The sequence below is a fragment of the Argentina silus genome (genome assembly GCF_951799395.1).
Source record: "Argentina silus genome assembly, chromosome: 2".
Taxonomy (NCBI): domain Eukaryota; kingdom Metazoa; phylum Chordata; class Actinopteri; order Argentiniformes; family Argentinidae; genus Argentina; species Argentina silus.
In genome coordinates, this window is record NC_139656.1 from 18,237,336 (window position 1) to 18,461,030 (window position 223,695).

At 41.8% G+C, this 223,695-nt stretch overlaps 5 protein-coding genes across 7 annotated transcripts; 2 read left to right on the forward strand and 3 right to left on the reverse strand.

Moving 5' to 3' along the window:
- Window positions 1-6,063: 6,063 nt before the first annotated feature.
- On the forward strand, window positions 6,064-22,122 carry gpt2 (glutamic pyruvate transaminase (alanine aminotransferase) 2). The gene is made up of 11 exons (XM_083697391.1): window positions 6,064-6,645; window positions 8,410-8,499; window positions 11,774-11,882; window positions 12,357-12,490; window positions 12,956-13,199; window positions 13,954-14,033; window positions 14,388-14,524; window positions 17,183-17,357; window positions 17,519-17,674; window positions 18,398-18,510; window positions 20,498-22,122. Exons 1-11 carry the CDS (start codon window positions 6,328-6,330, stop codon window positions 20,607-20,609), a joined length of 1,668 nt encoding a protein of 555 aa, XP_083553517.1. The 5' UTR covers window positions 6,064-6,327; the 3' UTR covers window positions 20,610-22,122.
- Window positions 22,123-28,083: 5,961 nt separating this feature from the next.
- Window positions 28,084-33,371, reverse strand: dnaja2a (DnaJ heat shock protein family (Hsp40) member A2a). The gene is made up of 9 exons (XM_083665043.1): window positions 33,251-33,371; window positions 32,270-32,329; window positions 31,839-32,065; window positions 31,485-31,565; window positions 31,039-31,172; window positions 30,115-30,311; window positions 29,049-29,193; window positions 28,774-28,901; window positions 28,084-28,382 (listed from the first exon to the last, which is right to left on the reverse strand). The coding sequence occupies exons 1-9, from the start codon at window positions 33,326-33,328 to the stop codon at window positions 28,194-28,196; spliced, it is 1,239 nt and encodes a 412-aa protein (XP_083521169.1). The 5' UTR covers window positions 33,329-33,371; the 3' UTR covers window positions 28,084-28,193.
- Window positions 33,372-38,550: 5,179 nt separating this feature from the next.
- neto2a (neuropilin (NRP) and tolloid (TLL)-like 2a) lies at window positions 38,551-49,654 on the reverse strand. The gene is made up of 9 exons (XM_083686868.1): window positions 49,457-49,654; window positions 46,805-46,861; window positions 46,513-46,653; window positions 44,747-44,995; window positions 44,242-44,289; window positions 43,839-43,966; window positions 42,912-43,140; window positions 40,545-40,658; window positions 38,551-40,361 (listed from the first exon to the last, which is right to left on the reverse strand). The coding sequence occupies exons 1-9, from the start codon at window positions 49,464-49,466 to the stop codon at window positions 39,679-39,681; spliced, it is 1,659 nt and encodes a 552-aa protein (XP_083542994.1). The 5' UTR covers window positions 49,467-49,654; the 3' UTR covers window positions 38,551-39,678.
- Window positions 49,655-50,380: 726 nt separating this feature from the next.
- itfg1 (integrin alpha FG-GAP repeat containing 1) lies at window positions 50,381-147,427 on the reverse strand. Its single transcript, XM_083664941.1, has 18 exons — window positions 147,228-147,427; window positions 146,506-146,590; window positions 146,172-146,311; window positions 146,001-146,058; window positions 145,796-145,876; window positions 145,424-145,518; window positions 128,554-128,603; window positions 121,703-121,784; window positions 114,412-114,506; window positions 103,885-104,057; window positions 90,036-90,186; window positions 88,152-88,260; window positions 78,067-78,110; window positions 75,428-75,506; window positions 60,837-60,961; window positions 58,360-58,442; window positions 56,714-56,831; window positions 50,381-51,921 (listed from the first exon to the last, which is right to left on the reverse strand). Exons 1-18 carry the CDS (start codon window positions 147,409-147,411, stop codon window positions 51,862-51,864), a joined length of 1,812 nt encoding a protein of 603 aa, XP_083521067.1. The 5' UTR covers window positions 147,412-147,427; the 3' UTR covers window positions 50,381-51,861.
- A 264-nt stretch (window positions 147,428-147,691) lies between these two features.
- phkb (phosphorylase kinase, beta) lies at window positions 147,692-215,650 on the forward strand (the record flags this gene model as incomplete). Of its 3 annotated transcripts, XM_083697388.1 has the most annotated exons (32): window positions 147,692-147,766; window positions 148,656-148,759; window positions 151,028-151,114; window positions 154,645-154,783; window positions 157,290-157,389; window positions 160,232-160,339; window positions 160,945-161,025; window positions 163,127-163,242; window positions 169,629-169,692; window positions 172,045-172,140; window positions 173,045-173,242; window positions 175,653-175,710; window positions 175,883-175,960; window positions 176,517-176,675; window positions 177,855-177,949; window positions 187,042-187,097; window positions 190,858-190,951; window positions 201,027-201,110; window positions 202,151-202,255; window positions 202,675-202,757; window positions 203,165-203,255; window positions 204,096-204,154; window positions 204,263-204,425; window positions 204,649-204,730; window positions 205,525-205,582; window positions 207,794-207,884; window positions 212,555-212,757; window positions 213,036-213,170; window positions 213,340-213,469; window positions 213,798-213,905; window positions 214,198-214,338; window positions 214,716-215,650. In XM_083697388.1, the coding sequence occupies 31 exons, from the start codon at window positions 148,705-148,707 to the stop codon at window positions 214,851-214,853; spliced, it is 3,255 nt and encodes a 1,084-aa protein (XP_083553514.1). In that variant the 3' UTR covers window positions 214,854-215,650. The 3 variants fall into 3 exon arrangements, with proteins under 3 accessions (XP_083553514.1, XP_083553515.1, XP_083553513.1); XM_083697389.1 differs by lacking the exons at window positions 148,656-148,759; window positions 207,794-207,884 and adding an exon at window positions 205,871-205,961 and having other exon boundaries at window positions 147,703-147,766; XM_083697387.1 differs by lacking the exon at window positions 148,656-148,759 and having other exon boundaries at window positions 147,703-147,766.
- Between the last annotated feature and the right edge of the window lie 8,045 nt (window positions 215,651-223,695).

Sequence of the window (223,695 nt, forward strand, 5' to 3'; positions counted from 1 at the left end):
AATGGCACCACATGCTGAAAGTTTGCCCTGCATTTACAATCAGTGAGGCATAGTGGTAATGGTAACTGAGACAAACATGTGTATTCCATTATGTTGATTATTTATTGAATCAGCAGTAATGAGGAATATGATTACGTACGGGTGTAGCATACATGATTTCCTCATAGATCTGGACATTTGAAACAAAGTAATTTTACATGGCCAGGCTATCACGTATGTGCTATGTCTGTCTCTATGAACCATTTCCTTTCCACTTATTCCATTTATATAGTCCTCTTCATTGTTTTTAGCTTTAAGATACATATTTATGGTTGATAAAACATTGAGCACTTGTGCCATCGCAATATACCCAAATATAGGATCAGATATCATAATTTGCATTTACAACTTTGAGATGGTAATTGGAGTCACTTTGAAATTTGAAAGAGAACTTGTGCAAGATTTTCTACCCACCAAAAATGTTAACATTGTTATACAGTTGTTGCAAGGTTAGTATTCTTGTATCTCGTGATCTCACATTTCTGATACACATTCCACTCGTTTCTCACTCACACTTCCTTTGTGCTGCAATGGGCGGGTTCTGCTCTCAGCAGCCATTCACATGACTGCACCAGCCCCAGCTCATAAATATTCATGTGAGGAAAGGAAAAGAAAAGAAAAGAAACAGTAGTAATCTTTTTTGAAATAACCCCTGCACCTGAAGTCTAATGGCTTACACAAGATTAGTTGAATACATAATTTCACTGTGTCTCAATACAATAACAAAACAGTTATAATTAAGTTGTAATTAACAATTACTGCAGCTAAGAATATGTTTTTTAACAAGCGCCAATCTTAATTGATAAATAGTAACTCATTTTAATCTATTACCTATTACATTACACTTGGAATCAAGATACTGTTCACTGTGATCATTCTTGCAGTGACAAAGCTTCACCCCAAGGTCAGCACCCAGCACCAAAGGAGGAGTCAGAGAGAGAGAGCCTCTGCAAAAAGAACAGGCCTTTCAATAGTGCAATTCTAATACGTCACTCAGTGGAAGTATTTCCAGTGTACCAGTGTTGAAACTGAGAATGAAATACTGACTATACTTTGAGTTGTGTATCAGTGTCAGTGCTGTCTTCAACTCAGCATCTCTAATAGTTAAAAGCTTTTAGTTCAGAGTTGTCCTATGTGATACCACAAGTCACACTGAGGACAGAACTCTGCCATTGAGAACAAACATGGTCTGAGTAACCAATGGGGTTTCATGTTGACTGTGGGTGTATGCGAAACTGTAGTAGATCTACTGTTCACATTTCACATGCAAGGTGAGTGACTGATAGAAATGGAGAATATTGTCTCACACACAAGTAAGCGTTGTGTGAGACAATTGAATAGTTATGAGGACTCAATTACTGAGTGTCTATCTATCTATCTATCTATCTATCTATCTATCTATCCAAGTATGTGATCATGTTTTTTTAATGTATTGTTTATATTCACTTATTGTTTGGTTATTTATTTTTTATTATTTATTTGTGCGACTACTTTAGTTATTTATTTTATTTCTTATGTATTCTTACTCTTATTACTCTTATTATTATTATTATTATTATTATTATTATTATTCTATATTGTTTTTGATATGTCAGTGTATCACTGGCTGTTGTAAATCTAATTTACTTCTGTAAAATGTGTCTTTATAATCCCATATGGGATGGGTTTCTTTCACGATTTGACACAAAAATAAATTCACAGATTCATTGAGATTCAAATTTACCTACTAGAGAAATCTAGAATTAACTTTCAAGCATTCAATACTGTGGAGTAAACATATTCTTCTGATGCAGAAAAAGATCATGTTTGTATTTATTTGCACTTTAGATTATTTTTCGATTAATCTTAATTCATATACACTCATCAAACATTTTATAAGGAACACCTGTACACCTTCTCATGGTGGAGGTGGTGTAATGGTGTGGGGAATGTTTTCTTGGCACACTTTGGGCCTGTTAATACCAATCAATCATCGCTTGAATGCCACAGCCTATTTGCATATTGTTGCTGAGCATGTGCTTTCATGACCACAATTTACCCATCTTTTAATGGCTACTTCCATCATGATAATGCACCATGTCACAAAGCAAAAGTTGTCTCAAACTGGTTTCATGAACATGACAATGAGTTCAGTGTTCTTCAGTGGCCTTCCCAGTCACCGGATCTGAATCCAATAGAACACCTTTGGGATGTGGTAGAACGGGAGATTCACAGTTTGAAAGTGCACCTGAAAAATCTGCAGGAATTGCATGATGCAATCATGTCATCATGGACCAGAATCGCAAAGGAATGTTTCCAACATCTTGTGGAATCAATGCCACAAAGAATTGAGGCTGTTTTGAGAGCAAAGGGACGCCCTACCCAGTATTAGTATAGTGTTCCTAATGAAGTGTTCACTGAGTGTATATACGTATATAGACAGTTGTGGTCAGAAGTTTACATACACTTGTAAAGAACATGTATGTCATGGCAGTCTTGAGTTTCCAATCATTTCTACAACTCTTATTTTTCTGTGATGGATTGATTGGAGCACATACTTCTTTGTCACAAAAAACATTCATGAAGTTTGCTTCTTCTATGAATTTATTATGGGTCTTCTGAAAATCTGACAATCTGCTGGGTCAAAAATATACATACAGTAATGCTAATATTTGTTTAAATGTCCCTTGGCCATTTTCACCTCAATTAGACGCTTTTGGTAGCCATCCACAAACTTCTGGCAAGCTTCTGGTTGAATCTTTGACCACTCCTCTTGACAGAATCGGTGCAGTTCAACTAAATTCGTTGGCTTTCTGACACGGACTTGTTTCTTCAGCACACTCCACATGTTCTCGATGGGGTTTAAGTCAGAACGTTGTGAAGGCCATTCTAAGACCTTAATTCTAGCCTGATTTAGCCATTCCTTTACCATGTTTGATGTGTGTTTGGGGTCATTGTCCTGTTGGAACACTCAACTACGTCCAAGACCCAACCTTCTGGCTGATAATTTTAGGTTTTCCTGAAGAATTTGGAGGTAATCCTCCTTCATTATTCCATTTACTTTCTGTAAAGCACCAGTTCCACTGGCAGCAAAACAGGCCCAGAGCATAATACTACCACCACCTGCTTGACAGTAGGTATGGTGTTCTTGGGGTGAAAGGCCTCACCTTCTCTCCTCCAAACATATTTCTGGTCATTGTGGCCAAATAGCTAAATTTTCGTTTCATCTGACCACAGAAATTTCCTCCAGAAGGCCTTTTCTTTGTCCATGTGATCAGCAGCAAACTTCAGTCGAGGCTTGCACAGCAGCCTCTCAGCCTATGGCGATATAAAACACTCTTGACTGTGGACACTGACACCTGTGTTCCAGCAGCTTCTAATTCATGGCAGACCTGCTTTTTGGTGGTTCTTAGTTGACTCTTGACCATCCTGACCAATTTTCTCTCAGCATCAGGTGATAGCTTGCGTTTTCTTCCTGATCGTGGCAGTGACATAACTGTGCCATGCATTTTATACTTACAAACAATTGTTTGCATAGTTGATCTTGGGACCTGTAGCTGCTTTGAAATGGCTCCAAGTGACTTTCCTGACTTGTTCAAGTCAATGATGCACTTTTTCAGATCCGTGCTGAGCTCCTTAGACTTTCCCATTGTAGCGTTTTTGAGTGTAATGAGTGTATCAAACGAGCCCTATTTAAATGGGCTGAAATAAGTCACCAGCTGTAGTCAATCATAATCACTCATAAGAAGCGAAGAGGCCATGCCACAAAGCAAATTTGATTGACACAACTTTCTACATCACCAAAATTGATAATTCAAGGTGCTGTACGTATATTTTTGACCCAGCACATTTTGTCACATTTTCAGAAGACCCATAATAAATTCATAAAAGAACCTAACTTCATGAATGTTTTTTGTGATAAAGAAGTATGTGCTCCAATCAATCCATCACAGAAAAATAAGAGTTGTAGAAATGATTGGAAACTCAAGACTGTCATGACATACATGTTCTTTACAAGTGTATGTAAACTTCTGACCACAACTGTATATGTGCTCGGTGAGTGTATTTTGCAGCATTCGAGTAATTGGGACAATACAACCATTTATCCAGCGGATGGCCCTATTTAGTCCTATCTGCACCTACATTTCATTTCACAACTTTCCAATTGGAAGAGCGCCTCCCCGCCTTCCCATATACATTGGATTAGGGACGTTATGAGCTTCCTTCACCTGGAAAAGATCAGATTTTCTAGGAGAGGTCACTCAGAGAAGTTCCTCTCTATCTGGCAACCCTTCATCACCCACTTCTCCTTGAGTGGAGACCAATTCGACCCTCTTATGGCATAGGCCTTCGGTGGTTCCTGACACCCTGATCATAGCTACCCTATTAATATGAAGAGATGACCCTGTGAACCTCTATGAAGTTTGTATGTATAATGTTTATCCTGTGTATCCCCCTTCTTTTTTTCTCCTCTTTTTTTCATACGTATTATTTATTAATTGCTTTCTGTTTTTCTTTGATTTATGTTTCCGCTGTTGGGGTGGGGGGTGGGGGGTTATGGTTGTACAACTCAACAAGTACCTGTCGTGCTATCTTTTTTCTGTTTTTGTTTTGTTTTTGTCTAGTTGGTCAGTTTTGGTTTGTCAAGGTTTGTTTTTTGCTTGGAATACACAAACAGTGGGCTTGGGTGTGGGAGCTGAACCACGCAGCGACCCAGACTCCTCACTGTCGGAGACAACAGACCCTTCCCATTCATGTATTGTACTGTATGTCTTTCTGTGTGTAATTGTATTTTGTGTGTTTGATTTTTTTTAAATATATAATAATAAAGTCTCTCTCTCTCTCTCTCTCTCTCATATATATATATATATATATATATATATATATATATATATATATATATATATATATATATATATATATATATATATATATTAAAACAAATACAAATAATTAACACTAGTCAATATTAGCCAATGTGATCAAGTTTGTAATCTGCATTATCGTGTCAGTCTTACAGCGCTAGGCATTTGTTTAGATGTCTCCAGTGACGTTCCACTTTACCAGCGTACTGATTGTCCATCTTGACAACACGTGGAGCGTCTTTATTTTGTAAGAGCACAGCTCTTTTAGGACAGCCGTTCCACTTCCTATCTGTCCCATTCAACCGAGTAAAACTTGCTGTTCCTCTAGCAGTGGCAGCAGAGGGCGCACATCACGTGACCAAAAGTAAGGCAAGTTAGGAGACTTTTGGGCAAAGGGCTCAAATCGATCTTCAAAATGTATTAAAGCGAGTGCCTTACTTATTGAATTTGATCATACTGACAGATTTACAGTTCTATGTAGGACCAGACTTTGGATTTCAAAAACTGCTAGCTTTCGGCTAGGGGAGGGTGAAAGCACAGTCATTTTACCAGTTCCTAACTAAACGGAATACTGTTTAAATGATATTGCATCAAATTAACCATATATATGTACTGTACGTAAATCAGATTGCCATTCAATATCTATAAATAATTTTCGAAAGCCATTTTTTGGGGGAAATTACTCTTAGCGCTCCTGCTGGTACAAAATATACTTTTTTTGCGAGAGTGGGAATTCTCTTGGCTCTGTGGAAACAACCGTACTCCCCTTTTCATGAGATACATTGTAGCAGAGAATCTTCAACTGTATAATTTGAGCAGTGGTGGCCCTCTTGCCTACAGATCTCACTGGTTCACAGCATAAGCAGCAACATAACAAAAATACTTGAAATCTCTGGATTAATGCAAGGGAAATCTTGCATGCGTCAGGCAAGAAATGTATTATTTTACTTCGCAAAGTAGTTTCAGACGGCCGATGGTCCACCCAGCTGAAACTCGTCGCCGGGTATTGTAGTTTTAAACGATTGTCTGAGCTCACATTACCAGCAGAGAGCCTTTGGTATCACTGATAGTACCATACAGTCATTGGACAGTACGCAATGCTTCTATGGGAAAAAAGAACGACAATACCCAGCATCCACCCCGAAGAGCAATGTATGAGGCTGTGAAAGCGGAGCGAGAAGCGGTTTAAATATCTCGTGTCATGACTGATGTGAGGTGTGTAAAGGCATTGGTGTGATCCGTAAGAGGAGCAGGCCATATTGAATTGACATTATAGGACGTTTTTAAGTCAAAATTGATCATCATGCGATTTAGACATCCTTATTATCCGACGTTTTGTTATTAAACTCTTATCCAAGACAACTTTGAGGGACCGAACGTTCGGGTGTCGCTCCGTTCGCGCTTTATCATTTTAGCCTTGCCTCGTAGCTTTCGGCATTAAAACATGCATCGACTTCAACAATTTGCAAACCGATCGTTGATTGGTGCTTTTGAACAGTCTCCTGCCCTTGTGCGGACAAAGTCACGGGAAACAGCATGTTTAGTGCAGTCGGTACGACTCAAAAGTCAAGGACCCGTTGAACAATATGGATTGAAGCGGTTCAGTACAGCTGAAGCAACTGTGGCGACGAGAGAGAATGGCAAGATGCGAGAGAAGACTCTGACCATGGAGACCCTCAACCCGCAGGTGAAAGCGGTGGAGTATGCAGTGAGAGGACCAATTGTCATCAAGGCTGGCGACATCGAGAGAGGCTTAAAGCAGGTGAAAACGGACAGTGTTTTGCTGTGGCTTATCAATGGCTTAGCCTGTGAGCAAGTCTGTTCGTTCGCTTGCTAGCAAGCTACTTCTAATCCTCTCAGTAGTGATTTCTAACTAAGAAAAGAGATCGATGCAGGTGCATCATCCTCTTCGCACTGCATCCTTGGAGTAGTGAGAGACGGGGGCCTACCTATGCATGCCCTTCAACGCGTGGACGTGGCGTTGAGGATATGAGTTATGCCTCTAATATTCAGAGGATGATGCTAATGTATTCGATTTAGCCAATCTCAGTCTTCATAGTAGCTACAGTTAAATGTCCTCCGTCTCTACATTTGCAGTATTTACAGTGCACAATATACTCTTTCCCCATGTGAACGTCTATTTTTGACGTGCACTGTTGCTCAGCTAGTACAGTGAAATGAACATCAGTTGTAGACGTGTCCCCAATTGACACTAGCCATCCGTTGATTAATTTAATTCATATTTGTAATTCAATTACATGCATTGTATAGGCCTAGTCTTAATGTTAAATAAAGTTATCTACCATTGCAACAATTGACAACACCAAGCTTCTACAATTATGACTTTATAGAGTTGCTGACCATCTGATACCAATTATTTTCTCATAGTTTGCAGAAAAGGGCTTAATGTTCATCCAAACATCTGTGTGAGAAAGAGGTGACTTACTTGAGCTAAGGACAACAGATCAGTGGATTGGGCGAAATACAAATAGTGCTGTGTGACTGACCTAGATGGACCCAGCTAGCAAGATCAACTCTGCTGGCATATATGAAAACAAATCCTCTAAATCTTGTTGCAATGTATTCTCCTTTTTCTTTATTACATTCCTCACACCTGTCTCTCTCTTGACACACTTTGGCTAGCCTGCCATGATTGATGTCTGCCTTGGGCTACATGGCTATTCAACTAATAATAGCCGTAAAACAGGTGCTTTTCTGGGGTCTGACAAGCAGCACAGGGTCCTCTCACCCTCAACAGACACAGGACCCCCATAATGGTACACTCAACAGGGGGCATTGCTATTATGCCCCCGCATACTCTAGTATGGCAAAAAATAGCCCCTCAGTTACATGATATGTATCATTTCATTAACATAGGCTACTGTACCACCACAAGAGCAGGGTAGTGTGGTAGTACAGTAGCCTATGCTAATCAAACTGTACAGTTGTACAGAGGAACATGATATAATAAGAGAGAGATCAAGAACAGTCATTGAGATTTGTTGTCTCTGGTACTCGTCCACTGCTTGTAGTTTAGCATAAAACCCCAGAGCCCTTAACTCTTCAGAGATGCTTCACACATTCTCCATTGTGCACATTGAATTAAACCTTTCAAATGTTCTGGTGATCTGACCTCTTCTTTTGACTTCCCACATCAAACCTGAATTCAAGATTTCCTAACAATGCTAACACATCCTGATTAGTGAGCAGTTGTGAAACCAGTTCTGAAACAGAAGTGTTGCAGTGGCTTCAAACAGGGAATTGAATATACACTGCTCAGCTGCAATATGATGGCATTGAAACAATCTTCAGCTACAGTAACTCCATGCTTTCATTCCATACATTGTGTGCTGCAGGTCGGGTTGTAAACAGAGTGCACTAGGCAGATCTGGAAAGCAAAACTTGGCAGTTACTCTGGGCAGTTTTTTCACCTAAAAAGATATTATTCTTTATTCACATCGCAGGGATTATGGTTTTGTTCTTGTTGTTTCTCACATGAGTTTAAATTGTACTTTTGTTCTTCCAGGGTCTGAAGCATCCTTTCACTGAGGTCATCAAAGCCAACATTGGAGATGCACACGCCATGGGGCAGCAGCCAATCACCTTTCTCCGTCAGGTGAGGGGCAGGGACAATGTACCATTATATAATAATGACTATATCATAATGACCTTTAAGATCAAATAATAGAGATTTAGTTCCTACATTACCCGTTCGCCTGGGACTGTGGCCTTGTCCTGACACAACTCCTAGTCCCTACTCTCTAGATACTTGAAATATCTGACATCTGAAAGGGTATAACCAAGATGATAGCAACTCCGGGTGGGTGGAATTTTATCATCTTGCTTACCTATCCCATCCTTAAAGCTCCAAAAATGTCAATGGAGTAGAGGCCTATGGGTTGTTGTTTTTCAATGAACTTGCCAAGAAAAATAGTCTGGCAAGAAGACTGGCTGGTTATTTTAAGCCTTTAGATCATATCTACTAACATAACCCTGGCTGGGGTTCAGTTTGGCTAATAGAGCTGTGTAGATCTCACGTTGTGTTTACCATGTGTACTCTGAAACATTAGAGGAATCATAAGCAAAGAATATGCGGAGTGAGTTTGGAGTGTAAAGCTCCTATTAGTTTGTTCGGTCTTCTCCAATGAAAATGAACATTCCAGAGATGGGGCTACATTATGTCCAGTGCCGTGCTTCAGGTTGCCATGGCATCTCCTCGGGGTAGACAAGGGGCACATCTCAGTCGTCTAGATTGGCTTCCTCTCCTCGACTCCTTTCCCTCATCTGCACTAATGTGAAAACACAGGATAGGTAAAAGCAACATTACGGCCCACTAAATAGTGGCTTGCACCCATACAGCCTTTTTCTGCAGTAGTGTAGCTGAAGGACAGCAAGTAGAGGAAGCCACTTTAGACTATTGAGAGGTGCCCATTATCACTCCCATTATCAGCAGTATAACTGTCCCCTGTGGTAACTTAGACCTCTAGCTTTACCAGGTGGCCTGAAAGTAAATCTGCCATTTGCAGATGATATTCCATTGCCTGCCAATAGTGCTGCCATGCAAGTAGCTGTCAAATTTACCATGTGATTCGTGAGCTTGTGAGTCACTTTTGTTGATGCCAGTAACTGTCATTGCTTTGTCATTTGTCCCACTATTCCACCTTCAAGGTGACTGGTGTACCCTGGGCACTGTCCCTAGGATTTTATTGCTATAGAACCTTAGGCAGCATGACACTGGCACAGGGTACCATCATTGCTTCATAACTCTTTATATTATATACAGTCACCGAGCACTTTATTTGGAACATCTGTATACTTTCTCGTGGTGCAGGTGGTGTAATGGTGTGGGAAATGTTTTCTTGGCACACTTTGGGCTGTTAATACACTGTTAATACCAATCAGTCATCGCTTGAATGCTACAGCCTATTTGCATATTGTTGCTGAGCATGTGCTTTCATGACCACAATTTACCCATCTTTTAATGGCTACTTCCAGCATGATAATGCATCATGTCACAAAGCAAAAGTCGTCTCAAACTGGTTTCATGAACATGACAATGAGTTCAGTGTTCTTCAGTGGCCTTCCCAGTCACCGGATCTGAATCCAATAGAACACCTTTGGGATGTGGTAGAACGGGAGATTCACAGCTTGAAAGTGCACCTGAAAAATCTGCAGGAATTGCATGATGCAATTATGTCATCATGGACCAGAATCTCAAAGGAATGTTTCCAACATGTTGTGGAATCAATGCCATGAAGAATTGAACATCTCTGGGTGCCAGCCCTCCTGCACATTTGCGTTCCTCTCCTACAGTACTTTCAAGTCTTGTGTAACCACCATGAGACTTGTGGATAGTATGAGTCATGATCAGGTGGGTGGTGTTTGTTGTGGTGTTGGTTTGCTTTATTAATCCCTCAGGATTTACAAGGCATTGTCAGAATACAAGGGAGGGTGCAATTAGGCCTGCATACCATACAAATACAGACAGCACATTCAGACATGCCTATATTCACTGTGCAGTTGCACAAGTACAACACAATCTGTTGGTGTTCAAACAGATTGAACGTTGCATTATTATTCAGTTGAAAGATGGCCTCAACAGGTGTATTAACTATTCAATTTGTATAAACTATTGAATGCAAAAAGTGATGTTTTAACTCATGGATACCCAGACCCAGTTTTCGTTCCAAAAAAATAAATAAAAATGCTTTTTCAATGCTTTTTTAATGCAAAAAACGACTTGGAAAAGTCTTACATTTAAATTTTTAATTGAATATACTTTTGCCAAAATATGTTTCTTAGAAAATGTAGTCTGGAATCTCTGGACATCCTATGAGCATTTTCATCCATTGATTTTCAGAAACTCACCCTTTTTACCACGTACAAGACTATTTCAGATTAGCAGAATTTGTGATTTCTGCCATTTTTCAGAGAACTTAGGCTGGTAATTACAACAATTGTACACCAGATGATGCTAAAAGTTTATTAGGATCTATTGTCCAAGACAGTACTTTCCTTTTGTGAACTGAAGACATTTTACCAGGTGTTCAAAGACATTGTTGCCTATATGCAACATCAGGCGTTAAAGGGTTAAGTGACATATCATATTTTATAGCCGAAAAAGACAGGAAATTCAATTGAACCGCAGAAATCTTTATCCTATGCACTGACCATGTTTTCCAGTACACTCAGCTTTGACTCCTGCTACAGTACAGTTTGTTTGTCTACTTAACAACATACATTCACCACTGGGCAGGTTGTTAATTGTTGATGATTCACACCTTCTCTCAAACAGCTGAAATACTTACTCTGAGAGCAGATTTCTTGCATGAATTTCATACATTTTGATTGAGGGAACTTGAAAACCTATTGAGTTTTTTTCATTGTCATATTCTGCTTATGATTTAAAACATTTAAATCCATTCGGTCCCATGTATTAGAGTAGGTGTTTTTACCATTGACGTAACATGGGAAGGAGAAGTTGCAAAAGACTGGATTTTAATGAAAACTGATGCTTATTCAACCTTCTAGACATTTCGATGCACAGCTTTATGTTACCACATTTTCTAGTGGGCTCTCGTTGTCAACAAATATAACTTTTTTGTTATTTGTCCGCAAAACGTTTGCTATAAAAAATGAAACATTTTCACACCATCTGTTTTAATTAATACAGCTGAATGGGTCTTTATGATATTTGTTCTATATTTAGTCTATCACAACTCGAGTAGATGTGCTCAACAGTTATATATATATTCAGTAACGGTGGAGAAATTATGATAGGCAGAAATGCTTTTTTCAATGCAAAGTGCAAGCAATCTTACAGTGGCTTCAGATAGTGGATTTGCAGTATTTTTGTGTATTGTTAACATCTTCTACCTCTGTATCTTCAGGTGGTGGCTCTCTGCACATTCCCTGAGTTGATGGACAGCCCTGGTTTCCCCGAGGACGCTAAAATGCGAGCCCGGCGCATCCTGCAGGGCTGCGGAGGACAGAGCCTCGGTGTGTGTGTCTGTCTGTGTGCCCCCACATGAGTGGGTGGTGCTCACATTCCTGGGTTGAGAGATATAATAATGTAGCTAGCTACCTAGCTAGCTGTCACCAATAGCCAAATGCTGACCATGTGAAAGCTTTGACCTCCTATGCACTTTTGATGCTTTCAGCATGGTCTACCTGACAAAGAACAGGATGTTAAGCTAAGCCCTGATGATGCATTTGGCCTGAAAAATGCAGAAGCTAGCATTGTTCCAGTTATAATGAGACTGTGTGAATTTGCAATATATTCTTTCTGTGACCTTTTCAATCTACAAAATGGTAAAAATGACACACAACTGACTCAGATGGCAGAATTTTCCTGTTGCGATTATTTTTTAGCAGAAGGGGAAAGAGGCATTTCGGCTATGCCTTCTTCAGTGTTTGAAATAGAAGAAATAAACAATGCCAGTATTAATATAATCTCCTGTCTTTGTCCCTCAGGTTCATACAGTGCCAGCCAGGGGGTGGACTGTATCCGCCAGGATATTGCTGTCTACATGGAGCAGAGGGACCAGGGGGTGCCCACCAACTGGGACAACATCTACCTCACCACTGGGGCCAGTGATGGCATTGTGGTTAGTAGTAGTAAGAGTATATTGGTGGTGGTGGTGGTGGTGGTGGTAGTACATTTCTGTATCTAGTTTTGACTTGTTTTAGTTTAATTTTTTCATAAAACATAATGAAGTGACCGTAGTGTTTGGTTTTATAATCAAGATATAATGGTTGTTCTGATGCATAACTGTTCTGGGGTATGTGTCTTCAAAGTTCCATAGCTAATGTGGCACTTTATTTCTCAGGACAACCTAGTCCCTCAGCAGCAAAACGGTAACTATTCTGAAATCTATTTTCACAGTCAATCTTCTGTGCGTTAATGAGCAAAATTCACAAAATGAAGCGCTTTTCCGTTCTATGAGTTATCTGGGCCTTGGTCGTCAAGAGAAATAAAGTAACACGTTAATTACAAAGTGTTCAGTAAACCCACCCCTGGATTGTTTTGATAATGTACAAACAATGTTTTTGTCTGCTTTGTCCAACCACAGACCATTCTGAAGATGCTGGTGTCGGGGCAGGGCCGGTCCCGGACAGGCGTGATGATCCCCATCCCCCAGTACCCGCTCTACTCTGCAGCCATCTCGGAGATGGAGGCGGTGCAGATCAACTACTACCTGGACGAGGACAACTGCTGGGCCCTGGATATCAACGAACTTCACAGGGCCTACCAAGCAGCAAAGGAACACTGCCAACCTCGAGTCATCTGCATCATCAACCCAGGCAACCCCACTGGTGGGTTTACACCCCCATTGTATATATTGTTTTATACAAAGCCTAGACTAGAGCATGTTGAATCTGTGCTGCACAGTTAGGGTTGCTATGCCCTTATAAGGCTCAGAGCAGTTTCCCAGCCATGTTTTCCTTGGGTACTTACAGCCTCTCCACACATTTGTTCTATTCCACCACCTGCACCCCTGATTCAAGGGCTTGATCATAAGTTGAAATCAGATGCGCTATAACGGAAATTGAACAAATAAGCTTGCAATATGTACAATGGCTCAGGGTCCCCAAAGGAAACACTGGACTATAGGAATGATAATTAACTTCAGACGAAACAAAAGGGGTAAGGTGGTAGTATGTTAATACCATATAGCCTAACTCACTGAGATAAGCAGCTAGGTGGTTCTGATGTTATTTAATGTATAATACATGGATGCCATGTTACTGTAATATCATTTACGGGTATAGATGTGTACATTTGTAGGTGTTTAAAGCCTGTTTTAAGAAACGGGATGAGTCTTCACTTGCTGACATTGGGATAGAGGAATATCAGACTGACCTCGAAGTAATTGAGCTGTAACATAAACTTCCATGATGCAATGCCCTGGTTCTCTGGTTTTTGGCTGCCCCCATATAATACATTCTGTCTAGTCATGGTATCACTGTGCAGATGGAAGGCTTGTGTAGAGTTGCCCGAGTTCTCAATTTCAGCGCTGATGGTGATCTCTCTCCCTAACCCTTTTTTCTGTGGTAATGTTTTCTCCAGGTCAAGTGCAGAGTAAGAAGTGCATTGAGGAAGTCCTACACTTTGCCTATGAGGAGAACCTGTTTGTTATGTCTGATGAGGTAATTTGCAACAAATATGCAGTGTACTTGCTGCTAAGAATTCTAACTGCTAACGCTAAGTTTGCGACAGTAGTTGTTATTTTAATGCCATTAGTTATGTCTCCAACTCGCAGACCTGGAGAGCTGCTGGTTGTGCTGCCTTTTTTGTACTCAAAGCAGGTGTGTTAGGGCTGGGTTGGGATAATATCCTGCACTCTCATTAGCTCTCCAGAACTGGAGTTGGAAGAACCTGCCTGTACAAAATTGGCAAAGAGTAATATGTTTACTGTTATGGTCCTTGCTTAAGAAGTATCACATCTCAATCGTTTTACCAATAACATGACTATATGACATATGTTCTATATGTGTCTACAGGTGTACCAGGACAACGTCTACTCCCCGGACTGCCAGTTCCACTCTTTTAAGAAGGTTCTGTATGACATGGGGCCAGAGTACTTCAACAGTGTAGAGTTGGCTTCTTTCCACTCCACCTCAAAAGGGTACACAGGAGAGTGAGTATTCCAATCCACATGCCCCCTCGCATGGATCAGCATGTCCCCTAAAATACCAAACACACACACATACACGCTGTGTGCTCAGCTCTGCACTCTCTGGCCCTCACAGGCAGCCAATGTAAGAACTGTACACTTGCTATCTATACCTCTGCTATGAATCCAATCAATGACAAGTATTTTACAAAGGCAACTTAACAGCCAAAAGGAAAAGAGTGCTTTTCTTCAAGTTCATTCCCTCCCATGCACCTGCACCTGCTACAAGAGACTTTCTCAGGCATGCCAAAGCTTTTTTTATTTAAATGTACCTTATGTGCCCTTGGAATGCAGACTGACTGGCTGATCCGATTGCTTGTGTTCCATGACACATTGGGTGTAATGACACATTTATTAAATGGCTACATGCATTGTATGGGCTTTCAAGAACACAGGTTAAGAGTAAACAGAACCCTCTCAAATAGCTTTGAGTTACAAAGAGGGATGAGACAAGGGGAGCCGCTATCCCCATTTTTGTCATTCTCTGCATTGAACCTTTAGCAATAAGTATTAGACAAAAGAATAAATTGAAGGAGTGGAAATATCAGGGACATGCCATAAATTGGTGTTATACGCAGACGATGTGGTTCTGTATTTAACACAGCTTGAAAGATCTATGCCAGTACTTACAAGCATTATAAAGGAATATGGTTTTGTATCTGGGTATAAATTAAACATGCAATGTTTGTGTGATGAAGCCATGGCCTTGGGTGATCTTGTCCCTATGAAGCTGAAAAAAGATTATCCATGGAAGTGGGACAGAAATATTTGGCCAAGGGGAAAGGGGGGCTGACCCTCCCCAATCTACAGAATTATTATTATTATTATTACACAGCCCAAATACAAGCACAACGAATATGGCTGAATGATAATTCAAAGCGAGATGGAGGTCAATTGAAGTGTTTTCATTTAAAGGTCTGGGGAAATTATTACCATTTGGTGGAAAGAGCTGGAAACAAGGACATAGAATTGAAAATAGGTTTCAAATAGGTTTGGAATAGAGTCAATGTTCACCTTAAGATAGCTAACGATGTGTTGGTATTGAGGGAAATAAATGGAAACCCTGACTTTATTCCAAACAAAAATGATGGTACCTTTCAAATATGGGCATAGAAAGGTCTGACTGTGTTGGGACAGTTTATGAATGACTGGTATCGTGCCATTTGAATTGTTGCAAAAAGAGTATGATCTACCACACTCCCATTTTTATAGGTAGTTGCAACTTCTACGATATATACAGAACAGTGATATTCAGAAGAAAACTGTAAAGGAGCTCCATCCTATTGGTTCAGCTTCTGATAAAAAAAACAAAAACGTGTTGAGCATCAAATTGCAGTAATATTTGCAGTCTTAGAAATGGCTGTAAACGTGAAAATAGCTGTGCACTGATGCTCCCCATCCAACCTGACAGAGCTTGAGAGGATCTGCAGAGAAGAATGGGAGAAACTCCCCAAATACAGGTGTGCCAAGCTTGTAGCATCATACCCAAGAAGACTTGAGGCTGTAATCGCTGCCAAAGGTGCTTCAACAAAGTACTGAGTAAAGGGTCTGAATACTTATGTAAATGTGATTTTTTTAAATTTATTTATTTATTATTATTTTTTAATAAATTAGCAAACATTTCTAAAAACCTGTTTTGACATTGCCATTATGGGGTATTGTGTGTAGATTGATGAGGGAAAACATGAATTTAATCAATTTTAGAATACGGCTGTAACATAACAAAATGTGGAAAAAATGAAGGGGTCTGAATACTTTTTGAATACAGAAGAATACAGTATATATGTATATTCACTGCGGTGATCACTTTCACTTTATGGAACATTTAATCTAACATTGTTGTTGTAACATCTAACATTGATCTTGTATCACCAGCAGTTTGGTTCTGTTGAGGGTTAGTGTGTGACTAGCTCAGAACCTCTGTGGTCCTCTGTGGCTCAGTTGGTAGAGCATGGCGCTAACAACGCTTAGGTTGTGGGTTTGATTCCTGCTGGGACCATATATATTTAGCGTCAGCTAAATGGCATATATACACTGGCCACTTTATTAGGTACACCTGTTCAACTGCTCGGTAACGCAAATATCTAATCAGCCAATCACATGGCAGCAACTCAATGCATTTAGGCATGTAGACATGGTCAAGACGACCTGCTGAAGTTCAAACCGAGCATCAGAATGGGGAAGAAAGGTGATTTCAGTGACTTTGAACGTGGCATGGTTGTTGGTGCCAGACGGGATGGTCTGAGTATTTCAGAAACTGCTGATCTACTGGGATTTTCACGCACAACCATCTCTAGGGTTTACAGAGAATGGTCAGAAAAAGAGAAAATATACAGTGAGCGGCAGTTCTCTGGGCGAAAATGCCTTGTTGATATCAGAGGAGAATGGCCAGACTGGTTCGAGGTAATAGAAAAGCAACAGTAACTCAATTAACCACTCGTTGCAACCAAGGTATGCAGAAGACCATCTCTGAACGCACAACACGTCGAACCTTGAAGCAGATGGGCTACAAAAGGGGGTCCAACCCAGTACTAGCAAGGTGTACCTAATAAAGTGGTCGGTGAGTGTGTATATATATATAGCTGTGCCAGCACTAATCCCCCTCTGTGCCCCTCCCTCTAGGTGTGGTTTCAGAGGGGGCTACATGGAGGTGATCAACCTGGACCCGGAGGTCAAAGCTCAGATGGTGAAGCTGCTCTCTGTGAGGCTGTGTCCCCCCATCTCGGGTCAGGCTGCCATGGATGTCATAGTCAACCCCCCGCGGCCAGAGGAGCCCTCTTTTGCCAAGTTCCAAAAGGTGCGTGCGTGTGTGTGCGCTCTAAAGCATGGTTTCTGAAGTACAGTCCTGGGACATCCCCCCCAGCTAAAGCCCCTACTTCCCTCGTGTTTGTATAATGTTATATGACTGTCACTAAGACCAGTGTCTGACCTCTATTGTGTGTATGACTGGTCCTCCAGGAGAAGAACGCAGTGCTGGGAGCCCTGGCTGAGAAAGCCAAGATGACCGAGCAGATGCTCAACACAGTACCTGGGATCAAGTGTAACCCTGTGCAGGGAGCCATGTACGCCTTCCCCCAGATCTTTATACCCCCGCAGGCTGTGGAGGAGGCCAAGGTCTGTATGCCATGTCTGAATGTCAACACCTGGTCTTGCAGTTACAGCAAGTGAGCAGTGTTGTTGCAACATTATACCTCGGATGAGAACTAGATTGCCAAATTATATATAACATCTGCTGACATTTGAGCCCCCTACCCTTTGGTCCATTTGGTCCAAGACCTTGTGTTAACCATTTAGTCATGTCACTTGTCAACTGAAATGACTGTGCACTGTTTGCAACTCAGATAACCACAGGTCTATGCCTGTTGGTGTTAAGTGGCACAAGACCAGCCACTTAGAGCTACAGTACATGCAGTGCTTCCACACCTAAAACAAGAGAAACAAGTTAGGTGCCACACACAACATTCCTAGTATTTAAATTTGTTCCAGTATGTGTATATGTAATCAGACTCCCTATGCCCGCATGAAAACATTCTGATCACGTTTTATTCCCAAATGTAATTCTCAAATATTACTTTTAATGCCATTTGTGAAATTGAGACAATTTGATAAATTTCACATGGTTTTATATAGCTAGATTTTAAGATGAGATATGGTGATTATAGGAATAAGATAGTAATAAGTTGTTAGCAATGTATTTAGTAGTGCTGTGATTTTAGACCTTTTTTATTTTCTGTTTCTCTTTTTTAACCAGAGAAGTCGCATTGAGAAGGACATCTTAAGAATGCAGTATAATAGTCAGACTGATGATGATGATGATGATTGGTTCCTCTCTTCCAGACCCGGGGGATGCCACCTGATATGCTCTACTGCCTGAGGCTCCTGGAAGAGACAGGTATCTGCATCGTTCCAGGAAGTGGATTCGGCCAGAGGGAAGGGACCTACCATTTCAGGTAACTCCTTACCTCATTGACATTATTATTAACATAATTACAGAGCATGAAAATTAAAACAACACTTTAAAAAAATGTTATGGGCCACTTTTCTAGACCAAGATTAAGCCTAGTTGTAAACATAAAAGTATCTTCAATGGAGCGGTTTTAGTCCAGGACTTTACCTCTGTCTGGGAAACTGCCCCCAAATCTTTTACACTCTGTCCTTTTGAAATGTTGCATGCAATTGAATGGCAATCAGTTGGTACATTCTAATGAATAGGATTATTCTGGATAATGGAAGTATTATTGTGGCCTCATGTCTCAATATATAAGATTGCTTGCACTTTGCATTGAAAAAGGCCGTAATTTCATAATTCGTAAAATCGTAATTTCTCTGCTGTTACTGAATATTTCTCAACCATTTGGCACGTCTACTCGTCCTGCACTTGTGACTAAATATAGGCCAAGTATCATGAAGATCCGTTCAGCCGTAACTAAAAAACAATACATATTTGTTTACAACGAGAAACCACGAGAAAATGTGGTAGTAACATAATGAAAACATCAACAAAAAGGCATCGAAATGTTGAATATGTGGCAGTTTTCATTAAATTCCATCTTTTGCAACTTCACCTTCCCAAATTAAGTAAATGGGAAAAATGTCTATGCATGTGACCGAATTTTTATGATAATAATTAATAATACAGTAGCTAGCCTGCACAACTCGGAGGTCGGTGCTATCTAGTCCCCTCGCAGGTTACAAGCACTGGTTACAGTAGCCAATAGCCAACGAACTGACTCATTAGATAGTTAATAGCAAAAATTACAGTGACTGTTAACATTTATTATTATCTCCATGGCTTCCCACCATAAGGGAGACCATGTCGGCAGTGGTCTTAAGTGTGCTAGCTACACAGTCTCGGAGCAGACGTAGTGCTACCAAAAATTATCATCAGGCCTTCTTCACAGTTATACCACACACACAATTTGCTTCATACCAACAAACACAGCACCCAGCAACGTTATGCTGCTAGCTAGAATTACAGTAGGCCTAGTCTCTCGATGACAGACTCAGAGCGCTCCGCAAGCTCCACACTCCTTCATGTTTCAAGGAAGATCCAATCACATTGCGTCTTTAATTTGGGTCTCCATCTCAGAATGCCAATATAAGGATAACTGGCATTGTGTCAGAGATATATTGCCTGTGAAAAGAGAGCAAATTATATAAATGGAGAGATAACAGCTAGTATTTACCAAATAGTCCTCAACCCATGAAAATGATATAGCCTAGATCTGCCTAAAACATACAATGTGGCAGTACACTGTTGCAGCCAGCGTAGTAATTCCCACCAGGCTTTATACAGTGCCCTACGTAAGTAATGGGACAGTTAAGCATTTTTTCTTCTTTTGGCCATATACTCCAAAAGTTTGTATTTGAAATCACATCTAAAGTAGAAATTCTCAGCTTTTATTTGATGGTATTAATGTAAATATTAGTTTCACCATTACAGTAATGGAACAATTGGCTGGACAGGTGTTTCAGGTGTGTTCCGTCACAATTTAATTTCCTGTCTTTTTCAGCTCTAAAATCGTATATGTCACTTAAAACAGTTTTTTTTTGCATTTAATAGTGACCTAAATAACACAACATTGAACATTGAAGCACTGTCTGTAGCCACTGTGGTGCACAACTGTGTCTACTAGGCTGAAACTAGCGAGGCACTCTACATTTCGCGTGCATTGCATTTTTTACACTAGGTTTTCACACACAAATATTATACTATCTATTTCATCATTCTAGATGACTTGAGGCTACATTCACTCTGTATACATCTCTTGCTTAGCCTGATCACAGATCTGTATGTGCGGTTTGGCATGGACATGATAGAGGAGTTGGCTGAAGCAAACACACAGATCTGGGATCAGGCCTTCTCTCTTTTGTCTCTTTTGCTGGCTCCTGAGTGTTACCAATGACAACTGTATTTGTGTCTGATGTTTTCCCTAGGATGACCATTCTGCCCTCTACAGACAAGCTCAAGGTGCTCCTGAAGAAAGTGCAGGACTTCCATATTAAGTTCCTCAAGGAGTACTCTGCACAGGAAGTGGCCCGGAGCTGAACATCCAGAGAATGACAGTCAAGTGACACCCTAGAACAGTTCAGTTCAGACAAAAACAGCAATTTACTGGTAGATTCAAGTATAACGAGTAACACTTTTTTCCCCTCTTAAGTGTAACCTAACCTACAATTGCTTATAGTTAAATGTGATTTTAGAAAACAGGACTTGTTTCAGACATCGTGCCTTTATCAGATAAGAGGTCAAAACTGAAGGGACAAATAATGTTGTCTGTACGACATATGTTACATTGCATGTGAAGCTGCTCCGCTAGAATCCAGAGGGGAATGGGTCACAAAAATTCAGATCATTGTTATTTACATAGCACTCCATTTTCTTGTTTTTCTTCTCAATTAGTGATTTACAGTGTGTCAGTCGTGACGCTTTCCTGTCGCCTAATGACGAGTAATGTGTTTCATGTTAGTAGTCCGTACAATGGGGACACTGTTACAAATATTATCTGAGAATGAGCTGCAGTCTGAACAGGAAAACAAAGAGCTTGTTAATGCAGAAGGTCATGGACTCCCATAATTGTCGGGGACTGCTACGTCAGCCCTTTTAGTTCTCAAAAACCGCAGTGAGGATTCTCATAAGCAATTTGTAACATAACATCCTGCCCAAAGTAATACAAAGCTTTTAATCTGCATAGTCCTCTATTAGGTACAGGTTTAGCCAAGTAGCACTGAGTTAAGTGAGTTCTTGGGGGGGGGGGGGGGGGGTTAACGTTTGTACAACAGTGGACAATGGTGGCTAGTTACAGTATTGCTTGCTAGATATTATATTTGGCTACTCTCTAATGAGTTAACAGGACACACGTTTAACAAATGGATGTTATGTACTTAACAGCGACAGGAATTAGAGGAACTCAGTCACACCTTGTTGAACAGAGGTGTTTGTTGAAATATATTTTAGCATTTTGTTTTGTAAATCACTGGCTCAGCATATGTATATTAAGCTATAGTTAAACATTTATGAATTCAGCAAGCAGATAACTTACTGTGCGAACTGACTTTTTCTTTCTCTAAAACCATATAATCTCATATGCATCTATTTTTGTATGCAGTTTGTGGATATTGAAGAAGATGCAGTGTACAAGTATCAATACAGCCATTCAAAGCATGAAACTATTTTGACTGTCAAAACCATTTGAGTGAGATGAGGTGCCTTCAATGGTGACAAGCCGTCTCTTTACAGTGAATGACGTTTGGGAATGTCAGTGAATTCATATTTTTATCACTGACTTTTTTTTTTAGCAATGCATAATTGTCTGCTGAATTATACCGTTTTGATTTGTATGTCTGGTTTGTATTTCATTTGTATTTCTTTGAACTAAAGTAACACCCGAAATTGTGTTCAATATGAATGTACTCATCTCAATATTTTTAACTATAATAAGACTGTTAAAAGGTTTTTGTCATGTTAACCTTTTGGATATACATCTTTTCTAAGATACACTTGGAAAATATTGTTGATATTGTTTCTGTTTTGTACAATAAAGACTGAGACGTTTTTCAGATGATTGCTAATCATTTCTTAGATGGGCTTAAGTAAGATTTACTTTTTAAACGTTTTTTTAGTAAACAGGGGTGGGGCTATTGGGGCGGGGGTGGAGAATTGTAATCACACTCAAATTCATAGACCGAGCTGACGATCCATGAGATCAACATCTTGGGGCTATTGGTAGATACAGCTGTTTTGGCATATAAGGTGATGCTTTTGGGTTAATTGCAACTAACATTCGGAATGGGATAATAAAAGACCAGTTTATGGTTAAATCAGATACAGTTGTGAAAGAGATGATCCTAATTTCAACCACAATTCCCCTTGTGACAACAGCATTAGTATTAGTACAGTATACACCTGAGGCTCATTTCCTCATTAGATAATCTAGTTGCTACCAAGCATTTCCAAGCGACATGCCCCCTCCAGTGGAGGCTCTAACAGGCCTAAACATTAAATCTACTTTTTTACCAGACCAAGGTGCTGGAGAAAATCCTCTGTTAATTTTCCCAACTATTTTATTGAATACAAATTACAATTCAAGATAATTATTATGATGATTTACATTTTCCAGCTTTATTTTCTCAGTCATTGGACAATTAATATTAACATTGAAAATGAACCCGCTGTTCTCCATTGTCCTCATTTATGGCATTGCAGAGCAATAGCCTATGTTATACAGTATTATGTAGCTGTCAATTTGTGAATTAAATCTGATATCTGACAACCACTTTGCATCATATACTTCAGCCTCAGTTGCTGAGAGCAGGGGGGGGCACCACGGAGCTGAGCAAGGGTGAACTGAGAAGTGATATTCTCTGCCTTTTTGATGATTAGTCTACCTGTCTGTTGTTTAATCATTCACTTTACGTTATAGATAATAAAGTTGCTTGTTTGTTTGTGCATGGAACCACTGTGATAATACTACTGATTGTGACAATTAGAGCATCTTTTTTAAGCCAATTTCACATCTGGGACAATACACCTAACATGCATTCCTACTTGCATTCATTCATCTTATTTCGTCTGAGAAATTATTTCAATACTGTTTTTAAAACAAGGGCGGGAGACCACTTTGTTGTTGTTTGAATCCCAGATTTCCCCTTTAATAAAGTAGCCAAGTGTATTTTGGAAGTGTCTTTCTGGTGGTTTAGATATGTTTTCAAAATGAATGTTGCCAGAGGCAAGACTGTCAGTCAAAACAAAGGCAACTAAATATTTAAGTAAGGGACTTAACCTAAACTGTCTGGGTGAATCAAGTATTTGATCATCGAATTTGATAGATGGTAGGACATTTAATGGGAATGTATCATACTGGAACTTGTGCTTGGTTAAATTATTTCCCCCCCTTGACAGAATCCAATGATATTTCAGAAGGAGACATGACCATTGCTAAAGGTGATTTAACCAGAGGGTTTTAATGGGTAAATGCTGTCTGCTGGTGGTCTACTTCAGCATCTCACACTTGTATTGTAACAGATGATGGAATCTCCTGAGATTCATTAACGTCTTGCCAGGAAGCCCTGTAAAAAAGGTAATGAACTCCTGGGTAATAAGTTGCTAAATCAACTATACTAACGTAGTCTTGTTGTCAATAGCTAATCTTTCTTATTCCTGCAGTTAAAGTAAGTGATGCACCGAAACAGATTCCATCCACTCAAAATAAGACAACTACAACTCAACCATCAAAGGTAAGCTCCCTGTGCACTTTCACTTGAAAATGTAGGCTACTAGTAATTGGGTCTTGTTTCAGAAGGGTACCAAATTCGTTTTACCTATCAGTGTTAATGGAGAGACGTGGAAAGAACGGCAGCAGTATGAAGTTGTAGCCTTGGAGGGTAACAGGATGCAGGCTTTTGTTCCAGTCTAGCATTTAAACACCTGAATCAGTATTCACAAAGTGTCTTAGAGTAGGAGTGCTAATCTAGGATCAGTTTTGCTTTTTAGATAACAATGAATAAGATATATGGAAAAGTAGGGACCTGATCCTAGATCATCACTCCTACTCTGGGACACTTATGAATTCAGGCTCTGAACAAATGTACTGCTCAGATCAGGACCATTAGTTGAATTGTTACCACATGTAGCTTGCTGAAATAGACCAGGATTGGTGGCCACTATTCTAGCCCATGTTTGAAAGGCGGTGCCCTGATACTTGCTAAATATCCCCACTTGCTACTAGTACCAAACAAATATAAATTAAATCACAGCATGCAGATACTAGAGAAGAAAAGCAAGCTTGTCCATTACCAGATAAACAGCACCCTCTTCTGGTTTATTTTGTCTTGTTTGTTCTCGCAGGTGTGTTCCAACTATAAGTGCAAGCAGAACCCAAAGGGAAGTTGCCAAAATCAGTGACTATGTGTTGTCACTGGCTGGAGCTAAACACGTTTGTTAAAACTTAAATGGCAACATCTGCGTGTGACAGGCGGGTGTAAGTTCAAATACCCCCACCCGCGCCATTGAATTGCTCGATATTCAATGGCGTAGCTGTTTTACATAGGGTATTTTAGTTAAGGGCTTGAGATTCCTGTGAGCAACTCGGAGTACAAGGAAGCAATACTGTTTGCAGCAGCGTGAGGATGTTTCACAGGGTTTGAACCCAGGGTCTCCCACATGGAAGACACAAGCGTCAACCATTAGGCCAAGAGGACATCCTCAAGGTCCTCAGGCAAGGCTACCTTATGACAAGAGGGTGATTCCTAATCACCTCCATTACATGAACATATCAAAGGAGTTACAACTAAAATCTTCTGTCCCTGCACTAGTTTCTAGGTCTGGGTTACTGTCAGCCAGCGATGACCACCGGTTTTGTTCCATGTCTGGGATGGCTCATGTTACAATCTCTACAGCTCAGGGAGAGGGACTTTCATCTTTTCATCGCAAGGTTGTTGGGTTTTGTTTGTATTTTCGATAGAGGCTAACTAATTCCTCTTCCAAGACGTTGTGCCTCTAGGATGAAACCAAAGATGAGTTTGACGTTGCGCTGCTTGATGACATGGCAGTTTTACAGTTGCAGAGGCTGAGGGCTAAAACAAAAATTTCATTTTATTTATTGTATTTGGGGTTGTTGTGCTTAGGTTCAGCACAATGTAACATTTAATATCCACTACATAAAATGTCTTCCTGTTTAGGACTACCTTTCCAACAAAGCCAAAGAAGTGAACCACAGTGTATGGCCAGATGATGTATTTTGAATGATGTTAGATGTCCGGGTATCAATGCACTGACTGAACGTTTTCAATGCACTATGAACGTTTTATTTTAAATGTAAGTTTCAATAAACTTTCTATTTATATTCATGGGTCAAGTAGCACAATCCTCAATATGGTGAAAGGCGGTGAGGATGAATGAGTCTCTAATAGGTGGACTGATTAACTTATTAGGAAAGCAAATGTGAGCTAACATTTTGAATTAAAAAAAAAATTCTTGAAACAGTATTTCACTATTCAAAACAGTTACCATGAACCCCTGGGAGAACCTTCCAGAAAGACAACCATCTCTGCAGCATTCCACCAGGCCTTTATGGTAGAGTGGCCAGACGGAAGCCACTTCTCAGTAAAAAGCACATGACAGCCCGCTTGGAGTTTGCCAAAAGGCATCCAAAGGACTCTCAGACCATGAGAAACAAGATTCTCTGGTCTGATGAAACCAAGATTGAACTCTTTGGCCTGAATGCCAAGCGTCACGTCTGGAGGAAACCAGGCACCGCTCATCACCTGGCCAATACCATCCCTACGGTGAAGCATGGTGGTGGCAGCAGCATCATGCTGTGGGGATGTTTTTCAGCAGCAGGGACTGGGAGAGTAGTCAGGATCGAGGGAAAGATGAATGGAGCAAAGTACGGAGAGATCCTTGATGAAAACCTGCTCCAGAGTTCTCAGGACCTCAGACTGGGGCGAAGGTTCACCTTCCAACAGGAGAATGACCCTAAGCACACAGCCAAGACAACGCAGGAGTGGCTTCGGGACAAGTCTCTGAATGTCCTTGAGTGGCCCAGCCAGAACCCGGACTTGAACCCAATCGAACATCTCTGGAGACCTGAAAATAGCCGTGCACCGACGCTCCCCATCCAACCTGGCAGAGCTTGAGAGGATCCGCAAAGAAGAATGGGAGAAACTCCCCAAATACAGGTGTGCCAAGCTTGTAGCGTCATACCCAAGAAGACTTGAGGCTGTAATCGCTGCCAAAGGTGCTTCAACAAAGTACTGAGTAAAGGGTCTGAATACTTATGTAAAAGTTTTTATTTTTTATTTTTTATAAATTGGCAACAATTTCTAAACCTGTCATTATTGGGTATTGTGTGTAGACTGATGAAGAAAAACATATTTAATCCATTTTAGAATAAGGCTGTATATATACATGCGGAAAAAAGTGAAGGGGTCTGAATACTTTCTGAATGCACTGTACCTGTTCAATTGATTTTCATCTGATGTAGAGTTGCAAAAAACAGTTGCAAAAAGGGGCTCAACACTTTCATCTTGTGTGAAAGCAATACTAACTTTTAGTTGTGCTCTTCTATGTTATTGTCGATATGGGAACTTGTTTCACACAAATGGTGTAAGCGATCAAGCTTTATTTGCTGTGGTAAAGAAGAATACATTTTATGTAGATTGCACATCCTGTTGGGCATGTTGGATTTTGACAACTCTTGCTCTGGTCACGTCAGTTACTTTGCAAGATCATATGTGGAGACAGAAGGATCTTCTCCATATGGCACAAACAGTCAAACTTGCAGCATGCCTTTATTGGTTCAATGTCAGTTAACATTTTCTTATTGTGAAATGCAATAATGTGGAATGAACTGCTAATCAGATTGCCCGGGGAGTGGGTAGTGCACTTTGCTAGCCTGATGATGGAGGATTGAAACAGTGGTTGAGTGGACATTGGTGAGAGCTCGAGATGATCAGGCAGGCTTTCCACTGGATAGCATGTTCCAGGAGTTATGCTCTACATTAACAGCATCTGAAGTCCATCATTGGATTCTTTCCCCCCCGTACTAGTGTTAAATGTGAAGCGAGTCACATTTCCACATTGCACGGACAATAAAGTTGTCCTGTTCCTATATAAATTTATCTTTTGCTGTAAGAGATACTTGTGTGATATATTGCTTGTTTTGAAAACCCGTTTTATAAATGTATCTCAGCCTCATTGGATATACTACTAACCCTACAAATGTAAATAGTGTTGCTAAACTCGCCTTAGTCTCCTACAAACTTCCCGAGATGCATCTCTGACAGGTGTAAAGTAGAATATCTCAGACAAAGTAATACATAAGACGCTATTGCTGCTTGAGATTTGGAGAACGATTTAATTAACAACTTCATACACCCTTTTCACAGAAGTATGCTGCTTATATTGAATTAACTCATTTTGATTAAACATCCAATCAGTGCAGAAACCAAAGCGGTCTTAACATGCACCTGGTTTGAGGACAGATACAGGCCAGTTTTTATTTCTTTTTTTTTTCTCTTTTTTTTTTTTTCCAATCACACCACTTTGTACAACAGCAGCTGATATAAAGCTTACTGACAATCAGTTTTCATAATATACACAATATTGTTGTCTTCTGTTCCAATTTAAAATATATAGAAAGGAAAACAAAAGTAAGAACCTACAAAGAAAATAAAGCAGTAAAAATCAAGCACAGATACATACAAACAAACCTAAAAATGTGATGGTAAATGTATGTCCTGGGGTTCTTTCAGAATCTCATTCCCCTAAATTCATACCTCAGAGTCCCGAAGCTGCGGCCCAAAACTGCATTTTTAAGGTTAGTTTAAATTAATTATTGTAAATACTATGGGAAAAAAAATGCAAGTTACACACCGAGCAAACAAGAAATTACCTTTATCCATCTGTTCTGGTGTTGCCACAAGGAGAGTGGGGGATAAGTGATGAAGAAAGGGGAGGAGAAAGGAGGGTTGGGTTGGGCTGTGCGTTTATTACAGGGGGGAGGGAAGTGAAGGTGGGTAGGTTTATTTTTTTATCATAGTGAAGGCAAACCAGATAGTCTGAACCACAACCTTTTTTTTCTGCTGTGCAACTCATACATTTTTTGGGGCCCCCTCTGGTGTGAGTGAGGTGCTACTGGTGAGCACACTGCACTCCAGGGCCGTGGTGTCCTCCCTCTTCGTCTGAGCTGTCATTGTAGGCCTCGCGCCGCTGGCCCCCGGCTGAGCCCTGGCTGATGTCGTAGTCCTGCAGGTCGACCTCTTCAGCATCCCCGGATACGATGGGTGCTTCGGCCCGTGTAGGCAACAGGTCTTCCAACTCCTGGAGTTGGCAGACACAGGAAAATGGCATATTAGAGAGGACTATGGCAGGCCTAATTAGTAACGCCCTTTATGATGCACACTGCTACTTCCACCAATGTAATAATGTCTTTCAATGGTTTTAACTGTAAGAGCTTAGGAACAAGCACATAGCAGACTTTTTTAAGACTTGTATAACAGGGGGTTTGGAGGCCTTCGGCAGTTACTTGCTGGTGTCACAGAGGCCCATCAAACAATGCTTAACACAGAACTCCAGTGTTGCCGTGGTCAAACTGCTAATCCCAACAGTGTTGACCACATTGTGCCATTCAAACCCATATTATAACTGGTACTATAAGCATTCTAGATAGGGACTCATGAACAAGAGTATGCATTCATAGCCTGCATCTTACCGTGAGTTTCTCAGGGCTGATCCAGTTGTTGTCTGGGAACTGCACATCAAATTTAATATACAGGTCTCCTTTCTCAAAAGGATTGCGGTACTGTGGCATCCCCTCTCCACGCACTACTCTGATTGAGCCTGCAAAATAGACAACGTTCAAGAAACATTGTTGTTATTCTTGGGTTTCATTAAACCTGGAAAACTACTGTGTAGATTACAAAATGCTATCGTCTGATAAACCTTAATATAGGCAATAACAGTAAGAGGCTCCTGATGTTGACTCACCTGGCTCAATAACTTTGCCTGCGGGATACTTCACTACAATCTGTCTGGCGTCTAAGTGTTTCAACGTAAACTGGAAACCGCAAAGTGCTTCAACAAGACCAATCTTGTGGGTCATATGCAGGTCATGGCCCTCTCTTCTGTATGTCTGTGGGAAGATGGAGACATTAAGTGACATGTTTGCTATGTTTTGATGTTTGTCTTCTTAGTGACGAACATTCAATAAACAAAAGGGGAAAAACAATACGACTGACACTTCTTTAGCTAACTAGTAAATCATCATAGAATAGTTCCAGTTCTGGGAAGCTACACAAATCATGCAGGGGTTATTGTCTCTACAAAAGGTTAAGTCTTCACTCCGCAATACTCCATTCTCCGCATAAGCCTGGTGCCAGCAACATGTGTCCATTCTGCCTAGCCATTCAAAAGGCCATCTTCAGAGTAGTGACAGAGAGTCTGGAGGTGACACAATGGGGTGGAGGGCCTATGGCTACAGGATTAGGGGCTGACGACGTGCCACTCGTGACTATAATTAATACAAAGTTATGCCGGACATGCCAGTGTAGGGGGGAGACAGACAGACTGGAAACTGGATTACAGCACGTTGTTAGCATTGGCTAGCTGTCACTGCAATCTGCTCAGCACTCCCAAAGCACAGCCAGTCAAGAGCGTTGGAGGACCAACTCCGGTCAGCTGGCCCCTTGTGTTTCAGTCAACTACCATTCAACTGCTACCATACCAAAGCTATCCCCATCTATACTACAGCTCTCTGTCTGAAAAGCATGTTCTTACATCCACATGAGACAGAGTAACAAGTTTAGAACTTGAAAGGGTGTCATTTGGTTATGCGGAGTTGGTTATGCACCCATCTTACATGCGTTCTCTAGTGTATCGTCAGACAACTGCGCTGAGAGCAGAAACACAATGCACAAGCACACCACATTACATGGTCACACCTTCAAGGATAAACATACCCCAATAATACAAACTCCTATGTTGTAATACTGAAAAGCAAATCAGACTGAGAAATTAATCAAAAAGAATGGGAACCAAGGTGTGCTCCTCCTACCTCATGCTCCTTCTCTTGCAGGATGAGGACGATGTCTCCGGGCTCGACCCCGGGCGCTTGGTCGGCTTCCCCTCCGAAGGTAATCTTCTGCCCGTGCTTCATGCCTTTGTCCACGTGGACCTCCAGGATTTTAACCTCCTTACTGACCTTCTTCCCCTCACACTTTTTACAGCGGTCCTTCTCGTTGATGACCTCACCTGCGGGTGGAACAAGAGAGATGCAAGAACTTGAGGAAGGGGTAAAAGCTTCTAGATGTGATTATCCAAAATTGAGCAGCAAACTTTTACAACCATTTTGTCAACCACCTCCTTAGAAAATTTGCAATTTTATGCACGCGCTATACCAAAAAAATGGAAAATCACAACATTGCCACTGATATCTAATTGGGAGACAGTCGACAAAACGTGCTTGTAAAAGTTTGCTCTTCAACCTCTGGGGGATTTTTTTTATTTTTTTTTAAATGCTGGGAATTTTTTTTATAATAACATCAATAATGATACTGGAGTTAGGTGTCCAAAAAGGTCTCTAGATTGGTGAGTCATTGCAGAATACTAGCTCCAGAGAACACTGATTTTTTTGGAGGCTCAATTGATAGATATGTGCATGGCCTAGAGTACATGCAATTTTCTCTAGAGCATATCAGGGCTAACTCTGGGGTAGCTTCAATTGACTTTTTCACTGGTCACTCAACTGAGTCACTGGTCACCACTAATTGTATACACTGAAACCAATCGCCTGGCCCCAAATCCAGATACTTGAGATCTGAGAGGATAGATAAGTATAAGAAAATTCCACCTGGCCTATTACAGAGCCAGATGGAGCATATTGCTAAGACCTAACAAATCGTATCAGATCTACAAGTGTCTAGAGGTTGATTTGGGATTCAGGGATGGTGTGTGGCCCCTGAAATGTGATGCTGCTTACCTTCCCCATTACAATCAGTGCAAACGGACTGCATCTGTTGGACCATCCCAGGGGCCAACTGTCTGATCATGATGCGCATACCACGCCCCCTGCAGGCCACGCACTTCTGAACAGCGCCAGTCTTCCCACCCTGGCTGAAAATGGTCACAGACAGGAAGATCAATCAATAATCACATCCAACAAATGGAAAAAAGGGCCCAAGTTGCAACCTGTGATTACATTGACTGAGCCTATCTTGAATTGAGCAGAACCAAGTGCTCTAAAGCTTTCCTGGATGCTGACCTTCTATCCTCAAGCTCATTGGATGGGACCCCTACACTAAACATATCATGTGTGATGCAATCTATATGTCAAAAAGCTCAACACTGCTGCAGGCGGCTAGAGTAGCATGAGGTGAGAAGAAAGTTGTAGATTCACGAGAATGGGAAGAATGTGTGAGCACTTACCCATTGCAAGTGCCACACAGGACATTCTTGCTTAGCTGTAACTTGGTTGTTTTGCCATTGAAGAGGTCTTCCAGAGAGACTCTGTTAAAAGCAAAGGGCATATCAAAATACAATAACAATGTAAATATGTAAAAGCCACATGCACACTTAAAACTTATTTTTTACGTTTAGGTCTATTGGAAGTACTTCAATTAGGCTGGGGGTACTCTAGGGGTTTCAAGCTTTTAAAAAGTCAAGACTCAGTTTAATGGGTGGCTTGATATGCCTTGGTTCCTTTCAAAAGCCTACATGCATTTCCAGTTACTCTGGAACAGCAACAGCCCATACTCTCTTATACAAGCCTAGACTGCTTACTTGAGTGGATGAACCATGTCCTCTCCTCTCCGCCTGCCACCATTTCGGCTGCGACCCTGTCCACCCATGAAGCCAAAGAGCCCGCCTCCGAAGATGTGGGAGAAGATGTCATCCATCCCTCCGCCACCTCCACCTCCTTCTCGCAGCCCCTGCTCCCCATAGCGATCGTACAGCTCCTTCTTCTCTGGGTTGGTCAACACTTCATATGCAAAACTGATCTCCTTGAACTGGTTTAGAAATACATTTATGGGATTAACACAACAATTTAGCTAATTAAAATAACTAACCAAACACACAAGATAATTACCAATGTGGCAGGAACTATTATTCTTTACTGATGCATCACTTCCCTCCTCCATTACCAGACCACTAGCTACACAGTTTCAATACAACTACAGACCAGTGTTTCAGTTCAACCAATCTATCCTTACCTTGTCGCCAGCATTAGGGTTCTTGTCAGGGTGGTATTCCTTTGCTAGCTTCCGGTATGACTGAAGGAAAACGCAAACACATGGATCATAATATATAATATCTTCATATAATATGTTACTGAACACAACCTTATCCAATAAATGCAATCCAAAATGTCGGACTATAGAGGCATAATCTCAGCGCATAGCAAAGTTGCTAGTAACTAGCTAATTATGGGAAAGTTGCGAAACGTAGCTAGCTGTGAAACAAGCGAACGTTGTAATATAGAAATGAGGTCAAACTGGCTGGCTAGTTAATCTCTTGTAACCCAGCTAGAAGGGAGTCGTTTTCGGTTTCTGTCACAAACAGACAGATGCAAGTGACAGTCACTGAAGATAGCTAATCACCCTAACTTGAGCTAGCTTCCTTTATTAGCAAACGAGTAAGCGACATTACTGAAAAACGGAAACAAACGAGTTTGTTAACTAGCCTACTGTCTCAGATAAAGCACCGCTAAATTCACATAAATGTATGTGTACTCTCGCCTCGGTAGATTGTCTGTAGCTAAAACAGATGAGACCAGCCACATGCTAGCTAGCTTGCTAACATTAGCTTTTTTTTTTCTTTTTCTTTTTTTTTTTCTTCTTTTTTTACAAAAGATCCGTTCATCAGGCGTTCTGCGAAAAGGTTTGATAGCATAGCTAGCTAACGTTATCTTATTAAGCCAACGGTTGTGGCAGGCAGCAAGTACCAGGTAGCTAGCAACCCAATTCTATTTACAAGAAGGAACTAATGTTATATATACCTAGCTACATGTTGCTAAAAGATATGCAAACTACAGCTAGCTAGTTACCGTTTCTAGGCCACACTAGCTAGCCGATTTAGCTAATGTTAGCTAGCTAGCCAGGTTAACCCATTTCCTGCTTCTTCGAACAACTTAAAACTTAAGTGTAGCTATATTAAGGTTGCCTCTTTAAAACTAGGCTTTCAATCGGAGTTACCTTTTTCAGCTCATTCTCAGTGGCAGAGGGGGACACCCCAAGAATGTCATATAATTTTGTATCAACAACGTTCGCCATGATGAAGCTCAGAGAAGGACCTTCTGCATGGGAAGCGGAGAAGAGAAAGAAGAACCAGCCGAAAACGTCACACGCAACGCGTCAACTTTAACCTTTCGTCAAGAACTGTGCAGAGCAAGAGATTCAACTTTAGCATTACTTCAGAGCTTTCTTAGGAGGTCCACTGCACTTAGAGGAAATCATTACAGCTTTGATTACACAAGTTGTCAGGTATATTTGTCAGACAATATGGGTTTATAAGGTGTATATGCTATGGATGCTATGGCATATGGATGCAATGCCATGTTGTCGCCTAGCATTCATAGGCGGTGGGGGTCAAACCCACTATCCAACAATACACTCCCCCTAAAGATTACTACTACAGAACAGTAAGCGTGGCCCAACACACTTTTATTTCTTTCAAGCCCCGTGTGTCCGCACGGTGTCGTGTCAGATAATGTTCCCATCATAGTGTTCCCGATCTGACGGAAAGTGTGTTTTTAAGAGTAATCGAATTAAAGTCATTCTAAAATAACAATGATAGTGACTTAGACTTATGGCAATTGGTCCAGTTTCATAATGACTAATTGCAGTTATTGATGATACCATAAATATTTTTGTCATATTACTTAACTTTTTAACCTATAGATTTCGCTCCCGCATGCCTAGCCTATGCCCAAAAGCCAAGCGCATGGGATGGGCACTTTCCTAGCTCACCATAACTGTGCTTCTCAGTCCGATCTGACGTGATCGGGCGTAACAAAGGATGGACTGGGTCCGGGAGCTCTCCTGGCATGAACAATTACTGTAATTGTTTGAAATGTAAAAATCCCAATAGAGCCGACCAATTGACTCCTCTTGACACCAACCTCTTGACACCCATTGACACCAACTGACTGCCCCACTTGTGATTCCTCCAGTGTAATATAGGCTTCTGCACAGCACTGATACCCTGTTCAATTTGTACGTATGGGCATAACTTGGCGTATAGTCATTGTCTTGAAAAGTATTTGAAATTAGGGCCTGTAAGCTGTCCCACACCTAAGTGGGCATTTGCGTATACGTTGCGCAGTGATATGTGGAAATGCTTTGAATTCGTCCTCATGTTAACGTTGTCCATTTCAGAACCATGGATAGTGTCATTGGGTAAAGCAGGTTATGGCAGCTGCGTAAATTTTGGTGATTATAGGCATACGAGTATAGTTTAGGTAAATCCCTATCGGTTCTGTAGCCCATTAGGCCTATGATACTTATTTTATTATAGACTAATTCCTTGCATGGAATAGCCTACGCAGCGTTCACTGAAGCAAGGGTCGTAGGTTCATGTGTAGCCAAAGTAAAATAATCAAAAGGTAGGTTACCGTAGGGAAAATTAAATAAATATTAATTAATTAATTTACTGACTCTCTGCTCTCTCGAAGTGAAATATAAGCCCTTGATTTGGCACTAAATTGACGGAGGATTGCGGGGTTTTCTCCAGTGTTCAGGCTCGCTATCAGTCGAAATACATTCTTAAAATGTTTGCTGTAGAATTGTATGAAATGCGTTTAGAAAAATACTCCCAGACCCTCCGCCCAAATTAGGATTCTGTGATAGGCCTACGTTAGATTTAGCTGAAATATCACCAGTATGAGCTGAATTCATATGAACTATCACAAAAACAAATAATTGAATCGTATGCATCAATCATCCACACTGACATGGGCAAAGTTGCTATTACAACGTTGTAATGGGTTTGTGGGACCAATTGCTTCCATGGAGATAAGAAGTGCAGCCTTTAGCTCTCAAACCCTATAGTCAGTAGGACTACATAGATCACGTCGCATCCTAATATTCTCCGTTGCGTGCGTCAATGTGCTGCAAGCTACAGAGGCTATCCTCAGATGTCACAGCATGAGAATACCACAGTGGATGAAACTACGCGGCGCGCGTCTCTGAAATAGAGACAGAGAGTCCTTTGACAGCCTAGACCGTCAAAAGTCTGTGCGTGCATCTAGGCTGTCAAGCGCGTTAAGGGACGCTCTCTAACGTCCCGCCCTGTTCCTTAGTTTATGTTTGTCTTTGTTTCATATTATTTCATTTATTGTTTTCTGTTTATTTTTGTGTTACTCACCTTGTCTCTCGTTTCAGACACTTCACCACCTGCCCTTGTGTGTTTCCCGCCTGTGTGATTGTCTACCCCGCCCTGATTGACTTCACCTGTTCCTCATCATCCTTCCCTGTGTATTTCGTCTGTGTGTTCCCCTGTCTCTGTACCTTGTGTCAAGCGTTCTTTCCTAGTTATTTTGATCTCTGATAGTGTTTCTGAGTTTCCCTTTTCGGATTATCTGCCTGACATTTTGAACTGCCTACCTATGTACCAAACCCTGTTTTGCCTACCCCCTACCTGGATTATCTGCCTACCCATTGACTATTCTATTGGATTTAAATTTTTGTCTCCGAGTCGTGCATTTGAGTCCTCAGCTTAAGTATCCCAGTCATTACACGCTCTGTCTCTCTCGCGCCTGGTAGTTCATGCATGCATTGTGGTTTGTTTTGGTGTTGTCTTGCTGTGCCATTTGACGGATCAGATCACAGCCTCCATAGCGCGCAGCGGATTCACGTGACGGAGTATATTAGGATGAGGTCTTATTTTTAAGCATATAGCGTAAAGCAACAATCTATCTACATAATGTTGGTAAATGTACCTGCTTGTAGCCCTAACATACGGAAAGAACAACCGATTTAATGATTTTATTTGAAAATAGTTGTTTTTTCGGACTAGACCGTTCAGTTAGACAACGGCTCCCATTGGATTTCGAGCCACTCAACCATCTTTTTAATTATAAAATCTTTGACTGAGACCTCATCACTGTTGAAAGTGGCAAGAGAATTGAGTCCTCATTCAAACAGAATGTAGTATGAATATAAACAGACATTTGTTTCACCTCTTGGTTCACTTAAAGAGGACCGAGTTTGGTTATTTTAAAGAAGACTATGTATAAGAGGACAAGTAGGGTTATCAGTCGATTAAAAACATTTGTTGACGCATGTTTCTCAGTTGATTAATTGGGAATGTGGATTAAGTAAAACCGATAATAAAAAACTAAAGTATTATTAGATTATTCGGTCCATTTCATGTAATATACTTTACAGCTCTAGAAAATACCCTTAATCGTACAGGCTTACAAAGACCAGGATTGCTACAATATTTAAAGTAAGCTCCTGTCGCTAATTAGCTGAAAAACTACATTAATTTGATGAACTGGCTGCTCTGCAATTTGTGGTATTGTCCTAGTCTGTGATTGTTTGACTATTTGCCCTGACCTAGCCTTATAAGCATTGAGTACATAGTCTCAATTAGTGTGGTTTAGTCCAGGGCTTAATCTGTGTCTGGGAAACCACCCCTTTCGTGACTGGCTGCTCCATTTGTTGAAGGTACAGTGGTTAACAAGCTTAGAGACCCATTTTAAAGCTTGCAAGAATAGTTTTATAGCACTGTTCACTACATTGGTGTCAATCATCGGTCTTCCATTGACATTGGCGTGCCGATGGCGATCTACCTTTGGCAGGCCGACTGTTGGCTGCTGCTTGCATGCTGACGGTCAGTCTACCATTAGCATGCCTATATTGGTCCACCATTTACATAGCAACTGTGGGTTTAGCGTTGGCATGCTGGCAGTTGATCTACCACTGGCATGCCAGCATCCACCTGCCATTGGTGTGCCAACGGGTGGTCTACCAATGGCATGCCAACCGTCTGTCTAACATCAGCATGCATGCCGTCTGTCCACCAATGGCATGCCACCATTCATTGGCATTCCGCCAGTTGGCCACCATAGGCATGCCAACATAGGTCTACTAGTGACATGCCGACTGTCAGCCCATCATTAGTGGTACGCTGTTGGGCTAATAGAGGCAATAGATGCTATCATTTTACCGTTATTGGCTGATGAGCCACTCTGTTGCCACCAGTGGCCCGATAAGCGCTAGCTGGCCAACTCTCTTGGGGCAGTGGTCAGCTTACCTCGAGTCCAGTAAGGGGCGTTGCATTCGTGGGGTTAGCTGTAGCCTACCCTCTGACTGACTGCAAGGACTAGGCAGCCAGCGATATAGTAGCCATGAGACAACTTTTCCCAAGTAGAAGCCAACTGGGTGAGACAAGTTCAGTTGTCTTGTGAATTCAGCAAAATCATTGAACAGAGGTCCTCATGAGCATTGCTATGCTCCTCAGAAACACGTCATCCGATCATATCACTAATCATAATCAATTTCACATGTTGATTGTATTCAAAACACATTGATAAACCAAAATGAACAAACTTGCTGAGGTGAAAAACTATAAACTCCAGTCTACCATTGGCATACCAACTGTCAGCATACTACATTGGTCCCTCATTTGCATACCGTTGTCGGTTTAGCGCTGGCATACTGACAGTCGGTCTACCATTGGCTTGCCACCACCATAGGTCTGCTGGTAGCATGCCGACTGTCAGCCCATCATTAATGGTACACTGTTGGGCTAATAGTGGCATAACGCTGCAACAGATGTCGTCATTTTACCGTTAGGGGTCCGATATTGGCTGATGAGCTGCTCTGCTACCACCAGTGGCCTGATGAGAACTTGCTGGCTGGGTTAGATTGGACAACAAGCTTTACTCTCCCTCTGTGATTCTACTTGGACTTGTGGCCTTCTGTGACTGTCGTCGGTCTTTTTAAGACACACAAAGCCCTGAGTGCTCACAGGATGGCTAATGCAACATGACAGAACAGAGATAGATGGAGGGAAGGGCCCGGGGAGTGGGGGGTAGTTAGGTGGTGTACAGAGAGAATCTGACAATGAATGATGCCTGTCTGTGTTTTGATTTTGACAAAGGTGTTGCAGTGAATTAATTTAATCACTCTCAACTGAGGTTGACTACTACAGACACTAATGAAGAAAATACTGTACACTGCATGCCACTGAGATCATGTTTATTGAAGAGGGATTTTTATGGTTTCCAGGCTTGCACAGTTGCACACAACATTGTCAACAAAACAGTCTAATATGTCCTGTCTAATGTCATTTTATGAGTACAATTTAAATGTGGCAAAATATATCATTATTTGAATTGAAGACCAATGTTGAAGTCCATCTACAGTATAATAAAAAGACTACAGTATATTCCAGTTCATATTTTCATCTTTCAATTCTTACATATCGTATCAGCAAAAACAAAAATGTTGCCTCGGGTTATTTTCTTCATTTACAATTCCCACACTGTGTTATAAGATTGTGGGTATTGATATTTTTTAGTATGTAGAAAGTAGATAACTTGTCATCCGTCCTTGTACTGTATGTACTACCGTCTTCAGTTGTCAGCACGCTTGTTGGTAATGAAGTGAAATACATACACGGGTAGTTCAGTAAGGTCTCTTTTAATCCAACAGAATGAAAACATACAACCAGTGATTTAAATCATAAATGATTGTCTGTTTGATGAAACAGGTTGTGCTTATTTAGAACACTTCTCATTAGTGTAGTCCTAATCTCAGCAGCTTCTGAATTAAAGTCAATTTCAATTCCCTTAACCTGCTTTCCCACCAATCTTCAGTCGTCTATGAAGGATTAGACAGTGCTTTCGCACCACCAAGCAAGCTCTTGTCTCACCTGTTCATAGACCATCACTCCTATACATCCGTCCGTTTGTATTTGCATCAGTTCCTCCTAATCCCAGGTCCCGATGTAGTCTTCCTCCTTGTCTGATTTTGTGAGGGTTTTCAATACTGTAGTCCACATTTGAGCTCAGATTTCCATAATGGACTTCAAGACCAAGACATAAAAAAAATCCAGACCCCTCTATGACTCTTTATCCTGTATGAAGATTGGCTACCCTAACACAGACAGTTTCTGGTGGGGCTTTGCACGTGCGTGAGGTTACCATAACAGCAGTCATCATCATTACCATCAACATCCTCCTCATCATCATCTTGATAATCACCACCATTGTTGTCATCATAAATCATCATTATCATCACCAGAAAGGCTCATTCTTCATCAAAAGTCAGTGCTAAATTAATGAGTTAAAAGCCAAGCAACAGCATGAAGCTTGATACTTTGATTTTAATATACAGTACATTGACGAAAATAAAGGCTCAAATAAGTTATGAGAAGCATTATATAGTATCTGTGCATGACGGGTGAATGATTGTAAAAACAGTCTAAAATATCCCTTGTCTCTGTTCCCATTGTGTGGTCGACGAGTGTCAAGTTCTGTTGAGCATACAGGGCAAAGGCTAGTTCTGCATGCGATAGTACATGACTGATCAAAGGAAGGACAAAAATAAAAGAATGAGAGTCTGGGGAGGGTCAGGCTCCTCTTCTCCTTTTCATCCCCCTCTCTCCTCCTCAGCTAGAAGTCCATGGACATTGAGCGTTGCTGGGGGTCCACCATGCTGGTGTTGTTGCGGGCACCGTTGTTGCGTGAGCTCAGGGTTCCGCAGCCTCCAGCAGCACTCACCCCTGCCCCTCCTCCTCCTGCTCCCCCGCGCACGTAGATCTCACAGGGAATCTCCTCCATGACACGGTCCTCGATGACCTGCTCGGCGCAGTCGTGAGTCTGTTTGTAGCCATAGCAGCTCTTCTTGTAGCTGCTGCTGTTGAAGGTCTTCATGGGCGGCGGCTTGGAGAAGTCATTGTGGTAGGACAGCTCCATGGAGCTCAGCGTAGTGCGGCTCTGCTTCATACTTCCCCCGGAGGCCTGTGAGCCGCAGTGGTGCTCGTGGACGCAGCGCGAGGTGGTGGAGGAGCGCCGCAGCTTATGATAGCTCTCCAGCTCCTCCGACAGGTCGGCCAGGTCAGAGGAGATCTCCTTGTCACGGAGGGAGAAGAGCTCGTAGTGGGGCGGGTCGAAGACCTCCTGGAAGCCTGCCTTGTTGAAGACCACAGGCCGGCGGGCCACCACCTTCTTCCTGGGCTGCTTCATCTGAACCAGGATGGAGATGATGAGCAGCACCATGACCACGCCCGAGGAGACACCGATCACCGTGCCATGGGTTTTGGTGATCTGGTGGAACAGGCCTTTGGGCTTTTTCTCTGTAGGGGGGGGAGAGAACATTGTGTCAGAGTGAGGGAGGGCTTATTCCACGATAAAACTGAACACAATGTATGTATTAGATGGAATATTGTGAATTGGAGTTTTGTATAGGCTTTTATCAACAAATCTTTTATCTCTGCATAGTGGGCAGGAATGGGCACTGCAGTTGACCTTCCCCTCACCTTTGCAGTGGTTCTCATCCCAGGGATAGACACAGTTCTGAACCCCATTACACACCAAGGAGTTATTGATGCACATGTTGCTGTGGCAGAAGAACGTGTTGCCAGAGCAGGGGGCTGAAACACACAAAACAAGAACAATAAAATACATTTGAGATTAGAAACTACTGCAATAAACGCCTGAAGGTCTGCAGCAGCTCTACATAAAGCCATACATCATCATCTGCAAGCACCAGACATGATGAGCAGATGAAATGGCTGCCTCTCCTAGAAGCCTGAGCCCGCACAGGGGGATGGGTGGGGGGTGGGGGTGGAATGGGTAGTGAAGAGTGCAGTAAATCAATTCAGACTGCCATCACGAGGCACAGATGGTCCGGCGCTGTGAGACTCCCAACTAAACTGGCTCTTACAATGTGAGTCATGAGACGGCAGAGAGGGCTGATAATTGAACGTGCTGCCGGGGCCCGGGAGAAGGATGTGTGAGCCGAGGCATCAGGGCTGGTTCTCTGGGTCAAAACAGGCTAGGTTGTAACAGCCTTGCACTTACACCCCCCACCACTCCCTCCCTCCTACTATTCTGCTACCCCCCCCACATGCCCCCTTGTTCTCTGTCAGACATCTGAACAGCCTGTCTCTCAAAATCCCCCCCCCCCCCTCCCACACACACACACACACACACGCTTGCACCAGTCCAGGTCCCACTGCACCACCTGACACCTACACACTGTTTAGGACCTGTTGCCCAACGGCAAACCCTCGCCCTCCACTGCTGCTGGGCTAAACGGTTCTGACAGCGGGATGAGGGGGTTATAACGCACTCCCATTGAGTGCTCCCCTGACTCTACGCTCACTTCCAAACCGATTAGACGTCTCTCGCCTTCAAAAAGCCCCTTTCTCGGGGGTGTCAGAGCTGTTTCACGTTCCCCCATCTTCCCTGATCCCCTTGAGAGGTCCCAGGGCCACAAAGGTAACAGAAATGATGACGTGTAAGGCCTGGGCCCTGTCTGTGTGTCAAGTGGTTTCTGTTAAGGACTGAAATATCCAAATTGGCGTCAGGAGCAAAGGTGTCGTGCTGGCTGAGTTTTACAAAGATAATTGTCTCTGTTCTATCCTGTAATTAAGCCCTAGTTATGTGACATAGGAACAACATGAGGTTAAGATGCAAAATAAATATAATATACATCCAAATAAAATGAGTGATCGTGTTTAATATGACTGAATGTTTTTAAAAGCTCTCTTTCAAAATATAAAACATTTCAGTTGAAATTAAAAGGTAATTACAGTTATTGGTTTGCTGGTAATCAAAACATTAGTATTCATCCAATGTTTGTACAAATCGCAATTACTAACTCAGCTTATTCAGGCTTTTAATGAAAGTATTACAGTGTGGTAGAGGAACAAATGTTTCCTCCATGGCTATTTCCCACAAATTTACATACAGGTACAACCTTTAAATTGCATCTGTCTCACACTGCCAGGCAAAAGGCACAGCTAATGTTCTGCCCATAATCAAAATGACTAAATACAGCCAAAAACTCACTTCTGCTCTCCTATTCATCAATAGAGATAAATTCTGTTTTGCTAGTGACCCATAATTATGGCTAGTGTGTCATGCCATGACCAACATATCAACTTGTCAGGTTCCTTTAGTTACCAAGCAAAGGCTGGGGAAATAATTTGCTTTCCAATATCACTGCTTTGTATGCAGAGGCTTTAATTAACTTCCTGTTTCTAAAATGTCAGTCAGTGATTAGCGATTCAGAGGATGTCGGCGTCAATAAATTGACAAGAATATTGGGTTGTTGGCTACTTGATCGATTCTATTCCATCTTTTACCACACACCACTATAAATCTACTGTGTGTGTCTTGAAAATATATATATTTTTTGTATTTAGAGTACTAATTCATGATGGAGGGACCCTGTGGGGGCCTAATGCGCCACATAGTGTGATGAGGCCTAAGTAATAAGAAAGTAAATCATGATGTGCTCAATTGTTAACAGATTCAGTTTGAATGAATCTGATTGAATCTAATGTATGTCTTTGTGTACATAATATAGTTCAACCAATGTGGGCCAACCTTAGACCACCAATGAGCTCAATACCTGCAATTCCAGTTCCAAGGCAAAAAATATTTGCTGCACTGCAGTGCTGTCAAAACATTTGGGGCAGTATTGGCAAAATTATTTCCACAGGTCAGATGTAAAGAAAATTATTTCAATGTAAGGGTTCTTGTTAGAGGATTTCTTATTAACTTGGTTTGGCTGTAGCACCACCCTGCATTACATCAGCATGGTATTAAAAAAGTGTTACTTTTTTTAAACCTGGACCTGTAAACATTCTGATGCTTAGGTTAAGAACAATACTCACGGTCGACAAACGAGGTAAAGAGCATGCGGAAGCGGCTGAGGCGGCTCTTTTCGTCAGCCCACATGCGCACCACGCCCACCCCGTTGTCCAGCATGACATCGTTAGCCACCGTGCTGCAGAACTTAGCCTTCAGGTTCTCAATGGCGCTGCTGCCGTCGTACACCGCCACAAAGTTTTTCTTGCACTCGTTGGAGTGTTCCATCTGATACTCCAGGAATCGCAGGTAAATCTGTAAGAACAGAAATCACCAGTTCACAATACTACACAACAGTAATATTCTGAAGCACCAGGAATATGATAATGAACTCAGACTGAATGCTGCATTAAAATGTGTACTATTAAACATCATAGCCCCATTTTAGAACCACATGGAATCCTAAAATAATTCACCCTATTAGATCTAAATTTTGAACTAACAAACTTGAACATTCAGTCAATAGTAATGCTGTCTCTATGTTGCCTCTATGTTGACAGCATCTTGTGAATTTAACCCAGAAAATAAAAACCAGCCTAAAAACCAGCCTATTACACCTACAAGTGAACTTGTAATACTGCAGTCGTTAAGTGGCTGCTCTTAACCTTATTCATAGGACTGCTGATTCCGCATTTCAGCTATTTCTGTATCATTGGCCTAATACCTGCTGTACTGTACGGTACTGTAGCAGCTAATTCAAGATACCCTACATTTTTCCTCAGCAGAAAGAGGGTCAGAAAGTGTGCTGGTGTGCAGCTAATCTCCTGTGGTCAATGTGTGTTTCACTGGTGCTGGGCATCTGCAGCGAGTGACAGGTGCGCTGATGACCCATTTTAGTCAAAAGAGGCTGTGTGTGTGTGTGTGTGTGTGTGTGTGTGTGTGTGTGTGTGTGTGTGTGTGTGTGTGTGTGTGTGTGTGTGTTTGTGTTTGTGTTTGTGTTTGTGTTTTTTCACCTTGGACTGAGGAGGAGCGCGGATGGTCCAGATACAATCCAGAGCATCGCCATTCTTGATCTTGTCCTCCTCTTCTACCTGACTGGAGCGGATCACACCATCTGAGCCGCCAATCTCAAATTGACAGTCTGAGGAGTGAGATGGAGATGGGGGGGATAAATGATATAAAAACAGAGAGGGATTAAAGGGTGACAAAAGGTGAGCAGAAAGAGGAAGAAATAGAAAGAGGAACAAAGAGATAGGAATAGAGGGGAGAGGGGAGAGAGAGAGAAAGAGAGAGAGAGAGAGAGAGAGAAATGCGTCCGTGTGTGTGAGCATGTACGTTAATGAGAGATAGCCCCCCAGTAAGCCTCGGAGCACACAGAGCATCGGACAAACCTGTGAAATATTGAAGAGAGCTTACCTGGAATAGGGTTTAACAGTCCACCCACGTGCAGATGGAAATCTGGGTCTGAAATCATAAGCAGGAGAGGCACATAACTCTTTATCCACATGGCTGAAATTTGCAAGAAAAGAAATGTAATAAGATCCCATTAAAGCAAGCCAGATAAGGACCAGAGGTAGCTAATATCTGGGGCCTGATGTGAACAAAAGTCTTCACTTCTCTGACAAGGTTCTCCGAACCATTTCCATTTCACCAGGATATTGTTCAATCTGTCACTGTGCTGTCATCCTCATTAGCCACACCTAGCATTTCATGAGGATACAAAATACTGAATTCCTAATCAATCTGTTGTCATACCTTTAGATCTAACCTAGCCTATCAGAGGTCAAGGTAAAACAATCCCTACATTGCTTATCCATCAAATCCTTTCAGGTCGACAGGATCTGGGGCGGGGGGGGGGGGCCTTGGGGCTAGCCTGGGGCCAATTTTACGCATGTGCTATAATAATTCAGAAGTTGCGTACCTGCTATGAAAGAATATTTGATACGAAAGCCAAGGCCCTCCAGCTCCTCGTCGCTGGTGAACTTGATCCACATGAAGCGGCCCGTGGAGGTGACCAGGCCGGGGCTCTTGGGACCGCAGTAGCGGTCGATGAGCGGTGAGAAGCCAAACGGACCATCTCGTACCTCAATGTGGTCAAAGCGGCACTCGAAGGAGGGCTCGATGTAGTAGTTCTTATCAAAGGCCAGCTGGATTCTCTGACGAGGGAGAGCTGGTGGAGGTGAGAGGGGAGAGAAAGGGTGGGTGGGGTTGACATTTTTCTTGCACACTTTGTTTATTAGGATCTCCATTATCCACTGCTTAAACGACCAGTAGCCTTCCTGGGGTACACAAAAATACATGACAGATATTGTGCTTGCAAAGCACCGCTTGTTTTATTATGCAAACGTTTCGGTCAGCAGGCATTCGTCACAGCATGCATAATAAAACAAGTGGTGCAATCTCCAACACACTCTATTCTCCAACCCATCTGATAACCTACTTTGCATGTGCGAGTGTATTCCACTTCTGGATTTAATTTTCAGTAAAAGGCCTTGCTTTAGTCAACTGCATGGCACATACTGTGTTTAAAAGTGCTGCAAACTCTCAGCTTACACATAGACTCTCTTTCTTTTCAGATTTGGTAACAGCAAAATATGCAGTTTTCTGCTCATATGCACACCCAGTTTATACATGCGTGTATAACAAGCATGGGCGTATGCATGCATGCTTACGGAAATAGACACACACTCATGCATAAATACTCAAATGCAGAGAAATGTCAGCATGTTGCCTTTCTGTTCATGAACCATACACACAACTGCAGCCATATACTTGGGTTCACAATTTCAGTTGTCATATAAATCATACCCTAAATGTTTTGAATGGCACAGCTCTATACTCTAAGAATAAACACGACTGCATGTACTTGCACATACAGAGAAAGAAATATCAAGGGCCTGTATTTCTGTCTATATGTCAGACAACCTGACATGACAAAACATAAATAAACAAAACTGAGGGGAGAAAGTATGAGGGTAAAGCCTTGCACTAAAATGAATGTTGCCACGATATATATATATATTTCTTAGCCATGCAGACCACAGACATCTAATTTTGAACCATACATTATGAATACAAAACATGTTGATTGGCACCTCTGCCTGATAAGTAGTAAGCATCTCCTCATTTGGTGGTGAGAGATGAGTGGTGCAATGTGTTATTGGGTGGAAGTCATGGATCTGTGAGCAGTGTTATGAAATAGTATTAAGCATATTTAGTACTCCAAAGACTCATTGTACAATCCATATATCAATCGTCTGCAGCAGTCAATGCTCTTTAGTCAAGATACGTTCTAAACTGTGCACTCTTTGTCCACAGGAGGAGCCCTTGAGCTTCCCATAAACTCTCCAATATCTCTCCAAGGGCTGAAATCCAATCAGATCCTGGTCTCTCCACTGCATCTCTGCTTAGTTGAATTACCACATAAATGCAGCTCATTGGCCCTGTTCAAACACCTTAGAAATGTGCCCTAGCTTCCACCTCTCAAGTCTAGTCAGATCAGTGATATCTTCAAGGAAGGTAGGAAGGAAGTATACATTTGAAAAGTGAAATGCCTTCCATGGTAACATGGATAAAAGTACAAACTGCATTGTGATACACATTATTGGCAAGAAGCCAAAAGTACAAGTGACCAATCAGCAGCTTTTCACTACATTCTTAGGAACTGCTGACTGGGCAGACATGTACCTTCCAGGATGTAAACACACTCCTTGTGAGGGGGGTAGGTGTTGGGGTAGTTGGGGGACGTGAAGACTCCCCCATTGATGTTGCGGACCCAGGTGCCACAATCAATTGGAGTCTTAGGTTGCCCAACATCATTCAGGGAATCTGAGGAGAGATAGTGTTTATTGTGATAATTGATATAAAAAGATAATTGCAATTCTGACAGAAAATATGGATTTTGATGTTTAAAACATGGGCTAATATTGTCAATTATATTTGCCATAATCTGACAATGATGACAAGAAAGATTAAATACCTTTAGTTCTCTGTGCCAGAGCAAATCCCTCTTCTATCAGAATAAATAGTACCCAGGCTGCAACAGAAAACACATTACAAATCAGTTTGTTTGATAACATATTTTTCATAAATGCAAAATCACAACCAAGAAGACTCTGAATGCCATTAATTAATTACTTACACCAATAAACAAAAACTGTCTTGAACTGTATTGGCTATGAAATACATTCATTTGAGATGAGATTACAAGAATTACAAAGATCAAAATGAAAAATATGGCAACTTTTGCCTTTAGCGACATCATTTGTCAGAGAGGGCGTAGCGATGATTAGGCTATTGGAACAGCTGTCTTGTTGCAGCTAGGCAGTATACTCACAGCCCCACTAACACCAGCATTAACACACACACACACACACACACACACACACACACACACACACACACACACACAGACACACACACAGACACACAGACACACAGACACACACACAGACACACAGACACACAGACACACAGACACACAGACACACAGACACACACACGCGCGATCTAGTAAACCACCAATAAAGAATTCACACATACACATTTCTGAACTATCGTTGACAATGTTGGAGAGACATCCAGTAATTCATATAAGCTTGTATGGCTACAACTACTAAAGAGTGCATCATAACACATGACAGACTATATTGAGCCTTTCATACTGCACATTGCATATCTGACCAGACCCAACATAAACAAAGGGTGCATTTCTCCTCCATACTATTTACTGCTGAATGACGTGAGTATTAATTGATTTGTTATCACTTTGAATGTCCTCTCAAAAGACATTAATTGGCCTACATCGGCCTTGACACTCCAGCCCTGCAGCTTGATGGATAGACCTCTGGATAAAGACTGCACTGGAACAAATAGGATCAGGCTAGCAGGTGTGATACCATAACGAAAGACATGCATCGGACGCGGCGGCAGTAGCACCGCATTGTGCATTACAATATCACTGCTGAAATTAGCCTCACTACCCCTGTGCAGGTTTCAGTCCACAACAACACTGTTTTAGACAGATAAGCCGATGTGAGTCTATCCACACTGGATTGAAATAGGCTGCACAGCTCATATCACATTCGTCGGCGCTTGTGGGGCTGACAGATTGCATAAATGAAACACGAAAAGTCTACAGATGCCTGGGGTTGCAAAAAGGAGCTCGCATTCTACCACACAGAGGAAAACACACAACGCACACGCACACCCTCTCCCCCTGCCTGGCTACATTAAGCTTAGAAAGGTCAGAAAGGCACACACACACACACACACACACACACACACACACACACACACACACACACACACACACACACACACACACTGTGGTTGGTGACAGAGTGAGTGACGCCGTCCAAATTGTAGCATTATGGAGATACGTAGCCTTCAGAGCATGCTGTTAGGCCTACACGTCAGTCACCTTACACGATTGAAAAGGTTGATTGCTAACGTAAATGCTTTGTGAAGACTATTTGCCTATAAGAAGGCTCTGTGGTACAGATTTCAAATTAACATAAAAAATATTTAGCCTACCCCTAAACAGCGGCAGTTCTAAAGTTGTGTTTTGAAGAGCGTCCATGTATTGATCACGCACTGAGTTTAATACATCTAGCTATACATATTTAATATTCGCGACATTACACGCTAATTGAGTTTGAGTCCTCGGTTTTTGCCTTCGGACAGATGCTTCAGGTGCTGCAATAGACTAAATGGCGTTAAACAAAGAGGCTACTTATTAGGAGTTGTGCAATTCCAATGTAATAATTTAATTCTAGATAGTTCGTTTAAAACACGCAACAATGCCTGCAAATCTACACTTGATTGATTTATCAATCTACATGAATTCACACTGTTCTATGCCGCAAGTAGGCTAAGGGATTAAAAACAACAACACCAAAACCGTCGGTTAACTTTAATGGGCCTACCAGAAAGCAACAACACATTTACCATACAGAACACAGACGGAGACCGTGATGGCTGAGCCGTTAACCGCAGAAGTGGCGCGTGTACCAGATGTGCCGCGAATCAGCAGCAGGATATGTCACTTCAGCAGCACGCGCCCATCGCCGCTCCGATGTAATGCAGTGGAGTAGACTACACACAGGCGTCGAGGAAGACGATTTTCCACCTAGCTCCTAAATACCTAATTTGGCGACAAGATCTGCATTTCCACCTTTGAGCAAAGCATGTCAGGTATAACCTCGGCTAATTAATGCAGGCCTACAGGCTAGGAATTCATTTTACTGGAGAGTGCGAATGTCAAATTAAAGATTGTAGCATTTTACCACCACGTTGTAAAAACCGAGTTTCAGTAAAGAGCAATAGAGAATAGAATGAATTTAAAAAACCTGTAGATGGCGATGTCATTCAGGGATTGCTAAACTTATTTCAAACATAAAATACGCGAAAACAACTGAGAACGAGAGAAATAGGCTTTCACTGAGACATTTTTAAAGGATGAGTGTTGCCGTCCTAGGTTTCTGTGGTTGCACAAAGGATGAATAAAATAATACATGTTGTGAGTGATATGCATATACTGCTAGTGGTCCCCCTGCCAATGCTAGATATACCCTCATCGTAAATCCGATAAAACAAACACTCCGTTTCCGATACTCAGTGTAGAACTTACCTCTGTGCATTTCCTCTCCCTGGGTGGTAGTGCTAAATACGTTCTCCTTCTTATGCTTTGGGAGTTGCACGCTTTATCTCTCCATATTATGGATCCAAGCAATGAGACGCTCTTCACAAAATCCAACTTTTCCTTGATCCCTTTAATTCCATAGCATAGAAAGACAAGCAAGCACAAACCCCGAATTTCCTTTGCTGAAAACAAGCTCTTCAACCACTCCCGATATGTACTAGATACACATTACATTCCATAGAGACAGCCAGGTATAATACATCTCCAAATGCAGCATATGCTACATATAAAGCATATCGTATTGTCCAGATAGGTTGCGGAGCGGAGTATCCAACAGGCGCAGAGAGAGAGTAGTCTGTGGCTGAACTGAAGTAATGGCACTAAACGAGGCTCATTTAAGCTCTGGGCGCTGTTTGCTTCAACGAGCAGCTTGTACGCATGCACCCCATCACCGAGTGTAAAATCCCCTGCGTTATCTCTCTCGGCTTGTTGCATTGGACGCTACTGGTAAAGAGAACAGACAAGAACCACATGCCTCATAGGGAATGAAAAATCTATATAACAGCGCAGAGTGAAAAGTTGACGCCAAGCAAGTAGGCTAGTCACCACTCATTAAGAGATTGCCAAGGGGTAGGTCTAATCATCGAAAAAGATCACCCGGCGCTAATACATCAACTGCATTATAGCAGTCATTTATTCTCAATTTATCATGGATACCAGATTGTGCGCTGCATTTCACTGCACCGGTTTAAAATAACTCAAAAAGCATATGCTTGGTTGTCACTTACAGTCATTTCCTGAGGCATCTCAAAACTCACTTGTAGGCCTACTTCTACACTGAAAGTGCCTAAATTGAGACTCAAAATCAACCAATGAAGTTATTCAACAAAAAATAACAACAAAATGTAAGCATGATCGACTTTAATTTTCAAACAAACAACTTTAAACAAACATAATGACATTATCATTTCAACATTCGTTTTGAAACCCCAATGCACATTTACACAAAATATAAAATAAATTCAACTTTAACACTTGTTAATCATTAATAAAAACAAACAAACCGCAAACCACAGAGACATGAGATGATTCTAACAAAACGTATTTGCACATTACACCAGTACCATCCAAAAGGATTGTGCCCCATAAGTTATAAGTATTTAATTAAATCATAAGTAATAGCAAAGGAAGCTTTACATTTGTTAAAAGGTCAGATGATGCACTTTTTGTTGTTGTTTTAAACCAAACCAATATCAAATTCTTAGCGCAAGTAATCTGCTAGGTGGTCCAGACCAAATGTCTCATTGGGCGTTTTTGTAAACACATTATTAAGAGTTGGGCACTCCATAAAAAACACACCATGTTTGCTATGTGAGATGGGCAAGATTATGAAGAGCGAGACAGCCCTGCTGAAAAGTCTAAGGTAACGACCAAGCCTGAGGGGTCAGTAGTAGCCTATAGATCATTCCAAAACCACTTTGAAGGGGGTGGAAGGAGGGGGCTGTCAATCAAGTTGAACGGATCAGAAATTGAAAAGGAGTGGAGAGAAATTTTTATAAAGGGACATGGTGGAGGAAAGGAAGGTTGGTAAACAGGTTTTAAAAAATACATAATGAACTCAACACACAAACCTCATTATGGACTATGACCTGTGTGTATAGTATACAGTAGTAGAGCATTCCAGTAGTAGTTATGTTTGGGTCAGTGAACTCTTGGTAGAGGACTATAGGAGCGCATCAAACACTACAGTATTGCCAGACTGACATACAGATAAGGGGACATACAGACATACAGGCAGGCCATTGGCAACAAGACAGACATAGATTTCAAGTAACAAAATATTAGCAGTGCTTCCCTGCAAGCAAACAAGCAAACAAACAAACAAACAAAAACAGTATTGCAGTAACCCATTGAACAGTTAACAGAGCAAGACTGGAATTTTATCACTTGGTCAATATAACTCTTAGCAAAATCTTGACTTAAACTGTTAGTGCCCATTTGCCATCCATACTTCAACTGAGCGAAATTACATATTACAGTCCAAAACCCCATTCAGTGTAATTTCACTCAGTGCTCCTGTTTGCTTTTGTGTGGAACATTATGAAATGTTCAAATTATGATCAGAAGTAACTTTTCCTTTCTCTTACATTTGATTACTTCAATGTTTAATGATCCTGAAGAGGGGGGGAGAGTGAAATAAATAATGAGTCTAACTATCAGGGGCTATGTTCCAATAATCACACTAGCATGCCAGTTAGAATGCATGACCAATACATTACTTCATTCTAAGTAGTGTGCTCATGTGGATATTAGAACACAACCACTATACTTCAATGGAACAAAGAAAACATATAGACATGACTGTTTCTCCCATTGTGCCTTCTAGGGCTCCTTCACATGGCGTCAAAATGGAAGCGATGAGCTTCCTGCCTCTTCTCCCGGTCGTCCGCTTTCTGAAACACATACACAGGGACAAGGTCAATGTCAGAGTTCACAGGGGGGTCACAATGCACACTCAGTACCACTGCTACCATTCTGGCTTTTCATGCAGTCAGATTGTGTCTCCCTGAATGACCAGTACTCCCTGTGTGTAACTAATGTGACTAACACTCAAGCTAATCTTATCATCCACAGTGGCCAAGCACATAGTGAGGCGAACCTCTCTTCATGTTTCATCAGGTCAGGTTGAAATCTGGGTCAGTCATTAGACAGACAGACAGACAGACAGACATGGTGAGAAAACACACAACTTTGAGTGAGAATCCATGAGATTTGCATGACTGAAATCTTGAAGTAGTTACAGGAAATCCCCATCGCAGGCAGACAGGGGCGGTCAAAAGGGAAGGCAATTATCAATACAAGTGTTAACGTGATAGATGGCAGAGCTTGACACTTCTTGTGTGTGTCATGTGTACCTGTGATTGTGTGTGTATGTTTGTTTGGTGTGTGTGTGAGATGATAAACATCCTCCAAAGCTAGGAGATAAAAAAAAGAAAAGAAAAGAATAGGCGTCTTTTGGCAGCCCACACACAGATCCCCATTGTTAAGCATGATTGAATAGAAGAGGCCTATTCCGGATTTACAGGGGATAATTCACATTTATTTTTAGCTTTGCTCTTTTCTTTCTCCTTTGGCAACAGCACTTAAAGGCATGTAACTATGAATGATGAAAAAAGGGTGAGCTTCAAATAAAGCGGAGGTGAACCTGACAGATTTGTACTGGGATCACTCCCCATAAGAGAAACAGTCCTGGCGGGGAACACTTAAGATCTAAAGGCACAGAATCTGCCCGCAGAATCAGTGTTTCTAACGATTTTAGGGGAGAGCCATGCAGTCCTTAGGCGGTCTACTGAGTATTCAGTTACATAAACTTGTTTTCATTAGCCGCAGATGGACGTAATATATCTCTAATATCTCATTCTCACAATTTCAATGATTTGACTTGTAAATCCTGTCAATATTTCAGTGTTCTGGTGTTAGAACCTTTTCTAATTGAGTGTTGAGGGAGTATAATCTTGTGGTTATCCTGAAGGCTATATCATCCGTTTGTCATTTATTGGGTGGTCTGAAACCTTTGCTGATTGAGTGGTCTGGGATATAATCTTGTTCTCACTGAATGTCAAGTTGTAATAAAATTACTTGACCTATTTGAGGGCCCCATGGGTAAACCTAACCATACTGAATGCTAGTGGTACGTGGCCTCAAACATGCATGTAACGCAGTGCATTTAGTGGGAGAATTTCAGAGGATTTATGGAAGGGTTTTAAGGCAAGAAAATATTTTTTTTGCCATTCAAATATTATCGTTTCCATTATTTATCCGACTGCTTTGCTGTTTTATTGTGTTACTGGTATGTGATTAGATCAACGACGTGTCATATTATTTGCTGTTTTTTTGTGTTTTTTGCAAAACACAAAAAACAGGAAATATTCTGTTCAAACACACAAAACACAAATAGCTCATGAGTAAGTAATAATGCACTTAGTTATAATGATACCTCAGACATACAAACAAAGCAAATTATAGATACCTCTCAGAGGCTCCAGCTTGGCCAAAACAGAGTATGGATCTAATAAACTTTCTGTCACCTTTGCTTATTACTATTCCAACGTTGTTTTTGGCCGATCTATGACTTATCTTTGACTAAACTCTCTTTAGCCTGTGTCTTGTTGATCACTGAGCCACTTTCTGTGTGTTAAGGAGGCATTATGTCTCTCCTTCCTCTTGACTTCTCGTTGACATTGAGATTTGTGGAACGAATACCAGGGGCTATCGTAAATATCAAATGTCAATCCTCCAGCACACTGTGACCTAGTCAACTCCAGCCTGCCATGCAAATATGGAGTATGGAGAGTCCATGGAGATGGGGGGTGAGTGGGGGAGAGAGATCTGTGGGGCTTATTCCAAATGTTATTTTCCCCAGCGTGAAAGGTTAGCCTTGCTTATCTACGAGAGCCCCCTTCAATTATGGCTGGGCAGAGTCAGTCACATACACACAAACAGACAGGCAGACAGGCAGACAGGCAGACAGACGAGCTCAGTGCTGTGCAGCTGGGAAGAGAGTCCCCTTCACTACAAACAAATACATAACAAGTTCGCAAGGACCTCAGAGGAAAGGAACAGCAGTCCCTTAAAAAAGGCCCTTTTACAATGGAGAACTGCAGTATCCCCCCAACACAATATGAACTAAAAACCAGACCTTGGTCAGATACATCTGTATGTCAAATACTTTCCATTACCGCTTGGTTTATTTTGCCTGGTTAACGTCCCAAAAGTCTACTCAAAATGCCATAGGAAGTCAGACATCACATGGCCGTCACAACAAAAGACTCAAAAGATGGAACTCATCAGCACCAACAGTTACAAAATAAAGTCCATATTACACTGCAAAGCGGAGGGGTGACTCTGAAGTAGTCCTACATTGCTCCAGTAATGATCTCGAAACAAATAAACAGCCTATTACCTGAGCATCCATTACCTGGTGTCATGAACATTATCAGGAACATTATCATTCAATCAAGCCCTAATCAACACCAGACAAATCCGACCATGTCTCTCCCTCTCATTTTTTAGCTGTGCTGTCATTGGTGGGCCTCGGCCCTTCAGATACAGAGCCAAGCATGTTATTTTAATGCAGTGTCAACTTCAATGAAGCTAGTGTTCCCGGAACACACTCCCTCTGCAGAGAGCAATGATGGCTTTTCTGTGTGTATAATCGGGCACCCACAGTACAGCAAATGACTTTGAGAGGACGCCAGCCCAGCGCTACAGAGAGAGAGCCTTGCTCACAGTGGAGAGATCTGCCCAGCATCAGCTGGCTGCACGATGGATGGATGGGGATGAGTTGGTAGAGAGAGAGTAGACACGGTGGACGAGCTGGACACATGCAACATCAAACATTACAGACAAAAATGGAAATTCGCAAATGCACACAGACATGTTAAGCTCATGCTCGGTCGCTCGCACGCATGTATGCATACACACAAACAAAGACAGACACACACAATTCCCTGGAGGACAAATTCACAGGGATAATGAACAACAGATTTGATATGCTAAAAGGACAGAACAAAGCAATTACAGCAGAGTGTCCTCCCTGTCTGCATGTGTGTGGGTGTGTGTGTGTGTGTGTGTGGGTGGAGGGGGGGGGGGCTCTGTGGGATGCTAGAGGACAGGGACACTTGGGCCCATCTGCTTGGTTCGACCCATCTGTTCCTCTCAGACAGAAAGCACTGCGCCCACAGCGGGTCTCTCCTGCTCTCTGGACCAGCCAACCAGAGCCTCTCTGAAGACCTCCACCAGCTACAGAGCTGAGTTGTGGGGAGGGGAGAATAACACAGGGCACACACTGATCTGGCTATGAGGTGGAGGCGGAGGGGGGGGGAATACATACAGTGCATTCGGAAAGTATTCAGACCCCTTAACTTCTTCCACATTTTGTTATGTTACTGCCGCCTTATTCTAAAATGGATCAAATTATTTTCTGGCCGCCTGGCCAAACTGAGCAATAGGGGGAGAAGGGCCATCGTCAGGGAGGTGACCAAGAACCCAATGGTCACTCTGACAGAGCTCCAGAGTTCCTCTGTGGAGATGGGAGAACCTTCCAGAAGGACAACCATCTCTGTAGCACTCCACCAATCAGGCCTTTATGGTAGAGTGGCCAGACGGAAGCCACTCTTCAGTAAAAAGCACATGACAGCCCGCTTGGAGTCCTGCCAAAAGGCAGGCCCGCTTGGAGTCCTGCCAAAAGGCAGCTAAAGGACTCTCAGAAACAAGATTCTCTGGTCTGATGAAACCAAGATTGAACTCTTTGGTCTGAATGCCAAGCGTCACGTCTGGAGGAAACCAGGCACCGCTCATCACCTGGCCAATACCATCCCTACAGTGAAGCATTGTGGTGGCAGCATCATGCTGTGGGGATGTTTTTCAGCAGCAAGGGCTGGGAGACTAGTCAGGATCGAGAGAAAGATGAACTGAGCAAAGTACAGAGAGATCCTTGATGAAAACCTGCTCCAGAGCGCTCAGGTCCTCAGACTGGGGCGAAGGTTCACCTTCCAACAGGACAACGACCATAACAGGATAACGAAGGGACAAGCACACAGCCAAGACAACGCAGGAGTGGCTTCGGGACAAGTCTCTGAATGTCCTTGAGTGGCCCAGCCAGAGCCCGGACTTGAACCCGATCGAACCTCTCTGGAGAGACCTGAAAATAGCTGTGCACTGATGCTCCCCATCCAACCTGACAGAGCTTGAGAGGATCTGCAAAGAAGAATGGGAGAAACTCCCCAAATACAGGTAAGCCAAGCTTGTAGCGTCATACCCAAGAAGACTTGAGGCTGTAATCGCTGCCAAAGGTGCTTCAACAAAGTACTGAGTAAAGGGTCTGAATACTTATGTAAATGTGATATTTCAGTTTTTTATTTTTAATAAATTAGCAAGCATTTCTAAAAATCTGTTTAGGCTTTGTCATTACAAAAAAATAATTTAATCCATTTTAGAATAAGGCTGTGACATAACAAAATGTGGAAAAAGTGAAGGGGTCTGAATACTTTCCGAATGCACTGTACATAAAACAGATGAACAGATAACGAAGGGATAAAATATGATGATGATGATGTACATGTGATGATGAGCAATACAACTGATGACAACCATTACAATGGTAATAAATATGTTGACGATAAAACAACAAAATATAGTGTAACAAATCTGACTATAGTTTTCTTCCATCTCCAGTGCTCTCACCTTCTCTTGCCAGTGCAGTATACCAATGATGACAAGGATGAACACACACACTCCGATCAGAGCAATGGCCGTCAGCAGGACGATGTTACTGGGGGTCAGATACAGCTTGGCACTCCAACTAAGACAAGGTTAGAGAGAAGGGAGAGACAGAGAGTATTACTACTACTGTATGTCAATCACAACTGTAAAACTCAAAACAGTATGAAAAACATGTTTCACAATTCCAGACATTTTCAGAGCTAAGAGTGAATCTACTTTTATTAGGAGATGTGACATATTTTTGCTTTATCTAAGAAGTGCTATTTGGCAGTATAAAGCAATCTGTGATCATTGCATACAGTGCCTTCGGGAAAGTATTCAGTATTCATTTTGTTGTGTTATAGACTCAATTTTAAATGGATTAAATGAAAAAAAATTGCCATCAATCCACACACAATACCCCAGAATGACAAAGTGAAAACACGTTTTTTGAAATTTCTGTAAATGTATTAAAATTGAAATACAGAAATACCTCATGTACATAAGTATTCAGACCCTTTTCTATGACACTCTTAAAATTAGCTAAAATGCAAAAATGTAATTGATTCCTATGCAAACCAGAGACCCTATAAAAACAAAGATATTAATTCCAAAATTACTATTGTCCTTGCAGTAAGATGGACTTAATTCAACTTATTGAGTGATTTGTTGATCACATTTTTGCATTTATCTAATTTTAAGAGTGTCATAGGAAAGGGTCTGAATACTTATGTACATGAGGTATTTCTGTATTTGAAAAAAGTGAAGGGGTCTGAATACTTTCCGAAGGCACTGTATGATGTAAACTGACACATTATGACGAGATGAATTAAACAATCAATAAATTCTTGCCAGAGTTGAACCACTTCAACAAATAAAATGAGAGAGCTGAGTGAATATTTGAGATATTATTTTCTAGCTGTAACTGAACTTAATTAAGGCACATTTCTAACAAAACTAATAAACAAATTAAATATTAATGATGAAAACCACAATCACCAATGGTAATCCAAAAATGGAAAAATAGGGTACAATATGTTGTGCTAACCTGTTCTAAAGAGAGATTATGCTATTGAAGACAACATTCAACTTCTAATTACAGCTATTTTGAGAATTGACTGTAATACGTTAATGGCATATGTGTGTATTTAAACTGTATGTGTACACTTTTATATACTTTGCAGTCGATGCCTGATATATGCAACTGCTTGGTACTGTCGTGGCAGTAAAGACTACCCCAGAGCATGCAGTTACCAGGATCAACTAACATGAATGTAATTGAAGGAACTGGAAAACTGTTTTGCACTTATACAGTGTGTGTGTGTGTGTGTGTGTGTGTGTGTGTGTGTGTGTGAGAATATGTGTTAGCTGGCCATACGGAGGAGGAGGAGGAGGAGGAGGGGGGGGGGGGGCGGGTTCACCATCTGTTGGCACTCCTGGGGGTAGGGATATGACACAGAAAACAATGGAAACATGGGAAGAACATGTGGGTGTGTAAATGCAGATGTGTGAGTATGTGACCGTGTTACTGTGTGTGTGTGTGTGTGTGAGCCTGTCTGTCTGTCTGTGTGTGTGAGTGTGAGTGTGTGTGTGAGTGTGAGTGTGAGTGTGAGTGTGAGTGTTTGTACCTGCGGGGCTTATTATGTGGGTGCGGTATGACAATGAGCTGAGAGTTGGGGATGATGGCTGTCCATTCCTGCTTCCTCACGTCCTGGTAAGAGAGGAACAGAGAGAGGGGGATGGGGATGGGGGAGGAGAGAGAGAGAGATAACAAATATAATCGTCATAGCTTCAAGGAAGCAAAATGGAGGGTTTGATATTGAAAAAATCTAGTTCAAAGGCATGCAAAGGTGATATAATGCATGCATATCTTTAACATACTCCTCAGTATGAAACGTCTCTATCTCTGCCGATATTTGGGCTAATGGCTAGCTATAATCTGGTCACTAGTTCACAGAGTTTATGAAACTTTATTAGCAATTCAAGCTTTAAAGCTTTTAAGGCACGCAAAGCCAGTTCCTCTATCAATTACAAAGGTAATTTTCCCTCAAGTTGGTTCTGGGTAGCAATTAGCACCAAACGCTAAATTCATCTTTCAGAGGGAGTCCTCTAGGGAAGGGCAGAGTAAGTTCCGACAACACATCTATCATTTGGCAACATTAAGGGGCAAAAACACACACACACACACACACACACACACACACACAGTACTGTACTTTGCATTTTCTTCTTCTCAGAGCCAGCCCTAATGAGAGCCCAGGGTTTTTGCTACCTATATCGAGCTATTTAAAGTCCTGCATTTAAAGACACAGACAGGCTGGTACATTAAATAAATGAGCACTGCTGAAGTGAAGTATCCCCCTGGTGTATCAGCCTTACTGCCTACAGTTAAGGTCACAAGCAGGCTTTGTCTGTGTGTGTGTGTTTGTGTCTGGATGAAATATACATATTTCACTTCTGCGTATGATTCCTTCCATTAGCTGGATTATCACAAAACATGATTTTAGGGTGCGATGTGCACCTGTGCTTGCGATTCTTTTGACACTGAGATAATGTCAATTAAGGCACGCAAACCTTTGCAGAATATAGCCTACCTACTTAGCTATGGATAAAAAAATGTGTATGGAAAACAAATGACCTTGTTTTTCTGTTACAACAGTTGAACTCTAAGCTCATTCAAAGCTACAATGGATACAATGATATTGAATAATTAGTGGTGATTTACTTTATATATTAAAAAATATGGCTTAGGTTCCAGTGTATAACAGTGGGCTAGTTAGCAAAGTAAGTAGCATACTACTTTAGTGACTAGTGCCATCATTATGCTCTTCACTGCATTGCTGTTCATACAGAGAAGATGACAGTCTAAGCATCTAGCTCCTGGCTATGAGAAGATGTCTGTGTTTGGAGGAGGAAAGTGTTTTCTGGGTCTTTTGAGAACGATTTCTCTGTTTCAAAGTAGAGTGAAAGAGAGAGTTGGGTCGGTAGTTGGGGGAGCGAAGCAGGCTTTCTTGGAGGCGAGAGTGGGATCTTGATAAGTGAAGTAAACCTTCTGAGTGACTGTGAGGAAGGCGATCCTCGTGGGATAGCGTCTAGAGCGCAGGAGTAGAGAACAGAGAGAAATAGAGCGGGGCTAGATTCTCAAAATCTCTCACATGGCCTTTTGAATCTTAGGGAGGCCTTTAAAGAGACAATAAAGAAAGAGAGATTGGATGGGTTTGGAGCACTCCCAACTCTCACAAATACAGGCTGGAGATGCTACCACTAATTACATGTGCATTTAGTACAAGCACTGACGACACAATATTCGTATACCCTCCTGAGGAAAAAAAATAGTATAATATAATGCACCATAAAGGGTTTATTCAGTCCTTCGTTAGGGTATGTGAGTCCTTAGCAGAGCGAGAAATATTTTCTTGCATAACTCAAAGGGAAGCAAGGGACAAAAAAACACTTTGCTGTGCCTCTTCTCCCAAGGTAGAAAGGTATATGGGCAAAAAATCTGCAATGCAAATAGCCTTTGATGAAGACCTCTGTCGTAATCTTCGACAGAAGACGAAGCCGGTGTCTCAAATGCAAGTTGGCTGCTGGGGGAATTTATTTTCTCTTGAGGAACCAGCAAACGGCATTTCAAACACCTTGTGATATCTATTGCTCTGCAAACCATACCACATGCCAATGTTTGAGGTATAACGCAAAAGTGGGTGCGAGAGAAGACAATGAATTATTGACTGCATATTATAACAGCAACTTATCATATTATCATCAACAGGAAGGGAATGTGCATATAGCCTTCAATTCCTCGTCAGTGGCTCTGGTGGGGGTGTCTCCATGTAGCACCTGGATGCAGTGAGTGGAAACTATAGTAACAGTATGACTGTCATACTGTAGTTATCAGAGCGGAGTTAACTAGGCCATCTGTGGCTGCGGTGCACTGTCCTGTCTGCATTTTGTCAGGCAGTTTGCCCCTCTCTCCTCCCCTCCCCTCCCCTCCTCTCCTCTTCTCTCCTTTCCCCTCCCATCCTGTCCATGTCCCTTCCCTGCCTGCTTCCCTTCTCCCCTCCCCCTGCCCTCCTCCCCCAGTAGTGATGCTGTCAGACTGTACCTGCTCCCCGGGGGGGCGGGGAATGCCCACATACAGGTGGTCCAGGAAGTTGGCGCTGCGCCCCAGGCCCAGGACGGTGTAGGGCAGCTGCAGGGAAAGGTAGGCAGACTGGCTCAGCTGACCAGCTTGAGGGAGGAAGAGAGGGAGAGTGAGATAGATAGATAGAGAGAGAGAGAGAGAGAGAGAGAGCGAAAGGGAGGGTGGAAAAAACACAAAAGTGCCATTAGGGCAATTCAGCGTCATAAACAACCCCCATAAAAGACACATCTCGCCATCGCACAGACCATCTCGCCATCGCACCACTGCTGAGTGTCCCCCCCCCCCCTCCTCCCCCCTTTCCCTCACTCACCCCTACCCAGCCCAAAGGCATCTAACCCCCCCCCCCCCTTACCCTCCCCGGCTGGAGCTCTCTCTTGCTTGCGCGCCCACACTCAGGCCCTGCCAAACGTAGCCAACGTAAATCAACCGCTTTACAGTAAACAAGGAGAGCACCCCCAGCAACAAATCAGGATAAATGTGGATGGACTGCACCGCTGGAACACAAACTCAAGATAGAAGCTTTGTCCCTTTCTTACATTTAGCTGACACTGAGTGGAAAGCAAAAGCTTGTATGTTAGATAGTGGGGTATACAGTCATTAAAAAAACTAGTGTGTAGTGCATAGATTATGAATGTAGTGAAGACCTGGATTTCATCCCAGTATATCCTTTATATTCTAATATTTTATACCACATATTCAAACATACACAACTACTGTATATCAGTCACATTAAATGAATCAATAACGGATATATCATATGACATCTATAATCAGCACTATCCATGTATAAGCCGCTACAAAAATCCTTGTACGTTTGTAACTGCACAGAGTAAATTCAATAAAACTCATTCCTCTGCCACACAGAGGGGAGGCAGTCTGAGTTTATTGTACAACCATGGTCTCCCTATAGAATGAGGGGGGGGGGGGGGGGGGTTCAGGGAGTCCACAGCCAACAGCTGGAGCTTAGACGATTACCATCACACTACAGGGTGTCGAGACAACAGGCTAGGGCTGAAATCATAAGTGTCATAATGGCTATACATTACTCTCATTCCCTACTATAACAGTTTTGAATGAAAGCCTATCCCATAGAAATCTTCTCCATCTTTTATTCCATGGCCTCCCAAAATATCTTCTGTGATAAAGACAGCGTGACACAGCTTTTAAACCATATCCTCCACTCTCCTGTAACTGATTATAATGATGGAGTACGTTTCACTGCAGTTTCTCTAAAAGCCACAGTAATTGCTCCCGTCATAGGAGAGATGCTCTCTCTTCAAAATGAGAGCTATCAGTGAAATTGACTGGTAGGGACAAAAGGAGCTAGAGAAAGTCAGTATCTGTCATTATAGCTAAAAACATCATGGCATACATGGTGTGTTACACTGGCCTGTCTATTGTAGTGAAACTTCGCTTGCTGGAAGAATTAACTCATTCATCAGTGCCAGTGAGACACTTACTACTAGTGTAGGTGGTGCCCTTTGGCTTATTGCTCAGATGAGTGAGCAAACCTTGTTGAGGATGTATATGGGTGATACCCCTAATGACAGAGTAGTATAATTTATGTATCTGTGTGTGTAGGAGGGTGTGTGCTCCTTACCTTAAGTCCTCTCTGGACACACTCATGCACATGTACGTGTGTGCGTGTGTGCGTGTGTGTGTGTGTGTGTGTGTATGTGTGTATGTGTGTGTGTAAAGGGGTAGGGTGGTAGCAGTATGCCATGACCTGGGGCACATTCAAGATCCTTAGACACAATGGCACTGAAAAGGTTATTCAACTGGGCGAGAGAGCAGAAAAATTACTTAATGACGCCATTAAAAAGAAAAACAATTAGCTGGGTGTAAGCCGCTGTTCAGTAATGAGGAGAGAGAAAAAGAAGGCATTTAGAATCACAGTTTGGAGGTGTTACTGTGTTGGAACAGGGACAAAAGAAACCTAATTACTTGCTCATGGACATTGAGATGGGGAGGGAATTCTGGGGTCTATTCTCTGGAGCTGAGACTTATTTTTTGATAATTTCTTTCCCAAAGCACCACCACCCTTCATCGGAGGACAACTTTTAATTTGTTATTTTCGTACTTATAAATACTGTGTCACATTGAAAATAAGAATTCCAATTTACTTATGCTATACTTGCTATTTGAAAATAGAGTGTGTTTTTTTTTGGCTCTATACTCCAAACGTTTGGATTTGAAATTAAATAATTACTATGAGGTTAGAGTAAAAATGTTCATCTTTTATTTGAGGGTATTTGTGTACATATTGGTTTCACCATTTAGAAATGCCAACCTCTTTTATACATTGTCGCCCTATTTCAGGGCACCAAAAGTAATAGGACAATTGTCTTGATAGGTGTTTCTGGTAAGTCAGATGTGTTCCGTCACATCATTTGTGCAGGAATAAAAGAGCTGTCAATGTCTAGTATTGAGTCTGCTATTGCTGTCTGTCAACATGAGGACATGAGGACGCTCCTATCACAGACAGCTTAGAGTTATTTCCAAAACACACGCTTAGGACTAAACATTCATATTGATTTGGTACAGTGAAGGATAGCAGAATAGATGCAGTAAAACAGTTTTTGACAAAAATAGCCACCGGTCCTCCTCTCCCTTCTCTGTCTGTCCTAAACATGGAATAGTCATTTAAGGACACATCATTGTCAGACACTGACAAATTTAGCCATGTTTCAGAGATCACAAAAATGTCTGGGTTTGCCTGTTGAGCCCATGTCTTGATGAATCAATTTTATTTATTAGGCTTCTGGAATTTAAATGTAATAGTCCAAGCCCATTTCTCATTGTAAAATCGTCTGGTGTTTCTAGGGTGGGTAACTCCCCTGAGGCGTAGGCCAATTTGCTAGCCTGTATTGGCAGTGTATGAGGGAAATGGATTGGGGTTACCTTAACATGGTTAGGACGAGTGTCCCCTCACCACTTTAACACTGTCTCCATATTGTCGGAAATGATCTCTGCTCCTCTTCTGTTTGGGAGCACTCCGTCACATTTAAAAAAATGCTGGTCTCTTCCAAAAGAGGTCAAAATTGTCTACAAATGGAATATCCTCTGTGTTACAGAATGCTTTCAGAAATGGCAGAACCTGCTCAAAAAGGTAATCTCTGTCTCATCAAGGTAATAATGGATGAGGCACAGAAACACACATGCACTGCTCCCACTCCATCCCTCTCCTTTCAGTCATATTTAGGGAAAGATTCACACATCAATGCATCTAGGAATGGTATGGCTGGTTGGGGAAAATATGGGCTCCACTATAATCGAAGGACAACCTTGACAAAGGACAAAGTCTTAAGCCTATACCCTGAATACGACCTAGATAAAAGCTTCTCAAATCATGTATAAGCAGTCACATAAAGCCTGATATAACAGGTTCCACCATTTGGTGCTTTGCTAACAGGGCATACACCCTTTAGCCACCGTTTATGAAGTTTGACATTTGCTCATGGGTGATTTCTGAATAATCAATCCTTATAAACGCTTATTAGGGGCTTCATTAAGCCTTCAAAGTCGGAATAATGCATTGGGGATGTGGTACTGAATACAATTAAGTATTCTACTAAAGTATTCTAGGTCTGAATGAGAGTATGGTTGATGACAACCATTTTGGGAATGAACTGCAAGACCACTGACTGCTAGGTTGAGGAAAATATTCACTGAATGATTTGTCATTTTGCTTATGGAGCAAATGTCTGTGTGGATGGGGATGCAGATGGAGCTGCTGACTGGTTGGAGGATGTGTCATAATGAGATAGAGAGAGAGGATGCTGGCCTAAGTATGGCTACTCTGCAGGTGGGAGAATGGCCATGTGTTGAGTGAGTGTGTGTGTGTATATACACTCACTGAGCACTTTATTAGGGCCTCCCTTAGCTCTCAAAACAGACTCAATTCTTTGTGGCACTGATTCCACAAGATATTGGAAACATTCCTTTGAGATTCTGGTCCATGATGACATGATTGCATCACGCAATTCCTGTTTTTTCAGGTGCACATTCAAGCTGCGAATCTCCCGTTCTACCACATCCCAAAGGTGTTCTATTGGATTCAGATCCAGTGACTGGGAAGGCCACTGAAGAACACTGAACTCATTGTCATGTTCATGAAACCAGTTTGAGACGACTTTCGCTTTGTGACATGGTGCATTATTATGCTGGAAGTAGCCATTAGAAGATGGGTAAATTGTGGCCATGAAGGGATGCACATGGTCAGCAACAATATTCAAATAGGCTCTGGCATTCAAGCGATGATGGATTGGTATTAACGGGCCCAAAGTGTGCCAAGAAAACATTCCCCACACCATTACACCACCTCCACCAGCTTGGACTGTTGACACAAGGCAAGTTGGGTCCATGAATTCATGCTGTTGGCGCCAAATTCTGACCCTACCATCTGTGTGCCTCAGCAGAAATCGAGATTCATCAGATCAGGCTACGTTTTTCCAGTCTTCAACTGTCCAGATTTGGTGAGCCTGTGCCCACTGCAGCTTCAGCTTTCTGTTCTTGGCTGACAGAAGTGGAACCCGACATGGCCTTCTGCTGTTGTAGCCCATCCGCGTCAAGGTTCGATGCGTTATGCATTCTGAGATGCTTTTCTGCTCACCACAATTGTACAGAGTGGTTATTTGAGTTACCGTAGCCTTTCTGTCAGCTCGAACCAGTCTCTGTTGACCTCTCTGATCAACAAGGCGTTTCTGTCCACAGAACTGCCGCTCACTGGATGTTTTTTCTTTATTGTACCATTCTGAGTTAACTCTACAGACCGTTGTGTGTGAAAATCCCAGGAGATCAGCAGTTTTAGAAATACTCATACCAGCCCGTCTGGCACCAATAGTCATGCCATGGTCAAAATCACTGAGATCACATTTTTCCCCATTCTGGGAATGGATGATGTGAACATTACCTGAAGCTGCTGGCCCGTATCTGCAGGATTTTATGCATTGTGCTGCTGCCTAACGATTGGCTGATTAGATAATTACATGAATGAGAAGGTGTACAGGTGTTCCTAATAAAGTGTTTAGTGAGTGTATATATATGTTTGGAGGGGCTGGAGAATGGCCAGACGTCAAGGTGGGGGTGTTGGCTGGAGGAGGTCTATGCGGTGGGTGGGGGTTCTGGCTAGCATCTATTGGCTGGTGTGTGTGTGTGTGTCTGTGTGTGTGTGTGTGTAAGGGTGCTGGCTAGCATCTGCAGTGTAGACTGGTGTGTGAGGGCCCTATCTCCCTGTGGCACAACCGTGCGCCACACAGACCCTGGCAAGGTGCTCCAGCTTGCACACATGACTGACAGCCTCCAATCCCCCACTCAGAGGATTCAGCACAGCTCAGCAGAGCACAGCACAGCACAGCACAGCCAGCCAGCCAAACAGCTCTACAGAAACAGGGCTTAACCACCCAAACTGATGGGTCTCTAACATACCACACACACACACACACACACACACACACACACACACACACACACACACACACACACACACACACACACACACACACACACACACACACACACACACACACACACCTTCTAGAGTCTCTAAGTGTTTTATTTATTTGTTTAACGTTTATTTAACCAGGTAAGACTCACTGAGGATAGAAACCTCTTTTGCGAGGGCGACCTGGCAAGACGGCAAAGCAGAGAGGTGTAGTGGATCCATACAATGTTACAAAGATACAAATACAAAAAGACATTTTTGTTGATCAGTCTTGAAAACAAGCAAGGAAACTAACTTCTCTGGCTTTAAAATCTTTGGAAGCGTGTTCCAGGAAGAAGGGGTATTAAAGTTTGTGGCAAGCAGAGCAGAACACATCACACCAACGAGTCAGCAGTCCTCTGCTCCAAAGCTCTCTTAAAAACATGAACGAGGACACACACACACACACACACACACACACACACACACACACACACACACACACACACACACACACACACACACACACACACACACACACACACACACACACACACACACACACACACACACACACACACATCAGCATCAGTAGAAGGTAAAAGCCTGACTCAGAGCATCAACTTGCAGTGCTTGCTCTCCTGTGCCAGAGAGAGAAAGATGGAGAGTGAAGTGGTAGTGGATAGAAAGACAAGATGAACTTTGCCAGGCTCACAAGTGCAGGAAAAGCAAAATGACCTACTGTACACAGCCACTGGTCTAGTGAGTCAACAAACAAGGGAGTGCATCTTACAACAAGGGATTTCCAACACACACTCCCTGTTCTCTCTGTTGCCTTCTGGCAAAAGGTAGGGTCCAGACCCGGTCCAACAGGCTCCGGAACAGTTTCTACCCACAGGACATTACTCTGCTCAACTTAAGGTTGTCAGTTGATGCTCATCCTCTAATGTTGCTACATGATCGCACATGGGTTAAAAATGAATATTTTCTTAACATTGGCAGTTAAAGGTGAGCATCAGACCATCTTGCAGTTGAAAATAGTCGTTTTAAAATGTTGCCTATGTACCTAAATACAACGTTAAAAGTCTAATATTGATGTAATTTGAACTTCCTAACCAAATGGATACTTACTAACCTAGAAAAAGAAAAGGCTATTTTCTTCTTACAAATGTCCAACTATTCTTTGTGTTGTCCTCTCTGTGTTTATAGTGTAGAATGTCTTAAGAACATGTTTTTATATATATAAAAGTTTTATATAAATTTCTAATTTCTCTGATGCACAATCTGAACCCCATTATTACTCTTGTGTTGTAGCAGTGGACTAGTGTCATTGTGGACAGAACAATTTACTACAAACCAGAATATTCTGGGTTACCAAATACGAAATACATATAAACTGTGTCATAAAGAACAGTGTTTATTCAATTGTAGTGCATGGAGAAATAACTCATACAGTATAGCTTATGTCAATGTTAAGTAAAGCATTCAAGTTATATTATGTACTGAAATGGTATATTTTACTTCCCTTTGATTAGGAATGAATGGGCAACCTTGTTGCAATGTCATGACTGTCAAATAATCCCATGTAGATAAAGAGAATTTTCAACCCACTCTTCAGAGAACCTGGGACACATTTGTAACCTGGAGTTTTTTTTACAACACTGTCATATAGATTTAGAACACAATGCTAAACATAATCAAATGGTAATACCAGGAGCAATCTTGCATCACAAATGCATAATGCTTCATTCACTCAGTAAGATAAACGTGCACAAACACGCACAGCCTGCCGAGGCCCCAGCCAGATCATCTTGGAAAACCTGTTTGCCAAGAGATTCTCAGCATCCGTTGCTATAGAAACCATTCTTTCCCCTGATCGGCCATTTCCACATGATTAAAGGGACAAATAGTATTGAATACGCCAGTTTGTGTGTGTGTGTGTGTGTGTGTGTGTGTGTGTGTGTGTGTGAGAGAGAGAGAGAGAGAGTGTGAGAGAGTGAGTGAGTGAGTGAGTGAGTGTGTGTGTGTGTGTGTGTGTGTGTGTGTGTGTGTGTGTGTGTGTGTGTGTGTGTGCACGTACGTGTGTTTGTGTGTCTGAGGGATCAAGGTGCTAGAGAGAGGAATGAAGTGGTACACACATCGAGGCCCAGCTAAGCCCATGCGACTCGGCACTCTGTACCCACACAATGGCGGCAGATTCAGACATTGATTTGGCAGTGGAGACGTGTGTGTCTGTAGTGGGGGAGATTAGTGGTGTACCCTGAGGGCTCCATCTCCATCCACTTCTCCTCCTTATCACCAATACCACACTCTCAGGGGAAAAGGAAGAATTAAACAAACACACACACACACACACACACACACCAGGTGTTGTTGCAATCGTCAAGACGTATGATGATCGTTAACAACAATGACGGAAGAGGTGAATGGAATAGAACGCAGATCTGGGGTGAGGGATTGTGGGTAGGGTTGTTGAGGGGGGGATGTGATAGTAAGAGTGTGACATTAAAGGATTACTCACTCTTCCTTTTTTTATCTTTCTTTCTCTTCCTCTCCCTTCTGTTCTCCCCCCTCCCTACCTCTCTGTGTCTCACTCTCCACCTCACTTTCTCCATCAGTCTCCCCCTTCCTTTTTCTGTTTCTCTATCACACACTTACTAACTTCCACACTATCTCTCACTCTCTTTCCTTTATTTCTCTCACTCTCTCTACCCTCCCCCCCCCGCCCCCCCCCCTTCTTTCTCACTCATAATTAGACGTGTCACTGCAGTTCAAACTTGAATGCTTTACAGGTTACTGTAGAGAACGGGCATTGGGAGGCATTCAGATCCATTACATTGGATGGGGATCATGAGAGACACAGAGACAGAGACCATTAGCACTGATGGAACACAGTGGGGAATGTGTGAGCACACACACACACACACACGCACGCACGCACGCACGCACACACACACACACACACACACACACACACACACACACACACACACACACACACACACACACACACACACACACACACACACACACACACACACACACACACACACACACACACGCGCGCGCGCACGCGCACGCACGCACGCACACACGCACACACGCACACACAGGAGAGATAGAGAGAGACTAAAGACTGAGACAATGAGTCAGAGACACATGCTGTACAGATACAGACACACACAGATAGAGGAACAGAGATTCAGGGACAGACAGAGAGGCTGAGACACACACACACAGACAGACAGACAGACAGACAGACAGACAGACAGACAGACAGACAGACAGAGAGTTGAACAGGTGGAGGTCTAATCCTACAGCCTGTTCAGGCTCCTCTGTATTTGTGACAAGCCCAATTTACTGGTCTGAGTGCAGAAAGCCAGAGGAGGAGAGGAGAACCAGGGGCTGAACAAAGCTCTGATCAATAATAATCCTCCCTCTCTCTCCACTTGGTTAGCTCTGCTCACTTCCACACATACAACACTTTCAATTTACCTCATCCTCACACAGCTCCACACCCAAAAAGGTCAGCCTCTGACAGAGCACAGTGTGTGTGTGTGTGAGAAAGAGAGAGTGTGTCTCTGGTGGACAGTGTATATGATGTGTGCTTTGCTAACTTCAGTCTGGCCTGTAAAACAGTCAAATGAAATGAATGTCTGACAGACAGGATACAATCTATTGTGAGACTCTATTGAGTTATGTGAAGGTGTGTGTGTGTGTGTGTGTGTGTGTGTGTGTGTGTGTGTGTGTGTGTATGTGTGTGTAGATGTCTGTGTGTGGTGGCGTTTTTGCTCTGCTGTTGATAATCATCCACACTCATCTGCCTAGTTAAACAGAGCCTGCTGAACATCAATCTGTAGCTCTTTGTTCCTCATCTCTCCTTGTCCTCTCCTTCCTTTCATTGAGCAAGGCTAACCCCCTCTACCAGGGGAAAGACAGAAAATTGATAGATAGATATTCTACCGACACTGCTTGTTTATGCAGTACCATGGGTACCAGTCATTTGCATTGCCTCATTTTCTTCAGTATTCTCTCTTCAAACAGATAGTCTTTCTTCATTCTCTCTCTTTCTCCGTCCGTCCGTCCGTCCGTCCGTCTCTCTCTCTCTCTCTATATATATATATATATATCTATATCTATATCTATATCTATATATCTATGTGTCTCTGATCTGTGTGGTAGCTGCTCTCTCTTTCTCTGGACCCACAGTTGCACTCATGCAGTTCATAATGATGCTCCGTGCTGACATGGTCCCAGTCCAGGGTGATCAATCTCATCTGCTTAGTAGACCCCAAGACACCGCATCTACGTATGTCACACCTATGGCATACAAATTCACATTAAAAACCCACAGAAGGCTAAAGCCAACAACATCAACATGTTTTTCCTCCCGAGATCTAAAAACACAAAATCTACATAACTCACACCAACAGCATTAATTCACCTTTAAACCTCTGAGACATGCTCTTGAAAGACTACATCTACATAACTCACACCTTTAGCATAGATTCACCTTTAAAACTCAGAGACACTCTCTAGAAACACTAGATCTATGCAACTCCAGTTTCCAGAGATTCTAGTACGTAGCTCACACACCTCCAGCATATCCAGCTTTCAATCCCACAACAGGCCACAGCCTGCTGAATTTACCAACAACTTTCTAGCTCAAAACACCGCAGAGACAGACATTATGGACATTCATCTTTGAGCTCAATATTCGTGGAATAATGTGTAAATACTGTTGTAATTGTATTCATCCCATGTGGGATAGAGATTGGGGGAGTTGGGCTAGTGCATCCTAGGGCTGGGCTTTGAACTAGCCAGAGGGATGAGGAGACTACAGGTGAGAGGTGCAGGTAGAGCGCTGGTTCTCTCAGGAGCAGTGCACATACACCACACTGTACAGAAATTACCTGTACTCCCATGCACAGTCAATCACGTACAGTATGCACACACACAAACAGACACACAGACAGACACGCACCAGCATATACAGACATACACTGAAGTGTACAAGAGTGTGCGCGCACGCACACACACACAAACACGCACACTAGGAGACGGCATTAATATTCTGTTAGCTGATTCACTCGTTCCAGCTGGAGATGTGGAGAAGGAGAAGGAGACCACCTGGGTTATGAAGATCGATATGCAAGCGGGGGCAGGCAGGGGCCTGAACAAAAAATACTAATCCGAGACGGCACCATAGCAACTAAGCATCATTTCAACATTCCAATGACAGTTGAGTTGGTTGGCTGTTAGGTAATACGTTATGAAAGTCTGTATGTCACAAACAGCAGAATATAAACATAACTGGAGACACCCTTCAGACTGTTATATCACTGTTATGAATGCTAGCAAAAATGTATCTGAGCGGTGCTAAAAAATGGGAAATATGTTCTGGTTTACTAAGTTGCAGGCAAGGTAAATTCTAGTATTTACCTTTAATCATAACTCTGACGCCTGTCTCTAAAAATTACGAGTGTGTCCAGTTTTGTTTACATTCTGTAGTTTGTGACATATGGATCTTCCTAGCGTATGAAGCCGTAAATTAAAACTTCCAAATGGTACACCAAAGGATGACCACTGGTACACCCACCATGGAATGTTGATTTGAATTGGTATGTCCGTTTGACTCATTCTATTTCTATGGTTTTAGCACTAACACTGCCCCTCTGTAGCCTCACACACAGACACTGGGTCTGTTTTAACACCAACACTGACCTCCTGCAGCCTCACACACAGACACCGGGCCTCACAGAGAGAGACCAAGCAGACCAACAGGCTTCCACCCCACCCCACCCCCCCCCCCCCCCCCCCCCCCCCCCCCCCCCCCACCACACACACGCACGCATGAACGCACACAGGGTCATCTTCCTGGCTCAAGCTGAGAGCTGAACATGTGCCGATACCAGATGTCTCTCACTCCCTCATACACACAAGCATCTATAAACCGACATGCCAAACTGGACAAACGTACTGTAGACACACGGTAGTGTGACTATTCCATTACCAATGACCTTTACCTGTAGCGCATTGGCTGGGTATTATCAGTGGCTACCACATGTATGTGAGTGAGAGTGTGTGTGTGTGTGTGTGTCGGTGTCATTGGGGGAGCTGTACTGTGGAGCTGTACTGTGCATAGACTAGAGATGGGCTGACAGTGAAATGTCAGAGTGGGGTCAGATTTGTTTATGCTGTTCACCTGAGCGAGCAAGAAAGAGAGAGAGAGAGAGAAAGCTTAAAGCCTTGTGACACAGAAACCCCGCAGTCAGGAGCGCTATCTCTGGACTACAGCTTACAGTAGTCTAGGCGTGCTAAGCGGGTGTGACTGAGCGGGTGAGACAGATCAGCATGGGTACCTAATGCTAGCGATGTAGCCTGATGCATACTGTATCTCTCCTGGCTCATGATACAATCAGGGTCGTCCTACCTTCGGCAACCCTCATGGTCCCTGTCCAATCTATTCCATCTGTCTCTATGACCCAATTCTACGTGACATTCTCCATTCCTCTCCAACCCGTTTGGATGTTTTGTCTTTCCTGCATTGCTATCGCCAGCTCTCTCACTTTTCTACCATTCCTATCCACTCCGTATCCGCTTACTGTATGTGTTTCATCCACACTCCTCTTATCACCCCATCATCTCTCTTCTCCCTCTCCTCATCCCTCTTTTCCAGTGTGTGAAGGGTAAGTGAAGAGCATGGAGCCCCAGTAGAAAGAGATGGAGAGAGAGAGAGAGAGAGAGAGAGTGTGTGTGTCTGCCTGCCATCGCTCATTTCTGGCAGTCTAGCTGGCTGCCTCTCCCCGGGCCCCCAGCTGCAGAATAAATACACTTTAAATCACCCGGCACACACTGGCTCTGTCCCACAACACACTTTATTACTGTTAAATGAGGGGTCTGGGGACTTTCACTACACGACCCAAGGCTGTCCCACTCTCCTTACAGTCTATCTGGCCTGCCTGTATACCTAGGCGCCACGCTTGCCCCCTGTCCTAGCTTGTCTCTTTCAATGTATGTGCTTTTGCCAACTGCTATGACTAGCTATCAGTGTTGTCTTGCCAGCTGGTCATAAGTAGGAGTTGGCTAAAGCACAGATCTGGGCAAAGAGTACAGGATGTATCAATCCTATAGGCTGTCCCACTCTCCATAAAGTATGTCTAGCCCTAAACAACAGACCTAATCAGCTGCATTCTAGAGGGGGTTGAATCCCATATCTTCAACATGAAGGAATCACATCCACACAGAAACAGAAGGGAGTGAAAACAAAACAAATGGTCATAATTTTAGAGGATTCCTGCACGTCGATTCACCTACCAAAGTCAACTTCACTTATCTACATGATCTCCCTTTCCCCCTCTCCCATTTCAGCATTTGAACATTTTTAAACCTTTCAAAATCTTTCTAAACACTGGGAGCAGTATACCTCAACACAAAGGAAATAAACCTTCCATCTCAGGGATGGCTGCCATGCTGTCTGACGGCATCGCAATATTGAATCGCAAGCACAGCAGATTATAGAAAAGCTATTAGGTGAGAGATGACTTTTCTGGTTCTCTGGTTCTTTTGATTGTAACTCCTTCTGGACTCTGACTGACTGTGCTCTTGCCCCTGTAACTGCCACCTGTCAGAGAGAGACTGAGCTGAGAGGAGAGAGCAGTCTCAGCCTCTTCTCTGAATAACTTCCTCTCATACTGCAATTTCAGTAAAACATCACAGTGAATGTTTCAAACAGTATACTGTAGGACATGCATGGAAAGACACAAACAAAGCCACACGAGGACAGACAGACAGAGAAAGAAGGAGAGAGAAAGTGAGCAATAGAGAGACAGAGACATAGCCTGCAGTCATAGAAGCATATACACTATGTGTGTGTGTGTGTGTGTGTGTGTGTGAGAGAGAGAGAGAGAGTGTTACAAGACTGCAGAGCAAGTACAAAAGGCTTCTTAAAAGGCAAGGGATTATTCACGGCAGAATCCCAATATTTCAACTGCACATGCCCGAATCCATTACTCTGTTATCTGAAAATAATTTCTGTCCGCGAGGTCGTTTTGTGATTTGTCTTTCAAATGGGCTTGTCACCTCGTGTACACTGCAGGGGGAGAGACATTAACTTTATAGCCTACTTCTGTCCAGTCTGGCCATCAGACACCAAGTATCTCATCATTCAAACTTTGAACAGGACTAATACAGGCTATAATCAGGTCCAAATCACTTCATCAAGAAAGAGTTAACATGTGTACTGTAGATCTATATGAGACTGACTGGGTTTAACATCATATAAAAGACCACACTTCAATGTATCTAGTAATTACATTTAACCATGAGCTGGTTAGGCTAGTGAGAAGTGAAGTGCTATGCATTCACCATGGCCACTCCATAATGTATCTATCTATCTCATTAGAGGAGCTCTTTATATTGGGGGGCATATAAGGGACAGGTATTCTGTCCTTGTGTTAAAGAGGAAGGGGACTTCAAAGATGAACACCGTTCCCTTTGAGCCTCACACACACGAGCAGCCCAGCACCTTTGGAACATTCTTTAACCCTCCTCTTCACTGAGCCCTTGTTACCTTTGTCTGTGAAGTATATAGGCTCTTTTTCATCAAATCACTCTTTTCTTTTCATCGCAGGACAAGACAACAAGCCCTCTCTCTCTCTTCTTTTTCACCTCTGATAGAGCCTTGCACAAAGACCTCCGTTCCCCTGCAAACCCAATAACCCTCTTTCCCCATCATGCTGTGTCAACATTATCAGGCAGGTGGGCAATGATAACCTCTGGTGAGATGGAGGTGATGGTTGACAGGGCTATTATCTGTGAAAACACAGCAAGCCAGGCTTCAATTAAACCCCTGGGACTACTGGGCATCTCACCCATACCTGGCACGCACGTGCACGCGCACGCACGCACACACACACACCAGTGGCACACCACAGCCAAGACACTTAACCCTGCTACTGTAAGCACTGCGGAAAAGAGAGAAACTCTGTATTCAAACCCTTTCCCAATGAAACAACTAATGTCTGGTAACCCAGAAGACCAGACACCCATACAACTACAGGACATTGCCAGTACCAAGCTGGCCACTTAACAAACAATACAAAATGGATACATACTGTAAAGAACTCACCTGAGGCGTTCTTCAGGTAGCCATTGGAGTCTACAGAGGTGTACATGACGTAGGGTCCGGGCTGGTTCACACCGAAAGGCTGCAAAGTAAAAAACAAACAAACAAACACACATACAGTTTTGAGGCTCACACATAGTAGTAAGAGAAAGAGAGAAAATACATATTTTCCAAACTTCCCCAATGAGAGATCTATCATCATGTAATTCTCTCACACACACACACACACACACACACACACACACACACACACACACACACACACACAGACAGACAGACAGGCAGGCAGGCAGGCAGGCACAGACACACAGACACGCAGACACACAGACACACACACTCCCTTCCATGATGCCTTCCACGCCTCAGAGCTTTTGGCTGTGTGAAGAGAGCGTGTGTAAAGCGTCCATGACCTTTTTGGAGCTGAGGGGGATCAGGAAACTGGCCCCAGCAGCTCTGGGGAGATCTGCTCTGAGTCGTTGGGCTGAACTAAAGCACAGGCAGGTTTAAGCCTCCAAGGCAAAATCATTCTGTCGTTACTACTAAACCTCGCAGTCCAACCAAGGTTCTTGAATGGAAGAGCAGCAGACTGGACATGTGAGATGTATTCGGCCACTTTTTGAGGACAAGCAGAAAGAAGCAAAAATGGCTTTATTTTGTTAATGTTTTGGCTTGACAGCATTCACCATGTCAAAAAAAGACATGTTTAAATAGGCTATTTTTAAAACGTTGTATTCTGGCTCAGCACAGTAACTCAGGAGGCAGGAGGCTAGGCTAGTTCCATCAGATCCCCTGCATTATGCAGACTCTCCTGCTGCTACAGCTAAGCCCACCAAATGCTAATGAACAGCACCAGCCCAAAACGGCACGTCGCAAATGAATATTTAAATGGATCAGGACAGGGAGAGTGCATGCAAATGTTCCCCCAAGGTGAATTAGGCCAATGTGTACTGTACATTCTCTGTATCTAAGACTAGTGGGAAATTGAAAATCATGTCCATTGAGTGATCAATTTCAGCTTGTTAGTCTTGAAGTTAGCGCTGAGGAGATGTAGGGACTAAATAGAGAGGTTATACGTGATGTTCTCATTTTCCTATTATATAGCAGTGGCGTTTTTATATAGAAGAGCCTATGGGGTAATCTAGTGGATGGGTTACCATAGATATGTTGATGGATTCAGGTGTGTGAACCTCACACGAAGAGAGGTAGCTAGTCATTTTAAGATAGACACTGCATTTTCGGACTGTCTGAAAAGTCATTTCCAAAAAGACAATTGCCGTCATCCATTCTCAAGTTGTTGCACTCCAAGCCACATAATTAGTAGCCTCATAATTGGAAAATTATCAGTTAAATTGCTTTGTATATAATTCCCTGCCCTAACAAAACAATATAGTCTGTACTAAATTGAGGTGGCTTGGAAGAGTACCTCAGAAATACACGACAACCCAAACCCTCTCCCTAGATTTCAGTTATCTATACAGTAAAGATTATAGGACTGAGATGGGAAAAAGATGGAGGGGAGAGACGGGCCAAAATGTAATGAGGGGAGGATTCGATCATCTGCAGTCAAGGTATTCAAAAGATCTCAAGATGGGAGCATTACTGCTATGCAAGTCTCTGAAATACATATGCAGTAACTTCTGTGCCCTTCACTGTCTCTCTGTTGAGCAGTCAGCGGAGAGTCATATTCTCCCAGCATGCCTTGCGGAGGTTCTGCAGAGCGGGAAATGAGTGAGTGGTCATGTGGAGGGGCTGTGTTAGCTCTTCATTAAGGAGAGGATGACACCCTAATGAAGAGAGCTATCTCTTTGGTCGGGCTTGGCTCCGTTTTACCTGCTTATTGAATTGTTAAGGCAGCCTGTCAGGGGCAAGCAGCAGTGTGGTGTGGAGCTCCCACACACAAACCACTAAGTCAGACCTGATTCAAAATACATCTCCAAATACTGTCAAATACTAAATACTTGATTTAGCTGCAATGAAACCGATGGAATCATCTCAAAAGCATCTTAAGTATTTGAAAGTATTTCAAGATATGATTCCATCTAGGTCGGAATTCACTACACGAGTCAGACTACACTTGGCCCTTTTCACCTTCAAACAGGTGGTTTGCGCTAAAGAATGATCAAACTCAAATTTCTTCTTTAAGACATTTTTTTTAAACTTTTTTTCAAGCAGCAACAGGGGGAAAAAACCTAGCAAACACAGATGGGAGAGGAGTGATAAAGGAGCTGACAAATGTTGGGAAGACAGTCAGAGAGAAGAGAGAGAGTGTGTGATAGATGTGAGAGACTTAAAAAGGAGGAGAGCAGAACAGCCCAAAGTAGCCTCAGACATCGACTCAATCAATCACTCTGGCCGGTGAATCAGCCAATGGGGGGTGAATATCAACGGACAGACAACACAGCACGGAGAGACAAACAACCAAAACAAACATTCTGACAGCACTAGCACCCAGCCTGTCATTTGCTATGAGAAGGAGTGACATGACACGACCACGGAGAGAGAGAAAGAGAGAGCAAGGTGGTGGGGAGACTGGCCAGTAGAACATTCATTCCTCACTCCACATTAAGTCTCACTTCACATGAATTCAAGAGTCTCACTATTCTAGAATTATGCATTTACAAACACAGACACAGGAGTCTTACCTTGACATTCTCTGGACAGTCGTTAGAGCAGAGTCCACTGAGAACTGGGGAGGAGATAAGGAGACTGATTAGTTGCAATGACTTTAACTGCCCTAACCAAGACCATAGAGAGTGGGTAATGTCAGTCACTAAACAGCATTAAGGTGACATTAATGAACCTAATAAATAGCTAGCATTTGTTAATGGCGAAAATAAAACCTTGATGGACTATCTAGAGTTGATCTTTATTGGTTTGCTGGTCTTCTATATATCATCTCTTGTTGATTTTTATCAAGGGGAGAGCTAAACAAATGCATTGTTAAGAAAACAAGGAGAAAAAGTTATTGGTAGTAAAGATGAACACAGAAAATAAATGTGTTCACTAATAAGCTGGGTGGTGGTGTTGGTGTATGTGAATTTGTAGCAAGGACAAAATCCTGAATTCTTAATCAGCAATAAGAGGAATTACTATATTAGCATACTGATGGTCTGGCAATGGTAATTTGCCCATTGAAGTTGAGCTGCGGAATACATCCTTAATTAGGCTTTCCTATCCTCCTATCATGTGTGTGTGTGTTTGCATATATATACAGTGCCTTCGGAAAGTATTCAGACCCCTTCACTTTCTCCACATTTTGTTGTGTTATAGACTCAATTTAAAATGGATTAAATGGAAAGAATTTGCCATCAATCCACACACAATACCCCAGAATGACAACGTGCTGTATGTACATTAGGTTTTTCTGTATTTCAATTTTAATAAATTTACTGAAATTTCTAATTTCGCTTTGTCATTCTGGGGTATGGTGTGTGGATTGATGGCAAATTCTTTTCATTTAATCCATTTTAAATTGAGTCTATAACACAACAAAATGTGGAGAAAGTGAAGGGGTCTGAATACTTTCCGAAGGCACTCTATGTATGTGTGTGTGTGTGTGGGTGTGTGTGTGTGTGTGTGCATGTACAGTCTCTTGTGTGCGCACTGACTTCACTGCTTTCTGCAGAGATCCACACATTACCTCATTCAAAGCCATTACATGAAAGTTGTCTTGAAAGCTAGGCACAGAGAGATTCACGTTTTTGAAACCAGTATATTGGAGGACGAGTCTGACATCGGGCCCTTTGACCTCCAAAGCCTTTCACTGGGGGCTATGTCTCATTGGTCGATATGATCGATAGTGGGCCATGCTGAATAGTTGTACTGTATGTGCTTGTGCTTTCATCTTGTACCCTGGTAATCTGGTCAGGGTTAGAGGAGAATGCCAATATCTATGATCAGACGGAGTCAGAGTTACCTGGGATCTTGTGAAACATCTGTCGACTGTGAGTAGAGGACAGAGCAGATCAATAGATCATAGGCATTGGACCTTTAGCAGCAACAGTATATTCATTTAAAAAAGTGTGGTTGACAATAGGTTTGTGCAGAGTACAGAGGACAAAACAAGTAGAGTACTCGTTACAGATTTGGGGCATTTTACTGAAACGATCATCATCTGATTATTTGTAGATATTATCCATAATCACAGAGGATTCCTTTACATCTCAAAATAATTACTCCAATGGCCAGTTAACAAACGGACGACTTGCAGCAGTGTGTTTACTTCACAATTTTTTTGTTCACAATTTGTGAGGAGGAATAGTGACAGGCGCTTGCAAATATCAGTTCTGACCCATTTGCGCAGCCCAATCATTGCAAGCATTTAAATCGCACTCGCAGTTGTCATCCAATTACAAGATTGGAACACCTCTAGTTGACACTGCTAGCCTTTCGGAGAAATGCTTGACTTTTGAAAAACAAACTTGACTTTTAAAAACTCATCTGACATTGTCATCTGTGGAGGCTATCTTTATAACAATCTTGTGAAAAAATTGGTGGAGGTTGTGCAAGTTGAGCAAGGTTGAATTGAACCAACCTCATACCTGGGCTTCACTCTCCTAAAACCAGTAACCTTAGTTTCAACTTCAGACACAAATCCAGACTTTCCCCAAAAACAATTGTATTTTCCAAAAACTTTCGTTCTATTACTCCTCAGCTTGTCCAGTTCCCAGAGCACCTAGCCAATTCCGGCCCATGCTGATCCATGATCTAAAGGTTCAATTGGAAACCCTTAGCTTTCCACAGGTCAGAACAAAGGCCTGTCTGGTTCAAATACAATACTGCCCAATACTTTCAACTACTTAAGCTGTGCTTGATTTAGATTCACTGACACAACGGAACTGATGTAATATCTCCAAAAGAGAAAAACACTGAGCAACACAGGTGATCCAGTGGACTCCCTATGAGACATGGGTTTGAATAGCATAATGTTTTCATGACTGTTCTATTCTGTATGCAGGCAGACTAAATTAAATGGTCAAAGTATTTAAAAGAGAACATATACAGTTTGAACCTAGGTCTTCTCTCTGCGCTCTCTACTGTATCTCTGTACAACAGCGTTTCTGGCTTGTTTAAAGGGGCCATTGGGGGCCTTTAAGCGACGCTTTGTAAAATAGTTAGTAGAATGAGTAAATCCAATCAATGAGGATGACATAGAGACTCCATATAAACTCCCTGACATGGTTGCTGATGCGTGTGAGAGAGACAGACAGAGATGGGGTAGCGCTAGCAAGCGCAGCGCATGTCACTGTCCTTCACGACTCACTGGTCATGCCAGTGCTTCAGGAAGTGGATGTATCTGTGTGTGCTTGGCTAGACATCGCTCCCCCTCTGCCTCTCAGAGACTAACCCCTGTCTGGAGTTTTTCTCAGAACCTTTGTACAGTGGTATTTTTTCACTTTTCATTTGTTGCTCATTATTTCCCTTATCAAATATGACAGGTGCCAAGAAGAGGCAGTACATGCAATATTACAAGGACCACTAGCACAGGAGGTATTCAGGGCTAAAGTCTGACTGACACACAAACACTTGCACACACACACGCACATCTCGTAGAGAGAGAGCCATTTGTCAGAGTGAGCTGAGACAAGGGCGATGTCATCACTGATAGCAGATCCCCAGCAGGACTTACCCACTGAGGTGGAAGATGAAATGGACTGTCAGTATATTACATGTGTGTATGTCTTTGCTTGTCTGTTAGTGTGTGTATTTGGTGTGTTTATTGGTGTGTGTGTGTGTGCCTGTCAGTGAGAGAGTGAGAGAGTGTGTGTGTGTGTGTGTGTGTGTGCACGTTTTGCCCGCTCTGATAATGTGCCAGTCTGGAGAGTGGCAAGCGTGAGGAGAAAAGAGCTCACGGGTCCACAGTAGCAGGCAGTTTAAGAGGAATATACATATTAACATTAAAGACCTGCGAATCCCGGTGAGATACTTAAAAAATGGGATTCTCTCTTTTGTGGATTCATCTGATGGATAATGTGCTTTATAATGCCAGCATCTTCATATAGCCTACAGTAGAGATAAGAGATTCCATACAGACTCATCTACTGCACATACCTATGACATCTTCACACATCAATGTTAAAGCTTAATGTGACATGACCACCCAGTATATGTACTTGAAAGCTTTGAGTTTGTTCCTTTAATTTCTATATATAAATAACTATTCGAGTATTGTTTGAAAACTATTACTTACAACCATTGCTTATGTTATATTTTGTCTGTTTTATTCAAAGTGACTTACACAAGGTCCATACAGATATTGGAAAATCAAATTCCAGGACTTTACATTTTTAACTTTACATTTAATTGTAATGTTAATCTAGAAATAAATATATCTTTAACTATCTCCCCCCAAAATGCATTACAATGTGTCCAAAATCTGTGTTCTGTTATGAATATGTCATATATGTCAAATATGTCTCTCTCAAGCCCGACCAAAGAGTATCATAGTGATATATTTTAGGAGGTGTCATGTAGCTACTTTGCAGGCAGTGCATCATCTTTATAGGGAGTGGTTAGACAGATATGAGGAATAAAGCGCTGAGTGTGACACCAGCATGGCTCGGTGGAAATAACAACACATGCGCATGTGCGGCAATCTCTGACACCCTAAGGAGGTCTTTGAGAAATGGCCTTCTCTCTATTCTTGGCTGGATCCGTGTGACCTGAGATCAGACAGCAGCATTATTCAGATGTGGCTCTCAATAAAGCCTCTATAATCATGCCTGTTGAGCGGTGCTAACTGTGGTAAATGGGGTAAAAGGAGCATTACTAGGGTAGCATTGGCCTTTTTGTCCTTTTTATTCATAGCTTTTCACCTAGCACATAGCATGTAATGTGAAGTGCATATGACAGCATTACATTCATGGTGAGAACAGTGAGCCAGGGATCATGAGAGCACAAGCTCCTGATCCTAGACGACAATCCACTGTCAAAGGCAATTCCCTTCCTCCTGTGGGTGAGTATAGGCCAGACCTGGGAGAAGCCGTCTTTTGGTTCCCACGTTTAATCACCATATCACCATCATCAGCTATAAAAAGACATTAAACCACAAGAAACCATGGAAACAAGACAGACGTCATTTGGAAATGCAGAGCACTCCAAGCTGTCAAGTGACGTCAGACGCAGAGCAGGCAGCTTCTGGACAGGGCTGAGGAGGGGGTGGGGGGGAAGAGACATGTCATGTTGTCATGTCAGCAAGGCAATGGTTACAAATGCAGTCAATGAGTGCTGTGCAGCCGCACACTGACAACTGCAGTGCAATGAGACTCATCTGATGCACTGAGGCTCATCTTCCTCAGAATCTGCTGAACCTGAGCTGCATGTCTGTCAGACAAGGAACACACTCGCTCGCTCACACACTTTAGTAATAATCTCATAGGTGACCACTTGCCTATAGCTGGGTAATCCATAAAGGTGTGTGCACGTGCGCTTTTGTACATGTGTGTGATGCTCAGCCAGTGTAAAAAGTCCTCCTAGGTGTCTGTCATATAGCTTTGATCTGCTGGTTAAGTCATACCCTGCCCCTCTGTTCCATTCTGACAACACTCAACTATACCTTTGTTTGAGGCTCATCTGACACACCGGCTTTCAGCTGTCAGTCATCCACAGGCCACAGAAGTGTAATAAAATATTCCATCTGTACTCCCTGAGATGTGGTTTTATATGGGCTCGGTGGAGCAAAGGACTATCTCATAAGATAAGAATGAAGAATGATAGTGGACGTGTAACAGGGAAAAAAGTTTCTAACACAATGGGAAAACACTGGAAGTACTTACAAAGTTGTGTCAAATTGATGTCTATTGGATAACTGGAGAAAAGGAATAAAATAAATGTAACATGCGATTTCCGCAGTATAACCTTGATTTAATCATTTCTTTTTAAATGTAACATTTGCTTGTATGGGCATCTGCCTTTACAAGTCCATCATTACACAAACGTCTTGCACAAGAGCTACGTCAGAAATGATGTGTTTATGTTCTGTCAGCATACATTGTCCTGCGCAAGTAAATTCTTTTGGCTCTATACTCTGAAAGTCTGGTTTTGAAATCAAACAATTACTATGAGGTTAACTTATAGATTTTCAGCTTTTATTTGATGGTATTAATGTACATATTGGTTTCATCATTTTGAAATGGCAACACTTTTTATACATAGTCCCCCTACTTCAGGGCACCAAAAGTAATGGGACAGATATATTTAATGTACAAATTAAGCACGGATGTTTAGTATTTGGTCAACAATCCTTTGCATGCAATAATTTGAACTTTCCACTTTTTGACCCTGAAAAACTCCCTAGTTGCTATGGCAGTATGTTTTGGGTCATTGCCTTACGGTATGATGAAGAGCCATCCAATGAATTTGGAGGCATTTGCTTGTATTCTAGTGGCAGCTATACATGCCCAAGATCCAGATCCTTTTTTCTCCAAACCTTCCTCTTGTAATCACTCTGGTACATGATAATATTCATGTCGTCAAAACCTTTTTCTGGATCTCTGCAGGCTTTTTAAATACTTTTTAGCACACTGTAACCTGATTATCCATTTTTAGGATAACTAGTGGTTTGCACCTTGCAGTGAAGCCTCTGTAGTTCAGCTGGTGACGTATTTTGCAGATGGTAGTCTCTCTCTCTGTTCCTGATCTGTGGGACAGTTGTTTTGGGGGTTTTCTTAATATGCTGGAGAATTCTTCGGTCATACACAGTCGAAGTCTTCCTTGGTTTACCAGTGTGTTTGCGATAACCAGCGCTTTTTTTCTTTTTATTGATGTTCTGACTATTCAACTATTGACTTTGGCAAACCTAAGGTTTTGGCTGTTTCTGATGTATGTGATTTATTTTGATTTATTCTGAAGATTTTCAGCCTAATAATGGCTTCCTTGACCTTCATTGACATCTTTTGGCCCTTATGTTGACAGACACCAAAGGCAAACGCAAAGCCTAGATTAAAAACGAAACATTTAAAGCACTCTCATGCCTGCACAAATGATGTGACAGAACACACCTGACTAACCAGAAACACCTGTCAAGTCAATTGTCCCTTTACTTTTTGTGCCCTTAAATAGGGGGACTATGTATAAAATGTGTTGCAATTTCTAAATGGTGAAACCAATATGTACAAAAATACCATCAAATAAAGGCTGATAATCTATACTTTAACCTCATTGTAATTGTTTGAATTAAAATCCAAACTTAGTATATGGCCAAAAGAAGAAAATAGGCTATATAGGCTAGTTTTATTGTTACTGCGGCATAGCACTTTATCTGTGTACACTTTAGAAACACTGACCTTTATTTGTTTAATACGGACTGATGGTAGATTTGTCAAAAATAAACTAAAGACGTAAAATGCCGCGATATGAGGGAGAAATCTCACCAGATTGCCCTTCTTTTATGGGCTTGTGAAGAGGTGGTTTGCAACAAAATGGGTGCGCATTGCAGTAGCCTTTTGTGGGGGCAGACGCAGCGTGTCGGTGAGGGAATGTCCCGTTTATTAAGACAATCGTTATTTGACTTTCCAGTCTTTCAAAAACACTCTGCGACTTTCCAGTCGCCCTCCTTCCTCGTTCCCGAAAGCAGAGGCACACACATCTTAAAACCTTTCGTTAGCGAGGCTTCATTCGCAACACCTGCGCAATCAGCCTCGCCTCCGAACCCTGGCCACGGTCCTGTAGCTCCCTCTACAGGCCGAACGCTGCATGTCCCCCCACACCTTTATAGACTGGGCTGGGGCGGGGTCAGCAATACAAAGCGCTCCTGGCCTGTTCCAGGAGTGATTGAACAGGGTTTCAGCTAATAGGGTACGCAGGAGTGCATATCCCATAGTGAGACGTTGAACTGAGTCGACTGAAAGAGAACCACAGTAGGAGTGTCAGTTCAGTCTCATTCAGTCAAGAAACACTCAGCTTATGCAGCAGCCCTGTAATTCTGAGTAGATTTGTGAATTTACACAAATTCACGTCTCACCATTGCACAAAAAAACATGGAAGGCACTGATAAACCACACAAAAAGACAAACATATCCTCCAGCAGACTCAAATTGAGAAAGAAGGCGAGGTACAGTTTCTCTATGAATGTCTCCTCACATTTCCTGTGTTGAATTGAAATGTGAAACAGTGAAATGTGAAAGAGTTACTTCCTGAGTGACAGATTGGTAGAGATGGAGAGAGGGAAAATGAGAAGAGGAGGAGAGGATGTGTACTGAATTGAACAAAGCCTGCAAATGTTCCTCAATGCAGCTAATCTGCATCCTAATAAGCGAGCACAGAAACGTAATCAGCTCACATAGTTCTGTCTGTCACTCACACGCGCACATACGCACGCACGCACGCACGCACGCACGCACGCACGCAGTCACAGCCTACACTCACTTTTTTTCAGGGGCCTTTTTTGCCCCCCTGAACTCATTTTCGGGGGTATTTCCAGGGCACAAAAAAAGTATTTTTTTGAGGGGGTATTTCCAGGGCTCACTCCACCATACCTCTGTGCTGAACACGGCAATTAGCCGCGTCTGCAGCTCCGTACCAAAGGGCCATCTCTTATAATTTCATCCTGGAGAAATCCAGTCGCAAAGTCAATACTGTAGCGGAGGGCCGTTCGATAAGCGTTCTGGGGAATTGATACCGGCAGAAATCAGGTGCTTGTCCCCCGGGGGACTGCCGGCCCAATGGTGCAAGGCAAGGCACGCCAGGGGGAGGGATCCAGATGTCTCCTCTGAACTGTTCGTTATCAGAAAAACCTTAGCCACACAAGTTGTGTTCATCAGACCACGGTCAAATACATAGAACTGTGTCAAATACAAACTGAGCTGTGCTTGATTGGATTTGCCTGGTAGAATGGGACCAATGGAATAGTTCCAAAAGAGCAAAACCCTAGCTCCAACCATAACCCTAGCTCCAACCATAACCCTAGCTCCAAACCTAACATCAAGCAGACCTCAAATGACCTGAAGTGTTTGGCATGGTATAGTGCCCCTTAGATAGTAGTATCAACTACTTCTACTGTATCTGGACCAGATACTGGAACTCTACTATAAGAACATGAGCACAGCTTCGTAATTTCCAATGTGGAAATTAGACTTAGCCACTAGCAGCAGATAAAGGGGTTATAAAGTGTTTTCTGAAGCCATCTCTTCGTCCTTACTCCGTGTGCACCTGTTCTCTCCATCTTCAAACAACTTGTTGTTGTCTGTCAATCAATCCAAATATAAAATTCCTCGCCCATCCCTTCTCTCGCTCTAACCTCCTGTCACCTACCCTCTACGCATCAACACCCACTCAGTGTGTGTGTGTCTGTGTGTGTGAACGTGTGTGAGCCCCAGCACACCTTCTCACCGTGCACACAAATACAGCTTAGCCATAATCCTCTTAAACACCTCCGCCATTACTTTATTCACAGCCTTTCTGCTGGTGTGTGTGTGTGCGTGTCTAGGGGGGAGGCACTGCTCGTGTTGCGGTTGGAACAGACACAGCTGAAATGAGGGGAGAGGCAGAGTCTGTTCTGAGCTACGATGTGTTTCCTGTGTGACAACTTGTAAGGGGAGGAGAAGCATGCTGCTCCGAGCGCTCGCACAGATGGGAGGAATATGTTGGAGTAATAGGGAGGACGGAGCTAGTCTCTCTGGGTTCAGGGAGGGTGTCAATAGTGGCGCACACGCACACGCACGCATGCGCACACACACACACACACACACACACACACACACACACACACACACACCTGAAGTGTGCTGCGTGACACAGGGAGGGAGAGAGAGGACAGATGTAGCTGCGGAAGAGTTTGAGATTTACAGTAAATGCCTTCCTCTCCGCCTTTTTGAAAATATCAGCCAGCACACTGCATAGTCATTATCCATCAGTGCTTTATAAGAAAGAACTGACCACTCACAACTCCTACTGGGTTTGTCATGAGAGACGTGTGGTGTGTGTGTGTGTGTGTATGTACATACGTGGGTGTGTCTGAGAGAGAGAGAGAGAAAGAAAGAAAGACAAAGAGAGAGAGAGAGAGAAAGAGAGAGAGAGAGAGAGTGTGTGTGTGTGTTTATATCTGTGCCTGTGTGATTTTGTAAGCAGGGAAGCAGTGGGGCTGTCAGAGGTTAAAAAAAGAGAGGGAGCGAGAGAGAGAGAGGAGGAAGAGAAGGAACGTGCCGCTTCTCCTTTAATTACGACCCAGCAGGCAGGCAGGATTAAATGGCATTAGAGCAGCTTTTTAGTGGACACATTTCGCTTGGCAAATGTCACACACACACACACAGAGTAGGCAACCCACCTCCCTCAACACGTATGCACAACTTCAAACCACCCAAAAGGATTGGGGGAGATGTATGCCCCACAGTCATTCCAGTTTGTATTGATGCATGTTCTGTTGCGTAATGCGCTCTAATGGGATGTAGCCTGCAGTCATAGGAGCATATACTAGAGGATCTACGTTGACTCTTGTCTCAGTGATGCTGTAATATAAATATATACAGAGACAGCGAGACAGAGAGAGAGAGAGAGACAGACAGACAGACAGATAAATAGTCTTCTCGGGTTGAATGCTGAGAGGAGTGTTCTCTTGAATCATGCATTGGTGAAAATGGGAACCATGGATCTTGAGAGATGATTGCCCCCTTTGTGATGAATTTATTCTGTGCAAAGGCCCCCCCACACACACAGTGACACACACCAACAGGACAGGTGCACAGTGCCACACATAAACCAACCAAATAGAAAAAAAAGTTCTACTACTCACCAATCACTTTAACGAAGTACGCGTCTGCTTCAAAATTGTTCTTCAAAGCGTGGACGACGAGCTCCTCTTTCCCCTCCACCTTGCTGAGCACGATCATATCTAATATTCCCTGCAAATGAGATATGGTAATACATCATTGACAGAAAAAGGAAGAACGGGAGGCAGACGCTTTCTTTGACTGTCTCTTCTGATGTCCCATTTCATCCTGTTAATGGGCCGAGGACTGATCCACCATTACCGCGGTTATCTACTCTCCTCTCACACACGGTTAGGAAATTACTGAGGAAAATGAGCAAACTCAACAGATAGGGACTAGAATATAGATACATGGTGATGGATAACTAGCTAGCTCACTGATGCGATGAGACGGGGCATATTTGCACTTAAGTGTACATCATGAATAAATCACACAGCATAAACAAACAGATTGATGATGTAAGTACTGTAAGCACACACACACGCACGCACGCACGCACGCACGCACGCACGCACGCACGCACACTCACACACACACTCACACAGAGGTTAAACACATACGGAGGTTAAACACATACAGGGTTAAATCCAAGATAGAGAGGAGCAGCGGAGGAGAGCTCTGACTAAATAAGACGTAAGCTGTCCCTGATGGTGAATCTTTGGGCAGGATGAAAAGCGATGTGTCTTGTTTAAAGATTTAAAAAGGCAAAGGAACATTTTCGATGCTTACTCACTCTGCTTCGATTCTGCTGAGGAGAGACCCAACCCCTCTTATTGAGGCTTCTAGACCACACACACACACACACACCCACACACACAATGAGATGATAGGGGTCCTAGGGGGACAGTGACCTGGCGTTGTCTGTCAGGCCCTGTTGCTTTACCTTGCCAGCTGGGGGTCAGGGCTGGCATCCTGCACTATTCGTGCCCTGTGGTGACATGCAGTCAGTTGGCACACCCTTCCGTCGGCCCAGAGTGGGATTAGAGGAGCGAACTGCAGCAGCTGTAATCTGCTGGCCAGCATGGACAGTGCCAGCCAGTGTGCCACTTACAGCCCATGTACCTGCAGCCATTGTTGCTGAAAACTCTCCAAAGAGACTGCATATAATAGAGACTCTGGTGCCACCTACCAACAGCACAATCAAAATGTCTGACCAAGAGTCGCAGTCAAAAGAGCTGTTTCTTCCAGACAAAGGGAAACCTCTAAGGGACGTATCTGCCATTCAGGCTCCTAGCTACAGTGTTTTTCTAACAAATTGAATCCCGCCTTGACTTGCTCTGTGGTGATATGAATGAGAGTACGTGAGGGTTTAAAGCGGGAGGCTGTCATTGTGTTATATGGCTTTTATGGTACAGTGTTCACATTTTTTCTATGAAATATTATTCTCCCATCCACACCGCTTGTAACAGGAGGCACTGCTGAGATGTCAAGAACACGCTAAGATGCTAGCATTTGGAAGCATCTTCCTTCAGTGAAAATAGTGTCCAAGTCTCAGCCAGGGTAGCTTGCTACAGTCCCAGCCAGGGTAGTTGTTGGTTAATTGGTTAATGATGAGATGTGAGAGCTTGTGGTCACTGGTGGGTTTACTTTAATCAGCCAAGCCTTTGACTGTTGATGACTGTGTCAGGAGTGGAGAGGGGAAGGCTGTGGTAATTAGACTGGGATGACAGAGAGGAGAGAGGGAGAGCAAGAAGAAGAATGGAGTGAGGAAAACAGAGAGAGAGGAGAGGCAAGAAGGAAGGGAGAGAGGGGAGAGAGTGAGGAAGAAAAGAGAGGGGATCAGGGAGAGGAGAAACAGAGGTAAAAGGAAAATAAAGTTGGCAGAGGGGAAAGAGATGAGGGAAAGCAGTAAAGAGTGCAGAAGGGAGAGAGAGAGAGGAGAGAGAAAAAAAGGGGGATGTACTCACATCCTCATAGATGTCAAAGAAGGTGGCCACGGTGGCTCCAGGGATGGCTCCCAGGTCGGACTGGTCCCAGTGCACACGGAACATCCTGCCCACGGCCCGGCAACTGGCGTTGTTGCATGGAACATTCTCCAACAGGAAGGCCTGCTGACCGCTATAGAGAGGAAAGAAGGGGAGCGGGGGTTATAGACCATGAGAAAAACACACACACACACACACGCACACACGCACACACACACACACACACACACACACAGAAAGTTACAAGAGAGCATCAGCATTGCTAATTGACTGACGACTCTGTTGTATGTGGTACACATTTATTCAGGACACTCCTCTGTATCTGTGTACAAACACACCTTCAATTAGGAAAGTTATACCAAAGATTTTTTATAATTAGTGGCTCGAAGTCCAATGGTAGCTGTTGTCCACCCCAGAAACTAGCAACGTAGCCACTGCAGGCATGCACAGAGAGTTGTCAGTGATACAAAGTGCAGAGATTGGTTTAAAAATAAATAAATAAAATAAATCACATCCCTCCTATTGTTTCCTAGCATTGAAAATACGGCCCAGTCCTTATTTTTCCACAGACTGTGGATGGAAATGTATGCCGAGTGAACCCTCTGGCTCCTCCTATCTCTGTGGTTATACCTAAATGTAATGTGATTCCATAGCACAAATAAGCAAAGACACAACAGAGACCTTTACCACAAGATAATCCACCTAAAGACAATTAGTAACCGTGTCATTATTGTCCACAACTGAGAGTTGTAGAGGATTCATTTCCACATCCTTTTCCAACATTTGTTTGAGGTGCCTAACCGTTCTTTCCTGTTTCTATTGAGACAGTTACCTGTGTGTACCTCTTCAGATCTCATCCTGAGAGTCGACCTGAAAAGGAGCCCATCTATAAATAGAATCAGCGTGAAAATGTTCTTTCTTTCCCCTGTCTGTCTTTTCATTCCTCCTCCCTCTCTCTCTCTCTCTCTCTCTTTTGTGACTGCAGATGTCTTGCGCACTAAGGGGAGCGTTACGGTGGAGACGACCGCCGGCTATGAGGCTGATAGAAACTCTCACCCCTAGAGGACAGCTTGGAAATGTGTGTGTGTGTGTGTGTGTCCATACAACAAGACCTGAAGGTATGAGTGAAAATGTGTGTCTCTGTCTTTGTGTGTCACTGAGACAGAAATGCGACACTGATATTTTTATGCTCAACAAGATAGAAAAATTAGACTCCCACACAAACATACACACAACATAGCATGTCCTTCTGCATAAGGAATCTGGAGACAAACACTGTCCTTACAATTACACAATAATAACGTCTGCATGACTTAACAACAATAAAATAAAGTGTTACCCATGGCTTTATGTGAATAGACCGAAAACACTACTCATATCCTGGCAAATACACACTAGACAAAGCTGTTAAAAGGACACCTTGCTGTACTTACACTACAGCACAGGCCCTGGTGTTCAATTAAACCTAGATCGCTCGGATATGGCTTGGAGGCAGGTGGATTTAATAATGTCAGCTTTGATTAAAAGTCTTGACAGATATGCTACACAGTGCCTGTGCTTGTTCTGTACAATGGATTAAAAGGTAATCTATTGGTGAAATTTCACATTTCATTGTCAGGTGTGATATGATGCGTCACCCATTTAGATGCAGTTCCACTGATTAGGTCCAGTAAAATCAGACCATGTTGTATTAGCATGTCTCAGAAGTTTACACACTTCTGGCAAGTCTGGCACAGTAGTCTAGTGAGTGTTACCAGGTCAATAATCCTTGAGGAAGGCTTGTAAATGTGGCTGGACACCTTTTGGCTTTAAAAGCCTGAAACAAATGGAATCATTCCCAGTATCCTGGTATTTTCCTAATTCAAAAACCAACAGACAATGCCTTGGAACTCCTTCCCCTGGTAAGCCTGACTGAATCCTCTGCTTGGCCAGCCTACATGTGTACAAAGGTTTATTGCAGAATTCCTCCTTCCTTCGGACAAACCACATTTCAAGGGCTAACTAAACACACATCTACTGGCTCTACTCTAGTTCATCTTCAGTGCCTTGGAGATATGTTTCCTTTATGGTTTGTAAGTAAAACTTACAGGTAATACATTAGAGAGAGAAAGAAAGAAAGAGAGAAAGATCATCCAGAGAGACACTGAATCAGTAATATTTATTCTCTATTGGATGAGAAACTGTTAACATTCTGCTTTGATGATTGGCCCTCCCACCCCATAATCAAACCCACATCTCAATCAGACTGGTGCCTGTGTATCGATCTCCTGTGTGCCACTGAAGCCTGCCATAATCCGTGGGTCTCAGCCTGCTCTGTTGGAGTGATACAGCCATTTCAAAGTTTCAGACTGAACATTAGAGGCCACTTGATTCTTATTCACAGCAGTGTGTGTGTGTGTGTATACAGTATAAGCTTCTTGAAATAATGAAAATTGCAGATTTGAAAATGCAGATGATTTGTTGTTGAATATAGCCTCCTGTTATGAAGTGTAGCCGAAATAATTTTCAGATAGCCTCCCATTATGAAATGTAGCCTACTTTGTTTTCAGATAAATGTTTGTGGCAGCACATCACACTCCCGGTGCAGCACCCTGCTAACCGCGTTGATGGAACTATGTACCACTCTCGCCACAGTGTCAGTGTAGTTTCCCTGCTAGACACCTGCTAGTCTGAACTGTATTGTGCCATGTTGAACACACAGTACCACACAACCCCACACAGCTGCACGAGTCTACACTATATAATATACCCCTGAAATCCACAGCTCAGCACTCATCACACACACATTCCTCTGATGAAACTGAAATGGCATAGAGACAAAGAAAACAAGAGCTGATTGCACACACACACAGAGACCATCTACTATAGACAGTAACACAACACTGGCACATGTTCACCACTCAGCACTGTGCTGTTCCACTGAGAGGAGGCCAGGATGGTTGGTACTGTTCTCAGCAGGCAGCATCATGTACATGTGAACTGGGAGGGATGCAGGGAATCACAGAATCTAAATGAAAGATGGAGGCCTTCTCTCTTCAAGTGTTCATATGTGAGTTGTATCCTTTGGAGCAGAGCACTGGGAAGAGGTCAATTGGACACAGAGCCCCATCCCCCCTCCTATATGGAGCAGAGTCATGACCGGGGGCACGCCATGCCAAAGCACTCTCAGACTCTGCACTAATTGGCCACTACAGACCCAGAGCCTGGCGGGCCCTCATAGGGGCCAGACTGACAGGGTGCAGACTGTCTGACCTCTCCTTTTCCCTATTTTCCTCCTCCTCCCTCCTCCTCCTCTGTCTCTGTCTGTCTGTCTGTCTGTCTGTCTGTCTGTCTGTCTGTCTGTCTGACTGACTGACTGACTGACTGAACCCTGCATCTCCCTATACCTCCTCTCTCTCCCTCCTCATCCTCCGATTCAATCTCCTGCTTTCCCTTCTCTTCCTCCATCTTCATCCTCCGCTCCCTTTGTCTTGAGAAGAATACAATCCCTCTCTCCTCTCATATGGTAAAAAAAGATCACACTGATCACTGAAACTGCAGGAGAGATTGTGTCTCTTAGAAGATGTGTGTGTATGTGTGTGTGTGTGTGTGTGTGTGTGTGTGTGAAAGTGAGTGAGAGAGAGAAAGAGATAGAGAAAGAGAGAGAGAAAGAGATAGAGAAAGAGATAGAGAAAGAGAGAGAGAAAGAGAGAGAGAAAGACAGTGAGAATATGTGAGTGAAGAAATGAAACAACAGATTAGATAGACAGTTAAAAGCTATCACTCCCAGGCGGTCTTTTTACATTCTCACCCAGGACCCTGTCGTCGTAGTCCCTCCTCAGAGGCACTTCTGAGAGGCACGACCAACATTACATTAAGTTTCAAGCATTAAGTTTGACTTTATTTATTCCACATGGGGCAATCTGTGTTGCAAAAAATGTCAAGTTCCATAGGACACAGAAAAAAAAAACCATCACACAATACGCCATATGCGCCAATATCATAATAATATTATGGCAAGAATCAATATATAAAAAGGTTACCCAGAAACTGATCAGTGTTAGTTGACACATCTCTGTTAACATCTCCATCATCATCATCATCATCATCATCCCCTTCTCTGCATTTAGGCCAATGGCAGAGGGGATGAAGGGATGCTTGTACCTGTTACTCTTGGGAGGACCTGGAGCTCTGAGTAGAGGGGATGAGCAGACTCAATGGATCTGGCCTTCCTCACTGCCTGTCTGTTGTTCAGCTCAGAGAGGTTACTCTCGCTGCTCACTTTCATTATTTTAAGAAAGGGCATTGTTGGCGCGTCTCCCTTTGTTCAGCCGCCTCTTAAACAGACTCCTGACAAAATGAAACAAAGAGATGAGGTAGGCTGTCTGTCATATTCCTGTCTCTTTCTCTCTCTACGCAGCTGGTGTCACACAGAGAGAGCTAGACAGGAGGAAGCATGTCTGATGAGGAGACTGCTAGAGTGAGGGACGGGGAAGAGAGAGGGAGAGATGCTGAAAACTAACTTGTAGAGAGAGAGAGAGAGAGAGGTACAGCTAGCCCTCATAATGGCACCCACTAGACAACACCACCTCAAACCAGTGGCACCCACCTCTCTAGCTGGCCTTCTTTCCCTGTCCCTTCTCCAGGCTAGTACAGTAATAGCCTCATACTCCCTGAGTACTGTCCCATCCCACCTCCAAGCAGTGATCACTCTAAGGGGCTTAACACATTACAGGGTCGATCCGAACCGTACTGTGCTGGCTCGGATACCGTATGGGATCGTGAAAGCAGACAATATTTGATTATGGGTCATTCTGATTAACTTAGGTTGAGCAATATAGATTTGAACAAAGATGTACAATATCTCTCATTCTGTCTGTCTAAACGTCTAAATAATGATGTAAACAGTCATTATTTGGTCGACTGAGAAGATTGTGTTTAACTCTGTCAACATGCACTACCTCTTTCTAAGAGTAATGACAGATGTCCATTCCATTTCAGTCAATTTAGCATATTAATAAGAATTCCAATTCAATAATTGAAAAGTTTCCTCTATTTTCAATGAGGAGTATAGATTGGAATATCAATGAATCATCTGAATTGACAGAACTGAAATAAAACAGACCCTCACTGGCTCGGGGAGACTCTGCTCCTTCCAAGGTCAGTTGAAGCCTTTCTCACATGCCTCTATTCATACACACAAACACACAAACAGACACGCAAGCAAGGAATTATGCTTCCATGATGCAAATTACATAGGATGTATCTCTGTTACTGTGGTATTAGTTGTAAGCCTAACTGACAAATACAGCAACACTTTAAACCCTAGTCTCACTACCCACATACCAAAGTGATTCAATGGTATTGCCTAGCAACACCGTGGCTTGCTGTTGAGCACTCAGTCGGGTGCATACAGATAGACCAACACACAGAGTGGTGACTCAGAGTGGAAAAGACACTGCAGGAATGGAGATTCTTGCACACACACACACACCCACCCACAAACGCGCACGCACACACACACACACACTATATAATAGTAAAAATTAATATGATCAAACGATGTTAGTAAAATCAAATATTCTCTATCTCCGTCTGAGCCTGGGTACGCTAACATTACAACATGTTGAGAATCACTCACTAGGACCGATGTGGCATGATGACTAAGGCGATAAATATTAGCTTTCAAGATTTAAACATAGTGGAAAACATTACTCCTTTGAACTTGAGTTCCTTTGTTTTCCCTCTTCATGAGAATTGGTCTGACATGCCCAACTGGAGTGGGCACACTGACTTGATAACAAGCAGGGCAGACACATATGGGTAGAGGCATGCTGGCTGGGTCAACTTAAAGGTTGGGTTGTTTTTTCTGATACTGTAGGTTAACTGGCATGAATGGGGGCATATCAACAAATTAACGTGTGTGTGTGTGTGTGTGCGCACACATGTCTGTGCTTCCTCTCTCTGCTCCACCTCCCTGGAGTCAACCATCTCCTCACTGAAACAACTCACATATACCTAGAAACACAAAGACTACCCTGACATCATCATAAAGACAACTAAAATTGATGATAAGCATTCCTTAATGGATTTAGCTGGACTCTCCCCTGGTGGCCATGTGCTAGTTAGCTCTCCCTAGAGTCTTGGAAATAAAATCAGGGTCAGCCATTTAATTTGTGACCTCATTTCCTTTCCAAAAATAACCAGTGCCACATACCTCCAGTTCTAAGCTGTGTATGTATGTGTGTGTGTGTGTGTGTGTGTGTGTGTGTGTGTGTGTGTATATAATTTCACATGAAACTGTAAAAGCAGCGGGACACTTGCTTTCATTGTGTGATCTAGAGAGAGTGGGTGGGCGACCTGCCTGGGTAGCGCCCATCGTATGTAAAAATAGCCCCTTTGACGCTCTAAATTCTAGAAATACCTACAGTCTTTATCATCCTTTACTAAAACATCAACCCTATGTTGTTGTAGAGGCTCTTTTTAGTGTACTGCAGGCGTAAGTCTATGTAGAGTGTGGTCATCATATTTTTGCTGCCTCTCAAACAATGTGGCATTGTTCTTGCATGTGCCGTACATGAACTGAAATCACACAGACAGACACAGACACACACTGACAGACACACACGTATTTAACTTGTGTTAATGCGTAACCCTGTGCACTAATGAGAACAGGGTAGGAAAGCAGCTGCTGTCTATTCTGTAAATGGCTGTCTTCTGTTACAGGTTCTCTGATTTCACATTCAAATGCTGTCAAAGTGTAGTAAGCCAAAGGGGACTTTGTGGGTGTATGAAAAACCACATACAAACTCACCCACCCACAGCTGAACCAGTCAACCTCTCTCCAACAGAGAGATGGGGTGGGTAGTGGTGGTGGGCGTGGGGTGACTACAGATGTGTTGTGGCATGATTGGTGGAGCAGAGAGGGTCAGTAATTGAAGGGAGTAACAGGAGGGGAACACACCCTGCTGATCTGGAAGATGTGCCCTTGCCAGATAAAACTGATCCACAGCCAAGAATGCCCCAATAACAGTCATATTACAAACGGTGACCACAACACACCTGATATTCAGAAATAGTGGATCTAGTAGTGAATGCTTTAGGTATTCAGAATGACAGTTGTGCGTGAGGTGGTGGCCGTGCAAAACAAGCCTGCTGTGCCGACTGTAGCGATTGAGAGGATCCAACCGGGGGGGGATGAGTTGTCTACTCACATACAAGAAAAATACTATACATAAGCACTGCTATGGCAGTAAAATATCTACGAATGAACTAAGAATAGCATACGGTTGGGAACAAATATAGCACAGAAGTAGAACAACTGAAAATAAAATAAAGTCACAAAAAGAAACAGCCCCCACCCACCCAACAAATTAGATTGTATCCAGCCCTTAATTTCACTATAGCCCTCAGCTCTTTTGACAAAATGTTTCATCTCATGGTATAATTTGAATTCACAAATGAATATAAATGTATTATTTCTTCATGCACTTTATGACAAAATTCATTACGGTAATACTAGTGGACTTTTCGAGTTAAGGAGGAGGCTAATACTCTCGGGCTGAAATTCTCTCTGTCCTAGTCTGTTGGGACACACAGGGAGGGAGGGATGACCAACCCCATTGACTTATCTTTCCAAATCAATAAGCAAGATTAAATTGACTTGGACTTGAAAGGTTTCAGATTTTTTTGAAAAACACTTCGGGGGTCATGAGCCGTCCTCAGCCACTTTCCTCCTCCTCCCCCCACTTGTCCAAACATCTCCACCATAAATCAACATGTCACGCCGCCTCACATCTCATTCCCTCCATTGTGCCTCCGAGCCCAGACCGCTAATGCAGAACGTTAATTAATTTTCTAAACTAAGCGGACGGAGAACAAACTAAGGGTTATTATCTCTCGAGCCGGTCCCATTGAGGACTCTTCTCTTGTGGCGGGAAAAACTACTTTGATCTGCAAAGCAGGGAGAATGGGGGATGAAAAAAAATAACACACCAGTTAATAGCTCGTGTTTGGGGGAGTCCGCCCAGTTTTTTGTCAGCCCAAAGAAACAACAAGATTGTATCAAACTTGCTAAACGTGGAAGGGGAATTGCTTCATTTGGGTCCTCTGTTTAGTTGGTGGTTTGTTCACTGCTCCACAGGTGGGAGACTGAAGACTTGAATACTAGCAGCACTCCTTTCTTTCTTTGCGGACACCCACGCACTGCGTGTTGATTTTGTTACTACAAACAGTCACTTAATTTTGAGTGGGGCTGCCAGCGTGCTTCACAGCAAGACACCTTCTTGATAGGCACATGGAATAACACTTCTGTATTGGTAAACCACTTATTTTCCCTACATTCAGATAAAGAGAAATATGATTAAATGAATTACAGATATGAGCTGAGGATGATGATGATGACGGTGGTGAGCCTCTGGCTAAGAATTCTGAGGTCTAGGGGGATGTTAGCCAAAGAGGGTAGTCATTGCCTAAAACAGAGGACCATAAAGTACTGTAGTATTCACCGAGGGTGGTGATTGGCTGAAAGAGGCAGATTATGGGCCAGCTGTTATCAAGGGGCTACTGTACAGTACAGTCCACTACAGTACTGTACATACACAGGAGCATACCATTTGGTTCCTGGTCTGATTGCCTCGGACACATTGGGACCAGCGGATTAGACACTGCCGAGAGAGCTCGCTTTGTTTGCCTGCATTGTATAATCTCTCTGCGTCTCATCAGACTAGGGCACCACACAGGTCACAGGTCAAAGTGGCGGCAGAACACTTTTCAGGGATCCATCTAACTTTGTAAGCCATTGAGTAAAGGCATGCAGCGGTTGTTGATTTTAATTACAGGGCTTTGCCATAAAACACATAAAACACACTGATCTGAGGAGTGGATCTCACATTAAAGAGACACTGGGGCTAAAACTGACAACTGACAGCTCCTTTGTTTTTAATCAACTCATCCTAAAACAGTTTGTGCTCCGATTACTGGTCTGGGTTAATACCATAGGAGTGATGATGAGAGGGTTTGATGTACTGCAGGCGTAAGTCTATGTAGAGTGTGGTCATTATCCTTTGACAGAGGGACTCTAAAGAGGGTTAAAGGCATAAGCGTAGCAGGTGGCAGCGTTATGTTATGGCAGGCATATGTCCTTAGACCAGCTGCCAAGTTTCTCTCACTGCGAGAGTGGAATCTGGCAAACTCCTTCTGTGGAACGGTGGGTGTGGAACAGGGAAGAAACAGACAGAGAGAGTGGGTGGAGGATAGGATGAGAATGAGCTGGAACAGTACAGGGAAAAAGTCACTAACTGCAAATACTGTATCTCTCTAGTCTACTGAGAGAGAGAGAGAGAGAGAGAGAGATTTTTTTGTTTTAACACACCTTCATTGTACACAACACAAAATGTTACAACACCCATGTTACAAAAGGTACAACAGCTATATACTGTAGACCAGACAAAAGAAGAGAAAACCAAATAAATTAAACACCAAGCCCAGACTCGTTCTGAGTAGAGCTCATCTGAACTGAACCCCTTTGTTGCTTCACACACACACACACACACACACACACACACCCACACACACACCCACACCACACACCACACACACACACACACACACACACACACACACACACACACACACAGCTGTGAGGAGGGAGGTACAGAAGGGTGTGTATGTGTGTGAAATCAGAACACTGCAGCTGTAAGATATACTTAGGATAAGGAATGGGTCTGTCTGCACCTCATCTCCCACTGTGAAAGAGCAGGAAGAGGGCTTGTTAAAATGAGCTGTCTGCATTTAATTACTACATAAGAGTGAACTGGCATTGGAATCACTTCAATAACAAACTAGGTTCTAAATCAGTTATAAAATAAGCAAGTCATATTCTGTGCATAATAATACATAGAGGCACCCAGAAAATACACACAGAACACACACGCAGGAAGAGGAGAGAGGAAGGCCCACTACAATCAGATTATACACTCACTGAACACTTTATTAGGAACACCTGTACACCTTCTCATGGTGGTAATGGTGTGGGGAATGTTTTCTTGGCACACCTTGGGCCCGTTAATACCAATCAATCATCACTTGAATGCCACAGCCTATTTGAATATTGTTGCTGACCATGTGCATCCCTTCATGGCCACAATTTACCCATCTTCTAATGGCTACTTCCAGCATGATAATGCACCATGTCACAAAGCAAAAGTCGTCTCAAACTGGTTTCATGAACATGACAAAGAGTTCAGAGTTCTTCAGTGGCCTTCCCAGTCACCGGATCTGAATCCAATAGAACACCTTTGGGATGTGGTAGAACGGGAGATTCACAGCTTGAAAGAGCACCTGAAAGATCTGCAGGAATTGCGTGATGCAATCATGTCATCATGGACCAGAATATCAAAGGATTGTTTCCAATATCTTGTGGAATCAATGCCACAAAGAATTGAGGCTGGTTTGAGAGCAAAGGGAGGCCCTACCCAGTATTAGTATAGTGTTCCTAATAAAGTTCTCAGTGAGTGTATGTGTGTGCTCTATTCTCTATCTGCTATGAGAGGACATTGGGGCGACCACCAATTCCTATCAGACTACCTACTGTAGCATTCCACTTTTTTAAGAGACATTTTCATATTGGGAAGATCTGAGAGCCAGAAAATGCAGCAGTCTTTTTGCATACACTCCTCTTTGATTTCTTACTCCAAAATGTCATTGGTTTTCACTGGTGTTAGTCTGGATGCTACAGTAGGTAGACTCTGTACAGTGGATTTCTAACTCCAGGTGAACTCTGCAGATCGATCCATCCACTGTATCTGTAACAGGCTATATTAGGCTTTAAATGCCAAATGCTAAAGTAAATTATAATCTTATTGAAAATACATTGATCCAAAGTTGCCCCGATAAGTTATGACTTCATTCTATGTAGGGATGCACAGTATTTGTGAGTTTCTGAGTGTATGAGTTGAGGGATCATGCCAACATATTAGATCTGTCAAATAGCCTATACCTTTGTGTGTGCATCTGTAAAGAGGGTGATATATACACAATTTAGGAGAAAAATATACTGCAGAACATTCTCTGGCAGTTCCCTTGAGGGAGATATTATGTCCAGGCCAGAGCCTGTGTGCCGTGGGTGAAGACCCCCTGGACTAACACACACACACACACACACACACACACACACACACACACACACACACACACACACACACACACACACACACGGTGCAGGCATTCAGGCTCTTCTCTCCTGCTGAACAAGCCTTCAGCCTGGTGCCACTGCTCCAGGGACACACCACCATTCTCACTTGAGTCACCATGCTGTCATCACCATCCCCACTACCTAATGCCTCTGACACAATACCTGCTCACACCATCACTTCCCCACCAACTGGTGAGAGTTAGGTACTCATACAGAATCACAACGGTTTGCTTTGAAGAGTTGCGTGAGATGTACGCAGCATATAAAGCAATGAAGATCCAACACTGTTGTAGAAAGAAATTCTCAAGGACGAAAAAAAAAAAAAAAATCTATTTGATGGAAGTGAGTGGGATGGAGAGAATTATAGAGACAGCAGGAGGGAATGAGAAAACGGGTGTGAGCGAGTGAGTGTAGAAACAAAGAGAATGAGTGAGAGAATGAGTGAGAGAGTGAATGAGAGCGACCAGCAGTGCAGAAAGCCTCCATCTGGGAGAAATGTGATGAAGTAATCAAGTGCATATTGTACAATGCAGAGAAGAACAGCCCACACTACCAGCACAGTGGGAGAGCCGAGATGGATCTATCCATCCATCCATCTATCTATCTATCTACTCATTCATCACTCCTGGGTCTGACACAAATAACCGCTGAATACAAACACAGGCATCCAGATAGAATGAGAATCCATGTTCATTTCCATATACCACCCACAACGAATAAAACAACAACAGGGCTCCAAATCATATTTTTCAACCTCTATATCCAATTGACACCTACGCAGACCAGTCAATTTATGCCCTGGGGATGATGGCGCTGGCACAGGACTCTGTTCATTAAATTAAAACATGATTACACTCTTTGAAAAGGTTAGATGTCAGTTTCTTTGGCATGGGACAGGCAGGAAACTGCTGTGCTTAAACACTACGTGCCACTGCCTTAGCAGGGGCCCTTCAACCAGCCCCTGAGCCGCTATTAGCATTCATCACCGCTTCTCTGCACGTGCACACACACACTCTCTGGTTTCTCCTAGGAGGGTTGAATGCAACATCACAGTACAGTACAGTATTTTTCGGACAATGACGATATTTATATTGTTTTCAAATGATGCTCTTTGAGCAAATTTAAGTCACATTTTACGTTTACGTTTGAAGGACAAAGTTACTGGGACAATGGCATACTGTAGCAAGCTGCTTTAAAAGTTTTGAGTCCAGCGAATAGTTTGTTTTACCCTCCTACTAGGACACACTGATTTGTTCCAGAGAAGAGCTCCCTCCCATCTTAAACATTCAAATATACATTTATTCTGCGAAGAGAGGAAATGTGTGGGCAGGCAGGACTTTAATCCAAGAGAGAGCGGGAGAGAGAGAGAGAGAGAGAGAGAGTACTGTAGGAGAAGGAGGAATGGGAAATACATACACCGGCCAAATGTTTTGTAAGCAGAGTGCATTCACTTTGGACACAATCAATGAACACCAATGCGGCACTAGAGCAGGAGAGATTGCAGCAAAACAAAAGCGATGCTATAAACTGATTTAGTTTATTTAGCCGTCAAAGTAATGTACAACATTGACAAGACCATCATTACTACAGCCACCATAATCAATCAACGCAGGCCTAGCCTCTTCATGTGCTTGTGCCTGATCTGGTTTTAAACTGACCTTGTCACCCATAACATGTATAAGGGTTGGTAAAGAGCTTAATGTGTGTGATTACGTCCGATACATGGCTTAGGAGCCATAGGCTTCCTTGTGATTACAAAGGGCCAAGGGGGCTCAGAGCCTCACCAGATGAGGGTGACCCAAAGTGAGGGAAGAGTTAAGCTCCGATAGATTAGACAGAAGACCATAGACTATTTCAAATGAGGGTTTAAATGTACACATTGTGTGTGCGTGTGCGTGATTGTGTTTATTAATGCGTGTGGCTCTGTATGGTATGTGGACTGTATGTGTGCACGTGTGAATGGCTCTGTACTGTATGCGTGCGTTTGCATCAACACATGCATCTATAAATGTGTTTGTTCCCAACACCGATGGTCCCAGCTCCTTCCAGGCATTCTGCCTCATCTTCGAAACGCGAGTCTTCTCTCAACACCCTCTGTTATGACATTCCGCGGACGGATCAATCAGCATGCATGGACACGAGCCCTGACCCCCGCCTGCTATCTTATCTCTATCTATGTGCTGATTATCCACACATCCTCTTCCTTCCTGCTGCTATTCAATCGGACCATGCCACAACACATCACCATCGGGTCAGGAGCGTTTGAAAGACTGCTAACTTTGGGCTCTTATCAGTCATTTGCCCAATGTCCCCTTGCCCAACTGTGACTGATTGGGTCTTTCAAGTTTGTGTTTGGTTAATGCGTTCGTCTAATCCATTCAAATCGTAAATCATTCAAGGTGAGTGTATCATGTCATGTTCAACATGAATATTGAAAAATAATATAAGAACTTTAATCTACATGAATCTAATCAAAAATATTGCATGTCCAGTGATCATTCATTTCAATCGAAAGTCATGTTACACCAAAATACCAAAGTTAATCAGCTCGCCTACCAAGAACAATTATTCACACCAAAGCGTCAATTGTTTTGACAGCGACGTAGTGCAGCGTAACTTCTCTAGCACCTGAACCTCCACTGAGAGCCAATAACTGACCTTCCACTGGTGTTGCGCAGGATGACCAGGGCATCAGGGAAGCCGTCCAGGTTGTAGTCTCCCAGGTGGAGGGTGATGGGGTTGTGGAGCTTCCCGGGTGAGGGGGCTCTCTGGGAGGGCACAAAGCCCCAGAGAGTGTCCCTCCACTGGAAGTCTATCAGGATGGGCACCCACTGAAAAGGAAAGCAACGGTAACACTTTACCATTCATGGTAACACTTCAGACAAAGGATAACTTTTAAGGCTTAATAAAGCTTTCATAAACGCTTTTTAAGCCCTGTGTACTTCACAAATCATTCATAAGCAAATGTCATGCTACATATAAAGGGCGGCAAAAGGGTTATGATGTATGGACCTCTTATATCTCCTTTTAAGGAGTATGACTTTGCATCTGTCTAAGCCTTATGTAGGGTTATGAAGGTTTTATTCAGCCTCAAATGTTATCCTTCCTTGAAAATGGCACCCACTGAACCCATTGAGATCGGAGCTAAAGCAAAATGATGCTGATAAAGTGTTCCTGGATTCAGCAAAAATGACACAGTGGCTAGAGGGAGTTCAGAAGGGCTGCTGAATTACCAACATCAATGCCACAAGTCAACAGATATAAACGAGCAGCGTGGCACAAGGGCCTTTCAGACTTCTTACTCCGAGAAATAAAACAGTCCATCAGAGCTGATTTTATATTTAAAAAGACCAGCAGAAAAGAGATCAATCAACTCCACTGGTAGCAAAGGCTACGTGGCCGAGCCCTGACCTCCCTTGATAATACAGTACAGTACCATTTTCAAATATGAAAAATACTGCGGCACAGGGCCGGCACCACAGGAGTAGGTATGTCCCTCTCTCTTCTTCCTCCCTGGATACTCCTATCAAAATAAAAACATCAAACATATACATACTCCCTTCTTGGCAACTCAACTATGCGTCAATAACGCCCTGCAGCTACTCTGACAGTTGACAGTAAGGGATGCTCATCGTGATAGAAGATGAACATGTTAAAAAAAAAAAAGAAAAGAAAAAATGTCCAAAGGCAAATACATCATGTAGTGTTTCATTTAAAATAGAACACATACTGTACAGCTAATACAGAATCTTTCTGAATCTCAATTTTTCTTCCACACTTATTTTATGGTGCAGATGACATGGTATTTTCCTACTGTAGATATGACATTGTAAAACCGTAATTACACCTTAATAACCCATGAACTACTTGGTTCTTTTTTAATGAAAGTCATCAAACCAAGCACCACTAATCACGCCATTTACCAAAAAGTACCTATTGTCACCACATAATTTCCTAGTAAGATTTTCCAATAGACTGACACATCCACTGCACAACGTTGGCCAGTCTCACAGACACATCTTCTCAGTTCCCCTCACTCATTAGTACCAGTGACTGACAGTGAATAGGAGGATGTGAATACGAGATAGAGCTACACAAAGACCTTTTAAAGGAAGAGAGCAGTGGGGATGGGAGCTATATTTTAGGCTGCTGAATGGCTCTCTATCTTCCTCTCTTCCTCTTGAATCCATGAGGCCCACCTATTAGTGGAGAAGCCGTGGTGGGGTTGGGGTGGCGGGGGGAGTGGTAGAGTGGGAAACGCAGATGCTGTGGGTTTAAACTATTCATGAATGTTAAACAGAGAAGCCAGGTGCGTGAATCTGAAGCATAGTTAGGGGCCCCACCAGAGGAAACGCCACCAGGGCAGAGTCGTAATGGCTGTTAATACGCATGCTGCCTCTCCCAAGCTGAATACATAAACATAGTAAACATTTACAGAGAAGAGGGGAGAGATGGAGGGGGAGAGATAGTGGGGAGGAAGAGAGGACTGAGATCGGAAAGGGAGGTAGGAGAGGGGAGGGATAGGAGGGAAAGGAAAGGGAGAGGGGGAGATGAACAAGAGAGAATAGAGAGAAGGAAGAGAGAGGAGGAGGGATACAAGTGAAAAAGAGTAGAGAGAGAATGGAGAAGGAAAGAGAGAGAGAATAGACAGAAGAGAGACAGAGAGAGAGACAAAGAGACAGAGAGAGAGAGAGAGAATAGACAGAAGAGAGAGACAGAGAGAGAGAGAGAATAGACAGAAGAGAGACAGAGGATAGAACAATGTTTCTCAGAGGCAACAAGCAGTAACATAGACTAGACCCCAGTGCTGCATACTGTAGCTCCCATTATAGCATAAGGCCTGGTACTCCACTCCATGGATGAATCAGTGCCACATAACCTCTGATTAATCACCCTGGTGCTGTGTTGCCACTGGCTAGACAGGCTTTTTGTGTGTCATATATATATATATATAGTCATATATATATATAGTATGTGCGTGTCTATATATCATGTATGTGGGGGGTATGTCTGGGGTTCAACAATGGCTCCATCTCAACGCACTTCCTGGCCACTTCATACTGTACATACAATCATATCAAGGTGATTGAGCGGCCACAACAGATTCATGTCCACACCAGGCCTCAGCAAAGAGTTAATCCAGTGATACGTCATTGACTTCAGAGCTTCAGAGCATGGCCTACTTCCATTCTCCAAGGACTGGTGGTCATGATGACTTTAAATAATATGACAGGTTATGTTTTAAAATGATTATTATACTGGTCAATGGTAATGATCATGGCTGATCATATGACATGATCATTCATCATAATGTGTGTTAACAGGCTGACTGGTTTGGGTTATGATGACTCAAATAAAGATCATTATAAATTATCATTAATCATAATATTATTCTGTGAGCTACAAGGCTGCCTGATAAATGAAGGTTCAATGATTGGCTATGATAACAAAAGAAGATTTGTACCCAAGTCCTAATGATATTGAAGGGGGAACACATCAACTCTGCCCCCATCTTCAAATGACACTTTCCCTGATGGGACAAATGACTAGTTTTACAAGCTTGTGGTAATGCGGCATCTGAATAGAATAGATAGGATGCTTATTGGTTCGCCTCTCCGCAAACAGCTCCTAATTTAAATGCTATGGTGGAAAGTCTGGTATAAAACAGAAGCAGAGCACAGATTCATTCTCTTTTTTCTTTCCTCTTGGTGTCCTGGTCATAGACAAATTCCCTTGCCAAACCTTTGCATGGTAACTGCCAAGCTATGGCCCTACAGTTTGTGTACAACAGATAGGCATGTAGCAAGTGCTAAGTATATGTTGGACTTGTGAGAAGAAAACTGCAGTTATTAGTAGTGTATTTTAGTTTGTTAGCACTGTGTATGGTGATGAACATTACACCGGTAAATTAAATCGCTGAGCCCACGCAAGCGCCTCCGCACGGTCTCACTCCTCTGTAAGTGCTCCCTCTATACCTGTAAAAAGCAACACATTTCACCACTTAACTACCACTTAGCACCAAAACAAGCAGAATGTTCTGCTCATAACAACATAGGAGTGGGGATGACTTTGCTCACCTTGCAAACAATGCAGAGAAAAGGTGTTACATCACTGAAATGTTCCCAGTATACTAGTGTATGACCCTAGTGACTGCATTTTCAACATTTAGCCTTTTTATGCAGAACTTCATTTCCGTTTCTACCTGTACTACTCTTTCTGGCATTTACCTCAAACAATTACAAAGGCCAACTGCTGCTCAGGCCTACTACTGACATTGAGCCTTGTGGTGCTTGTTATAATGAAGAAACAAACAACACATTCAACATATGTTAATGTTGTGTAATAACCATTTAGTGAATACCTGGTCATTTCTATACCCTAAAATCAAGTGCTAGCGTGGCATCTTGGCTAGGAAATACAGACTACTCAAAATACACATCAGCCCTGTGCTGCCTGAGGCTATACTGAGATCACTAGACCTCTACACATTATTAATGCTAATCAACACTGTCCATTCATCAGCAGAGATTACCAAGGTGACATGTCTGTCTCTACCTATCTGAAATGCAAGCGACCAAAATCTTCAGCCATTGACAATGTCCTCATATCTGGATACAGTGCTGTGAAGATTACGATGACGAAAGAGGATTGGAGAAACGTTTCAAACATCCATCCAAAGTTTAAAAATAACTTAAAAGACCTGCCGAGCTGTCTGGTTGCCAGCCAGTCATACTGTGAGGCAGTGGGTGGATGACTGATGGAGGAGTTGACCAAACCCAACCTGGCAACCAAATTAGGGCTGGCAGCCAAGGTAGCAGACTACTGAAACATGATTTCCTGGACAGCCCACGGAATCTCACATGTATGACACATAAAATCATATCAGCATGTTATATTGTTCTGCCTGGTACTTGAAATGTTGTTATTTTTGTTTCCGTTCTAATGTCAGTTTGAGAGGAGATGGGGCCCACATGCGCACACACGCGCGCGCGCGCGCGCGCGCACACACACACACACACACACACACACACACACACCTCATCTATCATCTGTTAGCTTAAGAGGGATTGATGTACTTTAACTAGTGTGGGTGCACACAAGCCACCCTGGATAAATAAATAAAATGGGCTCATATTCCATCTTTTATACAAAGGCATGGACCACTTCTCATCAGGCACATTTAAAAGGCACGTTCTCATCCAGCCTGTGACTGACAGAGGAGCGAAGGAGAGGAGAGATATGATGGTATAGAGATGAGAAGAATAGTTAATTATTCCTCCAGGGGCTTGGAGAGTGGGGAGAGATCTAGTTACGGTGGAGTTGGTTTGATCAGATGGCTATGTTACATAAAACACACACATCAGGTATTCCTTATTAAAACCCAATCAGCCTGAAACAGAACCCACACAAGATGAGGTAGAGGCACACAACACACCGGAAGAGAGGACACACGCAAGCACAGATACACGGTGCGGCATGGCACGCACACAGACTCGCACGCACGCATGCACGCACGCACGCACGCACGCACGCACGCACTCCTGGTCTTAATCAGGCAGGAACCAGACAGACAAGCCAATCAGTGTCATCAACGAGCCACTCAATAATTAACTGGCTCTGGCTGATTCAGTTCAGTTATGATCATCATAATTATGACATATCCAGGTTATTAAGTGAAATGTACCAACATTGTACTTGCTTGTGTTGTGTATCTCATGCAAAAGTAATAGACTATACTTTTTACTTATGTATAACTAACAGTGTGGGATGATGTTTAACTTACTAACTACATCAGCAAAATGTTACATACAGTAGACCAATATCTAGGGAAAGTGAATATGGAAAACATCAAACGACAAAAAGGTGTCACTGCTTTCTCACAAACATCAGGCAGATGTCTCTGATCTAGGCCAATACCCAAAGAGGAGCAACAGAGAAAGACTTAATACAGTAACATCGCCATGAGAGATGTGGGTAGTGGGACACAACACATCAGGTGCATGTTGACTGCATCAGCATCTCATGAACATTTCCACAATGCAGAATACAGGGCCAAACAGCAGGTGCAGTGTGCGTGATAGAGAGAGAAACACATACATACACACACACATACACGAAGAGCATATGAGGGCCAGCATGAAGAACTACATTGAGAAACAATCCAACACTTGTGCAACCCTTCCTTACATGGCACATTTGTGGAATGATTCTTTCAGCTAAGTGGCCTTTTACAATAATATGACAATAATTGGTTCAAATGTCAACGTATTACAGCTATCGCTTAACGCTAGAAGATGTGTCCGGACATAACAGAGCGGGTAGACAATTATCTTGATAATCGAGAAAGAGATGATGGTGTTTTCTTCTCTGGGGTAATTCAATATCTACGATGGTAAAGCGGGGATGCCACAGGCATCCAAATGGCTTTTATCAATCTGTGAGGAATCGCAACGTACTACACAACACAAACACCAAGTCTCTGTCTCTTTGTTTAATAAAGCGAAAAAAGCCACCGGGTTAGCAGATTCCCTCTCTCCTATTGATTCAACACCGCAGGAGCGACGGTTCATTAGGCCAAGAAATTAAAATTTCAGAAGCCGTGGGGAACGGCAGACGAGGTGCCATTATATCGATACACAAGACAGACGTCGCCATCGACAGATGATAAAAAAAAAAGAAAAAAAGAAGAAAGCATGCATGCATCTAATGAACTCCCTGCTTTATGATCCGCAGGAAAAGCTATATCGCTTATCACATTATCGTTGCGCAAAACTATTCCGGTTTATACAGAAGACAGCATACGTTGAGCAGCTGTTTTATTCTTTTAGGCTCCCGTAGAGAATATATTCTGATAGATATTATGTATGTAGCTTATCTCCAGTAGTTTACACTTCTGTTGACAGAATTTCACATTTCTCTATAGGCAAATTTAGAGATGATGAGATTGAACCACTAAAAAGGAAGATCTACATCTTAGGTACAAATGTATGTTATGAAAGGTTATTGTCTGTTGTTGAGGCCAAGGTAAAATGCCTTATGGACAGACAAGTCTAGTAGTCTAGTAGGCCTACCAGGTAAACTGAAGTGGAAACACACAAACAGATAAAAACAGGTGACTGTGAGTAAGGCAAATGGTGGGCGGCACGTGGCCTAGAGATTAGAGAGGCTGGCCAGCAATCTGGAGGTTGCTGGTTCGATCCCCACCCTAGGAGGGAGCCGGATGTGAGCTGGTCACTGGAAGGTTACTGACTGTTACTGAGTGGAAGTCCTACCACTGCTGTTGTGCCCTTGAGCAAGGCAATTAACCCCTAACTGCTCCAGTGGCGCTGAATATGGCTGCCCAGGGCCCAGAGCTCTGTTCTCCCTTGGGGGTGTGGTGTGTGTGTGTTGTCTCGGGAGGGGTGTGCACGTGTCAAATTCCTACAAATAAAGAGTCTTCTTCTTCTTCAAAAAGATATATAGAAGAGACTATTTATTGCCCTGAGTAAGTAATGGGACAGTGAAGTATTTTTTCTTCATTCGGCTCTACACTCCAAAAGTTTGGATTTAAAATCAAACAATTACTATGAGGTTAAAGTAGAGATTCTCAGCTTTTATTTGATGGTATTTGGGTTCACCATTCAGAAATTACATCACTTTGTATGCATAGTGCCCCTATTTCAGGGTATGCAAAAGTAATGGGGTAGATTTAAGTACTTGGTTGACAATGTTTTGCATGCCAGTCAATACCTTTCCACTTTTTGGCTCTGAAAAAGTCCCTGGGTTACTGTATGAAGAAGAGAGTGACAGAAAGGGAGAGAGAATTGAGAGATAGTGAACAGAGAAAGAGTGTGTGTGTCACTGACCTGTGATCACCAAAGAACCACTGAACATTGTCCCAGTGACAGCAAGAGAGGGGGACAGACCTGATGACATAGTATGCCCACGTCAGTGTGGCACAGAGACGAAGGATATCTCAGGATGGCACCTGGTGCCAGCTGGCACACTGTGCCCTGTGTCTCTGTTGTGAGTGTGGCAGTCTCAGAGTGATGGCCTTACTCTTTCACAGTGAATGGCTGGCAGAGTGTAGTGTACACACTATTAAAGCAGTGGCGTCAGGATAATAGCCATCTCTGGGTCCACTCTCCTATGTCTCGGCTGATGTGGGTTTGGGCTGGGAGTCAACTCAACTAAGCACAGTCAGTCTAGTCTGTGCAGTTGAGTTTTGATATAAAGACTTTCCGGGGAAGAAATAATTACAGTATGTCGTGCAGGGTTAAAAAGTTATATTTGGGTATCTTCATATTTTGATTGGGTCAGCTATAGTTTGAGCTGTAGTCTCTTTGCTATCACAACCCATTAACCACTCAGACATTGCGGGAGATCTACTGGAGGAAAATGAATAAATGTCTGGCCTTGCAACAACAAAGACTTACCACTGTTCAAAAAGAAACACACAGGAAGATAGACAGACACACAAGCTTTGCAGCCTGACCGTTGAGTCTCCATGCTGGACCCGATAATCATCTCTGATCACAAGAGCGCATGTCAGTACAGGCTATTATAGTGAGAGAGAGCAACGTAATGTGAGATGGATTTGGGTGAACAACTCTTTTTTTTGGCTATTTGTCCCGATTCCCACAATGACAGAAGATGTCCTACATAACAGGGCATCATCTCTTAAACGTGATCTTTTTTTTCTTCTTAAAATTGCACAGATTATGGCCGTTTTAGAGATGCCTTAGGAAATTGGCAATTGACCAATATTTTGATTGTCGACAGGATGTCGTGGATGAAAAGTTTAGCAAAACATCATATCAAAAAGTAATACTTTGTAAATTGAAAATAAATAGTTTGGCTACAATGTTAATTGAAAAAAGCCTATAATTTAGCTGCCATCAAAACATTTGTAGGGCGTGAAGATATTGAAGATGGGCATTTGATTGCAGAAATGCCATAATGCTAGAACAAGCAACCTATTTGAATTTCTGCTGCTCTCCGCTGTCCCCGTCAACCTAAACAAGCATTTACAAACATCCAGTCTCCTTTCCCCCCTACATTACCTACATAAATCATAAGCTTCAGTTTGAGACATTCTTGACAACAGAGAAGACATACAGTACCGCTGTACTGTATGTAATGTAATTGTTCAATGACAGCCACAATTCATTGTGTTGCGACTTTTTCTCCTGGACAATTTGGCCGACAACAATTGTATTCATCAGCTTTTCATTATTTTTTACAGCATTTAACATGCACACATGCACACACCTCCCTATGTGCTGGAACTTCGAATTCCATGCAAATCCTGAGGCTCTTACTCATGTTTCCTGCTCAGACAATCCTCTGTGGCCCCCCTTTCTCCCTCTCTCCATGTTTTATGGATGGGTTTCCCTCCCGGCGGCATGCCGATTAAGGGGACAATCAAATCCCGGGCGGACCGCCTCCTGGACCCACGGATCCCCATCTCCCCAGAGAAACGACCAGCTAATGGCCCCATTTCATTACAACAGTGTGTATGGCGTATGTGTGCAGATGTGGGAGAGAAGATGAGGGCAGCCATGTTGTTCAACAGCCTACTTCTGCTCATAACAGATCCAGTGCCTACAAACCTACTAAAACACGCACGTACGCACGAAACACTGAAAAAACATTCTCCAAAACATCTCCACCTCCTGTGCCAAGTCTCTCATCCAATCACATCTGGTGGTTGCCTGCGGTCAGAGGGAGGTCCGCAGCTGAGAGAAAATGAGGAGGAACACAGCAGTGCTCCCCCACCCCACTGAGCTGAGTGCAGACCACTACAGCCACGCCAAGGAACTCTACACTCATCTCTCACACAGGTGGGGAGGGAGGGAGGGAGAGAAAGAGAGAGGGTGAAACAGAGAGAGAGTGGGGAGGAGAAGAAAAATGAGAGCTAGAGAGCAGGAGAACGAAAGAGAGTTAAGTAGATAGATTGGGAGACAGATGAGAGAGAGAACAGGTATGTGCTAGCTAGAGGAATGGATTGATTGAGAAAAACTTCTCCAGGTCCTCAGTCAAGACTAGCCTATATTCAATGACCCTAACCCTAATCAAACAAAAGCAAACATGTGTTCTGCCATCCTTCACTCTTCCTCTCCCCTTTCTGTGTGTGTTGGGGAAAGTAAAGTAGTAGCACTTGTGTTCACTGTTATCTTCTATGAGACAGTGAGGCGGTTGTGCATGGAGATCAGCCATTTTTTCTATTGTTTGCCCCCTGACACAAATGTATGAGTGTGTGTGCAGTCAATCTTTTGGATAAGCCAATGAACAATGGTAGTCAGAGACTCTGAGACTGGAGTCAGACAATTGGGGGCCACCAGAGATATCCCTGGTGTTTCCAACGTGAGACGGCTGCACTTTGGTAAGGTCTGATGTTCTCATATGCGGAAGCTTCTGAACTTAAACAAATTCTTGGGACCAGCCATTGAGGCAATACCCTGGGAAAGAAATCGGCACTCTCGATGCCCCACCTACATTACAGTTCCACTCTGATGGCTAGATGCATGGCTAGCTTGGAAATATTAATGTGAAAGGTGGTACACAAAATGTAATCTTAAATACCATATTTTAATTAGATTAGATTTTGGCATTGGCGGGTGAATCTTTCAATCTTACAATCTTACCAGCCGCTTTGGCAGATAGCCAGGTTTGCAACTATGCTTCAATTTAAATCAGTCGAAACTGGTGAAACACCAATGTTTATTCAACATTTGTGACAGCACTCCTGCTACACCTGCCTCCTCCAGCTGACTACCTGCTGCGCATCTCACTAACGCTTCTCCGGACTTTTAAACAAACTCCCGTCGATGAGCTTTCTTAGTTACAATCAAATAATGCATTAATATAAAGCATTAAAATAAAACTCGACATCACAAGATCAACTTACATGCTATCGCGTGGGATAGAAAACCCGGGAGAAATATTTATACTGGGGTAGGCGTGAAACTTAAAGCAGACTACATGAGGTTTGTTCTGTGCAGGGAGTAATTTTCAATGCAGGAGTTTTTTTTTTTTTGCACTAATGTTGGTTTAAAAACAAATATGTGGCTTGTAAAAAATCTGAGTGGCTGGTGAATTTTCTCATCCACCAGACACCTTGGCTGGTAGACCAAAAAGTTTATTTCATGCCCTGGGTTTGTGTGATGTTTTTATCTGTCATGCTTAAATGAGGGACTAGCCTACCTCCTGTTTCCCTGGTCTAGCTAGGTAGATGGCACTCTTCTGACACGCATCGTCCACACAGACTGGCAGGAGGTGGTCCTGGAACCCATCACCATCTGGGAAAACAAGAGAAAGCCAATAATAAAACAAGGAGCAGCGAGGAGATGGGTGGAAAACATAAATGAACACAGACAGACAGAAGAAGGGAGGGGGAAACTGAAGTTGAATCAGGGGTGACAGTGAAGGAGGGCGTGCGCGTGCGAGAGAGAGAGGACAGGAGGTGATGGGGACCGTGAGTGAGGTAGAAAGTGATGGAGACTTATACAGTAGTTTCATCATCTTAGCCAGCTTGTCAGTCTTTGTTCCTCGTTCTCTTCCGATGATGTTTACTGTCAGCACAGTGTGATGGTGCCGACTTCCACTAATGAAGCACATTAGGATTCAGTTTTGCGAGAAGGGAAGGGGAGGGGGGAGGAGAGAGAAAGAGAGAGGAGTGTGGAGAATAGGGAAGAATATAAAGGAGACACAGAGAGGAAGAAGGAGAGATAGAGAAGAGGAGAGAGAAAGAAAGAGGCAGAGACCTAAGGAGGGATATAGGAAAAGAATGAGGGAGCGGCCAAGCAAACATAAAGGGAGAGAGAAGAATAAAGATGAGACGGAGTGAGGGAGAGGTAGAGGAAAAGCTAGAAAAGAAGATAGTAGACATCTGGAGAAAAGGGGGAAAATGCAGCGCCTTGTGATGCCACGATGCAGGTTGACACCCCATTGACATTCATAGGATACGACACAGGACCAAAAACAATGCAAATCAAGAGGCAGCAGGGGGCTGCAGAGAGACATAGGAGATTACACGGTCACACCTCCCTCCCAAGTCCCTGTATGTATCTGCTGCAGACACAACTATTACACTCTGATCTGATCTGGGAGCTGAGGCTGGGCCCCGTAATACCACAGGAGCTGGGTACGGCTGAGGTTGTGTGTGTGTGTGCGTGCGTGTATAGAGAGAATTATGAATCACAAAGGTGCAATCCTTGATAAAGACAGAAGGACCACAAACTCTCTCTCACTAGTTTAAGATCTTACTAAGATTGAACCATAACACTAATACCTTGCAAAAATAGGAATAATAGGTGTGCCATTACCTTGTCTTTCCAACAGAGAAGATAAAAATAAGAAACATAAAAAAAACAAAAAATCACAACAGCTAACAAGATAAAGACAAAATGATGAAAAATAGCATAGAAAATAATACCCGGCTGCCAGGTTTAAGTCGCTAATGGAGAGAGGAAATCCTTTTCGTTTCACACAAACAGTGTTACAGTTTTAAATAACACCTGAGGAAGGCAGTTTTGACGAAATGTCTGTGTATGCTCCCCGGTGCAGTTAAATTATTCTTTCAAAGAGCGAGTCCTATTGCTTTTGTACTTAATATCATCTGAAACTACATGATAATAATGCAGCCGAAAATAATAACTAAAACACAAATCATATCCTCAAGTCCCTCCTACTATACCTACAGCGAACACTTGCTCCTCCATTTTACAATACTATACTACCCTCAATTTATGAATTATGCATTGGGCACTGTCACTTTTAAAAATGCAATTACCGCTATGATAAGGCAGATGAGGTGTTTTGTCTGGCGTATGTAGCACATGCATTTAGACTCTGGTTGGTTGTGGCATTGAAATACTAAACAGCAGACACGTGATTGAAGTGTCGCACCGACGGAAGACGGTTGCAAGTTGAACTGCAGTTCACCTCCTTAGACATCCTTATCTAGTCATTCTACTGTGTCTGACAGGAAGATACACAACCAACATACACCAGTACACAAACAAGAGAGGTACAAAAAAAACACCAATAGTCTAAATCATCATATATAAATGCTGTTGGATGTTGGTTGTTTGATACATAACAGTAGGTTTAGTGATATCATCATGTCGTTACTGCCACTGATGCATTATTTAAAACTATCCAAGATGCAAGCCAAGATGTTGTAGATAAACTAGTGTGTGTTTGTGTGAGATCGTAAGCTCAAACATACACCACTTTTCTCACTTTATGAGAGCTTATACGTAGCATAATCTCAGTGATAAATTGTGGATGGTGCTATGAGTATGGCGATAGTGTGTATGTGTGTATGTGTGTTGGATGTGAGTGTGTGTGTATGTGTGTGTCTGAGTCAAGGTTTTGCAGGAAGGTCACTCCTGTATCTGCGATCTGCCACTGAAATGTAGGCGGCGAGGGATAGGGGAGCGAAAATTGACAGCTTGGAGTGTGATCAGAATAATTCCCACTTCACATCAAGCAGACGCACCACACTCCCTGCTTTTCTATATCTCTCTCTCCCTCCTTCTCTCTCTCCAACTCCTTCCCCCCGCCATCTCTCCCATCTGCACACATCCAGCATTTCTCTTCTTTTTCTCTCTCTTTTTTATTGCTTGCACATTCCGTTCTTTGAAGTGAACACACACCCCTTCTCTTTCATTCCTTTCCCCCCGAGGTCATACCCGGCCATCTCTCCTGCACAGGTGCTCGGAATCCAATATCTGTTTTTAATTAGATGGTGATATTCAAAAATCTGCAGCACGAGCTCACTGTCGACGTGGCGGGAACAAAAGTGAAATCAAGGACAGCATGCTTTGAAGATCAGGCGCAATTAAGTCCTTTAAACTCGCCAGCCGCATCACTGACGCATGGTGGCTTTAGGTCACGGTAACACTAGCCATGTTATATTAGCATGATCGTATCCTCCGTCACTGCTAGAGAGCCCAATAAGTAGTAGTTCTACCTGTGCTGTGTGAAAGTGAGTGTGTGTGTTTTATAAGCGACTGTGTGTGTGTGTGTGTGTGGATGAATTTCCCTTTGCACTGGATCCTGCACACCTCCCTAGCCTCTGCCCTGTCAAAGGCAATCTTCTCTAAAGCGTGCAGAAGCACCACGTTGAGCTCCATCAACCTAATAATCAGTCAGCAGCAACCTCCCCCCTGATTATCTGCTTTATTGGCAGAGACAGGTAAATGTATGCACATGGTGTGTGTGTGTGTGTGTGTGATTGGAAGACGATGCAATGAGGAGGGTATTCAAGTCCAGTAAGAGACAAAAGTAAGAGAAAATTATATAAATTAATATAAAACTAACACTAAGCACTCATTGCCACTGTTATTATAAGGCATGTGATTCTGTCTTGCCCACTTCTGAAGCATCCTATTCTACTACTTCCATTGTGAAATTCTAAAAGCGGTGAAAAGCTTCATTCTAGTTGGCAAGGCGGAGTCTGTCGGCATCTTCTGCTTAAGTGTGTGGCCTCGTAGAATTGTCATCCTCCTAATGACGATAACAACATAAAGTGATATTTCCGCGGTGACAAAAGAAAAAGATTAAAGCAATGAAAAGTTCTTGTTTGCTAAGATAAGCTTGAGATTTGAACAAAAGGCCAAGCCCCTCAGAGATGAAGAAACACACAGACACAGACACAGACACAGACACACCATATAGGTCATTTCTTGTGGCATTTTCCCTGGGCTTATGAATTATTTCCAGTTTGGGATGGGAATATTTGTATTCTAAATATTTGATGGACACCACTGACTGTTAAAAGATTGATCTTCAAGTGTGTGTTCTGTATTGTCTGTGTACTGTGTGTGTGTGTGTGTGTGTGTGTGTGTGTGTGTGTGTGTGTACTGTGTACTGTGTGTGTGTGTGTGTGTGTGTGTCTCCAGTAAACATAAAAAAGTAAAACCCTAACTTTACCCTTTGCTCCCCCAATTCTAACATGGTGGATTTTAAAGGTACATACAGTAGGTTCTACTGCTAATTGTTACATGCTATACCAAACACAGAAAACAATATCAGCGTTTAAACATAAACAGTATTTCATGGAGCCAAACCCTGCGATCGTTGACAAGTATTATCCTGTCACTTCGTTTTCAACGGATTGCATTTACAGTGCCTTCGGATAGTATTCAGACCACTTCACTTTATCCATATTTTGTGGAGTTACTGACTCAATTTAAAATGGATTAAATTAAAAGAATTTGCCAACATCCACACACAATACCCCAGAAAACTCATTTTCTAAAATTTCTGTAAATGTATTCAAATTGAAATACAGAAATACCTCAAGAACATAAGTATTCAGACCCTTTGTTATGACGCTCTTAAAATTAGCTAAAATGTCATCAACAAATCACTCAATAAGTTGATTTGAGTCCATCTTTGTTGAGACCCAGTGGAGAACTCACTGACTTTTCACCCTCATCACAATACACCATCCCGGACTGGTGTACAGCCAGACCTGAAGATCTTAAAATCCAGCCAGTCCAGGCCCAAAATCAGTCTGTGACAATGTTATCACTATAGAGACAGTTAAAACTCACCTGCCATCAAACAAAATCACTGAATCTGACACAATCAATATGGCTTTGCTAAATGTCAGATCTCTAACAAATAACCGTTTTTTTATTAATGATTTGATATGAGAAAAAGCTGCATTTTATGTTTTTAACTGAGACCTGGCTTACCAATGATGGTGTAGCAACTTTAATTGAGACATGCCCTCCAAATTACAATTTCTTTCAGTCATTTAGACATGACAAAAGAGGAGGTGGAATTGCTGTCTTATATTCAAACCAGTTCACTTGTACTGATCAATTTAGGCAATTTCTCTTCCTTTGAATATCTTGCTTTTGAACTCAAGGCTGAAATTACAGTACTTATCATTACTCTATATAGGCCACCAAAGCAACTATTACTATTTTTATTTATTTCGGATTTCACTGAACTAGTATCTATTGCTATCACAACATATGTCAGGATCATTTTAAATGGAGATTTTAACGTTCATATAAACAAAAAAAGTGATACCAAAACTATTTAATTTTTAGGCTTACTTGACAGCTTTGAGCTAATTCAACATGCCACTCAACCTACTCACCAACATGGTAACTCGCTAGATTTGGTGCTGTCATGAAAGCTGCACATCGTAAATCTTTTAGTATCTAACATCCCTATAAGTTCTTTTGATCCATGTATTCAAACCTATTCGTTTAATGAAATGGTGGATGCCTTTAACAATATCATGTCTAGTGCTCTAACAGTATGGCTCCACTAAAGGTTAAAAAGAGATCACGTGAGAAAACATCTCCATGGTTAAACAACTCTGTTAAAGAGCTGGCAGAAAGGCAATGGAGAATACCAAATTACAGGTTGACTGTGGCAATTATAAGGAAGCAATAGCTGACTATAAAAGGCAGTAGACGCAGCAAGAAAAACACATTTCTCTAAGATGATTAGTGACAATGCTGGCATCGTTTTCAACTATTAACAGCTGCTAAATCCTGCCCCTTCTACTGACTTTCTCTCATAAGCCTCTGCTTTGAAATGTGAGGAGGTGATCCTTATAATAAAATGCATAATAAGCATGTGATAATGGATAAATTCACAAGGATTTCTGCAACAGAACTTTACAAAACTGCAGCCGAGAGCAACTCGTCCACCTCTCGTCTTGACCCTGTTCACACTACATTCTTTAAGTGAGTCTTTGACAGTGTTGCAAACCCTGTCTTGACAATCATCAACTCATCTCTAGAGTCAGGCTTTTTTCCAGATGCTTTTAAAACAGCTGTTGTGAAACCATTGCTGAAGAAATCAAATTTAGATAGTTAGACTCTAACTAATTATAGACCAATATCCAATCTCCCTTTTATTAGCAAGATACTCGAAAAGGTGGTTTATAATCAAATTAACTCCTTCCTACATGAAAACTGAAATCCTCTTACTTGGCCCCAGACAAACGGGCTATGCTTTTAAACAGCCGTGGCAATCTAACTCCCCCTTGATTAAGTCAGAGGTTACAAGTCTTGGTGTATCTTAGACTCCGATCTGAGTTTTAATTTCCACACTAGTAAGGAGACCAAGACGGCCTTTTTTCATCAGAGAAATATCGCCACGGTGCGTCTGTTTTTTAACTCAGCGGGATGCTGAAAAAAATTCAAGTAGACTTGACTACTGTAATGCACTTTTTACTGGCCTCCCCAAGAAGTCTATAGACCGGCTCCAACTAACTCAAAACTGCTGCTAGGCTACTGACAAGGAGGAGAGAGCATATCACTCCAGTCTTAAGTGATCTGCACTGGCTCCCTGTATCATTTAGAATTGACTTCAAACGGTTCTTCTACTCGTATTTAAAGCACTAAATGGGCTTCGACCATTCTACCTTACTGATTCACTGACAACCTATATGCCTTCAAGAGCACTCAGGTCCTCTGCTGCTGGCTTATTGAAGGTTACTATCAAAACCCAAAAGAAAGTTGGTGATGCGGCATTTATTAACTATACTCCTAAACTGTGGAATACGGTACCTCAAGAAATCTGGGAACCAAGGTCAGTAAACATTTCTCTTCAATTTAGCTTTCAATTAGCATTTTATCTATGCTGCTATCTCTGCTGATTTTATTGTATTGATCAACTATCTATGCAACTAGATTGAGTGATGCTGCTTTTATTGTATTGATTAATTATGTTATAGTTGTTTTTGTTTTTAATCTGTTCTCTTTTCTTTCTTTTGCACTGTGTTGTACAGCACTTGGCTGATGTTTTGGTTGTTCTCGGTTTTTAATCTGTTCCTTTTTCTTTCTTTTACGCATTGTACAGCACTTTGAGCTGCATTCTTATGTATGAAAGGTGCTATATAAATAAACACTTATTATTATTACTATTATTATTATCTTAATGCAAGGATAATAGTTCATGTAATTGTGGAATTAAAATCTTTGTTTTTATAGGGTTATACCCATAACTTGATGCCGCTACCTCTATTCTTCACACGAGAGATGGTGCAGAAACTGCATTGCATGTGCTGGATTCGCACCAAACTTAATGCTTTGTAGTAAAATCAAATAAACACATTTCTAGCCACTTTCTTTGCTGTATCACTCAAAGGCACTGTATAACATTATTACGACTGAGATTAAGATACATCCTAATCCAACAAATTTCTTAACAATGAGTAAAGCTGAGACATAATAACCAGATAAGACGTTCCGAAGTGTGTGCTCTTTCTGGGGGGTGTTTCTAGATCAGAGCAGTGAGGAAATGTCATCTCAGAAAGAGCACAGACAGTTCCATTTTGTGGGCCTTTGAAAACAGCCACCTAAAGCTTCTGATTAAGTGAGAGAGCAGTGATGGAACTGGGACTTAAAAGACTTAAGAAGGGAGGTAAGGAAGCAAGGAAGGGAGAGAGAGAGACAGAGACAGATTACCTGCCCCCCCCCCCCCCCACACACACACACACACACCTCAAACTCACCAAAGTCAACAAAAGAAGACTGTCCCACTCCCTTGACATTTTCTGGTGGACTCGAAGACCATGTCTTGTTGAAGATCCCATCCTGGTGAGAGAAAATACAAATTAATTGCAGCATGAAACTGTACTTTAGAGTTTGCAATGTTCAATAAGATTTGTAAAATAAACATTTGCTGGATGGACATAGGGACAATGCCTCCTGAGTCCCGACTGCCTTATAATGAGCAGTTAAGCAGTTCAGACATATAGTAGGAGCCACAGTGGGTGGAGCAGAGGTTTCCAGATTGGTAGGTCATTAAAATAACTATTCTGAAATAACAGAATTACAGATGACCATGCCTAAGAAGTAGGGCATTTAAATAGTGTGGTCGAACCCAGTGGAGAGACACGGCACACATGGGAGTTGATAGTGAGTGAAACAGTAGAGGGGAGAAAACTGTGGGAAGGACCAGGGCCAATTAGAAAGCAGAACCATGCAGTTAGTAGTCATGCTAAGAGCTGTACAGGGGAACATACACTCACTGGCCACTTTATTAGGTACACCTTGCTCGTACCGGGTTGGACACCCTTTTGCCTTCAGAACTGCCTTAATTCTTTGTGGCATAGATTCAACAAGGTGCTGGAAACATTCCTCAGAGATTTTGGTCCATATTGACATGACAGCATCACGCAGTTGCTGCAGATTTGTCGGCTGCACATCCATGGTGCGAATCTCCCGTTCCACCACATCCCAAAGGTGCTCTATTGGATTGAGATCTGGTGACTGTGGAGGCCATTGTCATGTTCAAGAAACCAGTTTGAGATGATGTGAGCTTTGTGACATGGTGTGTTATCCTGCTGGAAGTAGCCATCAGAAGATGGGTACACTGTGGTCATAAAGGGATGGATATGGTGAGCAACAATACTCAGGTAGGCTGGCGTTTAAACAATGCTCAATTGGTACTAAGGGGACCAAAGTGTGCCAAGAAAATATCCCCCACACCATTACACCACCACCACCAGCCTGAACCGTTGATACAAGGCAGGATGGATCCATGCTTTCATGCTGTTTACGCCAAATTCTGACCCTACCATCTGAATGTCGCAGCAGAAATCGAGACTCATCAGACCATCTTCTATTGTCCAATTTTGGTGAGCCTGTGTGAATTGTAGCCTCAGTTTCCTGTTCTTAGCTGACAGGAGTGGCACCCGGTGTGGTCTTCTGCTGCTGTAGCCCATCTGCTTCAAGGTTCGACCTTGGTTGTTAAGAGTGGTTATTTGAGTTACTGTTGCTTTTCTATCATCTCGAACCAGTCTGGCCATTCTCCTCTGACCTCTGGCATCAACAAGGCATTTTCGAGAACTGCCTCTCACTGGATATTTTCTCTTTTTTGGACCATTCTCTGTAAACCCTAGAGATGGTTATGCGTGAAAATCCCAGTAGATCAGCAGTTTCTGAAATACTCAGACCAGCCCGTCTGGCACCAACAACCATGCCACGTTCAAAGTCACTTAAATCACCTTTCTTCCCCCATTCTGATGCTCGGTTTCAACTTCAGCAGGTCGTCTTGACCACGTCTACATGCCTAAATGCATTGAGTTGCTGTCATGTGATTGGCTGATTAGATATTTGCTAATTAGTGTACCTAATAAAGTAGCCGGTGAGTGTATATCCCTGTGGTACTCAACAATTCATGAACAAAGATGCACGCGCACAGTAGCACACATGCAGGCATTCTCTCTCTCTCTCTCAATCACTCACACACACACACACACACACACACACACACACACACACACACACACACACACACACACACACACACACACACACACACACACACACTTTCCTAAACCTATGAGCTCAATGAGGACCATCATTAACTTTGTAAGTGACAGTTTCGGTCACCCTTTCGATTACAGGTCCGTAATTATGCAGTAAGTAGTTGTTATGTAGACAGTAACAGAAAAATAGTTTTGTAGTAAATATGGCAGTACGTATGATGATGTCTAGTCGTTATGTAGAACAATATGTTTCATTTGGAAAGAAACATTTATGAAGGGGTAACAAATGCAAAAAGGTAAATTGTGGTAGTTGCACAACTGACCTCATAATTAATAATTCTTCATGTACAACATGTATAGTTTCTACATACTTAACAGGTAGGCTTTGTAAATAATAATCATGTCGATTTGAATGCTCACCGTATAACTTAGACATGTTACCCCTTTATTAAATTATACTTTCCTAGTTAGACATATCATTGCTTCGACTAGATAACATCATCATACTTACATAGTAATAACAACAATAATAATGTTTTTTATTTGCCGATCAATCGTCAATCAACTGTTTGGAATGTGGTATTTTCTGTATATACCCCCCCGAGACAACACAAATACACTGCACAGAGGACTGTCGCGGTACTTTTTCTTCTTCTTTTTTTTTTCAATTTTTTTTTTTACATATTTGTACAGATTTCACCAGAACAATGTGTGTTCTATCCATTTCACATTGTTTTAACAGTGAAATCCTAATGCACAGTACCCTCCATAAGTATTGGAAAAGGGAAGCATTTTATATTGTTATAGTTCTATAATCAGTTTGGATTTGAAATTAAACAATTACTACAGTATGGGGTCAAAGTAGAGATTCTCAACTTTAATTTAAGTTTTTTTTTTTTTTTTTTTTCTCCAGATTGGGTTCACCATTTAGAAGGTACTACATTATTAAACATACTCCCCCTATTTCAGGGCTCCAAAAGTGTTGGAAAAAAATCATATAAAGTCCAAATAAAGTACTCATGTTTAGTAGACAATCCTTTGCATGCAATAACTACCATAACGACCCATTGACCCCACCAGACGCTGGGTATATTCTCTGGTGATGCTTTGCCAGGCCTGTACTGCAACCATCTTCAGTTGTTGTTTGTTTTTAAGTCTTTTTGCCTAAAATCTTATCATCAGGAAATTAAATGCATGTTAAATTGAATTAAAATCTGAAGATAACTTTCCACTTTTTGACCCTGAAAACAAACTCAACCTAGTTGCTATGGCAGTATGTTTGGGTTTGTTTTCTTACTGTATGATGAAGCGATGATGAAGCCAATGAATTTGGAGGCATTTGCTTGTAATCGAGCAGACATAATATTCCTATTGCTGCTGCTGTCAGCAATAACATCATCAATTAAGACAAATTAGCCAGTTCTTATGGCAGCTATGTATGCCTAAACCATAGCACCACCTCCACCATGTTTCACAGATTAGGTGGTAGGCTGTAAATCATGGGCAGATCCTTATCTCCAAACCTTCCTCTTGCAACCACTCTGGTACATGATAATATTTGTCTTATCTGTCCACAAAATACATATAAAAAGGGTTGTAATTTCTAATTGGTGAAACTAATTTGAAAAAAAGAAAACTCTTTTTTCTCTACTTTAATCTCTACTTTAACCTCGTAGTAATTGTTTTATTTCCAATCCAAACTGTTGGATTTAAAAGAAGACAAAACACTTCCTCTTCCCAATACTTAGAGCTTTCAGTTCGAGACGCAGTTGATAGCTAGCTCCTTACAGTTGCTAACTGCAACTGTAGACTCACTGGCTAAATGGCTGTCTTGCATTACAGTTGAGGTAAAATCAACAGATAAACTGCTAGCTAGCTATGTGATTTGCTTAATGTCAGAGGAAAAAAAAATGGCTGTCTTCATTTGAGCTGTGGTGCTAGTTTCCGAGTGGAATGTTGTGTCGTTATCTAATAAATAGAGTAAAAATGTAGATATTGGGCCTGTAAACCCTCCCTCCTCTTCCCTTATCTTCTCCTCCCGTATGGAAACAGAAGCTGCGTCCTGGCCCGGTAGGAGAGTGAAGCCCTGCTGAGCCACCCATTAGTGATTTATAGCATCTGAGAAACTGTTTCACTGATGAGAGAGAGAGAGGAAAAAAAAGAGAATGTAACTATTCCTTTTCTGCTTGTGCTTATTTATTGCCTGGCAGTCAGACAAAAGGTAAGCAGCTTTTCGAAGTGACCGAGTGCCTCTCCCGCTGGCTTTGTCAAAGTGCCGGGTCTGATGTAAAAACGCTGCATTTATCATGTCACTCTCTCCGTCTGTACCAACCACACAGAAGGCATGGGACGCAATGCAATCCCAATAGCCTGGTCAGGCCTTGGTTAGGTTAACCACTCTTTGATCGGCTCATTGAGTCTAGGTTCTGTTGATCACATGTTGATCGGCTGGTTAGTCAGATTGGCACAGTGAGTCCACCACACATCCTCAGTGTGTTTAAAACACCAATCTCCCAGTTTTTAAAGCAGGATTGTAGAATTGTAGTGAATATTAGACTTGGCGAATACACACACACACACACAGGTTTGATTGAGCGTGTGTGACTGGGTGTGACCGACTCTTGAAGAACGACAATTCCACAATCCTGCTTTAAAAACAAGGAGATTGGTGTTTTAAACACACTGAGGATGTGTGATGGACTCACTGTGCCAATCTGATTGAGAGTTTTAAATCACACACACAGGAGGAGGAGAGATCATACGATTGAGCCTGTGTTTACCCTCTGAGCGGGGGTGACTTCTAAGTCTTTGTGATTGACTGGGTGTTAGAGGCTGTTGATTGAGTGTTTGAGGCAAGAAAAGCCATGACTGATTAAATCTGTTGTGTTGCCTTCTCTGATTAAGCGAGCAGTGGGGATTGAAGTGTGAAGATCTAACTACTGACGGCAGGCTCACCGTTTATAAAGGAAACGCTTTTGGTGTGTCTCTGATGAAAATCATGTGCTTTTCTTACTCACTTAGCTGAGAATACAGAGAAACCGAAGAAAGCGTAGTATCAAACAGCTAAGCCAATACCCTCTTCTGCTTATTTGTTTAGCGGGAGCAGATTCCTTCAGCTGGTGAAATGACAGATCATATCAGTTGTTTCAGTAATAGGGTTGCACAGAGACTTTAACATTTTCACAAACAGCAGAATGATGATGGTGCGGGAGTCTTAGGCGAAGAAAGAGAGAAAGTAATTAAAATGAAGTGTTGGAATGTGGCTAGCGCAGCGGCCTGTGACCAACCGATGTTAAACGAAAGACCACCCCAGTAACGCTGCACAGCAGAGGCAGGGGGATTACTGGGGTCTTCTACCCAGGAAAACCAGGAATTTAGTCCCTGTGTGTGTGTGCGCGTGCATACGTGCTTGTGCGTGCCTGTGTATCTGCACGCGTGCATGCACGTATGTGTACACTACAGTACATGTGTATGTGCATGCAATTCCGTGAATTAAATGAAGGACACATGTAGGTGACTCTGCTGCCACCGATCACTGGTGTATTTCATCAACGGCCCCAGTGCCAAACTCCTCCTCTGCCCAAAATCGCTAAACCAACAAAAACACCAACAGGAGTGAACAGAGTGGATGAATTAGATGGGATTAATGATTGGCCAAATCCCCACTCCTTCTAATCACCAAGCCAATTATGTGTCCCGTGTGTGTGTCCCGTGTGTGTGTGTGTGTCCCGTGTGTGTGTCCCGTGTGTGTGTGTGTGTCCGTGTGTGTGTCCGTGTGTGTGTGTGTGTGTGTGTGTGTGTGTGAACCTCCCTACAGGAGTAGAAAGACGCATAGCCCCTGGAGTGAATGGGGAGATTACAATGGTAGAGAGGTTTGCTGAAGCCCAAATACAGACCACACAACCGAGCACGGATGGAGGAGGGAGGTGGGGGCAGGAGGAGGAGGGAGGTACCCCTCCAGTCCAAAACAGGCAACAGCTCAGGACGGGTGGACATACAATAGGTGCAGGGAAGGGGGCAGGAGGTGGGGGGGGTGGGGCAGATCCTCAAAGGTCCTGGCCTTTACTGAGATGCGTGAGTGACCTTTAACAGGGTCCATCTTAAATACAGTGCCAAATAAAACTCTCTCTTTCTTTCATCCTGCACCCTTTCATCAGTTCTGCCCTCCTCCCTTTCGCTCTTTCTGCCCTACTCTTCATATCCCTGCGACCCCTCCTCTTCCTCTCCATCTCTTTCTCCCTCTCCATCTCTTTCTCCCTCTCTGCCTGCTTCCCTCCCTCCCTCTCTCTTCTTCAGATAAGTCTGGGGGCCCTTTGCTCTGTGTGCCTCTGCATTTTGAATTTAAACTACCTCAAAAAAAGACTGTACCTGCACTCTCACAGAATACAAACTACCACAGCAGTGGAAGCATGCATACTTGCCAACTGAGGAACACAATCTACCAAAGAGGAAAGTATTTATGTACACAATGCAAGAATAAACCTTTCACATGTAGTCAATAAGTATAGATTGTCATTGAATAACTAATATTTTCAACAGTTAATAACATGCTTTGTACTGGAGCACCTCTGAAGACACATATGTTTGTCCATGTCCAGATTGTGAACCTGCAGAAAGGTTTTCTTATAGTGAACATTGAATTAGAGTGGCGATAAATTCGTAAGGTGGCAAACTATGGAGACACTAGAACACATAAAATCCAGGTTCTTGTAACTTAAGCACTTTATGACAATTGTATTTGTAAAAAGCGCTATTTAAATCCATTCGATTGTGAGAACAGAGTAAAAGTAGACATTTTCTTGTGAAAATGTAGTGGAGTAAAAGTAAAAGATTTATGATATATTATTTTTGCCAGATGTATAAATACTCAAGTAAAGTACAGATATCCAAAAACCTACTTAAGTACAGTAACAAAATACTTTGTACTTTACACCACTGCCTCGGGGTCCCTGGTTGTTAGTCTCTTGTACTGGCCTGCTTTAATTCATTTAGCAGATGAGTTTATCCACGGTCAGCAGTGCATGGGTGGGGAAAGGACCAAGAAAGCATGTCGAGCAACAGAGATGAAAACAGAAAATGTGGACTTGTACCTTATTGATCCATGTCTCAAAGCGGTTCTCTTCGGTTGTGAGGAATACATCTGAAATAAGAGGGATAGGGAAAAGATAAAGCCATTATTCACCAGTGGACAATCTTATTAGGAATCAAACAGAACCCAGGGTAATCCTCATAACATTCAGACATAACATTAAGGACATTAACCTATGGGTACAGTAGCTATACAATCTGATTTGTTTCTACTGCATTGGTCTGTCCACTCCACTCACAGCTCAGATCACACTGGAAAACATTGCAGGACAGAAGGACAGATATGAAAGCTACAGTAGATGGCAAGCAAAAGTACGACTTAACCACAGATACATTTTCATCTGCATTTACCTCAGATATATTTCCTCTCTCCCTTTCTTATACATGTTTTCTTACCCACTCTTTATTCTTGGGGTAAGCATTAATGATTATTAATTGAATATTTCTGCATTTTTAGTACCATCCTCCCGTCTCTGCTGCAGAGGAGCTAATTGTACATTAAATAATGTAATTGATTAGCCCCTGAGCTCTGTACTCCCTGTGTAACCCTGGGCTGGGAGAACACTGCAGCACAGAGGAGAGGGGAAAGATGGAGGGAGGGAGGAAATAGAGAAAGGGAGAGAGATGAGGAGGGAGGGCATCAGGCTCTGTAATCCACCATTCTGTACTCAAAACACACACACATTCACATTCGTACACATAAATAATGTCTGTAGAGAATGCACTCCCCCCACCCCAAATTAATTACTCTAAGTAACTGTACTGCACAGGCACTAAAAAAACATTTGCCATCTAGCTTATGCTTTATGCACAATAAAGGCCAGACTGGTTACGCTGATACTGTAGTTTACTGTCCTAGCACTTTCAGAGTTTTCAAACTGATTTGTGGAGGTAAAATATGTAATTCTCTCTCAAGTCAATACCCCTCTACCCCCTGTTAAGTCTAGGCTTCATATCGGCCATGGAAACCCAATATTTAATGGTGATTATTCAAGTAAAGTGTGGCAAAATAGGAGTCACACAAAGCAAGCTCAAGACAACAACCCATTGGTAGTCTTCTCCATGCAGGCTAGTGGTCCTTTTCAATGGAGAGGAAGGAGCGCTTGCCCAGTGACAGACTGTATTGACTGTTCCATGGTGTTCTGCTGTCAGATAGAGTGGGGATTGGGGTGGGAGGTTATCCATACAAATACAGACTGTTCCAGACCTCCCTCTTACACACATCAGACACACACAGATGTGTGTGCACAGCACACATGCGATCTTAAGCCATGTCACTCATGTAGAGTGTGAAGCACTCTGCTAGTCTGCTGATGAACGTAAACAGGTTGCTTAATCAGGCTATAAGGAAGCTTGCCCCGGCCTTCCATGTGTGGCTGAGTACCGATGAAGATACAGATGAGGTAACATGTAACTACTCCACATCACTTGCTCGACATCCTGTAAACATTACATCCCCTATGGGACACTCATCCTTTTCCTCCTCCTCATCGACGCTGTTTCACAGTTACTGACAGCCCTCAGCGGCTCTATAAACACCGTGGCTCAGTAAAATAAAAAAACTGACACCTGCTTCAAACCTCTCTACTCTCCTATCACACAGTTAAACTAAACTAGTTTTATACGGTAATGTCGCCACCATTTAGCATGTAGGGAGTCCTTTGACTTTTAAAGAGTGGAAATATCAGGAGGACCCAAAGGGGCCAACACATTTTGATGTATGGGGAGGGGAAGGTGACAACAAGATCAGACAAACAAATTGTCATAATATTATGACAGGCTGCAAGAAACTCATAATGCAAGGGAAATTACAGATATACTTAACGGTGGTTGGTGTTATCCAAGTAATCTAATCGATTCAGATCAACATGCAGAAATGAGTGGATACTAGTGCCAATACTAGTGCCATTTCGTAATTTCATTACGAAAGTCAAAGAAATAAAATAACACATTTCATCTATAAAGCGCTTTACATTACAAAAAGCACTGTCTGCAGTACATTACCAGAAGAAAAAAAAGGGAAGAAGGAAGAAAGAAAAAGGATGAATAATAATAAGAATTGTACATCTTGTATATTTACATCTCTAACTTTGAACTCTGATGCATAATTCAGGTGTGGGACTAAGTGGAAGGCTAAGTGATATGTCATGTTGCTGCATAATTTCAAAATTGCAAGTGCTGAATTCACAAAGAACCACACAAGCTTATTAAAGTACGGTCTTAATTATTCAAAAAGAGATGAGATTTTTAATTGATACACCAAGACTCACAGCCTGTGGCACTAGAATTATCACTATTACCAAAAGATGCATATGTGGATGGAAGCCTTCAAAGCATATCACAAGCAAAGCAGTTCAAATATCTTAATTGCAAAGTGGTAATCTTTAATAAGACCATTGTTTTTCCACCTCCTCTCTTGGATTAGGAGTGATTTAGTATGTTTTGATTAATTTCCCTCATCCTTAGAATAGAACAATTGAAGAAAAACCCATCAGACAATAAATATGTTCTCAGATTAGCCGTGTGTGGAACGGGTGGTGAGTTACCAAAATCAAACATAGCTTTAGTTAGAATGTCACAGGGAAACACAGGTACAGCCATAGAACATTCGTTCAAGACTGAACAACAGGTGAAGCAAAGCCAGGCTTAAAAGCTGGACAAATAATAAAGCACAGGTGTGGTCAATTAACTAAATGGGATGGATAAGGAAAACAATAAAAGGAGACTCTGGCGGCCACTGGTGGCCAGTGGGGGAAGCAGCAGGATGAGGAAGATTATTTTCTCAATTACTCAGTGGAGAAACGTATTGTTGATTCAAGGCCACTATTACGAATCAAATAATGTGTCTGTTTAGATTTCCTTATCACATAGGCTAATCTACACAATCAGGTCCAATCAATCGTCTTTTCAGACTCAACTGAATAATCAGGAGAGTCATTGATAATAACAGGGGAGTGATATACAGTAAAGAAAAACAGGCAAAAGGGGGTTTGGTTGATGATGTTCCAGAACCTCGAATTAAATTAGATTAAAAATTAAATGAGAAAAACATTTATAGGTCTTGATTACCTTGGTAATTTCACTGTCTTATTTTAGACCACTTGTACAATGTCAGACCTATCCAGCGTTTCACATGTCAAATTAGCTTACTTGCTTCTCGCAGGCTTGAATTTCTTTCGTTTGTTTGTCATGGCCTGTTTGTCATGCTTACCACCATTATGGCATGTATATTTCTGGGATTAAAATATTAACAACCACATTTACATTATACCTTCAGGCAAAACGTTCCAGAAAAGAATTCAGTCCAAAGAGATATTACAAAAAATCTTGTTCTATCCAACATTGGATTTATCATGACATGGTATGGGAATGACCTGATTGAGTTATGGCACTGGAAATTAATCATGAGATCACCTATGACAATTGATTTGGTGGAAGGGGAGGAGTGGTGGCCCTTATTACTTTTCACCTAACTGCAGTAAAACTGTGATGGTACTGTCATTCAACAAATGAGGACATATTCCAATAAACAAAATCCCATTTTATCTTCAGAGATCTTATGTGGAGCAAAGAAAAACCTGATCCCAAATGTAGTTACATAACAAACAAAAAAAAGTATATAGAGAAAACAGTGCATCTGTCTTGCTGTGTTACACATGGATTATCTAAAATGGATTACAATGAGAAACACACAAAAAGCCTTGAGGGGGGCCTTGTGTTTTTAGAAGTGGCAACATGGTCCCGCAGCTTCGTCAGCGATATTCAATTAAGTTCAATGAGGCACAAAAAAAAAAGAAAAAAAAAGAAAAGCAAAGCGCAGATTATTTGTATCCCTCTCACATCCCTATCCCCCAGCACTGGGAGAATGCTAGGCCTTATGATTTGTGTTTGCACATTCCTATGATGTGTGTTTGCACATTCTCACACGCACATGCACATGCACACATACATACATACATACATACATACACTGGGGAAGCTCCAGTTGCTGGTGGCAATAAAAAACTGTTTCGCCAAAACTAAATACTGTTTCCAATTCCATCTCAGTGGAAGAATGAGAGAACAAAGTGAGGAGTAGTTCATTTCTCTGCTTCAAAGAGCTGGCGTACATTAGACCAGTAGACAGCAGAGATGAACAACATGAGAGGAACAGCAGGCTGTAGACCATATTGAGAGGGGAAAGTGGAAAATTTCCAAAGCAGAACAAATCTAATTTGTTGGCCACTCTTCTAAAATTCTGTGAGACGAAAAAAGATCTCCCCATGTTTACCAATCAAGAACTAGCAGGTCTATAGGTTTATCTAAATTGATCCTCAACTTTTGAAAACCGCTTTGGGGAGCAGGCTAAGCCTGTGCAGAGTTGGAAGTTAAAAAGATAGGGATGCGTTGCAACATTCTTAACATTGTTGAGAAAATGGGAATAACTACAATGGGCTGGTATCCCGTTTAAAGTGAGTGATACCTTGCAACACGTTAAACCAATCAAATACCTTGCTTGGGCGGATCTCCGAAAAACTTAATTCAGTTTTTCCTTCAGGTTTTCTACCATTTTCTTCAATGTTATACAAGGCAGCATAATCAACAACTCTCTGCGAAATATTCCTACCCGGTTGTAAAAGATGACACACATAACAACGAGCAACTATTCTAGGGGCATGTGGGGAGAGGGTTCTTGGAATGTGACAATCAATGAAATTGCAAGCACGTTCTCCCATTGCTCCATCCAGTTTGATCAAAGCCAGAACGGCTAATCTGAAGATATTCATAACCTCTCAATCAGATTTGTTAAGGGGATTGGAGGCAATTGGATGTATCTGTCGACTGTTTGACTCAGACTTTATTATAGCTTTCTCTCAATTCCATTCGGGAAGTCAGGATGAAAGCTCCCACGTATCCCCAGCATCGCATTAGCGTTTGAATAAACAGATATAGAAGCCACCATTCTGATAGATAGCCCAGGTGGGGGTGGAGCTTTGACACAGTGCATTATAGATATCTGTGGGTGTTTTTCTCACTCCCTAACTCCCCATATCTCTCCCTCTTTTCTCTCACATTCCTTTTTCTGCCTGAGATCATTTCATTACCTGGGGTGTGTGTGTGTGTGTGTGTGTGTGTGTGTGTGTGTGTGAGAGAGAGAGGGGGTATTCTAGCTGGGGACCGTCAGCTGCGTGTCTGAGGATAACAGGTATATGATAATCTAATTTTATGACGGCCAGTATTTTAATACTCATGAATGCAATAACGGATTAGTTCAAACACAGTGCCTTCGGAAAGTATTCAGACCCCTTCACTTTTTCCACTTTTTGTTGTGTTATAGACTCAATTTAATTTCACTAAATTTTTGATTAAATTAAAATAATTTGCCATCAATCCGCACACAATGCCCCAGAATGACAAAGCGAAAACATGTTTTTAGAAATTTCAGTAAATGTATTAAAATTGAAATACAGAAATAGCTCATGTATATACGTATTCAGACCCTTTGCTATGACACTCTTAAAATTAGCTAAAACGCAAAAATGTAATCAACAAATCACTCAGTAAGTTGAATTGAGTCCATCTTAATGCAAGGATAATAGTTCATGTAATTTTGGAATGAATATCTTTCTTTGTATAGGGTCTCTGATTTGCATAGGAATCAATTACACGCTTGTTGATGCCATTTTTGCATTTTAGCTAATTTTAAGAGTGTCATAGCAAAGGGTCTGAATACTTACATACATGAGGTATTTCTGTATTTCAATTTTAATACATTTTTACTGAAAAATGTTTTCGCTTTGTCATTCTGCGGTATTGTGTGTGGATTGATGAATTATTTTAATTTAATCTATTTTAAATTGAGTCTATAACACAAACAAAATGTGGAAAAGTGAAGGGGTCTGAATACTTTCCGAAGGCACTGTAGCTGAGCATTCCAAGCTGTTTTTGATGGCAGGGAAAATTATTCTAAAACTATAATTCGCTGAATACACCAATTAATCTTAAAAAAAAACATCGCCATAGCTTTTGCGTTCTAACTCAAAGTTAACGAAAGCTCTCCTTGTACATCCTCATTAGTCCGCACAGTTACAATGCACCATGCCAGCAGGGAAAATTATGGGAGAGGTCATCATTCGAAGCATATTATACAAGCCTATACCTTTTAATAAGATTGAGATTTTCTAAATGAAAAATTAACCTCACACTAACAAGGCTGATTAAAGAGCCATATTAATCTTCAGGTCAGGTGTGTTAGTTGGAAAGAAAATTGTGTTGAAGAAAGCGATGAGAAAAAAAAAAGTATCCGATGACAAACGAGGACAATTAGAGGTTTTGATTTGTCCTTAATTACACCGTGTCCGTCTCTCTCTATCATTAGTCTCACATAAAGCTTGTAAACGGCATGCTCTGTGATCCCCATTGTATGTGGCGTGTATGCTAGGCATGCGTTGACTCACTCCCTCACGCTAGCCACAGGTTTCGTCTGATAGGATTTTTCCTTGATGGAGTTAAGTGGATGACTGTCTGCAGAGGGAAAAAAATATGTCAAATTAGCTAGAGTATTATTCTGCCATTGTTTTTTTTTGTCTTCTTCTATGAATTCTAATGGGTTGTCATGACAAAGATAACAGTTATTAACCAACAGTCCAACATGCATTACAATATATCACCCATTGCCCTTTTAGCACCATGTTAGCCAATTAACGCATATTAGCATAACTCTACAGTAAGGCACCTTACTACCCTGACTGCTTTGAGCTAGTAGCTTAATGCACAAAGCGTCCTCTGACCCTTGTGCCATTTGAGGCCAGTGCTCTCCGTAAACCAAACCTGACATCCCTCTGCTCTGCTCTAAATTTGTGTCCGATGAAGCCGTCGGCAGGTATCACCCATCCCATGGGTCAGTCGCGCCTGTTCCCATTAGCCCATAGAGGAGGGAGAGGGAGGAGAAAGGGGGAGAGAGAGAAAGAGAGAGAGGGGGGGGGCTGCTTTTCAGCTCTCCTTCTGGCTTTAATGCCCCTGAGCGGCTTATTTGTTAGGCTGTTACTCAGCAAACAAGCTTGTGACTCCTATTACCTGCTTGGTGACAGATGAGAGGGGAACAAGACAGAGAGAGGAGGAGAGCAGGACACATCCCCCTCAGGCCACAGAGGAGATGGGATCACACTGGGCCACGCTGGAGACAGATCTCATCGCTCTATCCAGGGGTTGGAGGAGGGTGGATGTCCACATTTTGTGTGTGTGTGTGTGTGTGTGTGTGTGTGTTTCAAGTATTCACCAAGTCTAATATTCACAAACCTAAGAGAAGCCATTCTGTTTTCATATGTTACATTCTATTCTCCTCAAATGAAGCAGGCTATAATATAACAAAGCCAGCACAGTGGTGTTACCTGTTCCCAAAAAAAAGTTGGACGGAGCAGACAGAGAACTCAACTCAATGACGTCAGGAAGTAAGCATGTCATCAAAAGGATATATCTCAAATTATAATGATTTTCACTTCAGTTCTCTCTCTCTCTCTCTCTCTCTCTCTCTCTCTCTCTCTCTCTCTCTCTCTCTCTCTCTCTCTCTCTCTCTCTCTCTCTCTCTCTCTCTCTCTCTCTCTCTCTCTCTCTCTCTCTCTCTCTCTCTCTCTCTCTCTCTCTCTCTCTCTCTCTCTCTCTCTCTCTCTCTATATATATATATATATATATATATATAAAAAGTTGTATATTGATGTACTTATACAAATTGATTTTCATCTTAAAATCTTCCATTTTGACTGGAGGGGTTTTTTAACCTCTCTACTCCAGTCCAGGTTTCTGCTGCTACACACACTGGGAGAAGGAGGCCTTTGACATTATAAAGAAAATGTCATGTCAGTCGTCAGTGAAATAGATACCCCGACCACCAGACATTTGGAGCTCCAGCTCCAGTGCTGGAGTAACGACCAAGGGAAGGGATGTAGCTTTGAGCTACAGAATCCCTGCTCTGACAGACACATAGCCTACATAAGGAAAAGCACTGCTGTAGATATAATTCTGCATACCAGGTGAAATACTTAAAATTTATCAAATTGTAGGCAAAAAAAACCTAAATGCAAACCTGTCTAAGGTCAGGTAGTGGTTGAAACATTGCCATGTCTGCTACACCAAAGCCAGCCAAAAAGCTATGAATCTCATGAATGCCACAAACACATCAGACAGGCCAGCTGTGCAACCAGACACCAAAACTGGATATTAAATGAAAAAGGGATATTTAGTTTGCCCTCATTTCAAATAAATCATTGCTGTGCTATTAGCTAATTGGTATTTCCTACATACGGTACTCTCCAAGACTGGTCTGCATCACACAGGGACTACTGCTATAGAGCATGGACATGTCAGCGTCTACTAAGGTTCACCGCCCGCATGGCTGCATGTTTTCTCTCAAGGACAGTCACCCAACACTTGCCCCATTAAGGAAGAGAGGAAAGGGGGGACGCGTAGTCTACCTGCCCATGACTGGCTATTCAGCCAGCTATGCGTCAGTTAGAGTAAAGCTAACAGTCTCCATGAAATCATCTTTCACCTGTTAATCAGATCGAATATCTGCAGACGTATTTCCTTAACAGTTGAAATTTAACAGCTTGTTTATGGCCCTGGAACTGACATTAAAAGATTTGGGGACAAATTTTGAAGACTGTCAATGCCAGCTTCCAACCCAAGACAAAGCAAAAGAAGAGCATGGGAATTTGGGGAAAAAAGAGGTTAAATCCCATAAATAAATCCAACATAAACCAATATACACACTATGTGCCTTGAACCCAAAGGTTTTCAAAGCGCCTCATTCACAAACATGACACAACGGAGGCAGAAAATTGAAAGATGCTATTCTGAGGAAGAAATAATCTCATAAAACCATTAAGGGAACAACGTAGGTGCACTGTGGAGGATTACGCCAACTCCTTGCGCTGGATCCTGGTTCTCTGGCACTTTATTCAGTGGTGGAAAAGCAGAGTAAAACTGCTCACTGTAGTCCTGTAAAGAGCTTAGAGAAGCTCAACCGTGAGTGGAGTGGAGCCTATGTGTACAGTATGTATGTGTGTTTGTGTGTGTGTGTGTTTATTCATAAATGTATTTGATTCCTGTAATCAAAACTGGCTTTGCTCCGTGAAGCCAACCCCTTAAGCTACTTAGCCTAATCAAAACTGTGTGGGTTGATAAAGTTGGTACTAACAGAGTGGAGCGGCTACATGATCTTACCATGTTGAGGCCTCTATGAGCCATTGATCTTCTCACAAAAACCTAGTATGATTGAATCCTGCTTCGTATTATGCTAATATAGCATACCACTTAGAGCCTAGAGAGGAGAAAAGTAGTAGTAGTACTACTAGTAGTACTACAGAGCAGAGACTAGTCTATTTAGTGGATTGCACTGGAAACAGCATAACCTCAGGCCAGAGCCATACTGTATATCAACAAGAAATCTGGAGCTTTATTTATTCATATATTCATTTATCTACAAAAACGGATGTTTACCAAAAATAAATGCAACAATGTTCTATTTGATACTCTGCCAGCTTTCCGGAAAAGGCATAAACATTGCACTTGAAAGGCTGGTGGCACACACTGACTAGAACATTCTGTGCTTGCTTTAATTTTGAACACTGGAGAATGACCACATTTTGCTAACATTAGCAAATGTAGAATTTATGACTACATGTTAACTATTCCATGATAATCATGGCAGCAATGATATACCATCACAATTTCATAAAATGCATTGTCATTTAGAGTAAAGACATTAAGTGGCAGTTAGGCAAGATTGCGGAAAAAAATCCCCCCTACTATAGATACAGTACCCTCCTAATTCAAAACGAAACCAAAACAATGTCTCACTTCCCCATCCCTCCCTCCCCGACTTAGTCTCATGCAGACGCACCTGAACCTCCTCATCAGCATAGCTGATCTACTAACCAAGGGCCGCTCAATGCGTTATTGTGGATCTTTGTACTGTTATTATTATCGTCAAAAGTGGTCGGGCAACTGTTTTTCTGAATGGGATTTTAATGGGATAGATATGATCTCAGATGATGATCTTCTTCCAGCCAATTTCACTTTCACCGAATCGCTACGAATATACCAGGGTCATTTGCCAATATTTTAATTATTAATTTTTTTCTCTTGCCACTTTAAATTTGCCTGGCGACCCATGCTGAATTTAAAATGTTTCATTCACTCACATATAATTCAGTCTGGATCTGACATTTTCAAGTTCGATTGTGACTGCATCTTTTTTTTTTTTTTTTTTTTAAACCAGTCACATTAAAAAACAACAAAAAACAACAACAAAGAACACAAGAAAGAGCATGACTCCTGATCCATTGCCAATTACTCCCTTCACAGAACGAACCTCTGTCGAGGCTTTAAATTTCGCGCCTATCCCGGTGTCAAAATACCACTAAATATTTCCCCTGCATGTTTTCTATCTCACGCGCAAGTTGCTACATCATGCTGTCAAGTGTAGTTGAATTTTACTTAATAATAATACTTTATTTTAGGTTATAACTAAGAAAGCTCATCGACTTTGGGGGTTGTTTGAAAGTCAGGAAAAGTGAGATACGCAGCAGTCACATTCGGCTGGAGGAGGCAGGGAGCAGCAGAATGTTGTTACAATTGTTGAATCAACTATGACCATAATTGCGGATCGCACCAGTTTCGTTTTTATATTGAAACATAGTATTCGCGAACCTTTTGTTGGCTACCCGCCAAAGTAGCTGATAAAATGTAGAGATTTACACGCCAATGGCAAAATCTACCAGCATTTGGTGAGTGTTAAGGACGGTTTCCCGGACACAGATTAAGCCTAGTTCTGGACTAAATCACATTTTCAATAGAAAATCTCCTCTGAAGACATGTTTTTGTCTAGAATTAGACTTAATCTGTGTCCGGCCCTTAGTCATGATGTTACAACTGCATTGAGTGGCAGAGATTTTTATTCAACTTGACGTTGCATATGTTGTTAGTGCATGTGAAATGGAACTTGAGTGAGCTTACTCACAAAATGAAATAGACTTATATTTTGCAATATCTGCAATATCAATGTCGTGCTAAATCCCTTTAGAAATTCCCACTCCGCTAACGTTGTTATATGGCCAATCTGGTTCCTTTACATTTACTCCGAGAATCTACTTGTCGCTTTACCTGAGCAAGGTTGCCGTACTGGATTCTACACGGAGCATTGCGATGCCATGTTACCTAGCGACAGGCCATGCGACAGTATCGGTGTCTTTGTGCATATTTGTGAATACTGACTTTTATAATCATGTGGCAATTACCACCTTTTTCTGGATTAGTTATTGCATCCCCCAATTCCCAAAACCATTATCAAGATTAAAAAATGTGATACCCCAGGGTATCTAAACACATAGTGTAATATAAAGTAACTGCCATATACAAAATCCCTGGGGGTGATTATTTGATGCTAGAGGCTTATTTGAATGTTTTCTATAATGTTAGCATCTATTGCTCCTTTTATTGTGAGTTTTGCTAACACATTGACTTCATAATCCTGCTAGGAGTAGCCTATAGGCTTTGGCTCTTTCCAGTAATGACATACTGCTCATCTAAGTACCTTACCACAACAATAGATCAGATTGGTGACGAGATGTGAGGAGAAAGCACTGGTAGTAGAGAGAGAGATGAGATACCAGCTTTAAACATGGCCCTGTGACTGATATACTGTAGAGACGGATGGCGGCTGTACAACAGTCCAATTTAAAGATTAAATGAGGCCTTGACACTGAACAGGAAGCAATTTCAGATCTCATACCAATAGTGCAGAGTGGAGGGGGGGCACTGAACTGAGCGCAGGTGTGTATGTTTACAGATTTAAACACATGGCAAAAATTGGAGTCGTGCCATGGGTGTGACCCTCCTCTGATCATCCTTGAACAGGACACATGCTAATAAAATAGGCTACCTCACTGCTATTCTGACCTAACCCATACAGAGGGCCACATAAAACATAGGTGTAACGGGGCTCCGAGGAGTATAAAATGGAATGGATTATTTATTTATAGAATATAACTTAATTGTAAAAAGGCGTACAATTGTCTTAGCTTCATCTCAACAAAGTGACAAGGTACAAACAAACACTTTTAAAGCAGTCAGTCTGTCAGTTTCAATTTCCAAAATCAGACCAGAGAGACATGGACAGTCCAATTGACGTACATCCAACACAACACAACTCTGACTCACCAACCCATTTTCTCCTCCTGAAAAGATTCATCATCCATACTCCCACACTAAGCTCCTCACAGCCCCATACTGATGCTCCTAACATCCATAATTGTAGAGCAGTGTTCAATGTTACATTTTGTGCTATTGCTAATCTGCAGCATTTTCTCCACAGCTGCATAGGCCGTTTTAAATGCTTATTTTTTTTCCACACTGCCAATCAGTGAAAGAGCGGAGTGTTGCCACAAGGACGGGGTACCATCCATCCGTCCTCTTGGTTTGGGGAGCAGGCAGCCCCCCCATGTCAGGTGACGTGGGCCACCGTGAGCTCCAGCCTCTGCTTCTGTGTAGATAGGCTGGTTTACAATCCCTTTAGGACATACACTCACTAGTCTACAACCTCTTACAAAAGAGGATGAATATGAGAAACAAGCAGCTGACAAGCAGTCATTCAAACTGACTGACTGACTGACTGACTGAACCTGGAAGCTGAAGCATGCAGTTGAGTAGATAAGTGTTTAAAAGGTTCATACTGCCATCGCAACAAGTGAAGTTGTTCAGCTTGCTAGATAGATTACCTCCTTCCACGAAGGACAGAATATCTTCTAGGGAACAAAATTGGCAAAAATGTAGTTGATTATAGCAGATCAGGTCATGAATTACATGGAGATGAAGAGTGGAAATGGTTTGAATATCAAGTTATCTTAACAGGGACCAATTCATGTTTAAAATATCCTTATATTGTCATACTGGTTGTCATCATCATGCATTTAGGCCCTATGCGCAAGCAGCAAACAACACACGACGTGCAGAGAAGCAGGGCAAATGCTTTAGCAGTAATTTGACATGAATAAGCACAAGTCGGCTTTGATGATGCAACTTATGGACTCCAGAATAAAGTTAGGAATTTTCATGTGAGACAGGAGTACGGATTTTGTGTTTCAGTGGGATTTAGACTGGATAGAAAAGCAGCTTATATAGAACAGGAGAAGATGGCTGTGACAGAGATACCTAGTGCATCTTGCATAGTGCGCAACACTTTTTTCTGGCCCTTCAAACTTCCACCACCCATTTGGTAACAGTTGCCAGGGTGCTAATAGTCTCTAGTGACCTGCTTCTCTAAAGACCCACTGGCAGTGTTGACATTATTTTGTGTTCCCTCCTTGTAGCCTGAAAAAATAACCATAAAAAGTGTGAATGAAGCAAAACCTTTATTCATAAACCTTTTACTATGACACTCTGGTTGTCTCTGTTTTACAGTGCTGTGTCCCCGCTACGCACAAGGAGGGCTTTTCTCTTGGTGCAATCACCTTCTGTGACCAAAGAGAACAAATATTTGGGCACCATTACCTAACGTAGTGTAATTCACTTACTTCGAACACAAATTTTACCAATAGGCTAAGACAAAATATTTGCACAGGCTACAAATGTGACTGGCTATAAACTAGGTTACACAACTCTGTTTTCCATATTGATATTGGCCAAGTTTCAGTATTAAATGATGCTGCATAACAAACTTCACTCACATCATATTATTCCCAAATGCATTAGGCTATAGGCCTACCGCATTAGGCTACACTCTTACAGCTGCATTCATAGCCAGATTGAAAAGTTACCGGAACGCGTAGTGCTTATTTGATTCATGATCAGTCTTGCTTCTTACAGCTTTGCATGATTTCTGAAAATTGTATTCCCAAATTCGTTAGGCTATAGGTCTATTGCATTATACTCATAGCTCTCAACATGGCACCCTATTATGACGTTTTAATGATCAATTGGCGTCATCTCAAAACTCTGAAACAATCTAAGTGGCAAGACGCATTAACAAAATTGGCCCAATCAGTGTAATTCTGTGAATGCTGCATCTATATGGCAAGACGGATCATTCCCCCAAGTTTCAATTGTTCCAGTGGTGTCAGAGATAAAGTGGTGTGACATACGAACGGACAGAGACAAAATCATAGTCCCCTCCCTGATTTCATCGTGGGGGACAACAACAACTCATAGGCTACTCTTCACGTAATCCAGGCTGCCATTATTGTTAATTCAGAATTAAAAAAAAAAACATGAATTTCAATACAAATGAAATTCAAATATACAATTAATATTAGCTCACAAATGGGACAAGTGGAGATGCAGTTATGAGTTACTGTTTCACAACAATCTTATCCATTAGAATTGCTCAACGATACACCTGGTGGTTGTTTTGCCGAGGTGAAATACCTCAAATAAAACGTGAAAAAGTCAAGCTGACTTACTACTTCTGTGGCGGTACCGCCACGCTACCTTTGCTCAACCATAAACCTTTTAAACTCTCACCTACTGTACCTGGTAACACTTTACAATGATGGGCACACCACAATACATTCTTCACTCCTCATATAGGAAAAAAAAAATCTCATCAACCAAACTGTGATTTAGCAAGGAATTCTAACCTTTCAGATACACATTGTCCAGGTGGGCTGGCATGTGCAAAAGATCAGCTTAAAGATCCATTATTATGATGGGGTTAGATTGCCACAGCCGATAAGCAAATACCACAAACAGAGGTTTGCTGTAGGTCGGACACGAGATAATCCTCTGTGATTGGTCTTAATATGAGATTATATATATATGCCATTTAGCTCACGCTTTTATCCAAAGCGATTTACATTGCAGTGAGTGGATACATTTTTCAGTATATATGGTCCCAGCGGGAATCAAACCCCCAACCTATGCGTTGTTAGCGCCATGCTCTACAAACTGAGCCACAGAGAAAAAAAAGAAACTAAACTAACCCTAACCCGAAGACCTTAAGTCTAAGTGGTAAGGGTTATCAGGTGGTATTTTGTGAAAGAGAAAGGCAGTAAAACAAGACAATTTATTTATTCAGTGGTGAGGAAAATGGGAATTTCTCTCTCTCTTAGTCAACTTGAAAATTGTTTGTAATATATATTTCAATCCAATTGTTAGGAGCTTAAGGACCAAGTCAGCGCACACAGAGAATAGGAAAATAATTTAAATAATAATAATAATAATGAAAAATGGCCAAACATGTGCATCATCGACTGACGGCTGCACAGCTGAGATGACACAGGAGAGCGGTGACAACAATAACAACCATGGCTATGTCTCAATCCAAATGTAGCTGCCTGCTGCCTCTCTGTCTCCAAAATCACTATCCTTCTAAGGTATTGTTTTTGTGTGAAAAGGAATCTGTATCACATCATACATGTTCACGCTTCATGCATGGAAAAGACGTGATTCTTGTTGCTAGGCTAAAACAGATTTCACTAGAACAACATGTTTTCTATCCTTTTCACTTTGCTTTGTTTTAAAGGCTAAATCATATTATATATATATATATTATATATATATATATATATATATATATATATATATATATATATATATATATATATATATATATATATATATATATATATATATATATATATATATATATATATATATACACACACACACACACACACTCACCGGCCACTTTATTAGGTACACCTTGCTAGTACCGGGTTGAACCCCCTTTTGCCTTCAGAACTGCCTTAATTATTTGTGGCATAGATTCAACAAGGTGCTTGAAACATTCCTCAGAGATTTTGGTCCATATTGACATGATAGCATCATTGCTGCAGATTTGTCGGCTGCACATCTATGATGTGAATCTCCCAGTCCACCACATCCCAAAGGTGCTCTATTGGATTGAGATCTGGTGACTGTGGAGGCCATTGGAGTATAGTAAACTCATTGTCATGTTCAAGAAACCAGTTTGAGATGATGTGAGCTTTGTGAAATGGCGCGTTATCCTGCTGGAAGTAGCCATTAGAAGATAGGTACACTGTGGTCATAAAGGGATGGACATGGTCAGCAACAATACTCGGGTAGGCTGTGGCATTTAAACAATGCTCAATTGGTTAACGAGCAGTTGAACCTAATAAAGTATATATATGTGTGTGTGTGTGTGTATATATATATATATATATATATATATATATATATATATATATATATATATATATATATATATATATATATATATATACATACATACACACACACACACACACACACTTCTCATGTCTTGAATGATAAGGTGGATAGAGCTTTCAGTCCAAGATGAGTTGCTAGCTCCTTAAAACTGGGGCAAGTGGAGACGAGATTGCCATTCCCTACAAAATAGAGTGAACTTCGGGAGTGGATTTCTACAAATCAGTGTTCATTAATACTCCCACTGTAACTGTCTCTCTCGCACTCATTATTGGAAGTTGAGACACACATTTGGCATGGTTAGAATGTTGAGATTCTCAGACTTTCAACAGCTATCAGAACTCAAAATATGTTTAGTCACAAGCAACTGAACATGATGGAGCAAGTCATATTTCTTTCAGAAATTGTAGTACTTTGCAGAATTTTGTACGTTAATGTCTTATTTAGTACTTTCCTGTGCCTTATTGTGTACTGTTATTATTCTCTTTTTATTCCTATTCTTACATTTAAACTGCGATGTTGATGTTCATTGTACTGTTTACATCTTTATAATGTGCATATGATAAGTAAACGTTGATTTTCCATTCCCTTTCCATACATACAGACATCAACATTCTTTGCAAAAGAAGTGCTGACCACTGACCAGTCAGACTTGCCAAAAATATGAACCATTATTATGACATCACTCATTTGCTATGTGATCTGACTCACCAGCAGTAAAATCATTGTTCAGGTCAATGAAAGCATTGGAATGGGGAATTTGCATCTTAACAGGGGACCCAAGAGCTTTCTGCCATACCGCGCTCCTGAGAGGAGAGAAGACAAGAAGGATATTTACATTCTGAAAACACAGGATACTGTAGATATCTGTAACTTAGGACAATACAGGACCTCAACAGTGGAGCTTTATTGTATTATCTATAGTATTTCACTGCATTGCAGGCAGTTGAGGTCTGACAGGAAGACATGTATTAAGCAACATGTATGGGGACATTAAGCAACATGTATGGGGACTGCGAAATATGAATCATCATCTCTCTCGTCACTCCACAGAGGAGGAGAGTGACTTAGATTCTACCTTACCGTCCGGTGAGATAGCAGACTTCAGTGGTGGAATCAGAGAGGATGACACCAAAAATATCTGGAATCATGTCTCCGTTAAAACTGAAATTAAAGACCACAGAACAACGTTTATTACAACTTCAAAATATGACAATACTGCTTGTATGGAAAGTCATCATAGAAAACTAATTCTATACGTTACAAACTATTTGCATTCATAACTTACTCCATCACCAGAGGCTGATCCACAAATGTCTTATTGAGGTCAACTCGCCCACTTACATCTGAAAAAAGTTACCACATAGAACTAATGATAACAAAGTATGATACAGTACAGTGCAGTATTTTTCTACATGCCTCAAAATGGCAATATACTGCATTAGATCTACAATCTCACCCAGAGTTTGGTTATTTCCCCAGAAGACAAACACCATGGTGTCAGTGGTGGCCCTGGTCTTGGCCTGAGTAGTGAGAAGCACATCCATCTGAGAATCTCCATCATAGTCTCCAGGGACCACACTCGTTATGATGACATCACTGTAAAAAAAGAAAGACATTCAGGAAGTGTCAACTATATAGACTAACACAACCATATTAGTCAGAAATGTAATACTGACGTTTTCTAGTACTAGTTATGATGATATCACTGAAAGAGGAAAAGCATCCACCAAATGTCTGCTATTAATGGGAAAATGAACACAGTGGGAAAATGAAATAAGGACTAAACTTACCTTGGCAACAATTCTTTTGTGATATGTACTTTCGGTTTGAAGTATGGGGCTTTCAGATCAGCTAAGAATATCACCAATTCAGATTCTGAAACAGAGAAGTACACTATCAATGACATAATAATCTTACATGTATGTTAAAAAAAAAAAAAAAAAAAAATGCAAACATTTCTGACATATAATTGTGTTATATGCAGCATTGCATGTATTGTGTGACCGAAGCAACAGTAACATTACAAAACAAACACATTTATGCAATGTGGTATACAAGCAATGATACACAGGAAGCTAGTCGACCAATGTCAAATAGGCCTCTAGAATATAGCCTACATTGTGAAGGCAGCTGACTGCACCACCAGAGGATGACACAAGACAGTTAAAGAAGGGTGTACAGTAGCTAGTACAGTAAGGCATAACGGTATCTGTGTGACACCCGAGATGGCTTCCGAGTAAACTATGTACAGTAACTATTATAAGCAGACATCCTATAGTGTAGCTTATTAAGCTTTAGCCACTGACTGTACTACTGTAGCTAGAGAAACGCAGCAATACAGTACATGTATGCATTGCAGCTGAGCTTACAGACATCCCTTGGCGTCATAAGTACTCTTCACAATTCCAATGTTGTGTACACTATTAGGGTTAAAGTATCATTATTACAACGTTGATGTATAGTAACATAAACAAACAAGCAAGACAAAACAGCATTGCTAGCAAGTACTGACGTTCTCGGATGATGAAAATATCTGTCTGTTTATCCGAGTTAAAATCCCCAAACGCAGCCACAGTTCCATAATTTTCTGACCCGAAAAGTTCTGTTGTTACATCTTGAAGTGCTAATACAGAATACTGTCCTGCAAAATAGATAGTAAATACAAAGATTTTGATAAATAATATCCACATCCTCATTCTGGTTCAATTCAAACAACACAAACTGGAATACTGCAGCGCGATTTACGGCAGGGTGGAGCATCATTTAGACATTTCAAACCGCACGAGATTTTTCTAAAAACTCAATCCACGTATTAAGATAAGGACATTTATAGCACAAAAGAGGAACACATACAAGACTGGACAAAAAATAATAATATGTATATTGGTGCTAAAGAGGTTTCATCGTCTTTTGGTTGTGATGTGACATCACACTATCAGCGCTTCCTAGTTTACAGCAGTGTCGCAAAGTGATGTTATTTGGTAAACATGGCAAGCTTGGCAGATGTCGGATGGAAGCTCCTGGAATTCAAAGCCAGATCAAAACGTTCAGGTTTGGAATATTCACTTGCATGATATTATGCATCACTGTAACATGCTCGCTGGTTGTTGTTTTTTGCAAACGGTTGCAAATGTCTGAATGTCTGTATAAACCAGCGAACACTAGTTAATTTCCTCGCCTGTCATGTCCCACCACTGCAGTGGGCACGAGCATGAAAGGTCAGACTCACAAGTTTGCAGTGCTCAGGCGCTATTTTAAGACCTTCACATCAAGGCCTGCCTCTATACTATCCTCACAATTTGCCTCACATTTTAAACAGTAATGTCATATTTGTATAATGGAGGCCTATCGATTACATAACTCATTCAACAAGCTGGATGCCTTCAACCTACAGTACTACTCAGAAACCATAAAAATAATTGTATTATTATATTTTTTCCTCCTTTTTTATTTTTGAAATAAGTGATAACCATAGCTGTCATGTTCAAACTATAAATAAAATACAGCTTACAAGGTAAACAACAACAGCTTATATGAATCATGCCTAAAACGTGATAATGCATAGATGTAGTTTTCATCACATACTGTATAAAACATCCTAGTATGACAAACATTGTCCTGACGAATTGGTCTGGATCCGAATACATGTGAAGCACAGTAACAGAGAAATCTAGGACATTATTTACATCATTCATCCAAACAGCCATTTCCAGTTTGCTGTCATCCTCACCATTTAGTCTAGTCTATGCAACCATTCAAATAATTTTCAGTAATATTTTAATATTGATAGTCAACTGCATTTACTAAACAGGAATAGTTGACATGACACCCATGGCATTGTAATCTGTTGCATGTCTGTTTTGTAACAACCAAACATTAACTTGCTGGTGTGTAATTCATTGTTGATTTATTTACTAACCCCCCCTGTGAATTACTGTAGATTTTTAATTTAGCTGAGAGACGAATGTCCTTTACTTCACCTTTTGAAAATGGCCAGCTCAGAATGTGAGATTTCTGGAGCTCATCGGAAACTTCTCAGATATGGTAAGTAGTGATTTGAGTTTAAGTAAAGAAGTAAAGTCCACCCAATCCCTGAGCCTTTCTCATTGCTATTAAACTAAATCTGGACACAATGTAATGAATATTGCATTATATTGGATCATGGATATCTGCGTTCATTCATATATTTGGGAGTTGATTAATTAATTAACGAACAAAAACTAAAACGACCTTTGGTGTACGTAAAATTTCCCAATAAAATCAAATTGTATTGTCCCAATTGTCCACACAATGCAAACTAAACATTTTAAGACATTTCTGACATTATCTAGAAATAAAGACAGTGAAAATCCAATTGCATTAATAAACACACCCATTTGCTTTGGCACTCCTAAAGAAATGAAAACAATTGTGCATGAGGGTGAATACACTGAAATAAGAAAATTAGATGGGATCTTGACAAAAATAGATCACAAACTGTTTCCTAAATATATCGTGTGTCAAGAGACAAGATGTTTTTAGAAGTTTGGCGGATTTTAGCATATACTATTACAAACACTAATGCGTTTCTCAAGCAAAGATACTACCTAAGCCAGAAACCTTACTATTCAAACACAAAAAAATTGTGTAAATAAGGTTTAAAACACTTTTCTGTTGTTGTTGAAGCATGATCTGGAGAGGGAAAACATAGGATGTACACATTATGTTTCAAAATGGATGACAACCCCATATCTGTCTCGGGGGGTGATTTGGCTACGTTAGCTAGGTCACAAGCAATCTGACTTAAACTGCATATTTCTCCATAACAAAATGTTCTACTTCTATCTTGTACTGTAACTCACAGACAACATGGGTACACAGAAAAGCATTTTATGTTTGCAGAGTAGTATTTTAAAAGCAGTCCCATTCAATCCAGCATTAAATGCCCATGCAAGCCAGTTTTGCGTTCTGGCTTTTCTTGAAAAAAATACTCATGTAGAGTGATGACGTTAGTCATTCACAGAGCTATTTGGGAAAGTAACACCAGATATAGCGAGGAGCAATTATCAATAACATTTGTTGAAAGGTTGTCTCAGTAGCAAAAAAGCCAGTGAAGGGGGTACAGAGGGTTATATTTGACTCTGAAACTTTACAAACAAGCTAGCGATGTCACATTTTGCAGCTCTATAGCTGTGTGAAATGTCATACATCACAGCACGTGGGAAATTGTTTTAGGAGGAGCTAAGCAAATAGAATGTATCACCCAAAATACACTTTGACCTAAATGGCAATGATCAGACTTGAATCATTGTGCAATAATATTGTGCAGCACTGTGATGTCATATATCAGCTAGAAAAATCTAAATTACTAATGTGGGCCTTTAACAAATATTGAACTCTCAGTTAAGTTAATTACAAGATTGTTTCCAAGCAACCGGATGCTTGCCATCCATGTGTCTCTATACAGTACAAATTAAATAAAATCTTTAATTTGCAGATTAGACTCACTGTTTTGCAGAGTTATCTTTAAAGGAGATGGCTTTGTCCTATGACTTAAAAGATGATGGGAATTATGGTAATTTGACTGGAAATTAATGTGAATTTTTCAGTACCTGAAGTATTGACCCAAGGTCGATCCCATTAAAATGTAAATCACTCCAAAGTTAAATGTATCTGAAATAGTGGGCCAACAGATGGTGTTCCCTTGAAATTCACTTTGGTCTAAAGAAGCCTGGAAATCTCTGAAATAACAAGTTCCATTATCCTTTGAATTTGTGCTCAGCATCTCTGAACTCACACTCAGTGCTGGAGGTCTATCATGATTTGCAGTGACTAAAATGAATGTTGAAAATGGGGCTTGTCGTGATTGCATGCTTTAATTAACTTGTATTTCTTTTGTGATCTGGACTGTTCATTGCATTTTGAGGGAAATCACAAATGACTGTTAATAATCTTAATTATTTTGACAATGTATTCATGTTAAAAAAAAGTTGCATATTATGTTCGCCTTAAATCAGATACATATCTACTGTACAGTAAGTGGTGATAACATCAAGCCTGGCATCATCTGATACCCCCATCCTCTGTAAGTTGTCAGGGAGTTTTACTTTGACAGACAGATACTGTGTGATATACTTTCCACTCGGCTGGGCAGTATTTGCTCTTTCCATTGGTGTCGCCTCAAGTAATTTGAAAGCATTGCAATACTATTAAAGAAAGCAATACTATTAAAACCTAGGTCTGATATGAACACAAGGAAGCCTTAGAAGCCTCAAACTGAGCCTTAATTCGGTCATGACTTGAATGTCGCCCTTTTTTTGTATCTTTCCTCAGGTTCTATCTATGAGCCTCTGAAGCTCTCCATTCTCCACCGAGAGGATGAGCCACTGTGGGAGATACTCGACCGCTACTACAATGCTGGTAACTACAGTACCATTGAACGATGCTATTGTATCAATAAAACAGCCAAAACCTTTCCAAGCTTATTCCAAGCAGTTGGAGGTATTTAGACGTTTTGCATGGTCACCCAGCTCAGATTGTGTAGTACAGCACCTACTGTACTTTCAGGAGCCAGTTATTAATGCTTTATAAATGCACTTATAAATGCTTTGAAAACTAACTCTGATATGAAATCACGCAACAGTATGTGCATGATGGTTGCACAGTGGTTGCACAGTTGGGAAATTGTATTTACTAGTTTTTACACTGGATTTGTAATTATGGGTGTAATTACTCTTAATTAATGTACTCTATATATGCCTCTATTCTAGATTTACCATCATGACTACCCTCATCAGATATGGTAGAAACTGAGACTCTCCACTTATTGATTAATTCCTGGTATGGCAAGACCTCATTGGACAACAGCGATAGCAGACCAGTTTTCTCTTCATTGTTTTCAATAGGAGCACCACAAAGTTTGCCCAAATATGACAATTGGACAGTGCTCCAACCCTCTCTGGGTACACTATAATAATAATTGAAAACATTTTGAAAATTTATTAATTAACAACAACAATAATATTTCATGATCATTTTCTAATACTATAATAATTGAAAAATATTTCCCTATAGTCCAATGAGTTCCCTATGTTGTCCAAATGGTACAATGGTAGAATGAAAGAGACATAATGCACAGGCAACGCTGTACTACAGTATGAATCATAGTCTGATGCAATGATGGTAAAGGTCTGTAGGTTTGGATTTAATGGCACCTACTGGGAGACAATCTACAGGTCACTCTGTATGTTACAGCATATGGTTATAGTTCAGCATGTTGGGCCACACACCATTTCCACAGGTGAACGCACCATTGGCAGACATGTCACACCCCATTGGTCAGTTGTGATAATGGCGGGAGGGGAAGAGGTGGGGGTTATGGCAACAAACACTTTCTAACTGCCTTTGCTCTGTGGTAATATAGGAAGTGGAAGTGTATTGTCTTACATTGTCAGGCTATGAAGAACAGAATGTGCTATGAGTATGAATTGAACATGTAGGTGTACCTATTATCAATAAATTATAAAATAATCTTGACTGAGTCATCAGAGCTTTTGGGGGAGCATGGTTTATAAATGTTATAAGAATAATTTATTACTCCTATAAATCTGTTTCTCACCGCAGCCCCGTTGGCATAAGTGAATAAACTATTATTTACACATGCATTTTACATTCAGCTTACCCCTTTAGTTTCATATCCTTTGTGATTCACAGAAAACATTGTTATCACCAATGCACAGGCAGTGAAAGAATACATTTGTACCTCAGGGGTAATGAAATTAAATGACGATTAAAGATCTTGTATGTTTTTCTATTTGTATTTGTACTAAAGTTGCAAGTGGTAAAGCAAGGGGCATTACATTGCTCTTATGATGTGGTGCAGACTTATTTAGTTACATTATAACAATTGTGAGATAAGAATGTTAGGGACATCACTGTCCCTCAGAGTTTTTAGTTTTTTTTCTCTCCTGTGGCTCTCGGGTTTCCTATTTATGTTGTAATGTGGCCACACTTCAGTGCCTCTTTGTTGTCTTCTGCTGCTTGATTATAATGGAGGCACAGTGCTTCTGCTATCTGTCCCCTGGCTCCAGGAGATTAAGAAATGGGAAAACAAGCTTTATATTTTGATGAGGAGTTCCCTCTGTCTACTTCTTGCGCGCACACACACACACACACACACACACACACTTTTCTGTCACACACCATCTCTCTCTCTCTCTCTCTCTCTCTCTCTCTCTCTCTCTCTCTCTCTCTCTCTCTCTCACCCCCCGTCCCCCTGTCCCCCATCCCCCCCGTCTGCAGAGAAATGGCCCATTCTAAGAAACAGACTGTGTATATGTCTGAAGCATTAGCTGTTGATTTGGTGGAACATTAGGTTGATGGATGATAAGAGAGCCGCTGTTAACATCAGTTGATTTGCATCTAGAGTGCTATGTGTTTGGAGTTGGAAAACATAGTAATATTATTGTATATATGAGTTTTTGACTTACTGTGGTGATACATTTGATTGAGTATGGTGACCTCTCTACCTGATACAAGGTAATATGCTTCTGAAATCGAGAGAGAGAGAGAGAGAGAGAGAGAGAGAGAGAGAGAGAGAGAGAGAGAGAGAGAGAGAGAGAGAGAGAGAGAGAGAGAGAGAGAGAGAGAGAGAGAGAGAGAGAGAGAGAGAGAGAGAGACCCAGCAGCCTATGTGGTCAGAGTAATCCTCAGTGGTGGAGCTACTGAGGGGTTTATTAATATTCTACTTAATTCCCCCCCCCGTCACCTCTGCCTCAGCCCTGCTGACTTTGTCTCTTTGAATTGACCCGGACTCTGTAACAAACGATTGTGCAAAATGAATGTCCCCTTCATTTGCATTGGCATAATGTAGTGATGAAAAATGAAGTGGGCTACTCAGACTGATTATTCATTGGTGAGCGGGACCACTGAAGGGGGGTGGAGTGGGGGGTGGTGTGGGAAACAGATAAATCGCTATGACTTCAAGGCCTTCTGTTTTAGTGAGACTTTCAAGGACAAAACATATGGCTGGTTTGGACACAGATTAAACCTACTCCTTAGACATAAAAAGCATCTTCAATGGAGAGTTTGGGATTCAGCCCAGGACTTGTTTTAGCCACATCCTGGAAAGCGCCCCTCAGTCCATTTAAAGTCCCCTGTTTAATTGTATGCTGATGGAGAGTAATCATTTTACTATTTTTACAGTGAGACATTTGAGTTCCTCTGGAATGTACTTATGTGAAGTTATTGCCACATTTAGGCCTGCATTTTCAGTCACATTCCCATTAATATGATGTGGGTCATTCCATCTAAGCCATGACACCCATCGTCTTAGATTGTTCTGAAATGGTTTCTGTAGTTAGAAACAAATAAGATAGGTATTGCTGCATCATTATTTTGTAGAAATATATTTTAATCTCTGAGAAATAAGCTAATTGATTGTACCCAAATTGGCCATTTTCATTTTGTGAGATTCATACATATTTGGTCCAATTTGGATGAGGAATCTAAAACAATGGTCAAAAGTCATCCATGAAGCCTCCAGATCCCTGCTTTAGAAGGTTTTAGATCAGCCAGTATGGAATATCAGTTCTCTGTCTGACAAGTAATATGAAGCTACGGCTTGGAGTTTTGTTTCTTCATACTATGTAATGTATTTCTGATTAATCTGGTAAAGGTATTAGTCATTGAAGTTTGCCTAATGTCTCATTATACAGTGTGATAGTACCAGATTCTGTAGATTTACTAGATTGGACGTTGAAATCCTGTTTTGTCCGTTGATTTGACATGGAATGACCCGTGTGAGGTTCAATATCATTCAATGCCCTGTATTGTATATTTTTGATCTACTGCACCATCCATCTTGTCACATTTTGGGAAGTGATTTGTGATAAAGCATTAGAGATCACCTCACCTGTATGTCTCTCTCTTCTGCCTCTATCCCTATCTAGTGAAGACCACCATTCTTAACTACCAGAGCCCTACCACGGGCCTGTTCCCAGTCAAGACATGCTCCACCTGCAAGGAGGCCAAGGTGCGGGATTCCCTCTACTGTGCTGCCAGCGCCTGGGCTCTGGCTCTGGCCTACAGGTGAGATAAAGCCTACAATACATACTTACCATATTGTGGAATGTTTTTTCTGATCTATATTAAGCCTACTCCTGCCCTGTGCCCCAGATCTGAGAGTATGCAACTAATGCTAACTACCATATCGTGTTGCACGATGTACCGGTTCTACAAAAGTATCACGATACCCTACTTTGAAAACGGTTCTATACCAAGAAAATGTAGAACAGTTTTTAAATAGTTTTATAATAATAAAAAAATACCATAAATGCCTGACGCAGTATTTACTTTGAGCTGTGTGGAATATTATCATACAAGTGTAATTTGTCTATATGCTCACGGGGGGCAGGGGGGCAGTGGCTCTGGCATGCACTCTGCATGCATAGTGGGCGTGTGTGGCTGGGAAAGACAACGCTAAACAATCGCACACGGCATTGACATGGACAAAAGGATGGAAGCCGCAAGTATCGATGCTGGCCGTCCCCAGCTTGTTGATAAAAAGGATGCCAGAAGTGAAATCTGGCATTACTTTGCTTATAGTGCCAATGATGACGGCGAGCTCACCGAAATCACAAAGCCTATTTGTAAAAGCTGTTACAAGGCCATGCAGTCAAAGGGAGGCAAGACGTCACATTTAGCCAAGCATCTCTCCGATAGGCATCCCAACCTCTTCAAGGAGTTAAAATCACAACAGGTATATAGGAATAGGTCTGATAGCTAAGGATATGAAAATAAGAATTTCCATGTCCTGTTATTTAATAGGATATTCTTTTCCTTTTCCTGATGTTTTTTTGGTTGTCGGGTATCATTTAAGAATTGAAATTGTGATACTTAACCTGGTATCAGTATCGAAGTCAAAATGTTGGTATCGTGACAACACTATTACCATACCATGTTGATGACACCTAATCCTCTCACACCTACAACAGTACAAAGAGGGCTAGGGGTTCATTTGAGATCCCAGGCTAGACTAAGAACCACTTTCAACAAAGGGTCTCCAATTGAACATGCTTTTTAGTCAGACTGTTCCTATTTGTCTACAGTTTAGCCACCTGTTGTAAAAAGGTCCAACCTTAGTTAATGAGTATTATTTTTAATCAAGGCAGTTTGACATCTATTGTAATCACAGGGCCTTAGTGCCCACTACTGAGCAGTTTGTTATATAGGACAACTATAGATCTGGTATATCATGGCTGAAACAGTATAGTTGTATTTTGCATTTTCCCTTAACTATGCTAATATTGCTGAGCACATACGTACTGTATATCGGCGAGTTTATCGTATTGGTTGTATAGTGTTCCAATACATCAATATTTATCTATATCGGCGTATTAAATGTGGTATTGGTCAGGCTCAAATTAACAGTACAGTCTTCCTATACAGTAGTGGTCTACAACACATTCCCTTCAAATTGTTTTAGCAATGTTCTTCCTCTTCCTGTTCTGAATGCTCCATTGTCCCTGATTGTAAAACAGGTCACCTCCTCTGTTCTTAGTACTATGTCCTTCACATTAAACACAGAGGGGCTCAGGTTCAAGGGGAGATCTATAGATTCTTTCAAAATAATATGGCCCATCCCCTTTAGAATGGACTTTCTTCATTACTAGACCTTGTAACAGAATACAGTAGTTTGTCGAAAACCTACTGGTGTGCGTTTTTGTCCCAGGGGACGCAAGTGTAAAAATAGAGAGTGTGAGATTCGACCAGAGGGGCCTTTCTCATCACTCATGGTTTCTTCCCATTAGCATTGTCAGCGGAATTTAATTAAGATGATTCCGATCTGACAGCACAGGCCGATGCCATTACTTACTCTCGTCTACCTCGTGACTGGAGAGAGGAGGAGGAGGGTGGGCGGGTGGGCGGGTGGAAGGATGGAGAGTGTGGTCGATGAGCATACAGTATGACCACTTCAGACCTGGGTCAAGTACATAGTACTTGAAAGCGATTGAGGTGTGCTTGATTTAGGTTTGAGTTAACCAGTGGTTCCATTCCAAGCAAATGAAATCAAGAGCAACTCAACTATTTGAAAGGATTTCACATACTGTATCTGTGTGACTCATGTCTGTGTCCATATCTCTGCTGAACTGGTGATTTAAATATAAAACTATGGTTAAAAATAAATGATTATCACTTCTGAAAACATGCTCTGCTTAGATAACAGATTGTGCTTACTGTATGTAATAATGGAAGCTTTGAGGTGATTTTCAAATGCTGAGAGATTGATGAGAGATGAAAATGTCATTGTCTGTTGTTCTTTTGGAATAGAATAGTACCAACCACATAATACTTGTTATTATTCGTCTTGATATTATTTAATTAAATTCTACTGTATGTATTGTACAAATAGATTGAAGTATCTCATCTTCATTGTAAAAGTCCCATGGTGGATAACCATTGTAGTCATTCTGTGCACTGGACTAGTATCATCTGAACTGATTTAACAAGCTTGTCAGCTCATTGAGCTGTTTCCTCTCTGTTTTTCTCTTTTCTCTTTGTTGCACTTGGCATCTATCAACACACTGCCATGCAGGCGCATCGATGATGACATGGGACGCACCCACGAGCTGGAGCACTCTGCTATCAAGTGCATGAGGGGCATCCTGTACTGTTATATGCGCCAGTCTGACAAGGTGAGTCTAGAAGCATCCACCACATGACCAAACCATAGGAATTTATGTACCACTTATACTGAATTATTCTCAGTGGTTTACAAAGTCACTGAGCTATTTACATGTATACATATATTCCAGACTTATGTATAAAATAGTAGACCTGATTCAAAATAGGGGTGATACATTTAAGCAAACAGTCGGTTTGGAAACTTGCACAATACTGATCATTTCTCACCTCAACAGACACTATCTTACTGACTGTACATGAACTGGTTTTATCTCTGTGTGTAACAGGAGAGAGGCTACCAAATTAGCTATTGTGTATTTCAGTAGTAAACCATAGAGAAAAAATAGTAGCATTTATGCTATTGTAGACATATTTTACATTCTATATTAAAACATTACTACACAGTTATACAATACAATAGAATGCTGCTCTTAAATCCTGCTACAGTATGTTCTGCTCTGTAATCATGCATCTCCTTTGCCTTTGAAATTGTTCTGTTTCATTTACCCCTGACCTTGACGACGTAATTTAGGGGAAAGCTTTTCTGTGTCTTAATTATAATGCAGCGTTTATACAGTTAATTACACAGTGCAGCTCTCATTAACATCTGTCTCAGCCTCTCACAGAGAACACGGCTTTTTTAATAGACCCACAATACAGAGAGACTATCCAGCAAATATTATAGTATTAAAACAACTACAGAGCCAGAGTAGGTATTTAGATTGTGGTCATCAGAGTTGGACAGTTAAATGAGGAGATGGGAAACCAAAACACAGTTTGAAAGGATTAGCCACATGCACACGATACCTAGTGTGATTAATCACGAGATTTGACGACAAAACTGTTTATTCAGTATGGAGCTCAGATCTCTCTCTCTCTCTCTCTCTCTCTCTCTCTCTCTCTCTCTCTCTCTCTCTCTCTCTCTCTCTCTCTCTCTCTCTCTCTCTCTCTCTCTCTCTCTCTCTCTCACACACACACACACACACTGCCACCTGCAATCTTTGTCCTACTGATTTGGAGATCTGTCAGTCTGTTAATTTGTTAATATTGGCCTGGTTTGACCAATTCCAGATAACAGCATTTCACACACAGATGTGCATTTGATTTGCACAGCTGTGTGTCGCAGCTGATGGACAATGCTCAGCAGAACAGTGTACAGTACTGAGAAAATGTTGAAATGGGCCATTTATTTTTAACGCCCAGAGTGTGCCGGAAGGGGGTGATTTGAGAATCATCTGCTTATGGAGAAATGTGAGAAGTGAACTCTACTGTAGCAGTCTGTCACTGTATGATTCACACAAAATCTCACCAGGGTTTGTTGGAGGAAGTTAAAACGTCAAATATGCCTTCTACTGTATGGTACACTTCATGACTCAAGAATTACCTAATTCGCTGTGGTTTGATGATGTCTACACTATGTGTAATTTAAATATACAATTTTGGATTGGCCACCTGATTGTTTGGATTGTTTATTGACATGCCTGACAGTGACAGTTTAATGTATTTAGAGCTATGTGTGTGTCTGTGGTCTGAGTGCTCCCTTTCAAGTGTGTAGAGGTATTCGGCAGGAGTGCTCTCCATCAGGAATGTTATATACTATTGCTATTGAACCTGTACTACAAAGTATTCAAGCCAAACTTGAAGCCAAACGTTTACCTCTCGCAAGGTATTCTCTCTGTCCACCTCTCAGCTTCCGCTGATGATGTGTTAATTATAGTGAACAGCCAGGCAGAGGTTTAAAGTTTGAGTTTGATTGTCCCCTCTGCAATGGGCTAAGAGCTGTACAGTACAGGAGGGGGAGTGGCCTGGGGGGTGTCCCATCACTGCCAGGGTGGCTAAGGTGGAGTAAGGTTTTAGGTACCTTGGAGTGTTCCTGGGGGATGAGGTGACAATGCTAAATAATTGTGAGGGTTTTTTTTAGATGAGTGGATGAGGTGGCGATGGTAACTAGCCCGCATGTCATATAGGGGGCACACTCTTATTGTCAACAACTTGGTTGCCTCTGCCCTGTGGCATCCCCTATCATGCTTTGAGCCGCCTTCAGGCCTTCTTGCATGGGTGCGGTGGTGGGGAGGTTAGGTCTAGAGCAGGCACTCTTTATGGAAGACAGCAATAGACTCCCTAGGATGGGGTCCCCCACTTTTACAGGGGTCTCCTGAGGGTTTGGAGGTTCATGCAGGTGTGCAGACTTGATCTAACAGGTTCAGGTCACTCCTGTAGGAGCCTCTGGTGTATGGGGCAAGGCTGCTCTGCAGCTGTCAGAGACTCTGGTGAAAGCGAAGGTCATCAGCCTAAAGCACCTACTGGACCTGGCTGGGCCCGTCTTGCAGGACTTGGCACGGGTGGCCGAGCACCTGCGGGTGAAGTCGGCACGGTTCATCTAGCAACTGCTGGGGAGGTGCAGACAGGCTCTGTGAGCGGAGGACTGGGAAACACTCATGGAATACAACAGTAAACCCCAGGTGGCTGATGCCAGTGCTCCCTTCCCCCGACTGGGGATTACATCCAACATACCTGTGTACAACCAAACTGGACTACAGCTTGCTTTGGAGGGCTTGGATGGGATAAGAGAGCGTGGCTGGATGGGATAACAGGGAAGGTATTGTACAAGGGTTGTGTTACCATGCTGAACAAAGACAAGCTGTAGGGCAGGGCTGACACCTCATGGCGGGTAAAACTGGGCATAGAGGAGAATGAATTAATTTGTTTTTTGATTTTGTTTTTGTTTGTTTATTTTTTGTGTGTGTCAGACAGATTTTGTGTTTTGAGAAGGTAAGGTGTGCCGTCATGTACACATGTAACATTCACTAAGTGTATTCACTCTCTCTCTCCCTCTCTTGCTCTCTCTCTCAGGTGGAGCAATTTAAACAGGATCCAAGTCCCTCCAAGTGCCTTCACTCCATATTCAACGTTGACACAGGGGATGAGGTTTTATCCTACAATGACTACAGTCACCTGCAGGTACAGTGCACACACTCATTAGCAATGTATATATTAATGTTCACTGCTGTAGCTAAATATAGATAATGGAATGGCACAGAGAGGATTCATGCATTCATTAAAGTTATTGAGAGAATGCATTACCCATCAGTAACGGGCAACAGTCATTTACAATGCAGTAGTTTTGGCATATATCACGCATATATTGAAGCTATGTCCATCCAACCAATCAACTCTACCACTCAACCAACCAACTCTCTACCCACTCCACTGAACTACCCCTGGCTCATCCTATCTATCTATCTATCTATCTATCTATCTATCTATCTATCTAATATTCTATCTATGACCTTCTTACATACTACGTACCTAACGTTCTATCTTTCCAACCTTATATCTATCTAATCTTTCAACTATGTAACCATCATCCTTATCACCATCTATCGTCCAAACCATGTTTAAACTTTTATACTACCAAAATAAGACTTTACAAGCCCTCTGGAACGTATTTTTCTAATTTGGAATATTTGTCTTCAGTTGGCGTTGGAAACACATCTAGTTTTCACCTTCATTGTTAAACCTTTACCATAGTAAAGACTGTGCCCCTCTCCCTCTCTTTCCCTCAGATTGATGCTGTGTCTCTCTTCCTGCTCTACCTGGTGGAGATGATCTGCTCCGGCCTCCAGATCATCTACAATACTGATGAGGTGCGTACTGTATGGCCCAGTTACATGACATCCCTAGAAAAAAACCCTGCAAAACAAAGCCAAAAATGAACCACAAACAAATCAAATTAAAGTAGCTGCAAGCGTTGAGAAATAGAAACAGCGCGTCTGATTTACATTTACATCTATGGCATTTAGCAGACGCCTTTATCCAAAGCGACTTACAATGAATACATTTGTTTAAGTAAGTGAATCATCTATCCATCAGTCATCATAAAATAAAGTAATCAATGCTGTGCAGAAAGCAAATACGCTCATGCAGCTTTTAGACCGAAGCAACTAGTTAGGACACCCAAATTCATAGTTGTGTGAGCATTATTTCCTTTCCATTATTTCCCCCGAAATGCTTGCTCGTAACGTGTAGTTAGAAATCTCAGTGAGTCAATCACAAAAAAGTAATTTTCCAAATTCTACAGGTGTAAGGCCAGCTTAAGTATGAGGCAGCGACCATAGAGGTGAAGTACTGTACTCTGTCTGAGGTAGCTGTTGCAGGCTTGCTGTTTATTTGTCTCCTGCTTTCTCTAGGCCTATGGGAAAATTTGTGGTTCATTAATATTTACAATATACATATTTTTCTGTAGCCTGCTAATTGAGAGCGTTACTTTTATAGACACAAGGGTGAAATTATTGCCTTTAGAAAAAGCTTTTGTTTATCTAGACTTGTTTGCCGTTCAACAACATTATGCCTTGAAGCAATCACAGTCAACATTCACTTTGTTTACACCCCCCGTCATCCCACCCCACCCCAGCGTTTATGGGGCCAGTCCTATTTGCAAGCTTGATCATCTTGCTCCTATTCGTATGCATAAGATCCAACAACAATACGTGCACAGAAGACCTTGCTTTTTACCATCCTAAAATACAAATATCAAGTTGTTGTTAATAAACCTGCATATTAGACCTACTGTGTGTGAGGAGCAAATTCACCCTACTCTGATGCTTACTGAGTAAACTGCAAAACCCTATTGAAGTGGACATGGCCCAACTTGTCCCAGAGCCATGAACCATGCAACAGTTTAACATATACCCGATCTCCCTGCTCCAGCTGTACTATGATGCCATTCGTCATATTATAGAACCAGAAGTGTACACCAACTGGTATTCATTCTTGTACAGCATAGCATAACTAAGTACTGCGCAAAGTTCCAGACTGAAAGGTTATTAGTACCCTTGCGCAAGTCCAGTTTTTTGTCACAGAGAATCGGAATATATCACTTTTTGTATAGTACTTTTTGTATACTACTATTTGTATAGTAAGAATATTATGGGACTAGGAGGCTGTAGGAGTGCAGGCTAAAATGAGGGGTATTGTACTGTAGATCTGCAGGTGTTGCAGTTCTTTTTCTCTGACTTGGTCATGGGTTCAGCATGGGGAGGAACAGAAGGGAAAGAGTGAAGAGGCTAGTAATGAGACTCTAGACTGGACAACTTTTATGACCCCCTCATCAATACCGTTCATTAAGATACTGTACACCTTGTTACGTTAATCGCTTGACTCAAGGCCAAAATAAAAGCACCGTGAGGTCTCTCTCCTCTCTCTCCTGTCCCATTTCAATATGGTGAAGGGCCTCTTCAATTCACACATTTTAAATGTAAACCCTTTTCAGTCACATCTTCTCCGGTTTATTCACTTTTATTTACATTCAAGCCCTCACAGTTATCATGCCTCTCCCTGTGCTTTCTCTTGTGGTCTGATTCATGGATAACCAGGTGAAATTACAGACATGAATTTGATTGCTTTGATGTGACAGGAGGATGTTTTTCTTTAAGAATATATATATGTGTTTAACGATTAAGTGAGGACTGAGGCCAGGGCTAATGTGTTGAATCAATAATTTAACAACATATTTTACATAACTAAAATTACATTTGAAATATTATGGAATAATCTATCCCATTTAAATGTGATGACCTTTTTAGTAAAACCAGAAATGTTGTGAGGAATAATGGGTATTTTCTTGTTTGTATGATATAGTATGCTCATCAGCTACAGTATTTGATATCGAGAGAGAGTTGAGATTGAGAGGTTTTGTTAAATATTTATTTCACAATGGAGCACGCTGTGTGTTGTTTTTGTCTGCAGGTATCTTTCATCCAGAACCTGGTGTTTTGTGTGGAGAGGGCATATAGAGTGCCTGACTTTGGCATGTGGGAGAGAGGGAGCAAGTACAACAACGGGAGCACAGAGCTCCACTCCAGGTTAGTGTTCTCTCTCTCCCCTCCATTGTATAGACACAAGTATACTACTAAGCACAGATCTTCACACATTTAATATGTTGTTCATTTCTTTACCACTACAGTCTACTGTATATTTTCATCCAAGATTTTGTTAGGGCAATAAATGCAGAAGGGAAACTCTGCTGACTATTGTAAGTGGGGACTGCCCACTTGTACAGAGTATGTCGATGACCACCATTCCTGTAGTGGATCTGTGTCTCCCTTTCTCTCAAGATCTTGATATTGATTCTCGATGTACTCTGTGTCTTATCTCTGGAAAGCATTGTGTGATTCTCCCCAAATAAACCTGATCTATTGGCAGCAAATTGCCACAATATCTTAGAGCATAGATAACAGATTCAGGGTGACATTTTCCAGTTCTTAACGCGGACAAGCAATGTGGAAAAAACACAGTCATACTTGCAATACTTTCACCAGGATGTACAGTGCTGCTTGAAAGTTTGTGAACCCTACAGAGATGGTCATTATTTTTGTATAAAATATTAAAATTAACTTATAAAATCTTTATCTAAACCCCAATTTGTAATAAAGACCTTCCAAATAAAGGACACAAAAAAAAAGATATATTTTCTTTGTTTATATAACAAAAACTCAGATTTCATGTGTGCAAAAATATGTGAACCTCTTCAGTCAATAGCTTTTGGCACCTCCATGAGCCACTTGAAGTAAACGTCTCGTATAGCCACTAATCAGTCTCTGACATCTGTTTTGAGGGATTTTTGCCCACCTCTCCTTACAGAACTCAGCCAATTGAGTGAGGTTTGAGGGGTGTCTGGCATGAACTGCCCGCTTCAGGTCCTGCCACAGCATCACGACTGGATTTAGGTCAGGACTTTCACTTGGCTAATGCAAAACACAAATCTTCTTTCTCCTGAGCCATTCTTGGTAGATTTGCTTGAATGCTTTGGGTCGTTGTCTTGTTGGAAGACCCATTTTCAGCCCAGCTTTAGCTCCTTGACTGATGGCTTAATGTTTTGTTCAAGAATCTCCTGGTATACCTCAGAATTCATGGTTCCCTTAATGATGTGGAGTCGTCCCGGTCCAGAGGAGGAAAAGCAGCCCCAGATCTTGACATTCCCACCACCATGCTTGACTGTTGGGATAAGGTTCTTTTGGTGGTAGGCAGTGTTGGGTTTTCACAAAACTTAGTGGTTTTGATTGTGACCAAAAAGGTGCATTTTGGACTCATCTGTCCAGAGAACGGACTTCCAGAAACCTTGAGGCTTGTCCAGGTGGTCTCTAGCAAAGTTAAGACGGCAAAGTTAAGACGGACAGTTTGGTTCTTTTTTGACAGCAGAGACTTCTTCCTAGCAACCCTCCCATGAATACCATTTTGATTCAGTGTTCTTCTTATTGTTGAAGCATGCACAGTTTATCAGACAGTTACCTGAGATGCAGCAACGGAGGTCTGCAAATCTGTTGCTGTCATGCTCTCCAACAACACCTATGTGAGAATGCTGTTCATTGACTTCAGTTCAGCTTTCAACACCATCATCCCCTCCAAACTGATCACCAAACTCAGTGAACTGGGCATCAACTCCTCCCTCTGCAACTGGATTCTGGACTTCCTAACCAACAGGCTGCAGTCTGTTAGGCTACACAACCACACCTCCTCATCCCTCACCCTGAACACCGGCGTTCCACAAGGCTGTGTGCTGAGCCCCCTCCTTTACTCCCTCTTCACCTACGACTGCACACCTGTACATGGCTCAAACACCATTGTTAAGTTCGCAGACGACACAACGGTGATTGGTCTCATCAGCAACAACGATGAGTCGGCCTACAGGGAGGAGGTCCAGCACCTAACAGTGTGGTGCAACGACAACAACCTGGCTCTCAACACCAGGAAGACCAAAGAGCTCATTGTGGACTTCAGGAAGTCAAAAGCTGGCACACACACCCCCATCCTCATCAACAGGACTGAGGTGGAGCGAGTCACCAGCTTCAAGTTTCTGGGTGTCCACATCTCTGAGGATCTCTCTTGGACCCTCAACACCTCTACCCTGATGAAGGCTCACCAGCATCTCTTCTTCCTGAGGAGACTAAAGAAGGTCCATCTGTCTCCTCAGATCCTGGTGAACTTCTACCGCTGCACCATCGAGAGCATCCTCATCAACTGTGTCACAGTATGGTATGGCAACTGCTCTGCCTCTGACCGGAAAGCACTGCAGAGGGTGGTGAAAACTGCCCAACGCATCACCGGTTCCTCACTCCCCTCCATTGAGGCTGTCCAGGGCAAACGATGCTTGCGTAAGGCACGCAGCATCGTCAAGGACATTTCTCACCCCAATCATAGACTGTTCACCCCACTCCCCTCCGGGAGGCGCTACAGGTCTCTCCGCACCCGAACCAGCAGGTTCAGAGGAAGCTTCTTCCCTGCGGCTGTCACCCTACTGAACTCCAACTCTGCACCTAGGTGACAACCTACCAACCCCTGCACCCCCCCCCCCCCCCCCCCGGACAATTGCACTACTCTTACCCTACAGTATTCCTATAAACTGTACATACTGTATCCTCACTTGTACACACTGCTCTTACTACATACCACTGCTCTTCTGTACATATCTGTCTATACTGTTCATAATCTGTCTATACTGTTCATAATGCACATATCCTTATATTTTTCTTTTAATACTACTGTTAATACACTGCACATATCTGTACATACTGTACATACCTGTTTATACTGTTCATACGCCATTCCATATTTATTCTGCTATTTACTCTAATGTTACTGTTAATACATATATACTGCTTATACTGCATTGCCTATACAGCTCATATGCTGCTGTCACTGTTCATACTGCATTCTATTTATTCTGCTTATAATGCTACTACTAATTCATATACTGCTTACACTGCACTACTTATACTATACTGCTTTTTTGCACTTCTGGTTAGACGCTAACTGCATTTCGTTGTCTCTGTACTTGTACTCTGCACAATGACAATAAAGTTGAATCTAATCTAATCTAATCTAATTTGTAAATGATTTGGCTCACAGTGGACTGATCGAGCTCAGTTCTTGTTGAGATGATTTTATAAACTTCCCCAGACTGATGTGCTCTCACTACCCTCTTTCTGATGTCCTCTGAGGTCTCCTTTCCTCTCGGCATTGTGTGTTTTGCATTCACCTGTATGGGTAACACAAAACTGACCAGGTTTCTAACCAATGCAACTTGGGGTTAACTTATTTTTGCACCTGCACTAATTTGTTTATAATTTTGTGTTTCTACTACACGCATGATTTCCTCTAAACCAACATATGGAATTGGTAAATACAAACCTGTTATGTCAGATAAAAAAGACTGGTTCTGATTAAATAAAGATTTCAGTGGTACATGGTAAAAAATAAAAACAAATCTATAATTGCACAAGGAGTTCACATACTTTCAAACAGCACTGTATGTAAACTTCTAATGTAAGAATGTCCATAAAAAGATGGCTCTTATTAATGCATATTTAAAAACAGACAGCGCAAAAATGTGTAGCATCTGCTTTAATCAAATGACGAACGTAGGGTGTTCTTAAAGTCTAGCAGGGATCTTACTACCAAGTAATTACAGCTGTTCAGAGCAGGAGCCAATGTGAGCTATGCACTTGTATGGCTTGAAGCTAAGTTCAGTAAAGTATCTGTGCCTCTTTCAAGGAATAACATATATATTGAAAATATACTGTGTGCATATATATATACAGTAGTATACTATTTTGTTTGGTCCCACACTATTTCCACATTTCCTTCTTTGACTTCCTACTGAAGAATCATGATCTGAAGTGTTGACAGCTTTTTGCTGTGTTGTCCAGCCAGGTATGGTCAGAAAGTCGGTACACTTTCAAAAAGCCCTATGTAGCTTGATTGTGATCATTGCTGATGATTTTGTCAGAGAGGCGGCAGCGTGCATTGGGGAGCTGGTTTCAACTGTGCTCTTCTAAAATAAGTTTAAAGTTTTAAATTACCTTCTAGTTTTCTGCATTTTGTATCGATTTGGCCTCCTCTAATGGTATTGAACACATTTTCAAGTCAGCATATCTCACAACTATCATTGCCAAGTTTCCTTTTTCATTCTAGAGAGAGTCATTGAGAGGAGAAAGGGATACAAAATGACCAAGGAATTGGTATTTTCTCAGCATAGTGAGCATTGGACAGTGTGAAATACCTTACATTAAGCATTGATAAACATTTAGACTTTTATATTGTGATTGTCTTGCACATATTCTAAAGGTAACCAATAGCTTATTTTGCGATGCTTAAAGGGGTCTCTTCTCATTTCCCTGTGTACCACCTTACGTGTGAGGATCTGTGCTTTACGTGCCTAATGTGCGTGCAGAGCTCCAGCTGTATTCTAATGTCAGCCAGTATGTGCTATAACTCACATTTGAAGGGTGTGTTGCATATACGCGTATTCTCATCAGATATTGTACACACAAAATCTCCATGTTCCCTGCGTGCTGGAGAGGTTGCATTAAGACCAGGGTTCGAAATTGCATCTTATGCTATTAGTATTTTATGGATGACGGTTTATTCAACAGTAGGCTAATCGGGTAATGTAATATTGCTCATGTCATGGCCATTTGTTGAAGTGACACTGTAAATAATTGAAAAACATATACAGTGCCTTTGGAAAGTATTCAGACCCATTCACTTTTTCCACATGTTGTTGTGTTATAGACTCAATTTAAAATGCTTAAAATAAAAGAATTTGCCATCAATCCACACACAATACCCCAGAATGATAAACCGAAAACAGGTTTTTAGAAAATTAAGTACATTTATTAAAATTGAAATACAGAAATACCTCATGTACATAAGTATTCAGAACCTTTGCTATGACACTCTTAAAATTAGCTAAAATGCAGAAATGTCATCACAAATCACTCGATAAGTTGAATTGAGTCCATCTTAATGCAAGGATAACATTTCACGTAATTTTGGAATTAATATCTATCTGTTTTTATAGGGTCTCTGATTTGCATAGGAATCAATTACACAGTGTGTAGATTAGGATATCACTACCAACTCAGCAAATTTAATAATTTAATCTTGATCCTGACAAACTCCCCAGTCCCTGCCGGTGACAAACATACCCATAACTTGATGCAGCTACCACTATTCTTCACACGAGATATCGTGCAGAAACTGCATTGCATGTGCTGGATTTGCACCAAACTTAATGCTTTGTAGTAAAACCAAATAAACACATTTCCAGCCACTTTCTTTGCTATATCACTTCAATTCATTGTTGCAAACACAATTATGGGTATGAGAGAGATTATTTTCCATTAAGGGATTCTTTTTGGCCACTTGGTTATTGACCAATTTTGTAGAGTGACTGATATGATGTCCCATCGACTGTGCATTTTCCTCTCCACCATTCAACTTTGTAGATTTTTGTAAGTCTCCCCAGGCCTCAGGGTCGCATCCCTGAGCAGATTTGTTCCTCTCCATTTGCTCAGTTTGTAATGACAACCTAATCCACACAGCGTGTAATTGATTCCTATGCAAATCAGAGACCCTATAAAAACAAAGATATTAATTCCAAAATTATATGAACTATTACCCTTGCATTAAGATGGACTCAATTTAACTTATTGAGTGATTTGTGCATGACATTTCTGCATTTTAGCTAATTTCAGTTTCAGATAGTGTCAGCTTGTGTCATAGCAAATGGTCTGAATACTTATCTACATGAGGTATTTCTGTATTTCAATTTTAATAAATTTACTTACATTTCTAAAAACCTGTTTTCGCTTTGTCATTCTGGGGTGTTGTGTGTGGACTGAATTGAGTCTATAACACAACAAAATGTGGAAAAAGTGAAGAGGTCTGAATACTTTCTGAAGGCACTGTACATCTTTCTGTGCCTGTGGTTTAAATAATTTTAATGAAATCGATAGAGAGGACACAAACATGTTGCACTGCTTTGAAGACCCCCCCCCCCCCCCCCCCCCAAACAAAATTAATCCCCACATTAGAAATTTCACATGGCAAACTTGGCATATTTTTCAATAGCGTAAAGTCTGGAACGCCTATTTGGCGAGATATGTAAGCATCTTTTCAAAATGGGAATTGTGTAAAAGTGTGTAAAAGGTGCGCAGCACAAATAAATCAGAATAGACCCCAAAGTGAGCTGATGTTTAAACTTTCAATAGAAAATGTTGAGGAGAAAGGAGAGAATTGGGTAAAAGGGGGAACGACTTCAGTCTCCATTTGTAGTTTGTTACTGTATGTTTGCAATGAAACAACCTTTGATGAATGTAATATAAACAAAGGAAAATGAATGAAAATATGCATTAACTGTGATAAAGAGCTTTTTATTGGACTCTCAAGACATTTCTCTCTATTGCAGTTCTGTGGGCCTGTCCAAGGCCGCCCTCGAGGCCATCAATGGATTCAACCTGTTTGGAAATCAGGTAATTGTTTTTATCCTCCACTTTCTCTCAGATACAGCCACCTATTCTCACATACTGTGCAGACAAAAAAAAGAAAGAAAGTTAGGATATTAATTACCCAAATGCGACTCTTGTATAACAGCTTCTGATCCATTGAGATTGCATTATAGATAGCAGCAGATTCATATTTCAAATCGGCGGTCCCATCATCAAGAGTTGGTAGGTGATCATAGCAGAATTGTTGAATTGAATTCATCTGAAGCCAGTACTGTGATGCAGATGCAAATGACCCTACCATTGTCATTAACGTTGCACACAATCAGGGGCATTTATTGAATGTGGTTATGTAGTTCTCAGAGCTGAATTGACGCCTTTGATAGATCACCACTTCCCATTTTCTTGATTTCTTTCATTGCTTCTTTTTGTGTCCATTAGCAGGATTAATTTGTTTTGGTGTCTAGAGGAAGTAAAGACAGGAAGAAAGGGGGGCCATCCATTATATGTGCTAATGGATTGGAAAAGTGAAGACGTCCACCTAGCATTGTTATATTCCTGAAAACAAAAGAGTGTTTTCACGTTTCGTCCATTCATGCACATAGAATGAGTCGTTTCAAGCAGATAATGCACATCAACTTGTGTTTATGCCAGTTGGGCTAACGCAGTTTTGTAGCATACAGATGACCGTTGTTTGAACTCAGTCAGTCCCATAGTAGTTGTAGTAGTGAATAAAAGTAAGCTACTAATATGCATCGGTCATGATGGAAAGGATCACACACCCCGTCTCGCAAACCTTGCACTATGCTTATCACGAAGGAAGTCAGTGAGTGTGTTGATACACACTCTGATGGCTAAAAGCTTGAAAGGGGCTCTGGTCCAATTCATCCATAATGCATATGACTTGCATAAGAAACTGCTTAGAATGAAAGAAAGTTTGTAACCTTCATATGAGCTTTGTTGATGGATCAGTCAAGAAATGCATGGATGAAGGGACATTTGGAACAGTAACGTTTGAGGTCTATCAAGTCAAGAGCAGGAAGTTAATCCAGAAAAATAGCACTCAAGGCTGTATTCAAATATCCACGCTAGCATACCAGTTAGAATGCATGACCAATACTGTACATTGCTTAATTCTAGTGTAGATATTGGAACATACTGTAGCAGTGAGCTATGGTTACAGTTCTACTCTGAGAGGCTTGTGTGTAGGTATACTGGGGATGAAAAAAAACAGTCTAAAATGAGATGTGTCGTTGAGGTGATTGGATGACTCATCATGTTTGAAGTGCTCCCACACACAGTGCTCAAATTATTGGAAAGAAAACAACACTTTTTAGCTCTGTACCCAAAATATCAAAATGGTTGTGTAATACATTCTCTGTAGTGTAAGACCAGAGGGTTTAATACTGTTTTTGAAGCTGGTGTTAGTCTGATGAGGTGTCGGGTATAATATTGGAGTGCAGCTTTCTTTTTTTGTTGTTAATGTTTTCCCTGTTCAATTGCTAAAAACGATAGAAATGTTACTGTGTGTGTGGAGTGCAGCCTCTGCAACATTGTGTGTGTGTGTGTGTGTGTGTGTGTGTGTGTGTGTGTGTGTGTGTGTGTGTGTGTGTGTGCCAATCCGTCTGTTCATGTGTAGCTGTTCAGCTGTGTGACATTTGATATTTCCTGCATATACAGTATGAAGGCTTTTCAGGGGCTGTGACATTTGCATAAACCAAGTGTTTAAACTCCACCAAAGTGACTAGATCCTCAAGTTTTAAACTGTTCTGGAGAGAATTCCAGAATTCCACTGAGCTGAGTAGCTAAAACTAATTCTACCATGACCTATTCTTATTTTGGGACCGTTAAAAGCAAGTGCAAGTGAGACCATAACTGATATTTATTTTCCAAAAAGGAACAGAGATAAAGTGGCATTTTACCCAGTATTGCCTTATAAATCAGAGTATACCAATGTTTGAGCCTATGCAATGACAACCAGCCAACAGCACTGTAGAGATCACAATGTGTCAGACATTTGTGGTTGGTAATGAACCTGAGAGCCGCATGATATGCTGAATCAAGTGCTCTCAGGGTAGTGGTTGAAGCCTGCATATATAGGCCTGCATATCTGTTGTGGAAATGGTGGTGACAGCTGCTGTGTGACAGGCCAATATCATGCCATGCTGGGCTCAGTCAGTAGCTGCTATCCGTGCCCCGCAGTCCCAAGGCTCACAAGTGGCCAAGTTGGAAGGCAGTGCTTTAAGAGGGGATAATGGCTTTAGGCTACCTCAACCGTTGAATCTAAACGCAGTGAACAGTAGCCATGTCCATTTCATCAATGAAATTGAGTAACAACCAGTGAATATGAGGCTTGTATGTGCTCTGTGTGTGGCGCAGGGTTGCTCCTGGTCAGTCATCTTTGTGGACCTGGATGCACACAACCGGAACAGACAGACGCTGTGCTCCCTGCTGCCCAGAGAGTCCAGATCCCATGTGAGTGAAGACTGTAGGCCATTTATTGCCAAACACTACTTTGTACCAGACCTGGGTTAAATACAAATACTTGAGAGTTTGTTCAGGTCTATTCAATAGGTTTAATTATACAACACAAACTACAAGTATTTGATATGTATTTGACCCAGGTCCTGCTTTGTACTAACTGGACACATTGTCCAGTGTCCAGCTTAGATTGTAAAGAGATTGTGTAGAGAAGTAAGTAAGTGAGTGAGTTTAATTGGGGATAATTTGTGCTGGAATGTACTCACTATATAGGTGTGTTGATTGGAGAGAGACCGAGGTGGGGTCAGAGTGAGGCGAGGGGTATGAGGAGAAGATGGGGCGGGGGGTGAAGGTGAGGAGTAAGGCTTATGCAAGTACAGCATTAAAGCTCTTAATTATATATGACTCTTGGACTAATATGTTATTAAATGTTTCGCTTTTTAATGTTGGAAAGTGGCCATTAGTCGAGAGAGTGGGTCCCCCTGGTGCTTTAAACCTTTACCACCAGGGAGACTACAAGGCACACAGGAGAAAGGCTTTATTTATGGAATTTAAGTTTGTTCCAAATGATTTCATACTTTAGAAGTTTAAAGGTGCAGAATGTAGGTTATGCACTTTACTGCAGAATACCTGTGCACATACTGGCGTACCCATATAGTCTCCACCTGATCGTTACGTGCAACATTCTAAATGTATAATTTTTAGTTTTTTAAAAGCCAAAAACGTACATTCTACACCGTTAAAGGGGCAATCTGGGATCTCTATTTTTTAGCTGTTTTAGCTGTTTACCAAAAAAGTGACGAGACAGCTTTGTTGTTTGTTTGAATTCTAGATTACACCTTTAATAAAAAGCCTGTATCTATGTCTCACATCAAAAAATAACTCTGAACTCTTACAGAACACCGACGCTGCCCTCCTGCCCTGCATCAGCTACCCAGCGTTCGCCGTGGACGATGACGCCCTCTGCAGCCAGACCCTGGACAAGGTGGTGCGCAAATTGAAGGGGAAGTACGGCTTCAAGCGTTTCCTGCGCGACGGCTACCGCACTGCCAACGAGGACAAGAACAGGAGATACTACAAACCCGCCGAAATGAAGGTTGGTCTAAGGTTTAAAAGACAAATCTCCAAGGGGTGGTTTCCTAAACACAGATTTAGCCAAGTCCTGGACTTGATCACGCTCTATTGAAAGTGCCTTTTAGTCGAGGAGTAGGCTTAATCTGTGTCTTAAATTGAGCCCTGAAATGATTATTTTATTTTTTTAATTATTTATGTGCTCTTCTTCCTCAGATATTTTTTTTTCTAATTCATCTTTTAATCCTGCAGTCTTTCCCCCTCATGTCAGAGGCCACACAAGTGTGTCTGCTGTGGGTATAAATCCCATCTGATTTAGTGCACTGAAGCCATATGAGCTCCAGAATTAGCTGCTGTGTGTGCATGCAGGGACTGAATTGGAAGCAGGGCAGCTACTTAACACAGAGCAAATCATTGCATTAGCCGCTGCACTGACCTCCCAGAATTAATGAGCTTGGATTTAAGAGAGAGAAATTGGAGGGAGAGGAGGCGTTTCAGTTCACAGGGCATTTCCAAAACAGAAGAATAAGTAGAGCTTCACATTTTGTTAAAGATTCATTAGAGGTTTTAGGCAAAGGTGCAATCAACAGGTTACTGTCACCTCATTGGGTATATGGGAAGCTGGATGTGACATCTTAAAATGCCTAATGAATAATTTAGTATATTTTATCCAGTGTGTTTTGGTAATTCATGTAGTATTACGTACCATTAGATTCAATGTAGTCTAATATATGCCATTTAGCTGACGCTTTTATCCAAAGTGACTTACATTGTAGTGAGTGCATACATTTGTCAGTATATATGATCCCAGCGGGAATTGATCCCCCAACCTAAGCGTTGTTCGCGCCATGCTCTACCAACTGAGCCACAGAGGACCACACTAAGTCAGACTCTCCATTGGGGATGGAAGATGATGGCATCCGGTGGATTTTACCAGCGCCACTGATTTATGCTTTAGCCTATACAGTATTAGTGATGATTATGAACATAGTAGTTTTGGCAGGAAGGCATTCCAGGTTTACTCCATTGAAGTATGCATTGCTTGGTACTGTAGCTTCCATGGTATTTACCTGTTACCAGCAGAAGTGTGTATCCTGGCGTGTTATATACACTTTTACAATCTATGTAGCAGCTGAGGCACAAACCTCATGGGATAACTGGTTGTTTACTGCACAAGTACTGTAGGCCTCAGTGACTGCACTCTCCACCCCAACAGCACCAGCACTTTATCTAATGTCCACCACTTTGTACCTTATCTCTGCTGGCACAGACATACACATGCACACCTACACACCTACACACCTACACACACACACACACACACACACACATGCAGTGTAGTAAAAACACACACACACACACACACACACACACACACACTTACACTGCCAGCACACATACAGTACATTGATAAAATTATACCAATTATTTTCCTTATAACAGCCAAACGTCTGAAAAGACGTGTGACCATTCCAATTAACAGCTTTTATTTCATTATGTTGTAGCTGCAAGATATACTGTCTTTTATCTCCTATTGCCATGGAGATTATCTGCAAAGATCGAGGACAGTGATAACAAAGTCTTAATTACATTTTCAGGAGGGCTTGAGAGCCGCCACTCTCAAAGGCGAGAAAATCTAGTAGCCTTTACCACCTTAAAAAGTCTTCTCAGAGAGATTTCTTAGGTGACTAGAAGCGCAAGCCATTTTCAAGAGCAACACTTGATAACGGTGATATCCTTTATTCAGTGTTTAGATATTTCTAGCCATAATAAGTCATAATGTAAATTGACCACTCACTTTGTACATGTAAGAATTAACAATGATTTTATTTGAGCTTTGGTCTTGGTCTGTGTGTGAGTTATTTAGGTAGAACATAGTGTGCATGCCAGATTAAGAATGTGAGTGATCTTTGAATCGTAGAGAACCGTGGACAGTATCTGACACATGATCAATATACTTAAGAAGGCACTCAACACTTACATCCTCACACAGTCACTGTTCAAACTCCTCAGTTGAAGAAATTATTCAAAATTGAATTATTAATATGAAATGTTGCTGTTTCGCTTTGCAAACATCTCTACATCCGAGTTGTTTTTTAATTTCAAACCCAGATGATTTATGTACGTAGAGATGGGGAGGAGAGGGGGGAAGTCTTAAACTCCATAATAGAGTTTCTGGTTGGCTGGGATTCTGATAACATCTCGTAAGTAATTGTCAGTTAAACGGTTTGAATTTGTCTCACCAGTCATCACCTGTTAAGAAGTACACTTTACACGCTCTGTGTCTCTGCTCTGTGTCTGTGTCTGTGTCTGTGTCTGTGTCTGTGTCTGTGTCTGTGTCTATGTGCACGTGCATGCATGCATGCTCTCTTTTATAATGATTCCATTTCTTCAGAGATGATTTTATGAAAATCTCATATTCTTTTCTTTTTCAGCTTTTTGATGGAATTGAATGCGAGTTTCCCATCTTTTTCATCTACATGATGATTGATGGTGAGTTTTACACAATCAAAAGTTCACTGGTTGTTATGTTGATATCATGTTATAGCTTGAAAGTATGAGTTTGTGTTTTAAGTGCTGAAGCTGAAGTTAGAACATAATCTGAAGCTACTGTTCTGTTCCTTTTTAGTCCTCATGTAAATAATGACCTGTATTTGGTTTGCAGGGGTCTTCAGAGGGAACAAAGCCCAAGTCAAAGAATATCAAGACCTATTAGAGCCTATTATTTTTCAGTCCTTTGATGGTGAGTTCCTCCTCAATTTGTGTATACGCACAGGTTCTTACAGAATGAAACTACACACACACACACACACACACACACACACACTGTCAATCAATCACACTGCCAGGCCCACTCACACAAACACATTCAAGTTGGCATCAGTGGGAGTCTTTGAGAACTTGCACATTACACTTGTTGAAGTCTATCCATCCATATTCAGGTCCCATATATTGAGTGTGATTTTCACCGACCCATTTTATTGAACTGCAGGAGGGTTTTTCTCCTTTTCCAAGAGGCTTGGTATGCTGTATGTGCTGCAATAGAGGTCTCAAGAGCCAATCGTCTCTAAAGCATGTGCTGCTTTAGTTGAATAGTTAACTCTTTTTTTTATTTATTATCAGCCTCTGCCACCTCTATGGTGAAATTCCATTTCAGGAACTAAGACTCAAGACTCAAGAATTTCAATATGATTGATCGATTGATAAGAAAATAAATTGTAAGCCATTCATGAATACATTTCCAATTCCATAGTAATGTACTTTACTGTACCTCCTGTCTTGTGTGTCTCGGGGTCCAGGCCATGCTGTCATCCCCAAGTACTACCATGTACCTGCCGACTTTGTGGAGGGGGAGCAGAGGAAGCGTGGCAGCCAGAAGCGTTTCCCTAGCAACTCAGGCCGTGATGGCATGCTGTTCCTTTGGGGCCAGGCGCTCTACAACATCGCCAGGCTGCTAGGTCAGTCAGCTACGCTCGGTCGGTTCTGACCTCTCTGTGTCTGTATTTACTGACCCCACTGCCAGAGTGCAGAGGTCCTCTGTTACTGCAAAAAAGTAGTAGCAACTGTGAAAATGGGAAACTAAGAAGTGTGTGCGTGTGTTTGTCTGTGTCTGTGTGCGTGTGCGTGCGTGCGCCCCCGTCCTTTTAAATTGTTGGTATATCAATAGCTGCTTTTCGATAGTGCTTCCAGTGCATGCCAAGGCTTACTAGCAGCCAGCTATTGCTCAAAGCCCGGTACTTCGAGCCTAGTGAACAAGCCTGTTTGAATTGCCACAGTTCGGCTTTCTAGTCCCGCCCCATATGATCTCCAGTTTGTTTTCATTTTGCAGTTCGTAAGGTGGCGAACTATGGAGACACTAGCAACACATCAAATCCTCTAGTTTCACAGGTTCTGGTAACTTAAGCACTTCATGACAATTGTATTTGTAAACAGCCTTATTAAATTTTCATTGAATAAGATTTTTGATTGTGTAGTTACAGCGAGATAACTTGGATTATGCTCATCATCCATGAATATCCTGCCCTTGTGCTAAACTGCGCCCATAGCCCCGTTTGACCTCATAAGGACGGGAGAATAGGAGACTAAAAGCCTGAGTTTTAAGCACCAAATAGTCCTGGAGTAAGCCCTGTTGAAGCCCGGGAGTGACTGTGGAAAAGCAACTGGCCTTGGCATGCACTGGCACGCACAGCGTAAGCCCTGCTGTGGAAAGCTGGCTATTGGAGATATGGTACTGTAGTCTATAGTCTTACTTCAAAGTTATTTTTGTATCAACCCTGCCCTTGACCAACCTGCTGTCTGTACTGACCCTGCTGTCAGAATGGAGGTCTCACTGGGGAGGTTGAACTGTATGGTTATGTCAGAATGCAGAGGTCACCACCTTGATTTCAAGAGATTCCTACCCCCGAGCCCCTACCCTCTACCACTTATGCAGTTCCAGGGATCTTAAGGAATTGGGAAAGTATAAGCGGGATGATAATAGCTCCACCAACCCAATAGTATCAGTGGACAAAGAGGAGCTTTTACAATATTAACGAATACCTACCAAATTATCTTAGATCTCTAGAAGTGCATAGGAGGTAAGGGCTATTAAGAGTCAACTTTGCTCACTTTTCCACTTTGCAATGTTTCCTCTCCAGTGGACGAGCTGATCAGCCCTAACGATATTGACCCCATCCATCGCTATGTCCCCCGGCAGGACCAGAGGAACGTCAGCATGAGATACTCCAATCAGGTTAGACATCCACCCTCACATCACCATCCCCTGTCTGGCCCTTGTCCAATCAGGTTAGACTCCCACCCTCACATTACCATCCCCTGTCTGGCCCTTGTCCAATCAAGTTAGATCACCACCCTGAAAGAGCAATTTTAAGTTAGACACCCCAAATCAGTATTGATTAACTTGTATCTTCAGTATTTCAATATGTTGTGTCATTATTGAATATGATGATGATAATTTGAGTTGTAATTAATTGTCTGCTTTTAAGTGTATGTAGGATTTCAATGTTTTTCACCACAATCTAACGCTGTAGGCTACGTCACTCAAGCACATAGTAAAAGGTGAATAAACGCACCAGCACTGCTTTAACTATAGGAAATTGCTTGTCGGCGCAGGATGAGGTTATCAACAATAAGACAACAAAATAGTTTTTAGTATAATATAAACAAATAAGAGAGAGAGAACAATTAATTTATTTGACTATTCCACTCTTGGTACATTATGCTACTGGAAATCTGCTATCTATCCAGCACCACTAGCTAGCACCTACAGCAAAGCTTTTTTTCTTTTGGATCTCATCCATGCATGAAAACTCTTCTTGCTCTTGAAAAAAAGACTATGTGTCTAGAAGGACAAGAGTTTAAGCAAACACCCCAAAAACAAAAATGTACCATGTTTAATGACGAGCGCTGTGCTACAAATCTTTCTGAATTCATGACGACTCGGCAGATTTTTCACTTCTCTATATTTTACTGCGCAACAATGGAAAACAGCATTGTGAGGGGGGCGTGGCTTTCTCAGTCAAAGTTTCTCACTATATCTATTGTAGTGATAAGATGTACATACATTTTCAATGTAATCATCACCCACAGCACAATATACTGTATAGTTACATTTTTACAGGAAAATGACCATCCTCTAGCTCTTGTCCAATCAGGTTTGACCCCCTCTGCCAACCTCCCACAACCATCTTCTGCGCCACACTATTCAAAAGAATGAAGAAAGGCTGTCTCTAGATTAATTAATTGATAATTACACATGAATTATGCCTGCCTTTTTTCTCACATTGATTAAGATGTCACATTCTTACATATTAAAATTCACCATACTACTGTATATTCAAAACAAGGCTCAGATGAGCGTTAAAAAGCGACAGGGAGGGGGCTAGGAGATCAGACTGCAGTCTACAGAACTCAGCATCAGTTTAGCTTTCCCCTTGCATGCATACTATACTCACCTCCATGGAAAAACAGGCTCATTGTTTTATTCATGACCCCGAAAGCTCAGCTCAGCTAAGCAGCTCACTCTCTCTTGCACAGAGGTTGAAGCCACCCTACCTCTCTCTCTCTCTCTCTCAAGCATCTCGCACGGCCACACAAGGCAAGGCAACAGCTCTGCATCGCGGGGAAGCGAGGAGCGTGGTGGGAGGGGATTGCATAATGTACACAAGCGCACAGAGAGTGGCTGTCTCATTGCCTCAGCATCACCGTCCTCCCCTCTCGGTCTCCGGGCAGTGCGGCTGCGTGTGGGCGTGCTGAGCTTTCACATGGAATTTATGCTTGATTTGTGCTCTCATTTCCCTAAGATTCTCCCAGCATCAGAGTGCCACTTAAAGACGCACTCTGTGTCTCTCATTGTGTCGCCACGGTGCATCCAACTGTATTTCTCGAAACATTTGAAATTAACTGCCGAACAGCTACTTAACACTAGAAGCCCTGGGCCAATTGACTGGTTTCGAATAGTATTGTCAAAAATCCTTGAAAGTGAATTAAATAAACACTACAAGCTAAGATAACTTTTCAGCCTACCTCAAATCCCTGGATTTAAAATAAATTAAAATAAAGGCAAAGCTGTAAGAAGCAAGACTCACAATGAATCAAATAAGCACTCCAGGTTCTGGTATCTTTTCAGTCATATGTTTGAATAATGGTCACCAATTCACACAAGGAGGGGCGCTACATCATTTGTAGAGGACAACAAGTTCAGTTTATCACCAGACTGAAAGCCAAGCCAAATGAAATGGGCATCTTCAACATGATACAACATGATTCTGACCATGGGAAGACTGCCGCAGACTCACCGTTAAGGTTGTTATTTTTAGAAGGAGCACTAAACCATGAGGGAAAGTGCAAAACTTAGGAACAGTTTTGTAATTTGTAGCTTGATGTATTGTAACCTGAGAGAGGAGGCCACTACCAGCATTGAACTCCAACGATAGTTCATGCAGCTGGCAGTTGTCAGTTGCCACTTGCCACAGAAACATATTAGTTAGCCTACAGCTGGTACTGTAGATTTGACAGTTCATTTGGTCCCATGGATAATGTCCATAGTACTAGATTATTCACGAGAGCATGAGAGATATGTCTGTTATTCATAAAAGTGTACTGTATACTGTACATATTTTTGCATTACCGTACAAAAACGTAATGCAAAGAGCATAATGCCTTACATTATCCTCTCAATTGAAACAGTGACAATATTTCAAGAGTCTGTGACAGTGAATTATTTGCAAATAATAAGAAACTGACTATGGTTGGTTCTGTGTACATTTTTCACATTCTTTATAAACTTATGAATTGGCATAGATACTGCAGCATTAAACCAACATCATTATGTTCATCATAATGGTTGGTTGTTTTATTTTCTATTTCAAAGCCTTTAGCTGAATGTGAAATGAATGCTCCTTGTCTGTGGTTCGTTCCACATGAGAGGCGATGCATTCGCCGAGCTCTGAGGGTGAGTCAGATGATCAAACACACCTCAGTTTGTTTCAGAAAACACTCTCCAAATAAACACATAACAAGAGCCAGTGAAGAGTTATCATACCCCATATGTCTGTAGAAAGGCATGCACGCACACACGCACAAGGAAACCTATTTACAGCAAAAAAGGGATCTGTGTCCATGTACTTTACTGTACTGAAGCTCTGTAGCAGTCCCCATAACAGATACTGCTCCCTCCCTAACAGAGTGATTTTGTGGAACTCGCAGAACAAGGTTAATGGAAATTTTCCAAAGCACAGCGTGTCCCGGGAGCTGTCACTCACCCACGTGTCTGTGATAAGGTCTGAAGGTGAGAGGGCTTCAATTGGCCATCACACAGTATGAAGCACAAACAGACCCCTTCAGAGAGAAGGAAGGAGGGAGGGAGAGAGAGAGGGAGGGAGGGAGGGAGAGATGTAGGTGCAGTGAAAGACAGAGATAGATGAGACAGATGGAGGGAGAGACCGAGAGATAGAGAAGGTGGTCTGCATCCAAAGATAAATAATGCTCATCAGTCCTAGGGCACAGATGCCAAATGGCTTGATGACGGGCCGGTAGAGCTCGGAGCACACCACGCATTGACAGTAGGAGCCCTGGAGAAATGGCCGGTGACCTGAACGTTGTGGGAGTAGGCCATCTCTCACATAATGTGACAGCAAAAGTGGATCACAGTGTGTGCTTTGCAACTTTGCAAGCCCCGATCCCAAGCCAAAGCTGCATTAAATAGCTTTTTGAAGTTTGGCCCTTGTTTTTTGCCTCCATGGCTGGCTTATTGGCTTGTTATTGGCTAGAATGAATGCATTGGCTTTCCCAGTCTCTAGCTACAGTTTAGTGTGGCCAAGCTTCACTGCAGTGGTGTGTGGAATTGTGTACTCTTCCTCTGTAAAATGTTCTTTCGCACAGATTTGATCGTAAATTGACGATACATAAAAATCCATGTTTTTCTTTATGTGAAAATGTGCAATGTATGTGTTTTTTTGTGATTTACACAATAATTATACAGGTAATTATGCAGGTATACATTATATGAATTGTTTCCTCCTTATAGTACATCAAAATGTACATAAAAAATGAACATTTCGCCCTGTGCCTTCTGCTTGACAGACAGGTTTGCATTTGGATAAAACAACAGTTGTCTGTCATCATCCATGAAATGAGCACATTATTATTCTGGCATGGTGACTGAGTACTGAGCCAGGGTCAATGCCAGGTCATGCCCACATGCCAGAGCAACCTTTGTGCGTTTAAAACAGCTTATGGGTGGCTAGTAGGAAATGGAAAAATGTATAGATTTTCATTTTCGGAGTAATTACTGGCACACAGACACACAGCACCTCCCACGCCTCGGCATGGCTCTGTACCCTCCGTACCCATTCCCATTTTTGAATAGGCCTTTAATCCATAATGGAAATACGGGTACTTCAATATATGGGACTGATTCTGTCAGCTTAAAGGGCTTTATTGTATTGGCTCTCCCCAGCATTGACAAGTGGACGTTGCGGAGTGTCTGCACTCTGGTGTGTCTACTCTGTGACCCTCGCTGCTACAGCCCACAGCACTCATACTGAGTGCGTTCATAGCCTTTAGTAATCTGTCTTCTTATCTCTCCCAGTCTCCCCTGCAGAATCTCAATGGGAGTTATATCAAATACAGCAGGTTTGACAAGGCCCGAGCTCCTGGAGCTTTCATAGGGTCTCAGCTTAATATAAATTGATTTTTTTTTTTTGTCGTAAGGATTGCCGGCTAAACCTAATATATCTGCAGAATGCCCAGAGAGAGGGCGATCCGCATCAAATTCTCAGCAAGGGTCCCACTACAATTATGCACCAAGGAATCCAATTTCTCAACTTTTCAATTCCTGTGAAGTGATTGTGCCTCTGTCTGTGTGCCTCGTTGCATTGTGTGACTTTGAAAGGATATCCCAAACCAAGTTCAATAAGGAAGGCTTGTTCATGTTACCTGGAAATGTAAAATACAAGGAAATATGGTCGTTTTAGCAGTTTTTTATTACCAGTATTAGATGGCTTTAAGAAATTAAGGGATAATTTACCTTTTAAAAGACCTTATTTTTGTATTACCTGGGGTGTTGTTGGATCATCCAGACAGTTTTGAAATCAATTGGGTAGTTATTTGGCAATGCACAGCAGTTAGCTGTTCCCAAGATAAGTGTAAAAATAAGGTACAACTTATAAAAAGAGTAAAATATGCCAATAACCTTGTAAACATACCATCAAAAATGTCCTTTTTACTGAGACCGGGAAAATAAAAGCATTTCAATATTTTGAGTTTCAATGGATTCAGTCAAAGCCCCAGAACGTCAAAGAACTGTATAACTCTTAGAATATAGGCTATGGTTCTGCTTGCAAGGAGCCCAACCATAAGACATAAGATTGCGTTGTGAGTAGGAAAGGGAATTATGTATTTTTTCTTTACCCTTTGCATACTTTCTTCTTACACTTTTCTCTCTCTCTATGAAATATACTTTCAATATTTAATTCCTTTGTGACTCTGACTTAATAGACACTATATTGCATGTGTGACAGCCAACTGTGATGAACCCTGTGTTTGTCCTTGAGAATGACGTAAAAGGACAGTATGTGGTTTTGTTGAACAAAATATCTCTCTCTCAGTCAAGTCACACACCGCAGGTCGAGAATCGTGCAGATATCGGCTGTTAATGCACACCCTGTCATGCAGATATGCTTACAGTATATGTACAACTGAGAGTGTAATATTTTGCTTAGCTCAACAAAATGTGTGTGATTATTTGTTTAGCATGGCTTGCTATTTTAGCCGTTAGGAATTGACTCCTAAAATGAATGGAAGAGTGCGAACAACGTTGCTAATGCACACCTTCAGTGTTCTACACACCCTATGACGCCTTGGAATTCTGCAGTGTTAATACATCAAATAATTATAGTTCCCTCAAAATCCCGCACATAGGCTGTAACATGTACAGTAACTTTGTGACAGCCATATTTGGTTATTGTCACTTCTCACAAACTTTCCCAGGAGGAAGCTAGCCGCCAGGTAGTCCATACATATTTCCCCAGGAATTCACAATATTGATGCTTGAATCCCAATGGCAAATCTGATGTGCAGATCCCTTCAGTTCAAGTAGGTTCCAGTTTAGAATAAAAAATGACACGTATGCCAACATAGGAATACTGTTATTATTTCCCATATAGCCAACTAGTTAGCCAGCTGCATTCTCTTGTAAAGAAGTCATCTTACGTGGGAAAGAAAAGTAGCTACTGTAGCTACAGCACTGGTGGTCATGACTTGTAGAGTAGCTAGGGAATGAGTGTGTTAGCTTGCTAGAATTTCTCCGATGCTAGCTATCAGTTTTACGACATCCATCAGTGTAGTGTGGTTAGAATGTTGGTATGTTAGATATGTATTTTAAGTTTCTGTGCTAATCCATGGCTTGGAACGCAGTTTTAGCCAGTCAGATCACATATTTCTCTGAATGCCATTGAATTTGATTTTGGCATTGTATGTTGAAGGAGATGGATAGGAGTCTAAGGAAAATAAATTGTGTCTGTGCATGCACGTTTATGTGTGTGTGCGTGTTCAAATATATAGTACACACTCATGGTTGCATACTGTAAGTGTGTGGGAGAATGTCTATGTACATTTTGAATGGATTGATTGGATGTGCTAGTGTTGAGAGTGGAGTGTGCTATGTGTCTATACGCGTGCTACTGTAGCACTATGAAGGGCCAGGCCGTCATTCATGCCAGTTCTATATCAGACCATGGCCAGTCCCTCTGGCGCTGTGTAACCTTGAGCCTGTTAGCCTGGGTCAGTGGATAGGTGGACTCAGTCACTCAGCAGGGCCCAGCACTGGCTCACTGCAAACTCCCTCACGGGGAGGGATAGGAAGGGACTGACTGAGAGAGCTAGTCTTCAAGAGAGGAAAACAGAGGAGAAATTGCTTGAATTGACACTCAAATGGCCACAGTACTCTATTTAAGCCTCACTTTAGAAACGTGTTTAATTTTTTTGGGTGAAATTCTTCATTCTTAGTCATCATTTATGGAGTGACTGTATATTATTTTCAGAACCTTTGAAGCGTACTTTCAGTGTGTGCTATAATTGTGTATTGTATTACATCCACAATGTACATGCTCAGGGGAGACAGTGTAAATTTTTCTATTTCAGTTACTTGCATTTTTTTGATCTCAGAGGCATAATACTTCTGCTTAGCTATGGTGCTTTACCAGATGCGTGCAGAGTTTTACTTTGTGCAACACAATCTGTATGCATACTGTATGGCACATATTTTTGCAGAGTGGTTTCGGGTAGTCGTGATGCAAGAGAGAAAAGGCCCAGAGGAGTCTGCTCCCTCTCACTCCATCAGCAACACTGTGTCACATTTCACTGATTTTAATTTGGGCAATATCTCTAATGAAGCCGATATGAATTTCAATTATATTTGTAGACATCCTCCTGACTTACTGTAAGCTTGTTTTGCAAAAAGGTTTACTAGTTTGTCAAATGTAGCCAAGTAATTTCTCAGGGAGACAGAGTGTTTCACTTCAGGATAAATTTATTGAATTTCTTCTTCTCAACAACCCAGTGTGAGAGAGAGAAGAGTAGTTGCAGGATGGCATTTTTTCCAATTTGTTAGCTTTTCTGACAGCTACTCAATTTATTCATGTTGCACACTAAAAAGCCAATTGCATGTCACAGGTGAATCATGAAAGAGAGAGAGAGTTTTTTTTTTTCTCCAATTCCCCCTTAATGTTGTTTCCATCTTTATTTCCTCCACTGCTCAAATGGTTCCTTTGTTTTTTGGAGCAAACTGCTAACGAGAGATTTCCATGGCTGTGTTTTTGAAGCCACTGTTAACAATTAATCAAAAGAAATTTATTTGAATGTCTCTGTTTGTGTGTGTGTGTCTCTCTCTCTCTCGCTCTCCCTCCCTCCCTCCCTCTCTCCCCCTCACTTTCTCTCTCTCCCCATCCCTCCCTCTCTTCTCTGATTGATGATAACAATGATTTTCGCCCAAACAAAATGGCTTCCAGCCTCTTCAGCATCGCAGGCTTCCTGCCGAGCCCCTCAGAAGTAGCACTTCCCCTCTGATGAACGGCCCTCCCACGAATCACAAGATGTTCCTTTCTAATGGCCCGGGGATTTTAGTCATTTAAACTCAAAGGATATGATTCACTCTGTTTACAAATCACTTATCTCTCTGAAATGCCACCTCCTGGGATTCAGGAGCTGAGGCAGACGCAGCAAAGGCATTTGCGAAACATAAGGGCATGTATTTAACTATGATGCAAATTCATCAACTCATGCTCTCTCAAAGATAACTCTTTCAGAAAGGTTCAGCTTTGGCCTTGCTCAAATGAAATGTGATTACTGGAGAAAGACTTTGACATGTGTTCATCATTTCTACACCCTCTAAACAATTTTCGTATTTGCGACCTTCATTATTGTCGTTTACTTCTGAATAAAAGAGGTGAGAAAAAAAAGAGATTGGGAAAGAAAAACATTTGGCACTCCTGATTGACAAACTACTACCCCCGCAACCCCCCCCCCCCCCCCCCCCCCCACCCGGACAATTGCACTATTGCACTATACTCCCCTCCCCTTCTCTTACTCATTACCACTGCTCTTCTGTACATACCTGTTCATACTGTTCATAATGCACATAATGCACATATCCTATATTTTCTTTAATACTACTGCACATACTGTACATACTTGTTTATACTGTTTATACGGCATTCCATATTTATATTTATTCGGCATCTACCTCATGTTACTGTTAATACATATATACTGCTAGACTGCATTACCCATACAGCTCATATGCTGCTACACTGCTCATACTGTAACTATTTATTCTACTATAATGCTACTGTTACTCACATACTGCTATACTGCACTGCTATATTATACTGCTTATATTATTCTATATTACACTGCACTACTACTGATCATATATTGCACTACCTGTAAATACTGTTCATTGCACTTCTGCTATTTTGCACTTCTGGTTAGACGCTAACTGCATTTCGTTGTCTCTGTACTTGTACTCTGCGCAATGACAATAAAGTTGAATCTAATCTGATGTGGCCAATGTGAAATCAGTGTATTATCACTCCAAGATTACCAGTGTTACACTGTAATGACAGGCTATGGTTATTCCTTCTCCCTCCTCTCCTTCATTGCCTATTTAAAAAGCTTTATTTTGCTAGTGGAAGGATTGTGACTGCAATGTATTGTAAAAAGAATTGAGCTGAGGTAGCAATAAAGTATGCTGTTATTGTCATCTGTTTTAACTGAATACCTATCTCTCTCCCCCCCCCGTGTGTGTGTCTCTGTGTCTCTCAGGGACCTATCGATAATGATGTGGTGATCCATGTTGCCCTGATTGCTGAGAGCCAGAGGTACGTGTGTGCTTGGAAAGAAGAATAGGAGAGATGTGTGAGTGTGAGTGTGTGTGAGTGAGTGAGTGAGTGAGTGAGTGAGCACATGCCCCAGCCCCCACACATGTGTGAGACTGAGCCAATGCTTATCCATATAATATGTCATTTATCCAAAGCGACTTACATTGTAGTGAGTGCATACATTTTTCAGTATATATGGTCCCAGCGGGAAACGCTGTGCTTATGTGTGGGTAGGCTATAAAGCTGGTCGTTTTTATCCCTCTCCCCCGCTCATCTGGGGTGTAATTGCGATGTGCACATTACAGTGCTTAGCCAACGCACCGTCTTCATCTATCTAATTGTGGACTTGTGAGAGGGAGAGGTTAACGGGGTCGGCCGGCCAGCTTAATGCTGTTAACCTGTCGCAGCGTTTGTTAAAGAACGTGGTCATCCATAACAGTTAACCCTAACACTGTCCACTTTAGGCTGCACACTTCCTCAAAACCTTCAAGACAGTGTCAGTTTAAGGTGGTTTTTAACAAGATCTACTAGCAGAGGTTTAACACTGGAAAGCTCTGTTAAATGATGGGCTGTGAATTGATTGGGCGTATGCTACAATTGGCATCTGCTATAAATTGAGCTACAGTCAATGTCCAGAGGCTATGTCCAGGAACACCCCTAGCACCTTTGCCCTAGACACATTTAGAGAGGTATAAACAAGGTGATAGTAGCTACACCTTACTCTCTGATATGCCAGGTCGAATGTTCATGATTTTGCCCATACCTATCCAATCCGGTCAGATTTTTTTCAAGATCTCTAACGTCTCCCATATGTTAAATGGATGGTTGTATTCAAATATTTTATGGCGAAAGTGGTTAAATTGGTAGATATTGTGACACACCTATAAACAAAAAAAAGTGCAGAATAAAGCCTGGACGCTTGTGTTGGAACACATAAACTAATGTAGATTAATAATACCAGCTCTGATTTTTCTAAAGTTGGTGTACATGTAGTCAGATGTCTCACCTACACATAGTAAAAAACTGATTGTAAATATATTGATGCATTTTGGAAATATAGACCTTTATACACAAACAAACAATAAGCGGAAATATAAAAAATGGAAGATTTTTGATGAATGTTATCCTTTTACTTTACGTTAGCTCCACGATTTTCATAGAAACACAAAACGAGATATATGTATATAGCATGCATGGTCTGCGAGCTATGTCGTATTAAGAGTCCCAAACAAAAGCTGTTTCCTTGACTGCCCAATTTTCAAGTTTATGAGAGTTTTTCCCAGGGTCACAGTACAGTTTTCCTTAGTGTTTCTTAAAAAGACATAGCTAAGTCATTATAACGACATGGCTAAGTTGTTATAACAAAATTAAAGGACAGCTGAACTTTTACTGTCTTTACACAATTTCGACAATGGCTATTGACCGGCCGCAAAACAAGTGCAGTGTGCACTCACTCCATTCCAGTTGACAGGTGAACAGACAATTCACAAAATACACAGATCTCACTCTCACTTCCCAGGATTGCAGGTTTTTTCGTTTGGATAATTCAAGAGAGGTTTTGAGTTGGATTTGATGAACTTTTGGATGTAAAGACAAATAAGCACATTTACATTACATCGGATTTAGCCTACGGTATTCATTTGCTAATAGCCTTTCGATTGACTGATGGTATGCACTCCTGTAGCCTTTATTATTATTCGGATTCAAAAATGTACATTGTCTCGGGCTGAAGAAGATCAGCCAAGTAGGTTGGAACCAACCCATGTGCTTTAAAAGTAATGAGCAGCACTTTAAAATCAACCCTGGCCTTAATAGGATGTGAGCGCCCAGCGTGTGAACAGTGGTACTAAAACAGAGCCTTGTAGTACACCATCATGTACTGTGCAGTGATCTGAAATTTCATCACCCATGTGAACAAATTGGCATATTTTAGTGAGAGACAAAGCAGACTCACAGATTCCCACACGTTTCTTTAGTCTCTGTAATAGAATTTGGTGATCAACTTTATCAAACACCGCACTCAAGTCAAGGAGCACAAGGACAAAGTAGTTTAGCACTTTGATAATGGCAGTCTCTGTGCTTTGTAGTGGTCTAAAACCAGATTGGAGGCTCTCATCAATATTATTGGAGTTGAGGTCAGTGAGCTGTTATGCAACAACTTTTTCCAATATTTTAGACAAAAACAGTAAATTAGAAATAAGCCTGTAGTTTTTTTTGTTTTTTTTTAGGCATCAGGGTCAAGGTCAAGGTTACTGCCACTTTCAGTGAGTTGGAAGTGAGAGATCCATTGATAATGGATAGGATTTAGTTACCAAGGGCTGGAAGAAGATCCTAAAGGTTAAAATGTTTTGTAGGAACGGGGACCAGAATGCAGCTGGATGGTTTAGCAGAATTTAGACCATGTCTCAAGAGAAATTGGTGAGAGACCATCAAGGGTCTCAGGTGATCTTTGTGCCTCATAAACCTGTACCATCAGTGTAGCATTATATTTAGTGGAGGATACAGTGATTTGATCTTTAATGTTGTACATTTTGTCATTAAAGAAATGTATGAGATTGGAACAGCTAAAATGGGAGGATACTTTACTATTTCTAGGTGACTTTTAGTTAGTTTGGTGACTGCATCAAATAGGAATTGTGAGTTTATTTTCATCGGTACATTGAGAGAGATGTTATGACTTTGCACAGTTTAGTGCAGTGTTATGACTTTGCACAGTGCTACACTGTCTTTTCAGGCAAGATGGAACAGTTAGAGTTTGGTGGTGCTCCACTTCTGTTCAAGTGCCTTGATGCCTGCTTAAGGGCGTGTGTTTTTTGAATATACCAATGTGCATGTTTCTTGTGGCTGAATGTTTTACTCTTAAGAGGGGCAATAGTATTCAGAGCGTTTCTCAGCAATGAGTTAAATCCATCTCTCATGGTATTTATTAAACATGTGCCTAAGGGCTCCAGCAGCTCAGAGTGTAAATGGATTGAGGCTGCGAGGGTGGTAATTATTCTTTGCGGTGTCAGCATTGTTGGAGCGACTAGAAAATAATATAGGTTCGGTGCTGAGAAGGTCTATGATTTTCATTTCAAAAGTGAGAAAATAACCTGATACTACAGGGTTTTGAGGGCAGATGGTTGGATTCAAAATATAAATTCCACAGGTTAAAACGTCTATTGTGTTATTTGAAATGTGTGTGTCTCCAAAAAGTTGGCCAGTTGTGGAAGTGTGACATTGATGTGCTGTGGCAGAATTCCATGTTGATGAACAAACCACAACATATCACAGTTGTATATGTTATACATGCTGTCATATTATATTATGTTATATATGCTATATATGCTGTAAAACATTTTCATGGATACATTTCCAAAATGTCTTTTCACAAAATATGTGCCCACATACAGAAATTTCTCTTTTACTTTCTGATAAAGTTGTATCTTTATATACACATACAATGCATTAATATATGAACTACTTGGATACCAACTTTTAGAGCTGAGCTGTGTTCCAACTCCCCATGTAGCCAGGCTTTATTCTGCACTTAGTTTATGGGGTATGTCACAATATCTGCCAATTTCACCACTTTTGCAGTAAAATATTTGTATACAACCATCCAGTTCATAGCATATGGGAGACCTGAGAGTTGTGAAAAAACATGTTTGTGTTTTGTTCTACCTCGGGTAGGGAAATCTCAACTTGTGGGGGCCTTTCCACTAGCCTATTCATACACAGTCCCTGTACCAGGTGTGTAACACTGTGTTTTCTGACCCAGACTGCAGGTCTTCCTCAACACCTATGGCATCCAGACCCAGACCCCCCAGCAAGTGGAGCCCATTCAGATCTGGCCACAGAAGGAGCTGGTCAAGGTAATACACCTGATTCATGTATTTTTCACAATAGTGTTCTGACCAGAGCAGAGCCACACTGTGCTGCCTCAGTTACTTACCAGCACAGCTTGGGTCTCTTAAAATGAGCTGAACTGACCCAATAACATACAGTGCTGCTTGAAAGTTTGTGAACCCTACAGCGATGGTCATTATTTTTGTATAAAATATTAAAATTAACTTAGAAAATGTTTATGTAAACCCCAATTCATAATAAAGACATTCCAAATAAAGGATTTGTTTATTTAACGAAAGTGGTTTATTTAACAAAAACTCAGATATCATGTGTGCAAAAATATATGAACCTCTTCAGTCAATAGCTTGTGGCACCTCCATTAGCAGTACGAGTAAACATCTCGTATTGTCATTAATCAGTCTCTGACATCTGTTTTGAGGGATTTTTGTCCACTCCTCCTTACAGAACTCAGCCAATTGAGTGAGGTTTAAGTGGTGTCTGGCATGAACTGCCCGCTTCAGGTCCTGCCGCAGCATCTCAACTGGATTTAGGACCTTTGACTTGGCCAATCCAAAACACAAATCTTCTTTCTCCTGAGCCATTCTTTGGTAGATTTGCTTGAATGTTTTCGGTCGTTGTCTTGTTGGAAGACCCATTTTCAGCCCAGCTTTAGCTCCTTGACTGATAGCTTGACATTCTGTTCAAGAATCTCCTGGTATACCTCAGAATTTATGGTTCCCTTAATGATGTGGAGTCGTCCAGGTCCAGAGGAGGAAAAGCAGCCCCAGATCTTGACATTCACACCACCACGCTTGACTGTTGGGATAAGGTTCTTTTGGTGGTAGGCAGTGTTGGGTTTTCGCCAAACATAGTGATTTTGATTGTGACCAAAAAGGTGAATTTTTGACTCATTTGTCCAGAGAATGGACTTCCAGAAACCTACAGGCTTGTCTAGGTGGTCTCTTGCAAAGTTAAGACAGGCAGTTTGGTTCTTTTTTGACAGCAGAGGCTTCTTCCTAGCAACCCTCCCATCTTCCATGAATGCCATTTCGATTCAGTGTTCTTCTTATTGTTGAAGCATGCACAGTTATCTGAGATGCAGCAAGGGAGGTCTGCAAATCTCTAGATATTATGTTTGGGTTGGCTTTTACCTGATTTATTATTTTTCTTGTGGCTCTTGGGGATATTTTGGAAGGGTGTCCACTTCTAGGCCGAGTTGCTGTCATGTTAAATGCTCTCCATTTGTAAATTATTTGCCTCACAGTGGACTGATGGAGCTCAAATGTCGTTGAGATGATTTTATAGCCTTCCCCAGACTGATGTGCTCTCACTACTCTCTTCCTGATGTCCTCTGAGATCTCCTTTCCTCTCAGCATTGTGTGTTTTGCATTCACCTGTATGGGTAACACAAAACTGACCAGGTTTCTTATCTTTATTTATCAGAGTCCCGCCTAAACTCTTTCCTAAAGAACTCTCCTTTGATTGATTGGTTCATTTGGTACCCAATTATTTACCCACCTGATTCTCCTTACCTACTTGATTTAACCAATGCAACTTGGGGTTCACTTATTTTTGCACCTGCACTAATTTCTTTATAATTTAGTGTTTCTACTACATGCATGATTTCCTCTAAACCAACATATGGAATTGGTAAATATAAACCTGTTATGTCAGATACAAAAGACTGGTTCTGATTAAATAAAGATTTCATGGTAAAAACAAAAAAAAATCTATCATTGCACAAGGGGTTCACATACTTTCACATCTCTGACAGTTAGGTTCGACAACAAATATGAACCGCTAATGAGCATATGTGAGTCAGATCAGTTACAGACTAGAACACGCAAAGACAGACTAAAGACCAGATCAAATGCTAATGCTAGTTTGACCAAGGATAATGCGAAGCCCACACAGGCCAACATAGCCCAACCATCGAGCCTGCTCCTAGTGGGTGATCTCACAATAAAAGACGTCAAAAGTAGGATGATGAAAACCCTCTGCATTCCCAGTGCTACGGTACGTGAAACAATTGATAAACTGCCTGAAACACTACAGAGCCACCAGAGTGCTAAAACTGTCATCTTACATGTTGGAACAAATGACACATCTGCAAGAAGGGAATAGGGCTCTGAGCTATTCAAGGAGCATTTCACCAAACTGCTAAATTCAGCAAACAAACTGCCCCAAAAAGTGTTTATCTCTGGCCCAATACCAACTCTGGGAAAAGGAGGTGAAGGTTTCTCTAGGCTCTTGAGCCTAAACCCCTGGCTGTCGTCAGCATGCACTACCCATGGTCTGAACTTTATTGACAATTTTAACTTATTCTGGGAACAAAAACACTGTTTTCAAGCAGATGGTTTTCGAACAAGCAGACTAGGAGACAAGATACTTTGAACAAATATATTGTATGCTGTTCAAATGTCTACTGAGACGATAAGTGAAAAATCTGAGAGCATATCAGCTCTGGATGTGAAGGACACCCAAGCTGATAAAGACAGCTTGAACAAAATGGAACCAGAGGAAAGGGACATAATAAACTCCAACCAGTCAACAACTACTGTCCACAGTTCACCCCCACCTAGATTCCAGCCTGCTAGCCAACAGTGTGGAGGACACTGAGGACTGAAGGAACAAAGACACTCCTCACATCTGAATCTAACTGCTGATATGGAAACACATGTCACTATGGCCATTAAATCCATGACCCCCCGACAGCTAGCCACCAAGGCAAGGCTAATCACTGCCCAACTCCCTATGTCCCCACCACGACGTACCCCCCCCTCTCCCCCCAGCCCCCCAAGACTAATCACTGCCCAACCAAACATGGCCCAGAACCCAAACCTCCTCTGCCGACCCCCTCAACCATCACCCCTCAGGGTAAACAACTGATATGGGCAGGGTCCCTGCTGTTACAGAGGTCCTATCCATGTTTAGCCACAGAATAAGATGGGGAACTCACTGACTTTTCACCCTCATCACAATACACCATCCCAGTCTGGTGTATAGTCAGACCTGAAGATCTTAAAATCCAGCCAGTCCAGGCCAGAAATCAGAACAATGTTATCACTATAGAGACAGTTAAAACTCACCTGCCATCAAACAAAATCACTGAATCTGACACAATCAATATGGCTTTGCTAAATGTCAGATCTCTAACAAATAACCGTTTTTTTATTAATGATTTTATATCTGAGAAAAAGCTGCATTTTATGTTTTTAACTGAGACCTGGCTTACCAATGATGGTGTAGCAACTTTAATTGAGACATGCCCTCCAAATTACAATTTCTGTCAGTCAGTTAGACATGACAAAAGAGGAGGTGGAATTGCTGTCTTATACTCAAACCAGTTCACTTGTACTGATCAATTTAGGCAATTTCTCTTCCTTTGACTATCTTGCTTTTGAACTCAAGGCTGAAATTACAGTACTTATCATTACTCTATATAGGCCACCAAAGCAACTATCACTATTTTTATCGGATTTCACTGAACTAGTATCTATTCACTAGATATAACAGGATAATTTTAAATGGAGATAAAAACTATAGAATTTTTAGGCTTGACAGCTTTGAGCTAATTCAACATGTCACTCAACCTACATGGTAACTCGCTAGATTTGGTGCTGTCACGAGGGCTGCACATCGTAAATCTTTTAGTGTCTAACATCCCTATCTCTGACCATTTCTGCGTGTTTTTTTATGCCACTTTGGTTCTGCCAAGGAAAACAAAGGAAATTATAGTGCGAAAGCGATTTCTAGATGATTCGGTGGAACATAAATTCACAAAAATCATAAGTTCTTTTCATCCCTGTATTCAAACCTATTCACTTAATGAAATGGTGGACGCCTTTAGCAATATCATGTCTAGTGCTCTAAACAGTGTGGCTCTACTAAAGGTTAAAAAGAGGTCACGTGAGAAAACATCTCCATGGTTAAACAACTCTGTTAAAGAGCTTAAGAGAAGGTGCAGGTTGGCAGAAAGGCAGTGGAGAAAAAGCAAATTACAGGTTCACTGTGGCATTTATAAGAAAGCAATAGCTGACTATAATAAGGCAGTAGACGCAGCAAGAAAAACACATTCCTCTAAGGTGATTAGTAACAATGCTGGCATTGTTTTCAACTATTAACCAGCTGCTAAATCCTGCCCCTTCTACTGACTTTCTCTCACAAGCCTCTGCTTCGAAATGTGAGGAGTTTGCCAAATTCTTCAAAGATAAAATCATAACCATTAGGGGTGGGACTATTGACACTGGTGACCCTTATAATAAAACGCATAATAAGCATGTGATAATGGATGAATTCACGAGCATTTCTGCAGCAGAACTTTACAAAACTGCAGCCGAGAGCAACTCGTCCACCTCTCGTCTTGACCCTGTTCACACTACATTCTTTAAGTGAGTCTTTGACAGTGTTGCAAACCCTGCCTTGACAATCATCAACTCATCTCTAGAGTCAGGCTTTTTTCCAGATGCTTTTAAAACAGCTGTTGTGAAACCATTGCTGAAGAAATCAAATTTAGATAGTTAGACTCTAACTAATTATAGACCAATATCCAATCTCCCTTTTATTAGCAAGATCCTCAAAAAGGTGGTTTATAATCAAATTAACTCCTTCCTACACGAAAACTGAAATACTCTTACTTGGCCCCAAAGACAAATGGACTATGCTTTTAAACAGCCTTGGGAATCTAACTCCCTTGATTAAGTCAGAGGTTACAAGTCTTGGTGTATCTTAGACTCTGACCTGAGTTTTAATTCCCACATTAGCAAGGTGACCGACACAGCCTTTTTTCATCTGAGAAACATTGCCAAGGTGCGTCCGTTTTTAACTCAGCGGGATGGTGAAAAACTGATTCATGGTTTTATTTCAAGTAGACTTGACTACTGTAATGCATTTTTGACTGGCCTCCCCAATAAATCTATAGACAGGCTCCAACTAATTCAAAACTCTGCTGCTCGGCTACTGACAAAAACTAAGAAGAGAGAGCATATCACTCCAGTCTTAACTGCTCTGCACTGGCTCCCTGTATCGTTTAGAATTTACTTCAAAGTCCTACTCATATTTAAAGCACTAAATGGGCTGGGACCATCCTACCTTACTGATTCGCTGACAATCTATACGCCCTCAAGAGCACTCAGGTCCTCTGCTGCTGGCTTATTGAAGGTTACTATCAAAACCCAAAAGAAAGTTGGTGATGCAGCATTTATTAACTATGCCCCTAAACTGTGGAATATAGTACCTCAAGAAATCAGGGAAGCAAGCTCAGGAAACATCTTTAAGCACCAGTTAAAAACCTCTCTCTTCAATTTAGCTTTCAATTAGCATTTTATCTATGCTAATTTTATTGTATTGATCAACTATCTATGCAACTAGATTGAGTGATGCTGCTTTTATTGTATTGATTAATTATGTCATAGTTATGTTATAGTCTGCCTTTGCACCGTATTGTACAGCACTTTGCTGATGTGTTGGTTGTTCTCGTTTTTTTAATCAGTTCCTTTTTCTTTCTTTTGCGCAGTATTGTACAGCACTTTTAGCTGCATTCTTATGTATGAAAGATGCTATATAAATAAAAGCTTTTTATTATTACTTTCAAGCAGCACTGTATATGGTGCCAGCTTAGATAAGCAATATGTGAAAAAAGAACAGACTGACCCTATTATGTGCCGTGCTCACTGCAAAGAAGATGGTCAGCACAGTAGTCTGAAAAGCGTATTAGAAACCAAATTCAAGCACGTATTTGACATAGGTTTTTGACCACGGTCTGCAATCAACTAATCAATCAATTACCTACTACAGCATGTGTCCAATGCCAATCTGTCAATATGTCAACCAAGCATGGTCAGTCAATTCATCTGACCTGTCAGTTCTAAATCCATTGTGTCATTAAGATATCCGTCTTGGCTGGTCAATCAGTCAGAGTAGAGTCTGTAGATTGTTCAACGTGATTGATCAGTCAACCAGCATTAGATGCTTCCAGTCCAGTGGGATGTCCATACCACACTACAGTCAGCCTATACTGTATGTAGAATAATTAAAATTATATTTTTTTCCGTAATAGTGATCTTTGGCCCACACTCTCTAACCCCCACTATGATTGCTGCTGTACTGTAATAGGTGTATTTTATTTGGAAATAAGTTATAGAAAAACTCAATGCCTTTTTAATAAAGGAAACTCATATCTCAACTCAAAGAGTTGAGGCGTCCCCACCCTATCCCTTACATCTTAGACCAGCTCTTATCCTATCAGATAGGTGATGTGGTGTGTGTGTGTGTGTGTGTGTGTGTGTGTGTGTGTGTGTGTGTGTGTGTGTGTGTGTGTGTGTGTGTGTGTGTGTGTGTGTGTGTGTGTGTGTGTGTGTGTGTGTGTGTGTGTGTGTGTGTGTGTATGTACACTATATGCGTGCGCGTGTGTCCATGGCGGTTAGGCCTACTCTACTCTCCCTTCCTGTCAGTACTTGCTGCGATGAAGCGGGGTGTCACAAGCCAGGACGAGCAACATGTTGAATATTAAATCCCATGCTCTGTGAATGTGTTTATGTAGGGGCCATCACTACCAGTCCGGGGCTGCATTTGCTCGCCTCATCTCTCTCTGTAACGTTTGATTGTGTTTACAACAGCTGCTTGATGCCAGGAGAGCACCAATTACGTCCAGCAGCATGTTATTTATCTCCACCCAGGTGGCAACAGCAACCGCTCAGCCAAAATAGCATCCATTTGCCTCTGTGTGTCTGCAACGCCTTCCTGCCGACACTCTTCTAAACCAATCTCTCAGTGAGCATGAGAGCAGATTTCTGATTGATGAAGACTCGAGGATACTAAGCATTATACAGCATTATGCTGTTATCTCGGAACCCAGAATCTCATCCGATTTAGTTAGACTAAATATGCTGTAATGTATTAGAACTATGATCTCGCACAACCAAATGATACATTTTGAGTCTTGCTAGCTGTTTTGATCGTTTGTATTGTATAAATCTCAGTTTAAAAGAGCTAACTTTTGTTTGACTTCAGTCTAAATGGAGGGCTTTGAGATGACAGCTGTAGTTGTGTTGTGCTCATTGGTATTCTGCAGGCAGGGTGCCGTGGTCCATACAACACCTCTCTCCCCAAACAGGCCTCGTGGCCAGGGGGCTCCAGAATTTGTTATGCCACTTTATTCCAAATGAATGTTTCTCCTTTTTTTGTGAACTCAGCTTTTTTTTTTCTATTACCATAATAATCTGTTAATTGCTTGATTCTCTTATTGTGGCTCTCTTGCACTTTCTTTCTATGTAAATTCATTTTGGTTAATTTCAAGTGCATTTTGAGATGGAAAGAATATACAGACAGGAGTGGCAGAGCTCCATCAAGTGGTCGTATGTAGATATTGCTCTGGGGTGAGATAGACCTGAATGTTACGTATAGAGCTAGAGAGCCATATTCCCTGCAGTGTACCACTTGAGTCTGTGGTGCTATTGATCCTGAGATGCTGATAGGATTGATTGGGTGGGGAGGAATTGATTGGCATTTACAGCCTGGCTTGGTGAATTTGCGTGCGTGTGTGTGCGTCATGTGCATCCCTCCCCTGGTACGGTATGACACACGGCATTCAACACAGAAGGACTGCAGTGTGTGGGCCTCTCTGCAGAGCTCAATGTATGGATCCAGCATTACTGTAAAATCAATGTCCAGTCCCTCCCTCTTATCTGCTGTGTTGCATTGTGAATTGCCAGCAATCTTCCTCATCAAGGAACAGGTTGTTACAGCAAACAGGTTGGTACTGCTATTTTCTGGCTGTAGGCAGACCTCAAAACCTCATTTTCAGTAACCTAGTGATACGGCGAAGACACCCTAAGACCTTAAGAAATACCATACCATTCATATCCATTATACTCATTCATTTCTGGCAGGGGGGTAGCAGCATGTGGAAGTGGGGGTAACACTTTACATACTGTACATACAGGATACTTCATAAAGGTGTTGTTTAGTGTTTATAATTACAGATTTCTTGACCGTTTCTAGACAGTTAACTATTAGTTTAATGAAATACCTTAATGTAAAATCTAACCGAAGTGGGTGGAACACAGGAAGCAGTGGGGTAGAGCTGCCAGAGCCCAAACAAACTGAGTTACAGAAGCTACTGTACTTCGTGACAGTCTCAACAGTCAGTACTTGATGCAATACCTATAGTTAGATGACTATCTATGTGTTGCCAACTATATACACTAACAAATTAAAGATTAAATAACCTCAATCTAATATTGTGTGCTATGGTCCTGCTTAAACAGCACGACATAGAGTGCCCTGCATAAGTAATGGGACAGTGAAGCATTTTTTCAACTTCTACACTCCAGAAGTTTGGATTTTAAATTGAACAGTTACCATAAGGTTAAAGTAGAGATTATCAGCTTTTATTTGATGGTATTTGTGTACATATTTGTTTCACCATTCAGAAAATGCAACACTTTTTATGCATAGTCCCCCTATTTTAGGGTACCCAAAAGTAATGTGACAATTGGCTTGACAGGTGTTTCTGGTCAGTCAGGTGTGTTCCGTCACATCCTTTTTGAGAGAGCTGTCAAAGTCTAGTTGATTCTCGGCTTTGCATTTGCCTCTGGAGTTTCCTATTGGTGGCAACATGAGGACCAAAGAGGTATGAAGAAAAAAAGCACTGGTGAGCTCAACAATCGCAAACGGGCTGGTAGGCCAAGGAAGACATCCACAGTGGATGACCGAAGAATGCTCAACATAATGAATAAAACCTCCCAAAAATCTGTCCCTCACTGTCCTTCCGGGAAGTAGGCGTCAATGTGTCAGAGACTACTATCTGCCGAATACTTCACCAGCACTTCACTGCAAGGTGCAAATACAAATTATAACATAAAAGTACCTAAAAAGCCTGCAGAGGTCTTGAAAAATGTCTTGTCAAGATAAGATGAATATGATCATGTACCAGAGTGATTGCAAGAGGAAAGTTTGGAGAAAAAAGGATCTGCCCAAGATTTACAGCATACCACCTCATCTGTGAAACATGGTGCAGGGGGTATTAGGTTTGGGCAGAACTTACTAAGTTCTTAATTGATGATTGTAACTGCTGATGGCAGCAACAGAATGTATTTTGAAGTGTTTGTCTGCTCGAGTGCAAGCAAATGCCTCCAAATTCATTGGATGGTGCTTCATCATACAGTAAGACAATGACCCAAAACATACTGCCATAGCAACTAGGGAGTTTTTCAGAGCCAAAAAGTGGAAAGGTCTTGACTGGCCAAGTCAATCTTCAGATTTAAATCCAAATGAACATGCATTTAATTTCCTGATGATAAGATTTTAGGCAAACAAATACTTCAAAACCAAAAAAGAAAAGATGATTGCTGCAGTACAGGCCTGACAGAGCATCACCAGAGAAGATTGACCCAGCATCTGGTTGGAGCAACTAGGGAATTTGTCAGAAAAAGTGGAAAGTTCTTGACTGGCCAAGTCAACCAATTGAACATTTAATTTCCTGATGATAAGATTTTAGGCAAAAATACCTCAAAACAATCAGCACAATAACTGAAGATGGCTGCAGTACAGGCCTGGCAGAGCATCACCAAGAAAAGATAACCCAGTGTCTGGTGAGGTCAATGGGTCCCAGACTTCAGGCAGTTATTGCATGCAAAGGATTGTCGACCAAATACGTAACATGAATGCTTATTTTGGACATTTGATAAATCTGTCCCAATACTTTTGGGCACCCTGAAATAGGGGGACTATGCATGAAAAGTGGTGTAATTTCTCAAGGGTGAAACCAATATGCACACAAATACCAACATATCTCATAAGGGGAGGTAATTTCATAACTTTAAAGGTAGGTGATTATAGATTATGGAGAGACACTCCATCAAAAGGGAAAATAAGGATGATTGATCTACAGCTGTGCCATGAAAATAGACAACTTTGACTTTCCTGCCTGGCATTTTAAATGGCTGAGCTCCGATTATGATCTCTCTCATAATAAACTGTTGTAAGATTTGAAGTGTGTGTGTGTGTGTGTGTGTGTGTGTGTGTGTGTGTGTGTGTGTGTGTGTGTGTGTGTGTGTGTGTGTGTGTGTGTGTGTGTGCGCGCGTGTGCTTCTCCTCCAGGCATACCGCTTCCTGGCCATCAACAAGAAACTGGGGTTGAGTGGGCGTCCTGAGAGGCCTGTGGGGTGTATCGGGACTTGTAAGGTGAGTGTTCACCACCTCCTCAGTGGTAAAAGGTCATGGACAGCACACCACCACCTCCTACTCAGTGATTAGCATAAACCGCCATGTCTTAGTCTGCAACTACTGCTCAATGACTGAATATGCACTGAGATATGATATGCATGAATATGCACCTTGTTGATCCCACTTTGTCTGGAATGTCATCTGTCGATAGTTTGTTGATAGTTTGAGCATGCAACTATTCACAAAGGTTAGGATTAGGGTTATGATTAAGGTTTGGGTTATTGAACCGTTTTTTGGTAGGTGGTTAGGGTCCATAAACCATACAGTATGTAGGGCAATATACAAATGTGTTACCATCTTGTCCTCAAAGTTGTATCAAAGCACTGCTTCAAAGAAATGTTTATGCATGATGAAAATGTTTCTTGTTCTATTACTTTGTGCATTTTGGTATTGTACGCTTCTGTTTTTGCTGGCACCGTACTTCTTCCATTTGTCCATGGTGAAGGTCATGACCGGACAAAAGACGTTTACGCAGCTGAATTGCGTCCTCAATCCAAAGCAACATTACCAATATAAATCAATCATTGGTCCAAACTTATTACAAAGACAATATTTGAATGGAACATTTATTTGCTTTGATGGAACAAGCTGATCTGCCAGAGGGTATTATGATTATGTGTGTATCTGTGTCTGTCTGTCTGTCTGTCTGTCTGTCTGTCTGTCTGTCTGTCTGTCTGTCTGTCTGTCTGTCTGTGTATTGTGTCTATCTGTGTTTGTTTGTGTGTGTGTGTGCATGTGCAGTGTGTGTGCCTATTTATGCATATTTGTGCATTTGTCTGTATTTATAGAGGGGGGTTAGTTTTAGCAAGTGTGTGTTCTCAAGAGCAAAACACCGTGCCTGTGTAGCTGGTTATGTGTGTTCTCCTCGCAGGATCGATGGGTTGTTTTATGTCATGTCCAGGGTAATGTACTGTATATGTAGCTACCTCCCAGCCATCCATCTTGGTTCGTCAGGCTCAGATAATGGACTGTGTCTGTGTGTGCTCTCCTCCCCACAGATTTATCGGATCCTGGGCAAGACGGTGGTGTGCTACCCTATCGTCTTTGATCTCAGCGACTTCTATTTGTCCCAGGATGTCATGCTACTGATTGATGACATCAAGGTGAGCTGGGGTGAACTCGCTCTTGTACTGCTGTTCACAAGTTATTTTCTCTATACGCTTTTTTATTGACTCACTTTTGCCTCACTCTTTTTGATTTGGTGTGCAATTTATCTTTTTATTATGAGAGCAATTATTACTTGTTCATTGTAAAAGTGCCAACCTGTGATTCCTACAATTATAAAGTAAGACCAATCACAAAACCCTAACCCTAACCCTAACCCTAAAACAAGTCAACAACATCAGCCAAAAAGAGACAAAAACATTTATCTCACTGAGTCCTTATTCTGGGACTGGCACACTCAGCCCCTCATATCCAGTTGGTGATATCCAATGTTCAATCTCTGTCCTCACTCAGGAATCCTGAGACCTGATTGGTTGTGCCATGTTAAGTTTAACTTGTTGCATATTCTTGTATGTAGAATGCCTTGCAGTTCATCAAGCAGTGCTGGAAAATGAAAGGACGTCCACTCTTCCTAGTCCTCATCAGAGAGGACAACATCAGGTAAGATCCACAGGGGTTTTGCTATTTTATTGTCCATTTATTGAAGTATTGCTGCTTTAAAACATTGTACATTGTATTGGATAGGAGAGGTATGCTTGTATAAGAGTGTACTGATAAGAGTTTAATGACGCTCATTTATATCACTTTAACATTGCTGGTATGCTGATCAGAGTAGTATTGATCATTTTCCAAAGACCACCTTGTAAATGTATCATAATTGCTTATATGTTCACAGTGGGGCATTTTAAAGCCTAACTGTAATTTCTTTCCCCAGTCTATAAGTCATCATCTTCAAAGGGTTTACTGTATATCATTAATTGAAAAGACCAATGTGCAGTAGGAAATCCTACAGACTGCAAATTTAAAATAGTTACAATATAATTGCCATTGCTTATTCTCTCCAACAGGGGGAGTCGTTTTAACCCAGTCCTGGACATGCTGGCATCCTTCAAGAAGGGGAACATCGGTGGGGTGAAGGTCCACGTTGACAGACTTCAGGTTCTGATCACTCCTACCTGTTCAAGTTTTCTTACACTTTTTTGAGACTGAACGGTTTATATCTATTGCAATCGAGTAGTGTAGCATTTGCCAAAGACAGCTATGAATACCATTGCTTGCATTGTCATCTTTCGAAAAAAGAAACTGTACTATATCTTTACAAACTCTTCATAGAATTCTGCACCGAGAGTAGCAGTTTTGCAAAACCTTTGCAGTACTTAGGTTTCAATGATTCTCAGTGTCTCCGGAGAGTTCATTTTGATATAACATTTCAAGAGAGGAATGTTTACTATTCACCTCACACTTTACTCTAGGAGCAGAAAAACAGCCTGTCCCTCGCTTTTATGAGCTCATTGTTATGGGAACAGTCTTGTCCTTTGCACATGTAACGGATGTGCCTCCAGTTGGACTTTTTCTTGTAATCTGTACAGTATCGTACTCTCCATATATCCTCTATGTAGTTCTGATGCTTGAAACATTGCACTGTAACATTGTCCAAACAACTGTCACTGCAATGTCAGTACAATGGCTGCAGAGCGGATGTAACTTCACCGCCAGGCAGCATATTTCTGAAATGTGTTTCATTTCATGTGTTCTTGTTAGAAGATTGCTAATTTACTTGGTGCTTGGTGTAACACAGTGTTGTAGCAATAGTTTTGTCACATTTACCTTATGGCTGAAAGGCATGGGAAAAATAGGAAAGAAATAAAATAAATTTAAAAAAAATGTTAATTGAAAAAATTAAATGTTAATTGAAAAAAGCATGACAAAAATGTTACCTTACTGCAGTCAGAGTTGTAGTACTAGATTCATTGATGTGACTGTTGATGCTATTTACAGACCCTGATATCAGGAGCTGTTGTGGAGCAGTTGGACTTCCTGCGTGTAAACGAAGCAGAGTAAGAATCTGTTTCCACCATTTTGTGTTTGGGGTAATCCATCTAGAGCCATCATTGTGTAGTATCTAACTTTTACCTTGAATGCTGCTGTCCCTTCCCCTGTGGTAGAATCTCAGAGTTTAAGAGCTTTGAGGAGCTGGAGATGCCCAAGCACTCCAAAGTGAAGAGACAGATGAGCACACCCAACGCCTCGGACCTGGAGCAGCAGCCTGAGATAGACATAGACGAGTGGCAGCACAAAACCACCAATGAAATCATGCACAAGTTCTATGTGAGTCCAGGGGAGTATGTGTGTGTGGGGAGTAGGGGCAGGTGTGTGTGTGTGTGTGTGTGTGTGTGTGTGTGTGTGTGTGTGTGTGTGTGTGTGTGTGTGTGTGTGTGTGTGTGTGTGTGTGTGTGTGTGTGTGTGTGTGTGTGTGTGTGTGTGTGTGTGTGTGTGTGTGTGTGTGTGTGTGTGTGTGACCTAGCTCTACCTGTGTTTTTGTCTTGCTTAGGACTGCGACTGCCTTGCCAGTCAAGCCCAGCTTGCCAGCATTCTCCTGAAGAAAGAGGGTCCTGACTTCTTTGCTAAAGATGGTAGGCACACACACACACACATACAAAAACTATCAATTGAATTTGTCATATGATGTCCCAAATGTATGCATGTCATACACTTTATGCGAGCATCTTATCTGAACTCCCTTCAGAGTTATGGTACTGTAAGTTTCCACTGGCTAACATTATGACACCAAACCCAGATCAGAGTGTTAGAGGGAGGGCAATGTTAATACTGCAGCAGGGCCAGACAATGCCAGCTAGCCCAAGGCTGGGAATCAGTGCATCACTGCAGTAAAGCTCTCTGTGTAAATGAAATGTCCCCAGCCTAATCCAGTTAGCACCCCATGGCTAAGTGATTGTGTCTGGATCAGCAGCTCTTCTGTATTAGAAATGATAAAACAAACAAATGGGGTCATTTCATCCATGCCCATAGGCAGCTCACTGATCAGTTTGGCCAAGCACAGCCTGTGTCAACAGAACAAGGCTAGCAGTGTCTTGACAGCTATTTTTCAGACACAATCATCTGATAGATTCTGTTTAACTGACTAAACTGTTATTATAGCTAATTAGTGTGACTCCATGGATTATTCTGATAAGACGTTCTTCTAACTGTAAACAGAATATCTCTTCCAAATGAAAAGTGGTTAATTGCAACAACCAAAAATGATGATAGTCTTTTCTGTTCATACGTTTCTTTGGATGTCGTAAGCTACTCCACATTTTTCCTTTGGAAGACAGATTCAGTTCACTCTTTCACCCTTGAGTAATACCGCATTGATGGCATCAGCATGATGATGGTGATGATGCTGATGATGACAATGTGTTTCCAGAGAACCTGATTGATGAGCTGGAGAGGATCTACAGAAGAGCTGGAAGCAGGAAGCTTTGGTCAGACTCTGGAGACGTTTGATTCCACCCCACACCTCATTCCAACACTACTTTTTATCTGCTCATTTATATTCTACATAATATACTGTATGTGAAATCAATGTTTCACCTCAATGAAGAACCTTACATTTATTACCATTCAGTTCATACTATACTGTAGTTTCAAGGTTTAAATAACACTTTCTCCTGCTCTTTACCTGTTTTCTTGTGTTTGTCTCTTTCAAAATGAAAACATTTCTCTCAACCACTGAATATCCCCCCCAAAAAAAACACTCAATATGGGTGTAGGATGGTGGTGCGTATCACTGCGACCATTATCAAGAGGTTTGCAAGTTCTATAGCCCCCCATATCACCACCCTGGTGGTCCATGGCAAGCAGGTAATGCGGGGCAGAGTGGCCCTCAGGCTCTGCATGTGTAGACTCAGCTACAGCTAGCTAACCAGGGACCGTGGACTGGAATGCACAGTGTTTTTTTTCCATTAACCGTATAAGCCTGGTGCTTCACTCATGCACTCTTCTCGTATCTGTAGCATCATTCCATTTGCTCTCTCAGGTGGCTCAAGCTAATAGTGAACCGCAGAAAGCTGCTATCTGCACTTGATCCTATCCTGGTCGTAGAGCTATCTGTTGTCATCGCTTGTGTCGTTGCTAGGTTTGAGTCGATTGACTGGACAATGTGTTTATTGTGAGAGTGAATGTCACTCACCTTTGAGAATGTTTACATAATTGAAGAAGGACCTGGGAATCAGAGGGTGGAACAGCCTAAAGGCCAATCTCCACAAGACTCTGTGGAGTCTGCTTGTTTGAGCTTGGAGCTCGCACTCCATTGCATTGGGACAATGTAAACTACGTAGATAAAACTCAGCTCAAATATTTGAATGTATTGACCCAGGTCTGGTGTGCCAATAGTAGTATAGTATAGATAGTATATGCTGTCGTGGTACTCCTGAGACAGCGTCACACCGGCCGGCGGCCAACTTCTAAAGTCAGGCCTACTGTACACTCAGTTATTGATCAGCAATATCCAAAACACTATAAACAATCGTTCTAGCACCCATTAAATCTTCCCCCAAAAACACATTTGCCATGCCTTACTGACCTTACCAAAATAGGCCTACTACTACACCATTGTGAGGGTTGTTTAGTGAACAGAATATGGGTGGGCTTCGCATGTTCTCCATCTGCTTCTGCAAGATTGTTTTCAAGGCTGAATGTATAGCTAAGCAGCTCAATGTGTGCTGCCATGTAATAATGTAACCACAGCCAATGTCTGTCGCTTCCTCATAGGAATTCAGCAGTCAGGAGAATACGCATTGTACAGTCATTCTTGTGAATAATGCAATCATGAATAAGTGAACATTAAAATATTTCCGCAATTAATTGCCTGAGCTGGGGAAACAATGGCAAGTGCGAGAGCTGAATTCACAAAGGTGGGATCATCATTTGCAGCCACTGACTGTTCCTGATAGGCTAGTTGGCCTGTAGGGAATCATCCGGAATGCTAATAGTTCTCATTCCGTGGGGACTGCATCTTGTGTTTTGATCAGTCCTCCCATTTAAATATTTATTAAAATAAGGCCCGCAATCGCAGGGAAGGGATGTTTATAGGATGTAGTCATTGACTCCCTGAGGTAAAAGTAAATGTTGACTACGGTGTTGATTTCCTGTGCTTCTCAACAATGACCACTGATCTGATTGACAATGACTTGTGGGGATCACTCTTTATTACCATTAAGATATCAAACCATTTATTTATTCATTTATTGTTTCTATTTAGAAAATAATATACCCTCATCTTGTTCTTGAGGGAGTTGACATTAAAGATGTGTTACATATTGTTATGTACTGTTAAATATATATTCATATATATTGAATGGATAACATGAACAGATACTGTATACAGTATTGTACAACCAGAATCTCTGTAAAGACACACTGATTGATAGATATGAAATTTGGTACCCCACACATCATGCTCCACCTTGCCCAGTTTATTAGACCTTTAACAATGTACCTTATAAACATTTCATAACAAAACATTTATTACTTTACATTACTCAGTATACATAGTTTTGCTTTCATAATGTTATGTCACATACATAAGACACCACACACTCAATTTAATTAATCACATTTGAAAAGCTTCTAATTGAGAGTACTATCATAGGAGTGTATTGACCTAAGGATCTCCTTGTGTTTTTGTCCACCAGGTCTGTTGTACGACTCGCTGCCAGTCTGTTAACTAAGCTAGTGGACAGCCTTGCTCCCAGTATTACTAGTGTATTAGTGCATGGCAAGCAGGTAAGTGGCAACATAAAAAAGGGGGCTAATTGAACCGTTTACCAGTTTTTTCCCCCATCCTGATAGATAGATAGATAGATAGATAGATAGATAGATAGGTACTTTATTGATCCCCGGGGGAAATTAAGGCATTACAGCAGCTCACATCACAAACAACAAGAAAATAAGTAGAAATAGAAAAATAGAATAAAAATGAAATAGACATCTGAAACATTATATACAGTAAGAACAGTCCAGTATGTTTTAACATCCCCCAGCCTGACTCTGATCACCCCAATCAAGCCAGCCAGAGGGCTTCAGTCTTATTGCGACAGGCAGAAAAGATCTCCTATAGCGCTCCTTAGTGCAACGTGGTTGTAATAAGCTGTTGCTAAAGGAACTTCTCTGCTCTGCCACAGTGTCATGTAGGGGATAGGAGGGATTGTCCATGATGGCCAGGAGTTTGGTCCTCATCCTCCTATTGGCCACCTCCTCCACAATGTCCAGGGTGAAACCGAGGACAGAACCAGCTTTCCTAATAAGCTCATTCAGCCTCTTGGTGTCACCTTCCTTGATGCTACCCCCCCAGCATACCACCGTGTACAGCACTGCGCTGGCCACCACTGACTGGTAGAACATGTTCAGCAGAGTTCTGCACACGCCAAAGGACCTGAGCCTCCTCAGGAAATAAAGCCGGCTCTGGACCCTCTTGTACAGGACATCTGTATTACCAGTCCAGTCCAGTTTATTGTCCAGGTGCACCCCCAGGTACTTGTAGCTCTGGACCACCTCCACGTCCTCTCCCTGGATGGAAACAGGAAACAGGGGAACCCTGTCCACCACCATCTCCTTTGTCTTGCTGATGTTGAGTAGCAGGTGGTTCTGCTCACACCACTCAACAAAACTGTCCACCAGTCCTCTGTACTCGGTCTCCTGGCCTCCACTAACACATCCCACAATAGCAGAATCGTCCGAGAACTTCTGCAAATGGCAAGTATCTGTGTTGTGCCTGAAGTCCAAGGTATAGAGGGTGAAGAGGAAGGGAGCCAGAACTGTCCCCTGGGGGGCGCCAGTGCTGCTCACCACCCAGTCCGACACACATCCCTGCAGCCGTACAAACTGTGGCCTGTTGGTCAGGTAGTCAATTCGTAATCAAGGAAACAATGGGGGAGTCCACTTGCATCCTCAACAGCTTATCCGCAAGTAGTAAGGGCTGTATGGTGTTAAATGCACTGGAGAACACACAGTGCTGCCTGCTTTATCTCAATGGGAGTGAGCTCTGTGTAGCAGGTAGATGATGGCATCATCCACACCAATGTCTGCCTGGTGGGCAAACTGCAGGGAGTCCAAGGATGTCTTCACCAAGGGCCGGGTGATAGCACCAGTCTTTCCATGGTCTTCATGATGTGGGATGTCAAGGCTACCGGTCTATAGTCATTCAGAACACTGGGGTTCCTTGTCTTTGGTACCAGTACCAGGCAAGATGTTTTCCACATGGGACCTTTTCCAGACTGAGGCTCAGGTTAAAGAGGTACTGGAGTACTCTACAAAGCTGGTCCGCGCAGACTGAGCACCCTCAGGTTCACACCGTCAGGGCCCGCAGCCTTGCTGGTGCGGAGTTTCCCCAGCTCTCTCTTCACCTGAGCCGTACTGATGAAGACACTGAGCAGGGGGGTGGTGGGGGGGTCATTGGCTGTGGCAGTGGTGTCGGCGGCAGAATGATGGGGGGCGCTGAAGAGTTGTGAAGTGAGGAAATGGTGGGGCTAGAGGAAGAGGGGAATGGAGGGGAGGTGTGAATGGAGTGAGAGGGGCTGGAGAGGGAGAGGGTACTGGATAGGACAAAGGGGTAGGTGAGAGATGTGAATGGGTCCAGACAGGGCAAGGGGGCTGGGGGGCCGGTCTGGTAGCTGAGCAGGGCTGGAGGAGCTGGGGGGAGGAGAAGGAGAAGGAGGACGGAGTGGAGAGTCGTTGGTGGAGGAGTTGGTTGGAGGGGAGGGAGACAATGAGCCCCGGTGTCAAACCTGTTGAAGAACTGGTTCAACTCGTTGGCCCTGACCAGATCTCCAGCCACTTGCGGGTCGTTAGCCTGCTTGTAGCCGGTGATCTTCCTCACGCTGCTCCACACCTCTCTTGTGTTGTTGTCCTGCAGGCCGTCCTCCATCTTCCGCCTGTAGGTGTCCCTGCTCTACTTCAGCTTCTCCTTGAGCTTCCTCTGCACCCGCTTCAGTTCTTCCTTGTCAGCAGACCTGAAGGCTCTCTTCTTGTCGCTGAGGAGGGCTTTTAGGTCACTTGTAATCCACAGTCCTAGTGGTCAAAGAGTGCTGCTGAACTAGAGGCTCATACATGGATTTGAGGTGGACTAGGTTGTGGTCCGATATGCCCGGGGGGGGGAGTGCTGTAGAGACCTAGGTGTCCTTCACATTCGCATATAACAGGTCCAGTGTTTTGTTTTCCCTAGTGGGGCACTTCACAAACTGGGAGAACTTGCCAGTGTTTTTGTCAGGGTGACATGGTTAAAATCCCCAGAGATTGCAATGAATGCACTGGGGTGCTGGGTCTGTAGTCTCGCGATAACAGCGTGCATAGTCTCACATGCTGCCTCCGCGTCGGCAGAGGGGATATATGCGACCACAACAATAACATGTGAGAACTCACGTGGCAAATAATATGGCCGAAGTCCTACGGCCCAAGGTTTGATGTCCGGGCTACAGACGCTTTCCTTCACGTGAATATGGTCAGGATTGCACCATCTGTTGTTGGTGCACAATACAGCAACTCCTCTGCCTCGCTTTTTGCCGCACTGACGATGAATCTTGTCCGCCCGCACTGTCTGAAAGCCCTCGATGGTGGTGTTTGCATTGGGAATAACCTCCTGCAGCCATGTCTCCGTAAAACACATAACACTGCGTTCACGGCATTCCCTCTATCCCCTCTCCAGTGCCATAAGCTCCTCCATCTTATTGCCCGGAGATCTCACGTTGCCCATGACGATAGAAGGAAGATACGGTTTATCTCCTTTTCTTCATCCATCCTTCTCCCCCGCTCTGCTTCCCCGATGCCTTCTCCTTATTTCCTCCGGTACCACTTCCAATTGCCGGCTGAACCAACACGATCAGCTGTTCTCGAAAGTAAACAATAGCGGGCTCGCAGCACACAAATCCACCAGGGACAAAAACAGTCCCCATGAGTCGTAAAATGGTGAAAAAGTACATAAAAAGTTTAGTGTCCATGGCCATTTTGGTAAAATGTTGATGTCGGTTTTAACAAACCGTATAAAAACTACTATACACTATAAACTACTGTAAATAACAAAAAAAAAGACGGAGCTGCTGAAACAGGCTGCCAGCTTTACCGGCGCCAGAGGAGTAATCAGACTATGTTTCCATTGGACACAATTTTAATGTTCACTGATTATCAATAATTTGATGCACTTATGTAATTTGAATTGGAAATTTGAAAATATGCCATGTTTAGTTGATGATGAGCTCCTTGTGCTATTTGTCCTATAGGAAATGCTTTGAGTGGGATGGTATGCTAACCCATTGTGTCGTGTCTATGCTCTCTGTAACAAGGCTGCGAATGTGTGTTGATTTTTATGACAGTATCGTAACCTTCATGATATGAATTCCTGTGTTTAACCTATACTCCATGTGTCAATTTATATGGTGTGACCCATGACCTACCTTTAATATGAACTTCCCCCTGGATGACATAAACTGTATTGGCTTTCACTTTCACTCTCAAATGTTATACACAGAGATAAATTGGCTCTCACAGATCCAAGTTTTTGGCCTCATTTTCATCTCCCAAGAGATTTAGGCGATTCATTACAATGAAGTACCTCAAGGTGTGAATCTGCATATAGATTGCTTCCTGGAGGTAACATCCTTATGGATCAGAGGAGATGGAAGATTTTATTAAATTGAGGCGGGTGTTCTCGTACATAAAATAGTAGTTTTGGTTGAAAGATCGAAGAGTGTGGCCTGTGGACATGTTTGCCCATGTCGGCATGGGTTCGAATCCGGCCCATGCCCTGCTGGCATGCCCCCTCCTCCTTACTTTCCTGTCTTCACTGTCTCTATCCAATAAAAAAATTAGAATGTAGAATATTTATCATATCAGAGTACCTTTAGCTAATTTTACAGAAAGAAAAGGAAGGTTAAGATTAAAAGCTTGTTCACTGTCTTAACTCTGTAGAACATACAGTACAGACATACAGTCTTAAAACAATAGGGTGGGAGGTTACTTTAAATGGATATTAAAGTATTCCTTCTCATTGGAGAAGGAAAAATGAATGCAGAGTTATCATTTACTTGGGGCCGAACATGTTTTGAAAAGAAATAAATGTAAAAAAATTTACATTTTCTTTTTTTTCATGGATAGTATTTAGTAGTGCTTGTGTCAGTGAATCTTTCGAAACCATAGTGTAATTAATATGTAATTATTATATATAACTACCATTTTACAATGTATATCTAAGGGCAGAATCCTAACATGGTAATCTGCTGGCATAACTCAAAGTTTAGTTCAAATCGCTCATTGACCTCAATGCATGATTTACGTGAATGTCAGAGTTAAGCGTGCAGATCTCAAATAACAACTCTAAACTAAAGTGTAACAACAACACTGAGGATATCTTTAGACGTTGCTCTCATGCGGGCCCGGCCCGGGCTGTGTTGTGTGTTTGCCAGGTTACACTCGGCCTGTTTGGGCATGAGGAGGAGGTGATCTCCAACCCTCTGTCTCCGGGGGTCATCAAAGGCATCATCTACAGCAAGTGCAGCCCCCACGGGGAGCGGGAGGCCGTGCTGCAGCAGGAGCTGGTCATCCACATTGGCTGGATCATCTCCAACAACCCCGAGCTCTTCAGCGGCATGCTCAAGATCCGCATTGGGTGAGGGGGAGGGGGGGCAGGAGGAGGAGGAGGAGAAGATGCAAGGCTTCTTTAGCCATGGACATTTTTTTTGCCTAAAGCTGTGTGTTTGGTTGTTTTTTTGTTATGTTTATGGGGTATGAGTGAATACAGTTTCTTCATGTTCATAAAGTTTAAGATTTTACCAGGGAATACAAACATAGATTGTCAATGTATGCTGATGATATGTTGCTATTTGTCTGAAAAGTTTTGGGTATGAGAGACACTGTGTTTGCTAAGGTCTGTTGGCACTGTTGCAGGTGGATTGTCCAGGCCATGAAGCACGAGCTGGAGATCAGAGCAGGGGACATGCCACCTCAGGACATCTACCAGATGTCCCCCAGCGAAGTGAAACAGCTGTTGCTGGATGTCCTCCAGCCACAACAGACCGGCAGGTATTCACACACACACACACACACACACACACACACACACACACACACACTTATGTACATATAGAGGCATTTATCTGTTGACGCTGTCATATTGGATTGTGTACACTTTTTTATATTCATCCTATTTTTAATGTGATTATTTCTGTCCCCCATTCATCTCCTGTCTCAGGTCCTGGCTCAACAGGCGTCAAATTGATGGTTCCCTCAACAGGACTCCCCTGGGCTTCTATGACCGGGTGTGGCAGATCTTAGAGAGGACTGGCAATGGCATCTTTGTGGCAGGGGTCCACCTCCCACAGGTACTTTTGATTATTTGTATGAGCCCATTGGTGGACCTTATCAACGGTTTGGCCAAATTTAAGGGTGCCTTATGAAAGATGCAATGCTTCGAATGATAATGAAGTCATTTCTGTATTGGCTGATTTGATATGGAGAAATGTGCTTTGCCTGTATGTTAACATCACTGAAAACCAAACGAACTAGGCCTATGATACAACTTGGTTTTATACAGGGATTTACAAACAAATCGTTGAGAGTCTTTTATACGCATTCACTCTTTAATTGCTCATTAGGGTGTTCTATCTTAGAGCACTACTATTAAAATATCCCACTCTCCTCTCATTTCAGCAACCTACTCTATCTGACATGACCATGTATGAGATGAACTTCTCTCTGCTGGTGGAGGACACACTGAAGAACATTATCCTGCCTGAGAACAGGCAGATCATAGTAGAGGTACAGTATGAGCCTGTTACTATAAAAGACTATATGTTCTCAGTCAACTTATCTGATCATTACCTGAAACATTTTGTTGTATGTTATCTTTTTAATTTTTAATTTGTATAGGTTAATTGATATTATTCAGTGTCTAAGCATGGCTGCTGTACAATACTATTAGTCAAACACAAATTTACTGGACACTCCATTCACCATTTCATTATAGCATAGCAAGTGATTAGCAATAGCTCTTTTAGGTCTCTACTTATCTACTTCTGCTTCTTACTCCTTACAAACCCCATGGTTGCAGCTGCTTATGGTGGTATCCATTGTGCTGGAGCGAAACCCGGAACTGGAGTTCCAGGAGAAGGTGGATCTGGACAGTTTGGTGAAGGAGGCCTTCAACGACTTCCAGAAGGACAGGATTTGCCTTGAGGGGGCGGGGAAACAGGTGTGTGCCCTGCTCCTCACTGTGTAGCAAGGGTTGCATTTAGGAGGAAGCAACCTACTGAATGTTGCAGATAGAAATGCTGTGAATAGAGCTCACATGATTCCTTACTCTACACATCAGAGAGGCATGTTTGTCACATATAATATATTTCTTTCTGAACGTTGAGCTGATGTTATTAGCCTTGCAAATCTTATTCTAAATCTCACCACAGCACTTTTTCTGAAGCTAAATTCACTCTCCTTCACTGGTTTTAATGTATGGCACTTTGTGTTTGTTTGTTTGCACTGAAAAAACATTGATATTTACTCATGTTGACATGCTGTACTTACAGCCTATGAGAACATTCTGAGAATTCTTGAACTGGTTGTTCCTTACAGGATGACATGGAGGCATTCTACAACACCCCTGCAGTGGGGAAGAAAGGCACATCCAGCTACCTGACCAAGGCTGTGATGATTCAGCTCCTTCAGGGAGATGTGAAGCCTTGCAAGGATGACCCCTGCTCTGTCAGCTAAACTCTACAAGGATAGGATCCCACTGCTACTCTGGCTAGCCATGGCATGCTAACTTTAGTCTGCAGTGGCCTTTAGTCCACCTGCAATCATCCACCTTGGGTCAGTTTCCTGAAGACTGTTGCATGAATATCATCCATTGTTAGCAATGGATAAAATATTGTCTTAGAGTGACAAAGCTTTTGGGAAACAGCTTCTGTTATGTTAGCGATAAGCTTTTACGTAGCTCAGGAGAGATTCAGAATAGATGCTATTGACAATGCTATTATGATTAACAACATTGCAAAAGCATTTTTGCAAAAATTATCACTTTATCGGTGTATTGACCAGCAAAGTGGTGCACTTACTGTAACAACAACAGGCGTTTATCTGTTCAACTGTCTTTAATGCAGGGGGCTCCTGTGCCCCTGAAATCCTTGCATGTAGACTTTTCTGCATGGCAGTAGCTTTGTGGGGCATCCACATGGTTGGTTTTCAGACTGTTGTTAATCAATGGTATTATATGCAAAACAGAGAATAAAACACACATGACTGTTTTTGTTGAGGTCTTAGGAAGTCACAGTCTTTTTAAAGGCCTAATAGCTGTGTTTTTGTGAATGTGTTTTAGTTCTGTCATCCTAAAGTGAAAATGATAGATTAGTTAAGTTGATTCTTTTCATTTGCAGTTTGAGTGTGCCTATTCGATTTCCTCACACCCTTTCAATGTATGTGTTGTTTGCCAATATGTTCCTTCATCCGAATCAAGAGTATTTTGTAAACTCACTGAGGTAGTTTCAAAAATAAAGAGAAGAATCTTTCAAGTCCTAGTGATTTATTTGCTTTTGTTCATTATATTTGAATTTCTAGCGGCACTACCCAAACACACCATTTGCCTTATTTTAATGATCAGTTAAGATTGAATATAGCATTTTAGTCATCATGATGTAACATATATTTATTTTTCTTTGGGCTGGAGTTGTAACAAAAATGTCATGATTATTCAAGCACGTCTGTTTGGCCCTGGGGGTATGTGCAGTGTATTGGATCCTACTAGTAACACCCACTCATGTCAGCTACATTCTTATCAATCTTGCTACAGGAAGTGTGGAGGATTTATTTATTCACTCCAGACTGTGTGTGTGTGTGGGGGGGGGGGGTTACACACCCTGAGATTCACTTCAGAATGTACAGTATTCTAAAGCTGCACTCAGACTCTTAGATTGAAGACAAGGCTAACAAAGGAGAGCAATTTATTTACAACTTTTTATGTACATCTCTGATGCTACAAATAAAGAAAAAGAGTCTGGTTGTTTCATTTCATTGCATTCATTGCATTGACTCGGTACTTTACAATGTGACCCATCAATTCACAGTTTAATTCAAGACTGTAAATCAGAACAACGATTCAAATGCACTGTGTACTTGTGTTTATGTTATAAATCAGAGTGTGGCCCCATTCCCCATCCATCCCTATAAAAGTTGTAATGTTTCTCTTAAAGAACGCCTCTAAATGTTAACTGTGCATTGAAAGTCTGAGTATGTCTTTTGTTGGTAGCAGTAAAAGCCTGTTTAATGGCCAATCTGTCTTGAGCATTTGGGCCTGACTGTCAGAGCTACTGTCCTGCACTCTCCACTATGACTCATGCTTGTGAAAGTCATCCTGGACTGTTGCACTTGGTGATACATTGATGCTGTTTATCAAAAAAAAATAAAGGGTGGTCTTGAGCACTGGTCCAAATGAAATGGCTTTTGAAAGACAATGTAATATGTACAGTAATGATATAACTTTGACAGTTATTGTTTGCTTCAGAGGATGGATGTTGTGGTGAATGTTCATATCACATAACAGGTTAACAGAGTTGAGATGGTAAAACTTACTCCTCAAGTTCAAATACACCCACCCACACTGTTGAATTACTAGCTTAGCTGGTTTACATTGGGTATTTGAGGAGACAGTCACGTGTGTTGGCAAGTCAGAGGTCGCAAGTTCGAGACTCGGTCGGAGCAACTTGAATTGCGAGTTGCTATTGAATTGCTACGATTTGCAACAACTTGACATCTGTTTCATTGGTGCCGTGACCCGGATACGCAAAATATCCAACTATGTGGCAGCTAGCAAGAACCTTACTAGCTGACAAGAAACCCGAAACCGCCATCTGTGATTGCGGTGGTAAACCTGCTCGATTCTCTCGTCGAAAACATCCAAATTAGGGTCCAGAAATTCGGGCCAAAATTCGAGCCCCAACCAGATGACAGTAAGAGTATTACCCATAAGTATAACTCTCATAGCCAGTGGAGGAAACAATGTTTAACCATGATGGAGTGTTGCATACTCGGCTCTTTTAATCCTTGTCCCTGAGACATGTGATGATGTTTCTTTTACGTGTGAGTCACCTGACGCACACCTCCACCGTTCGACTTAAAGTGACCCGCCTGAACTTATGTAAACTTCATTACTAATCGAGTTGACTTTCCTAGCAGTGTTCGTAAGTTAAAAGGGTTGATTCAATATGCACCCCTACACAACTCCCAGGAGGTTGTCCCAGTGATTGTCCCTGAGGTTTTCAAAAGTTTACTTTAAATGTTTGACACATGAGTATAATATGGTCATGATGAAAGAACTCAACTGTGCCCAATATAAATGAAATTCGTGGAAGAAAGCTAGTCTCAGAGTAGTATGGACTGTAGCAGGTGTTGTGTAACCTAAGCCTACAAGTGAACATCTTTACTTTACAATATGGTAATTTTACCATTAGAGTGCAATAAACTATATCAGCAATAAAGTATATTACCGCTCTGAAGAGTAAGTATTAGGCTGTTTGAGAGAAGCAAACAACATGCCCAGTGCTGAGTGTAGCCTATGTTGTTTGAAGTACAGTAGCCCAACAAAGATATTGTAGCAGGAGTCAGAACTGAGTGTGCTGGAAAACCCTGCCAGTGCATAGGTCAAATTTAGATTTATGGTCCTCAATAGAATTTCCTTTCCTTTTTGGGCTTTTGACAACTCTAAATATCTCACTGAAAACGTATTTGTTTCTATTGAATTGTCTTCATTTTAACTTGGTGAATAATTGCCAACCAGTATTGAGTAGAATACTTGAGTATTGAGTAGAATACTTAGAAAATGCAATCAGTAACTCAATACTGATTAAAAAAAACAAAATCAGTATTGTATCAAAATCGGGAACACATTCAGACATTTACAGACCTTATGCTTTATCCAAACTCCCAATCCAGCCAAGGAGCTATCATGCATTGTCTCTTAATGGGAGACGAAAATGCTCACTTAAGCCTGGCTGCTAAACTCCAACGGTTTGATGTGGGCTTCCCTTATTGACAGAGCATAAGCCTCAGTCTCATAAGGAGACAATTTCAGTGTAAAGGGATGGTTGTTATGTTCTTGATAGACACACCAACAATTATTCTCCTTTTCCCCCCACTGACTTTGAATGGAAGAATATTAAACCTCTGGTCTCCGGATTAATATTTTTGAAATTCCACAGTGAATATGTGTCTCATTAACTTTTTACAATAGAGACTAGTGTATAGTTTGATGTAGTGAAGGTTTGAGGAGTGTCAATTTCATAATTTCCCTTAGAAGTTGGAAAGCTCCTATAGAACTGGTAATCCTAAAGGGCATGCATGGAAGCATACTAGTCCTGCCTGTAAATTCTCAACCCTAAAGCCTACAAGCCTCTTCTTAGAGTGTGCCATCTTAACTGTACTGTATCTGACATATAAAATAATTCAGGATAATATGCAGTTACTGTATATTAGTTGGTTTGCTATGAAGCTGAATGATGGGGTTAGAGAAATGTGACCTCTCTCAAATTACAGTTATGGATGCATGGACTGACTATGCTTGAGATCAACATGATACAGTACCTCATTTTAAACATTAATTGAATTGAAATGATACATTTTTGGTTACAATGACATTGGAGTAAAAACAACCTTTTAAATTGACTTTTGATGGGGTAAGAGAGTTGTATGAAGCGACTGATAAATACTGTAAGATCTCTCATCTCTTAGTAGGCTTACAGAGTTATGAACAGTGGAGACACTGCTGCTTACATGAGTCACTTGAATAGATTAGTCAAATAAAACAAATTATTACATTTTGAGGAAAATGTTGATGCTTCACTCTTTTTTTCTCTTCTATTTGGTATTATTCTTTCCTTTCTATTTGGATGGTGATGGTTTGGTCAACAACTCTTTGCCACCATCTGGTGGACTAACTTTGGACGACAACCGAATGGTAACACCCAAATCCTCAATTAAATCATACATGATGCGTAAAGAACTTCAATTAAAGTCTCACTTGGTCACCAACAATACAGTTTACAATACGTGCTGTAGTATGACGTGGGATTCATACACATAGTCAAGTGAAGAATATAGGCTCTTCTCCGGCAGTATGTTAGCTGCAGTGATCTGGCTAGTACGTTATCCCCAAAACCGAGTTCTGAGTTAGAGTTATTTCCAATAAAGAGTTTCATACTGAGACTATAGTATATTTGGCATTGAGATCTTTGTACATGCTCTACAGATAGAACACTTGTTCTAAATTAGGTGGATAAACTATTGTCCACCAGAGGACAGTAGAATTCACTTTAGTTGCACACCATGTTCCCAAGAAATACAGTCTGCGAAATGAACATTAGCAAAATAGAGATTGCTTTTTTCCACAAGATAATCTTGCAAGGTGACAATGTGAGGGAGCTGGCAGGAGCCACTGCTTGACTTGGCCTGGGCTGAGAGAGCTGCAGAGCTGGGGAGCTGTTGGCGGACTGGGGAGTGAAGAATTATGTGTGATGTATTGTTGTGCAGACAGATGAGCTGTGGATATGGGAATATGTAACTCTATTTCTCTCTCTCCTTCTCTGCATCCAACTGTTCTCATGGAAGTGTAATCAGCCTTTTCTCTTACAGAGAGGGAACATGATATGTCAACATGCACTGTAGATAGCATGCACAGTTAAAAAAATTATACTGCAATTATCTGATGCATAAGGTGTATTCTATGTTGTATATACATTCCCAGAGCGCCTGAGCTTGCTCAGAAACTCAAGCCTTCCAGTGTGGTTTAATGTAATACTAATGAGAAAAACAACAATTGGTAACTGGATATTCAGTGCTATCAATCTTGGACAGCCTTATACTGTGTGACAGCTTATAAAGGAAGTTCATTTTACTACGCTTGACGCTAGACCTGGGTCAAAATACAATTTGAACATTTGAAAATACTTAAAATACTTTAAGGGTTTTCTAGAGGTTTAATTTCTATATTTTGTAGCATAGTTCCATTCTTTGGACAAGATGAGCAACAAGGATTATTCTGTAGAAAAACATAGAGACATGTCTCCCTATTAGAATGCATCATGCTAACACTATGACCAGTAATAAAAGCGACAATGCTACCAGGAAACAATGAAAGCAATGAATGACAATGAATCAAATATGCAAATTGTCAACTCAGAATTCATAAAGAGTGAGAATGGTGTTGGCCTTGTTGAACCACACATTTCTTCCCTTGTGCACCTACATCTGTACAGAACTAAAGCTTGTAAAACACATTTAGAAATGTCTCTTTATCTAAGGTTGATGATAACAGTGATATCACCTCACACACAGTTGCCCTAAAATCATCCCATACCTCCAGTGCTGGCAGCAGAACAAGGAGGCTGACATCCATCAAATCAAATCAAATCAAATCAAAATGTATTTACAGATATCAATACATACCTCAAGTCAGAGATGATGATGGCAAACCCTGCTCGACAAACAGGCCTTAACTAGGAAATAAACTATAATCCCTGATCTGAGAACACAGGTGAACATGTATTATCATGCAGAGCAGTGACTAACACATCTTAGTTTCAGCTTTTTGGGGAGTTAGCTCTTACAAATGTAAGGTTAATGATATACTTTAATTCGTTTCAAACAATAAAAGTGACAAAATCTCATTGTATTGTTTCATGCTGGGGCAATTGTAGAATATTAACAAAAAAAAACAACTAACTATTAACACATTTTTGGTAACACGTGACAATTCGAGACACCCACCCTTAAGGAAAACATACATGCAAAATTATAAAAGTCTAATATCAATTAGCAGTGGTTGATTTTTGAAGTGCAATATTGTACTTGGCACCCATAATCGTGTCATGGCTGGTAAAGCCTACATGTTGTGGCAACATGGAGGAATACATACCCTGGTTGCTAATGTGAACAGATTCAGGATTTCCATACCCATGAGCTAAAACCAAGAGAAAAAAGTTAATCCACAGTGGCAGCCTATACAAGTCACTCCTAAGATAAGCAGCGCACCGATGGTGGGTGGGTGCCAAGGCATATGGCATTGGTACCACTCTCTTGTGTGACACATTCACTCATCACTTAGCTGTATTCACACTGTATAGAAAAACTGCAAAAAGTAAGTAAGTAAGCAACAAACTTAACAAAGCTGTATCAACTGTATCATGAAGAGTTTTTATGTCATGATAGCACTCGTTTTATTGAAAAGAAAGCACATTTTTTAAAATAGTGGTTATAGTGCTCTGCATGAGGATATTGGTCCTCTACTGTAGCTCCCAAGCCTTTTCTCAATTATTAGGAACACGACTCCTTGTGTCCTCTCTTCTGTCCTACACTCGCTTTGTCCTAAAAAAACAAGGCTCCAGACAGTGATTTGCTGGCTGAGGATGCCCTGTGATATCCCACTGCAGTGGTGATGTCATCATTCCATTATCGACCTAGCTCTGCATGGAATTAATGATGAAGCAGTGGTTTGAAATTCTCTTCATTCTCTTGAGCTGCCCTGACGTTGCTCTATGAATGCAATTATTGGAATACAAGAACTACATTGATTACATGACATGATGGATGTATGTTAATAACATATCACACCAAATACTACACTACAAGTATGTTTGCCATTTCTGTATATGTAAATAACTATACTCGGTCTGAGCATTCAGTATGCTTGCTAGAACATGACATGGCTGCTTTATTATTTATTTATTTTTTCATATGTTTTTAGGGCATTTCTGCTTTATTGGGATAGAGACAGTAGAGATTGACAGGAAGGATGGGAGAGAGAGGAGAGATGACATGCAAGACGTGTCGAGGGTCGGAATCAATGTGCATCAATGTGCTAAGCCACTAAGCACCCCACATGGCTTCTTTATTGACAGTTAGGATGTAAACATATTTCAAGGAGTTCTTGTTGTCCTTCATCATTATGGAGAGGTTGTCTTATTTTAGGCAGCCATTTCATATTGTAGATAGCTGCAGGTCCTCAGTTGTCTCCTTGAATTAGGATTATACTGATCCAATTGTAAAGGAAAGCAACACACAGCCAGTGGCATTGGCAGGGAGCAGTAATAGTGGGAGTGTGAGGAGCGAATGCAGCCTGTGTGAAGGGGGAGTTTGTGAGATTAACGACAGGGTTAACTGATACTCTCGTTCTCTCTCCCAAGGCCTGGATGCCGGAGACGGCAGATTTAAGTACGATTAACATGAGCAATATGGATCCTGAAGGTTTCCACCACTTGCACCCCTGACACCCTTGCATAGACACAGACACACCAGAACACACACACAGAAACACACTCACACGCACACACGCACACATGCACACATGCACACACACACACACACACACACACACACACACACACACACACACACACACACACACACACACACACACACACACACACACACACACACACACACACACACACACACTTGTCCCAAACATTGCTATATACCTTCTAAGGTAACACAATCCTTCACTAGCCTGAAATGGCCCTTGGAGGTGGAAAATGTTGGTAATGCTTTCTACACATGTGCAGAGGTAGAGGTATAGGAGGAAAGGAAGATGTAGACGTCGTTCTGTCCCCACTCCCTAGCATCCTGTGGTGTTTGGAGCTGAAGAGCAGCAGCAGGGGCTCTGGGGGAAGCGCCTCGACCCCTGGCCCTGTCAGAGAGAAACCCCCTTCACAGCAGGGATGCAAAAAAGTGAAGGGAAGGGGCGATTCAGAACAGACGGAGAGGAACTCTGGAGAGGAAACCTGGTACCCTCCTTTGGCGGTGAGAGGATGTGGAAGGGAGTGAAGGGAGGAAACTTGAGATGGGGAGGGTTGATTCGATGGAATGTGTAACCCAGTGCTGTCTCTCCCTTTACGCAGACTATGCGCTGTGCATAAGGGCCACGGGCCGCTAGGGGGCCCTGAAGAAAAAGAAACTAAACATTTTTCTCTGGCCCTTAAATAGGCTGAGCCGGCATTGGTGTAACCATGGTTCTGTGCTGTACTTTACTGATCATTCCTCCAATACCTACCTTGCCCGAAGGTTCTGCTCCCCTCTCCCCACACCCTGAAACAAACATATCATACCTGATGACACACCTTTACCCTTCACCTTCATCACCTTGTTCACGTTCGTCAGTTACAGGGCAGCTCAGATGCTGCTCTTTATTATGATATAGTATTATGATACAGAGGGTAAGAGAGAGAAGGAGGTTGGGGGATATCACCTGACACCACTTATGGGTCAGGCACCAGCATGACCCTTCCCCGTGCTGCAGATGTTATTGCTCTTTGAAGCGCATTCTTACCATCCAAATGGGAGTCTACCTGTTCAACTACAAATGCTCTCTGCAGACGGGCCAGGTAATTTATAGAGTAAGGTGCACTGGAGGGTTAGGGGACAAAAAGAGAGAGGGCGATTCCCTGTCATAACTAGACTCATGCTCTGTGACAATACCGTCCCAGAGAACTGTGATTAGGTTACAGTAATGAAGAAAGATTTGAGAATTGTCCCTGGACGTTCAAACAGTATTTTGAATTTTTTGGGTGTT

Bases quoted from the DNA above. Each gene is read 5' to 3' on its own strand.
- neto2a (XM_083686868.1), bottom strand. The intron at 44,290-44,746 runs GTACGCAACTTC...TTATGATTTCAG, and splicing joins CAAATATTCTTTCATAGCAG to ACCCAGATTTCCATCTGCAC. The intron at 40,362-40,544 runs GTGAGGGGAAGG...CCCCCCCTACAG, and splicing joins GGATGAGAACCACTGCAAAG to AGAAAAAGCCCAAAGGCCTG.
- itfg1 (XM_083664941.1), bottom strand. From the start codon at position 147,411: ATGAGGATGTGGATATTATTTATCAAAATCTTTGTATTTACTATCTAT. The intron at 145,519-145,795 runs GTAAGGTAGAAT...CTCTCCTCTCAG, and splicing joins GTCTGCTATCTCACCGGACG to GAGCGCGGTATGGCAGAAAG. The intron at 128,604-145,423 runs GTGAGTCAGATC...CTCTTATTTCAG, and splicing joins GAACAATGATTTTACTGCTG to ATGTATTCCTCACAACCGAA.
- dnaja2a (XM_083665043.1), bottom strand. From the start codon at position 33,328: ATGGCGAACGTTGTTGATACAAAATTATATGACATTCTTGGGGTGTCC. The intron at 32,066-32,269 runs GTAAGGATAGAT...TTTCTAAACCAG, and splicing joins ACCCTAATGCTGGCGACAAG to TTCAAGGAGATCAGTTTTGC. The intron at 31,566-31,838 runs GTAAGCAGTCTA...TGCTTTTAACAG, and splicing joins GACATGGTTCATCCACTCAA to AGTCTCTCTGGAAGACCTCT.
- gpt2 (XM_083697391.1), top strand. From the start codon at position 6,328: ATGCATCGACTTCAACAATTTGCAAACCGATCGTTGATTGGTGCTTTT. The intron at 14,034-14,387 runs GTAATTTGCAAC...ATGTGTCTACAG, and splicing joins TGTTTGTTATGTCTGATGAG to GTGTACCAGGACAACGTCTA. The intron at 17,358-17,518 runs GTGCGTGCGTGT...CTGGTCCTCCAG, and splicing joins CTTTTGCCAAGTTCCAAAAG to GAGAAGAACGCAGTGCTGGG.